This window comes from Podarcis raffonei, chromosome 16 (assembly GCF_027172205.1).
Source record: "Podarcis raffonei isolate rPodRaf1 chromosome 16, rPodRaf1.pri, whole genome shotgun sequence".
NCBI lineage: Eukaryota > Metazoa > Chordata > Lepidosauria > Squamata > Lacertidae > Podarcis > Podarcis raffonei.
In genome coordinates this window covers 1,565,507-1,851,196 of record NC_070617.1, presented here as the reverse complement: position 1 = coordinate 1,851,196, position 285,690 = coordinate 1,565,507, and the positions used below count along the sequence as shown (strand labels likewise).

The 285,690-nt window shown below is 45.0% G+C and overlaps 11 protein-coding genes, 3 long non-coding RNA genes and 1 pseudogene across 20 annotated transcripts; 5 read left to right on the top strand and 10 right to left on the bottom strand.

Annotated features, from left to right (window-relative positions):
* Nucleotides 1-1,299: 1,299 nt before the first annotated feature.
* On the bottom strand, nt 1,300-4,058 carry LOC128403765 (keratin, type II cytoskeletal 1-like). Its single transcript, XM_053368829.1, has 2 exons — nt 3,973-4,058; nt 1,300-2,142 (listed from the first exon to the last, which is right to left on the bottom strand). The coding sequence occupies exon 2, from the start codon at nt 2,120-2,122 to the stop codon at nt 1,649-1,651; it is 474 nt and encodes a 157-aa protein (XP_053224804.1). The 5' UTR covers nt 2,123-2,142; nt 3,973-4,058; the 3' UTR covers nt 1,300-1,648.
* A 12,031-nt stretch (nt 4,059-16,089) lies between these two features.
* On the top strand, nt 16,090-18,928 carry LOC128404045 (shematrin-like protein 2). Its single transcript, XM_053369306.1, has 2 exons — nt 16,090-16,127; nt 17,980-18,928. The coding sequence occupies exon 2, from the start codon at nt 18,001-18,003 to the stop codon at nt 18,523-18,525; it is 525 nt and encodes a 174-aa protein (XP_053225281.1). The 5' UTR covers nt 16,090-16,127; nt 17,980-18,000; the 3' UTR covers nt 18,526-18,928.
* Nucleotides 18,929-23,247: 4,319 nt separating this feature from the next.
* LOC128403672 (chorion class B protein B.L1-like) lies at nt 23,248-27,509 on the bottom strand. Its single transcript, XM_053368648.1, has 2 exons — nt 27,436-27,509; nt 23,248-24,329 (listed from the first exon to the last, which is right to left on the bottom strand). Exons 1-2 carry the CDS (start codon nt 27,496-27,498, stop codon nt 23,880-23,882), a joined length of 513 nt encoding a protein of 170 aa, XP_053224623.1. The 5' UTR covers nt 27,499-27,509; the 3' UTR covers nt 23,248-23,879.
* A 67,745-nt stretch (nt 27,510-95,254) lies between these two features.
* On the bottom strand, nt 95,255-99,339 carry LOC128404260 (SLAM family member 5-like). The gene is made up of 4 exons (XM_053369754.1): nt 99,285-99,339; nt 98,643-98,987; nt 98,192-98,491; nt 95,255-96,743 (listed from the first exon to the last, which is right to left on the bottom strand). The coding sequence occupies exons 1-4, from the start codon at nt 99,337-99,339 to the stop codon at nt 96,631-96,633; spliced, it is 813 nt and encodes a 270-aa protein (XP_053225729.1). The 3' UTR covers nt 95,255-96,630.
* An 11,083-nt stretch (nt 99,340-110,422) lies between these two features.
* LOC128404259 (CD276 antigen homolog) lies at nt 110,423-147,867 on the bottom strand. The gene is made up of 7 exons (XM_053369753.1): nt 147,753-147,867; nt 115,864-116,085; nt 112,519-112,863; nt 112,107-112,403; nt 111,336-111,452; nt 111,098-111,186; nt 110,423-110,437 (listed from the first exon to the last, which is right to left on the bottom strand). Exons 2-7 carry the CDS (start codon nt 115,949-115,951, stop codon nt 110,423-110,425), a joined length of 951 nt encoding a protein of 316 aa, XP_053225728.1. The 5' UTR covers nt 115,952-116,085; nt 147,753-147,867.
* Nucleotides 120,556-146,796, bottom strand: LOC128403387 (uncharacterized; annotated as a pseudogene).
* Nucleotides 147,868-148,962: 1,095 nt separating the features above from the next.
* Nucleotides 148,963-207,476, bottom strand: LOC128403388 (SLAM family member 6-like). 2 transcript variants are annotated; one of them, XM_053368117.1, is made up of 6 exons: nt 207,027-207,476; nt 181,103-181,447; nt 152,646-152,948; nt 151,985-152,113; nt 151,762-151,837; nt 148,963-150,313 (listed from the first exon to the last, which is right to left on the bottom strand). In XM_053368117.1, exons 1-6 carry the CDS (start codon nt 207,097-207,099, stop codon nt 149,839-149,841), a joined length of 1,401 nt encoding a protein of 466 aa, XP_053224092.1. In that variant the 5' UTR covers nt 207,100-207,476; the 3' UTR covers nt 148,963-149,838. The 2 variants fall into 2 exon arrangements, with proteins under 2 accessions (XP_053224092.1, XP_053224091.1); XM_053368116.1 differs by lacking the exons at nt 181,103-181,447; nt 207,027-207,476 and adding exons at nt 153,064-153,408; nt 156,251-156,938 and having other exon boundaries at nt 148,968-150,313.
* LOC128403392 (uncharacterized) lies at nt 154,995-164,404 on the top strand. 2 transcript variants are annotated; one of them, XR_008327946.1, is made up of 3 exons: nt 154,995-155,102; nt 159,615-159,793; nt 163,305-164,404. It is a non-coding gene; the product is annotated as an uncharacterized LOC128403392 (long non-coding RNA). The 2 variants fall into 2 exon arrangements; XR_008327947.1 differs by lacking the exon at nt 163,305-164,404 and adding an exon at nt 160,006-160,069.
* Nucleotides 164,510-170,345, bottom strand: LOC128403390 (CD48 antigen-like). Its single transcript, XM_053368121.1, has 6 exons — nt 170,105-170,345; nt 167,854-168,195; nt 167,409-167,708; nt 166,403-166,528; nt 166,163-166,263; nt 164,510-165,240 (listed from the first exon to the last, which is right to left on the bottom strand). The coding sequence occupies exons 1-6, from the start codon at nt 170,175-170,177 to the stop codon at nt 165,154-165,156; spliced, it is 1,029 nt and encodes a 342-aa protein (XP_053224096.1). The 5' UTR covers nt 170,178-170,345; the 3' UTR covers nt 164,510-165,153.
* Nucleotides 186,346-187,536, top strand: LOC128403393 (uncharacterized). Its single transcript, XR_008327948.1, has 2 exons — nt 186,346-186,494; nt 187,210-187,536. It is a non-coding gene; the product is annotated as an uncharacterized LOC128403393 (long non-coding RNA).
* Nucleotides 186,397-195,177, bottom strand: LOC128403389 (SLAM family member 8-like). 3 transcript variants are annotated; one of them, XM_053368119.1, is made up of 5 exons: nt 194,790-195,152; nt 189,992-190,372; nt 188,617-188,919; nt 187,159-187,266; nt 186,397-186,751 (listed from the first exon to the last, which is right to left on the bottom strand). In XM_053368119.1, the coding sequence occupies exons 1-5, from the start codon at nt 195,136-195,138 to the stop codon at nt 186,660-186,662; spliced, it is 1,233 nt and encodes a 410-aa protein (XP_053224094.1). In that variant the 5' UTR covers nt 195,139-195,152; the 3' UTR covers nt 186,397-186,659. The 3 variants fall into 3 exon arrangements, with proteins under 3 accessions (XP_053224094.1, XP_053224093.1, XP_053224095.1); XM_053368118.1 differs by lacking the exon at nt 186,397-186,751 and having other exon boundaries at nt 186,888-187,266; nt 194,790-195,158; XM_053368120.1 differs by lacking the exons at nt 186,397-186,751; nt 189,992-190,372 and having other exon boundaries at nt 186,888-187,266; nt 194,790-195,177.
* A 6,161-nt stretch (nt 207,477-213,637) lies between the features above and the next one.
* On the bottom strand, nt 213,638-221,296 carry LOC128404063 (T-lymphocyte surface antigen Ly-9-like). Its single transcript, XM_053369349.1, has 5 exons — nt 221,017-221,296; nt 218,475-218,855; nt 215,021-215,323; nt 214,137-214,244; nt 213,638-213,714 (listed from the first exon to the last, which is right to left on the bottom strand). Exons 1-5 carry the CDS (start codon nt 221,210-221,212, stop codon nt 213,638-213,640), a joined length of 1,065 nt encoding a protein of 354 aa, XP_053225324.1. The 5' UTR covers nt 221,213-221,296.
* A 6,743-nt stretch (nt 221,297-228,039) lies between these two features.
* LOC128404048 (SLAM family member 5-like) lies at nt 228,040-249,358 on the bottom strand. 3 transcript variants are annotated; one of them, XM_053369308.1, is made up of 7 exons: nt 249,004-249,358; nt 236,998-237,336; nt 235,387-235,683; nt 233,426-233,542; nt 232,458-232,549; nt 230,025-230,146; nt 228,040-229,685 (listed from the first exon to the last, which is right to left on the bottom strand). In XM_053369308.1, the coding sequence occupies exons 1-6, from the start codon at nt 249,077-249,079 to the stop codon at nt 230,030-230,032; spliced, it is 1,038 nt and encodes a 345-aa protein (XP_053225283.1). In that variant the 5' UTR covers nt 249,080-249,358; the 3' UTR covers nt 228,040-229,685; nt 230,025-230,029. The 3 variants fall into 3 exon arrangements, with proteins under 3 accessions (XP_053225283.1, XP_053225284.1, XP_053225285.1); XM_053369309.1 differs by having other exon boundaries at nt 228,040-229,682; XM_053369310.1 differs by lacking the exon at nt 228,040-229,685 and having other exon boundaries at nt 230,030-230,146; nt 232,469-232,549.
* Nucleotides 249,359-274,598: 25,240 nt separating this feature from the next.
* On the top strand, nt 274,599-279,646 carry LOC128404144 (uncharacterized). The gene is made up of 3 exons (XM_053369535.1): nt 274,599-274,903; nt 276,705-277,130; nt 278,775-279,646. The coding sequence occupies exons 1-3, from the start codon at nt 274,831-274,833 to the stop codon at nt 279,104-279,106; spliced, it is 831 nt and encodes a 276-aa protein (XP_053225510.1). The 5' UTR covers nt 274,599-274,830; the 3' UTR covers nt 279,107-279,646.
* A 622-nt stretch (nt 279,647-280,268) lies between these two features.
* LOC128404115 (uncharacterized) lies at nt 280,269-284,456 on the top strand. Its single transcript, XR_008328065.1, has 3 exons — nt 280,269-280,391; nt 280,542-280,672; nt 282,497-284,456. It is a non-coding gene; the product is annotated as an uncharacterized LOC128404115 (long non-coding RNA).
* The last annotated feature ends 1,234 nt before the right edge of the window (nt 284,457-285,690 follow it).

Below are 285,690 nucleotides of genomic sequence, written 5' to 3'. Positions count from 1 at the left end.
CCAGATGTTGTTGGACTACAACTCCCAGCATCCCTGAGCTCTGGCCTTGCTAGCCAGAAGTGATGGGACTTGTAGTCCAACAACATCTGGGGATCCACAGGTTGAGAAAGGCTGCTTTAGGGACTTGTAAGTTGATTCCTGCTTGCACCTGTCGTAGCATCAGTCCCCATAAACAAGGGGTTCCCTACCTGACGTTGACCTGATCAATCTGTTGTTAGTCAACCTGCTTAGTTGTGTCCGACTCTTCGTGACCCCCTGGACCAGAGCACGCCAGGCACTCCTGTCTTCCACTGCCTCCCGCAGTTTGGTCAGACTCATGTTCGTAGCTTCGAGAACACTGTCCAACCATCTTGTCCTCTGTTGTCCCCTTCTCCTTGCGCCCTCCATCTTCCCAACATCAGGGTCTTTTCCAGGGAGTTTTCTCTTCTCATGAGTTGGCCACAGTATTGCAGCCTCAGCTTCAGGATCTGACCTTCCAGTGAGCACTCAGGGCTGATTTCCTTCAGAATGGAGAGGTTTGATCTTCTTGCAGTCCATGGGACTCTCAAGAGTCTCCTCCAGCACCAGAATTCAAAGGCATCAATTCTTCGGCGATCAGCCTTCTTTATGGTCCAGCTCTCACTTCCATACATCACTACTGGGAAAACCAGAGCTTTAACTATATGGACCTTTGTCGGCAAGGTGATGTCTCTGCTTTTTAAGATGCTGTCTAGGTTTGTCATTGCTTTCCTCCCAAGAAGCAGGCATCTTTTCATTTCATGACTGCTGTCAATTTACGCTGATCAATCCTGATCAATCCTGTCAATCCTGATCAATCTACTCCAACCCTATTTGCTTCTGTTCTGAGCGAGGAGGGAGCCACTGATCCAGAAGGACCCAATTCATTCCTTTGGCTACTTCTAGGTCTATCTCTGCCCACCCATGGCATGCGGACCCCGGAATGAGGCCCACAATGGAATGCGGCTCCTGGACTGGGAAATATTAGCCATTCCTGGTTTAGAATCACTGACCTTCTCAGTAGTGGCGCCTGCTCTGTGGAAAGCCCTCCCATCAGATGTCAAGGAAAGAAACAACTACCTGACATTTAGAAAACACCTGAAGGCAGCCCTGTTTAGGGAAGTTTTTAATGTTTGATGTTTTATAATGTATTATTATTATTCTGTTGGGAGCTGCCCGGAGTGCCTGGGGAAACCCAGTCAGATGGGCGGTGTATAAATAATAAATTATTATTATTATTATTATTATTATTATTATTATTATTATTATTATTACCACCGAACAAGAACAGCAAGAAGCCAGTTTATGATGCAAAGGAAGCTTTATTAGAAAATGAAGAGTATCAAGAAAACATACAACCAAGCTATGTAACAAGAGAATAATCTCTCAGAAGTGAGACGTGTAGATATAGGATGGACCTTTGGTCCTTATGTAGCTGGAGAGCAATGTGGAAAAGGGAATATACACTTATGGAAAGTAAATAGTTGGGAGAAAAGAATACATAACAGGGCTTTCATCTTTCACATACATGGAGAACCATTCATAAGTCTGGAGCTCAACATTAGTTGAAGCCCAGACCCATAAACTTGGCTACAGAGTCCGTATTGGTGGGTTGGCGATTTCTGGATAGTCCTGGTCTTCTCACAATGGCTTAGCAGGGGTGACCCTTGGATGACTGGCCACCTCCGTAGCCACCACCGAGGTAACCTCCAGAAGAGCCATAGCCATAACCAGAAGAGCCATAGCCATAGCCAGAAGACCCATAGCCATAACCAGAAGACCCGTAGCCATAACCGGAAGCACATGGACTGTAACCTCCAACAGACATTGGCTCGCTTGAAGTGAGGATGGGTCCTGGGATGGTCAACACAACTGGAGCTGGCTGGATCACCACTTCTGATGATGGAATTTGGCTTATGCAGGAAACATTGGCCCCGGGGACTATGCCAAGGCTGCTGGATGATACGCCGCCACCGAAGCCACCACCTCCGATGATGCCACCTCCGATGCCACCACCTCCGATGATGCCACCTCCGATGCCGTATCCACCGCCGTATCCACCGCCATATCCACAATGTCCAAGACCAATAGATGGGACAGCGCAGGATTGACTTTTAGAATGCATGGCTGTGTTTTGGAAGTTGGCTGTGGAACAACAGGAAGGATAAATATGAATGGATTAGAAAATCTGGTCTGGAATAAATTGTGGGTTTGTGGGGTGGGTGGGGGGCACAAGGAACATGTTTTCTCCTAACACTAGCACTTGTGGACATCTAATGAGTCTGAATGTTGGAAGATTCAAGACAGATAAAAGAAAGTCCACAGCACAGAGTTGTACTATGGAACCTGCTCCCACAGGAGGCTGTGATGGCTACCATCTTGGATGACTTAAAAAGTGGATTGTCCAGATTCATGAAGGATGAGGCTATCAATATCTACTAGTCACAGTGGCTTTCCTCTGCCCTCCATGGTCAGAGGGCAGTAATACTTCTGAATACCAGTTCCTTGAAACCACAGAAGAGTAGAGTTGTTCTTGTGTCTGGGTCCTACTTGCAGGTTTCCTACAGGTTGGCCACTGTGAGAAGAGGATGTTGGACTAGGTGGGCCTTTGGCCTGATCCAGCTAGGCTTATCTGAAGCTGAAGAAGAAAGGGTCAGGAGCTGGTTTCCCCAGAAAGGCTCCTCATCTCCAAGTGGCAGTTGTTCTAGGAGACAGTGCTGAGGAGCCTCCCAGAAGAGCATCACAGCAAGGGAAGACCAACTTGGCCCTGTCCCTCAGCCAAAGAAGGAGCTGTCATGGTGCTTCCCTTCTTCCTTCTAAAGTGAAGATCCTTTACCTAAGAAACAGTGGGTTTGCTTTCCCCCTCTGCCTTCCTCATCCCCTTTCCTTCTTGTGCCATGTCTTTTGAGATTGTAAGCTTGAAAGCAAGGGTGTTCTATTTTTGAAGAAGTGTGCATGCACACAAAAGCTCATACCAATAACTAACTTAGTTGTTCTCTATTGTGCTACAGAAAGGATTTTTTTATTATTATTTTATTTTGGTTTGACCACGGCAGACCAACACGGCTACCTACCTGTAACTAGAACTATTTTTGATAGTTGTAAAAAGCTCTGGCAGCCTCCTGCTTGCCTCCCACTCCCGGATGAATGTAAGAAGAGTCCTGCCAGATCAAGCCAAAAAGGGCTCATCCAGTTTAGCATCCTGTTCTCCCATTGGCCAACCAGATACCACAATGGGAAGCCCACAAACAGGACAAGTAACAGCAACCCTCCCCACTTGTGAGGCCCAGAATCCTCTGCTCTTCAGAGGCATACTGCCTCCTAAAATGGAGGTAGAACAAATCCCTCATGGCTTGTGGTCTCATCCTCCAGGAATTTCTCTAGTCCCTTCTTAAAGCCATCCATGCTGGTGACCATTGCAACCTCTTGTGTTAAAATTTAGACCGGAAACTTCATTTCCATGGACATTGATGGGGTTATTAAAAGTAAGTGGATATATAATAAAGAGTTCTTCGTCAAGACAAATGGAAGAGCCACTTTGGTGCATTAAGATATTGACTCTCAACCAGGCCATGAGTCCAACCGAAGCTCCTTTGGCCACCACACCTTTTGAAAAGGTGAGTCAAGAACTGTACTGTATCATCAACAGCCAGAGCCTAAGGAGACTGCTATACACACACCCAAACATCTCTAAATATATTGCACCATGCCTGCCTGTTACAATTTGGAAGCAGCAGAGGAAGGTCCATAGCTCAGTGGGTAGAACATCTGCTCTGCATGCAGAAGGACCCGGGTTCAAGCCCCAGCATCTCCAGTAAGGGTTGGTGGTAGTAACACTGGAGACCCACTGCCAGTCTGTGTAGACAATACTTAGCCAGGTGGACCAACTTGGTATAAGGCCAATTCCTACATTGGTAGTCAATCTACCAAACATAAGTATAATAAACAAAGAAACGAATAGATTATCAGTCTTACCTGGTTAGAAGAAGTTTCGTTTGGATGTAGAGAGGAACGGAGCAATCTGAAAAGTCCGGGGCTCCCCTGTCCCTTTTATACAGTTTCATGTTTGGTCCCTGAACTGGAAAGAGAGACACCCATCTTTGCCTGAGGGCTTAATTAATCTGGGATGATATGAGCAGTTGAGAGCCTGAAATCCCAAATTGCTTTGTTGTGTTCTGGATTCCAGGCCTCCATCAGCCATCTGAAAACCACACATTCCACCTTTGAATTTATCTGTCTCATCTTTTGTGAAATTGCCTTGGATTTAATTGAGGTTCCACCAATGATTACCCACAGCCCTGTCATTTAGATCTAGCGCTTCCTTCTCTCTCTTCTCTTTTAACCAGGCAGTCAGCATTAATCTCCCCAAGAAAATTGCAGAGGTTAATTGCCTTCTACTGAGTCAGGTCAATGGTCCATCAGCCCAATATTTGTCTGCTCTGCCTAACAGGAAGCAACTTAGTCTTGGGCTGAGGGGTCTTCCTTGGCCCTGAAACCTGAGATGCATTCATGAGACCCAACGTTTGAAACCATGTGAGCCATGATGCCCTCTCTTGTCAAACAATGTGCAACTCAGAACATCTCTTGCAACCAAATAAGGAACAGGAAATAAGGGAATTGGTTGTTGTTTAGTCGTTTAGTCGTGTCCGACTCTTCATGACCCCATGGACCAGAGCACGCCAGGCACTCCTGTCTTCCACTGCCTCCTGCAGTTTGGTCAGACTCATGTTCGTAGCTTCGAGAACACTGTCCCACCACCTCGTCCTCTGTCGTCCCCTTCTCCTTGTGCCCTCCATCTTTCCCAGCATCAGTGGATTCTTCTCTTCTCATCAGGTGGCCAAAGTCTTGGAGCCTCAGCTTTACGATCTGTCCTCCCAGTGAGCACTCAGGACTGATTTCCTTAAGAATGGATAGGTTTGATCTTCTTGCAGTCCATGGGACTCTCAAGAGTCTTCTCCAGCACCATAATGCAGAAGCATCAATTCTTTGGTGATCAGCCTTCTTTATGGTCCAGCTCTCACTTCCATACATCACTACTGGGAAAACCATGGCTTTAACTATACGGACCTTTGTGGGTACACAAAATTGGTACACTGCAGCAACAGAAAGTGGAAGAGGTAGGATCTCATTGAGGCCTCAACATTAGAAGAGTCCTGTTGGATGAAGCCAAAGACCCACCTAGTTCTCATAACATAGACCATAGGGCACCACAGCCCATCAACCTATTCTCACATTGGCCAATCAGATTCCTCCAGGAAACCCACATGCAGGGCAAGGACACCAGAGCCCTCCCTCTTTGGTACACACAAGAGCGTATGAGGAGCCCCACTTGATAAAGTTCATTTAGTCTAGCACCCTGTGCTCACAATGGCCAACCTGATGGCTTTAGGAAGACCACAACCAGAACATGAGCACTAAAGCAATCTCCCCACCTATTTTCGGCAACTGGTATTCAGAGGCATACTGCAACAGTGGAGGTAGAGCTTAGCCACTATGACTACTCATAAGCTTCTTGCCCTCTATGAATTTGTCCAATCCTCTTTGGAAGCCATCAAGGTTGATGGCCATCAGTACATTGTGGAGCTATCAAGTTCCATGGATTCAACTGTGCTGTGTGAAGAAGTGTGTTTTTTTATCTGTTCTGAATCTTCCAGAATTTAGCTTCATTGGATGGCCCCATACATGGAAGAGGAAAGAAGAACTTCTCTCTATTCGCTTTCCTTGCACCACCCATAAGTTATGTCCCACTTACTTGCATATATATATATATATATATATATATATATATATATATATATATATGAGCTTCAAATGTTGTAACCTCTTTCATAAGGGAGAATCTTGGGTAGGGAATGTCCGCATTCCTTGCCCTCAGTCTTCAGTGCTACGCATACCCATTACTGCTCATGCTCTCGCCCCTCCTCCCACCCCGTTGACTCTAAGGAAGCAGTGTAGGAGGCAAGGCTCTGAAACCAGTCTTGGATCTGAAACCAACCCTTGTCATAACAAAAATGTTAAGCACATGATAAACCAATTAATGGCAATTAAAGGCATGGCTCAGAAGTCAGTGGGAAGGGAAATGAGGGTTGCAACCCATGGGCTGGATACAATGAATGAGTCCCACTAGTGGTAGCCCACACAAGGACTATAGCTAGCGCAATGGGGTTCCCCCATTTTTCTCCCCCTGCAGCCCCAAAATTGGCTCTGAGGAGGAGGTGAGGGAGGTTATTCTGACTGGTAAGCTAGAATGTGCACATTGATGGTTGCTGTAGTATTTTTTTTTTTAATGTCAGTTCTGCAAGGAGAGCTGAACTATCCACTCTTATTTGGAAGCAACCAGTTGTGTGCTACTACTTTGCTTCATGTCTGATGGGAATAGTCTGGATAATTCAGATAATTTCTGGATAATTTCTGAACCAGGGACCTCTCCATTTCCTATGTTTGCTAGGCTGAAGGCAAACCAATAAAAATCAGCACTGCCATGGATTGGTGTTCCACATGTTTGTGTTCCAGCAAGGCTGTTGTGGATCTTTTCCAAAGCCTGGTAGCTCCCCATAGGAACATATCTCCATAATGGGGTAAGAGAGCTGGAAAAGAAAATGACATCTGACAACCCAAGTGCCCGTTGGGTTTCAGACAGTTCATGAGTAGACAAGTCTAAAAAGTCCAAGACCCAAATTTTCACAGCCCTCCAGCAGCTATGGTGTCTCATTTACCAGAAGTAATGTATTTACTGTTAACTCTGTTAATTCTGACCAAACGAAAGCCTCCTGCTGTATATTGTGCTCTATGTGGCTTAGTTTGGTCAGAATTGAGTATACGCTTGGTTTGCCAGATGTGAAATATATTGGCATTATTTTCAGCTCTCCTATCAAGCCCACAGAGGCTAACTCAAGAATCTGTCACTGGAATTAGATTTCTCTCTCTTTTAGTCTCTCTTATTAGGAGTTCTGTTACACACAATGTAAAAACAGGGCCTTCCGTGTGTTGGAAGCTACCCTCTGGATGTCCTTTCCCTTGAATATTAGACAATTGTCTTTCATGTTGTTATTCTTGTCACCTGCTGAAGACCTTCCTCTTCTAACAAGACCTTTGAGCAGAGGTGTTTCCTGGTCTGCATCCATATTAATATCATTTTTAAGAAGAACTTACTGGCCTAGGCCAGTGACCCATCTGGTCCAGCATCTGGTTCTTAGAGTGGCCACCATATGCCTCTATGGCAAACCTGCAAGCAGGATCTGAGCATAAGAACACACTCAGACTCAGTCCAATATACCTGAAGGAGCATCTCTACCCCCATCATTCAGCCCAGACACTGAGGTCTACCTCTGAGGGCCTTCTGCCAGTTCCCTCACTGTGAGAAGTGAAGTTACAGGGAACCAGGCAGAGGGCCTTCTCGGTAGTGGCGGCCTCCCTATGGAACATGCTCCCATCAGATGTCAAGGAAATAAACAACTATCTGACTTTTAGAAGACATCTGAAGGCAGCCCTGTTCAGGGAGGGTTTTATTGTGTTGTTAATATTCTGTTGGGAGCCACCCAGAGTGGCTGGGGAAACCCAGCCAGATGGGCGGGGTATAAATAATAAATTATTATTACTCCCCTTCTGTGGTTTACAGCAACTCATATTCAGAAGCATTAATGCCTTTGACCATGGAGGCAAACTATAGCCATTATGGCTAGTAGCAAACCATTGCCTTGCCCATCACAAATGGTTCCAATGCTCTTTTGAAGCCCTCTAGGTTGGTGACCATCGCTGCCTCCAGCAGATGTGAGTTGCACGGTATAACAAAGTGACGTTTGAAGAAGTGCTCCCTTTTGCCTGTCCCAATCAAGATTCAGCTTCATTGGATGTTCACGAGTTCTAGTGTTAGGAGAAAATGAGACATTTTTTTCTCGATCCACTTTCTCCATGCCATGAATAAGATGTATTTTTTATTGTTTTATCACTGACTGCTTGACACTCTGGGCTCCTTTGGAAGGAAGGGGAGGATATAAATGTAATAGATGAATGAATGAAGATTGAATGAATAGCTAAAATCATATCACTGGTGATCTGCACATTACAACCTTTCTGGGTTCCTTCACTTATTGAAAACCCTGAGGCGTTTTCAGCTGGGCTTTTCTGCAAGCCAGGGCAGGGAACCTCAGGAGAAGGGTGGTGCAAACGTGGCCCTCCAGGCTTCTCTTGTGTTTTGAGGCCCTGTTTCCTAAGGTGCAAGTAACCAGACAACACATGGCATATTGGTTCGGGATCAAATAAGGCCACAATTTATTGGTTACAGATGTGAAGGCTTGGTCATAGGCATTGTGGTAAGCAACTGTGTGTGTCACTCCTGCCCGACCACTGGGAGTGTTACTAAGGGTCAAGCCAGTGGGGGGACGACGACCCCCTATGACCTACGTCAAATCAGAGCATCCCCCAACTGGTCCCCTTTGGAGAAGAAGTATGGTCCTTGCTCCCATCTAGGCATCAGACAGAAGCCACTCCTCCCAGATCCTTTTAACAGGATACCCTGTTAACAGGTCCCAGGTTCAGACCCTGACATCTCCATGGCTAGGGAAGACTCCTCCCTGAAACCCTGGAAAGGACACTGCCCCACCAGTCTCAGTCGCCTGCCTTTTGTGGTTGTTGTTTTTTAGTGGTTTAGTCATGTCCGACTCTTCGTGACCCCCTGGACCAGAGCACGCCAGGCACTCCTGTCTTCCACTGCCTCACACAGTTTGGTCAATCTCATGTTGGTAGCTTCAAGAACACTGTCCAACCATCTTGTCCTCTGTCGTCCCCTTCTCCTTGTGCCCTCCATCTTTCCCAACATCAGGGTCTTTTCCAGGGAGTCTTCTCTTCCCATCAGGTGGCCAAAGTCTTGGAGCCTCAGCTTTACGATCTGTCCTTCCAGTGAGCACTCAGGGCTGATTTCCTTCAGAATGGAGAGGTTTGATCTTCTTGCAGTCCATGGGACTCTCAAGAGTCTCCTCCAGCACCATAATTCAAAAGCATCCATTCTTCGGCGATTAGCCTTCTTTATGGTCCAGCTCTCACTTCCATACATCACTACTGGGGAAACCATAGCTTTAACTATATGGACCTTTGTCGGCATGGTGGTGTCTCTGCTTTTTAAGATGCTGTCTTTTTACTTCGAACCAATTGATTACTTAGCCCTTCCTGCCAGTCTTCCTCTTCCTTAGTCTCAAGCAGGGAGGAGAATGGAGACAAAGCTAAAAGCTATTGTTGGCTCTCTGGTGCCACCTATTACTAGTATTCCTGCCTTCCACCTCTCCACACGCAAAGGGCACCAGTCAGCCCTTACCTCAACCTAAGCAGGACTGTACCTATCATGAGACCAAATGAGATAATTGCCTGAGGCAAATTATACTGGAGGGCAGCAGTGGCAGTCCCCCACTCCCAACCTTCCCTCTTGAGCCCCCTGAGACCCCTTGTGTTGGAAACCAGAGCTATGTATGCTACAGACCTGTTCTGCACCTGTTAAACTATGGTGCTGCCTTCCAGGGCTGGAAACTAGCGTGCTAGGCACCTGTTGCTAGAAACATTGTTTTCACATTGCATGGGATAAAATAAGTTCCAGCTTCCAATTCAGCCACCTTCCACACATGGAATTAGGGGTAGTGGTAATTTTTGCACTATCCTGTTCGTAGATTCAGAAGCAGCACAAGACATTTTGCTGCCCGAGGCTAAGAACTCAAATAGCTCTTATGCCAATACCAACTCAAATAGCTGGTGGCAGTTGAAATAGCTCACTGATGGTCTGGAATAGAGTGAGGAAACTTCTCATGTTTATTTGCATATATTAATTGGAAGAGGGGAGCACACTGCTCAGGAGTAGAGCACACAAGGTTTCCATTCAGAATATTTGAGGTTTGGTCTCTGGCACCTTTTACAGATTGTATTCAGGGAAGGTGTCATCCTTAACTAAAATGGCATATTGTAAGAAATCAATCAGATTAAGTGGAACAGTTGGAATCTGTGGCGGGACCTCAGTTTCAGGGAATCTTGGATGAAATGGATTATCTAGACCCATTTCAAGCCACCTTAGACTTTGGTCACCCTGGTAGACCTGATGCCAGCAACCACCCGTTGGGAAGGTGCTACAGAAATACCCTCACCTACAGTGGTCCCAGTCCTTCCTTAGGGGTCAGTTTCAATCATCATCACCATCATCATCATCATTGAGGCACCCCATAGAACCTTTGGGGATTCCACTTTCTGGCACTGTCCATTTATTTCTAATCTCTCTGCTTCCCATTATTTTTACCATAAGACAGAATGTCCTCTCATTCCATGACTGCTACATTTACTGAGGGGGGAGGTTCTTGTCAAAAGCACACAGTCTAAGGACACAGTATCTTCAGGATCACCCCCATCCACATGTTTCTTGACATTCTCAAAGAATTCAGAAACATTTATGAGATAGGACTCACGTTGGCAGAAGCCATGCTGATTCTTCTTCAGCAAGACTTGTCCTTCTGTTTGCTTTATTCTCTCTGTCTCTGTCTCTCTGTCTCTGTTTCTCCCTCTCCCTCTCTTTCATATTTCATACTGTTAGAAACTATTTTACCAAGAGCAGATTTTAAGCACCCCCAATCCCTTTTAAAAACTTGGCTTCTTTCCAGGAGGGACAAAGAAGATTAGTGTGCTTCTCTGTAAAATATATAAATATTTTTAAAAGATGTGGTGATGTGACCATGGTAAGTATTGAATGTCAGATCCACAAAGCAAGTCTTCAAGATTGTTGTTTTTATTTGTATAAATATCTCCAAGACATTACAGTGTATATACAACAAATCAACAATTACCACTAAGCCTGGAGTAATGTACCACTGCCATAGCAGACCAGAGCTATTATAAAATCTTAGTAATTTACACTTGCTGACTCTTAGTACAAACACTTGGATTTAGATAATTTCAAAGGGATCCATTAGTATGTGTGGAATTCTTTAACAGGGATCCTCTGCCAACATGTAAAATGAAGAGGATCTAAGTTGTGTTGATTGGCTCTAAATTTAGTGCAAATATTTTAAACTCACAATTGAAAAACTACTGTTTCATAAAATAAATAACATAGCCAAGAACTATCAAATGTTGCATCTCCATTCACAATCACATAAAATTCACTATGCATTCAAAACAATTCAGATAATTTTAGACCAGATGGTCCATCCAACCTAATGTGGGTGGTTATATCCAGCTTACACTATACAAATACCTTCCATAGTGAAGCTTCCATAGACAGATGTGTTTCAACCCAACTGTCCTCCTAAATGGCAAATCAACAAGTCAAAAAAACCAGCTTGAATCTGAATCCATGGGCAGGGAATACACAGATTTTTTGAGTTTTGTGTTGATTGTATTGACTTCAGGTACACTTTTAGAAAACTCCATTTCCAAACCAAGGGTTGTATCCAACCAAGTCATACTCAGAGTAGACCCACTGAAACCAATGGGTTTAATTTAATCATGCCCATTGATTTCAAAGGGTCTATTCTGAGTAGGACTAACACTGGATCCTACCCTATGGCATATCATCCCTGTAGATTCATGTCCCAACCAATCAGGGCTCACATATTAAATGCACTTCCAGAGGTATAAAACAAGGATGGGAACTTGTGGCCCTCCAGATGATGATGAACATCAGGGGTCCTCACTCCTTATTTTGACTATATTATACTCTACTCTTTTTAAAAGGTTCTTAGAGAACCTATGAAAGTCATGAAGAACTCCTGAGCATTTGTTTGCTTTTTTATATGGTGGGGTATAAATACTTTTTAAAAGTTAGGAAGACATAGAAATGAAGCATATGTGGAGAAGTTTTGGCCCTCTATAAGTTGCTGAACTATGACTTTCATCAGCCACAGTCAGCACGGTCAAAGGTCAGGGTTGATGGGAGTTGTAAGGTTCCTGCACCCTTGCTATATCACATGAAAATATACAGTGGCACCTCGGGTTACATACACTTCAGGTTACATACGCTTCAGGTTACAGACTCTGCTAACCCAGAAATAGTGCTTCAGGTTAAGAACTTTGCTTCAGGATAAGAACAGAAATTGGGCTCCTGCGGTGCGGGAGCAGCAGGAGGCCCCATTAGCTAAAGTGGTGCTTCAGGTTAAGAACAGTTTCAGGTTAAGAACAGACCTCCAGAATGAATTAAGTACTTAATTCAGGTACCACTGGACAGGGTATTTTTCTAGAAAAAAGTGTTATTTTTCTAGAAAAAGAGGTGCAGGAACTCACCCTTGTCCTCTTATAATGACACCCACCCGAGAGGTGCTGGAACTGATTTCTGGTGAGTTCCAGCCTGAAAAAAGCCCTGTGTCTACCTACCAATTCTTCGGAGTCCTTTCATGTTCATCAACTTCCTCAAAAATGAATGTCTTAATGTTGCAATGCCTCGTTTCTGGGTTCACTGCACAACGTTTCACAATATTTCCCCCCCTCCTGCCAACAAACTCCCTTTATGACTTCATCTTGCTGAGCCTTGGATGATTCCGAGATATTAATGGGAACAACAGCCAGAGGTGGGGCGGAGGCTGCAATTTTTCAGCCTCCTGTTACCGAAAGGATTTCAGACGGCTTTGCGAACCCTTTAATTAGTCGGATGGCAGTTCTTTTCTTCTTTCCATGCCTGCAATATTATGATTACTTCTAATGGAATGATTTTAAATTCAACACCCCACTAATGAATGGCAATAAAATTTTCTTTGACGAGGGGGGGGGAATGCCTGCTTAAGACATTCCAGATCTATCTCACGATCGCAGCAAATAATTCACTGCGGTGGAATCCAAAGAGATTTGAATTAAATTCAAAGAGAGTTAGGAAACGCTTCTAGAAACTTTTGTAGAAGCGGCCTGTGTTGTAAACAGGTGGTAGTCCAGTGGTTTTTGTGGGCTAATAATGACTTTTTCCCACATGGCGTTGGGTGGAACGAAGAGTTCCATGAATTAAGGGCTCCTGTTTTCGAAAACAGCTCCGTGTCGGTTTCCTCACCTCCATAACTTCTGACACAACTGACCTGCATACAGTGATGTGCAGCAGAGGCTGATCAGGTATGACCGGCCCATTGGGTTTTATGATACGTTTCATGGGTGACCAAAAGATTTGAGCAAGAAGTGCTTCTCTCCATAAGATCAGATTTTATTTTTTATTTTTGAAAAAGTTGTTACTAATATTATAGGTCAGTCGTTGAAACCATGCCCTACTCTGGCCCTTTTAGACCTAACTGCCATGCTGTTCACCACTGCCCACTTAGATATCACCTTCCATTGGAAAGAGCCCCAAAGGTCCATCTCTGAAAGGATTACAAGGGAACACTTGGGATCTGACTCTTTCCAGGCATTTAAACCAGGCAAAGGCAAACTTGGCCCTCCAGATGTTTTTGGGACTACAACTCCCATCTTCCCTAGATAACAGGACCAGTGGTCAGGAATCATGGGAATTGTAGCCCCAAAAGATCTGGAGGGCCAAGTTTGCCTATGCCTGATTTAAATCAACACAGAAGGGTTGTTAGTGGACAACTTAAACATGATCATTTTGACAAGGTATAGCTCCCTAATATCAACTATGTAAACACACAAGATGTCAGTGTGAGACCTCCAGCCAGCCATGCTTACCTATGGGGAGGCTATGGCATGGATAGTTGAAACCTTGGCAATGCTTTTACAATGAGCCAGTTATTTGACAGTGCCCTTGCTCAGTTTCCCTTCTCATATTCTAAAAAATATATAAATAGTTCAGTGGTTGCCACCTTGGTGCCCTTCCAGCTCTGTTAGAGTCCTACTCTCTCTGATCATTGACCAAAGGCCCAATAGTGCATCATTGCTCTATCTTGCTCAGCAATGTCCACACTGATACGCAGTGGCTCTCCGAGGTTTCAGGCAGGGAGTTTACCTTTGCCCTAGTTGGAGGTGCTGATGGTTGAATTTGGGACATCCTGCATGCCAAAGAGGTGTTCTGTCACTGAGTGATGGTTGTTCCCCTGCTCAAGGAAGATCCCGGTCCTCATGACCTTCCAGGTGTTGTTAGACTCTGTCAGGCTCAGATGATCAGCATGGCCAATCGTCAAGGATGGTGGACTCCAAAAACATCTGGAGGGTCAAAGGCTTCCCACTCTAGACTGACCTTCCCCAGCTTGATGCCTTCCACAGTCTACAACTCACAGTCTCCCTGACCACTGATGATATTGGCTGTGTAGCTGAGCTATGCCTGTTCTCCTGCTTACCTAGGGCTGGTTTCAACAGAAACATAAGAATCTGCCTAATAACAACTCAGATCTACCTTAGTATACACTGACTGGCAGAGGGTCTCCAATGTTTTGAGAAGGGGGTCATTCCAGCACCTACCCAGAGGTGCTGGGGATTGAAATCAAGGACGACTGAGTACAAAGCTCTTTCTCTACCACTTAGCTATCTCATTTCATTTTCATTTATTGAATTTATATATCTCCCTATTAAGCAAAAGAAGGTGTCTTATATCACACCAGAACACTGGCCTGTCTTCTTCCATATTGGCCATGTTAGGAATGGGGAAACTGTGGTCCTTCAAATGTTACTGGACCACACGTTTCCATCACCATTGACCATGCAAGTGAAGGCTGATGGGCATCGTGAGTTCAACAACATCTAAAGTCCAGATAAGGGAAGACTATCCTAAGATATAGTTGAGCAATCTGCAGTATGGTGGCCAGAAGTGCTTTGATAATACTTTTGCCTGGGTCTGTAACCCAAGTGGTATGAACAGCACTGTATCTTGACAACTGTTACTGGACTCACACTCCCATATACAGGGGGAAAATGGTGGTGTAAGCCAAACTCTGTTTCGAAGTCTTGCTTCCCCTCTGCCAGCCTTAGGCCAGCTCAGTCAGCAATATCCCCATTCCTAAATGGAGTTTGTATCTAGCATACTTTATAGCAGCTCAGCTTAAACCAGTGTAAATTAAATTGGCTTTCCATACTTAAGATTGCACCTTAACTTTGTTGGCAGTTTTGTTGCTAGTAACAGCTGCTCTGCCCAAGGAGCTGCTTTAGGGATGGGCAAATCAGTCAATTTTGCTTTCTCTTAGTTTTTCATCTTTCCTAGCCTTAAGTTCAATTCTCCACATTTCTGCATGGTTTGCAATTAATTTTTTTCCCTTTTAAAAGTTCTCATGAAAGTTCATCAGCAATATTTTTTCTGCACATTTCTCATAATATACACGTTGATTGGACACACTTTCCCCTAATATGTATATATTATTTGCAAAGCAAATTTCTCAGCCATAGTGCATGTTTGTACGCTCATTTCACTGATACATGCTTCCTATTTTCACACTTTCCACAGATATATGCATTTTGGTACACATTACTTGACTGTGGACTTGCATTGCAAAACCTAAAGAAATGCAAGTTTCTAATGGAATCAAATCTTCATTGTTAACAGTCAATGACTGTTTCAAAGGACATCTGTGTCTTGGTTCATACACTGTTTTTGGAAAGTGTGGATTAGGTTGGTTTACTATTAACTGAGAAATGAATCTAATTTCTTCCCCGTCTCTCCTCTGCCAGTGATGGGTCTGGAAGGTGAGGAAACTCCTATTGCCCATCACTTTCCTGCTGAATGTGAAGTTAGCCCAATGAAGATATGGTTGCCTAAGACATAATCTGGTGTTGACATTCCCGCTTGGACATGTGTTTTAGATCCAGTTCAGATAGATGCCACCAAGTTGATTCAACTTGCCTCTCTCTCAACAAGGGTGGGGATACACTGCTTCCCTATTTACTAGGGTTTTTGTTTTGTTGTTTTTTTAGTCATGGGAATTTTACCAAGGGCAAATGACAAATAAAATGTAGGGTGGAGTTTAAGAAGAGCGAGTGAGAGAGATTATGATATACCAGGAAGGCGAACGACTCATACTTCATAATAAGCAAAAAATAAATATGTCCAATTAATTGGGGCAAAGATAGAGATAATAGATCAAATGCTTGTTGAGAAATAATTAAATCTCAAAGTGGAATGCGGTACGCCTCTCATCCTGTGGCCTGCGCCTTGGAAAAAAGGTATAAAAGGCCTGGCTTCTCCACAGTCTCTTCAGCAGCAACTCTCAAGCGCATCTCTTCATTTCTGCACTCTAGAGAACCGGGTAAGAGGAACACTCTTGAGAGTCTCCCCATCTGTCTCTCTCTGTCTCTCTCAAGTTCTGCCTCAGAGGAAGCAAGCCTCTGAGTGCTGGGAAAGGCAAGTGGGGAGAACTGCTCTTGCACACAGGTGCTGCTTGTGGACTTCTCCCTGGGACCTTGGTTGGCCACTGCGAGAACAGGATGCCAGGCTAGATGGGCCACTTTTGGCCTGATCCACCAGGGCTGTCCTTATGTTCTTTTTGGATTAGGTAAATCCATGGAGAACGTAGCTATCAGCAGCTACCAGCCATGATGGCAATGTTCTACCTCTACTGTTGGTGGCAATATGCCTCTAAAAAGCCATTTCTGGGGACCGTGAGTGGGGAGAGGGCGGTTGCCTTCTGAGTGGTTGCATTCTGGGTGGTCAATGTGAGGACAGGAAGCTGGACTAGATGGGCCTTTGGCCTGATCCATCAGCAGAGTTCTTCTTAGGTTCTTAAGCTGCCACTGAATGTTGCTTGAAGTGAAGTTCTGAGAGGGATTTGAAGGTTCCTGATGGGGTGAGAACCTGCAAAGAATTATGAGAGAGGGAAAGACAGTTTTGCTTAGTTAAGAATATAGATAGATGATAGATAAATAGATAGATAGATAGAAAGATGAGAGAGAGAGAGAGTCTCCATATGCCAGGTATGAGAACCTGTAGCCCTCCAGATATTGTTAGACTACAACTCCAAACAGCCCCCAGACAACATATGGACAATTGACAGGAAGGATGGGAGTTAGAGACCAACATATGGAGGGCCACAAGTTCTCCATGCCTGCAGTCCAGTAATAAGTTAAGGGATAGCTTTTAGTTGAGCGATAGAGCCTGTTGAAGGTCCCAGAAGAAATCCACTCATCCCACCCCAGTTCAAAGAGTTCTCAGATGCCGAGCCCTTGGAACATAGTCAGTCAATCAAGTGGAAGAAACTATGCTATGATAGACCCAGTGGGCTGTATGCAACATTAATACTACTCAGGGGAGACTCAATGGGCATAACTCATTCCTTATCTCCATAACAAGAATCCCAAATTGTTTCAATTTTTTTTAAAAAAATAATCAGGTGGTTGTGATTTGTTGCTTTTTTATTGGGAGGTTTGTAGATTTCTTGTGTGTTGGAGATGAACAACAACAAAACTTTATTCAAAAATTAAATCTGGCCTAGTGAGAAGATTGACCTTGAAAGATCTCTCTCTCTCTCTCTCTCTCTCTCTCTCTCTCTCTCTCTCTCTCGTGTGTGTGTGTGTGTGTGTGTGAGAGAGAGAGAGAGAGAGAGAGAGAGAGAGTGTTAATTTGCTCCTGTGTTACCATCTCTTGACAAAGAAGCTCAAAGCCACGCCTGGTGTCAGTGAATAGATGTTCCATACCAGCCTGTTGTTTTACATCAGTTAAGAATTTTGCCCTTGAGGTCTCACAATTAAGATTGTGTGTGCTTACTCATTAACTATTCTGGCTCACCTCCTAAGCTTTCGAAACCAAAGATCGTTGCTTTGATGATTAAAATATTTTTTTTTTAATGCTCTTGTTTATTTTTCCGAGATAACATCGCTGTGTAGAGATAAATTGTCATAGTTAATGTAGGATGTAATTTCCATACTAGAAGAGTGGATAACATAATAATTGCCTTGTTGGGTCAGGCTAAAGATTTGCCAGCCATAAATAAATAAATAAATAACCTACAACTTTCAGCGAAATTGGGGAGGACTAGAATTTATATTGGGAAAGTGAGAAACTTAAAAGTGGTGGATTCAACCTGCCCTGCTCCACGCTACGTGGCCTTTCTGCACCTCCTTCCGAATTAATGAATTGCCTTTCTCCTTGCTGTTGTTCCCCAGGCTCACCTATATTCTTCAGACATGTCTTTCTTCTCTCAGTCATCGTGCTCCATCCCATGTAGCAGGCCTTCCCATAGTATTGGACAATGTGGCATCGGCGGTAGCATCGGCGGTGGCATCGGCGGTGGCATCGGCGGTGGCTTCGGCGGTGGCGTTGGTGGTGGAATCAGCGGTGGCATCGTCAGCTATGGCGGCGGTGGCGCTATGTCATCCAGCAGCCTTGGTGTCGTCCCCGGTGTCCCCCAGTCCTGTGTGAGCCAGATCCCACCATCCGAAGTGACGGTCCAACCAGCTCCAATTGTGTTGACCATCCCAGGACCCATCCTGTCCTCCAGCTGCCAGCCGTTGGCCGTCTCTGGCTATTCCCCATGTGCTAGTGGCTATGGGTATGGCGGTGGCTATGGCGGCGGATATGGGTATGGTGGTTCCGGAGGCTACGGCTACGGTTCTTCCCGCTACGGAATGGGGGGCTCTGTAGGTGGGTACCTGGGCAAATCTTGCTATGGGTCAAAGCGCAGGCAAAGCATCTGCGGGTATCCCTGCTAAACTCAAGTAGATTATCCATCGGGATCTGGGGCAACCTGGGAATCTGACAACCGTGACCGAAACCGGCAACTGAATTTAAGGACCTGAGCTTTCACAAGTGCTGAGCTGCTGCAGTTTCAAGCAGAAGCCTTGAGTTGCTCCGTGCCTCTGAAATCTGTACCATGACATTCACACATTGCACTTTTACTGAGACACGTTGCATTGTCTCTGGTATTTATTTTCCACCCCCTCTGCTTGCTTTTTTGTGCTATATGCAGGAAACCTTCCCCAAAGGAAGGCAGGACAGAATGTACTTCACCACATGCTAGTTGTGTCATGTAAAACTATATTTGATGCTGTTGTAATACAAACATCTCCTCTCCCCATATTGCTCTTTCCCCTGCTCCATTAAAGCTTTTGTTGCAGCACAGTCTTTGTTGTCCTGGAATGCTTTCTCTTTCCTGGGGGGTAGGGTTTGAGGTAAAGGTAAAGGGACCCCTGACCATTAGGTCCAGTCGTGGCCGACTCTGGGGTTGCGGCGCTCATCTTGCTTCACTGGCCGAGGGAGCCGGCGTACAACTTCTGGGTCATGTGGACAGCATGACTAAGCCGCTTTTGGCGAACCAGAGCAGTGCACGGAAACATCGTTTACCTTCCCGCCGGAACGGTACCTATTTATCTACTAGCATTGGTGTGCTTTCGAACTGCTAGGTTGGCGGGAGATGGGACAGAGCAACAGAAGCTCACCCCGTCACGGGGATTCAAACTGCTGACCTTCTGAACAGCAAGTCCTAAACTCTGTGGTTGAACCCACAGCGCCACCCGGGGTTTAGGTACTGTAATTTTAAAGTTCCATGTAGCCTCCAGAGGTTGTCCCCACTTAGAATGAATTGCAGTAGTCAAGCCCTTGAAGGAACGAGCTGCCGGTGTAAGGAAAAAATGGAGTTAGAAGCTGCACCTCCTGAAGACTCTCCTGGCTCTACAAACATTGTGGTGATGCTCAACATCAACCCCCCAGGATTGGCAGGTAGCACAAAACCCCTCCATTGACTGAATATCCTTAAAAGGTCACTGCAACCAAGGGCTGGAGATGGGTGGAGTTTCTGCCTTCTCGATCAGGCAAGTAAAAAAACAAGAGACTCCTAATATTTGCTTACACCAGCCCTGGCCAATCCAGTACTGCATGCCTCTACCAGTAGCCAATGAAAAGGCCCATGTTCCACATTCCTATCCTCACAGTTGCCTGAAGAGGACTCTGGATTCCATTTCTCCCCTTCTCGTCTTCCCACGTCCTAATCCCTGAGTATGTTACACATTATCTTTCCAGATCATTAAATCCTTCAGCAGACTTCCAAGAAAGACAGTTCTTTTTTTCCTTAATTCACTCAAGTTAAACAAAGTGCTCCTCCAGCCCACACAAGCTATTCTCCACAGCCCACACATCCTTAAACTTGCTCGGCTGCTTCCCTGGAACAACAGAGGCATTTCACCTGGAGCAGAAGGTGCACCTTCAACTTGAGGAACACTTACGATACTTGAGTACAGGTTTTACATCTTAGTAGTTAAACTTTGCATTCAGCGAGGGCTGTGAACCTCTGTACCCAACTAGGTGAGCTGTACACCTGTCTGCTATTATCTTATTTATTATTTTATTGAATAAAATGTGTACAACGTTTGATTGCAAAAACAACACCACCACCACCTCAGACTGGCTTATAGAAAGATAAACAATGCTGGTTGCATTCAACTAGTGTACCTCTGTACACAGCTAGTTGAGTTTCACCCTTCTATGTTACTCACATGTAACCTTCAACAAGTGTACAATTTGTGTACCTCTGTATGCGAACATGAGTTTGACCAAGCTGTGGGAGGCAGTGGAAGACAGGAGTGCCTGGTGTGCTCTAAGAGTCCAGGGGGTCACGAAGAGTTGGACATGACTAAACAACTAAACAAGTATGCACCAAGATGAGCTGTACATTCATAAGTTATTCACATGCAATATACAATGGGTGCACAGTCTCCGCGTACACAGTTAATTGACCTGTTCAACAAGTTACACTCTTTCACACTATTGTACACATGTAGAGTCAGCTTGTATCTGTGTTCAATGTAACATGTGAACAAGCCTTTCATCTTAACTGTCTCAGCTTCCAGTTTATAGAAGTCAGAACTAGAATTTAATAATTCCAGGTCTGATCCATTCTAGTCCAGTTCTGCTCAGTTGGACTGGGTCTCTTTCTCTTTCCCATTACCTAAAATCCTTTTTATTATTTTTTGAACCAGAGATCCCAGGGGTTCGACCAGGGATCTCCTACATGCAAAAAAATGTGTTCTACTCCTAAGCTGTGAGCTCTTGAAACAAGAATATAGGAAGCTGCCTTTGACTGATGATTGGTCCATCCAGTCCAGTACTGCCAACTCTGATTGGCCACTGCTTTTGAGAGTAACAGTTGAACTTAGCTATAATAGGAACATAGGAAATGCTCTGTCACTGCATCAGGCCAATGGCCTTTCCAGTCCAGTTTCCTGTTTTCACAGTGGCCACTCAGATGACAATGCAGAGAACACAGGTAGGACCTGAATGCAGCGGCAAATCTTTCTTTCCATATTCCCCAGAAATTGTTATTCAGAGAGATACTGCTTCCAACAGTAGAGGTAGTACACAGCAAATAAATTTAAGAAGAGTCGGCTGGATCAAACCAGTGGCCCACCTAGTCCAGCATATCACAGAAGCCAACCAGGTTTTTGTTTTGACTGGCAAATGCTTTTGTAGCTCCCACCAAGGTACCATCCGTAAGACCCCACTCCGTAGGATATGAATGGCCAAGCTCATTCTTCCTCCCCTCCAAATATTGTTGGACTACAGCTCACATCAGTCCAAGCCAGCAGGGCCAGTGCTCAGGGGTGATGGGAGCTGTAGTCCATCGTATTGGCTAAACTTGACATAGAGTAAATCATAGATCCATCAGGTCTTCACTGGTGCTAAGTACCCTCAGCTTTGACAGTCTTCAGTCAGAAGCTCAGGTGCTCAGCATTTCTGAAGGACAGGTCCGTAAGCTCCATCAGGTGTTCATATCATGATTGTCAAAACATAGCTGGGTCTAGTCTTCCCAGGCTTAACAAAGAGACCGCAGATGCTGAACCTGTTTTGGCTGGCAAATGCTTTTGTAGCTCCCACCAAGGTACCCTCCATAAGACCCCACTCCGTAGCCAGAATATCCAGAAGCACATGGACTGTAGCCTCCAGATACCTCAATGGGAGAGCTGCAAACAAGATCTGAGCTCAACAGCACTCTCCTCTCTCACGATTGCTGACCACTTGGATAGCTCAGCTGGTCTGAGAATGGAGCTGGTGAGTTGCAGGTTCGATCCCCTTATGGGACAGCTGCACATTCCTGCTTTTCAGGGGGCTGGGCGCTAGATGGTCTTCAGGGTCCCTTCCAACTCTACAGTTCTTTGATTCTATGAATCCACACGGCCTCCAATGGATGCAGATCATAGTGATCATGCCTATTAGCCATCTAACCTTCTTTTAAAGCCATCCAGGTTGGTGGCCATCAATGCTGTTCATGGGGTTGAATTTCCTAGTTTAACTATCATTATAATTCCTTCTCTTTTCCGTCTTCAGTGGGTGAGTGCCACGCCTCATGCAGAGAAGTTTAGCAACACCCACATGCAAGAGGGAAGTGGAACAAGGCTCGTGGGTAGGGATGGTCTCTACTGCCTTTAATTGTTCTGTTTCAGTTTTACTGGCACTCCAATTATTGGTCCAGCTTTTCCTGTGGAGTTTTTGAAAGAATGTACAGAAACTCCACACTTAAAAAGCATGAAGAAGAAGAAGAGTTTGGATTTGATATCCCACTTTATCACCACCCTAGGGAGTCTCAAAGCGGCTAACATTCTCTTTTCCCTTCCTCCCCCACAACAAACACTCTGTGAGGTGACTGAGGCCGAGAGACTTCAGAGAAGTGTGAGTAGCCCAAGGTCACCCAGCAGCTGCATGTGGAGGAGCGGAGATGCAAACCCAGTTCACCAGATTACGAGTCCAATGCACTTAACCACTACACCACACTGACTGGGGTACCCACCTTTTACATAACATAAACATCTCCAAATCATTTCACTATACTTCATATGGTAAAATACCTACTTTCTTTCCATATTTCCCAAAATACATGTAATGTGTGAGCACTTTCTGTGTTGCAGAATACAAAGGATGTGCACAATGACTAGGAGTTGCATTCTGATCTGCAAGCATGTTTGGAAGCCTCAGATTGAGTCGGTCAATAGTATTTGTGGTTCTCTACCTTCTATTTGGCCGCTGCCCTTCGTGTGAGCCTTGTCATTTGGGGCAGATCTACGTGACAGGGCACTGCTGGGAGTTTGAGTAACAGAGGTATCGGATCATTCTTCCTGGCGAATGAGGAGGCCCACTGCATGTGTCGACCATTTGCCAGGATTTCTGAACTCCACTATGGGTTGCTCCAATCCAAGGAAGTTCTATGGCTTTAGAACCTTTCCACATGAACATTGGCAGAATTGGGTATTTGTGCACGCTTTTATGGCAATGGGACAATTCTATTTTGAAATCCCACATCGTGGACCAGACACCTGACTTTCTTTGTTTCTCTCCTACTCCTCCCTCTACTCCTTGTTGTTTTTGGTGGACTGGAGGGAATCATTGTTTTTTAAAAGAAAAAAGATACAGGAGCGATTATTATGATGCTGCAAAAGCTTTAATAGTAAATGAGGAAATCAAAAGGATACATTTTCCAACAGTAATTTATACAACAAGAACAAGAACAGTGATCAAGCAGAAGGAGAAATAAACTGATGTGCTGTGCTTTGAGCCTCTGGCTCTAGCGAGTGCAAGCAAGTTGTACAAACATATTCTAGCAGGGGTGGCAGACACCTGTTCAAGGACTAGCTATAACTCTGTCCCAGGATTCCACCAATTTCGGTGGTGACAGCAAACACAAACATTTGGACGCTGGAGCTAGGTCACTCTGTGTGCCCCATGTTTGTGTGTACTGTCTATTTTTGTATCCTGTGTGTGTCAATGAATGTGTCTATGTGTAAGCAGGGGTGTTGCCACAACCACCATGGGCATGGAGCCCTCCCACCCTAAGGTGGGGTTGGACAAGGGTGAATGCAGCCCCCACACTGAAAGAAGCAGCAAGGTTATCCACCACTGTGTTACAGGATGAAACAGCAGAGAGCAAGAGACAGATACCTGGGCTTGGTTCTCACAGGTGAAGAACACCTTGAACCTCAGCCAGGTATGCACAACACCTGAAACACTATGGATTCAGGCATGGATTCTTCTTTGTCTTGACAGTTCCTGGTTGTTCAGACCATCATGGCTGAGCTTGGGTTTAGCAGGGGTACTTGCAGATGCTTTGTCTACGTCTTGGTCCACAGATGCTCCCAAGGCGTCCATAGCCCCCTCCGTAACCTAATCCGTAACCTCCGTAACCTCCATAACCTCCAGAAGCACATGGTGAGTAGCCTCCGACTGCCAAGGGCTCACAGCTGGCAGACAGGATGGGTCCAGGGATGGTCACAACGACCTGAGGTGGTTGGATCACCACTTCAGATGGTGGGATTTGGTTGAGGCACGAGGGGTGGACTCCAGACAGCACCCCGAGGCTGCTGGCTGAGACTGCGCCACCGCCTCCAAGGCTTCCATAGCCAATGCCCCCATATCCAGAGCCGACACCACACCGTCCGAGACCAATGACAGGTTTTGAGGCGCAAGATGGGATGGCGCAGGATGGGCCACAAGATGGGATGCAGCAAGACATGTTTTGGCACGGGAGGTGAATCTGAAAGGACATGTTGAGAAAAGCCCATATTAAGCAGATGCCCATTTGGGGAATCAAGACATAATTTAGAGTAAGTCTATATATGGCAAACATGGATATTTACTCATTTAAATTATTATTAGTAGATGTCAAAGAGAAAAACAACTACCAGACTTTTAGAAGACATCTGAAGGCAGCCCTGTTTAGGGAAGTTTTTAATGTTTAATAGGTTATTGTATTTTAGTGTTCTGTTGGAAGCCGCCCAGAGTGGCTGGGGAAACCCAGCCAGATGGGCGGTGTATAAATAATAAATTATTATTATTAAAGTATTATTATTATTATTATTATTATTATTATTATTATTATTATTAAATTATAAAACTGAGTTACTCACCTTCCTGCCACCCAAGGTGGTACACTATGAAGATGGATTGTATGGTTCTGGGATTCTTGAACTGACGGATCTCTGGTCAGTGATTTGGGTTGAAAGAAAAGCTGTTTGGAGGTGGGGGCTCAGTTATAAGAACATGAGACGAGCCTGCTGGATTAGGCCAATGGCCCAACTAGTCCAGCATCCTGCCCTCACTTTTTCCACTCAAATGCCTCTGTAGGAAACCAGCAGGGAGCAGCACTCTCCTCTCTCCTGGTTTCTAGCAACTGGCATCTAGAAGCTTTGCTGCCTCCAACGTTGAAGGCAGATCATAGCTATCATGGCTTGTAATCATCAAAAAGTCGTAAAAGAGGATTTGTCTAATCCTATTTCAAGGTTATCTAGGTCAGTGGTCAACATTGCCTCTTGTCAGAGTGAGTTCCATAGTTTAACTATGGGCTCCTTCAACAAGTACTTTCTTGCACTGAATTGAAATTGTAATCCTTACATTTTTTGCAGGTAGAGATTTTTGCATAGAAGCTAAAGCTTCTTGAAAGATCTGCATTGGTTCCCAGTACGTTTCTTAGCACAATTCAAAGTGTTGGTGCTGACCTTTAAAGCCCTAAACGGCCTCGGTCCAGTATACCTGAAGGAGTGTCTCCACCCCCATCGTTCTGCCTGGACACTCTGAGGGCCTTCTGGCGGTTCCCTCCCTGCGAGAAGCGAAGTTACAGGGAACCAGGCAGAGGGCCTTCTCAGTGGTGGCGCCTGCCCTGTGGAACTCCCTCCCATCAGATGTCAAAGAAATGAACAACTATCTGAAGTTTAGAAGACATCTGAAGGCAGCCCTGTTTAGGGAAGTTTTTAATGACTGATGTTTTAATGTATTTTTAATCTTTTGTTGAAAGCCACCCAGGGTGGCTGGGGAGACCCAGCCAGATGGGCGGGATATAAATAATAAATTATTATTATTATTACTAAAGCCTCCAAGACCTCAAATCTAACTTGAAATACTCACAACTGACTATGGGAGGGAGATGGTTAAATGTGTATACAACAAGAAGAATAAGAAGTTCTGATAAACCTGTAACCCTCGAAGCTGCAGTGCTGCTGACAGCTGCTTGTTTTCTCTCTCTAGGAAATGCCACTGGTTAATTCCTTATCTAGAAATATGCTCATGGAATGCAGAGTACAAGCTATGCTTGTCTGAAATCTGCCCAGGGCAGAGTGCTGTGGGAGTGCACTTGGGTGGTCTAGCAATATTGCTTTGAAATAAGGTGGTATTGGCAGATTTTTATCCCTAAATTGAGGCCGATGTCTTGTTTTCTTCAACAGCTAGTTTCTGCACGCACACACACACACCTTCCTTCTTTTCCCAAGGACAACATTAACCATCCCTTGTTCCTCATCAAGTAATTGAGGACTCTATCCTCATCACGGCATTTGGTTTTGTCCAACACCAACTCTGTTTCTGCTTGAAATTGGTTTTATTTTTGCCTCTGTCACCAAATTTGGTGGTCCCTGGGGAAGAGGAGGCAAAATGCTTGATGCTGATGATGGATCAAGTCACCCCTGATTGTTTTGTATATGTGTGGTAATTGTTTTCCACCCCCTAAACAAAGCTCCCAGTATGAACTGCAATACTCCATATCCAACGATATTCTACTCAGAGCAGAGCCATTGAAATTACTGCATCTAAGTTAGTCGTGTTGATTAATTTCTTTTCTTTAGCTCTCCATACTCCTAATATGGTCATTAATTTCAGTCGGACTACTCTGAGTGGAATTAACGTTGTCTACAACCCAGTAGATCTAACGTACAATGAAATAGACAAGAATTGGGGAGAGAGGGGGCAAATGCATGCATTAAAATAAACCACCACAACAACATCACCTTCCACATATATGTCACAAGGCAATGCTCGCAATATAATAAATAAGCTAAAAACAGTTTAAAATGGCACAGTAAATAACAACAAGTATATAAGAAAAGCAGTAAATTTGGGTAAAGAATAAAATGAGAATTCCCTGCATACTTAGTTCCAGGTTTAGGGACAGGTACTATTTGGTGAGAGAGCCCCAGCAGAGATTTAAAATCAGAAAACATGCAGCAAAGTAAAGCGTGGAAATAAAGGCTGTTAGACCTTTAAAATATCCCCAAGTTCTTTCCAAAAAATTTCACTTCCCTTAATATAGAAAGAGACCACATGTTTTGTAAGTTTAAAATGCTTTACTTACAAACTCTTCAAAAGGTCAGAGCCGTGCTTTTCCATACAGCAGCAAAAAAATTGCAGGCAGTGCAACTTAGTTTCAAAAATGGTAAGAGTTTCTAAATTTTTGTATAGAAACACAAAGATGACTTGCTAAAGGCACACCGTTTGAGCTGTGTGCCCAGAACAAAGAGACTTTCCTTCCAAGATGGGGGTGTGTGACCTAGCTAAGCCTGGCAGGACAACTTACTCTATGGCCTTAACCCCTTCATGCATTAATTAGAGTTGAGCATGTTGATTATATGAGGCTGGGTTTGCCCCACAAAAAGACCCTTGCCTGAAATCCTGGCTAGCCACTGACAGTGCAGATGATATCAAAATAGATGGTCTCACTCAGTATAGGGCAGCTTGCTATGCCTTTAACATTCGGAGAGCCGCAGGTTTCCCCAGCCCTGGGTGGACTGCTTTGATCTTCAGAGAACAGAACTCAATTCACAGAACATAGAATGTATCACAGCCACTGATAGAAAGAATGTGAATGGACTTACCTGAATCTTGAGAGTGCTGAAATGAAGAGAAGTGGTGGAGAACTCAGGGATGCTGTTGAACATGTCATGGTGCCTTTTATATCCTTCCAGAGGAATTCTAATGGGTGTGATACATGATCTACGCCTGAGGATTTAATTATTTCACAACTAGTCGTTTCCTGAAAATGTTATCTGCATGTTTAATCTTAAACCCCTATGCATTAAATAATGGTACGTTACAAATTATTATGCGGTGGGGATTTTTGTTTTTGCCACCTTTGCTCATTTTAGTTCCACCCTAACCTATTTCTTTCCCTCTATTATACCATGCTTATCTCTCTGTTTTTAAATGATCAAGGTTTGGATGTTCCCGTAAAAGTGCGGCATCCATCCTGGCCTTTGGCAAAAAGGTTACAAGTCAAACTGGCTATGCGGCCCACATCTTCTGGGAACCAAAACCATTGTCCGCATCCTGGATTTGGAGTGTGCATAATTTTTTGCACGACAGCACAAATGGGTTGTCTGTTATGTGAAACTCAAGACAAACATCTTTTCTGGGATTCCATAATGGAACTCTGATGAATCAGATCAAACGCCTAGTTTGTCCAACATCCTGTTTCTCACAGTGACCAACCAGATGTCCATGGGAAGCCCACAAGCAACAGTGTTCTCCCCACTTGTGAACCCCAGAAACTAGCATTCAGGGGCATATTGCCTCCAACTGTGGAGGTAGAATCTAGTCATCATGACCAGTAGCCTTAGCTTCCATGGATTTGTCAAATCTCTTTTAAAGCAATCCAGGTTGGTGGCCATCACTGCCTCATGTGGAACCAAATTCCTTATGAGCTGTGTTTCTTGTGTTTTCTCTGTATCTTCCAACTTTCATCTTCGTTAGATGGCCCTGCTGGATTCTATCATTATGACTTCTGATCCCATTTACATCACAGACTTGTAGAGTTGGAAGGGTCATCTTGTCCAACCACCCGCAGTGCAAGAAGCTCAACCAAAGCATTCATGGCAGATGTCCATCCAACCTCTGCTTAAAAACCTCCAAGGAAGGAGAGTTCACAACCTCCTAAGGGAGACCACTGAATGACAGCTTAAAACTTGGCAGGTGCAGACCCAGAAAGAATCACACCTGTGTCAGGGACTGGGCAGGTGAGGAGGACTGGTGGAGACTGCCACCTCAAGAGGCTTCTAGAGAAGGTCTGAGACAGGTCAAACCTCAGAAGAAGAAAGGACCTGGAAAATAATGTATGGTGTAGAAGAGGAGAAGGGGTAGCAGGTGCACTAGCCCTGAACAGAGACAGGAGTCAGATGTGTTAGAAACAGTACAGCAGCCAAGTCACATGCTTTCTCTGGACACTGTGTTAGACCTTACCCTAGAACCCTAGAACCAGGCGTTTCCTGCATGTCACAGAGCAGAAAGCCAAACAGAGACAGAGGGATTCCCTTCGTGGCCACCATAGACAGCAGGAGGGGTCTGAGAGATAGGAAGTACCTGCTGGGGATGGGGAGCAGGCATTCTGAGCAGCAGTTCAAGATTGAGTGAGCACCTTCCATGGTCTCCATGTATTTCTGTTGATTTAAATAAAAGAACTGAAAGACGTTCTCAGCGTCTCTGATTTCACCAGGCAGTTAGCCTAGTGAGCTGTTGATGGCTTCCTCAGAGCAACCTGTGAATCAACCAACCAATTATTGACCTAGTTAAGAGATTTCACAATAAAATGTATATATCCATTAATGTACAAGAGAAGATGTAAGTTAAATTGAATAACTATATAGGAAAATGACCTGCTCGGCACAGTTCATAGCTTCTCTGAGTTATTCAAGCCCATTCGCCACGGCAAGGCAGTGATCCATGAAGGGGAAAAGCAGAGACATCACCTTGCCAACAAAGGTCTGTATAGTAAAAGCTCTGGTTTTCCCAGTCGTGATGTATGGAAGTGAGAGCTGGACCATAAAGAAGGCTGATCGCCGAATAATAGATGCTTTTGAATTCTGGTGCTGGAGGAGACTCTGGAGAGTCCCATGGACTGCAAGAAGATCCAACCTCTCCATTCTGAAGGAAATCAGCCCTGAGTGCTCACTGGAAGGACAGATTCTGAAGCTGAGGCTCCAAAACTTTGGCCACCTCATGAGAAGAGAAGACTCCCTGGAAAAGACCCTGATGTTGGGAAAGATGGAGGGCACAAGGAGAAGGGGATGACGGAGGACGAGATGGTGGGGCAGTGTTCTTGAAGCTACCAGCATGAGTCTGAGCAAACTGCAGGAGGCAGTGGAAGACAGGAGTGCCTGGCGTGCTCTGGTCCAGGGGGTCACGAAGAGGCAGACCACGACTAAACAACTAAACAACAACATATAGGAACATAGGAATATGTCTGAAACCAAATCAGAACATTGGTCCATCTAGCTCAGTATTCTCTAGCAGTGTCTCTCCATCATTTCAGGTAGCAGGCATTTCCAGTCCTATCTTGAGATGCTGGGGATTGAACCTGAGACCTTCTGCATGCAAGACACATGCTCTACCGCTGAGCTATGGCCCTCTCCTGGATCTACTATGCGTATGACTAACATTGGATACAATTCTAAGTCTACAGTACCATTTATAATTTACAAGATTTATATTCCACTTTTTTCCAGCATGGACCTCAAAGTGGCTTATGTAGAACCAGTAAGTTGGAGAGGTCCTTGTAGCTCATACAGTTTAAACCTCTTCTGAATGCAGAAAGATCCTTAGCTAGAGCTGCACAGCCTCTGTTTGAAGATCTTCAACAAGGGCAAATCCAGCACTCCTCTAGATAGGCGATCCCATTATCAATCAGCACATATCAAGAAGGTGTTTTGTAATGTTCAAACTAAAATCTACCCATTGGTGTCTTAAACCCACAGGGTTGCATGCAACTCTAGTTGACATGACTAACTTAGGTTCATGCATTTCAATGGTTTTATTCTCAGTAGTGATGTAATTAGAGATTTCATCTCACTTCGTTCAGTTTCTGTGAATTATTGAACTTATCCCACTTCACATTTCTTGAGAAATTCTGGTGGTCTTTTGTCCCGGTGCACTGAGATAGGATTCATAATTGCTGTCAGAAGTAATACCCACCTATAAAGCAATCACTTGCCATGTAATTTAAAGTCCTTAAATTCAGTATATTCAGTGTGGTGGAATGGGTAGAGTGTTAGACTGGGAGACCAGGGTTCAAATCCCTACTTAACCATGAAGCTCACTGGGTGTGAATTTGGGGCCAGTCTCTGCCTCTCAGCCCAAACTATCTTACAGGCTCATTGGGGGCATAAATGAGAAGGGGGGAGAACCAAGAGTGCCTTGAGCACATTGGGGGGAAAGGTGGGATATAAATGCGATAGAAAGATAAATGAGTTTCACATTTATGAGCAAACACACCCAGTAATGATTTAAATGAGAAGGAAGGGAAATGTAATGAGGCAGCCACTGGCAATCTGAATGTCACTGGAATGTGTGTGTGTGTTGTTGTTCTTGTTGTTTAGTCGTTTAGTCGTGTCCGCCTCTTCGTGACCCCCTGGACCAGAGCACACCAGGCACTCCTGTCTTCCACTGCCTCCCACAGTTTGGTCAAACTCATGCTGGTAGCTTCGAGAACACTGTCCCACCATCTCGTCCTCTGTCGTCCCCTTCTCCTTGTGCCCTCCATCTTTCCCAACATCAGGGTCTTTTCCAGGGAGTCTTCTCTTCTCATGAGGTGGCCAAAGTCTTGGAGCCTCAGCTTCAGGATCTGTCCTTCCAGTGAGCACTCAGGGCTGATTTCCTTCAGAATGGAGAGGTTGGATCTTCTTGCAGTCCATGGGACTCTCAAGAGTCTCCTCCAGCACCAGAATTCAAAAGCATCCATTCCTTGGCGATCAGCCTTCTTTATAGTCCATCTCTCACTTCCATACATCACTACTGGGAGAACCAGAGAGAATCCTTGTGTGTGCCCACAGGGGTGAGAACAGCCAAGTGATTCAGAGGGATAAAGGGAGCCTACCATACCAGAATTGACATTAGAATATTTGCATAATTTTCGGAGGAAAGTATGGTCCAGGGCTCTGGAATCTCACAAATACTCTTTCAATGTTCAATCGCTTCATTGAAGGCATGAAACAGCGAATCATGCAATAGTTCCTAAGTGATTTCATAAAGGGTGAACTTTGTATGCATCCCTAACTTGGAGTAGAACTTGGCTGAATGAAACTTAAAAAGGACCCATGACCATTAGGTCCAGTCATGGACAACTCTGGGGTTGCAGTGCTCATCTCGCTTTATTGGCCGAGGGAGCCAGCGTACAGCTTCTGGGTCATGTGGCCAGCAGGACTAAGCTGCTTCTGGCGAACCAAAGCAGCGCACGGAAACGCCGTTCACCTTCCCGCCGTATTTATCTACTTGCACTTTGACATGCTTTTGAATTGCTAGGTTGTCAGGAGCTGGGACCAAACAACAGGAGCTCACCCCATTTTGGGGATTTGAACCGCCGACCTTCTGATCGGCAAGTCCTAGGCTCTGTGGTTTAACCCACAGCGCCACCCGTGTCCCTGAATGAAACTTAGTTTGCTACAATCATCTGTCAGGGATTCTTTAGCTATGATTCCTGCAATGCATGGGGTTGAATTAGATGCTGACACGTTGGGTTCCTTCCAACTCTATCATTCTACGATTGTGACCCACAATCCAATCCATTCTGTTAAGCTTGATTGCTATTATGGATTATTTCGGGTATCTTCTCCATTTGGGAACATAGGATGCAGCCTTATATTGAGCCAGAACATTGCTCCATTCAGCTCAGTATTAACCAACACTGACTGGTAGTGGCTCCTCAGTGTTCCAGCCATACCTGAAGATGCTAGAGATTTATCCTGGGACCTTCTACGTGCAAACAAGGTTCACTCTGAGCTACGTCCTGTCCTCATTGTGCACTTAACACACTGCCAGGATTCTTCAGAGGAAGCCATGTGCAACTGGGTTTGTAGTCAGCTTAATTCTACTCAGAGTTGACTCACTGACATTGATGGATTAGTTAGTGATGCCTCTTAATTTAAGAACATAAATGCTGGATGAGGCCAATGACCCATCTAGTCCAACATCCTGTTCTCACAGTGGCCACCCAAATGCCTCTGGGAAATTGTCAAGCAGAACCCAAGTACAAGAGCCACTCTCCCCTCTGATGGCTTCGGACAACTGATATTCAGAAGCGTTACTGCCTCCCACCCAATTTTAATGGGTCTGTTCTGGGTGTCACTAATGTTGGACACCACCCATTAGATCTAACTGTGCCCTCCATGGCGGCAGAGAATGTGACAACGCTTCTGGTCTTTGAAAGGTGCTGAAGGTTCCCAGCTGAACTTCCACTTAGGCCTTGACGAAACCATACTTATTCAGCAGTTGCATGTATTAGTTTTAGGCCAGGGTAGACAACCTGTGGTCCTCTGGGTGTTGCAGGACCCCATCTCTCCTCCTACATGACAATTGGCTATGCTGTCTGGGACTGGTGGGAGCTGGGTCCCAAAAACATCTGGAGGTCCACAGATTGCTCACCACTGCTATATAGTAACAGATGTTCTGGTGTAGGGTAAAGTTGGACCCCGGTAAACCCTGGGTTTAGAAATGCAGGTCCATCCATGATAGCATTAGATGAATAGACTGAATATCTGCCCGAATGATCAACAGATCCCTTCAAGATCCCTTCAAGTTTAAAGCCCTTGGATTTCAAGGTCAAAATTGCTACATGCAAAATAAAAAATTGAATGTAGAGCTCAATTTTGGATTCATCCCTCCTCATCCCTGCAAATTCTGAATCTCTGTGAATATTCATTTCATCTGTACAATGTCTTTAGCATGTGATGTAGTGACTAGAGTGTTGGACCTAGCAGAGGTAAAGGTAAAGGGACCCCTGACCATTAGGTCCAGTTGTGGCCGACTCTGGAGTTGTGCGCTCATCTCACTTTATTGGCCGAGGGAGCCAGTGTACAGGTTCCAGGTCATGTGGCCAGCAGGACTAAGCCGCTTCTGGCGAACCAGAGCAGCACACAGAAATGCCATTTACCTTCCCGCTGGAGTGGTACCTATTTATCTACTTGCACTTTGAGGTGCTTTCGAACTGCTAGGTGGGCAGGAGCAGGGACCGAGCAACGGGAGCTCACCCAAAGTTCAAATCCTCACTCATTGGGTGATCTTGGGCCAGCCATTGCCTCTCAGCTTAACCTACTTCTCAGGTTTGTTGTGGGTCTTGAATGAGGAGGGGGAGAGCCGCACATGCCGCCTTGAGCTTCTTGGAGGAAGGTGGCATAAAAAGGCAATAAATAAATGAAGAGAGATCTAAATTAAAATCTTATTTTTGAATGTTTGATAAATGCATTGAATGCAAAACTCTGGTTTGAACATCACCTTTGCTTCTGGCTCATGATGTATTTGCTGAATAGATAGTTTCACCCTTGTGCGCTTCCTGTTTATGACATGATTTAAACTATGGGAAAGGGGACAATAGAACATGAAATCAGAGGAAGTTTAAAATATGTGAACCTGATGAACAACTAATAGCAGAAAATTATTCAATTAGCACGGAGGGGAAATCAAGATACAGATAGCAAAACAAGCCAAAAAGTAATTAAATCCTTGGGCAGAAATGTTGTCACCTATCATTAACCTGTCACAGAACGGTTATAAAAGCACTCCATCTTTTCCATTTCTTCAGCAACAGCTCACCAGAAGACACTCGTTCCTTCTCTTCGGTCGACTAGGTAAGTCCATATTTTGCTCACTCTCATTCCATCTTTAGCTTGGTGCATTTGCGTTTATAGCAGAAGTCTTCTTCTTCTTCTTCTTCTTATTCTTCTTCTTCTTCTTCGGCAATCCCTCTTAGCCGAGTAAGATTGTCTTCCATAAATACGGTTTTAACAATGAGTCCGTAAGTGACTGTGGAGGCCAATTCTGGATCCACACATCCTTCCACAGTGGGGACATTGGTTTCTGGGAAACTTGGGCCCTCCAATTGTTGGCCACACTATATGGGGCAGATGGGAGCTGGAGCCCAACCACCTCTGGAGGTCCACAGGATTTATACTTCTGTAAGCACATTTAATTTGTGGTCCCTGATTGGTTTGGAGGTATGTCTAGGACAGCAGTGAGGATCCTGTAGTCCTCCAGTTGTTCCTGGACATTTGTTCCCATGACATTCGGCCAGGCTGGCTGGGGTTGATGGGAACTGGAGCACAGCTGGAGCCACAGGTCACCTAATCCTGGTGCATCATTACCAGCTAAACAGAAACCTTTGTGGGTCTTCTTCTATACTGGTAATGCACTTTCCTTAGGATTCTTTACTTGCCTCCTATATTCCCCGGCATAATTCTTCTTGTTCAGTAAATGTGCGGCAGATACTGGCAGAGAGGGTTGGGTCATATTAATATTTTAATAAGAGAATTTCATTTATAAAAAGATAGAGTGAGAGAGAAAAAAGAATGAAGGGGAAAAGTGATTGAGAATGAAAAGATAAAATTCTGTTTACATTACCATACAGTTGTGTATATTCTTGTTATCCTAATACACATATAATTGTCAATAACCTAATATATTCTGTGTAAGCTTATTCCAAATATCATTGTATTTATCCAAAGAAAGTCTGAGTCTATAAGCTGTCCATTTATATGTTGCCAAATGTTACCATGTTCTCAAGCCATTGATTAAGGAGAATCGTAGCTCTATTCTTCCAATTCATCAGTATCAGTCTCTCACCACCATTAGGTCACGTAGAATCCATTTTTGCTGTCCTGTTGTCAATTTCCATACAATGGGTATATAGTTCAAGAGCATATTCACCTCTGAAAAACTTAAATTTTCCCATAGTATCTAGTTTGTAAAGTACAGCATGTTCTCCTAGAACTTAGTAAGTGTGGGACGCAGTAAAAGCATATGTTTCAATAAAGCATTGTCCATATTACATCTCCAACCAAGAGCTACATTAGATAGTCCTTTCTTATACAAGAGAAGGTTGGGTAGCAAAAGAGCATAGGGTGTAGACCCAAAACTTTCAAGTCAGGCCCAGTTCAAATTGTCCCAGCCCCCTGGACCATCAATTAACAAGAAAAAAAGGTGTTCAAAAATTATCAATAGTGAATGATGAGCAGGAGGAGGTAAAATTCTAAAGCATGGGAAGAATGGTTTTTGTTGTTGCACCTCCTTTATTTTCAAGGTGGTCAAAGGGTGAGTGTACTTTCTTCCATTCTACAAACGATCTCTCTGTGGGATCTGTGCTCTGCAGCTTTTCCATTTCATGAAGTCTGCTTGGCAGCCTCAGCTGGGGTTTATTGTAAACCAGTGGCCCAACAACTCTTAAAAAGGGCCACCAGTTCATCATCCCTGTTGCAGATGCTGTTTCGTGAAGCCCAGTGGTGGAACACAGGTCCTGTCTCCATATAAAGCACTGTTGGGGGAAGCTGATGGACCTTCCTGCAGTCCATGGACTACAGCTTCCACCATCATCCTTGGCCATTGGCCCTACTGGTTGGGAGCAATGGGAGCTGGACTCCAGTAACAGCTAGAGAGGGCTATATTGTACTCCTGGTACAATACACAGCAACTGTTGCCCCTCAAACTGTGTGAAGGTTTTCCCTAGATAAACTCACATTCCCTTGTCTAAAGAAAAAGAAAACTTCCGTTTGCCAAGATTTCAGAGTTTCAATCTGTATTCTTATTTTTTAATAGCAATTTAACACTTTTCATTATTTTATACATAAATTGCATTGAGACGATGGTTTAGAAGGTGATTATTACTATTATTATTATTGCTTTACTTTATTACTTGCCCTTCACCCTATAATCCATGGTGGTTTACAACAATTTAAAATGCAACATTAGAAAGCAATTGAAAAAAACTCTCTTACAATTAGAAAAAACTACTTCCAGAAAATATAACATCTAAAAAAAGTTAACAATAGCATCCAACAAAAGTAGCAAATGCTCAGACAATTCTTTATATTATATTTATATGTCCTATTAATACATAGATGATGATTGTGATAAACCCACAACCACCACCAAGCTCCTCTGATTTTAACAGCTGCATAGTAGAAATTTCTTTCAGCTCTTGCTACTTCACCTGGCAGAAATATTAAAAGGGCAAGCTCCACTTATAAACTTGCAAACTTACCATAGGCAACCTTTTAAAACAGCTTCCCCCTTAAGTGGTATTTAGGCAAAACTCTAATTAAACTTGCAAGAATGTGAAAACACCGGGTTTTTGTTTTTCAAAGTGAGGAGTTAAGGCAATTGTAGGCAACCTGTCACTCTTGAGATATTCTTGGACTGCAACTCCTATCAGCCCCCAGCCAGCAGGTCAGTTGTCAGGGATGATAGGAGATGCAGCCAAGAAACATTGGAAAAGATTGCCACTCTTTACTAGGCACTGACTGCCCCCCTCTCTTTTGTAATTTTTTTTATTTAAGGGACTGTCCCAAATAGGGCTTAGAATTAGTCAGGGCAGCAGCTACTGAGAAACAGGCATGCTGGGCCTCTCTAGGCTTTGGGTCCAGATGCTGCTACAGAAGAGGGTCCAAACAATGAGGGATGCAAGGAAGAGTCTTTGTGTATGATCTTAAGCAACAAGGTAGTCCATTCATGAGAAAGTGGATGTCCTTAATCCACTTCATTCAACAATTTTGCAGAGCCCAACAGCCCCACCTGGTGGGAAGGAGTAGTATTGTTTTGGTGTGGCATCACTGAAACACTGTTTTTTCTTCCTATATACATAAGAATGTAACAAGTCATCAGGGTCTGCATAGACATGGGAGTTTGGCAAGCTATTTAAGGGGGACTGGAGAGTGCCACAAGCAGGGACAGAACCCCTAGTTGTTGTTTTCCCCAAATTAGCCTACCTCTTCCTTATTGTTTGTGTCTTTTCCCCCAGATTCATCCCCAGAACTCAACATGTCTTGTTGCATCCCATCTTGTGGACCTTCTTGCGCCATCCCATCCTGCGCCTCTACTCCAGTGGTTGGCCTTGGACCGTGTGGGCCTACTTCTGGCGGTGGCCTCATTGGCGGTGGCCTCATCGGTGGTGGTGGTGTGTCAGCAAGCAGTCTCGGCATCTATCCTGGTGCCCAGGTTGGATGCACCACCCAGATCCCACCATCCGAGGTGGTGATCCAGCCACCTCAATATGTTGTGACCATCCCTGGGCCCATCCTCTCTGCCAGTTGTGAACCCTTGGCAGTCGGAGGCTACTCACCATGTGCTTCTGGAGGTTATGGAGGTTACGGAGGTTACGGATTAGGTTATGGAGGGGGCTATGGACGCCTTGGGAGCATCTGTGGACCAAAACGTAGACAAAGCATCTGCAAGTACCCCTGCTAAACCCAAGCTCAGCCATGATGGTCTGAACAACCAGGAACTGTCAAGACAAAGAACAATCCATAGCGTTTCAGATATTGTACATACCTGGAATTCTGGCTGAAGTTCAAGGTGTTCTTCACCTGTGAGAACCAAGCCCAGGTATCTGTCTCTTGCTCTCTGCTGTTTCATCCTGTAACACAGGGGTGGCTAACCTTGCTGCTTCTTTCAGTGTGGGGGCTGCATTCACCCTTGTCCAACCACAACTAAGGATGGGGGCCTGCATGCCAGTGGTATTTGTGGCAACACCCCTGCTTACACACAGACACATTCATGGACACACACAGGATACAAACATACACAGGACACACAAACATGGGGCACACAGAGGGACCTAGCTCCAGCATTCAGTCTCCTTTACAACATGTTTGTGTTTGCTGTCACCACCAAAATTTGTGGAATCCTGGGGACAGGGGTTATAGCTTGTCCTTGAACGGGTGTCTGCCACCCCTGCTAGAATATGTTTGTACAACTTGCTTGCACTCGCTAGAGCCAGAGGATCAAAGCACAGCACATCAATTTATTTCTCCTTCTGCTTGATCACTGTTCTTGTTCTTGTTGTATAAATTACTGTTGGAACATGTATACTTTTGATTTCCTCATTTACTATTAAAGCTTTTGCAGCATCATAATAATCGCTCCTGTATCTTTTTTTTAAAAAAGAGCAATGATTCACTCAACTCCACCAAAAACAACAATGGGGTAGAGGGAAAAGTAGGAGAGAAACAAAGAAAGTCAGGTGTCTGGTCCACGATGTGGGATTTCAAAATAGAAGTGTCCCATTGCCGCAAAGGAGTGCAGAAATACCCAATTCTGCCAACGTTCATGTGGAAAGGTTCTAAAGCCATAGAGCTTCCTTGGATTGGAGCAACCCATAGTGGAGTTCAGAAATCCTGGCGAATGGTCAACACATGCAGTGGGCCTCCTCATTCGCCAGGAAGAATGATACCGATACCTCTGTTACTCGAACTATGAGCAGTGCCCTGTCACGTAGATCTGCCCCAAATGACAAGGCTCACACGAAGGGCAGCGGCCAAATAGAAGGTAGAGAACCACAAATACTATTGACCGACTCAATCTGAGGCTTCCAGATGCTTCTCAGAATGCAACTCCTAGTCATTGTGCACATCCTTTGTATTCTGCAACACAGAAAGTGCTCACACATTGCATATGTTTTGGTAAATATGGAAAGAAAGTAGGTATTTTACCATGTGAAGTATAGTGAAATGATTTGGAGGTGTTTATGTTATGTAAAAGGTGGGTACCCCAGTCAGTGTGGTGTAGTGGTTAAGTGCATTGGACTCATAATCTGGTGAACTGGGTTTGCGTCTCCGCTCCTCCACATGCAGCTGCTGGGTGACCTTGGGCTACTCACACTTCTCTGAAGTCTCTCAGTCTCACCCCACAGAGTGTTTGTTGTGGGGGAGGAAGGGAAAGGAGAATGTTAGCCGCTTTGAGACTTCCTAGGGTGGTGATAAAGTGGGATATCAAATCCAAACTCTTCTTCTTCTTCTTCATGCTTTTTAAGTGTGGAGTTTCTGTACATTCTTTCAAAAACTCCGCAGGAAAAGCTGGACCAATAATTGGAGTGCCAGTAAAACTGAAACAGAACAATTAAAGGCAGTAGAGACCATCCCTACCCACGAGCCTTGTTCCACTTCCCTCTTGCATGTGGGTGTTGCTAAACTTCTCTGCATGAGGCGTGGCACTCACCCTCTGAAGACGGAAAAGAGAAGGAATTATAATGATAGTTAAACTGGGAAATTCAACCCCATGAACAGCATTGGTGGCCACCAGCCTGGATGGCTTTAAAAGAAGGTTAGATGGCTAATAGGCATGATCACTATGATCTGCATCCATTGGAGGCCGTGTGGATTCATAGAACCAAAGAACTGTAGAGTTGGAAGGGACCCTGAAGACATCTAGCGCCCAGCCCCCTGAAAAGCAGGAATGTGCAGCTGTCCCATAAGGGGATCGAACCTGCAACTCACCAGCTCCATGCTCTAACCAGCTGAGCTATCCAAGTGGTCAGCAATCGTGAGAGAGGAGAATGCTGTTGAGCTCAGATCTTGTTTGCAGCTCTCCCATTGAGGCATCTGGAGGCTACAGTCCATGTGCTTCTGGATATTCTGGCTACGGAGTGGGGTCTCATGGAGGGTACCTTGGTGGGAGCTACAAAAGCATTTGCCAGCCAAAACAGGTTCAGCATCTGCGGTCTCTTTGCTAAGCCCGGGAAGACTAGACCCAGCCATGTTTTGACAATCATGATATGAACACCTGATGGCGCTTACGGACCTGTCCAGAAATGCTGAGCACCTGAGCTTCTGACTGAAGACTGTCAAAGCTGAGGGTCCTCAACACCAGTGAAGACCTGATGCATCTATGATTTACTCTATGTCAAGTTTAGCCAACATGGGGGACTACAGCTCCCATCACCCCTGAGCACTGGCCCTGCTGGCTTGGACTGATGGGAGCTGTAGTCCAACAATATTTGGAGGGGAGGAAAAATGACCTTGGCCATTCATATCCTATACCTCCCCTGCCCTGTATGTTTGCTTTCCTTTAACCACTTACACCTGTGCAATTATCTTGATAACACCACAAGACCTTGTGTACCTTTTGCAAGAATTTCCTTGTTCCTCTGCGTGTTCAGGGAATGGTGGACATTCCTCTGCAGGTTCAAGGAATGGTGGACATTCATACTCGTTGGTTTTGGTGCACTGACATTTCATTCAGCTGGACCTCTTGTCTTCATTCTTCTTCCCCTCCAATAAACCTTTCCTTGCATCAGAATCCCTGCATCTGGGCTTGTTCTCAGGGGTGGGGTGGAGGAACAGCCTGGTGGTAGAACATCTGCTTTGCATGAAGAAGGTCCTGACTTTGATTCGTGGCATCTCCAGGGAAGGCTGGGAAGGACATGTTCCTAAAACCCTGGAGGGCTGCTTCCAGTCACTGTAGACAGTACCAAGCTGGATAGGCAAAGGATCTGACTCAATATAAGGTGATTTCCTATGCTTCTGTGTCTGACTATTGACCACTCTGCCCGGGATTGATGGGAGCTGGAGTCCTAGAAGATCCACAAGACTAATGGTTCCCCATTCCTGAATGCCATGAGCCCCGTGGAGATGGATGGATTCCGAAAAAGTGGGGGAAGAGATTGGGGAATGGGAGCTAGATGACCCAGGGGAGGGTATGTGCAGGATGAGGGAGGTGAAATTGGCACCTCAAGAAATGCAGAGCATAGTCAAATTATGGAATTTTCTCCCATAGGAAGCAGCGATAGCCACCAGACTAGATGGCTTTTTTTAAAAAAAGATTGGACAAATCCCTGCAGCAGAGGGATATTTATGGGTTCTAGCCATTCATTATTTTGGAAACCACAAGAGGGGAGAGTGTTATTGGACTTGAATCTTCTGAAGAACATTGAGGGGGCCTGACGCGATGTCCTGATGTCGCTCCACACTCAGCTCTGCATTTGGCCTCAAAAATGGGAGGGGGGCTTTGAAAAGAACCCGTGTCTATGGATTGAATCCTTCTTGTTGGTTTCCCATGGAGGCATCTGGTTGGCTGCTGTGATTACAGGATGCTGGACTAGATGGACCATTGACCGGATCCAGGTGACTCTTCTTATGTTCTTATAATTGAGCCCCCGCCCCCACCGGACAGCTTTTCTTTCATCCCAAATCACTCATAAGAGAGTCCTCAGTTCAATAATTCTGGGATCATACAATCCACCTTCACAGCTCATTGCCATGTGCGACAGGAAAATGAGTAACTCACATTTATAATAAGGAGAGGGCATTTCACTGGTTATGTGTCCAGATCCAGGTTGGGTCAAGCCCAGGATCATCCCAGATTGGACTGGGGGAAATTTGAAATATTAGTGCATTGTGGTCTTGTGGTTACTAGGTTATGAAACTAAAGTTTGACAGGCTGAGATGGGTGGTTTTCTACAGGTAGGCAAGGTATAGATATGCCACATAGGTCATCATAGTATAGTGGTTCAGGAGTCACAACTAAACCTGGGAGGCCATAATTCAAATCCACACTCAGCCATGAAGCTCATTAGGTGTCCCTGTCTCTCTTGCCCTTACCTTTCTCACACGGTTGTTGTGGGGAGAAAATGTCGAGTGGGGAGAGCTACAGTGGTACCTCGGGTTAAGAACTTAATTTGTTCTGGAGGTCCGTTCTTAACCTGAAACTGTTCTTAACCTGAAGCACCACTTTAGCTAATGGGGCCTCCCGCTGCTGCATGATTTCTGTTCTCATCCTGAAGCAAAGTTCTTAACCCAAGGTACTATTTCTGGGTTAGCGGAGTCTGTAACCTGAAGCACCTGTAACCCGAGGTACCACTGTAAATGAGTAAATAATTTGCCATATACAGACCTACTCGAAAACATCTGGATTCCACAACTAGGCACCTGCATAAAATGAGACTTTCATAACATTTGGGCGTCTGGCAGCTGGGCATTGTGAGAATAGGATGTTGGACCAGATGGACCATTTTGCCTGATCCAAAAGGTTCTTCCTAGGTTCTTATGATGGAACTGGTGGAAGAGGCCAGTGATCAAGAGAGTCAGAAGAAACATGTCATGGCCTTGTCATATCAGACACCTCTTGTCAGACAGCTCCTAAAGAGCAGCCTCTGCAGGCCCTCCTGCCATTAGGGAGTCTCCTCCAGAGGAGACACCTGAGAGTCTATGTCAGGTACTGAGCCAGCAGTTCCATTGCCAAGAATACAGAGGCACCAGAACGGGCATGAACAAGCCTTACAGGCCCAGGGCACTCACAGAAATTCTGGTTGGCTTGCCCAGAGTAGAAATGCCTGTTGTTTGCCATGCTAAGGCTTGTGGCTGCCCCGCCCTTCCTTAGGCAGAGGTAGGCAGAGTGGATCTTGGTGAGTCAACATCTCAGCTCCCTTTTTGCCTCCCAATTCACCTGCAGCGCCTTGCTTGGGCACCGCTCATATTTATGCATTAAAGAATTTGGCAGAAACAGAAACCTGAGTTCAACTTCCTCAGCCGGTAGTGAGAGCCTGGTCACTGAATTAGATAATTGCATTGGGCAGAGAGGTTGCCTATCAAGTCTTTTATCTCATATCATGTAGTCATAGAATCATAGAATTGTAGAATTGGAAGGGACCCCAAGGATCAACTTGTCCAATTTCTTGCAATGTAGGAATCATGGCTAAAGACAGGTGGTCATCCAAGCTCTGAAAACCTCCAGTAAAGGCGAGTCCACCACCTTCCAAGGTGGTCTCTTCTACTGATGAACAGCTCTTACCATTAGAAAGTCCTTACTAACGTTTAGTTCATGGGTAGGCAACCTAATGCCCAGGGGCTGGATATGGCCCAATTGCCTTCTCAATCTGGCCCATGGATGGTCCGGGAATCAGCGTGTTTTTACATGAGTAGATTGTGTGCTTCTATTTAAAATGCATCTCTGGGTTATTTGTGAGGCATTGCAATTTGTTCATTTCCACCCCCTTCAAAATATAGTCCGCCCCCTCACAAGGTCTGAGGGACAGTGGATTGGCCCCCTGCTGAAAAAGTTTGCTGAACCCTGCGTGAGATTTGCTTATGTCTGGGAGTGTGTGAGGGTGTGGATTTTTGGATCAGGTTCATATCGCTGTTATAAAACTACCAAGGAGAATTATTTTGATGCAAGTTCTCCTAGCGTTCAATATTTACCAGATAAGGAATTTCCCTGCCAGTCTAGGAATAAACCTGAAGCTTGCAGCCAAGTGAATACAGAAGCAAAGTGGCTAGTAAACCAGATCTTTATTTTAAAATAAAGTCCATGCTTACTCCTGACAGGTCTCTCCAGTGTCAGGTTATGGTGTTTCTGGCTGCTGAGAGCAGGTGGGTTATGAGTTCTTTGTGGTGTAAATGGGCATTGTTGTCTTGGAAGGTGTTTAGTAGGGCCAGTTCTGGGGTGATGTCTATTTAAAATAGTATTGCAAGGGGGTCTCTGCTCTCAAAAGCAAGCGGAGGAGAGAAGACCCTGAATAAAAAGACAGTTTTACCTTTTATACCTTCAGATTTGCAGCACTTCCCTGGTTAGGATGTCCTCCCAAAAATGTCAGACATGTGTCATCATCGGGTGAAACAAACAGGTAGGGTCATTTACAAGGTGCAGGTCTTATCAGTACATTCCTGGTGTCAGGCACTTTGTAGTGACAAGACAAGACAAGTTAATTGAATTCAGGACAAGCCTTTTGGCATGTTGAGCAAGATTTATTCTTTGATATAATTCCACACTTGCACAGATGCATACATATATTTGTTTCCTCCCAGACTGGAAAGGAAGAATTTACATTAGATATTTCCAGTTTATTGTGAGAGTTCCCTGGATTACGTGCAAGGAGGGATGTTCCAGATATCTCCCAGGGGTGTATTTGGAAGCTGTGGTCTTCCGTGTGTGGGCAAGTGAAAATAAAATCTTTATGGAACTGCTTTTGAGCAAGTGAGCGTATGTTTCTCCTTTAGAAACTTTCAACAGTGGTACCTCTAGTTGCATTCACCTCCGGTTACGTATCCTTCAGGATATGTACACGGCAAACCAGGAAGTATTTTTCTGGGTTTCGCTGTGCGCGCATCCACAGAAGTGGCAGCTCTGGTTGTGAATTCTTCGGGATTCGGTCGGAGCCCCGGAACAGATTGTGTTTGCAACTGGAGGCACCACTGTATATAGAAAGCTTCCTTCCCTAACGGGTGTTCCACATTATTTGTTGCAGTCTGTCACCCCCCCCAACTTTATTACCTGGGTTATGAAGGTGCCCTAAAGACGTTAAAGCAAAGATTATGGGATAATGCACACAGTGACTTGCGATCTCGATCACACGCAGTCTGTAGTCCGCTGGCAGTAGGAGTACAATATGGGCATGTCTTTAAGTTAACACCTTACATTAAAAACCTGACAGTACCAAACTATCGAAGGCTATTCACCAAAGCCAGACTGAACGTCTTTCCTTCTGCAGTGCTGGATGGCAGGTTGAGAGCAGTTCCCAACCAGGACAGACTTTGCTCGTGTGCTCAAGACATCGATTCCATAAAGCATATTTTGCTGCACTGTGCAAAGTATGAGCAAGCCAGGGCTCAGCTGATATTACCCTTGCTGGTACTGTTCCCAGGAAAATCAGAGGCTCACTATGTCAGGTTCCTATTGGAAGACCGGACAAAAGCTAGAACACTAGCAGTGGTGAAGTTTTTATCGGTGGTTGCAAGAACCAATGATCCCTATCTTTAAGTCTGAACAAAATGCTTGTTTAGCCTGGAGGTAGGCTGTCTGAATTGTGCATTGCTTTGTAAGGATTTGTTGGGTCCCTGGACCGTAATAAAGATTGATGATGTTGCAGTGTAAGACAGGGTCTGTCTTGCAGTTCTGAATGTTCTACTATGGTTACCTGCCAGACACAGAAGGTGGCACTGTTAAATTTTAAGGGATTTCCTTTTATAGTTTTGACAGCTTGAAAGCTGGGTCGTTTAAGGAGTACAGTGCATTTTATGTGAGTGTAATTCTTATAACATTTCATCTCCGTCTCTTCTTTTCCAGGCTAAACATACCCAACTCCCTCCGCCGTTCCTCATAAGGCTTGGTTTCCAGACCCTTCATCACCTTGGTCACCCTCTTTGTCACACCTTCCTGCTTGACAATATCCTCCTGAAACTGGGGTGCCAGAACCGGACTCAGGGCTTCAGAGACTCAGCTACATTAGTAAAGAAACTGTGCATTGAATGCATTTTAAACATGAAACACCAGATGGCGCCAGAAAGCCAGAATTGTTTAAAACACCATTTCTCACTATAATTTTTTTTCTTTTGTTAAAAAGGAAAAGGTACCCCTGCCCATACGGGCCAGTCGTGTCCGACTCTAGGGTTGCGTGCTCATCTCGCTTAAGAGGCTTGGAGCCAGCGCTGTCCGGAGACACTTCCGGGTCACGTGGCCAGCGTGACGAAGCTGCAGCTGGCGAGCCAGCACCAGTGCAGCACACGGAAATGCCGTTTACCTTCCCGCTATAAAGTGGTACCTATTTATCTACTTGCACTTAGGGGTGCTTTCAAACTGCTAGGTGGGCAGGAGCTGGGACCGAACGACGGGAGCTCAACCCGCCGCGGGGATTCGAACCGCCGACCATGCAATCGGCAAGCCCTAGGCGCTGAGGTTTTACCCACAGCGCCACCCGCATCCCTATTTCTTTTGTTAAAACGATCTAATTTCTGACTTATTCATAGCGCTTTTTCCCTGTGTTGGGATCCACACCAGGTGGGGTCTAACGGAGACAGACTCAATCAATCAGTCATTTTATCTGCATGCCGCCTTTCCAAAGCTAAAACCATGGCGGCTTATATATATAAAAAATCACATAGCTACAAACATAACAAAAGTAGTCGCAAGCAATAAACAAAGGATCAAGAAGCACGCTACCAAACTGAACAATTTCCACATATATCGTAAGATCCAAAAGAAAAATACAAAAAAAAAACCAGCAGTAACACCCCTGTTCCTGCATGACGGCCCCCCTCTAAACAATACCCCAGCCAAATATTCGGATCAGCAGCCTCAGCTATTGTAGCTGGAGTCAGTCAGGGCCCAGCCCTCCCACAGCAAGATGGGAAAAGGCCAGTTTCAATACCTTTCTGGGCTGTGACTTCACTGGGCGCTCTTCCTTGTCTGATGGACTTTTGGCTAACCATTTCCTTACACACAACAAAGGTGTCTTGTTCCTTTTGGCATCAGCAGCAGGTTGGAATGTGGCATAAAAGAGCAGTACCATTAGTTTCCTTGATGTACTATACTTGAAGGAAAGAATGAATCTTCATTTGCATCAGCCACCAGCCATAGCAATAAAAAACCAACAAAATGTATTGTACAGAAGATATAATAATAATAATAATAATAATAATAATAATAATAATAATAATAATAATAAAATAATTTATTATTTACACCCCGCCCCTCTGGCTGGGCTTCCCCAGCCACTCTGGGCGGCTTCCAAAAAAATATTAAAATACTATAATACATCAAACATTAAAAACTTCCCTAAACAGGGCTGCCTTCAGATGTCTTCTGAAAGTCTGGTAGTTGTTTTTCTCTTTGACATCTGGTGGGAGGGAGTTCCACAGGGAAGGCGCCACTACCCAGAAGGCCCTCTGCCTGGTTCCCTGTAACTTGGCTTCTCGCAGTGAGGGAACCGCCAGAAGGCCCTCGGAGCTGGACCTCAGTGTCCGGGCAGAACAATGGAGGTGGAGACGCTCCTTCAGATATACTGGACCAAGGCCGTTTAAGATAAAGGTAAAAAGTCAATTCCTTCTTCAAGGAAGGCTAGAGGTTGGATGCAGTTAGTAAGAGGTATTCTGAGTTGAGAGCCCTTTTTATTCTGTTCCTGTGGGAGCTGTAAGGGTATGGGTCGTGTCAGCTGCTGACTTGGGGTGAAACATGCTGCACATGTTGACTCATCACCCTCTTGCTTTGTGATCATCTACTTACTGCCTTCCCCTCCTCTTATAATAGGATTCACGCATAACACTCTAAAACTGCCTATTATTTCAGAATATTAAAAGCCATGGGTTAATACCTGTAGAGGATTTCTCCAGCTCCAGCCCTATGGAATCATCTCCTAGTTGAAATCAGACAGCGCCATGATGTTTAGGTCCCTGCTGAATGGATTTTTTTGTTTAAGGTGGCTTTCACTGAGGTGTGACTCTGCCATTTATGGCAGATCCACTTTATGTCTGATAAAATTCGTCTGCTGTAGCCATTGATAGCCTGGTCCTCCAGGAGTGTTTATCATCCTCTTTTAAGGTCATCCAAATTGGTGGCCATCACGGCCTCTTGCCATATTGAATTACATAGCTTTAGCTACGTGCTGTAGGAATCATTTTATTTTGTCTGTGCTGAATCTTCCTAGAATCATAGAATCATAGAGTTGGAATAGACCACAAGGGCCATCGAGTCCAACCCCCTGCCAAGCAGGAAACACCATCAGAGCACTCCTGACATATGGTTGTCAAGCCTCCGCTTAAAGACCTCCAAAGAAGGAGACTCCACCACACTCCTTGGCAGCAAATTCCACTGTCGAACAGCTCTTACTGTCAGGAAGTTCTTCCTAATGTTTACGTGGAATCTTCTTTCTTGTAGTTTGGATCCATTGCTCCGTGTCCGCTTCTCTGGAGCAGCAGAAAACAACCTTTCTCCCTCCTCTATGTCAAGTTTGTGGTCAACCAAGACTCCTAGATCCTTTTCACATGTACTGCTCTCAAGCCAGGTGTCACCCATCTTGTATTTGTGCCTCTCATTTTTTTTGCCCAAGTGCAATACTTTACATTTCTCCCTGTTAAAGTTCATCTTGTTTGTTTTGGCCCAGTTCTCTAATCTGTCAAGGTCGTTTTGAAGTGTGATCCTGTCCTCTGGGGTGTTAGCCACCCCTGCCAGTTTGGTGTCATCTGCAAATTTGATCAGGATGCCCTTGAGTCCATCATCCAAGTCGTTGATAAAGATGTTGAATAAGACCGGGCCCAAGACAGAACCCTGTGGCACCCCACTAGTCACTCTTCCTGTTCCATCGAGTGTCCGTCAAGGCTGCGAACAGTGTCAATGTTGTGGTGTCCAGTCCGCTTCCACTGTGCCAATCTGCTTCTCCTGGCTACAGCAGAGTATCTTGAGCAGCCGTGTGTCTGCGTGGAAGGAATCTCAGCCATGCAGTGAAACTCTCGTACAAAGCGTGTTCTCCCTAAAATGAGAGCACGGGTTGCGGTGTGGGCCGCCAGGCCAGCCCTCTGTTGCCAGGCAGGTTAATGGCTACTGCCTGGTGCAACGATTGGCTGACCGGGTTGCTGGGGCAAATTGCATGTAGCAAATTGGTGGGTGGGACCATAGACTTTAAATATTGGGGCACTCTGCCTTTTGCTTTCTCTTTAGCAGAATGCATCGGATCACCCGCCCGCCCGCCCTCTTTCCGGTTGACCTTGCTTTGCCTGTCATGGAGTCATCTGCCTTGGTGCAGGGGCCTAGTAGGAATTTTGCCATTTGGCTGATTGGCTGGTGCCACTTGGTTTTTGCCTATTACTTAGCAATTCGTCACAACTTGTAAGGTTGCAGTTAGGCATTGGTTATAATATGCTGGTGGTGGAGGGGTCAGGATAGGCTGTGCCTGCCCCTCCAATTGCGCTGAAGGGAATTCCGTTAAAGGAATCCTGGGGCTTGCCACGATTTCGTCCAATCCCTGAAATGGGATCAGGGCCGGCAAGCCTTGGGGAGCTGGTTGGGTGAGCGGTGAGGAACTGACGCTCAGCTCAATGTGTCCAGAGGAGGGCAACCAAAATGGTCAAAGGCCTGGAAACGATGCCTTATGAGGAACGGCAAAGGGAGCTGGGCATGTTTAGCCTGGAGAAGAGGAGGTTAAGGGGTGATATGATAGCCATGTTCAAATATATAAAAGGATGTCACATAGAGGAGGGAGAAAGGTTGTTTTCTGCTGCTCCAGAGAAGCGGACACGGAGCAATGGATCCAAACTACAAGAAAGAAGATTCCACCTAAACATTAGGAAGAATTTCCTGACAGTAAGAGCTGTTCGACAGTGGAATTTGCTGCCAAGGAGTGTGGTGGAGTCTCCTTCTTTGGAGGTCTTTAAGCAGAGGCTTGACAACCATATGTCAGGAGTGCTCTGATGGTGTTTCCTGCTTGGCAGGGGGTTGGACTCGATGGCCCTTGTGGTCTATTCCAACTCTATGATTCTATGATTCTATGATCCCCAACATTATCTTTCCCTTCACTGGCTTCCGATGGAGTTCAGAATGTCAGTTCTGTCCCAGGCGGGGGGACAGATAGTCATAACCAATGTCTAAGCAACCACTCACAGATTTTGTATTTTAATAAAGTTGTGGCCAAAATAGTGCCCAAAAACCTTAAACTTAAATTATGTGTGATGTGTGAATTATTTTGAGAGGTGGCTTGGGGACCCACACACGCAACAGCTTCTTCTATTCTATGAAACTTTATTGTACAGCAGCAAAACAACAAATCAGCCAGGAGAGAGCAAAGACATGATGCTTCTCCTGTCACAGCCTGAAATATACTCAGAGTCGCAAAGTGATTTCATGCTCTTTATTCAGCTCATAGTGGTGAGGAGGAATGAATGAAAGTCCCCTCAAAGTATCTGCTTTATATACATTATTTACACAATGGGCTGCACATGATTGGCTAATTCCGGAATTCTACTGTAAGCCAATCAGGTTGTGGATTCACTTCTATCTGGAGCATGATTGGGTAGTTCCTGCCAACCAATCATACTGCTGCATTGCTCTAGGACCAATCAGACTGCTGCATTCTGAATCCTATTGTTCTAGGACCAATCAGACTGCTGCCTTTTGGATCCTATTGTTCTAGGACCAATCAGACTGCTGCAGTTTGGATCCTATTCAACTCAGTACATAACACAGCCAAAACAGAAAGTAAAAGTGTTCACATAACAAAGTACAATACCCGTATGCAAATACACCCCCAGTGACATGACGTCATTCCTTGAGCTGTTAACTCTGTAAGCTCTGCGTATCCTCACACCCCCTCTCGTCCTGTACCACTGGGGTGAGTATAAGTACTACCACTTACCCCAAACACAACTGTAAAGGGACTTGGGGGTTGCTTGGGCGTAAAGGGTGCTGCAGCTCTAGGCAACGTTGCCTGGCTAAACCTTTCCCTGGCTGGACAGCCCTTTCTCCATGGCTGTGTCAGTCGCTGGCAGAATCCGTCAGTGGGCGTTTTCTGAACTTCTTCCAGCATAAAAATTCTTTCACCCCAAGTCTCCGTCTAGCCTCTCTGCGCAGAAGTCTCCTGCGCAGAGTGGGCGTGCCCAACGGAGGTCCTGGGCTCTCCCCGCTGGTCTCTGTGGAAGAGTCTTGGAGCCCTCTCTCCGCAGTCCCCCCTTGCTTCCTGGTGTCCCTCCTATTTCCTTCCTCAAAGGAAGTTTGCTCTCTCTCCCTGCTGGTCCCTTCTCCTGCATCGTTAGGGAGCCTTACCTCCACTCTAGGCTCCGATGGCAGTTCCCTGACAACAACCCTTCACAGAACTCCCCATGTCGGTGGAATTTCAAAGATTTTGTGAACCCTTATTATGTGGGGCAGTATTAGGAGTGAGGCCTCCACAGAAGGAGAGCGAGATGAATGTATTATAGGGGATGGGGTGTCTGCAGAGGTCTTCAGAGGGTTTGTTCTTGGGAAGTCAGATCTTTCATTAGACTGTTGTAGCACTTGCAGTGGTAAATTCCTAGATGGCTCTTCCAAATTCTTCACCAAGACTTCATCGCCCTTTGATGGAGCAGCTCAAGGTTTCTTGAGTTCTCTTCAGTTCCCTGTGCAGGGATACTATTTTGGTTACAGCAGCAAGTTTTGCTTTAGGTTTTACTATTAGAGGAATTGAGATCAGAGGAACACAGTATGATATTGACAGTCTTATTTTCAGTTCCTTTCCTCATTATTCTTTGCTGGGAATTTGGATTTTTCGAAGCTGCCGCCCATGGGGTCAATACCTTCTCTGTCCCGTCTTCACTCTCTGGTTTGCTGAAGCCATAGAATTAAATATAAATGTGTGGTTGCACACTCTCCAGAGCTGTTAAATGGCAGGAGGGCTGTTTTCCTGAATATTAGAGGGATTGAGTTGCAGTTTAAGGAGGAAGGCGAGGGAAAGCACTGAGTCTCAATGAATGTGCTGCTGAGATTAATGCTTGGCTGCCTTAATAGTAATTAAGGCCAAAGTTATAGCCTGGCAAATGCCAGGTGTTCTTACTCAAGTGCTCCTGGGTGCTCCAGAGGGCAGATTTTCCTGAAGACACCACATAAAACTTCTAAGGAATAGCTACTTTGCACGAAAATCCAGGTTGCTATTATGTTTATCATTACTATTATTCCAATCCAAATACTAATCCAATTCAAGCACACTGAAATGTTTGTCCTCATGGCACCTGCACAGGGACTGGGTGTTTGTCTTTCTTGATTTCAAGGGCCATATTTGAAGTACTTAAGCAAGCAAACAAAAACAAAGGTTGCACTTTGGCATAAATTTATGAGTTCATCCATGGGGTTTTGAAGGAAATACAGTGGTACCTCGGGTTAAGAACTTAATTCATTTTGGAGGTCCGTTCTTAACCTGAAACTATTCTTAACCTGAGGTACCACTTTAGCTAATGGAGCTTCCTGCTGCTGCCGCACGATTTCTGTTCTCATCCTGAAGCAAAGTTCTTAACTTTAGGTACTATTTCTGGGTTAGCAGACTCTATAACCTGAAGCGTCTGCAACCTGAAGTGTCTGTAACCCGAGGTACCACTGTAATAATAATAATAAATGTTTCAATAAGTCACAAAACAGAGGACATTACTGTAGTGTAATGTAGTGGCACTGTGGTTTAAACCACTGAGCCTCTTGGGCTTGCCGATGAGAAAGTTGACGGTTCAAATCCCCATGTCGGGGTGAGATCCTGTTGCTCTGTCCCAGCTCCTGCCAAGCTAGCATTTTGAAAGCACGCCAGTGCAAGTAGATAAACAGGTACCGCTGTGCCAGGAAGGTAAATGGCGTTTCCGTGCGCTCTGGTTTCCATCACAGTGTCCCATTGCACCAGAAGCAGTTTAGTCCTCCTGGCCACATGACCCGGAAAGCTGTCTGTGGACAAACCCTGGCTTCCTCGGCCTGAAAGCGAGATGAGCGTCACAACCCCATAGTGGTCTTTGACGGGACTTAACCATCCAGGGGTTTCTTTCTTTTTCCCAAACTGAAATCTACACTGAAAGGGCACAGATTTCCCAACATTTCAAACATGCAAGCTGCTGTGATGAGGAAACTGAAAGCAGTACGTAAATAGGACTTCTCCAGAAGTTTCCAACAGTTCTACGAACGTTGTCAATGGTGCATTGTATCAGAGGGGGCCTCCTTTGAAGGCCTGTAAGGTATGTATGTTTGAATATTTCTCCGATTTCTGTGACCATTCACCAAACTTTCTCGTCACACCTTGTATATCTATGATTCAGAGGTGATACGATAGCCATCTCCAAATATCTGAACACACAGAGAGAATTACAGTGGAACCTCGAGTTATGTACCATCCTCCTTACAAATGATCCGGGTAAGAAGCTCCGCTAACCCGGAAGTAGATGCCCCTAGTTGCTAACTTTGTCCCGGGATGTGAGTGAAAGTCATGCGCCAGTGGCACGGCAGCAGTAGGAGGCCCCATTAGCGAAAGCGTGTCTCAGGTTAAGAAGGGTTTCAGCTTAAGAATGGACCTCTGGAATGAATGAAGTTCATAACCAGAGGTACCACTGTATGTAGCTGTGCTGGGCCCGGGGGTAACCCATGAAATGCAGTCCAGGACTGGTCCAGAATCCGAAGGCTGCGCTAGGAGTCAGTCCTACAGGGCCAAGGCAGGACACGAGGCAGGAAACCAGACAAGGACAGGTGCAGGATCTAGCATACAGCAATGTTGCTCCCACAACCTGGGGCAGGGTCTGACAGCCTTTTATCTTTGTCGGGGTAGTGGCCAGTCCTGATCCCCCGGCAACTCACCTCCCTGTTTCACCTGAAGGCAAGCAATCCTCCTGCGAGTACTCAGGTCTCTTCTTCTCTCAGACCTCAGTCTCTGTAGCTCGGGAGACATCGGTGGGTGACTAGAGCCAGAGGCCACCTCAGCCTCCCCTGACGCAACTGGTACTGGAGCAGCTGTAAGTGATGGTCCAGCTGGAGGCAACGAGGTCATCCCCGCATCTGGAGCCAGGGCAGACTCAGGCCCCTGACTCAGCCCAGCTGGTGCTTGTTGCAGGGGAACCTGTGCGGACAGGGACTCTTCAGGATCAGGCCCCAGACTTGGTTCAGATGATGCCTGAGGCAAAGGATCTGGTGCAGACTGAGACTCCTCGGGTTCCGAGTCCGAGTCCGAGTCCCAGGCCATCACAGTAGCTTGATGCTGTTGTATGGGAAAAAAACCCATCCTTCACCTTCAAACAGAGGCAGTTTTGAGGTGGAACAAACAGTGTGGTGGCACTGAGTGCCATGCTTCAGGGGCAACCGCATCAATGTTGTGTAACAGAGCGCAAGAGGCAGGGGGTGACAAATGTTAGGGTCACACAAGGCGCTAGTGAAATCCGAGAGCCCCAAATTGCCCACTTCTCCAAATGAGTATCTATAATCTGCAGGACAGGGAGTCATTTTACTAGGCGTACTGTAAAGAATGACCCTGAAAATTAACAGCTAATACAAATGATCTCTAACTTAATGACCTCTGGCTGATGAAATGTCCCAATTATCCCTGTAATATTCTCCAATGAAAGGGTGGAATCCACAATGAGATTAGGAAGGGGCATATGATCACAAAACACGAAAGGCTGGCAAATGTGGCCATTTGGCTTATGAAATGTATAATGAATGTCCTGGGCCACCTCATACCCCTCAGGCTCCCAGTGAGATCTTTATAAAAGCTTTCAGCATTACTCAGATCTTTCCAGCAGCTTCTCTCACCTCCTCTTGACTTCTCAACATCAGCTATTGCCGGTAAGTTGGATTTATATATTTAAAGGAAGGGGCCTGGAACTATTTCTACACTGGCTTCTCTTGACTCATTTTCCCAACCTTCTCTTCTCCACATTTCCACACCTGTTTGCTTTAAATGCAAGAAAAATGTCTTCATGAAAATTTGTTAGCATTTTAGTACAAATTTCTTCCAAAACACACATTTTTGTATGTACCGTATTTTTCGCCCTATAGGACGCACTTTTTCCCCTCCAGAAATGAAGGAGAAATGTGTGTGCATCCTATGGGGCGAATGCAGGCTTTTGCTGAAGCCTGGAGAGTGAGAGGGGTCGGTGCGCCCCAAAAAACTAGGTGCGCCCTATGGGCCGGTGCGCCCTATAGGGAGAAAAATATGGTAAATTTCCCCAATATATGAAAACAATCCTTTAATGTCATGCATTTGCGTGTTGTTTTCAGGAATATGTGCATTTTTGAAAGATGGATGTATAACAGTTCGTGTGTTGTTCTGACAAGTGCAAATTCGGTAGACTTGCCTTTAGCTGTGTTGCCAAGCAGGCCTTGATCTGCAAGCGAGGCAGAGAGCTTGACATCTCTTTTTGTGCCAAGTTACCCAAGCAGTCCTAACCCAAAATGAGCTTTAAGCTCTCCACCTTGCTTACACTGAACTCGTGCAATTTCAACCGGTCTGCTTTCAACTGCTTGTGGCTGAAATCGCGCAAGTTAAACGTGTGTAAGATGTGATCACACTATATGAAAATTTTGCATTCTTTTAGATTCTAGTTTTAAATTTGAAATGGTTTTATTTCAAGTTTCAAAAAGATTTTGGTTTTATTCAGTCTGTTCTTCTTTCAGGCTCACCTGCATCATCTCCAAAATGGTTTCCTGTTATTCTGGTCCATGCTGCACTGTTCCTTGTGGCCAGTCTTGCTGCACCCCATCCTACACAGTTCCTCTCTGTGGCCATCCCTGTGGGGTCAAGTCATGCAGTGTCCCATCCTGCACCACCCCATGTGGGCCCATCTATCCAGTTAGCAGCTGCCAGTCCTCATGTGTCCCATCCTGCTCCATTCCATGTGGACCTGTCCATCAGATCATCAGCTGCCAGCCTTCCCATGTCCAGTCCTGTGCCGTTCCATGCGGGCCCATCTATCCAGTAAGCAGCTGCCAGCCACAGTGTGTCCAGCCCAGTGTTGTCAAGTCTTGCAGTGTCCCATCCTGTGTTGTCCCTTGTGGACCCACCTATCCAGTTAGCAGCTGCCAGCCATCCTGCTCCATTCCGTGTGGACCTATCCATCAGATTATCAGCTGCCAGCCTTCCCATGTCCAGTCCTGTGCCGTTCCATGTGGGCCCATCTATCCAGTTAGCAGCTGCCAGCCCTCATGTGTCCCATCCTGCTCCATTCCATGTGGACCTGTCCATCAGATCATCAGCTGCCAGCCTTCCCATGTCCAGTCCTGTGCCGTTCCATGCAGGCCCATCTATCCAGCAAGCAGCTGCCAGCCACAGTGTGTCCAGCCCAGTGTTGTCAAGTCTTGCAGTGTCCCATCCTGTGTTGTCCCTTGTGGACCCACCTATCCAGTTAGCAGCTGCCAGCCATCCTGCTCCATTCCATGTGGACCTGTCCATCAGATCATCAGCTGCCAGCCTTCCCATGTCCAGTCCTGTGCCGTTCCATGTGGGCCCATCTATCCAGTAAGCAGCTGCCAACCCTGCAGTGTCCCAGTCTGCTCCATTCCGTGTGGACCTGTCCATCAAGTGAGCATCTGCCATCAATCCTGCCTCCCATCCTGCGTCATTCCAAGTGGACCCATCTATCCAGTTAGCAGCTGCCAGCCCTGTGCCCAATCCTGCATACCTTGCTGTCCCCCTTGTTAAAATGCCAAGGGGCAGCTTCCCTGGTAGACAATTACACAGGAAATTGAATATTATGGTACAGATTCATGGCTAAGCGTATGGGTTGCATCCAAATAAGTTCAACTCAGAGTAGACTCATTGAAAATATTGGACCTAAGTCCTGTCCATTATTTTCATTGAATTCACTCTGAGTGGAACTATCAAGGGATACAAGGGGTATCAAAAGTGCTGAGTTTTCACAGTTCTATCTAAGGTCTACTCTAGTTTCTATGACTCCTTTGATAACTGGTGTTAACATTTTGCTTCTTGCTGGAAACAAATCCTTTTTCTGGCTGTGATGCCAGTTCTGTTCAGCAGGAGTCCAGGTGACTTTTTTAAAAAATCGAACCTCCCTTCAAAAGAGCAATAGATACATTCTCACAACTCTAGATATAAGAAACATTGCTCATCCTTTCAAAGCTCCTTTCATGTCATAGTTCCACTCATCTAATGGCTACCCTTGGTATCTTTAGACCCATTGAAATTAATGGACAGGATTAACCTAAGACCATTATTTCCAATGGATCTACTCAGAGACTACCCATAGTTTAAGTCCAGTAATTCATTTGGTTTAAGATATACCTGCAAATGTGTGTGCATCCACCCGCCCCCCCTGAAAGAAAAATCAGACCAGTGACTAATTTGACGATGAAATTTTAACTGCATACAAAGACTATGTATGTCATAATTGGCTTCAGTGGCTAAGGGTAGAGAATACATATAAATACAAGGACCCCAATTCTATTCTCATTTTCCTTAGCTCTGAGAAAACTTTAGTTATATGTTCTTTTTACAATTTTCTGGTGCATTTATTGAAAACAAAACAACAACTGTTCGTTTTTCTGCTTGGTGGTCTGTTGAAACTGAAAGTATATTCAACATTTTTTTCCCCCATGTTTCTCTTTCAATAAAATCTACTGTATTGCATGGAAATATTTGACTACTGGGTTTGTTTTCTAAATTCATCCAAGAACAGAAGAAGAGCCAGTGGCCCATTCAGTCCAGCAACTCGTTCTCAAATCAGCCAACAAGAAGTCAAAATTAAGCCAAAATTAGCCAAGGGACGCGGGTGGCGCTGTGGGTAAAAGCCTCAGCGCCTAGGGCTTGCCGATCGAAAGGTCGCGGTTTGAATCCCCGCGGCGGGGTGCGCTCCTGTCGCTCAGTCCCAGCGCCTGCCCACCTAGCAGTTCAAAAGCACGTCAAAGTGCAAGTAGATAAATAGGGACCGCTTACTGGCGGGAAGGTAAACGGCGTTTCCGTGTGCTGCGCTGGCTCGCCAGATGCAGCTTTGTCACACTGGCCACATGACCCGGAAGTGTCTCCGGACAGCGCTGGCCCCTGGCCTCTTAAGTGAGATGGGCGCACAACCCCAGAGTCTGTCAAGACTGGCCCATACGGGCAGGGGTACCTTTACCTTTACCTTTAGCCAGTGGGAAACCTCCAGGCAGGACTCCTTGAATTTGTCCAATCCTCTCTTAAAGCCATCCAAGTTGGTGACCATCACTGCTTCCTGTGTGAGAGAGTTTCTTTGTTTAACCACACACTGCATGAAGGAGCACTTTCTTTAATCTGCCCTGAATCAAAGAATGCCACTTTCTGTTTTCTGCAAAAAAACACCCAAATTCTGCCATTGGGAATAAGTTGGGTTTTTCCCCTGTTGGAACCTTGATTCTCTTCCTCCTTCTCCTTCTTTCTCAAGGCTTCTGTGTCGCCCAGTTATGAATGTTTTCTGGGCAGCTCATAACATACCAAATACTGAGATCAGGTTCTTAAACTTTATAAAGCTAATACAACATAAAACCAGCAAAAGGTGGACAGCATGAGTTCAGCAATGGTCACGGCAGCATCAAAAGTGATGCAGATCTTAACATCCTAAAAATATACAGAGGGTCTGTACTAAAAAAAAAATGTTAATCATGTGCACACATCTGCTAACCCAAGTGGCTGGCTTAAACAAGTTATGGGGTTTCTCTTTTTGCACTTGGGCAAAAAAAATGAGAGGCACAAATACAAGATGGGTGACACCTGGCTTGAGAGCAGTACATGTGAAAAGGATCTAGGAGTCTTGGTTGACCACAAACTTGACATGAGCCAACAGTGTGACGCGGCAGCTAAAAAAGCCAATGCAATTCTGGGCTGCATCAATAGGAGTATAGCATCTAGATCAAGGGAAGTAATAGTGCAGCTGTATTCTGCTCTGGTCAGACCTCACCTGGAGTACTGTGTCCAGTTCTGGGCACCACAGTTCAAGAAGGACACTGACAAACTGGAACGTGTCCAGAGGAGGGCAACCAAAATGGTCAAAGGCCTGGAAACGATGCCTTATGAGGAACGGCTAAGGGAGCTGGGCATGTTTAGCCTGGAGAAGAGGAGGTTAAGGGGTGATATGATAGCCATGGTCAAATATATAAAAGGATGTCACATAGAGGAGGGAGAAAGGTTGTTTTCTGCTGCTCCAGAGAAGCGGACACGGAGCAATGGATCCAAACTACAAGAAAGAAGATTCCACCTAAACATTAGGAAGAACTTCCTGACAGTAAGAGCTGTTTGACAGTGGAATTTGCTGCCAAGGAGTGTGGTGGAGTCTCCTTCTTTGGAGGTCTTAAACAGAGGCTTGACAACCATATGTCAGGAGTGCTCTGACGGTGTTTCCTGCTTGGCAGGGGGTTGGACTCGATGGCCCTTGTGGTCTCTTCCAACTCTATGATTCTATGATTCTTTCTCAAACACATAAGACGAGCCCTGCAGGATCAGACCATAAGCTGATCTAGTCCAGCATTCTGTTCTCATTGTGGTAAAGGCAAAGGACCCCTGGATGGTTAAGTCAAGTCAAATTCAACTATGGGGTGCAGCGCTCATCTCTGCTTTCAGGCCAAGGGAGCTGGCATTTGTCCACAGAGAGTTTTCTGGGTCATGTGGCCAGCAGGACTAAACCGCTTCTGGTGCAACGGGACACTGTGACGGAAACCAAAGTTCACCCCATCATGGGGATTCGAACCGCCAACATTCTGATCAGCAAGCCCAAGAGGCTCAGTGGTTTAGCCCACAGTGGTGCCACCTTCTCATGCACACAAGACAACTCTGGGGAACCCACAAGCAGAAGCTGAATCACTCTCCTGTTTGTGATCTTTAGCAACTGGTATGCAGAGGCCCTATGCCCCTGATTCCGGAGTTATCCGAAAGGAACCATTTTGACTACTCTGCTGCATTGGCTGCCATTTTGTTTTCAGTCCCAATTTTAGAAAATATTTTAGAAAGCCTGAGACATGTTGGCAACTGAGGCGAACCACAAAACGTTGCCTCCTTCTATTTAACCTGACTAGTAGCAGTGGCAGAGGAAGCCTCTTGGGCACCTGGGGCAGGGCAAACCACCCATAGAGGCAGGACAGGGTGCATGGCACCCATAGGAATGGGACGGGCAGTGCCCATAAGGATGGGACGGGGCGCATCACACCCATAGGGACAGGGCGTGCCATGGGGCCTCAGCTGCCCTACAGTTGGGGGAGAGGCAGTGGGCGGACAGTGTGGAGTCTGCAGGCACCAGAGACGCATGGCTCAGGCATGCTGCAGGCCCCGCTGTTAGCGCCACCCGCCATTTTGTCACCCCCCTCAGTGGGGACACCCAGGGCAGACTGCACCTACTGCACCCACCCCCCTTGCTATAATCTTGTGAGCACTTATCAACTGTGGCTCCAGCATGCCTCTTCTGGGTAGGTTGACCAGCAGCATGGCTCCATCAATCCAGGAATGTGGCCCAGACCACCACCTCTAGCACTTAGGACAGGGAGGTCTAACCAGACACACTGACTCCGGAAAGATACTTGGGGGGGGGTTGACGTTGTACGTGACTTCATGACATCAGAACGTTGCGTCCTGGCATCACACGTGGTGTCACGATGTCATGCAACACTGTCGCACGTGACATCCAGGTGTCACGTGGCAGCTTGGCTTCCACGGGCGGTGGATCCTCCATCTCCTCCTTCTCCTGCCACAGCCATGGTCCAGGGGCTGCTTCCTCTCCACAGCAGCAGCAGAGGGAGGAGGAGGAGCCACCATATACCCAGCTCATGTGACTACGCAAAGACCAGATGTTGCAAACAATCGTGCCGTGTCCAGGCATCATACGCAACAGCAACACATCTGGGCATCGTGCCCAGATGAGCATTGAGGGGGCACAGACCCCACTAACAAATACTGGGGGGCTCAGAGGGGTTCAGCCCCCAGGAATCAGCACTTTACAGACCAAGTGGGAAACAGTAGTCCTTTGACACTGAAATAAATTTCCATATTGTAAATTAAGGTTAGTGTTATTGAATAAACAGCATTAATATATATATAGTGTGTGTGTGTGCGTGTGTATAAATAATTATGCAGTTAAATACAGCATTAATATATTTAGCATATTTATTCATTAAACAAAATCTAATACACCAACAGATATATGTGCCTTCATTGGCATTAGGTAAAGGGTAAAGGGACCCCTGACCGTTAGGTCCAGTCGTGACCGACTCTGGGGTTGCGGTGCTCATCTCGCTTTACTGGCCGAGGGAGCCTGCGTACAGCTTCCAGGTCATGTGGCCAGCGAACCAGAGCAGCACACAGAAACGCCGTTTACCTTCCTGCAGGAGCGGTACCTATTTATCTACTTGCACTTTGACGTGCTTTTGAACTGCTAGGTTGGCAGGAGCAGGGACTGAGCAACGGGAGCTCACACCGTCGTGGGGATTCGAACCACCGACCTTCTGATCAGCAAGTCCTAGGCTCTGTGGTTTAGACCACATCGCCACCCGCATCCCTTCGTTAATAATGCTGACATCATCATCATCATCATCATCATCATCATCATATAGAATGTTTCTAAAATCCAGCCAGATGGGTGGGTGTAAATAAGAATGTATTATTATTATTATTATTATTATTACTGTTACTATTATTACTATTATTCTTATTTTGTTTACTATTAGATGGAGGGAGTCCAGATTTTTCAGCTTTCTTTGCCTCGGTACTCTGTGCAGCATTGATACAGACTGAAGAGTTGGTAGGAAAACTGTCCGCTGCCTTATAGTGAGCCAGATCCTTAGTCCATCTTGGTTTTTCTAGCTCAGTATCATTCAACAATTGTTTCTAATGGTGCCTTTTAATGATGTAACCAACACTGGGACCTTATGGTGAAAGGTGGGTGATAAATAAATACGTAAATAACCTATCTACGCTGACTGGTGGTGGCTCTCCAGAGTTTCAGGTGGAGTTCTCTGCCAGCCCTACTTAGGCCTTCCATGGACCAAACCTGGGACCTCCACTTAGCTGAGGCACCTTCATCTATCTTCCTCTCCAGGAGACTTTTCTGGCTGAGTTCTGCTTTTGAGCGTTTAAGCCTAGCAAGGGTCTGGTAGAAAGACTGCAAATCCCGCAGGTGATATTGCACTGGTCTGACTTTTAATCAACATGGAGTATTTCCCCCTGGCCCTACAAAACTGCTGGGATTTGGGGGGAAGGATTTATCCCATTAAATTAAAGGGATTTATCTAGCTGTCCAACCGGTTGGCTGCGATCAACAGGTAAATCACCGGGGTGATCTTCGTAGATCGTGGGTAGATCGCGGGATCATGACTCAACAACTCTGGGCACTCCCCCCTAAAAAACACACGCTCCTCCTCTCGCCAGTGACAATGGGTTGATCACCGGCAGGTTTTTTTATATATATACTGGGAGTAGATCACATTCTCTTGTGAGTTGGACATGCCTCAGCTATACCATTCCCTATGGAAATGAATGGAGATTTCCCATTTTAGCCATGCAGAATCCTTAGGGGAAACAGGGTTGTTATTGGTGGGTGACGTTTTCCAGCCATGACACTTTTCCCCACCTCAACCCTACAAAGTATGTTCCCTTACTGTACCCATTGCTGCAATCATTCTGAAAATGAGCAGTCTCCGTTCATTTTAAAAGACGTGACCGTGCCTTCAACTTACATCCAGTTCTGGGGTGGGTGGAATGAAAGAAAAAGTATCTGCCTACAATCTGGCAGGCTGAATCCACTCTTGCCTTCAAAGGAAACAGAATATTAAATTGACATTTTCAAATATGTGCCATTTATGCAGGAATAGTCCACCTATTCCTGATGATGTAATTGGGATTATTTTATTTTAATGTTTATATATATATATATATATATATATATATATATATATATATATATATATAAATGTGAGTGTAAGTAAAGCACTATGGGAGGCTTCCTTTTGAGGAAGCTCAATGATAGAGCATGTTTAGGGAAGTTTTTAATGTTTGATGTCCTATTGTGCTTTTAATTCTGTTGGGAACCGCCCAGAGTGGCTTGGGAAACCCAGCCAGATGGGTGGGGTATTGTTATTGTTATTGTTATTGTTATTATTCAGGTATGCAGAAAATGTCACATTGAATTATTGGGGTCTCCAGACAGAGCTTGGAGAGACTGACTTTCTGGAGAGCTGCAGTCAGATGGACCAAGTCACATGGTCACATGGACCAAGGTCTGATTCAGCATTAGGCAGTTATCTCTATTCTTGTATTGCTGGGCTCCATCTCCCATCAGCCCCAGACATCATGGTCAATAGTCAGAGATGATGCAACTGTGGTACAGTAACTGCATTAACTATTTCTCAGACTTGGTAGACTCTGTTGTTGCTGAGATTTTTAACAAACGAATTAAAAGAGACCAGGAGACAAATCTTTCCTTGCATAGAGTAGACTTTATTGAGAAACAAGCATGAAGTGAACAGATCAAGACCATTTGCAGTTTTCAAGAAGATACCACATAGAAAACAATGAAGAGACGGGAGCAGTGGGTGAACTGAATCTACTACTTGCAATGGGAATGCAGACAGAACTCCTTTGGCAGGGAAAACCGACCACAATGTGTCACACTTTCCTGGTTAAAGAGAGCCACCTTTAAAGCTAGCAAAGGGGTTTTTTCCAGAAAATAAAGGGTGAAAGAACATCAATGCAGGGACTGAGTCTCAAAGATGCTGTGCAGGCACAGAACCAACCTCAGCTAGAACTGTGAAAGCTTAGCATTTTTGGCACCTGTACCCTATACCCATAAGCTTAGCCATGAATCCGTACCATATTTTTTCCAATTCCCAACAGGATTGTGTACCGGGGGGTTGTCCCTTGACTCTTTAGCAAGGAGAACCACAGGGATTGCAGATACTGATTGGGATGCAGGAAGAATGGCAGCTACTAGCTGGATAGATGGGCCCACTTGGAATGACACAGGATGGCAGGCACGATGAGATACAGGAAGAATGGCAGCTACTAACTGGGTAGATGGGACCACAGGGAATGACACAGGATGGAGAACAGGAAGACTGGCAGGAAGGTTGGATACACAGTGGAGCGATGGGTCCACATGGATAGGAGCAGGATTGATGGCAGGGTTGATGGCAGCTGCTAACTGGGTAGATGGGTCCACAGGGAATGACGCAGGATGGAGAACAGGAAGACTGGCAGGAAGGTTGGATACACAGTGGAGCGATGGGTCCACATGGATAGGAGCAGGGTTGATGGCAGCTGCTAACTGGGTAGATGGGTCCACAGGGAATGACGCAGGATGGAGAACAGCAAGGCTGGCAGGAGCTAACTGGGTAGATGGGTCCACATGAGACGGCACAAGATGGGAGACAACAGGACACCATGTTGGAGAAGTCGAAGGTTAGCCTGGGACGAGATGTGAAGAACAAAAATGAATACGCCTATGCATGTGAGACTTACTCAGAGTTGACCCCTTGGAACCAAGGGCCGTATTGAACTTAAGTCCATTCATTTCAACAGGTCTATGTCGAGCAGGACTTAGCTGGATGCAGTCCCAGATGTCCACCTTGGAAGACAGGCAAGTACAGTGGTACCTCAGGTTAAGTACTCAATTTGTTCCGGAGGTTGGTTCTTAACCTGAAACTGTTCTTAACCTGAAGCACCACTTTAGCTAATGGGGCCTCCTGCTGCAGCCTGATTTCTGTTCTCATCCTGAAGCAAAGTTCGTAACCCGAGGTACTATTTCTGGGTTAGCGGAGTCTGTAACCTGAAGCGTATGTAACCCGAGGTACCACTGTACATCTACAGAAAAAGCTGAGACATTGTCCTAGCACAAACTGGACCCAAGAGCTGGTGCTTCATTGGTTCATGAAGCTGCAGGTGTTGATCATTTATGGAAGGTAGAGGGACCTCATAAAATGACGGTCATTTTGAGAAGTGTAAGAGCAAGTAAACCTGTTTTACAAACACCACCGCAAAAAAGCACCTCACAATCTACAAGCTGTAAAGAAAGTTGAGTTAAATCCAACTTACCGGTGAGAGCTGATGAAGAGGAGAAGTCAAGAGGAGGCGAGAGAAGCTGTTGGATGTGTCAAGCAATGCTGAGAGCTTTTATACAGGTTTCAAAGAAGCCAGAAGGCATCTTTGGTCACAAGGACTATCATTTACTGTATTCCTCATAAGTCAAGGTGCTCCAATCACAGCCCTGTTTTGGTTTGTGATCACTGCCCCTTCTTAATCCTAGAAGTTTGGGTGTGCTTATTCCACTCTAATTTCTCCTTTCATTGAAGAATATTACAAGTCTAAGCACCACATAGCAGGTTAGTTTCCTTCAAGCAGACCATTAATTTTAAAGGTAGGTCACAATAGCTATTTTCTTCAGGACCATTTGGGCAACAAGGTCAACAGTATGGCTTCTGTTTCTTGTCTTTCAGATTTCTGGGGCTTCGTTTGGAGAAAATTGATTTGGTATGCATTTAAAACTGAATCTATCAAATCTACACTTTCCAAAACAAGATGGAAATTGAAACTTAGCCATTCTTTGAAATGTATAAAAGGTAAAGGTAAAGGGACGCCTGACAATTAGATCCAGTCGTGACCGGCTCTGAGGTTGCGGCACTCATCTCGCTTTACTGCTAGGTTGGCAGGAGCTGGGACCGAGCAACAGGAGCTCACCCCGTCGTGGGGATTCGAACCACCGAACTTCTGATCGGCAAGTCCTAGGCTCTGTGGTTTAACCCAAAGTGCCACCCGCGTCCCTTGAAATGTATGCTTATGAATTTTGTGGTGCAGTTCTCCCACTAAAGAATGATTGCCTTCAGAGAGCTCGAGGGTGGAATAACTTCATACCCTCCAACATTTCTCCTATCAAAATAGGGACAGCCTAAGTAAAAGTGGGACATTCCAGGATCAAATCAGAAGCCAGTACAGTCATACCTCAGGTTAAACATGCTTCAGGTTGAGCGTTTTCAGGTTATGCTCCGCGGTGACCCGGAAGTAGCGGAATGCGTTACTTCCAGGTTTCACCGCTCGTGCATTCGCAGACGCTCAAAATGACATCATGCGTATGCGCGGAAGCAGCGAAATGCGACCTGTGCATGTGTAGTCGCGCAGTCGCATGTTATGGTCTACTCAGGATGCGAACGGGGCTCCGGAACGGATCCTGTTCGCATCCAGAGGTACCACTGTACAGTTTCTCTAAATCAGGGACATCCCTGGAAATTAAAAACACTTGGAGGGTCTGTGTTTCTTTGCACAAGCACACAATATCATATTGTTGTTTCTCCAGAATCCCCAACAGAGAATCCAACAAGCGCAAGTTGAAAAATTGGCCTTACTTTAACTGACATTAAAGGAATGCTATCCACATAGTCCCTAATGTAGAGGATTTGTGCTGGCAGCACAAGACCCTAACCTCCTTAACAGCCATGGAAGCGGGGGCAATTTTAATGGTGTACATTCCCCAGTCATTACCAACTTTTACATTGGGTTCACACAGCCAACACACATTGGCACTGGAAAGGGAAACTGCTTTTGCTCAGATATATGTGCTTGAACACAATGCCTTTATGAGTGCAAAAAGAGAGAGCATTGGAAAATATTAGTGTGAGGTAGAGAACCAGTTTTAAGAAGTTTTTTGTTTGTTCCGATACAGTGGTAAAAAGCGATTTTTCACATTTTTGTGCCACGAAAGGAATGAAAAGAATTTTGGACAAGTATTACTGATCTGATGTAAATTGTAAGAAAGCACTGAACAAATGGAAGTGGTGAGAGACCCACAACTTTAAGCAATAGAGTAAGTTGTGATGCACATGTGGTTGCAGTGTTTGTGATGCCCATGATGGTTTCCCCAGTTTGCAAATTTGCCCCCAATCTAAAAAGTTGGTGAACCTCACAAGGGCAAAATACAGTGGTACCTTGGTTCTCAAATGCCTTGGTTCTCAAACACGGAAAACCTGGAATGAATTGTTCTGGTTTTTGAACGTTTTTCAGAAGTCAAACACCTGGTGCTGTTGTCAGCTATTGTTTCTGGGGTACCTGCACCAATCAGAAGCTGAGCCTTGGTTTTTCAACATTTCAGAAGTCAAACGGACTTCTGGAACGGATTAGGTTTGGTGCTGTTGCTTTTGCTATTTATTTTGTATTTTTGTTTTTGAGGCTTTTTTGGTTAATTTGTTTTTGTGACTGTGTGGAACCCAGTTCAGCTACTGATAGATTGATTGATTGTGTGACTGCAGAAATGGATACCCCCCCCCCATCCAAACAATGAGTATCATCCGTGCAGGTAAGAAAAAAAGTATTTTTAATTTTTATCATCTACAATACTGTCTTATTTATTTTATAGTACAGTACATTGATTATTAAGGGACGCGGGTGGCGCTGTGGTCTAAACCACAGAGCCTAGGGCTTGCCGATCAGAAGGTCGGTGGTTCGAATCCCCGTGACAGGGTGAGCTCCCGTTGCTCGGTCCCTGCTCCTGCCAACCTAGCAGTTCGAAAGCACGCCAAGTGCACGTAGATAAATAGGTACCACTCCGGCGGGAAGGTAAACGGCATTTCCGTGTGCTGCTATGGCTTGCCAGAAATGGCTGGCCACATGACCCGGAAAAACTGTCTGCGGACAAACGCCGGCTCCCTCAGCCAGTAAAGTGAGATGAGCACCGCAACCCCAGAGTCGTCTGCGACTGGACCTAATGGTCAGGGGTCTCTTTACCTATTTTTTTACATTGATTATTGCTTTCATTTTATGGATCAGTAGTCTTGTTAGATAGTAAAATTCTTGTTATATTGCTGTTTTAGGGGTTGTATTTAAAAGTCTGGAACACATTAATCCATTTTGAATTACTTTGTATGGGAAAGTACACCTTGGTTTTGAAACGCTTTGGTTTTGGAACGGACTTCCGGAATGGATTAAGTTTAGAACCAAGCTGCTACTGTAATGCATATGCTAGGACATCTGTAAATGGCTTGTGAAAGACCACCCATTCCTCATCAAAACCTTACACAAACATATTCTTAAATCACAAAGTGGTAGTGTTGGTTTGACACAAATTAGCACCCAACCTGACTATTATTTGGAAGTGTGTTGTGGTGTTTATACCAAAAGGTGCTGCCTGAGGCTGTCCGAGTAAGAACACCTGCTGTTTTTCATTTAATAACTTCAGCTTTAATGACTCCCATGGGAGCCAGGATCTAATAGGAGCCATAAAGATCTGAGCAGCTCATCCCAAAATTGAACACTCCAACCCTCTAATATGAAAGAAAGCAAATACTAGTGACTGGACATTTTAGCAACTCAGATGGCTCATGCCTGAGTATTTAGATTTAATTCTATGGCTTCACCAAATCAAAGAGAGGGGAGGTGCTAAAGAAGCTTCATTCATGCTCCAGGCCTTCATCATCGTTGATTTAGAGAATGAATCTAAAGTTTGACAGAATCTCTCTCCCCCTGTTATTTTCTTTTTCTTTTCAAAAGTTGCTGCAAGCTTCCATGACCATAAATCCTAGAATCGAAGAATCCTGGAATTGGAAGGTCCAAAGGTTGTGTGGTCCAATCCCTTGTGATGCAGGAATCTCAGCTGAAGAACCTATAACCATGCTTTTAAGCTCTGCTTAAAAACCTCCAAGGAAGAGGAGACTACAGCCTCCCGAAGGAGACTGTTCCACAGTTGAACAGCTCTTTCCATCAGAAAGTTCTTCCAAGAAAATCTTCAATAAAGAAAGTTCTTCCTGATGTTCGGTTGGAATCTCCTTTCTTGTAACTTGAAGCCATTGGTTCAAGCCCTACCCTCTGGAGCAGGAGAAGACAAGCTTGCTCCATCTTCCATGTGACAGCCCTCGAGATATTTGAAGATGGCTACCATATCTACTAGGGACGCGGGTGGCGCTGTGGGCTAAACCACAGAGCCTAGGACTTGCTGATCAGAAGGAAGCTGTACGCCGGCTCCCTCGGCCAATAAAGTGAGATGAGCGCCGCAACCTCAGAGTCGGTGATGACTGGACCTAATGATCAGGGGTCCCTTTACCTTTACCATATCTACTCTTAGTCTGTTTTCCAGGATAAACATACCCAACTCTCTCAAAACATTCCTCATAAGGCTTAGTTTCCAGACCTTGACCATCTTGGTTGCCCTCCTCTGCACACTTCCCAGCTTGTCAATATCCTTCTTAAATTGTGGCACCCAGTATTCTATGGGACACAGTATTCCAGGTGGGGTCTAACCAAGGCAGAATAGACTGGGACTATTATTTCCCTTGATCTGGTCACTATACTTCTGTTGATAGCAATAGCTGTTTTTGCTAATGTATAACACCATTGATTTGTGTGCTGGGGTCAGCAAACTTTTTTAGCAGGGGGCCAGTCCACTGTCCCTCAGACCTTGTGGGGGGCCAGATTATATTTTGAAAAAAATATATGAACGAATTCCTGTGCCCCACAAATAACCCAGAGTTGTATTTTAAATAAAAGCACACATTCTGCTCATGTAAAAACACCAGGCAGGCCCCACAAATAACCCAGAGATGCATTTCAAATAAAAGGACACATTCTACTCATGTAAAAACACGCTGATTCCTGGACAGTCCGCAGGCTAGATTTAGAAGGCGATTGGGCCGGATGCGGCCCCCAGGCCTTAGTTTGCCTACCCATGGTGTTAAGCTTGTGATCCACTAAGTTCTCCAATCTGTTAAAGTCATCTTGAATCTCAGTTCCATCTTCTGCAGCATTAGTTTCCCTCCCCGTTTGGTGTCATCTGCAAATTCCATCATCCCAGTCATTTATAAAGACATTGAAAAACAATGGGCCCAGGACAGAACCCTGCAGCACCATGCTTGTCCTTTGAATTAAATGTGGAAGGCGTTGTTTAATGTTGACATCAGTAGGAATTTTGAAGAAAGTTTAAAAGGAATTCTGTAAAACAGAGGAAACTGTCCCAGAATGAGAAAATGGAGTGTACAAACATCTTGAGGATGCAGTTGAAGGGGGCTTGCAGTCTTGACAGGTGTATGCAGTGCTATTTTCCTAGAAAAAGAGGTGCTGGTACTCACCACAAATGCCTCCCAAGGTCTCTTATATTGGCAAGGGGCACGGGTGGCACTGTGGTCTAAACCACTGAGCCTCTTGCTGATCAGAAGGTTGGTGGTTCAAATCCCCATGACGGGGTGAGCTTCCATTGCTCTGTCCCAGCTCCTGCCAACCTAGCAGTTCTAAAGCACACTAGCGCAAGCAGATAAATAGGTACCGCTCTGGCGGGAAGGTAAACGGCGTATCTGTGCGCTCCGGCACTCATCATGGTCCTCCGTGCGCCAGTAGCGATTTAGTAGTCCTGCTGGCCACATGACCCAGAAAACTGTCTGCAGACAAACGCCGGCTCCCTTGGCCTGAAAGCGAGATGAGCGCCACAACCCCATAGACTCCTTTGACAGTACTTAACCATCCAAAGGTCCTTTGCCTTTTACCTTTTATTGGCAATGGGGTCCACCACAGGGTTGCCAGAACTGAGTTCTGGCAGATTCCAGCTGGAAAAAAATCCTGTGTCTATGAAAAGGAGGAAAATAACAATTTTTTAAAGTGCACTAAATAATCACAGGTATTAACAGCTAGATGATGAAAGAGGACTGGCAGTGTACAATTTGAAAATAATAAACACAGGTCAGGTAAGGAAAGGCTACATAAAAACAGGTTGGATTAATTAGTAGGCACTTTGTTAGGCAGAACACCTGTAGACGTTTTAGGCTTCAAGGGAGGGACTTGCTCTCCTTGCACCGTATAAAAGGACCTTTGAGTGGCGATTCTTCCATCAGCTCCTCTCAGCTCCACCTGAATATTTCACTGAGAACTTGGTAAGTGAGAGAATTTCACATCTTTTATTGCCTCTTCCATATGAACTGCATGCTCTGCATCTCTTTCTTTGAACCTAGAACTGCTTCTGCTTTCTGAACTTTAGAGAGTTAGATTTTGAGGAAGATGTCTTTTCCATGGGGTCAAGTTCACAATTGTCTACGCCATGGCTAGGGAACATCTTTGCTTCTTCAGGAGTTGCTGGTCTACAACTCCCATCATCCTTGGCCCTGCCATGCAGAGTTGATGGATGTGGGAGTTCATCAGCATCTGGAAGGTCTCAGATGTTCCTTTATTCCTGGTCTACACAGACTGGTTGTAGCTCTCCAGAGTTTCGAACAGGGCTCTTTTCCTGCCTTACCTTGAGAGGCCAAGGAGTGAACCAGGGGAAATGAGGTAGAAAGGCACGTGATCTACTCATTCTTTCTGTGTTTCTCAGAGTTGTGTGCTTGCAACAACCATGTAAGTTAGGTGAGCGTCATCATCTCAATATTGTACATTGGCAGCAGTAGTTCTGAGGGAGGGCTAATGGTGAAAAGAGAGAAGACCCAGAAATGTAGCTAAAGTCTAAAAAAAAAAATAATCACGTGCACCTAAGTAATAATTTCAGGGTTTCCTGGAACAGATTTCTCAGACACCAAATGCCTGGGCAGACAGGAATGGTTTTACATCCTTCCTCAAAGTTAATAATAAGGCAGGCAGACAGAGCTCAGTGGGGCTGGCATTCCAGAAATGGAAGCTGCCCCTCAAGGTCACTTCATTTGCCACCCCAGTGACACCACAACTAAGAAGGAAGCCACTGTTCCATTATTTCTGGTTTGGTTGCATAGATGATAGGTTTTTTAAATGAATTGCTTCTTATGATTTAATATTTTCTGCTTTGCACTCTGTATCTCCCAGACCCTGCTGGTGTTGGTGATCATTATTCATTGGTTTTTCTTAAAATAAATGATAAACTGTTGATTGTAAGAGGGTTGGGGGGGGGGGCTGAAAGAGGTTTACAAAGCAGGTGCTGCTGCTGATACTATCTCAAAACAGAATGAATGAATCATGAATGAAGAGGGTGGATGTTTTACCCATCCTCAAAACCGCAACCTGTCCTTTCAGACCCAGCTCCATCCCTCCAAGATGTCTTGTGGCTTCGTCTCATCCTGCCAGCCCTGCTGCATCCCATCCTGTGCCCCATCCTGCGTCAGCTACCCGGTCGGGGGTCTGGGCTCACTGTGCTCCCCTTGCGGTGGTGGCATCTCAGGGGGCTTGGCGTCCTATGGTGGAGGAGTGTCATCGAGTAGCCTTGGCCTGACCTCTGGGGGCAACGTTGGCTGCGTCTGTCAGCTGCCACCATCTGATATAGTCATCCAGCCACCTCCCTGTAATGTGGTCATCCCAGGAGCAGTCCTTGCTGCCAGCTGTGAGCCAGTTCGAGTGGGAGGACACACTGCCTGTGGTGGAGGATCCTCTTTTGGTGGAGGGCTAGGAAGTAGCCGCTCTAAATATTGTTGCTATTAATAGGAGAGCCCAGACAAGGCACCGCCTCCTTTCATTAAAGCTTAGCTTCAGCATGGAACCTGTTCTCTGTGAGTTTCTTTTGTGTTCCTCCCACACTTCAACACCACCACCCCACATTTCAATTTCCAGCACTAATCGAGACCCCTAAAATGCATAACACCTTTTTTTTTTTTGTATGGGCATGGGAGCAATTTTACTATGCTAAGCTAAATACTAAACAAAGGAAAGTGTCAGGGGGACAGTTAAGTTTGTCTCCTTAGACTGGTTTTTGTTTTTTTAAAATGATGATGATGATGATGATGATGATGATGATGATGATGATGATATTATTTACACCCCGCCCTCCCCAGCCAAGATTGGGCTCAGGGTGGCTAACAAGCAGGGGACTTGTATGTATTTATTTTTCCCCATATTCCAATATGCTAGCAAAAGAAGACCACCAGCAGCAAAAATCAGGATCAGATCTTCCCTTTTAATAGAGAGAGGTTGGAATCCCTAGATGCCCTGAAACATCTTCTCTTTCAGATTTCAGAATGCGTGAACATTCTGTCCCTGTACCATGTGAAACATCAGGTTGATCGCTAGATGGCACCACAACTTATGGTGGGCTGCATTTTCATTATTTATTTCTTGCTTTAGAGGCAAGATGGAATTGCTGTCACATTCAGGGAGGCCAGCAATAGGTAGGACCAGAGTCTGCTTCATGCTGCTGGAAGGACTCTGTGTGGAAGCGTTTGGTTTTGCTTGGTTTAATTGGCAGCTAGTCTGGGAAGGAAGGGACAGGTTAAGAGTGGTGGGTTAATCAAATGAGGCTGTATTGCATTGAGGGCACTCTTTGTCGCCCTGCTTGGCTTTGCAGGGGTTTTTTGGGGCTGCCCTTTCATCTGGCATGCACATTGGGTTGAATGCTGAGCCAGCAGAGCCACAGGGAATAATAATAATAATAATAATAATAATAATAATAATAATAATAATAATAATAATTTATATCCCCCCCTCCCCAGCCAAAGCTGGGCTCAGAGTGGCTAACAACAGTAAAATAGTACAGCATTCTAAAATCAATTCATTATAAAATCAGTTCAAATCAAATTAATGGCAACCATGGGCTAGAGTTCTGTAAGGATTACCAAAGGAGGGGGTCAGCCTTGGCCAAAGACCTGGTGGAACAGCTCCATCTTGCAGGCCCTGCGGAAAGATGTCAAGTCCCGCAGGGCCCTAGTCTCTTGGGACAGAGCGTTCCACCAGATCGGAGCCACAGCTGAAAAAGCCCTGGTTGAGGCCAGCCTTACCTTCCTGTGGCCTGGGACCTCCAAGATGAGACTGGCTGAGTTCATATACTGAAGGTACTCAGAGCAGCCAAGGAGTAAGGGGTCCTTTCAATCCCTTTCTATGATGCCTGCAAACTTGTCCATGAGTAGGAAGTGAATTGAAGCCTCCACCTTCAGAAGCTTCCATGCCCAGATTATGTAGATATAGTTGGTAAATCAGGCTAATAATAATAATAATAATAATAATAATAATAATAATAAATTTATTTATAGCCTGCCTATCTGGCTGGGTTTCCCCAGCCACTCTGGGTGGCTTACAACAAAAGATTAAAAGTACATTAAAACATCAGTCATTAAAAACTTCCCTAAAGAGGGCTGCCTTCAGATGTCTTCTAAAAGTCTGGTAGTTGTTTATTCCCTTGACATCTGAAGGGAGGGTGTAACACAGGGCAGGTGCCACTATCGAGAAGGTCCTCTGCCTGGTTCCCTGTAACCTCACTTCTCTCAGGGAGGGAACCGCCAGAAGGCCCTCAGCACTGGACCTCAGTGTCTGGGCAGAACGATGGGGGTGGAGACGCTCCTTCAGGTATTCTGAGCCAAGGCCGTTTAGGGCTTTAAAGGTCAGCACCAACACTTTGAATTGTGCCCAGAAACATACTGGGAGCCAATGTAGGTCTTTCAGACCAATGCTATATGGTCTCGGCAGCTTACTTGTTCTTGCAAATCCTCAAAGTTGTGATATTTCAATAAATAAAGCCTTCCTCCAAAGTTTGCTTCCTGAGCCTTTTTGTAGCATCTGACACTCAAGTGCAGATTGATTTGATAGAATCACCTTTATATGCAAGCCAAACTGAATTCACTCCTGAAACATTACCCTATTTGAACAACTTCAGAAATTTAATGGCACGTGAATTTCTGATGGTCTACAATAGGCTTGAACCATTCACAAATACACTTCTCACAATGGTAACCATTGCAGAGTTCTTGTTGTACAATAGGTTGTGCATATTCTAAGCACAACTGAACTGGGACAAGGTACTTGTGAAGAAATATCTCTCCCACACGTTTTCCACAGCTCAAGGGCACACAATATTATGGTTATGAATCAGCCGAAGATCAGAGATGCTTTATTTAATCCTTTAGCTTCTAGTCAGTTAATTGATTCATTAAACTATTAAAGGCATCTGTGTTTTCATATTGCTAAACCTCAATGTGGAAATCTTCTTCATTGTGATACAAGAGGAATAAAGCTTACCTGAGGTGGCAGGTGGCAAAGGATCTAAAGCAACTGCAGTCTGACTGACTGACTGACTGATTATATACTGATTAAATATATCTAAGTCGTGTACAGAAAACTGAAGAAACAACAGACTACTTAAACAAAATATTACAATAACACAGTTTCATAGAAAAATAACACACTAATGCAAAGTTACTGATATGTATAAATCAGTTCATTTTCCTTCTGACACATCCTCCCTCTCAGCTTCCAGGTTCTCACGCAGGACTCAAACAAACTCTCATCTCATCCACAAAAGTCACACAATGAGAAGAGTTCCTGGAAGCAGCAGCCATCGCCCTAGTCTCTCACTCCAGACTTGCTTTTAAGAGCAGACCCAAGGTGGATGGGACTTCCTCAGGCTCTTGGCAGCTGTGTCCCATTCAACTGCACTCTCCACACCATAGAAGCCGACTCCTAGGGGCCGTGGGGGCTCCAGCCCCCACAATAAAACATTTGAGGGGTCTGGACCCCCACAAAGTTGATGGGCATTCCCATTCAAATGGTGTGTGTGCACTGTGCAATTGATTATGCTTACCTGGGGCACCAGAATGTTTTATTCAAGTTGGCAGCCCTGCCCCACACCTAATAATAATATTTATACCCTGCCCACCTGGCTGAGTTTAGCTAGCCATTCTGGGAAGGTTACAGCAGGTTTGTTGAGTTTCCCGGGGGTCCAACGGATGGAAAAAGGGGGCCTTCTCCACTCACAGGTCTTTCTCCACCCTCTATCCTCTCCTCTTCCTCCTCCAGCATAGGGATGGGGATTTTTAGGCCCTGGGGCCAAATGTGACCTTCCAGATCTCTATATTTGGTTCTTGTGACTCTTTGTGAGAGCCAGTGTGGTGTAGTGGTTAAGAGCGGTAGTCACATAATCTGGTGAACTGGGTTCGATTCCCCGCTCCTCCACATGCAGCTGCTGGGTGACCTTGGGCCAGTCACACTTCTTGAAGTCTCTCAGCCCCACTCACCTCACAGAGTGTTTGTTGTGGGGGAGGAAGGGAAAGGAGAATGTTAGCAGCTTTGAGACTCCTTCGGGTAGTGATAAAGCAGGATATCAAATCCAAACTCTTCTTCTTCTTCTCTCCAGGCCACATCTTCCTGGATTGCTTTTGCCTGGCCAGAAAATGTACCTCTTGATTGTCTGCAGTCTGCTTGCATAGTGAAACCCATTCCATGTGCCCCAACTTTTTCTAAACAAAATCTGGGACAACATCCCTCCCATGTCTCCCTGGTGTATGCCAGAAAATAGCTTATCTCTTGAGTTTAAGCCAATAAAACTCAAAAACGTGAGGAGTTAGGAGTCCAGTGTTGTTTCTTGCAAAGCAATAGGTTACAGATGGATCATTCTGCAAAACTGCAACCCTGCCCCGTGGTCCAGGCAGTGGTATTTATAAAATTTCAAACAAAGCATTTCAATTTTCACCCATCAGGTACATCATCACCTCATTTCATGTTTAATACACATGTGCAATAAGCACTGGCAATTTCTACTCATTAAGTTCTGATTCCCACTGTGTTCTGTCACATTGTGTTAGTATGCATGTTACATGTGTTACATGTAGCCATTTGCACCATGTGAGACATCACACAGAACTGTTTAACCCTGTAAGTTCTGGTTCTCATCACACTACCACATCCCTCCATGCCACCCCCACTCTTGCTACTCTCCCTCCACACTGCTCCGACCACTCACCCTGCCCACCCTCACCACCAGCTTGTGCCACTCGCCTTCACTCTCATCTCTCTCAATGCTCTCTCCCATCACTCTGGTGACCAGAAGAGTCACACACCAGAGCACCAGACCAAGAAAATGGGACGTTCTGGGACTGGCATTTGTGATCAAAGGTGTCCCACTAAAAATGGGACAGTTGGCAGAACTGCCATTTTACTTGCAGGGATCACTGCCATGTCGAAAGAGCATAGAGCTTGCCTCTGCCAAGTCTGCCACACAATTTGCGGTGCTCTTTAGCCCCACTGGATGCACTCCAGGGGATGCCCTGAAGGGTTAGGGTCCCAGGTAAAGAACATGCAAGTCTTTCACAATGAAGACAGGGTTACAGATGCAGCACAGTACAAACTAGCCAAGGTCAAGCGTGGAGGATCAGTCTAAGTCTAAACAGATCTAGTGGCAAAATCAGGCAGCAACAATTCCAGGTCACTATCCTGGGGAGTACAATATAAGTGCAAGACAGGAGAACCTAGCAACTAGAAGCTTGAAGAAAGGAGGAGAAAGTAAAGGTAGCTATTAAGTGGATTAACAGCCTATGAATCAATTCTGTTTTGTGGATAGCATAGAACACACTTTAATTGGCAATAAGACACATTTATTCCACTATTAAATTCTAATCCCATCACTTAATAATAATAATAATAATAATAATAATAATAATAATAATAATAAATTATTTATACCCCGCCCTCCCCGGCCAGAGCCGGGCTCAGGGCAGCTAACACCAATAAAATAAAATCACAGTAAAAACATAATAGGGGGAAAAGAGAGGGAGGGGGAAAACCCTGTTTAAAATACAATTTAAAATGCAGCCTCATTTTAAAATAGCTAATAAATCAAGACCATAAGGGGAGGGAAACATAAGGGTCAGAGTGCAAACCAAAGGCCAGGTGGAACAGCTCTGTCTTGCAGGCCTGCAGAAAGATGTCCCGCAGGGCCCTAGTCTCTTGTGACAGAGCGTTCCACCAAGTCGGGGCCAGTACTGAAAAGGCCCTGGCCCTAGTTGAAACCAATCTAACCTCCTTGAGGCTCGGCACCTCCAAAGTGTTGTTATTTGTGGACCATGCCTCCTCCTCTGTGCTGTAAGAGCAGTTTCCACCGGTATGGTGCCCCTTACATGTTATGAATTACAGCTTCCATCATCCCTGACTACTGACTTTTCTGGCTGGTGCTGATGGAAGTTTGCATTCTGAAACATCTGGTGAAAGGGTTCTAATGGAGGCTGGTCAATTAGGGCAAGTGTGTCATTGCTACACCAACCTCTGCCCTCAGCCATCCCACAGCTGCCTACCTCTTTGCTTACAAGAAGTGTAGAGGCTGTAACAGGCTGTAAGTTTCCTCTTCCTGTGTATCAGAGTTGCCTTCATAGAACTCAGCAGGCAGGAGGAGGATGGGGACAAAACTAGAATGTTGGGTTGGAATAACGACAGACGAGTAGCGAGCGTCATGTGGGAGGCACCTCTCGAGCAAATCTCGAGGACTCTCTTTTATTGAATATTACATGCATTGCCACAGGTGCGCTTGTTGCTGATTGGTTAACACAAGTACAAAGTAACTTGCTGCTGATTGGTTAATACAAGTACAAAGTAAAGGTTACATATAGGCATTAATCACTAATAGATTAAAGGCTGGGAAAGGGAGCACAGAACTAGACAGGCATGAAAGCCTCCTAATTAAAATATAACCAATGATTAATATATTAAGACTTAAACAATTACCTTCCAATAGATGTGGTCAACTAAGCATTAAGAACAGGTCAAAAATGTGGACTGAACATTCTGGGATGATGAGAGAATGTCTCAGTATTGGGACAGTGAGGGAGTGTCTCAATATTGGAACGGTGTGTGTAGCATCATGTGCAAAAACAAAGCTTAGAAGCAAAGCTCCCATCATGCCACAGTCATGTGCAGAAGCAAATGTGTAGAGGCAAATGTGTAGAGGCAAATATTCCTATACTAGAATTAGGTGGTTCTGCTTGTCATTGACTCTGGTGCCATCTACTGTTTGGCTGTCCTGACTTCCACCCCACCAGTCGCAATGGGCACCATTTAATGTTGTTTTCAAACGTTTGAAAACCTCCTGATACAGGGCTGCCTTCAGATATCTTCTAAAAGATGTGTAGTTCTTTATACCATTGACATCTGATGGGAGGGCGTTCCACAGGACAGGTGCCACTGCTGAGAAGGTCCTCTGCTTGGTTCCCTATAACCTCACTTCTCACAGGGAGGGAACTGCCAGAAGGCCCTCGGAGCTGGGCTTCGGTTTCCAGGCTGAGTGATGGGGGTGGAGACACTCCTTCAGGTATACTGGGCCAAGGCCATTTAGGGCTTTAAAGGTTAGCACCAACACTTTGAATTGTGCTCGGAAACGTACTGGGAGCCAATGTAGGTCTTTCAGGACTGGTGTTAGATAGTCCCAGGGGCTGCTCCCAGTCACCAGTCTAGCTGCTCCATTCTGCATTAGTTGCAATTTCCAAATCACCTTCAAAGGTAGAGCACATTGCAGTAGTCCAAGCAGGAGATAACCACTCTGGCAAGAAAGTCTGCGGGCAGGTAGGGTCTCAGCTGGCATAACAGATGGAGCTGGGAGCCAGCTGCCTTGGACACAGTCAAGAGGGAATTAACAAGAACTTCATAATATTTGTGGATTGATTGAAAGAATGGAACTGTGTGAAAACATTGGAATGATTTGTGGCATTACCCTCTAAAGAGGACTCTAACTTTGATTTATTATGGCTTTGGCAAGACACTAGTTGTTGATGGATGGGAAATAAATCAAAGAAGAACGTGCTGGAAGTCTGCCTGGAGCTATACCAGATGCCAGATCTCTTTTGGTTTGGAAAAGCAAGATGCTGTGAGACTATGGAGCAACAAAAATTGAATCCTTGATGGGGGGGGGATGCTGAAAATGATAGATTACAGCATGAAGGGAAGGATGAATGTTAAAAAAAAAAATCACTCAGAAAGTTGCAAGATATAAACTCTTCTTGCATAGTTAAATACGAACGAAACTCGTCCCATCAGTGGCAGTTAAAATAAATGATTAAGATCAGAACTGTTTTATTTGGATTAAATAAAAGGATTGGAGCAGGATGAAGGAACATCATCTCTTGAGAAACAGAACATTGGAAGTCACCCAAAAAAGATTAATTTGGAATTGGATAATTGGCTTTTTTGATTGTATTCAGATTTTGTATTGTATTAATGGGGCTTATATTGGATTGCTATTAATGAAAAAAATATTTAAAAAGGAAAAGAAATTGAAATGTGGGGTGGTGGTGTTGAAGTGTGGGAGGAACACAAAAGAAACTCACAGAGAACAGGTTCCATGCTGAAGCTAAGCTTTAATGAAAGGAGGCAGCGCCTTGTCTGGGCTCTCCTATTAATAGCAACAATATTTAGAGCGGCCACTTCCTAGCCCTCCACCAAGAGAGGATCCTCCACCACAGGCAGTGTGTCCTCCCACTCGAACTGGCTCACAGCTGGCAGCAAGGACTGGTCCTGGGATGACCACATTACAGGGAGGTGGCTGGATGACTACTTCACATGGTGGCAGCTGACCGATGCAGCCAATGTTGCCCCCAGAGGTCAGGCCAAGGCTACTCGATGACACTCCTCCACCATAGGACGCCAAGCCCCCTGAGATGCCACCACCGCAAGGGGAGCACAGTGAGCCCAGACCCCCGACCGGGTAGCTGACGCAGGATGGGGCACAGGATGGGATGCAGCAGGGCTGGCAGGATGAGACGAAGCCACAAGACATCTTGGAGGGATGGAGCTGGGTCTGAAAGGACAGGTTGCGGTTATGAGGATGGGTAAAACATCCACCCTCTTCATTCATGATTCATTCATTCCGTTTTGAGAAATTGTATCAGCAGCAGCACCTGCTTTGTAAAACTCTTTCAATCCCCCCCCAACCCTCTTACAATCAACAGTTTATCATTTATTTTAAGAAAAACTAATAAATAATGATCACTAAGACCAGCAGGGCCTGGGTGATACAGAGTGCAAAGCAGAAAATATTAAATCATAAGAAGCAATTCATTTAAAAAACCTATCATCTATGCACCCAAACCAGAAATAATGGAACAGTGGCATCCTTCTACCCAAACCAGAAATAATGGAACAGTGGCGTCCTTCTTAGTTGTGGTATCACTGGGGTGGCAAATGAAGTGACCTTGAAGGGCAGCTTCCATTTCTGGAATGCCAGCCCCACTGAGCTCTGTCTGCCTGCCTTATTATTAACTTTGAGGAAGGATGTAAAACCATTCCTGTCTGCCCAGGCATTTGGTGTCTGAGAAATCTATTTCAGGCAACCCTGAAATTATTACTTGGGTGCATGTGATTATTTTTTAGACTTTAGCTACGTTTCTGGGTCTTTTCACCATTAGCTCTCCCTCACAACTACTGCTGCCAATGTACAATATTGGGATGATGACACTCACCTAACTTACATGGTTGTTGGAAGCACCTAACTCTTAGAAACATAGAAAGAATGAGTAGATCACGTGCCTTTCTACCTCAAGACCCCTGGTTCACTCCTTGGCCTCTCAAGGTAAGTCAGGAAAAGAGCCCTGTTCAAAGCCCTGGAGAGCTACAACCAGTCTGTGTAGACCAGGAATGAAGGAACATCTGAGACCTTCCAGATGCTGATGAACTCCAACATCCATCAGCTCTGGATGGCAGGGCCAAGGGCCAAGGGCAAAGGCTGATGGGTGTTGTAGAACAGCAACTCCTGAAGAACCAAAGATGTTCCCTAGCCATGGCATAGACAATTGTGAACTTGACACCATGGAAAATACATCTTCCTCAAAATCTAACTCTCTAAAGTTGAGTGCAAGATGCTAAACATGATCAGAAAGCAGAAGCAGGTCTAGGTTCAAAGAAGGAGATGGAGAGCATGCAGTTCATATGGAAGAGGCAATAAAAGATGTGAAATTCTCTCACTTACCAAGTTCTCAGTGAAATATTCAGGTGGAGCTGAGAGGAGCTGATGGAAGCATCACGACTCAAAGGTCCTTTTATATGGTTTAAGGAGAGCAAGTCCCTCCTTTGAAGCCTAAAATGTCTACAGGTGTTGTACGCCCCAAGGAGCTTAGTAGTTAATCTAACCTGTTTTTATGCAAACGTTCCAAATCTGACCTGTGTTTATTACCTTCATATTATACACTGCCAATCCTCTTTCATCATCTAGCTGTTAATAACTGTGATTTGGTGCACTTTAAAAAATTGTTATTTTCCTCCTTTTCATACACATGCCAAGGCTGCGAGCTCCCAGTGAACTGTATCCTAGAGGTGTTTGTAAACTCCACCCTCCCATTCTGGGACAGTTTCCTTTATTTTACAGAAGTCCTTTTTCATTTCCCTTAAAATTCCTACAGATGTTCACTTTAAACCAAGTCTACCAAATTCAACTCAAGGGGCAAGTGGGGTGCCGCTGGGTTCTATCCTGGGCCCGTTGATGTTCAACGTCTTTATAAAGGAGTTTATAAAGGAGTTTTCAGACCCAGCTCCATCCCTCCAAGATGTCTTGTGGCTACATCACATCCTGTCAGAGTCTGCTGTATCCCAACGTGTGCCCCATCTAGTGTCAGCTACCTCGTCGGTGGTCTAGGCTCACTATGTTCAGAACTGCTTCTAATGTGTTATTTTGTGAGAAAATGCTTTTTAAAAATAGGTTATTTTGGACTCTCTTTTTAAAAAAATAATAATAATCAACTGCTCACAGATTAATGGGAAGCCAGGATGAAAGGAGCACATGCTAGAGCAGCCTTTCTCAACCTTGGGTCCCCAGATGTTTTTGGCCTACAACTCCCATCATCCCTGACCACTGGTCCTGTGAAATAGGGAGCATGGGAGTTGTAGGCCAAAAACATCTGGGGACCCAAGGTTGAGAACCACTGTGCTAGAGTGAGATAGATTGAAAACAGATAGATCCATACATTCCCCCAAGTCTCTCCCCATACTGTGTAACATCTTGTGTTATCCAGTACGCGATACTTCTTTGAATATTTTTACCTGTGTTTTGCTCTTCCAATGAGCAGAAGGTGGGGTATACATGATCCCACCTCTCTTATTTAATCATCACAATAACCCTGCAACTTGACTGGACTGTGGAATGTTGATTAGCCCAGGTTCCCCAGGAAGTTTCATGGCAGAAGTTTCATCTCCTGGGCCCTAGCCCAACACACCAACCAGTGTATCACACAATCTCTTGGTACAGTGGTAGCTTGGTTCTGAAACATTTGAAAACCGAGGACTCAACAGCCGACAGCTAGTTCTCAGGATCTTGCACTCGGTGGAAGCCGTGTGGCATGTTTGACTTCCGAGGCGTGTTTGAAAACCGAAGCATTTACTTCTGAGTTTTCAGCATTTGTAAACCAAAATGTCCATCGACAGAGACGTTTGAAAACTGAGGTACCACTGTATTATGATGATACTCTGCATATATTTATGTAATGAGTAGAAAGATAGGTAGATACAGACAGATCATCATGGAAGCTTGAAACAATTTTAAAAACAAAATGCCACAGAAAAATAAAGTAACTTAATTAAACACAACAGGGGAAGTGTGATTCCCCCACCTTTCAGCTCATTCTCAAAGCCAACTATGATCAAGCATCACTGCCTGGTGTATGACTGAACCTTATTTAGCACCTCCCCTCCCCTCCCTTTGATTTGATTTGATGGAGGCATAGAATTAAATTCAAATGCTTATACATAAGCTGTCTGAGCTGATTAGTCGTTTGAACAGTTGCTTTGATCTCTTTCATATGAGATGGTAGCCACATGCAATTTAAAAAAAAAGGAATGAAGGAGAAAAAATTATCAGATTTATGGACACATCACTCATTAAAGCTGAAGTTAAATGAAAAACAGCAGGTGCTCTTGCTCTGACAACCTTGGCTAGCCTCAGGTCACACAACAGCAGACATCCAAATAATAGGTTGGGTGCTAATTAGCATCAAACCAATTCTACTTCTTTCTGGCATGTCTGTCTGGGGCTTTGACCAGGACTGGGTGACCTTTCTCAGCTAGGCCCATTCTGCCTTCACAAATCATGTATCAAATCGCCAGCATATATATTATTTTGCCATGGTGAGCTTACCCAACTTTTTAGGCCCAGGAAGGGCTGCAGGTCAGTGGTAGAGCATGTTTTGCATGCAAATTGTCCCCTTTGCAACCACTGGCATCTCTAGGTAGGACTGAGAAAATACTCCTACTTGGCCCAAAAATGGAAATAAGAAGAATTACCTACGATTGAAGAATGGAGGATGAAATTAACGGACTACGCAGAACTTGATAAACTAACAGGAAGGATCCGGAACTGATGAGATCAGAAATTCACTGAGGACTGGACTAAATTTACAGATTATATGGAAAGTATATGTAATGATCAGGCAACGTTTGTAAGTTTTCAAGAAGCTCTGTGAGAATTAATAGTAGAAATATTGTAAAAAAAAAGAATAAGAAAGGTTAAGTTATTATTATAGTGCAATATAAATTAGGGAATGTGAAAGAAGTGATTAAGACGGAGAATTATCAGACGAGCTGAGGGAAGTCAAAAAAGATGATGTTGGTGATAAAGTGGATCTTATTCTTTCTATACTTTTATATTGGAAAATTAATAAAAAATATTTAAAAAGAGAGAGAGAGAGAGAGAGAGAGAGAGAAAAGACTCCTAGTTGAAACACTGGTGAGCTGCTGCTAGGGTTTCCCTATGTCCAGAATTTCCAAGACATAGCTGGGTTTCTGCTGTCTGGAATTGCTGGAACATCTGGGCAAATCTGGACGTATGTCAAGCCATGTTGGCAGTGTAGATGAAAGCGAATTTCCTTAAAATAGCTCAAATTTCACCAAAAAAACCACCTCATGTGTCCAAATTTTCACTTTTTGAAATATGGCAACCCTAGCAAGCAACTGCCAAATAATAAAGACCAAAAATGATCAAGAAGGTGTGTCCCATAATCCCTATCCATTATTCATGCTAGCAAGAGAAGATGGGAGTTCCGGTCCCACAATATCTAGAAGTCATCTCACTGGTTACCCTTGGAGTAAAACAATACTGTGCAAGATGAGCCAATAGTATTACTCAATACAAGAAGAAGAAGAAGAAGAGTTTGGATTTGATATCCTGCCTTTCACTCCCTTTAAGGAGTCTCAAAGCGGCTCACATTCTCCTTTCCCTTCCTCCCCCACAACAAACACTCTGTGAGGTGAGTGGGGCTGAGAGACTTCAAAGAAGTGTGACTGGCCCAAGGTCGCCCAGCAGCTGCATGTGGAGGAGCGGGGAAGCAAACCCAGTTCCCCAGATTAGGAGTCTACCGCTCTTAACCACTACACCACACTGGCTCTCAATTGTTATAAGGTTTTGTTATAAGGGGTTTTGGGGGGGGGGGAAGACCTCAAGATTCAACAAAGGGTTCGAATTTCAGAAAACTAATAAATTTGTGAATTTATCAAGGGCTAGGAATAACACCAGCTAGGTAGTGATGGCTCACAGGGGGTGGGTCGTTGAAGGCTGGTAATGGCTTGGTTTGTTTGATAATGGTAATACAGCACAGAACATAAGACTCTCTGCCCAGCACAGAGGGAAAGGGGCAGTGGGCAATGCTGTGGAAAGAGGAGAAGTTGTTTCTGCAAGTGGTTCTGGGAAGAAGGAGGAGGAGGAAGTGGCAAGAACGCCATGGGGTGAGATGAGGAGGACAAGCCATAACAATGAGGCATGGGCAGCATGGTTTATTCCTCTGTTTGTAGATTCAGGTTTGCTGCTCTTAGAACAAAAAAGGGCTCTTTTATGATGTGGATGCCAGGAACTGTCTCCATCTAGGCACAGGCAAATAAACCTTGCCATGTCGAAGAGGCTTGAATAACTCAGAGAAGCTATGAGCTATGCCATGCAGGGCCACCCAAGATTGACAGGTCATAGTGGAGAGTTTTGACCAAATGTGATCCACCTGGAGCAGGAACCGACAAGCCGCTCCAGTCTCTCTGCCAAGAAAACTCCATGGACAAAGACAACAGACATATTTCACAAAGACACTGCTATATCTGGTTGTCCAAAAGGAAATACAAGGTAAGCCCAGAGCGGCTGGGGAAACCCAGCCAGATGGGCGGGGTATAAATAATAAATTATTTTTAGTATTATTCTCTTGTCACTGCTCGGCAGAGATTGGGGGTGGCATGTACAGTAACACTATTTCTTACAAGCCTAATTTCAACAGAGCAAGGAGCCCCCTCTGAGCAAGAGGGAAGGTTTCTGGTGCTTCCTGATCTGTCTTTGTAGCTGGAGGTTCAGGTAGCCGCAGCAGCTAGGAGTATCTTCTACCATCTACATCTGGTATGTCACCTATGGCCTTTCTTGCAAAGGGATAGTCTGGCTATGGTGATCCATCCATTGGTAACTTGAATACCAGATTATTGCAATATGCTACCTCTTGGGCCACTCTTGGGCCTGGTCTGGAGGCTCCAGATGGTACTGGCTCAGGCTACACTGTTGATGGTGACAGACTATTACCAGCGCAGAATTCTGGTGGTCAAAAGCTTGTACTACCTGCCCATACACCACTAGGGCAGGTTTAAGGTTCTTGTATTAATTTACAAGATCTTCTGAAAACTTGGGAACATGATACTCTTATTGCTGATCACTGACATCTTTGAGGGAGTCACTGTGGGTGGTCTCATATGACCACTAAGTCCCCACTTTCTCCTTTAACTGCCATTACATGTTGTAATTTACGGATGTGGTGGAAAACTCTCGGCTTGAACAGAACAGATCAGGTGGAGAAATGTAATTCCCATTTGTGAAGCCTTTGAGGAAGGGTTGAAATGGGTCCTGCAATGTCAAAAGCCACAACTGCTGCAAAATGGGCCAATGAAGAGGCAGGGATGTTGTAGGGACATGTTTGTCCAAGCTTCCCTAAGCCCTTCTCCCAGGCTGGAGCACTGTTCTATGTGTGCTCCTCATACACCTTCCCAAAGCATGTGGCAAACTCCCTCCCTCCTTTGATAGCAGGCCGGTGATCTCAGAATCATTGGGTTGTACTAAGAGCCGACTCAGTGAACTCAATGGAATGGTCATTCCCATTGATTTCAATGGGTCTGCTCTGGATAAGATATAACTCAAAGAGGTGGGGAGAACTTGAAAGGGTTTCTATTCCAACCCACAGCCAGTACAGAAATAATCCTACTGCTGTAGTATCCCTAGTCTGGACACCAATAACTTCTAATTTCCGTAAAATATGTATAGCTATAAACACTCTTGGGTGGGAGAACTATATCAAAATATTCAGTGATTCAGTTTTCATATTGTTTCAAAAAGTGTAGATTTGATAGATTTGGCTTTAAATGTGTACCTGGTCAATTTTCTCCTGCATCCCTACTTCCAAATTAAGCCCCAATAATCTGAAGGCCAAGATGTAGTCAGCATACTGTGAAATTGGTGCCCAAATTGTCCTGAAGAAAATAGCCATTGTGACTGACCTTTAAAATTAGTGGTCTGCTTCCAGAAAACTAACCAGCTGTGTGCCACTTAGACTTGTAATAGTCTTCATTGAAAGGAGAAAGCAGGACAGGATGGACACACCCCAAATCCCAGGATTAGGAAGGGATGGGTGATAATAAACCAGAAGTAACCTGTGATTGGAGCCCTTTGACTTGAGGCAGGCAGCAAATGATAGTGTCAGTGGCCAAGGCTGCCTTCTGGCTCCTACAGAACTTGTATAAAAGCTCTCAACATTGTCCAACACTTCCAACTGCTTCTGTTGCCTCCTCCTGACTTCTTTTCTTCAGCTGTCACAGGTAAATTGGATTTAATTCAACTTTAGTTGAATCTGGTGGGATGTGAGGTGGTGTTCGTAAAGTAATTTAAATTTGTTACTTGCTCTTACACTTCTCAAAATGGACATCATTTTCTGAGGACAACCAACCAGTACTACCTCCACAATTGACCCAAACTATCAGGTTTTGGGTCTAACTTAATGGTTAGAAAAGGTCGTAGCTGGTTTCATAGCTGTTCTTACCTGCCTTCCAAGGAGGCATGTACCCAATTACGTCTTGCTCAGAGTAATCCTATTGAAATACATGATCTTGAGTTAATTATGGCTATTTATTTCAATGGATCTGCTCTGAGTAGGGGTTAGTTGGCAAGAACATTTGATTAACATTGCTCCAAAGTATTTAAACTGGGAGATTGAATGAGTGTAAAGGTGATGAACACTGGCTCTCCAGATGCTGTTGATGGATTCCTACCAGTCTTGACCTGACCATTGGTCATCATGGTTGACTAGGCTCATGGGAGCTAGGGTGAAACAACACCTTTGGTGATACCTGCGTTGCAGGAAGTTCGACTAGATGATCCTGATGGTCCCTTCGAACTCTACAATACTATGATCTTATGAATCTGACCTAGTTAATGTGAAGTTATGTTTAGTAAATCATTTATATGCATAACTTGTTCTCTTGTTTCCTGAAACAGAATGGACTCTATCCGACTAAGTTCTATTCAGAGTAGAATCATTGAAATCAATGCATCAAAATGAGTCATGCTCATAAAGTTCAGTGGGTCTACTCTGAGCAGGATGAACTTTGGATGCAACCCTATGTTTGTTTTCATGGTCAATTTCCCCCCCTTTCTTTTCCTTAAAAAGAACAAAAACAACTGGTCCCCTGGCCAATGGATCTCTATTTCTTGAGTTTAAGTTGGCCAGAAAGTTGGTGTATCCATCTATGCATTCTTCTTCTTCATCCCACACTAGGCCCAGATCTACCCAACCTTCCACAGCTCTTTCCTCCCCAGCCACCTCCCGCAGATCCACATGCCCCACAGCCCCTACCACCCCCATCCAATCCCTTTTACCCTTCCAGCACACCCACGACCCACTCTTCCCTAAGTGTTATGTACTGAGTTGAATAGGATCCAAACTGCAGCAGTCTGATTGGTCCTAGAACAATAGGATTCAGAATGCAGCAGTCTGATTGGTCCTAGAACAATGCAGCAGTATGATTGGTTGGCAGGAACTACCCAATCATGCTCCAGATAGAAGTGAATCCACAACCTGATTGGCTTACAGTAGAATTCCGGAATTAGCCAATCATGTGCAGCCCATTGTGTAAATAATGTATATAAAGCAGATACTTTGAGGGGACTTTCATTCATTCCTCCTCACCACTATGAGCTGAATAAAGAGCATGAAATCACTTTGCGACTCTGAGTATATTTCACTAAGGTTTGAAGAAGTTGGAAGGGTGTTGAGGGAGTTTTCCTCTCCTTTCCATCAGAGAGTGGTTAGGCTTTGGAGGTCTCCTGTTCCACCCTCTTCTTGCTGACCTCCAATGCCCACCCTGCTGCTCTGTCAGTGGGTACTGTGGCCTCCACCAGACACTCCCTTGCTGGATTCTGCTGTCCATCCAGATGTTCCCTCACTGACCTCAGCTATCCAGCCATCACTCTCCCCTCTTTTGGTCTCCACTGCCTGCCTGGCCAGTAAGGTTGTCATCATGCTGTCCTTGCAGTGCCAGGTATTGGTGGCCAAAAGAATTGCAAAGTTTTTTGACACTCCTAGATCTTTATGTATATATAGGAAGAGTTCTGTTTGCAGATACTTGTGTATTCATTCTCGTTCTGCATATATTGTTCCAGGCTAACCTCCATCTTCTCCAACATGATGTTCTGTTGCCTCCCATCATGTGCCATTCCATGTGGACCCATCTATCCAGTTAGCAGCTACCAACCCTCTGCTTTCCAAACCTGCTCATTTCCATGTGGACCCATCGCTCCACTGTGCGCCCAGCCTTCGTGTTCTCCATCCTGTACCATTCCTTGTGGTCCTATCTATCCAGTAAGCAGCTGCCAGCCATCGTGTTCTCCATCCTGTGTCATTCCAAGTGGGCCCATCTGCCCAATTAGCAGCTGCCAGCCTTCCTGTTCCCCATCCTGTGCCATTTCTTGTGGTCCCATCTATCCAGTAAGCAGCTGCCAGCCATCGTGTTCCCCATCCTGTGCCATTCCTTGTGGTCCCATCTATCCAGTAAGCAGCTGCCAACCCTCTGCTGTCCAAACCTGCTCATTTCCATGTGGACCCATTGCTCCACTGTGTGCCCAGCCTTCGTGTTCTCCATCCTGTACCATTCCTTGTGGTCCTATCTATCCAGTAAGCAGCTGCCAGCCATCGTGTTCTCCATCCTGTGTCATTCCAAGTGGGCCCATCTGTCCAATTAGCAGCTGCCAGCCTTCCTGTTCTCCATCCTGTGCCATTCCTTCTGGCCCCATCTATCCAGTTAGCAGATGCCAGCCTTCTTGTTCTCCGTCCTGTGCCATTCCTTGTGGACCAATCTATCCAGTTAGCAGCTGCCAGCCTTCTTGTTCTCCGTCCTGTGCCATTCCTTGTGGTCCCATCTATCCAGCTAGCAGGTCCCAGCCTTCCTGCATCCCAATTAGTATTTGCAATCCCCATTGTTCCCCTTGCTAAAACACCAAGGAACCACTCCGCTGGTGTGCAATCATGTTGGGAATCGATAGTTATGGTACAGATTCAGATTTGGGTACTGGGTACCCAAAATGCTGAGCATTCACAATTCTAGCTGAAGTTGGCTCTGTGTCTGCACAGCATCTTTCATGCTCAGTCCGGCAATGATCTTTCACTCTTTTGTTTTTGAAAATTCCCTTTGCCAGCTTGCAAGATAGCTCTCTTTAGCCAAGGAGGCTTGACACATTGTGGTTGGTTTTCCCTGTCAAAGGAGTCATGTCTGCATTCCCAGTGCAAATAGTAGATTCAGCTCACCCACTGCTCGTGTCTTTTCATTGCTTTTGATGTGGTATCTTCTTGAAAATTGGCCTTGATCTGTTCACTTCATCCTTGCTTCTCAATAAAGTCTACTTTATGCAAGGAAAGATTTGTCTCCTGGTCTCTTTTAATTTCCTTGTTATAAAATTCAGTACCAACAGAGTCCACCAAGTCTGGTTACTGGACTACAATTCCTATTATCTCTGAGCATTGACTATGCTGACAGGGGCTGATGGGAGATGGAACCCAGCAAAAGAAGAATAGGGATAGCTTCCTTATGCTGAATCAGACCATTGGTTTATGTGTTAGCTATATATGCACAAGGGCAAGTTGGTATTAGGTATCTCATGTGAGATACCCAGCAGTGGAAATTGCTTCCAGTACCAGTCACCACATGGAAGCAGGGATGGGTTTACTGTTTCAGAAAGTAAGGCTCAGTAAAACAGTTCTGGACACAGATGCATACAGCTTTTAGGCTATTCCAGATACAGATATATGCAGATTTGTCAAGCACAATGCATCTCCATTACTCTAAGTAAGTCCAGCAATTCCAGATACAGATATATGCAGATTTGTCAAGCACAATGCATCTCCATTACTCTAAGTAAGTCCAGCAATTCAAGATGTGGCACTGGACAAGTAACACAGACTAACTGCAGACTAACAGACAAATGACTGAGATGGCATGCATTAATCACAGATATAGTTGGGGCACTAGGGTGTTACCACAGCAACCGCCTTGGCTGACTTTATTTATTTATTTTTATTTTATTCAAAATTATAACAAGACATATTATCCAAAAACATATCATCCTCCCCCCCCATTTTTTCTCCCTCCCCCCACCCTCCCACACAAAACCCACACAACCCCCACCCCCCAACTTCCCTCTGTTCCAGTCTTTGGTTTCTCTAAGAATGCTGATTTCTGCATGTTACAAAGTTGTATAGATCCTCAAACTATTTAGCTGATTATTATCAATAAAAAGTTTGTAAATGTTTATTCAAAACCTGCCAAGGAGTCCAGTTCGCTTCCCATTCATCCTTAAAGTCACAGTTATCCTTGTCCTGTAGCTCATGTGTCAATTTTGCCAGTGCCTTGCCTGACTTTAAACCTGTGATTAGCTAATCCATAGGGTGATTTACGCTCATGAAGGAAATTAATGCTTTCTCATGTCCAGTTACTCCAACACTATCCTGATGGCTAAATGGTGACTTCCTGTTTTGCAGCAAACATGGCATGGTGCCAGGTAGGGGTGCCAGGGGTCCCAGACAGCAAAAATGTGCGGTGCGCGTGTGTAAGGGGCAAGCCCCCTGTAACTCTTTGAGGGTATCAAAGGGGCACAACCTATGGTCATCCATTAATGCCTTTTTTGATTGTGTGTGTGGGGGGGTGTGGAAATCCCCGCCTCCCAGATGAGATGGTGAGGGCGCTGGGTCAATGGCTCAATCCAAGGGCAGCCTCAGCAAGCTACCATGCTGAGCAGTGGAATACCTTTGAATTTGGACGTAATTGGCAAGCAAAGAGGCATCCCCTGAGAAGACCCTGATTTATGCAGCAGGAGAAAATATTGTTCTTTTGGAAAGGTTTGGAAAGAAGGAAAGACGCTGGTTTTTCCTTTGTTTGAACAATGGAAGGAGGGTAGGGTAGGCAATATTCTTGGGATCTGCCTATCTACCCTCCCCCAAAGCAATGGAATGTAAAGTTTTTGGGAAGAGTAGGCTTTAGATACCTCTCTGTGACTGATTTATTTTATAACTAAGGATACTCCCCTCACTGGCCCTGCTTTGCCGCTTCCTGGAGTGTTTTTGCCTGGCTGGATTGTGTCCTTGAATATTACTTCCTTGCCTAGGAGGGCTTGGCAGATCCTAACACACAAAAGCATGCTTACCCTCTTCCTGCAGAGCGGTGCCCCCTTGTGGAGCCAGTGCGGTGTAGTGGTTAAGAGCGGTAGACTTGTAATCTGGTGAACCAGGTTCGCGTCTCTGCTCCTGCACATGCAGCTGCTGGGTGACCTTGGGCTAGTCACACTTCTCTGAAGTCTCTCGGCCTCAGTCACCTCACAGAGTTTTGTTGTGGGGGAGGAAGGGAAAGGAGACTGTTAGCCACTTTGAGACTCCTTCGGGTAGTGATAAAGCGGGATATCAAATCCAAACTCTTCTTCTTCTTCTTGACACATTTTCCTACAACGCTTTTTAAAACGCCATTTCAGGGTCCCTGTCATGGTCCACTGAAGAAATAAAAGGGCCTTAGCTCTGCATGAGAAAGTCTCCTTTGCCTTTTCTTTCTTCCCTGCACTGCCTATTACCCTATCTCCTGAATTTCCCCTATCTCTAGTTTTGTACTTGTATCCAAGTATTTTTTTGTAATTGTATCCAGGTAATTTTAAATTGTATCTAGTTTTCTTTCTTTCTTGTAATTGTTTCTTCACTACTTGTAAATGTGAATCCCTAAGGCAGGAGTCAGCAAACTTTTTCAGCAGTCCACTGTCCCTCAGACCTTGTGGGGGGCTGGACTATATTTTGGAAAAAAGAAGAAGAAGAAGAACGAATTCCTGTGCCCCACAATAACCCAGAGATGCATTTAAAATGAAAGGACACATTCTACTCATGTAAAAACACGCTGATTCCCAGACCGTCTGCAGGCCGGACTGAGAGGGCGATTGGGCAGGATCCGGACCCCAGACCTTAGTTTGCCTACCCATGTCTTAAGGCGACCCTTATGCAATGGTTACATTTGGCGTCTTTGCAATGGAATTGAGCCCCTTGTATCCTTGTGCCTTATTAGTGTTTGTTCAACTTCTCAGTGAATGTAACTACTTTCAGGAAAATAAGAAGTTCCTATGTAAAAGCTACAAAAAGTGGCAGAGTGAGTCAGAGACTGAGCTGGCTGAGTGTTTTGTGCCCCTCTTGTCCCCCTTCTCAGAAACAGAAGGTGTTGACTGTCTGTCTAGTTGTGTTATAAATATCAACTGGGGTCCAAATTATCTTCCTTTGAACATCAAAGAGCCAAGGTGTGAAAATGCAGGCCAGGAAACACCAAGAAAGTTTGTGCCTCGTTTTAAATATATCTGATCACATCTTGCCACCTTCCGCTGGTCCCTTGTGCTGCACGAGGATATCCATTTTAGATGTTACTTCTCAAAGCTGAAGAATATTGGCTTGGCTCTCACATAAAGTCTCTCAATTTCAGTTTATATTATGGCTGTGCAATCAGGCCAATTTGTTTTTTTTTAAAGAATATTTATTAAGTTTTCCAATTTTTAGACAAAACAAACAAACAAAACAAACAGAAACATTAAACAAAAACATTAGATTCATAAACCATACTTTTAAATAACAAATTTCTCAGACCTCCTCATACTTCTCCTTCTTGTATCCCAATTAAGATTATTTGTTCAGCAAATCCTTCATTTCAAGCATTACAGCTTGTAACATTACCTTATTTTACAAACCCTTTTTCCCCCCGTCTATGTTCTTATATATCATTGCAGCTAGAAACCTCTCAATTTCAATATAACACCATCTAACTTTCTTAAGTTTTACAATATTTCTGTAAATAGTCCTTAAATTTTTTCCAATCTTCTTCAGCCGACTCTTCTCCCTGGTCACGGATTCTGCTCGTCAATTCTGCCAGTCCCATACAGTCAATCAATTTCATCTGCCATTCTTCCAGAGTGGGTAGATCTTGCGTCTTCCAATACTTTGCGATGAGTATCCTTGCTGCTGTTGTAGCATACATAAAAAAAGTTCTGTCCTTCTTTGGCACCACTTGGCCGACCATGCCCAAGAGAAAGGCCTCTGGTTTCTTCAAGAAGGTATATTTAAATACCTTTTTCAATTCATTATATATCATTTCCCAGAACGCCTTAATCCTGGGACACGTCCACCAAAGGTGAAAGAATGTACCTTCATTTTCCTTACATTTCCAACATTTATTGTCGGGCAAATGATAGATTTTTGCAAGCTTGACTGGGGTCATGTACCACCTGTATATCATTTTCATAATATTCTCTCTTAAGGCATTACATGCCGTGAATTTAATCCCGGTGGTCCGCAATCAGGCCAATTTGAACCAAGTGTAATTTGGGTCTATGCAGCTACAAAACGAGTCCCAACAATTCACATTGATCAGGGGTGATTTGGACTATTCTGGAGGTCCAAACTCTCAGAAAACCAGACAGCCAGTCTCCAAAGTGTTGAAGATTTTCCAAATGGCACCTTATAAGGAGAACACAAGGATGCAGAGAGGGCAGGTTGCACATGGCTCTCTCTGAATGTTAGGAAGTTTGATGGAATTTGGTCAGCTCATCTTTTGTTTATCCAGAAAAACAACTAGCCTTTCTTGTTACAGGTAGGTATCTGAAGAAGTGAGCATGCACACGAAAGCTCATACCAATAACAAATTTAGTTGGTCTCTAAGGTGCTACTGGAAGGAATTTTTTTATTTTGTTTCAGCCTTTCTTATACATCTGTTTGCTTCCTAATCCTTTCCCATCATAACCCAATCAAGCTCAGTTGCATCTAGTTCTGTAGGCTGTGTCACTTCACTTATACTCCCCCCTACACATTTTGTCCCTCTTTTTTGTGTTTCATTTTTTTACAGCTGTGCCTGTATTTCTTAGTATTTTGTCACCTCTCTGTGTGGGGTGGGGCTTATCTGCACTGTCTCAAAAATTGGCTTGAAGGTTGCCTGTTTCTTTATTTTTGTGGTATGGGTTTTCCATGTCCAGATGACATATCAGTTTCCCTAGAGATAAAAACAAAACACTTTTGACCTAACTGATAGTCGTACAATGAGTTGAAGAAAATGTTCCAATTAACATTTGTAAAAAAAGCCTGAAGCTTTCTTGTTGGGGATTGTAGGAAAAGACCTGCCAAGGAAACTAAAAAACATTTTTATGTATGCGACAACGGCGGCAAGAGTCTTAATAGCACAAGGATGGAAGAATGAGGAAACCCCGACTAAAGGACTGTGGCAAGAGAAACTGGTGGACTATGCGGAATTTGCAAAACTGACACATAGACTACATGACAAGGATAACTGTGGCTTTAAAGAAGAATGGGAACCTTTTATGAAGTATTTAAAGAAACAACAAAATGAACTGGACTCCTTGGCAGGTTTTGAATACACAAACTCTTTATTGGTAATATACAGATAGATAAACTGAGGATCTTTACAATTTTAAACATACAGAAAATAACATGTGCTGAGAAACCAGAGAGAGGAGCTGAGGGAAGTTGGGGGGGGGAGTGGGAGGGTGGATTTTTCTTTTATGGGGGGAGGGGGGAAATGGGGGGGAGGAAATGAGGGTGATGTATTTTTGATAAATTGTTATGTTGAAATTCCTAATAAAAATATTTTTAAAAAAAGGTTTTCTTTTTTAGATTAGGTTTGCATTTCATTTAAAGCTGTTTCCTGTGTCTTTACTAATACATTGTCGTTTGTGTGTGTGAGAGAGAGAGAGGCGGAGAGTCTTTTGAGTACATTGTACACAGTGTACACAGTCAGAAGCATCACACAGAGTGTATAAAGTATAAAGTTTAATTAAAAAAACTTCATGGAACAGGCGGAACAGGAGCATGTGGACTGGCAAGAATGAGCACTAAAATCTTTCTTTCTTTCTTTCTTTCTTTCTTTCTTTCTTTCTTTCTTTCTTTCTGCAAACTTTAAAGGTGGCTTGCACAAACCCTATTTGAAATTTGATGGAGTTAACCACCTCTTGAGGGAATACAATGTCTCCAAATTTCATGCACCTACATTGAGCGACACAAGGGTGTGTGTGTGGCTGTTTTGGTTTCCCAGGGCAGATGAATGTACTGGAATTGAGCTGAATTGGGTCCAAATTGATCCAAAGCAAATCAGGGACAGATCCAAAACAGGATCCGAACCAATTTGGGGTGGTCTGGGTTTCCACACCCTTAAGTTATATCTGTTGCTCATGTATATTTAACCACATTTCCAAATCAGTTTGTGGATATTTTTAAGACCTTCTGACAATTCACTAGCATTTTAGAGTGCATTTTTCCTAATTTACCTTTTTTTGCATGTATATGTGGTTTTACAGTTGTTGTTTTTTACTTTGTTCTGAGCTTTTAAATTTTGTAAGCGGTGTTCTTTGTTTTGAAACTGGTAATAAAATGACTTGACATGCAATTTTCTTAAATATTGACATTTTTGCAAGCAATTTTCCCAAATAAAATGCATCATTAATGTCATCCTCCTCTTGTTGGACTACAACTCCTGGCCTCCCTGGTTTAGTGAAGAAGATCACCCTGCTTTATTTTATTGATTTCTTTCATTCATGCATCACGTCCCATGAAACGTCCAAAGCAATTTAACGATAAGAAACATCAACAATAAAAACAGATATAAAAACAATTTCAAATTCAGGTGGGTATAAAAATATCCCCACTCAAAAGGCTTGCTAAAAAGTTCATCAACAAGTCCTGAAAGGACCATAGAGACCTCCTGATGAGATGGTCTCTCCAGAAGGCAGAAAAACCATCAAAATTTGTTTATTCCACCTCCTTCCCAAACAAAATATTCCCAAAACACACCTTTAGAAATGAGAAGAGTTCTCTCATCAGAATTTTGAAGGTTACAGGTAGGGACTAAAAAGTGCAAATCAAACATGTCAGACAAATGGATTTTAAAAAGGGAATATTGTGGGATTCACATGGGTCTCCCTCAAAGGACTTCAGCAGATTCAGTGCTATTCTTTTCTTCCAAATATGTACACCAAGGTGAGAATTGTGATCTGCACCAAGAGTCCTAGAAGAATGAAGATAACTCTCAGGTTTACCCAAGACATGGGGATGTTTTCTCCTGTAGGGGAAGAGAAGACATTGAAGGAGGGAGCCACCAGAAAATATCTGGGGATATCCCACTCCTGATGAGAGCCTCACAATACCTCCCCCAAAAAGCTATGAACATAAGAACATAAAAGAGCCACGCTGTTGGGTCAGGCTAATATTGTGGGCCTGCCCTGTCTGCCCCAGTGGTAAACAATGGGGTTGAGCACCCTTCCTCTGGGGTCCTGAGCTGGAGAATGTGAGCTCCAGGCGGCTTCTGAGAGACCCCAATGTGCTCTGACATCTTGCAACCTTTGATAGCAGAGCTCTGGTTGGTTTGCAAAGTTCCCAGACCTGTGAATGTTCAGGCACCCGCTCAGAGAAAATCCAGAGGGGAAGACCTGCATCAAAAGAAGATTATGCGATGCCTCCCTACAATTTGCAGATGGTGAACCCTGTGAAATAGTTTACTTCCCTGGCCCAGTTTTCTTCTTTTAAAAACATACTTGAGCTAGAGATTTGTTTGTTCATTTATTATTTTATTTATTAAAATTATATACCCCCCTTCATCAAGAACTATATCTTATCTTTAAAAGACATTTGAAGGCAGCCCTGTTTAGGGAAGTTTTTAATATTGTTTTTAACACTCGATTCGGAGCCACCCAGAGTGGCTGGGGAAACTCAGCCAGATGGGCAGGGTATAAATAATAAATTATTATTGTTATTATTGTTATTCTATCTCAGGACAGTTCACAGAATAAAACACAAGAAAAAACACAAGTAGGGTTGCCAGCTTTGTTTTGGCAAAATACAGAATGGGTTGGAGAGGGGCAGGGCAGTTGGGGGTCAATTTTTCTTTTCATCTGGTGCTGAAATGACTTCAGAGCAATCCATTACCATCTATTGCAGCCTAACAGCGTGGCCCCTCTGGAATTTATCACACACATACACGCATGTTCATAAATCTGTCTGTGCTTGGCTACCAGAGCATGAATACATGACCAATTCATGACCTTTCACACATCCTTTCAAACACATGCATTTGGAGAGGATCCATAACTCAGCAGAGAGAGAGAGAGGACCTGAAATACAGGATAAAACTGTATCAATACAGGACGTAGCATTTTATATTGAAATATGGAAATCCTGTATTATACACGGCAGATGGCAAACCTAAACACAAGCACAGTGGTATCCCGGTTTATGAACAGTGCGGTTTAAGAACGATTTGGTTTACAAACTCCGCAAAACCGGAAATTGTGTCTTGGTCTGAGAACTTTACCTCGGTCTAAGAACCAAATCCGAACGGTGGAAGGGCACCGGCGGCGGGAGGCCTCGCTAGGGAAAGCACACCTTGGTTTAAGAACAGTTTTGGTTTAAGAATGGAGTTCTGGAACAGATTAAGTTCGTAAACCGAGGTACTACTGTAAACGACAAACCAGTAACCCCTCCGATTCACTCACAGGCTTGCAGCCAACTCACCCCTAGTCTGGCAGATATTGAGCACACTGAAGGAGATGTTCTTCTGATCGTCTGGACTGGTGACCAGGCAGGTGAAGATGGGTTCTGAGGAGTTGAGCCACCAGGACAAGTGGAGGTCCTTGCCATTATTAGAGAGCTGGAACCAGTCTGACCCAACTTCTATGTCCCTGAGGGGGTTCCCTCTTCTCCAGGAGATGTTAAATTCTCCCGTTCCGGACACCTGACATTGCAAGGTCACATTGCAGCCATATGGAGTATTGGACACATTTTGGGGGAGAATCTTCAGCTCTGGGACCAGCTCTGTGGGGAAATGTAGGGAAAGTTTGTGCCATTGGTGCCACTGACGGGTGTCAGTAACAGCCCAGTGAAAAGACAGCAGGGGATGGGAAGGGCTGGGTCCTTTTCCATGCTCGGTTAAGCATCAAACACAAGTGAGAAAACAACCACTTACCGTACACAGTGAGGAGGAATGTTTGATCTTGAAAGTGTTGTGTAGCAAAGCTCACGCGAGCCCTGTATGCTCCACTGTCCCCCATCTGCAGATCTTTGATCCTCAATGTGGTCTCATTGACCATTTCTAGCCGCTGCCCAAATCTGTCTCTTGGATGAGGCCTCTCCAGCTTTCTGCCCCTGGATTCAGCAAACCAGAGTTCCAAACCAGTTTTAAGCTTGAAAACCCATTCAATTTTGTCTATGGTTTCTTCTGAGGGAACGTTCACCTGCAGCAAGACTGATCCTCCTATGGTCCACCTTACCTGATACTGGGGAGGAACCTGTTCTGGATTACTTAGAGGCCCTATTTATAAAAGAGAAAGGTGAGAGAGAATGTTTATGACCCAATAAAAATGAAATCGGTATGCTGTTCACACTCCTCGAAACTTCCATCTGCATTCAGTCGTTACGTTCACCTTTCACACAAAATACCTCCTCACCCAAACAGCCCTTGCTTCACTTAACCCTTAAAATCTGGCATTGGTATCCTTATTAACACTGGGAAGGATCACCCATGCAAAAGAAGGAACTCAGCCTCTGGACCCTGAGTCATCCTGGGTCCCATTTGGCTGCAGATGTCCTGCCAGATGTCCTGCCTCACCTGCAGATTGGATAGTCCAAAGCAACAGAATTAGCCAAGTGGTTTTGGACTCCATCTTCTTTGCCAGTGTCCTGTTTCAGAGCTGGAATGGGCTCCACTGTGCATGGCTAAGCCCCTCCTGCTTTGACCACAGCCCCCCAACCGCAGCAGTTTCCGCTTTTTCTTTTGGCTCCTTATCTTCTCTGCGACATCTCACTTCCTTTTCAGGATACAGTATCATAGAAACAATTTGCCACCACAATGCCTCCCTTTCTGCACCAGCCTCATCTTATTGATGGAAGTTATTTTGCTGACCAAAACAAGGCCTTTGGCTGATTAAGCTACCTATGGCCTTTTAAATTGTTGTGGGAGTATTGCTATTATTATTATATTATTATTATTATTATTATTATTATTATTATTATTATTATTATTATTATTTTTACCCCACTCATCTGGCTGGGTTTCCCCAGCCACTCTGGGTGGCTCACAGCATATATCAGATCATACTGAAACATCAAACATTAAAAACTTCCCGATACAGGGCTGCCTTCAGATATTCTCTAAAATAGTTTTTAATCCCCTTGGCATCTTACAGGAGGGCATTCCACAGGGCAGGCGCCACCACCGAGAAGGCCCTCTGTCTGGTTCCCTGTAACCTCACTTTTCGCAGCGAGGGAACTGCCAGAAGACCCTTGACGCTGGACCTCAATGTTTGGGCTGTATGATGGGGGAGGAGATGCTCCTTCAGGTACACTGGGTAATTTGTTGATTACAGTTGCTCTTCAAATAGTTCATATACGTCTTCCAATCTTCTGTGAATCTCCGGTCCCATAGGTTTTGAATCCTTCCTATCATTTTGTCCAATTCTGCATAGTTCATTAATTTTGTCTGCCATTCCTCTTTCATCGGAATTTATTCTTGTTTCCATTTTTGGGCTAACAATACTCTTACCGCAGTTGTTGCATATAAAAACAATTTAACATCTTGCCTATTAATGTCCTGACCTATAATACCAAGTAAAAATGCTTCTGGTTTTTTTAAAAAAATGTATATTTCAACATCTTTTTCATCTCATTCTATATCATTTCCCAGAAGTTCTTTACTTTTTTACATTCCCACCACATATGATAAAATGTTCCTTCTTTTTCTTTACATTTCCAACATTTATTATTTGTCTTATACATTTTAGCTAATTTCACTGGTGTAATATACCATCTATACATCATTTTCATCATATTCTCTTTCAAAGCATTACAGGCTGTAAATTTTATCCTTTCATTCCACAACCTTTCCCATTCTTCAAGCTGTATATTATATCCAAAGTCATTTGCCCTATGTATCATTACCGATTTCACTTCCTCATCTTTCAAATGCCATTCCAACAGTATTTTATACATTTTAGACATTGTTTTACATTCATTGTTTAATATTTCTATTTCAAATTTTGATTTTTTATCATCAAATCCTTTTCCCTTTAAATCCTCTTTATATATTTCATTGACTTGGTGATAGTGCAACCAATCATTTACATATTCTTTAACCTCTTCATATGATTTCATTTTCCATTTATTTCCTCCTCCCCCCCAACATTTTCTCATAGGTAACCCAATTTTTACTCATATTTATCTTTTTCACACTCATAGCTTCTAATGGAGATACCGTATTTTTTGCCCTATAGGGCGCACTGGCCCATACGACACACCTCGGCTTTTTTTTGGGGGGGGGAATGAACACAAAAATTTTATTTCCCCTCCCAGCCACGGGGCTGGGGCGGGGGAAGCTCAGCCCCCAGAACAGGCTGCTATCCGCAAGCCTTGCGAGCCCGGCAGCAACTCCCCCCAGGTGCGCAAGGCTTGCGGACACCTGTGCGAAGCACGGGTCATCCTCCGGAGGGCGCCCCGTGCTTTGGGCTGCAGGCTGCTGCCCGCAAGCCTTGCGAGCCCGCGGGGACTCTCGCTGGGCTTGCAAGGCTTGTGGATAGCTTCCTGAAGCCTGGAGAGCGAGAGGGGTCGGTGCACACCGACCCCTTTCACTCTCCAGGCTTCAGCGAAAGCAACGCGTAGCCTCCGGAGCGTGGAGGGAGGGTTCCCTCTGCATTTCGGAGGCTTCGTGTTGCTATTGCTGAAGCAGACCTAGTGGTGGGAGGAAAAAATCCTTAAATAAGAGACACGGGGGAATGATTAATGGACTTCAATGTCTGTACACTAATGCGCAAAGCATGGGAAATAAACAAGATGAGCTTGAGCTCTTGGTACAGCAAACTAAATATGACATAATAGGCATCACTGAAACCTGGTGGGATAAGTCCCACGATTGGAATGTAATAATGGAGGGATACAATCTATTTCAGAGAAACAAACCAGACAAGAAAGGAGGAGGAGTGGCGTTATATGTCAGGGATGTGTATACCTGTGAAGAGATCTGAGATTTAGAACCTCAAAACCAAAGTGAGAGCATTTGGGTCAAAATTAAGGGAGAGAAGAATAACAGAGACCTCATTGTGGGAGTTTACTATAGATCCCCAAGCCAAACGGAGGACATAGATGATGCCTTCCTGGAACAGATGGCCAAGCATGCAAAAGGAAGGGAGATAGTAGTAATGGGGGACTTCAATTACCCGGATATTTGTTGGATGTCAAACTCAGCCAAGAGCATAAGGTCAAACAGATTCCTCACTGGCCTTGCGGACAACTTCATTGTCCAGAAAGTGGGAGAAGCAACAAGAGGAGCAGCCATTTTAGATCTGGTCCTAACCAATGTTGATGACCTGGTTAGTGGGGTAGAAGTGGAAGGATCATTAGGCGCGAGTGATCATGCTCTTCTGAAGTTTACTATACAGCGGAAAGGAGCAGCCAAGCATACTAGGACTCAATTTCTTGACTTTAAGAAAGTCGACTTCATAAAACTTAGGGAAGTGCTGGGTGAGATCCCATGGACAGTAATACTAAAAGGAAAGGGAGTTCATGATGGCTGGGAGTTTGTTAAGAGGGAGATAGTAAAAGCACAACTTCAGGAAATACCAATGAGACGGAAACATGGAAGGTGCCTAAAGAAGCCAGGGTGGCTATCTAAAGAACTTTTAACTGAGTTAAGATTAAAAAAGGATGTGTACAAAAAATGGAAAAGGGGGGAAACCACCAAAGAGGAATTCAAACAAATAGCCAGCACGTGTAGACACAAAGTCAGAAAAGCTAAAGCACAGAATGAACTCAGGCTTGCTAGAGAGGTTAAAAGCAACAAAAAAGCTTTTATGGGTATGTTCGTAGCAAAAGGAAGAACAAAGAAACAGTGGGGTCACTCAGAGGAGAAGATGGTGAAATGCAAACAGGGGACACAGAAAGGGCTGAACTCCTCAATGCCTTCTTTGCCTCAGTCTTCTCCGATAAAGAAAACAATGCCCGACCTGAAGAATTTGGAGCAAATGATTCAGCAGAGGAAACACAGCCCAGAATAACTAAGGAGATAGTACAAGAATACTTGGCTAGTCTAGATGTATTCAAGTCTCCAGGGCCAGATGAACTGCATCCAAGAGTATTAAAAGAACTGGCAGATGTGATTTCAGAACCACTGGCAGTCATCTTTGAGAATTCCTGGAGAACAGGCGAAGTCCCGGCAGACTGGAGGAGGGCAAATGTTGTCCCTATTTTCAAAAAAGGGGGAAAGAGAGGACCCAAATAATTACCGCCCAGTCAGTCTGACATCAATACCAGGGAAGATTCTGGAGCAGATCATTAAGCAAACAGTCTGTGAGCACCTAGAAAGGAATGCTGTGATCACCAATAGTCAGCATGGATTTCTGAAAAATAAGTCATGTCAGACTAACCTGATCTCGTTTTTTGACAGAATTACAAGCCTGGTAGATGAAGGGAACGCAGTGGATGTAGCCTACCTTGATTTCAGCAAGGCATTTGACAAGGTGCCCCATGATATTCTTGTAAAGAAGCTGGTAAAATGCGGTCTTGACTATGCTACCACTCAGTGGATTTGTAACTGGCTGACTGACTGAACCCAAAGGGTGCTCATCAATGGTTCCTCTTCATCCTGGAGAAGAGTGACTAGTGGGGTGCCACAGGGTTCTGTCTTGGGCCTGGTCTTATTCAACATCTTTATCAACGACTTGGATGATGGACTCAAGGGCATCCTGATCAAATTTGCAGATGACACCAAACTGGGAGGGGTGGCTAACACCCCAGAGGACAGGATCACACTTCAAAACGACCTTGACAGATTAGAGAACTGGGCCAAAACAAACAAGATGAATTTTAACAGGGAGAAATGTAAAGTATTGCACTTGGGCAAAAAAAATGAGAGGCACAAATACAAGATGGGTGACACCTGGCTTGAGAGCAGTACATGTGAAAAGGATCTAGGAGTCTTGGCTGACCACAAACTTGACATGAGCCAACAGTGTGATGCGGCAGCTAAAAAAGCCAATGCAATTCTGGGCTGCATCAATAGGAGTATAGCATCTAGATCAAGGGAAGTAATAGTGCCACTGTATTCTGCTCTGGTCAGACCTCACCTGGAGTACTGTGTCCAGTTCTGGGCACCACAGTTCAAGAAGGACACTGACAAACTGGAACGTGTCCAGAGGAGGGCAACCAAAATGGTCAAAGGCCTGGAAACGATGCCTTATGAGGAACGGCTAAGGGAGCTGGGCATGTTTAGCCTGGAGAAGAGGAGGTTAAGGGGTGATATGATAGCCATGTTCAAATATATAAAAGGATGTCACATAGAGGAGGGAGAAAGGTTGTTTTCTGCTGCTCCAGAGAAGCGGACACGGAGCAATGGATCCAAACTACAAGAAAGAAGATTCCACCTAAACATTAGGAAGAACTTCCTGACAGTAAGAGCTGTTTGACAGTGGAATTTGCTGCCAAGGAGTGTGGTGGAGTCTCCTTCTTTGGAGGTCTTTAAGCAGAGGCTTGGCAACCATATGTCAGGAGTGCTCTGATGGTGTTTCCTGCTTGGCAGGGGGTTGGACTCGATGGCCCTTGTGGTCTCTCTTCCAACTCTATGATTCTATGATTCTATGATTCTATAAATGCAATACATAACCAAAAGAAAGCAAAAATTATTATTAATGGAGAGTTTGGAGAAGAAATCAATATCTTTAAAGGTACAAGACAAGGATGCCCCCTATACCCAATGTTATTTATAATAGTATTTATAATAGTAATAGTATTAGAGGTTAAAGAAAATAAGGCAGGACAACCAAATAAGAGGAATAGCAGTTGGTGAAAAAAGATACAAGTTAAGAGCCTTTGCAGACGATGTTATGATCACAACAGAAAATCCCCTACAATGTACACCTAGAATATTGGAATGCATAAACGAATATGGCAGATTAGCAAGATTCAAATTAAACTATGGGAAAACTAAAGTATTAGTGAAAAATAAGGAATAAAAAGATAAAGTGAAATTACAAGAAATAACAGGATTGGAAATTAAAAAGAAAATAAGGTATCTTGGAATAAATTTAACAACAAACACTATAGATTTAAGTAATGAGAACTATGGGAAAACATAGAATGAAATAAAAAATGATTTGCAAGTATGGGGGAAATTAAATCTTTCCTTACTAGGGAAAATATCGGTAATAAAGATGAACATATTACCAAGGATGATGTTTTTATTTCAAAGTATCCCAATACTAGGAGGAGATAAATGTTTTAATAATTGGAAAAGAGATTTAGCTAAATTCGTATGGTCAGGGGAAAAACCAAGAATAAAACACAAAATAATGATAGATAAGAAGGAGAGAGGAGGATTTGGTCTCCCTGACATGGAGTTCATAGATTCATAGAATCATAGAGTTGGAAGAGACCACAAGGGCCATCAAGTCCAACCCCCTGCCAAGCAGGAAACACCATCAGAGCACTCCTGACATATGGTTGTCAAGCCTCTGCTTAAAGACCTCCAAAGAAGGAGACTCCACCACACTCCTTGGCAGCAAATTCCACTGTCAAACAGCTCTTACTGTCAGGAAGTTCTTTCTAATGTTTAGGTGGAATCTTCTTTCTTGTAGTTTGGATCCATTGCTCCGTGTCCGCTTCTCTGGAGCAGCAGTTATATCATGATGCGGTGGGTCTGACCTGGCTAAAAGAATGGATCAAATTAGATGACTCTGATGTATTGGATTTAGAGAGAGTAGAGACGAGATTTGGATGGCATGCCTATCTAATAGATGAAAAAGTCAAAGTCCATAAAGGCTTCCTAGGGCATATAGTTAGAAAGTCTATATATAAAATATGGGAGAAATATAAAAGACTCCTAGAACCGAAAACTCCCTGGTGGGCATCGCCGGCAGAAATTGTCGCAGTGAAAAAATTAAATATGAAAGAAAATTGGGCTACCTATAAAATTGTATTAAAGGAAGAAAACGGAGAATTGGAATTAAAGGATTATACAGAAATTAAAGCTCATATTAGTGATTGGTTCCAATATATTCAAATTAAGTATAGATTAGCGAAAGACAAAAAGTTAGGATTTGAAAAAGAAATATCAAAATTTGATAAATACGTAATACAAGAAAAATCAAAAATATATATCTAAATTATATAATCTGATCTTAGAGTGGGAAACAAAGGATGAATTGGTTAAAGCATCAATGATTAAATGGGCAGAAGATAGTGGGGAAAATATTATGTTTGAACAATGGGAAAAATTGTGGAAAGAAGATATGAAATTCACTATGTGTTATATATTGAAAGAAAATTACCTCAAAATACAACATAGATGGTATTTAACACCTTAAAAAATAGCAAAAATGAATAAAAATTGTAACGATGTCTGCTGGCGATGCAACACCGTAAAAGGGACTCTGATACATATTTGGTGGAATTGTTTAAACATCAATCAATTTTGGGAAATAATTTATAACGAAATGAAAAAAAAATGTTCAGATATTCATTTAGGAAAACACCAGAAGGTTTTCTATTGGGAATAGTACCAGGAAGCCTAAAGGAAGAAGACAAGACCTTATATTTATACGCAACTGTAGCCACAAGGCTATTGATTGCGAAAAATTGGAAAAACGGTATTGTACTGACAAAAATAGAGTGGCTTGCCAAATTATTGGAGTACTACAATATATCCAAAACAATGGGAGAAATTGGAAGGATCTCAAAAGAGAAGATAGACAGGGACTGGAAGGTGTTTAAAAGATGTGTGAAAGAAAGTAATAGAAGTGGAAAGAAATTGCAATTGAGTAGATTGGAAGTCAAACACAAAGGTGGGGTGAGGGGTGGTGGATGGTGATGGAAAAATGAATTATTCGTGGGATTGAGTGTAGGTATGTTTGAATACTTTTAAGGATTGTATGAAATGTATGTTTGTATGTTTGTATATTTGTAATATATGTGTATTAAAAATTCTTTTCTTTAAAAAAAGGGGGGGGAAAGAAGAAGAAAAATAAAAGGCTTTGGGTTTTCCCCATAGGCCCTGATAGCTGTAGGTTATGAGAAAGCTAGAGCAATAATCTGCCAATGAATTTGGGATGTGGAACTGCAATGCCACGTGAGCGAGATAAATAAACACCCAGCAATAAAAGATAATGGGAGAAGATTTACCTCAGCAAATTATATGTCAAAATTACAAATACGTGAATACAGACGGTCATTTACCCTCGCTAGATTCAACGTGCTGCCATCTGCCTTATTGCAGGGCAGATTTGAGGGTAAGGAATGAGTCTGCCCCTGCAGCTTGATGGAGGTAGAAACTGTCTCTCATGCCTTGTTACTCTGCCATTTCTACGGGGATATACACTCGGCATTTATTACCCCTGCTATACAAAAATCTCCAAATGAATCCGAACTTCAATGTCTAAAATCCCTGGTAGAGGACAAGGCTCCTGAGATCACGTTAAGGGTAGCCAAATTCTGTGTGATTGCCATAAAACTTAGGGAACAAGCTGTGCTATCATGATTACGGCCTTAAATGAGAATTTTAGGTTATATGTTAGTGACTAAGTTTTAATTTATATATTTTTAAACTGTTGCTATATCTGCATTGTCCCTGTTATACCTAATTGCAAATTCAAATGTACCCCTATAGTGTTTTATGACTTCCTTGATATTGTATGTGGGCTGGAACTGTTCTGTGACTGAAATAATAAAATTAATTCAAGATAGGTCTTCATTGAAATACAAATGTTCCTAGAAACAGCCTCAAAAATAAGGAGGAGGCTGCTAAGAACCACATCCAAAGCAATGTTTTTTATACCCTTCCAGATCAAACATGTCATTTCATTTCACCAAAGGATCACAGCACCAAAGGATGACAGCACAGTCAATAGTGTGGGATGTAAGAATCAGGTGCAGTCAAACACAACATTGCTAGAGTAGACATGAAGGTTGTCTCAGTCCTCCAGCCAGAACTTCCTGCTTTCCAGCACTGAGACAAAATCTTCTATGTGTAACTTGAGATGGGCGTGGCCTCTCCTGAAGTAGAAAGAACTAGAATCACAGGGTTTCCTCCGACGGACTTAATTTCTCCCTCTCTGGGTATTTCTCTGTCAAGTTGTACAAAGAATTTCGAAATGAAGAGACTAGAATCACAGGCTGGCAACCATCTTGCCTTTCCTGTCTCTATTGATGCCATCTTAACAACAGCACTACTAAAATGCACCCTTGGCTCCAGGCCAAGAGAGGATTTCTAGCCAGGAAGCTCCATCAGTTGAGAAGGGGACGCTCCATCAGTTGACAAGGGATGCTTCGTCTGTTGAGAAGGGGACGCTCCATCAGTTGACAATGGATTCTCTGTCTGTTGAGAAGGGGACTCTCCATCAGTTGACAATGGATTCTCTGTCTGTTGAGAAGGGGACTCTCCATCAGTTGACAATGGATTCTCTGTCTGTTGAGAAGGGGACGCTCCATCAGTTGACAAGGGATGCTTCGTCTGTTGAGAAGGGGACTCTCCATCAGTTGACAATGGATGGTCCGTCTGTTGAGAAGGGGACTCTCCATCAGTTGACAATGGATTCTCTGTCTGTTGAGAAGGGGACGCTCCATCAGTTGACAAGGGATGCTTCGTCTGTTGAGAAGGGGACGCTCCATCAGTTGACAATGGATGGTCCGTCTGTTGAGAAGGGGACTCTCCATCAGTTGACAATGGATTCTCTGTCTGTTGAGAAGGGGACGCTCCATCAGTTGACAATGGATGGTCCGTCTGTTGAGAAGGGGACTCTCCATCAGTTGACAAGGGATGCTTCATCTGTTGAGAAGGGGACGCTCCATCAGTTGACAATGGATGGTCCGTCTGTTGAAAAGGGGACGCTCCATCAGTTGACAAGGGATGCTCTGTCTGTTGAGAAGGGGATGCTCCATCAGTTGACAATGGATGGTCCGTCTGTTGAGAAGGGGACGCTCCATCAGTTGACAATGGATGCTCCGTCTGTTGAGAAGGGGACGCTCCATCAGTTGACAAGGGATGCTCTGTCTGTTGAGAAGGGGACACTCCATCAGTTGACAAGGGATGCTCTGTCTGTTGAGAAGGGGACGCTCCATCAGTTGACAATGGATGGTCCGTCTGTTGAGAAGGGGACGCTCCATCAGTTGACAAGGGATGCTCTGTCTGTTGAGAAGGGGACGCTCCATCAGTTGACAATGGATGCTCCGTCTGTTGAGAAGGGGACGCTCCATCAGTAGACAATGGATGGTCCGTCTGTTGAGAAGGGGACTCTCCATCAGTTGACAAGGGATGCTTCATCTGTTGAGAAGGGGACGCTCCATCAGTTGACAATGGATGGTCCGTCTGTTGAGAAGGGGATGCTCCATCAGTTGACAAGGGATGCTCTGTCTGTTGAGAAGGGGATGCTCCATCAGTTGACAAGGGATGCTCTGTCTGTTGAGAAGGGGACGCTCCATCAGTTGACAATGGATGGTCCGTCTGTTGAGAAGGGGACGCTCCATCAGTTGACAAGGGATGCTCTGTCTGTTGAGAAGGGGATGCTCCATCAGTTGACAATGGATGCTCCGTCTGTTGAGAAGGGGACGCTCCATCAGTTGACAATGGATGGTCCGTCTGTTGAAAAGGGGACGCTCCATCAGTTGACAAGGGATGCTCTGTCTGTTGAGAAGGGGATGCTCCATCAGTTGACAATGGATGCTCCGTCTGTTGAGAAGGGGACGCTCCATCGGTTGACAAGGGATGCTCTGTCTGTTGAGAAGGGGATGCTCCATCAGTTGACAAGGGATGCTCTGTCTGTTGAGAAGGGGATGCTCCATCAGTTGACAATGGATGGTCCGTCTGTTGAGAAGGGGATGCTCCATCAGTTGACAATGGATGCTCTGTCTGTTGAGAAGGGGATGCTCCATCAGTTGACAAGGGATGCTCTGTCTGTTGAGAAGGGGACGCTCCATCGGTTGACAAGGGATGCTCTGTCTGTTGAGAAGGGGACGCTCCATCAGTAGACAATGGATGCTCTGTCTGTTGAGAAGGGATGTTCCGTCTGTTGCACGTGTTCTGTTGCAGGAGTAGGGTGTATGTGTTCTCGACTTGAAAGCTCTGGCTGTTGTGTTGTATGAACTGTTGATGTTGCATCGAAACAAACGTTTGCACTGGTTCCAAGAGACATGCCTGCTCTCCCGAACCCTTGGTCTGTGAGGTACCTTGTTCATCTTCTGAGGTATATGTGTCTGCTACTGGGTCAGAATGGATAGGAAGATCGGCTTCTGAAAGTGGTTTGGAACTCTTGTGAAATTCCTTACATTTGCAGAAAACCTGCAGGGGCAGAGAAAAATACAACCAGCTACAGACATGGCAGGAGACTCTCAGATGCCACTCCTAAAAGAGTTTCCGAGCATTTGACCCCACCTAAACCCTGGACACAAATTGAGCCTTGGTCAGGCCCTGCAGTGCCCTAAGGAAGGTCACAGGGCTCTTCCCTATCTCTCCAATCCCGTATTTAGGGTTAGTGTTTGGTTGTACAGGCTCCTGGATCATTCCCCATAGCTAATAAGAGAGCAGCTGAAGCTGCCCATTTTTAATAGATAAAAGTGGTCTGTTTCCTTACTCCAGAAGTGGCATTTTTAAAGGTAAAGTCTATGTCTCAGTTATTATATAGGAGTCCAGTTTGTATTAATGATAAAATTAGTATTTTAGCAAGAGTCCAGAATAGCTGGTGAGTGAAGGGTGCAATCCTGTTTATTGCTGTATCACAAGCCCTTTCCCTGTGGGGAAGCAGGCCCTCACAACCAGGAGGATTGAATCAGGGCTGCTTGGAAACACTCTTGCAACCAAACCTGGGCTGCACTTTGCAGTGATTGGCTGTCTCTCCTCCTCCCACCTGCAAACGATAGCCCTCGATCTTTCTGGGAGGTCTCAACTCAACTCAGCCAACACCAGGTTTTCCTCATATCCAGTGCTTTTTTTCTTTAAAAATGTTTAGGGGTACTCTCATTTTCCTACTCATATTGAAATACTGCCCCTCAATTAGGCCAAACTTAGATTCACAAAATGTTTAGGGGTATGTGTACCCCTGCGTCCTCCCAGAAAAAAGCACTGCTCATATCAGCCCAGTTCACTTTGGCAAAATCCAGTGCACAACCCTAGAGATTACCCTTCATGAATCTGGTGAAGTGGATTCTAGTTCACAAAAGTTTGTGTTGTCATCAATGTGCCAGCTCCCTTGATTAGGGGATTGGTAAGGAGGAGGTGGAGTTATGGTTGAGCCCTGGTACCTGAATTCTTTTTTTGTGTTTCAATGGTTTTTTAAAATATCAAATTACAACTTTCAAAATATGTTTATACATAATAAATACTTCCCAAACATACTGGTTGCTTCCATTGTTATTTTCTAGCATCATCCCTGCTTTGCATGCTGATCTTACCTGAAAAGCAGGAAGTTGTGAGTGCCTCTCTTCTGAGTTCTGGTGTGCAATAACATTTTTCCCCTTCTCTGGAAGCCTACTGACACTTTCTGTGGAGTGTAACATGAGAAACATTATTTATTCCATGACACTGACCCAATTCTGCTTCTCATGATAAACACAAGAAAGGTAGAGGCATATTGGTAGGGAGCCCCAATCCCAGGTGAGATAGGAAGAAGATTAATAGAGATGGTTCTACCTCCTTGATGCATTTTTCTCCACTGGCATACTGCAAGCAGAATCACAATTCCCAACAAAAAAACTGCAGAGAGACCAGAAATAAGACTCAGGATCTTCTGGGTTCCAATGTGTTCACCTGCAATGTGCAATAAGAGACTCTTGAAAATGCTTCAATAGCAGCAAGCAAAGTGATTGTCCTATAGAACTGAGAGAAGCAGAATGAATGAATGAAAGAAATGCCAATCCATTCTATTACTTCAGGGACAGACTTCCAAAACAAAATTGCCTTCCGTTAGGATACAAGAAGCCAGTGAGATGAAGGGGAGACATGAAAAGAGGTGTTGAAACAGGAGCAGGAAATGCGTTGCCCTCCAGATGTTGCTGGACTCCAGTTTCCATCAGCTCCAGCCAGCAGGCCCAATGAGCAGGGATTATGCTGCTGGGTAGAGTCTGGCAGCCTCTGCAAGTCACCACACTGGTTACTGGGTGATGTAGCCATAGGGCTGGATCCAGAATTACAGCACAATCCTGTGTGCAGTCAGGCATTGCTGCAGCCTTCACTTTTGCCTGCTCCAAATGTAATTTATTTACCTAGTGGTAGGAGGAGGAGGAAGCAGCAGAAGCAGCAATTCAGATGGGTCAGGGCAATCTTCAAGCAGGACTGAATTTGCTCTAACACTGGTCAACAAGCATGTGAGGAGGGGTGCTTGCATATATGAATGTCTCTCCTTGAATCCCCAAGACCCCAAACAGCAACTCTGGATAAAGAAGGGAAGGATACATTGCTCACCTTCAATACTTGGGCAGACATGGAACAAATCAAATGAGGCTCTCTTTTCAATGACAGGGTTGCTGACCAGACAAGTGAATGTGGAGTCAAAAGGGTTGGTCTTCCAGAAGATATGGAGCTGCCTCCCACCATCAGAAAGCTGGAACTCATCCAGGCTGCTTTCTAAGGCCCTGGGGGGATTCCCTCTTTCCCAGGAGACCTTGAGTTCTTCCCCTCCAGGTGTCTGGCATTGCAGGGTCACATAACATCCCTCTGGAGTACTGGATACCACTTGATGGAGTAATTGTGGTTCCAGCTCTGTGGAAAACAAATGAAAGCAACATCAAGTTTGGGTCCCACTGCTCTCAGTACCTATGTAGGGAAATGGTGCTGATCCTATTCCATGAGCCAAACAGTGAAAACTATAACTTACCATAAACAGTGAGGCTGAAACTCTGCTCTTGAAATTGTGATTTAGTAAACCAGATGCGAGCATTGTAGATCCCACTGTCATCCAACTCCAGGTCTTTGATCCTCAGTGTTGTCTCGTCCACCATGTCTAGCCGTTGTCCAAACCGGTCAGTGGGACTTGGGTGCTCCAGTTTCCCATGACTGAATTCCCCCAGCCAAAAGCCCAGGCCACCCCTTTGGGGTAGAAAGTCCCATTCCATTTTCTCCACTGTTATTCCTAGAGATACATTGGCAGGAAACAAGACTGATCCTCCCAGGATCCCCTTCAGCTGATGGGTTGGATTCCCCTCTGCATGGCTTGAAGTTTCTAATGAGAGGTGGGTGGTGGGGGAGTAGATACACACACACACACACACACACACAGGTGAAAATTAGTATCATTATTGTTTCTAGCTCCTTATCCATTCTTCACCATGAGGTCACAGAGCAGGTTACAACAATTTAAAATGCAGTCTTGAAATGTAATAGGGAGGGTCCTAAAAATTATATTGCAGAGGACTTCCATTTTTGCCACCATGGTGTGCAGCAGTTCCAATGACAGCGGACCCCAGACATGCAGTCAATTAAAGATAATTTGAGAGTAATTAACCTTGCAAGCCCCCCCTCCCCAGGTCGGGGGGGGGAGCTCTCACTCACAGATTGTCTGATACCTGCCTCCTGCTCCTCCTACAAAACGCAGGAGGGAGGGGACGCTGAGTGCATAGCACTGCATGCATTGGAAACTCTCCAACGCAGACACCATGAGCGGAGATTCTTCTGTTTTTTAAGATATATCAGAATTCAGACTTAAGAAACAGGCATGTTCTGGAAGAAGGAGGCAAGTTAACCTGCTAAATGAATCAGCCACTGAGTGCTAAGGTCTCGATCCGGAGAAGATTTTCATTGTGTTTGGATTGGTATGTGGTGGAGAGAAGCCTTTGATTTCACTTTTATGTATTCAATATTCTATTTTATGATTTGGCAGCTCTTCACTGAAGAAGAAAATTAGCTTCTAATGGATTGTGATTATTAATGGATTGCAATTATTAATGGACTGCAAGAGGGAATCAATAAGAACTTTATAATGCTTATGGATTAATTGAAAGAATGGAACTGTGTGGGAAATATTGGGAAGTTCTGTGGCAATACCCTCCTACGGAGGACTTGAACTTTGATTTATTTTATTGTTGTGATATCAGCTTGTTATTGGATGGGAAACCATTCAAAAGCTGGAAATCAGCCTGGAGTAATAATGAGATGCCAGACCACTTTCGTTTTTAAGAGAAGCAAGATGGTGAAAGGTCACTACGCAGTAATATTGAGTCCTTGGAGTGTGTGGGGGGGATGCCAAAAATGATTGATTGCAACAAGAAATAAGATTGAATGTTAAAAACAACAACAATTCCACACGGAGTTACCAGATATAAACTCCTCTTCCAAATTAAAGGATATGGAAGAGTTAAATCAAAATAAAAGTCAACACACCAGTGGCTGTTAAAATAAAGGATCAACATCAGAACTATATTATTTGGATTAAATAAATGGATTGGAGTGGGAACACGGAATCAACATCTCCTAAAAATCTCCTGAAATCGGAACATGGGAAGTCAACCATAATGTTTAATTTGGAATCTGACAATTGACTTTTTAAATTGAATTATTATTTGGTATTGTAATTATGTGGTCTATGTTGGATTGTTATTAATGAAAAAAATTATAAAATAAATATTATAAAAAGATAAAAATTATATTGCAGGTGTCAATGGTAGGGTAAAGAGGTGACTCTTCAGCATGTAATGTAAACTCTACACTAAAGGTGCCAGGTGCAACTCTGTGGGGAGGGATGTCTACAGTTTAGCAGCCTGTCACAAAGAAGGTCCTCTCCTGGGCTGGCACTCCCCCAACTGTTTGAGGGAGGTGAAACTACCAAGAGTGCCCCTAGTTTTAACAGCTGAGATGGACTATGGGGAAGAAAGTAGTCTCTCAGGTATTTGGGACCAAAATCCAAGAAAGTTTACAATGTCCAAGATTAATCTTAACTGTTGTTGAATTGTACATTGAGCCACTTGAACTGCCCAACTCTCTCTAGTTAAACATTTACTGCATTCTCCAAGCTGTTATAGCAATGTGGCCCTTTACCGTAACAGAAGGAAGTTGTTACAAGTCCAAAGTTACATTCCAAGAATCAAGTCCTGGTGTCCAGGAACTGGGATCCAGAGAAACTCAGACAGAAGATTGGTCCAGAATATTTTTTTTTAAAAAAAGTATAAAGTTTAGAAATAAAATAGTGTGAGGTCTGAACGTCATCTGTATCTAAAGCAATCAATTAAACACTTAAATCTTTTCAAAGCTGCCCATTGGTCAAATTTTGGGGAACATCTGTTTTGGGGAACATCTGCCCATTGGTTAAATTTTGGGGAAACTGACTCTGTTCCACCAAGATCCCCAGTTGCCTTTTCCTGCTCATTGCTTGGCTCCTCTAATTCACTGTTTGCTCTAAACTGACATTTATTTTGTGTTGGTGAATAACTGACACATAATAGAAAATATCCCACAGGAAAACATTTCTGCCCTGGAGATGAGGGAGACTTGCTGCCAGCATGCCATTTATTCTGTTCCACTCCACACCTTTAGGGGAGATGATCACCTTCATCATACACACAAATTGTCCCACCCCAATTTCAGCTCAATAACAAATATCACACATACAATTGAACTCTCAAAAGCCTTCTGTTGGAGCATCCTTTGAAGCCAGCCAGGGTGTTCTGGGAGGGGTCCAGCTGGGGAGAGGAGGCCCTGAGTGCTAGAAACCAATATTGCCAATAATTTATCTCTTCATAACAATGCATACAGGTGGGTTACCGTATTTTTCGCCCTATAGGACGCACCGGCCCATAGGACGCACCTAGATTTCGGGGGGGGGAATAAAGAAAAAAAAATATTTCCCCCCCCCAGGCACGGGGCTGGGGGAGGGGGGAGCCCCCAGAACGGGACCCAGAGCCATGCCAAGCTTGCGGGGCTGGGGGAGGGGGAAGCCCTCCGTCAGCCTTCTAACCAAGTTGCAGGACAGTAGGAAAGGCGTGCTGCGCCTCTCCCGCTGTCCCCCGGGTTTGCAGGGCTGGCGACGGGGAGGAGCAGGCTTCTCTCCCCCGCCAGCCTTCTAACCAAGTCGAGGGACAGCGGGAAAGGCATGCCTGCATTCGCCCCATAGGACGCACACACATTTCCCCTTCATTTTTGGAGGGGAAAAAGTGTGTCCTATAGGGTGAAAAATACGGTACTAGTGGTTTCTGAGTGAGGCAGAGAAAGAAAGCAGTGAAGTCCTTACCCAGGGAAGCGTAGAGCAATAGTCTGAAGAAGAGGCCTTCTGTGAGAAAAATCCTCCATCGTATCTCTCCAGAGGTGCAGAGAGCCATGAGCAACAGTGAGGCACCAGAATGCCCCTTTATGGGACTCAACGATGGGGAGACCTGCGCCTGTTGAGCTCAGGTCCTGCTTATGGGCATTGAGGCATCTGTTTCACCACCCTGAGAAGGACAGCTTCATTTGTCTGCACAGGATAGGTGCTCTAAAATAAGCCGGTTCTTCCATCTTATAAGCGTAGCCTGAGTACAGGGTCTTATTCGCAAGAGTCATGAACTTGCGAACACAACGGTCTTCTCCGTCCGTCTTCTCGCTTCCAAGCAGATTGGATTCTCCTCTTTATACCAGCAAGGCTCTCTGTGTTCTTTGTTCCTCCCCTGATAAACCAGGAAGGATCAGAGAAGGACTTTGTTACAAGTACAAAGGTAGTTCCAAGCAAGGATCAGTGGAGGAGGAGAAAGAGTTGCGAGCTCAGGGTGCTTCTTTATTGTTAAACACCTGCCTGTGTGCCCGTTAAAGGTTTCTGTTAAGAAAAGGTGTTTGATTCTCACCCACATCTGGAGACCACCAACCTTTTGGAGTCCTGAAGCTAAACCCTTGCAAAGAAGAGAAAAGGTTGCAAATGTGCAGCAACACATCACAGCAGTGGAGACTGTTCCCTTAGGACAGCGTCCACCTGTTCTTAACCATTCCCCACCTGTTTTCCTTTTTTACTTTCTACTGGCCTCCCACTTGACCCTTCCTCCTTAGTATCTGTGTTCCTCTTGCAGCTCTCAGTAGGGCAGGCAGTGAGAGAACTAGAATCAGTTGGCTCTACTCAGTGCTTTTTTTCTTAAAAATCTTTAGGGGTACTCTCATTTTGACTCAAGATAATCACCATTTTATAATTCAAATCAGGAAAAATAAATACAGTAACTGAACAAGAGTACAAAGATTCACAAAATGTTTAGGGGTGTGTGTACCCCTGAGTCCCCTAAGGAAAAAAAGTGCTGGCTCTACCTATCATTGGCTCTGGTGCCACCTGCGCCAGAGCTCTCTATCTTCCGCTTTCGTCTGATGCGCAGATTGTTCTATGAACTGAGCTCAAATAACAAAGGTCACTCTGGCATTGCCCCACCCTCACCAGGAACTGGGTGCTAGTAACCAAGATCAGCTGTCTCAGTTACTTCCCTCTTGACTGGGATTGATTGAGTTTATTTAAATGCGTCCCTTCCACAATGGGCTCTGCCCAAAGTGGCTCACAGCAAACATTCAAAACTTCAAAAGGCAGAGCATTGGAAGTAGAAATGTATGAAATATGGAATATGACAGTAAATATCCCCCCCCCCACAAAAAAATCCAGGCTTAAGTACACAAATACAAAGCAACTGACAATAACTGGCTTAAATACAGTTCAGTGGGGAGGGGATGATGGCATACAGCTGACTCCCATATCCTTCTCCAGACCTTTCTAGGATCCTCCCTCTGGCTGGCTCATTGAGCTCCCCAGGATCTGTCCCAGTCTAGCTGGTCCAGAAGGGGAGCCAGTGGTTCAATAGGCAGAGTAGTTGAGTCAGAGCCCGACTCTGGCAGCTCTGAAGGAGGCCAGTGCTGCACACTAGAGTTACTGACAGGGAGCTTAGACAGGACAAGGGGAACCCTCCCCACGAAGACCTTTCTAGGATCCTCCCCATGGATGGTTCATTGAGCTCCCCAGGATCTGTCCCAGTCTAGCCAGTCCCTCTGGGGCTTCTCCTCCATGTCCCCAGACTCATCTGGCCAGCGCCCCACCCCTTGGGTCCATGAACAGCCAGCATGATTGCTTGGGCCAGAATGAGAAAGCAGTGGTGGAAAGGAGGAGGTCTGGTGGGGTGGGGGCTCTTGTCAGTGGAATGTGAGCCCCCAGCAGGTGCCAAAACACATTGACCCTGAGATGGGGGGGGTTTCAGGGAGGGGGCCTATTCTTTAGATGAGCTCAGCATTGTCAGTGACTTTCCCCTTCATGACCAAGCAAACCTATAGATTGACACCCTGTGCCAGGCACCCCCAAACTCCGCCCTCCAGATGTTTTGGGACTACAACTCCCATCATCCCTGACCAGTGGTCCTGTCAGCTAGGGGTGGTGGGAGTTGTAGTCCCAAAACATCTGGAGGGCGGAGTTTAGGGATGCCTGCCCTATGCATTCAGCTTTTCCTACCCAGGGACTTACCCAGGGAAGAGAAGATTCATGGGCCAAAGGAGAGAAAGATCACCAGGCTCCTGGTTTTATTCTCAGGCATAATAAATGCTGCAGCCCCATAGCTCCCTCTAGGAGGGAAATTATGTGAAGTAACTGACAAGCTTGTCCACAGTCATCCAGGCTGAGAAAGCTGTGAGCAAAAAACAGGAAATGTGCACCAGGTGCCCACACAGAAATTCAATACAAGTTGCGGTTCTTATATTTTACACTATGACGACTTGAGGCATTACCTTTTCTGTGTATATGTTTAGTAACCCTCTGTTGATTTTAACACTTAGTTTGAATCATAGAATTGCGGGTATTGAATGGCTCCCAAGGATCATCTAGTCCAACCCCCTTCAATGAAGGAATATAAGCTAAACCATCCATGACAGATGAAATCCACACTTGTCTGAATATCGCTTTGCTGTTCACCAGTGATTAATATGTACAAACATGCATGTACTGGGAAAATGTGTGCACATCAGAGCATGAATGTTTTGTATGCATAAATCATAAAGTACACAAAGCAATACAAGCATTAGTGAAAATAAAACATAATGTGTTAAATTAAGTAAAATTGCTTTGCTAAAATGGAGGGGAGGGGAGATGGGACCCTGTGGACACCAGGGAAGGTCTCTGTGGGTAAATGTGCCTCCAGGATCTCTAGCCCAGCTTATTTTGAGAAGTTCAGGGGGAGAGCAAGCCACTCTGGGGTGGATATGGGGGTGCTGAAGCTGGGATCCTGCCCCACTTGTTGAACTTCTCTCTCTCTCTCTCTCTCTCTCTCCTTTTGAAACATGACACCTGGAGATCTTCTGCCCCTTGAGACTAAATACAAGTTCAAGCTTCTCAAAAACTTTCCACCTCATCCCACAGTCTGATGAAGGCTGAGGAGAAGAAATAACAAAAGATGGAACCAAAAAGTAAGAAGAACTGGCTCATGTACAAATGTCATAATGTTTGCTTTGCACTTCCAAGGGATCGATCTTTCAGGGTTGGCAGCACTACTCTTTGGAACTCCCTGCTTACTGACACCAGACAAGCACCGTCACTCTGCTGCTGTTAATTATTTGCCTCCCTTCCTTTTAGTCTCCCTGTTAGGGAAAACATGTCTCCTTCCCAAAAGAAAATCTCTTTTAAGGATGTTTTGCAAGGGAGAAGAGTGAAAACAACCTTGTGCTCCAGTCGAATCTATTGTTGCAAAAGTTGGGTGCCTGCCCATCTCTCTGCCAGTGGTGGAAAGAGCCCATGGGATCCCAGGCACCCAAAGAGGATCTGTTTCCCTTTGGAGAATGGAAGACACAACAGAGACTGTTGTAGCTTTAAGAAATAGGGTTTATTCACCCATTTACACCTTCAGTCTACATGGAAGGAGTCCAAGCTCAATAGGAAAAGAGAGGCAAGGCAAGGCAAGGCAAGGCAAGGCAAGGCAAGGCAAGGAAAGGAAAGGAAAGGAAAGGATAGGCGCCTGGGTTGAAGAAGCCAGAGACCTCTGCTGTTTCCAGCCACACAGAAGCTCAAGAGGATTGTCTTATGTACCCTGTTTGCAGCTGGTGATGAAGGCATTTCTGGGACGTCTGGCTCTCAAGGAGAGCCCAACCATAGCCACTTGGTATGTTGCTTTTTGGCCTGCTCACAAGACCTTTGGGGCCAGTGTTTAAGGCTGCTGTGTAGGCTGTAGCTCAATGAATTCCTTCGCAGTGGCTACAGGAGATGTGCCTGATCTCCCATATTGGGCTGTGGGATTCAGTGTTCCATCAGTCTCTGAGGGCTCTGTTTCTGAGACTTCATAAGAACCGAGAGAAGGAAAGGTTTCCCTGTGTTGTATGGAGCTGCTTGAGAATTCCTCTTTGTCCGAGTCAACCTGCAGGGTTGGTGTATGGGATGCAGAGTTCAATCAGCATTGAGGCCAGCTCTTGCATCTCCTTGGCAATGTTGGCCTGCAACGTTGCCTCTACAGGGACCTCTTGGCAAATAGGAGGTGCTGCTCCCATGCTTCTTCCTGATGTAGATCTTTATGCATTTCTTGATCCATTGCAGATTTTTATCTCTCCACCTTCCCTGTTCCTGATGTGTATCTTCACTCATCCAATCTTTCCTGTGCTGTTTCCATCAACAGGGAGGCTTAAGAGGAGTGCCTTATATGCTCCTGCCTGGTGCTGGTTCTGGGACTCCTTGCTCTCAAGGAGACCCCTTCCATAATCACTGGATAAGTCTTTGTATCTTGCTCTTTGGCCTGGTCATGGGACTTTGGGGGCCAGTGTTGAAGGCTGCTGGGTAGGCTGTAGCTCCGGCTCAACTGGCAGCATTGAGAGATCTGCAATGGGTCTTTCAACAGAAGGACCCTCAGTGAATTCCTCAGCAGTGGCTCCTGGAGATGTGCCTGACCTCTCATGCAATGTTCAATCTCTGAGGGCTCTTTTTCTGAGACTGTACAAGAAGTGAGAGAAGGAAAGGATTCCCTGGGTAGTGTGGAACTGCTTGAGAATTCCTCCTTCTCTGAGTCAACCTGCAGGGTTGGTCTGTGGGATTCAGTGTTCAATCTGCATAGAAGAGAAAATATGACAGGAGGAACTCTGGGGATGCAACTTCTAAAAGAGTTTCTTGGCATTTGGGCCCACTTGACCTCTGGACAAAATTTAAGTCCTGTCCAGGTCCAGTGTTCTCCAAGAAGGATACCAATTTGCCTAAAAGCAGGCATCTTCCCTGCACCTCAGTTCCACTCTTTAGGGCTAGCTTTTTAGTTCCACTGGAGAACTTGCCATAACATTTATTCATCTCAATGAAAATGTCAGGGACATTCCCATTCTGACAGACAGCGAGGAATCAAAAGAGGAGGGAGCACAAGCTGAGAGGAGTAGAAACAGGAGTCTTACACACAGTGAGAGGGAGATAAGCCTCTCTTGCTCTGGCATGCTGCCTCAGGGCCGTCTTAAGCATATCCAGTGCCGTGGTGCAAAGATCCCTCCGGCGCCCCCCCCCAGCAACTCCAAAACAAGGGAGGGGGCAGTGGAAAATATCCTCTGCCTCCCCCACTGCCCCGATCCCTGGCGTGGTGGCAGCGATCAAGCCTGAAAACATGCTGGCAGACATGCTCTCTGGTGTAGGGGCGCCCAAGAAGGCTGGGCGCCGCCTTTCGCCAGGAAGCAGGAGGAGGACGACTGGGATCAGGGCCGTCTTTAGCAGATGCAGAGGCTTGGGAGCTCTGCGGGGATCACTCTCTTCCTGCGGAGGCTTGGGAAGGAAGCTGCACGCCCGCCATACAGTTGGTGGGGCCGCTGGAGGGCGTACAGGGAAAGGGGAGGCTGCCGGCAAAGCCGCACAGCTCCCCCACTAGCTAGGGTGCCCATGAGCGGCTGGCACCCTGGTGCAATGAACCACTCACACCAATGGCAAAATAAATAAATAAATTCCTCCCAGTAGCACCTTGAAGACCAACTAAGTTTGTTATTGGTATGAGCTTTCATGTGCATGCACACTTCTTCAGATACACTTCAGACCCTTATAACCCTTATATACTGTATAGTGAGAGAGATATAATGTGGAACTCCAATAGGAGTAGACTAATGTGCAACTTCACCATACATGAAAATGAGTCTCTCTCTCCGCAGCCTTTCCAGCATAAGAGAGATATGCTAGTGTTTATTTTGGGCTGGATGGGATGGATTTCAGTGCCAGTGAAAGGTAATTTTAAGAGAAGCCTCCTGCAGACAAGCAGAGATGGTTCGTAGGGACGGGTTGTGCCAAATTGATTGCCATTCATTATCAGGTCACTGACCTGCTCGAAATCTGCTTGTTCTTGCTGTTGCTGTTGTTTCTTTAAGAATAACAGAATGGGGAGTTGCCCAAAAAAGATGCTAGACTGTTTTCATATGCCACTACAGCGGCAAGACTTTTATTAGCCATATTTGGAAATCGCAAGAAATACCAGCAATAGAAGAATGGCAGATGAAGATGTTGGACTTTTTGGAGCTAAATATTGTAATATAAGATAAATAGAAAATCCTTGGGAGTTACAAATAGGCTTGGGGTAGTATAAGAATACGGGGTAGTAAATATTAAGGATTAGAATATTAATAAAGGAGAAGAAGTTAGTAAATGAAAGGAGTTAATATTAGAAATATGAACTTGGAGAACTGTTATAAAGCTGATATAATGAAATTCAGCTAGAGGGGATTCAAGGAAGTCAGTTATCAATGTTAAGAGAATTAGATATTTGAAGAAATAATTTTTCTCTGTGTTTAATTTTATTGTATTGTAGTGTGTTTTTCTTTGTTGTGTGTTTTGTTATGTCATTTGGTGATAAATGTGGGAAATCAATTTGAAAAATTTGAAAAAAGAATAAGTGAATGCAACATTAATAATAATAATGTAAGTGATAAATTCCTCCCAAATGTATCAGATGCTTTCACTGATAGATAAAAACAATCACCTCATTGTTACTTTGCACACCGATAATCTCACCTCATCATCACGATCTTCTGGGTGGCTCCTGAGCTCAGGATACTCTCCCCTTTCTCTTGCATGACAGCCGTGGAGTGCAAAATGAGACACATTATTGAGTCCATGTCACTGACCGGTCTCTGCCTCTCAGGATAAGCAAAAGAAAGGTAGAGGTATATTTGGCAGGAAGCCCCCATCTCAAGCAAGATGGGAAGAAGATCAATAGAGATGGTCCTACCTCTTTCTAATCTGATCTTCCAGCACATCACCACCACCATCACCATCACCATTATCACCAGAAGAACTATGAGGGAAGGGAAAAGCCATGGACTCCAACTCCAGGGTCCAAACTGTCCACCTGCAATGAGCAATAAGAGTCTCTCAAAACATACTCTAATAACAATCTCCAGAGTGACTCTCATAGAATTGTAGAGTTGGAAGGGACAACTAGAGTCATCTAGTCCAATCCCCTGCATTGCAGGAATCTTTGGCCCATGGTGGGGCTTGAACCCATGACCCAAAGATTCAGAGTCTCATGCTCATACCTGGCTGAGAGCAGTAGAATAAATAACAAGAAATAGGCAAGTGTTGCTAATCTTTCCCCTTTCTATTGCGATGATTTGGGCTGTGAATACCCTGTCAGACACACTTGACTGCTCTGAATCCATTTCTTAAGCTAGAAATAGGAGGAGATGGGGGAGCAGCAGCAATTCACAGGATCAGATCAGTCTTCAAGGAGCTCTCTGTATGCTCCAATCCTGCTCACAAGCATGTGAAGAGGAGCATTTATTAATACAAACACATCTCCTCAAATCCCTCATGTTAAGGGGCAGTCTGCGTATTTACCACCACAAGCACCTCTGCTGGATAATGAAGGAAAGGATATATTGCTCACCTTCATCACTCTGGCAGATGTTGAGCAAGTTAAAGGAGGCTCTCTTTTGATCAACAGGATTGCTGACCAGGCAGGTGAAGTTGGAGTCCAAAGAACTGTTCCAGAAGGAGACACGGAGCTCCCGGCCATTGTCAGAAACCTGGTACTGATTCACACTCTTTCCTAAGGCCTTGTCCGGATCCCCTGTTTGCCAGGAGATACTGAGCTCTTCCCTTCCAGGTGTGTGGCATCGCAAGGTCACATTACATCCACCTGGAGTCTTGGAATCCACTTGGTGGTGTATCTGTGGTGTTGGCACTGGCTCTGTGGAACACAAACGAAATCAGCATAAGGTTTGGGTCCCATATGCTTCCCAGTACCTACGTAATGAAATGGTGCTGATCCTATTCCATGAGCCAAACAGTGAAAGCAATAACTTACCATAAACAGTGAGGTTGAAACGCTGTTCTTGAAACTGTGTCTTAGTAAACCAGAAGCGAGCATTGTAGATCGCACTGTCATCCAACTCCAGGTCTTTGAGCTTTAGTGTTGTCTCGTCCACCATGTCTAGCCGTTGTTCAAACCGGTCGGTCGGACTTTGGTGCTCCAGTTTCCCATGACTGAATTCCGCCAGCCAAAAGCCCAGGCCACCCCTTTGGGGTAGAAAGTCCCATTCCATTTTCTGAACTGTTATTCCTTTAGATACATTGGCAGGAAACAAGACTGATCCTCCCAGGATTCCCTTCACTTGATGTGTTGGATTCCCCACTGCATGGCTTAAAGTTTCTAGTGGGCAGAGGGTGGGGGGGGGAGGAGATACAAACAAAGGGGGAAATTAGTATCATTATCGTTTTGAGCTCCTTATCCATCCTCCTTCATGAGGTCTCAGAGGAGGTGACAACAATTTAAAATGCAGCATTAAAACATGAGAGGGAGGGTCCAAAAATTATATTGCAGGTGTCAATGGTAGGGTAAAGAGGTGACTCTTCAGCATATAATGGAAACTCTACACTAAAGGTGCCAGGTGCAACTCTGTGGGGAGGGACGTCTACAGTTTAGCAGCCTGTCACAAAGAAGGTCCTCTCCTGGGCTGGCACTCCCCCAACTGTTTGAGGGAGGCGAAACTACCAAGAGTGCCCCTAGTTTTAACAGCTGAGATGGACTATGGGGAAGAAAGTAGTCTCTCAGGTATTTGGGACCCAAATCCAAGAAAGTTTACAATGTCCAAGATTAATCTTAACTGTTGCTGTATTGTACATTGACCCACTTGGAACTGCCCAACTCTCTCTAGTTAAACATTTACTGCATTCTCCAAGCTGTCATAGCAACATGGCCCTTTACTGTAAGAGAAGGAAGTTGTTACAAGTCCAAAGTTACATTCCAAGAATCAAGTCCTGGTGTCCAGGAACTGGGATCCAGAGAAACTCACCCAGAAGATTGGCCCAGAATATATATATATATTTAAAGTAAAAGGTTTAGAAATAAAATAGTGTGAGGTCTGAACGTCATCTGTATATAAAGCAATCAATTAAACACTTAAATCTTTTCAAAGCTGCCCATTGGTCAAATTTTGGGGAACATCTGTTTTGGGGAACATCTGCCCATTGGTTAAATTTTGGGGAAACTGACTCTGTTCCACCAAGATCCCCAGTTGCCTTTTCCTGCTCATTGCTTGGCTCCTCTAATTCCCTGTTGGCTCTAAACTGATATTTATTTTGTACTGGTGAATAACTGACACATCATAGGAAAATATCCCGCAGGAAAACATTTCTGCCCTAGAGATGAGGTCAACCTGCAGTCACCACACCCTGTGCTTTTATTGCATTCCACTCCACACCTTTAGGGGAGATGATCACCTTCATCATACACACAAATTGTCCCACCCCAATTTCAGCTCAGTAACAAATATCACACATACAATTGAACTCTCAAAAGTCTGTTGGAGCTTCCTTTGAAGCCAGCCAGGGTGTTCTGGGAGGGGTCCAGATGGGGAGAGGAGGCCCTGTGTACTAGTAACCAATATTGCCAATAATTTCTCTCTTCATAACAATGCATACAGGTGGGTTACTTGTGGTTTCTGAGTGAGAGAGAGAAAGAAAGCAGTGAAATCCTTACCCAGGGAAGAGTAGAGCAATAGTCTGAAGAAGAGGCCTTTTGTGAGAAAAATCCTCCACCGTATCTCTCCAGAGGTGCAGAGAGCCATGAGTGGCAGTGAGGCACCGGACGAACCGTTTCTGGGACTCACCAATGGGGAGACTTGCTGCTGTTGAGCTCAGCGCCTGCCTGTGGGCATTGTGGCATCTGTTTCACCACGCTGAGAAGGACAGCTTCACTTTTCTGCACAGGATAGGTGCTCCAAAATAAGACTGTTCATCCATCTTATAAGCATTGCCCGAGTACAGGGTCTTATGCGCAAGAGTTGTGAACTTTCGAACACAACAGTCATCTCCATCCGTCTTCCCGCTTCCCAGCAGATCAGATCCTCTTCTTTATACCAGCAATGCTATCTGTGCTCTTTGTTCCTCCCCTGATAAACCAGGAAGGATCAGAGAAGGACATAGTTCCAAGTACAAAGGTAATTCCAAACAAGGATCAGTGGAGGAGGAGGAGGAGGAGTGTGTGAACTCAAGGTGCTTCTTTGTGTGTTGTACACCTGCCTGTGTTCCTGTTAAAGGTTTCTGTTAAGAAAAGGTGTTTGATTCTCACCAACATCTGGAGACCTGCAGCTAAACCCTTGCAAAGAAGAGAAAAGGTTGCAAATGTGCAGCAACACATCACAGCAGTGGAGACTGTTCCCTTAGGACAGTGTCTGCCTGTCCTTAACCATTCCCCACCTGTTTTCCTGTTTTCCTTTAAACTGGCCTCCCACTTGACCCTTCCTCCTTAGTATCTGTGTTGCTCTTGCAGCTCTCAGTTGGGCAGGCAGTGAGAAAACTAGAATTAGTTGGTTCTACCCAGCACTTTTTTTCTTAAATAATGCTTAGGGGTAGTCTCATTTTGAATCAAAATAATCACCATTTTATAGTTCAAATCAGGAAAAATAAATACATTAACTGAATAAGAGTACAAAGGTTCACAAAATGTTTAGGGGTATGCGTACCCCTGCATCCCCCACAGAAAAAAAGCATTGGCTCTACCTATCATAGGCTATGGACCCACCTACATTTGTGCTCTCTAACTTCTGGCTTTGTCAGACACACAGATTATTCTACGAACTGAGCTCAAATAACAAAGGTCACTCTGGCATTGCCCCACCCTCACCAGGAACTGGGTGCTAGTAAACAAGATCAGTTGTCTCAGATACTTCCCTCTTGATTGGGATTGATTGAGTTTATTTATATGCGTCCCTTCCACAATGGGCTCTGCCCAAAGTGGCTCACAGCAAACATTCAAAACATCAAAATACAGAGCATTGGAAATGTATGAAATATGGAATATGACAGTAAATACCCCCCCTCCACAAAAAATCCAGGCTTAAATACATAAATACAAAGCAACACAAGAGTTAACTGAGAATAACTGGCTTAAATACAGTTCAGTGGGGAGGGGATGATGGCATATAGCTGGCTCCCATATTCTTCCCCAGACCTTTCTAGGATCCTCCCTGTGGCTGGCTCATTGAGCTCCCCAGGATCTGTCCCAGTCTAGCTGGTCCAGAGGGGGAGCCAGTGGTGCAATAGGCAGATTAGTTGAGCCAGAGCCCGACTCTGGCAGCTCTGAAGGAGGCCAGTGCTGCACACTAGAGTTACTGACAGGGAGCTTAGACAGGACAAGGGGAACCCTCCCCACGAAGACCTTTCTAGGATCCTCCCCATGGATGGTTCATTGAGCTCCCCAGGATCTGTCCCAGTCTAGCCAATCCCTCTGGGGCTTCTCCTCCATGTCCCCAGACTCATCAGGGCAGTGCCCCCACCCCCTGGGTCCATGATAGCCACCATGATTGTTTGGGCCAGAATGAGAAAGCAGTGGTGGAAAGGATGAGAAGGTCTGGTGGGGTGGGGGCTATTGTCAGTGGAATGTGAGCCCCCAGCAGGTGCCAAAACACATTGACCCTGAGATGGGGGGGGGAGCTTTCTTTAGATGAGCTCAGCATTGTCAGTTTCTTTCCCCTTCATGACCAAGCAAACCTATAGATTGTCCCCCTATGCCAGGCATCCCCAAACTCAGCCCTCCAGATGTTTTGGGACTACAACTCCCATCATCCCTGACCACTGGTCCTGTTAGCTAGGGAAGTTTAGTCCTAAAATATCTGGAGGGCGGAGTTTGGGGATGCCTGCCCTATGCATTCAGCTTCTCCTACCCAGGGACTTACCCAGGGAAGAGAAGATCCATGGGCCAAAGGAGAGAAAGATCACCAGGCTCCTGGTTTTATTCTCAGGCATATGAAAAGCTGCAGCCCCAAAGCTCCCTCTAAGAGGGAAATAGTGTGAAGTAACATACAAGCTTGTCCACAGTCATCCAGGCTGAGAAAGCTGTGAGCAAAAAACAGGAAATGTGCACCAGGTGCCCACACAGAAATTCAATACAAGTTGCGGTTCTTTTATTTTACACTATGACGACTTGAGGCATTACCTTTTCCGTGTATATGTTTAGTAACCCCCTGTTGATTTTAGCATTTAGTTTGAATCATAGAATCATAGAATTGTGGATTTCGAATGACTTCCAAGGGTCCATCTAGTCCAACCCCCTTCAATGAAGGAATATTAGCTAAACCATCCATGACAGATGAAATCCACACTTGTCTGAATTTTGCTTTGCTGTTTAGCAGCCGATTAATATGTATAAACATGCATGTACTGGGAAAATGTGTGCACATCAGAGCATGAATGTATTGTATGCATCAATCATAAAGTGCACAAAGCAATACAAACATTAGTGAAAATAAAACAAAATGTGTTAAATTAAGTAAAATTCCTTTGCTAAAATGGAGGGGAGGGGACATGGGACCCTGTGGACACCAGGGAAGGTCTCTGTGGGCAAATGTGCAGCCAGGGTCTCTAGCCCAGCTTATTTTAAGAAGTTCAGAGGGAGAACAAGCCACTCTGGGGTGGATATGGGTGGGGCTGAAGCTGGGATCCTGCCCCACTACTTGACCTTGTGACTCTCCCTCTCTCTCTCCCTCTCTCTCTCTCTCTCTCTCTCTCTCTCTCTCTCTCTCCTTTTGAAACATGACACCTGGAGAACTTCTCTGCCTTAAAACAAAATACACGTTCAAGCTTCTCACAAACTCTCCACCTCATCCCACAGTCTGATGAGGGGTGAGGTTGGCAGCACCTACTCTTTGGAACTACCTGCTTATTGACACCAGACAAGCGCCGTCACTCTGCTGTTGTTAAATATTTGCCTCACTCCTTTTTAGTCTTCCTGGTAGGGAAATATGTCTCCTTCCCAAAAATTAAATCCCTTTTGTGGATGTTTTGCCAGGAAGAAGAGGGAAATAACCTTGCACTCCAGTCCAATGTATAGTTGCCAAAGACGGGTGCCTGCCCCTCTCTCTGCCCAGCGGAGGCAAGAGCCCATGAGATCCCAAGCACCACACAGGGTCTGTGTTCCTTTGGAGAATGGAAGACACGGCAGAGACTGCTGTAGCTTTAAGAAATAGGGTTTATTCACCCATTTACACCTTCAGTCTACATAGAGGGAGTCCAAGCTCAATAAGAAAAGAGAGTCAAGGAAAGGAAAGGTGCCTAGGTTGAAGAAGCCAGAGAACTGTGCTGTTTTCAGCAACAGGAAAGCTCAAAAGGATTGTCTTATATACCCTGTTTGCAGCTGGTGATGAAGGCATTTCTGGGACTCCTGACTCTCAAGGAGACCCCAACTATAGCCACTGAATAAATCTTGGTATGTTGCTTTTTGGCCTGCTCACAAGACTTTTGGGGCCAGTGTTGAAGGCTGCTGGGTAGGCTGTAGCTCAATGAATTCCTTTGCAGTGGCTACAGGAGATGTGCCTGATCTCCCATATTGGGCTGTGGGATGCAGTGTTCCATCAGTCTCTGAGGGCTCTGTTTCTGAGACTGCATAAGAACTGAGAGAAGGAAAGGTTTCCCTGGGTTGTATGGAGCTGCTTGAGAATTCCTCTTTGTCCTAGTCAACCTGCAGGGTTGGTGTATGGGATGCAGAGTTCAATCAGCATTGAGGCCAGCTCTTGCATCTCCTTGGCAATGTTGGCCTGCAACGTTGCCTCTGCAGGGACCTCTTGGCAAATAGGAGGTGCTGCTCCCATGCTTCTTTCTGATGTAAATCTTTATGCATTTCTTGATCCATTGCAGATTTTTATCTCTCCACCTCCCCTGTTCTTGATGTATATCTTAACTCACCCCTTCTTCCCTGTGCTGTTTCCATCTACAGGAAGGCTGAAGAGGAGTGTCTTAGATGCTCTTGCCTGGTGCTGGTGATGAAGGCATTTTTGAGACTCTTTGCTTTCAAGGAGACCCCTTCCATAGTCACTGGATAAGTCTTCGTATCTTGCTCTTTGGCCTGGTCATGGGACTTTGGGGGCCAGTGTTTAAGGGTGCTAGGTAGGCTGTAGCTCTGACTCAACTGGCAGCTTTGAGAGATCTGCAATGGGTCTTTCGACAGAGGGACCCTCAGTAAATTCCTTTGGCAGTGGCTCCAGGAGATGTTCCTGATCTTCCATGTTGGTCTGTGGGATGCAGTGTTCAATCTCTGAGGGCTCTGTGTCTGAGACCACATAAAAACTGAGAGAAGGAAAAGGTGACCTGGAACTGTTCGAGAAATCCTCTATGTCTGAGTCAACCTGGAGGGGAAGAGAAAAATATGACAGGAGGGACTGTGGAGATGCAACTCCTAAAGGAATTTCTGGACATTTGGGCCCACCTGAACCCTGGAGAAAATTAAAGTCCTGTCCAAGTCCAGTGTTCTCCAAGAAGATATACCAATTTGCCTAAAAGAGAGAATCTTCCCTGCACCTCAGTTCCAGCCTTTAGGGCTAGCTTTCCAGTTCCACTGGAGAACTTGTCATCACTAAGTCCATAATAGTGCGGGTGGAATTGCCAGTTTTGAATTGACCAAAGTGTGTCATTTCCATTCTCCAGCACTCAGTTATTATCAATGATAAAATTAGTATTTTGGGAAGAGTCCAGAACAGCTGGTGAGGGGAGAGCGCAATCCTGTTGGGTTCACTGGGGGAAGAATGTGGGAAGCAGAGCCCTGTGGTCAGAGGGCGGAATTCTCCATTCATTAGCTGGAGAGGGGAGGGTTCAATTCTGCTCACTATAACAGGGCATGCATGTTCCCCTGATGGGAACAGGATCTTTGCACAAGCTGCCTGCCTCCCCTTGTGCCATAATCAATTGGTTAAGTCTTTTGGGGTCACTGGCCTGTTTTTGTTTTTTTCAATCCAAATACCGTTTATTCTCCCAATGAAAATGTCAGGGAGGTTCTGACAGACAGCGAGGAATCCGAAGAGGAGGGAGGACAAGCTGAGGGGAGTAGAAACGGGAGTCTTACACACAGTGAGAGGGAGATAAGCCTCTCTCGCTCTGGCATGCTGCCTCAGGGCCATCTCTGCATTTAAGGTTGTTGTTTAAATTTGAGTCTAATGATAACATGGCAAGAGCTGATGTGGGTGGAGGGGATTGCTGCATAAAAGGTGAAACACCTTTTCCCAAAAGGAGTAGACCAATGTGGAGCTCCACCATACATGAAAATGAGCACCTCTCTCCGCAGCCTTTCCAGCATAAGAGAGAGAAGCTAGTACTTATTTTGGCTGGATGGAATGGAGTCCAGTGCCAGCGAAAGGTATTGTATTTTTTTGCTCTATAAGACTCACTTTTTCCCTCCTAAAAAGTAAGGGGAAATGTGTGTGCATCTTATGGAGTGAATGCAGGCTGCGCAGGTATCCCAGAAGCCAGAACAGCAAAAGGAAGTGCTGCTTTCACTGCGCAGCGATCCCTCTTGCTGTTCTGGCTTCTGAGATTCAGAATATTTTTTTCCTTGTTTTCCTCCTCCAAAAACTAGGTGCGTCTTGTGGTCTGGTGTGTCTTATAGAGCGAAAAATATGGTAATTTTAAGAGAAGCCTCCTGCAGATGAGCAGAAATGGTTCATAGGGACGGGTTGTGCCAAACTGATGGCCATTCATTATTATTATCAGGTCAGTGGCCTGTTTGAAATCCGCTTGTTCCTGCTGTTGCTGTTGTTTCTTTAAGAATAACAGATTGCAACATTAATAATAATAACTGAAGTAATAAACGCCTCCCAAATGTATCAGATGATTTCATTGGTAGATAAAAATAATCACCCCATCATTACTTTGCACACCGATCATCTCACCTCATCACCACCATCTTCTGGGTGGCTCCTGAGCTCCGGATACTCTCCCCTTCCTCTCACATCACAGAACACCTGTGGAGTGCAAAATGAGAAACATTATTGTTATGTACTGAGTTGAATAGGATCCAAACTGCAGCAGTCTGATTGGTCCTAGAACAATAGGATCCAAAAGGCAGCAGTCTGATTGGTCCTAGAACAATAGGATTCAGAATGCAGCAGTCTGATTGGTCCTAGAACAATGCAGCAGTATGATTGGTTGGCAGGAACTACCCAATCATGCTCCAGATAGAAGTGAATCCACAACCTGATTGGCTTACAGTAGAATTCCGGAATTAGCCAATCATGTGCAGCCCATTGTGTAAATAATGTATATAAAGCAGATACTTTGAGGGGACTTTCATTCATTCCTCCTCACCACTATGAGCTGAATAAAGAGCATGAAATCACTTTGCGACTCTGAGTATATTTCAATTATTGAGTCCATGGCACTGACCACTCTCTGCCTCTCAGGATAAGCAAAAGAAAGGTAGAGGTATATTTGGCAGGAAGCCCCCATTTTGGAGAGATTGGAAGAAGTTAATAGAGATGGTCCTACCTCTTCTATGCCTTTCTAATCTGATCTTCCAGCGCATCTGCATCCCCATCCCCACCATCACCATCACCATTATCACCAGAGGAACTATGAGGGCAGGGATAAGCCATGGTCTCCAACTCGAGGGTCCAAACTGTCCACCTGCAATGTGTGGGAATGTTTATATAATTTAGCAGAGTTTAAACGATCCCCTGTCTGAGTTTATGCAGCGACAAGCGGGTTGCTAACTTGTTTGAGTCCTATCAATAATTGCACCTTCCTGGTTGCTAATCCCTTTCTGTCCCTCTTAAAGAAAACACACATCAATCTGAATCATATTAACATAAACTACTTTACTATCAGATTCATTCAGGTTTACTGAGTTGTTCCTGAAGGCAGGATTAGGTTACATAACAGATATACTAGATAGTAGTGAGTCATGAGAAGACTGCATCCGAGCAGCTACCAGTTAACACTCCTTGCAGCAACCGACCAACCAGCTGACAAAACTGCCTGCCTCATAGAGGCAGTTAGTCCTCTTGGAACATTGGCCTTGACTGACAGCTTTATATCCCACACAATGAACAAAAAGAGTCTCTCAAAACATACTCTAATAACAATAGTCAGAGTGACTCTCACAGAATCATAGAATTGTAGAGTTGGAAGGGACAAGTAGAGTCATCTAGTCCAACCCTCTGCGTTGCAGGAATCTTTTGTTCAATGCGGGGCTTAAACTCATGAACCCTAGATTCAGATCCTCATGTTCACACCTGGCTGAGAGCAGTAGAATAAATAACAAGAAATAAGCAAGTGTTTCTAATCTTTCCCCTTTGTATTGCGATGATTTGGGCTGTGAATGCTTTGTAAGACACACTTTCCTGCTCTGAATCCATTTCTTGAGGCAGGAAAAGGAGAAGATGGGGGCGGCAGCAGCAATTCACAGGATCAGATCAGTCTTCAAGGAGCTCTGTGTATGCTCCGATCCTGCTCACAAGAATGTGAAGAGCAGCATTTATTAATACAAACAAATCTCCTCAAATCCCTCATGTTAAGGGGCAGTCTGCCTATTCACCACCACAAGGACCTCCTCTGGATAATGAAGGAAAGGATGTATTACTCACCTTCATCACTCTGGCAGATGTTGAGCAAGTCAAAGGAGGCTCCCTTTTGGTCAACAGGATTGCTGACCAGGCAGGTGAATTTGGAGTCCAAAGAACTGTTCCAGAAGGAGACACGGAGCTCCCGGCCATTGTCAGAAACCTGGTACTGATTCACACTATTCCCTAAGGCCCTGTGTGGACCCCCTGTTTCCCAGGAGATACTGAGCTTTTCCCTTCCAGGTGTGTGGCATCGCAAGGTCACATTACATCCACCTGGAGTCTTGGATTCCACTTGGTGTTGTGTCTGTGGTGTTGGCACTGGCTCTGTGGAACACAAATGAAATCAGCATAAGCTTTCATCCCACCCCTACCAATGTCTATGAAGGGAAATGGTGCTGATCCTATTCCATGAGCCAAACAGTGAAAGCAATAACTTACCATAAACAGTGAGGCTGAAATGCTGTTCTTGAAACTGTGCCTTTCTAAACCAGATGCGAGCATTGTAGATCCCACTGTCATTCAACTCCAGGTCTTTGATCCTCAGTGTTGTCTCGTCCACCATATCTAGCCGTTGTCCAAACCGGTCAGTGGGACTTGGGTGCTCCAGTTTCCCATGATTGAATTCCCCCAGCCAAAAGCCCAGGCCACCACTTTGGGGGTAAAAGTCCCATTCCATTTTCTCCACTGTTATTCCTTGAGATACATTGGCAGGAAACAAGACTGTTCCTCTCAGGATTCCCTTCACCTGATGGGTTGGATTCCCCACTGCATGGCTTAAAGTGTCTAGCGAGGGGAGGGTGGTGGGGGAGGAGATACAAACAAAATTAGTATCATTATCGTGTTTAGTGAAGTGTGAAAAAGCAATTGATTAAACACTCAAAACTTTTAAAGCTTTGCAATGCTGAAATTTTTGAAATATCTGGCATTGTGTAATTGTCCCAAGGAAAAATTCTGAAAAAATAAGTAGAATTTCCCTCACAAGGAACAAAAGTTCATTTATTTCAGTTCACAAGATTAATACTTCTTGGTTGTCATAAAACCTCAAAGCAGCTTACAAAATCAGAACTTTGCAAAATGTCTGTTGAAAATTCAACACAGAAAGATCTGACCAAGTGAAAAATTATTCTAAGAAGCAATCTAAAAACAATCTGCTTGTGTGTTTCAGGAAAAAAATGATTATGCACTATTTTTTGTGAAACCGAGATAAGTTAATACAGAGTTCAGAGAAGAAACTGACTCTGTTCCACCAGTATCCCCAGTCGCCTATTCATTGGTTGGCTCCTCTAATTCACTGTTTCCTCTTTCCTGACATTTATTTTGTATTAGTTAATGACTGACACATTATAGGAAAAAATCCTGCAGGAAAACATTTCTGCCTTAGAAATGAAGTAGGCATGCAGTCACCATGTCCAGCATTTTTATCCCATTCCACCCCACACCTTCAGGGCCTTCATCATGCATGCACATTGTCCCCCCAAGTTCAGCTCAGCAACAAATATCACAAAAAAGGATTAAACTTTCACAAGGCTCCTGTTGGAGTTTCCTTTGAAGGCAGGAAGCGTGTTCTGGGAGAGGGTTCCAGCTGGGGAGAGGAGACCCTGAGTGCTAGTAACCAATATTGCCAATAATTTCCCTCTTTGTGACAAATCAAACTCAGAGTGCATGCATTTAGGTGGGGCTTTTGTTTTATTTTTGAGGGAGAAGCAATGAAGTCCTTACCCAAGGAAGAGTACAGCAATAGTTGAAGAAGAGGCCTTCTGCAAGAAAAATCCACAATTGTGGATTGCTAAAGAGCCCTGAGTGGCAGTCACACACCAGAATGCTTGTTTTTTAGAATCACCGATGGAGAAATTTGCTGCTCAGGTCCTGCCTGTGCACTTCCCATTGTGGCATCTGTTTCACTACCGTGAGGAAAACAGCTTCATTTTTCTGCACAGGATAGGTGCACTAAAATAAGCCTGTTTATTCATTTTATAAGCTGAGTCCAGTGTTTATTTGCAAGCGTTGTGAACTTTCAGACACAATGGTCATCTCCTTCCGTCCTCTCACGTCCCAGCAGATTAGATCCTCCTCTTCGTACCAGCAACGCTGTCTGTGCTTGCTTTCCCTCCCCTTCTCATCCAAGCAAAACCCTGTTTTCCCTTCATTGTTTCTGACTCCTCCTTTCACAGCTCTTTGTTCCTCCACTCATAAACCAAGAAGGATCAGTGGAGGAGGAGAAACCTTTATGAGCTGTCTCAGTAACGTCGCTCTTTTTTTTTTTAAACTTCTTTTTATTAAGTTTCATGTAAATAACCAAAAAGGAAAACAAATTAACAGTTACAAAGAAAAGAAAAAATACATAAATATCTAAACATAACATAAAAATATTGTCCATTTCCGTTACAGTTCTTTGTCTTCACGCTTGTCTCTTTATATCTTAGCAACTTAAATCATTCTTTTACACTCTGTTGACCTCCATCCCTCCCGCTTTCAGGCTTCTTAATGTACATAATTTATTTTTCCTGCAGCTAGTGATTGTTAATAATTTGCACGTCGTAAGATTTATATCAGACCTGCTATAGTTTTTAGGCTTCTGTAATTCCCTTCGATGTATATCATAAATTTGTTCCAGTCATTAATAAACTTTGTATTTTTTTGGTTTCTGATTTTTTGTGTCATTTTTGCAAGTTCAACAAATTCAAATAATTTTGTTTGCCAGTCTCTAATTGATGGGGTATCTTGGTTTTTCCAATTTTGGGCAATTAATAATCTGGCGGCGGCTGTGGCATACTGAAATAGTATCTCATCTTCTTTTTTGATTTCATCCCCAATTATCCCTAGTAGGAATGCTTCCGGTCTTTTGGGAAATGTATATTTAAATATTTTTTTTAACTCATTATAAATATGTTCCCAATATTTCTTCATTTCTTCGCATGTCCACCACATATGGAAAAAGTTGCCTTCTTTAATTTTACACTTCCAGCAGTTTATTTATATGCCGTTGTTCCGCAACGAGCTGTGCGCAAGGAGGCTCACAGCAAACATTCAAAACATCAAAGTACAAGGCACTGGAAATTACTTGGCTCTACCTCTCATTGACTTGCAAAGAGGAGGAACAGTTGCAAATGTGCAGCAACACTTCACAACAGTGGAGACTGTTCCCTGAGGGTGAGTGGGGCACTCCCTTTGCCAGCTTCAGCCTGTCTTTAGCCATCTTCTTTTTTTTACTTTAAACTAGCCCTGGTGCTGCCTCCTCCTTAGTATCTGTGTTATTCTTGTAGCTCTTAGTATCGCAGACAGAAACAGAACTAGAATTAGTTGGCTCTACCTCTCATTGACACTGGCACCAACTATGGTTGGGCTCTCTAACTTCCACCTTCGTCATATGTGCAGATTCTCTTAGAAACTGAGTTCAGTAACAAAGATCACTGTGGCATTGCCCCACCCTCACGGGGAACTGGGTTCCAGTGACCAACAGTGCTTTTTTTCTTTAAAAAAATATTTAGGGGTACTCTCATTTTCCCACTCATACTGAAATATGGCCCCCAATGAGGCCAAATGTGTAACCCTGCAGAATATGACAGTAACTTAAAAAATGACAGATATAAACAATTTGGCAAACACACAGTAAATTCAATATTGCCCCCCTCCAAAAAATTTGAAACTTATGTACATAGATACAAAGCAACACAAGAGTTAACTGACAATGAAGTTTCTGGCATGGGTCTTTCTACACTCCAGGCAGCCTGGCTTAAATGCAGTTCAAAGAGGAGGGGAAGATGGCTCCCAAATCCTTCTCCAGAGGAGTCTGGCAGCTGCAAGAGGCAAATGTCGGGGAGGACAACGCTAGTCAGTCTCTTCCCCAGCCTCCTGAACAAACCAGCTGCTGGCACAGATCTTATTGCTCTTCAGGGCAAGCAGTGTGTGACTTACCCAGAGGAAAGTACAGCAACATTCTGAAGAGGAAACGTCTGCAATAAAAAGCCATGTTTGCTTCTCTACGGAAATGTAGTCCTGTGTGTGGTTTATAGGGGAGGAGCAGAATTGCTGTTTACAAGGACTGGCTACATTAAAAAAAAAGCTCTTCTGACAGATCTGGGCAGAGCGAAAGCAATGGAAAATGCAAGCAGCTTTTGCAGATTGAGGAGGCTGTTACAAATTTAACAACAACAAAAGCATTCTTCTTGCCCATATTTTTATTTGCTTGAAAGAGGTTCAAAGAAGAAAAACTCACGTGTCACTAAACCCCAAAGGAATGTTCATATGCCCTCAAACCCCAAAATTAATTCCAGAGGGGAAATCAGGGAAATCAGAAGCTAAGAAGATCCTATCAGTGGCTCATCTAGCCTGGAATTCTGTTTTTCTCACAGTGGCCAGCCAGATGCCTGTGGGAAACTGGCAAGCAGGACCTGAGCACCATAATGCTCTCTCCTTCTGTGGTTTCCAGCATTCAGAATCATTGCTGCCTTCAATGGAGGAGGCAGAGCAGAGCCATCCTGCCTAGAATCCCTCAACAGTCTTCTCCTCCAAACATGTATCTCATCCTCTTTTCAAGCTGTCCAGGATGCTGGTCATCACTGCGTCTTGTGGGAAGATTCGTCTCCTGTGGGTGGTGGGATCATGGTAGTTAAGAATATAGTTGGGAGTGCGATCAACCAAGGGGTGAACGAAAGTTGTGGATGTTGCTCATTGCCTAGATAGCCTGGCAGACAGTGCTGGGGAGGAGTCAGTGGCACCAGTGACATGGGGAAATGTAGCCTAGGGGTCCTGAAAGCCAAATTTAGGGTGCTGGGAAGGATGCTGAAAGTCCGGACCTCTAAGGTAGCCTTCTCTGAAATACTACCAGTTCCATATGCATGGCTAGACAGACAAGCGCAGCTTTGTGGTCTCAATGTGTGGATGACATGATAGCGTTCAGAGGAGGAGTTTCGTTTTGTTCTGCACTGGGGGACATTCTGGGGCAATCTGGGCCTGTACAAAAGGGATGGGCTCCACTTGAATCAGGATGGAACCAGAATGCTTTAGTTTAAAAAATAAAAGGTGGCAGAAAATTTAAATATTGGTGGCTGAAAACTGGGCAGTGTAAGTTCAGCGGTACCATATAGCAATTCAGAGAGAATTTAGGCAGGAATAACCAGCAGCACAAATATAAGATGGAGGCCATCTGGGTTGCCAGTAGTACACGTGAAAGAGATCTAGGGGCCTTAGTGGATCACATGTTTAACAGGGTCAACAGTGTGATGCAGCAGCAAAAAATGCAATGCTATTCTAGGCTTCATCAACAGAATTATACTGTCTAGATCAGTGGTGGCCAAACTTGGCCCTCCAGCTGTTTTAGGACTACAATTCCCATCATCCCTGGCCACTGGTCCTGTTAGCTACAGATGATGGGAGCTGTAGTCCAAAAACAGCTGGAGGCCCAAGTCTGGCCACCACTAGTCTAGATCAAGGAAAGTAGTAGTCATGCTCCATTCTGCCTTGGACAGACCACACTTGGAATACCGTGTCCACACGAAGCCCCGCCACGGGGTGAGCTCCCGTTGCTCGGTCCCTGCTCCTGCCAACCTAGCAGTTCGAAAGCACATCAAAGTGCAAGTAGATAAATAGGTACCACTCCAGCAGGAAGTGTTGATAAGCCAGGAGTGTGAATAAGCCCTGAGTCACCTTATGGAACCAGCAATCACAGAACAATACCATCATTGCCCCCTGGGGTTCGCCTCAGGTGCCAAAATGTCTTGGATCAGCCCTGCCCAACAATCCATGAGTAATAATTATGGTAGTAGTAATGGTAGTAGTAGTAAGAATAATAAAAATAAATAATTTTATAAATAATTTATTTTAGTCACTGTATTTTACTTCTTTAATTTAAAAAACACTAACCAATAATAGTTGTTATTATTATAAGGTGCCTGGGTTTAATTTTTTTAAAAAGAATATTTATTGAAGTTTCCAATAGTAATACAATAAAAATCAAAAAGAAAAAAAGAAAAAATAACAAAAATACGAAAATAAAAATAATTAAAAACACATAAAATTTCCATTACTTATTTTTCATTAACTTATTTCCCCAACCTCCTCATGCCTCCCTTTTTTGTATTCCAATTCAAATTATTAATTCAACAAATCCTTATCAATAAATTTTAGCCTATTTCTAATTTTAAAATACTGTATCTTTACATTCTCTCTTTCATCAATTCATTTTTAATTAATCCTTTAATATCTTTTTACCAAAACCACATTAATTCCTTTTTCAAGCATCTTATCAACAAAATCCTTAATTAAGACATTTCCCTAAGGTCGAAAGAAAATTCCCTTCCACGAATTTCCCAACTCTCCTAAAAGTAAAGCAAAAAGATAAAACAAAAAGACAACTTATATTGTATACACTTTAAATTCCCATTTTTCATTCCACCCATACCCCCTTCCCGGTTTCAGTCCCCAACAAGTCTCAAAGAAAAAAAAAACCATCAACCCGGAGATCTTATATCCGAGGCTCTTAATTCTCTCTCATAGCTCCTCTGCCAGTCTTTTTGATAGTCTTTGATACTAAAAACCAAATTTCGGGGAGACGCCCGCCCAGCAGCATCCACATTCCTTCCAGCCAGGCCTGCATACTTAAAAATAAGGCCTATAGGGTATTCCACATCTTGTTTCATTCTCCTTTCAGTTCCAGATGTCCCCATAGCTCCAACTTCCACCTGAATCAAATTTGTAATCCAAGGGTCATATCATCTCCACATAAGAGGGTCTCTCCATCTTTCATTTTCTAATTCAGGCCAGGCTTCCATCTTCAAATATTTGCTTCTCCTTGTTGCCGTCATGTCAGGCCTCAAGTTGCAGCTCGCCTTTTGCATCTGCAGGGTTACGGCTCCCCCTTTTTTCTCTTCAAGATCAACATTATTCTCCTTCTCAACTTTCTCTGTTTGTTCAGTTGAATAGAATTCCTGTGCCGAGGTCTTATCAAGTTCATTGCTGGTACTAACTCCTGTACCCAAAGTTGTAACATTTGTAGTCAAAACACTTATTTGGCCTTGCAGCTTTCCCAAGAGAAAGAAAGTTCAGACTGGATTTCCTTTCCAACTGCCATTCTTAAGCATATCAAGGTCAAAAAACAATTTCTCAGCTGGTTTTTAACGCAATGTCCCAAAGCTCCCTCTAGGGGGATTTAAGTTTCTTTTTACTCCTTTCAGTACAAAACCAAAAGTTCCATACGTTAAATTGTAACAGTCCTTCCTTCTTTTAAAGCATAAACTTGTAACAAATGTAGACAGTAGAAACAAAGTCCTCTTTTTGTATCTTGACAGCTAACTTGACAGCTGTCAAACTGTTCAATTACTCGTCAACAGACTCTCACGGACCACTCCCGGGTCCGGGGGGAAGGGTGGTACATCAATTCTCAGATTTAGTTCTTCTCCTGCAGGTTCCCCTGCTTCCAAATAAAATTTCTTGTAATCTCAATCAGTAGAATTAAAATCTTTAACATAGAGTAAGACTCTCCACGACCTTAGTTTGAAGTTCTTTGCTTTAGATTATTTACGGAAAGGGGAGGCAGACTTCCTGGTTGGACCTTCCCCGATCAGTGCCGAATTTATTAATATTTTAAAAATCCAATTTCCGTACTACTCACGGGTTGTTGTTTTAAAGTCCAAATTGTCCCAGGAAAAAGGCAGCGCTCTCTGGCAACGGCTATGCGGCTTCGCTCCACGGAAGTAGCGGTTGACTCTCAGCACTGCGCCACTTCCCCCTCTTCACTTCGGAGCCCGTTTATGGGTTCCTTAGCAAGTTGGGGGGGCGCTAAAGGTGCCCGCCGAGTCCCATGGTCACAGGCTTCATCCGCCTGTGATTTTTGAAAGGGTCCCCGCTTCGCCGTAGCGGAAAAGACCCGTTTCCCGCGGAGCTATTCCCTCCAGTTCAGAGGGAGTCCGCCATTGCCGGAGGCGCCACCCCGGAAGTTAAGTTGCCTGGGTTTAAGGAACCAGAGACTCGTTATAGGAATTTTAAGGTATTATATATTTTTAAAAAATGTTCAAAACTGTACAAGGCAAACTCATACATAAATATATAAACCACATGTCTGGTAACAGTACAGGAAAACAGTCCTAAAGCCATTTTGACTCTTTCAGTCGCTTCAAATATTTCTCTGCACAGAGGAAGGAAATGGAAGAGCCCCCCCCCCCATTGTCTCTTTCTTCTCAAATCCTGTCTTAAGGGTGTGTCTGTGTATGAATAGGGTGAGACTGTGACCTGGACTCAGGAATTAAGTAGTTATCATCACAAAAGAATAGCCAGGCTGTCCAGGTAAACCCATTAACAGCCAGGAAAACCCATCAACATCAATAAAGATCCGGCTTACTAGCTGCTTTGCTTCTCTATATTCTCTGCTTGGCCTCTGTTATTTTCTCCTACCAATAGGGAACCTACGTAAGGACTCTATATGGGCTCTTGGGTACCCCATAAGGGAAAAAAGAGCAGTTGTTTTCTTCTTCTTATAACAGGCCTGTACTGTTGCCAGCAACAGGAAGGCTCAAGAGGGGTGCCTTATATACTGCTGCTGGTGATGAAACCATTCCTGAGATTCCTTGCACTCGAGGAGACCCCTTCCATAGTCACTGGATAAGTTTTGGTATGTTGCTCTCTGTCGTGTTCACAAGACTTTTGGGGCCAGTGTTGAAGGCTGCTGGGTAGGCTGTAGCTCCGGCTCAACTGGCAGCGATGACAATGGGTCTTTCAACAGACCCATGTGAATTCCTCAGCAGTGGCTTCCAGAGATCTTACAGATGTCTTATGTTGTGCCTGATCTCCCATGTTGGTCTGTGGGATGCAGTGTTCAATCTCTGAGGGCTCTGTGTCTGAGACTGGAGAAGAATTGGGAGAAGGACAGGATTCCCTGGGTGGTGTGGAACTCGTCGTTAATTCCTCTCTGTCTGAGTCAACCTGGAGGGGAAGAGAAATTATGACAGTAGGAACTCTGGAGATGCAACTTCTAAAATAGTTTCTGTGCATTTTGTCCCACCTGAACCCTGGACCAAATTAAAGTTCTGTGCAAGTCCAGTGTTCTACAAGAAAGGATACCAATTTGCCTAAAAGCAAGCATTTTTCCTGCACCTCAGTTCCAGCTTTAGGGGTAGCTTTCTAGTTCCACGGGCTCCTGGAGAACTTGCCATAACTAAGACCATAAGAGAGCGGGTGGAATTGCCCATTTTGAATTGACAAAAGTATGTCATTTCCATTCTCCAGAACTCAGTTATTATCAAGGATAAATAATCAAGGATAAAAGTAATATTTTGGGAAGAGTCCAGAACAGCTGGTGAGGGGAGAGCGCAATCCTATTGGGTTCACTGGGGGAAGGATTTGGGAAGCAGAGCCCTGCGGTCAGAGGGCTGAGTTCTCTATTCACTAGCTGGCGAGGGGAGGTTTCAATTATGTTCACTTTAACTGAGCATGCATGTTCTCCTGATGGGAACAGGATCTTTGCACAAGCTGCCTGCCTCTGTATTTAAGGTTATTGTTTAAATTTGAATCTAATGATAACAAGGCAAGAGCTGAATTGGGTGGAACACATTATAGCGTAATTTTGGAAACAGTCTGAAGCACCTTTTACCAAAAGGAGTAGACCAACGTGCAACTCCACCACACATGAAAATGAGCCTCACTCTCCACAGCCTTTCCAGCATAAGGGAGAGGTGCTGGGGAGACTCAGCCAGATGGGCGGGGTATAAATAATAAATTATTATTATATAAATTATTATTATTTTGGCTGGATGTGATGGAGTCCAGAGCCAGTGGAAGATAATTTTAAGAGAAGCCCCCTGCAGACAAGCAGAGATGGTTCATAGGGACAGGTTTTGCCTGATTGCCATTTCTTATGGGGTGACTGGCCTGTTTGAAGTCTGTTTGCTGTTGCTGTTGTTCATTTAAAAACAACAGATTGCAACTTTAATAATCATTTCGTAAGTAATAAATGCCTCCAAACTGTATCAGATGCTTTCATTGTTATTATCTGCAATCACTCCATCATTACTTTGCACACTGGTCATCTCACCTCATCATCACCGTCTTCTGGGTCAATCATTTTTGAGTTCTGGAGTGCAACAGTACTGTCCCCCTTCTTTCGCATCAGAGAACCAACACCTGTGGAATGCAACATGAGACACATTATTTAATCCATTTACAGATAGGTAGCCATGTTGGTCTGCCATAGTCAAAACAAACAAAAAAAAATTTCCTTCCAGTAGCACCTTAAAGACCAACTAAGTTAGTTCTTGGTATGAGCTTTCGTGTGCATGCACACTTCTTCAGAATCTGAAGAAGTGTATCTGACCTTGCTCCCCCTGGCGACTCACTGACTGAGCTTGTTGAGGGCTGGAATACCCAGCTCCTGGCAGCCATCGATGAGATCGCACCTAGGCGCCCTCTGCGACCCCGCAGAAACCGGGCTCCCTGGTTTACCGAGGAACTCCGGAAAATGAAGCGGGACCTCAGACGGCTAGAGCGAGTATGGCGGGGTGCCTGTGATGGAGCCTCAAGAACATCTTATAAGGTTTTTATGAAAACCTACAAGATGGCAGTGAAGGCCGCTAAGAAGTCCTACTTCTTGGCCTCCATTGCATCCGCTAGCTCTCGCCCAGCGCAATTATTTAGTATAATTAGGTCTTTAATGTCCCTCGAAGGACAGCCAAATTTAAATAACAATTTGACACACAGCTATGAGGCATTTGCGAGCTTTTTTTGCAGAGAAGGTCCTGTTTCTCCGCCATGACCGCCCTGCCAATTTGGATACAATAAAGGAACTGGAGGCCCCTCGACTGTCCTCGGGTCCAGTATTGGACCACTTTGACCGGATATCCCCAGCCGATGTGGACAGACTCCTCTGAGCTGGAAAGCCCACCACTTGTCCTCTCGACCCGTGCCCGTCTTGGCTGATTAGAGCGTGTCCAGATGAGGTGCGGGGAATTGTCATTGCGCCACTCCTTGGTGTGTGGAGTGCCCCAGGGTGCGATACTCTCCCCGATGCTTTTCAACATCTTTATGCGCCCCTTCGCCCAGCTTGTCCGGAGTTTTGGGCTGGGCTGCCATCAGTATGCTGATGACACCCAACTCTATCTGTTGATGGATGGCCATCCTGACTCGGCCCCAGACACACTGACCAGATGCTTGGAAGCTGTGGCTGGATGGTTACGTGGGAGCCGGTTGAAGTTAAATCCTTCGAAGACAGAGGTCCTCTGGCTGGGACGGGACGATATGAGATTGAGGGGGCAACTCCCATCTCTTGCGGGGGTGCAATTAGTGCCAGCACTGTCCGTTAAGAGTTTGGGTGTAATCTTCGACACCTCCCTTTCCATGGAGGCGCAGATTGCAGCTATAACAAAGGAGGCATTTTTTCATCTCCGCCAAGCTAAGCAGTTGGCTCCTTACCTCTCTCGCCCTGACCTAGCCACTGTGATCCACGCGACGGTCACCTCCAGACTAGATTATTGTAACTCGCTCTACATGGGGTTGCCCTTGAGACTGACCCAGAAACTCCAGCGGGTGCAGAATGCTGCAGCGAGACTCCTTACGGGGTCTTCGCTGCGAGACCACATTCATTCGGTGCTATACCAGCTGCACTGGCTCCCGGTGGAGTACAGGATCAGGTTTAAGGTGCTGGTTTTAACCTTCAAAGCCCTATACGGCCTAGGACCCTTGTACCTACGGGACCGCCTTTCCTGGTATGCCCCACAGAGGAACTTACGGTCTTCAAATAAAAACATCTTGAAGGTCCCAGGCCACAGAGAGGTTAGGCTGGCCTCAACTAGAGCCAGGGCTTTTTCGGCTGCGGATGCAACCTGGTGGAACTCTCTGTCACAAGAGACTAGGGCCCTGCAGGACTTGACATCTTTCCACAGGGCATGCAAGACAGAGCTGTTCCACCAGGCCTTTGGTCAGGGTGCAGCCTGACTCCCTCCTTTGGCAATCTGCACAGAATTTTAGCTTATGGTTGTCATCAATTTTGATTTTAATTAATTTTTATAATGTTTTTAGAATGTTGCACTATTTTAGTGTTGTTAGCCGCCCTGAGCCCGGCTTCGGCTGGGGAGGGCGGGATATAAATAATTTTATTATTATTATTATTATTATTATTATTATTATTATTATTATTATTATTACTTCATGGTTGCCATAAAACCTCAAAGCAGTTTACAAAATCAGAACTTTGCAAAATGTCTGTTGAAAACTCAATACAGAAAGATCTAACCCAGTGAAAAATTATGCCAAGCAGGAATCTAAAAACAATCTGCTTGTGTGTTTCAGGAAAAAATGATTATGCACTATTTTTTTGTGAAACCAAGATAAGTTAATATAGAGTTCAGAGAAGAAACTGAGTCTGTTCCACCAGGATCCCCAGTCGCCTTTTCCTACTCATTGGTTGTCTCCTCTAATTCCCTGTTTCCTCTTTTCTGACATTTATTTTGTATTAGTTAATGACTGACACATCATAGGAAAAAATCCTGCAGGAAAACATTTCTGCCCTAGAGACAAGGTGGACTTACAGTCATCATATCCTGTGCTTTTATTTTGTTCCACTGCACACCATAATACACACAGATTCTCCCCCCAATTTCAGCTCAGCAACAAATATCACACATACAATTAAACTCTCAAAAGCGTTCTGTTGGAGAGTCCTTTGAAGCCAGCAAGCATGTTCTGGGAGAGGGTTTCAACTGCGGAGAGGAGACCCTGAGTGCTAGGAACCAATATTGCCAATAATTTCCCTCTTCATGACAAACCAAACTCAGAGTGCCCCCTCCATGCATTTAGGTGGGCTTTTTGTTTTATTTTTGAGGGAGAAAGCAGTGAAGTCCTTACCCAAGGAAGAGTACAGCAATAGTCTGAAGAAGAGGCCTTTTGTGAGAAAAATCCACCATCGTATCTCTCCAGAGGTGCAGAGAGCCATGAGCGACAGTGAGGCACCAGACTAACCAATTCTGGGACTCACCGATGGGGAGACTTGCCGCTGTTGAGCTCAGGTCCTCCTGTGGGCATTGAGGCATCTGTTTCACCACCCTGAGAAGAACAGCTTCATTTGTCTGCACAGCATAGGTGCTCCAAAATAAGCCTGTTCATCCATCTTATAAGCATTGCCTGAGTCCAGAGTCTTATCAGCAAGAGTCTTGAACTTTCAAACACACAACGGTCGGCTCCTTCCTTCCTCTCGCTTCCCAGCAGATCAGATCCTCCTCTTCAAACCAGCAAGGCTGTCTGTGCTCGCTCTCCCTCCCCTTCTCATCCAAGCAAAACCGTGTTTTCCCTCCTTTATTTCCGTCTCCTCCTTTCATTGCTCTTTGTTCCTCCCCTTATAAACCAGGAAGGATCGGTGGAGGAGGAGAAACTTTTATGAGCTGTCTCAGTAGCTTCGCTCTTGATTAGGATTGATTAAGTTTATTTATATGCACCTGTTCCACAACGAGCTGTGCCCAAAGTGGCTAACAGCTAACATTCAAAACATCAAAATACAGAGCACTGGAAATACAAATGTATGAAATACAGAAAATGACATTAAATTTTAAAAATGACAGAAGTAAACAATTTGGCAAACACACAATAAATTCAACATTACCCTCCCCCCAAAAAACACATTGAGGCTTTATCACAGTAAAGTTTCTCACACGGGTCTTCCAACACTCCAGGCAGCCTGGCTTAAATGTAGTTCAGAGGGGAGGGGAAGATGGCTTACAACTGCCTTCCCATATCCTTCTCCAAGGGAGTCTGGCAGCTGCAAGAGGCAAATGTCAGGGAGGACAAAGATGGTCAGTCTCTTCCCCAACCTCCTGAACCAGCTGCTGGCGCAGATCTTACTGCTCTTCAGAACAAATGGTGTGGGACTTACCCAGAAGAAAGTACAGCAACATTCTGAAGAGGAAACGTCTGCAAGAAAAAGTCATGTTTGCTTCTCTACGGAAGTGTAACGCTGGGTGTGGATTGTAGGGGAGGAGCAGAATTGCTGTTTACAAAGACCGGCTATTAAGAAAAGTCTTGTGACAGATCTGGGCAGCCCAGGATCTGTCCCAGTCTAGCCTGGCCCTCTGGGGCTTCTCCTCCCTGTCCCCAGCCTTCTCTCTCCTGCTCCCCAAACCCCCTGGGCCCACGACAGCCACCGTGATAGTTTGGGCCAGAATGAGAATGCAGTTGTGGAAAGAGGAGAAGGTCTGGAGTGGTGGGGTCTCTTGTCAGTGGAATGTGAGCCCCCAGCAGGTGCCAAAACACATTGACCCTGAGATTGGGGGGGGGACTTTCAGGGAGGAGACCTATTTTCCAGATGAGCTCAGCATTGTCCATTACTTTCCCCTTCACGACCAAGCAAACCTATAGCTTTTCACCCTATACATTCAGCTTTTCTTTGCAAGGATTTACCCAGGGAAGAGAAGATCAATGGACCAAAGAAGAGAAGGATCACGTGGCTCCTGCTCACAAAATTCATGAATATTTCTGGCCAGGTATATAGGGAGCATCAGGTGTGGCTTCTGTTGGTGGAGAGTTGATTTGCCCACAGTTGTATAGCAGCAGGCTTCTGCTTTTATTTCCAGGCATAAGAAATGCTGCACGTCAGCGCCCCAAAGCTTGCTATAAGAGGGAAAGGTTGCAGAGTAACTGACAAGCTTGTGCACAGTCATCCAGGCTGAGAAAGCTGTGAGCTAAAGATAAAAAATGTGCACCAGTTGCCCACACAGAAATTCAATACAAGTTGCAGTTCTTATATTTTACACTATGATGACTTGAGGCATTACCTTTTATGTGTGTATGTTTAGTAACCCTCTGTTGATTTTAACACTTAGTTTGAGTCATAGGATTGCGGATTTTGAATGGCTCCCAAGGGTCATGAAACATGACACCTGGAGAACTTCTCCGCCTTAAGATAAAATACACATTCAAGCTTCTCACAAACCCTCCCCCTCCTCCCTCATCCGAGACCACAACCACATCCCACAGTGTGATGAGGGGTGAGGAGAAGAAGGAAAGAAAGAACCAAACGAAGATTGAACCAAAGAGCAAGAAGAACTGGCTCATGTATAAATGCCAAAATGCTTGCTTTGCACTTCCTTTTTTTATATAAATGTTTATTAAAGTTTTACAAAACATATATCACATATAACAAAAACAACAGACAAAAAATACACACTTAACAAGAAAAAGAAAAGAAAAAAAAGATAATTCCACTTTTAAATTTCAAAGTTCCATATCCCTCTTTCCTGACCTCCTCACATCTCCCTTTTCTGTATTCCTCTTTATTCCGTCAAATTCAGCAAATTCTAACCCTTTTTCCGATCTTATTTATAATTATATATTTCCAGTTATTATGTCTCTAATTTCCCTTATCTTGATCCTTTACTCCACCTTATATACTTTGACATAATATTATTCTAGTCATACCCCCTCCTTTTTTAAAAAATTCCAAGGGATCAATCTTTCAGGGTTGGCAGGGTTGGAACTCCCTGCTTATTGACCCCAGACAAGCACCGTCACTCTGCTGTTGTTAAATATTTGCCTCGCTCCTTTTTAGTCTCCCTGTTAGGGAAAACATGTCCCCTTCCCAAAAGAAAATCCCTTTTGCAGATGTTTTGCCAGGGAGAAGAGGGAAAACAACCTTGTGCTCCAGTCGAATCTATTGTTGCAAAAGTTGGGTGCCTGCCCATCTCTCTGCCCAGTGGTGGAAAGAGCCCATGGGATCCCAGGCACCCAAAGAGGATCTGTTTCCCTTTGGAGAATGGAAGACACAACAGAGACTGTTGTAGCTTTAAGAAATAGGGTTTATTCACCCATTTACACCTTCAGTCTACATGGAAGGAGTCCAAGCTCAATAGGAAAAGAGAGGCAAGGAAAGGAAAGGAAAGGCACCTGGGTTGAAGAAGCCAGAGACCTGTGCTGTTTCCAGCCACACGGAAACTTAAGAGGATTGTCTTATATACCCTGTTTGCAGCTGGTGATGAAGGCTCTCAAGAAGAGCCCAACTATAGCCGCTGGATAAATCTTGGTATGTTGCTTTTTGGCCTGCTCACAAGACTTTTGGGGCCAGTGTTGAAGGCTGCTGGGTAGGCTGAAGCTCAATGAATTCCTTAGCAGTGGCTACAGGAGATGTGCCTGATCTCCCACATTGGTCTGTGGGATGCAGTGTTCAATCAGGCTCTGAGGGCTCTGTTTCTGAGACTGCATAAGAACTGAGAGAAGGAAAGGTTTCCCTGGGTTGTATGGAGCAGCTTGAGAATTCCTCTTTGTCCTAGTCAACCTGCAGGGTTGGTGTATGGGATGCAGAGTTCCATCAGCATTGAGGCCAGCTCTTCCATCTCCTTGGCAATGTTGGCCTGCAACGTTGCCTCTGCAGGGACCTCTTGGCAAGTAGGAGGTGCTGCTCCCATGCTTCTTTCTGATGTAGATCTTTATGCATTTCTTGATCCATTGAATATTTTTATCTCTCCGCCTCCACTGTTCCTGATGCGTATCTTCACTCATCCAATCTTTCCTGTGCTGTTTCCATCAACAGGGAGGCTGAAGAGGAGTGCCTTAGACGCTCTTGGCTGGTGCTGGTAATGAAGGCATTTCTGGGACTCCTTGCTCTCAAGGAGAGACCACCCGTAGTCACTAGATAAGTCTTGGTATGTTGCTCTCTGTCCTGGTCACGGGACTTTGGGGGGCAGTGTTTGAGGGTGCTGGGTAGGCTGTAGCTCCGGCTCAACTGGCAGCTTTGAGAGATCTGCAATGGGTCTTTCTCTTGAGGGACCCTCAGTGAATTCATCAGAAGTGGCTCCTGGAGATGTGCCTGACCTCTCATGCAATGTTCAATCTCTGAGGGCTCTGTTTCTGAGACTGTACAAGAAGTAAGAGAAGGAAAGCGTTTTCTGGGTAGTGTGGAACTGCGTGAGAATTCCTCCTTCTCTGAGTCAACCTGCAGGGTTGGTCTGTAGGATTCAGTGTTCAATCTGCATTGGAGAGAAAATATGACAGGAGGAACTCTGGGGATGCAACTCCTAAAAGAATTCCTGGGCTTTTGGGCCCACCCGAACCCAGGAGAAAATTAAAGTCCTATCCAAGTCCAGCGCTCTCCATGAAGGGATACCAATTTGCCGAAAAGCAGGCATCTTCCCTGCACCTCAGTTCCACTCTTTAGGGATAGCTTTTTAGTTCCATGGGAGAACTTGCCATAACTAAGTCCCTAAGAGAACGGGTAGAATTGCCAGTTTTGAATTGACAAAAATATGTCATTTGCATTCCCCAGCACTCAGTTATTATCAATGATAAAATTAGTATTTTGGGAAGAGTCCAGAACAGCTGGTGAGGGGAGAGCGCAATCCTATTGGGTTCACTGGGGGGAGGATGTGGAAAGCAGAGCCCTGCGGCCAGAGGGCTGAAATCTCCGTTCACTAGCTGGCGAGGGGAGGGTTCAATTCTGCTCACTTTAACTGGGCATGCATGTTCCCCGATGGGAACAGGATCTTTGCACAGGCTGCCTGCCTCCCCTTGTGCCATAATCCATTTGTTAGGGCTTTTGATCAGGAGGTTTGGGTCACTGGCCTGTTTTTGTTTTTTTAAATCCAATTAATCATTATTGGTTTTGATGTACAGTAAATACAAGAGCAACATACAAATACAGTGACTTGTCCAGTGGTACAGTCTTACTAAGTTTCATATGCAGCAGAGAGTACACAAGCAATACATTTATTTATGTATTGACAAATCAAGTAGCCTCTCCACAGAGATTCTTATGCTGTGGGTGGAATAAAAGTATATTGTGTCTCATTTTATGAAGGAAAAGCCAAGTGGAAGCCAAGTCTTGCCAAAAGTGTCTATCTTTGAAGTGCCTTTAAGTACCCTTCTGTGGTGATTTCTATAGTTGTTTCCAGTATTGGAAGATTCCTAATTGGGCTGCTGATAACAGTAAAAAATCAAAGTCTCTGCATTTAAGGTTATTGTTTAAATCTGAGTCTAATGATAAGAAGGCAAGAGCTGATGAGGGTGGAGGGGATTGGTGCGTAATTTTGGAAATAGCGTGAAACACCTTTTCCCAGTAGGAGTATTACAAGATGGACCTCCACTGTACATGGAAATATGAGCCTTTCCAGCATAAGGGAGAGATGCTAGAGTTTATTTTAGCTGGGTGGGATGGAGTCCAGTGCCACCAATAGACAATGTTAAGAGACGAACAGAGATGGTTTGTAGTGACAGGTTGTGCCACATTGATTGCCATTTATTATCGGGTCACTGGCCTGTTTGAAATCTGCTTGTTGTTGTTTTTGTTTCTTTAAATATAAGAGATTGCCACTTTAATAATAATTTTGAAAGTATTAAATGCCTCCAAAATGTATTAGATGCTTTCACTGATATTATATAACAATCACCCCATCATTACTTTGCACACTGTTCATCTCACCTCATCATCACCATCTTCTGGGTGGCTCCTGAGCTCCAGATATTCTCCCCTTTCTCTCGCATCACAGAGGGGACACCTGTGGAATGCAACATGAGACACATTATTTAGTTCATGGCACTGACCAGTCTCTCTCACTTGGAATAGGCAAAATAAAGGAAGAGATATATTTGGCAGGAAGCCCCCATCTCAGGCGAGATGGGAAGATCAATAGAGATGGTCCTACCTCTTCTATTCCTTTCTAATCTGATCTTCCAGCACATCCAATTCACCATCACCATCACCATTATCACCAGAAGAACTATGACTGAAGAGATAAGCCATGGACTCCAACTCAAGAGTTGAAGGTGTCCACCTGTAATGAGCAATAAGAGTTTCTCAAAACATTTTAATAACAGCCGCCAGAGTCTCACAAAACCACAGAATTGTAGAGTTGGAAGGGACAACTAGAGTAATCTAGTCCAACCCCCTGGGATCTTTTGCCCAAGGTGGGGCTTAAACTCATGACCCCAAGATTCGGAGTCTCATGTTCACACTCAGCTGAGAGTAGTAGAATAAATAACAAGAGATAAACAAGTGTTGCTAATCTATCCCCTTTGTATTGCAATTATTTGGGCTGTGAATGCCCTATCAGACACACTTTCCTGCTCTGAATCAATGTCTTAAGCTAGGAATAGAAGAAGATGGGGGCATCAGCAGCAATTCACAGGATCAGATCAGTCTTCAAGAAGCTCTGTGTATGGTTCAATCCTGCTCACAAGAATGTGAAGAGGGGCATTTATTAATACAAACACATCTCCTCAAACCCCTCATGTTAAGGGCTAGCTTGCCTATTCACCACCACAAGGACCTCCTCTGGATAATGAAGGAAAGGATATATTGCTCACCTTCATCACTCTGGCAGATCTTGAGCAAGTCAAAGGAGGCTCTCTTTTGGTCAACAGAATTGCTGACCAGGCAAGTGAATTTGGAGTCCAAAGAACTGTTCCACAAGGAGACACGGAGCTCCCGGCCATTGTCAGAAACCTGGTACTGATTCACACTCTTTCCTAAGGCCCTGTGCAGATCCCCTGTTTCCCAGGAGATACTGAGATCTTCCCTTCCAGGTGTGTGGCATCTCAAGGTCACATTACATCCATCTGGAGTCTTGGATTCCACTTGGTGGTGTATCTGTGGTGCTGGCACTGGCTCTGTGGAACACAAATGAAAACAGCATAAGATCTTCGTCCCACCCCTCCCAGTACTTATGTTGCAAAGTGGTGCTGATCCCATTCCATGAGCCAAACAGTGAAAGCAATAACTTACCATAAACAGTGAGGCTGAAACGCTGTTCTTGAAATTGTGTCTTAGTAAACCAGATGCGAGTATTGTAGATCCCACTGTCACCCAACTCCAGGTCTTTGAGCCTCAGTGTTGTCTCATTCACCCTGTCTAGCCGTTGTCCAAACCGGCCAGTGGGACTTGGATGGTCTCTGTTCCAATGACTGAATTCCCCCCACCAATAGCTCAGGTCACGCTTTTGGGGGCGGAAGTCCCATTCAATTTTCTGCACTGTTATTCCTTTAGATACATTGGCAGGAAACAAGACTGATCCTCCCAGGATTCCCTTCAGCTGATGGGTTGGATTCCCCACTGCATGGCTTAAAGTGTCTAGCGAGGGGAGGGTGGTGGGGGAGGAGATACGAAGAAGAAGAAGAAGAAGAAGAAGAAGAAGAAGAAGAAGAAGAAGGGGAGGAAGAAGAAGAAGTTGAAAATTAGAACCATTCACGTTTTTAACTCCTTATCCATCCTCCTTCATAAGGTTCCCAGAGCAGGTTACGATAATTTAAAATGCAGCATCAAAATGTAATAGGAATGATATTGCAGATGTCCATGGTAGGGTAAAGGAATGAATCTTTGGCATATAATGGAAATTCTGCAATAAAGGTTCCGGGTGCATCTCTGTGTGGAGGGACATCATTCTACAGTTTAGCAGCCTGCCGCAAAGAAGGTTTTCTCCTGGGCTGACAACCCCCCCCCAAATGTTTGAGGCAGTGGAAACTACCAAGAGTGCCCCTTCTGCTGGTTTTAACAGCTGAGATGGTCTATGGGGAAGGAAGTAGTCTCCCAGGTATTTGGGACCTAACTGAAAGGAAGTTTACAATTTCCAAGATTAATCTTAACTGTTGCTGAATTGTACATCAACCCACTTGAACTGCTCAACTCTCTAGTTAAACCAGGCACCCCCAACCTTCGGCCCTCCAGATGTTTTGGACTACAATTCCCATCATCCCTGACCACTGGCCCTGTTAACTAGGGATCATGGGAGTTGTAGGCCAAACATCTGGAGGTTGGGGATTCCTGAGTTAAACACTTATTACATTCTCCTAGCTATCCTAACATGGTCCTTTCCTATAGGAGACAGACATTGTTACAAGTACAAAGGTAATTCCAGGCAAGGAGCAGTGGAGGAGGAGAAAGAGTTGTGAGCTCAGGGTGCTTCTATGTGTTTTAGCAATGCACACCTGCTGTACTCCTTCCTGTGTACCTGTTAAAGGTTTCTGTTCTGTTAAGATTAGGTGTTGGACTACTGCAATGCGCTCTACGTGGGGATACCTTTGAAGGTGACCCAGAAACTGCAATTAATCCAGAATGCTAGACTGGTGACCGGGAGTGGCCGCTGAGACCACATAACACTGGTCCTGAAAGATCTTCTGAAAGATCTTCATTGGCTCCCAGTACGTTTCCAAGCACAATTCAAAGTGTTGGTGCTGACCTTGAAAGCCCTAAATGGCCTCGGCCCAGTATATCTGAAGGAGTGTCTCCACCCCCATCACTCTGCCAGGACACTGAGGTCCATCGCCGAGGGCCTTCTGGCAGTTCCCTCACTGCGAGAAGTGAGGTTACAGGGAACCAGGCACAGGGCCTTCTCGGTGGTGGTGCCTGCCCTATGGAATGCCTTCCCAGCAGATGTCAAGGCAATAAACAAGTATTTTACTTTTAAAAGACAACTGAAGGTGGCCCTGTTTAGGGAAGTTTTTAATGTCTGATGCTGTATTGTTTTTAATATTCGGCTGGAAGCCGCCCAGAGTGGCTGGGGAAACCCAGCCAGTTGGGCAGGGTAGAAATAAAAAATTATCTTCTTCTTCTTCTTCTTCTTCTTCTTCTTCTTCTTCTTCTTCTTCTTCTTCTTCTTCTTCTTCTTCTTCTTCTTCTTCTTCTTCTTATTACTAGTATTATTATTTGATTCTCACCAACATTTGGAGATCACCAACCTTTCGGAGTCCTGCAAAACCCTTGCAAAGAAGAGAAACAGTTGCAGAAGTGCAGCAACACTTCCCAGCAGTGGAGACTGTTCCCTGAGGGTGAGTAGGGCGCTGCCTTTGCCAGCTTCAGCCTGTCTTTAGCAATCTTCTTTTTTTACTTTTACTTTACGCTCCAGCAGGAAGGTAAACGGCGTTTCCGTGAGCTGCTCTGGTGCGCCAGAAGCAGCTTAGTCATGCTGGCCACATGACCCGGAAGCTGTACGCTGGCTCCCTCGGCCAATATAGCGAGATGAGCGCCGCAACCCCAGAGTCGGCCACGACTGGACCTAATGGTCAGGGGTCCCTTTACCTTTACCTTTTTTTACTTTAAACTAGCCCAGGCACTGCCTCCTCCTTAGTATCTGTGTTACTCTTGTAGCTCTCAGTAGGGCAGGCGGGACAGAACTAGAATTAGTTGGCTCTCCCTCTCATCGACTCTGGCACCACCTATGGTTGGGCTCTCTAACTTCCACCTTCGTCATATGTGCAGATTCTCCTACAAACTGAGCTCAGTAACAAAGATCACTGTGGCACTGTGCCCCACCTTTACGGGGAATGGTTCCAGTGACCAACAGTGCTTTTTTTCTAAAAAAATGTTTAGAGGTACTCTCATTTTCCTGCTCATATTGAAATATGGCCCCCAAAATGTTTAGGGGTATGTGTAACCCTGCGTCCCCACAGAAAAAAAGCACTAGTAACCAGGAAGCAGCTTTCTCAGTTACTTCTCTCTTGACTGGGATTGATTGATATGCGTCTGTTCTGCAAGGAGCTGAGCCCAAAGTGGCTCACAGCAAACTTTCAAAACATCAAAATACAGAGCGTTGGAAATACAAATATCCAAAATACAGAATATGACAGTAAATTTAAAAATGACAGAAATAAACAATTTGGCAAACAGAATAAATTCAATACTGCCCTTCCCCCCCAAAAAAAATTGAAACTTAAGTACATTGATACAAAGCAACACAAAAGTTAACGAACAATGAAGTTTCTGGCCCTGGTCTTGCTACACTCCAGGCTGCGTGGCTTAAATACAGTTCAGAGGGGAGGGGAAGATGGCTTCCAAATCCATCTCCAGAGGAGTCCGGCAGCTGCAAGAGGCAAATATCGGGGAGGACAAAGATGCTCAGTCTCTTCCCCAGCCTCTGGAAACACCAGCTGCTGGCCCAGATCTTATTGCCCTTCAGAACAAATGGTGTGGGACTTACCCAGAAGAAAGTACAGCAACATTCTGAAGAGGAAACCTCTGCAAGAAAGAGCCATGTTTGCTTCTCTACGGAAGTGTAACGCTGGGTGTGGATTGTAGGGGAGGAGCAGAATTGCTCTCTTTGCAAAGACTTCTTTATGGAAGTGTGTCCCTGGGTGTGGAATGTGGGGGAGGAGCAGAACTGCTGTTTGCAAAGATTGGTTGTTAAGAAAAGTCTTCTGACACATCTGGGCAGAGCCAAAGCAATGAAAAATGAAAGTAGCTTTTGCAGACTGAGGAGGCTGTTACAAATTTAACAACAACAAAAAGCATTCTAATTACCCAGATTTTTATTTGCTTGAAAGAGGTTCAAAGAAGCAAAACTCACATGTCAATAAACCCCAAAGTAATGTTCATATGCCCCTGAACTCCAGAGGTATGGTATTAACTCCAGAGGGGAAATCAGGAACATCAGAACATAAGAAGATCAGTGCGCGACTTACCCAGTGTGCAACTTATCCAGTACAGCAACATTCTGAACAGGAAACGACTGCACAAAAGGCTCATGTTTGCTTCTCTGCGGAAGTGTGTTTCTGGGTGTGGAATGTGGGGGAGGAGGAGAATTGCTGTTTGCAAAGACCGGCTACATAAAAAAAAAAAAAGGTCTTCTGACAGATCTGGGCAGAGCCAAAGCAATGAAAAATGCAAGTAGCTTTTGCAGACTGAGGAGGCTGTTACAATTTAACAACAAAAAGCATTCTACTTGCCCAGATTTTTATTTACTTGAAAGAGGTTCAAAGAAGCAAAACTCACATGTAACTAAACCCCAAAGGAATGTTCATAGGCCCCCAAACTCCAAACTCCAGAGGTATGGAATTAACTCCATAGGGGAAATCAGGAATGTCAGAACCTAAAAAGATCCTGTCAGTGGCTCATGTAGCCTGGAATTCTGTTCTTCTGAGCACCAGAATGCTCTCTCCTTCTGTGGTTTCCAGCAGCTGTTATTCAGAAGCATGGCTGCCTCCAATGGAGGAGACAGAGGAGAGCCATCCTGCCTAGAATCCATCAACAGTCTTCTCCTCCACAAATGTATCTCATCCTCTTTTCAAGCCATCCAGGATGTTGGTCATCACTGCGTCTTGTGGGAAGATGCCTGTCCTGTGGGTGGTGGGATCATGGTAGTTAAGAATATAGATCAACACATAGATAGTTGGATGTGCGATCAACCAAGGGGTGAACGAAGGTTGTGGATGTTGCTCATTGACAAGAAAAGGAAGGCCTTTCAGATCTGGAAAAGAGATTGAAACTGCGGCACTAAGAAAAAAAACCTATGTCAACACTAAGACTTTGGTTCAAAGAGGAACCAGAGAACTAAAGAACACTTGTGGATAAAAAAAGATTATACCTCAATGCAGGCTTCAAGGAAGGAAACCAAGGCGCAAAATGAACACTCAAGCCCTTCAAGATCCCCCTCTGTGGCATCATGCATGGGCAACTCCTCTCTGTCCCCAGCCCCCTCTGGCCAGCGCCCCCACCCCCTGGGCCCATTGACAACCACCATGATTGTTTGGGCCAGAATGAGAAAGCAGTGGTGGAAAGAGGAGAAGGTCTGGTGGGGTGAGGGCTCTTGTGACATGTGAGCCCCCAGTAAGTGCCAAACCACATTGACCCTGAGATTGGGGAGGGGGAGCTTTCTTAAAAGGAGAGAAAGTTCACCGGGCTCCTGCTCACAAAATTCATGAAAATTTCTCGCCAGGAATATAGGGAGCCTCAGGTATGGCTGCTGCTGCTGCTGGAGAGGTTGAAAGAGTGTGCTTTAAACTGCACTTTTGTAAACCAAACATGAGTTCTGTATATCCCACTGTTGTTCAATTCCAAGTCTTTAATCCTCAGCATTGTCCGGTTTGCCATGTCCAGCCATGGTCCAAACCAGTCAGTGGAATTTGGGTGCTCTGGTTTCCCATGTCTGTATTCACTAAACCTAAGGCCAAGGCCACCAGTTTTTGGGCGGAAGTCCCATTCAATTTTCTCTACTGTTATTCCTTGGGATACATTGGCAGGAAATGAAAGAGATCCTTCCACAATCCCATTCACCTGATAGACTGGATTCTCCACTGCTTGGCTTAACGTGCCGTGAGGGGGCAGTATACAAAGGGAGGGGCAAATTAGTATCATTATTGCATACATATCCATTCTTCACCAAGAGATCCCAGGGCAGATTACAGAAATTCAAATATTAAAAACAGTTAAAGCAGATTGGAATTAAGTTAATAGGGAGGGTCTTATGTTATGCAAGTTCTAAATTGAATCCTGAAGACAGGAGTGCCTGGAATGCTCTGGTCCATGGGGTCACGAAAAGTCGGACATGACTAAACGACTAAATAACAACTACAAATGGAATGCCAGCCAGAAGTTGGCTGCTGCATTTTGGGCCAGCTGAAATTTCTTAGCTGTCTTCAGGGGCTTAAAAAAAAACAACAGCAATAGTCTGAAGATGGAACTTCTGCAAGAAGTTTGTCTGTTTGCTTCTTTCTGGCAGTGTAGCAAAGGGCTGCATAATTTGCAGAGGATATCGAAACTTGAAAAACTCAGAAAGAAAACTGATCCAGGTAAACATTAAAAGTAAAATGTTTAAAAATAAAATACTGAAGTCTACTTGATGTAGTCCAGAGAGTGTTATATCTAGCATAAATGTTTAAGAACAAACACTATTGCTGGTATGCATTCAGTTTTCTCCACAAGTCAGAATTAAACACTGGCTCCAATATTTGTATGTTTCTGACCCAGGCATCACTTTGAAAGAATATCTCCATTCCTTATCCTGATGTAGCAAAGTGATGTCTGAACCTCATTCATGAATAAAACGATCTTTTAAATCCATTCAAAGCTGTCCCAAGGTCAAATCTCAGGGAAGCAAACAAGCAACAAAAAATAATTTGATTTATTCCACGTGTTTTATATTCTATTTTATTGTAAATAATTCTCAAAGGTATATGCAAAATCAGAGCAGTACAAAACTCTTATGGAAAATTCGGCAGAGAAAGCTCTAACCCAGCACAAAGTTATTCTAAGCAGCAAGGATGGAATCTAAAACCAAAGCATTTTTGTATGTATGTATGTATGCATGTATGTATGTATGAAATGGAGATGAAGCTAAATACCAAGTTCAGAGAAGAAATTGACTCTGTTCCACCAACATTGTCAAAACCCTTTTCTTGCTCACTTTTTAAAACACCACTCTGCTCATATAATTGTTTTGTATTGTTCAATGGCTGACAGGTTCCAGGACAAAACCCTGCAGGAAAACCTTTCTGCCCTGAGAGGCATTCAGCTTGACGTCACTTACCCTGACCCATGTTTTTCTCCCATTTCGTCTATACCTTCAGGGATGATGATCACCCTCATCAGACATACAGATTTCCCCCCAAATTCATCTCAGTAACAAAGATCACACACATGAAATTAAGCTGTTGAAAGCCTTCTGCTGAAGCATCCTTAAAACTTGGTTCCAGCGAGGGTGCTCTGGAAGGTGCTTCAAGCTCAAGAGAAGAGGCCCTAACTGACTGTGAGTAACCAACATCAGACCAAACTCACAATCTCTCTCCCCCTTGCATTGAGGGGGAGTAGTGGGGTTTGCAAGTAGTCAGGGACATGCCAAGAATATTCTGAAGAGGTGGTCTCTGAGAAAAATCCAGCATTGTGTCTCTGCTGAAGTGTAGTGAGACATGATTCGTTGGCAAGGACTGGAAGTTAACAAAGGGCTTCTGTCGTTCCCAGTTGTCTCAAGAGTGAAACCAAATTGCTGAGAGGAAGAGAGTATAGCCCACACGGGCAGGATGTGCAAATTTAGCAACAACAAAAAGCATTCTCATTAACCAGATGCTTGGGAAAAAGTTCACAAAAGAGAAGAAGCAAAATTCACAGATCCCACAACCTGGAAGGAATGTTCATATGCCCCTGAACCCCAATTTTTTTGGGGGGGGGTGGGGCCCTGCCCCATATCCTGTATCTCCATGATCAGGTGACTTTGCCCTTCAAGCCCAACAATCCCTTTCTTCTATCAGAATTATCCTGCTTCCGCAACACACATCTCTATGTGTGCTGACTTAATACAGTGGTACCTCTGGATGAGAATGGGATCCGTTCCAGAGCCTTGTTCGCATCCTGAGTAGAACAGAACATGTGACTGTGCGTCTGCGCGTGTGCAGGTCGCGTTTTGCCACTTCCGTGCATGCATGTGTGGCGATCACACAGGGCCCCTGGACGTTTGACGGTCTATTGACCCTGTGCCACCACTGCAATTGCTTTTTCCGCTGCTACCACCCCGTTTCTCATGGGGACACACGGAGTCCAGACAGTTGTTAACATAAACAAATAATCAAGTTTATTTTTAAATGCAGGAACAAGCTAATGGTTACAGTTAATTTTTCTTGGCAGTTTCTTAATCTTAGTTCCTAACAACTTCAAACTGATTATTCCCAACTATCTATCTGACTCCACCTAACAATTCCTCTCTCTCTCTCACAATACAACTCGACCAACCCACACCTAATCCTCCCTCTTCCTTCTTCAACTCCCAAACCTCAACTGACTTTCAAAACCTCCCACTCTAACTTTTACTCCACCCCTTGCATTCCCACTGGCCAATCACATCACACTCATTTAACCCTTTCCTTATGACCCACCTAGGAGGCAAACGCCACAGCATGTGATGTCATTTTGAGCATCTGTGCATGCGCAAGCGGCGAAACCTGGAAGTAATGTGGTTCCGTTACTTCCAGGTTGCTGCGGAGTGTATCCTGAAAATGCTCAACCTGAAGCATATTTAACCCGAGATATGACTGTAGGTCCTGCAAAATGAGGAACTTAGGAGCACAGGAAGCTGCCTTATACCAAATCAGACCATTGGTCCATCTAGCTCAGTAATGTCTAACACTGACTATCAGCAGCTGTCTGGGATTTCAGGCAGGAGTCTCTCCCAACCTTATCTGGAGAAGCTGGGGATTGAACCCAGGAAGTTCTGCTTGCAAGATAGTTACTCTGCCACTGAGCTACAGTCCTTGGCCCATATTGGGATCAAACCCATGGTTAGCACCATATTCTAACCAACTGAGATAACTAGCATTTAACTTGGGTGTGCCCCCTGCAAAATATGCCTTGGCCCCCCACAAATCAATACATGCACATACATCATGCCGTGCAATGGGGTGGACTCTTCATGGGTCATTCTGAAGTGGGGGCTGGATGGTCCACCTGGCAGGGATGTTGTGACTGGGTTTTCCATGCTGACAGAGTTATATCACTTGAAAGCTACCTTACACCAAGTCAGACCCTAGGGGTCCATCTCATTCTGACCAATCTACAGAGACGGGCTGTGGGCCTGGCTTCTTGGGGCTTTAGGCAGAACATCCACCATCAGTGACATGAGGCTGGTGCAGAAAATAATGCTTGGAGCAAAAAGACAGAAAGAAATGGCACTCTAGCCAAGAAGGGAAGTAAGATTGAAGCTGGTGGGCCAAACAATGGAAACTGCTGTGGTTGGGGGGGTGCTGGGGGGCTGTGATCAAAGCAGGAGGGGCTGAACCAAGCAAGGTGGAGCCCATTTCATCTGACAAAGGACATTTGTGAGGAGGATAGAGTCAAAAAGCTTGGCTAACTCTCCTGCTTTTGACCGTCTAAACCACAGGTAAGGCAGGAATCTGGCAGGTGTGCTGGGCCCGGGGGTAGCCTGAGCCACGCAGTCCAGGTCCAGTCCCAAATCCAAGGGTTCCGCGAGGAGTCTGTCCAACAGGGGCAAGGCAGGCTAGGTCAGGCACAGGATCTCAGGCAGGTTCTGGCATACAGCAATGTTGCTCCCGCAACCTGGGGCGGGGTCCGACAGCCTTTTATCTTTGTCAGGGTAACAGCCAGTCCTGATCCCCCGGCAACTTACCTCCCTGTTTCTCCCAAAGGCGAGCACTCCTCCTGCAAGTACTCAGGTCTCTCCTTCTCTCAGACCTCAGTCTCTGCAGCTTGGGAGATGTCGGTGGGTTACTGGACCCAGGGGCCACCTCAGCTTCCCCTGACCCAACCGGTAGTGGAGCAGCTGTAAGTGATGACCCAGCTGGAGGCAACGAGGTCATCCCCGCATCTGGAGCCCGGGCAGGATCAGGCCCCTGACCCGGCCCAGCTGGTGCTTGTTGCAGGGGAACCAGTGCAGGTTCAGGCCCCAGACTCGGTCCAGATGATGCCTGAGGGACAGGATCCGGTGCAGACTGAGACTCCTCTGGTTCCTAATCCGAGCCCGAGTCCCAGGCCATCACAGCAGGACACCTGAAGCCGATCCAGGGGCCCCCTTCCATGTGTCCTCTAGACTGATTCCTTTGTGGTGTGTGGGGGATGCTCCCTAGTGTACATGTCAGGGAACTGCCATCGGCTCAGGGGCGAGAGGGGGAAAGCCGGATGGATTACAGAGAGCCCCCAAAGATCGTGGGAAGCAGCTGCTCCTCAGCGGAGGAGAGTAACCACGCCTCCAGTGGAGAGGAGCTTCAGGGCTCAGAGGAGGCGAGACAGTGCCAGGACACCTTGCCTGAGCAAAGCGGGGAGGAGAGAGGTCCTCTGTTACCCACGCCCTCCCTGCGCAGTAAGTTTCCGCGCCAAGAGGGGAGGCACAGACTGGGCTTCAAGAAACTACTTTGCTGGGGAAGGTTTAAGGACCGCCCACTCACAGATTCTGCCAGTGAATGAGAGAGCCATGGAATAGTGGCGCTTGCATGGTGAAGGGTTTTTGGCACCAATAACAAGGCTTTACAGCTGACCAGGGAGGCATTTGACTGTTTTCTCTCGAGTAACCCCCTGACTTGCTTACAAGACAGAATGTGGATCCCAGATTGTAAGGATTACCAGCAGCATTGACTATTTGAATGGGCGATGGACATTTTGCCAAATGCAAACGCAATGACTGGATGCATGTGGAACCTTGCAAAACCTGCAGCCTCCTTTGCAAGGAGGAAGCCTCAAGCGTCATGGACAGTGTGCCTTTGTCATTTTTTATTGGGACATAAGTCTTCCCTCTCTCCTTTCTCTTTTATAAATAGGCTTTCCAAGTAATGCAGTGCCAGAATCCTCACTTGCGTCGGGTGGATGGGATCCTTGCTAGCTGTAAACATTCCCTCGGTAGAAGCCATGGAAAGAATCAAATGGGAAAAGCTGGTTTGGCATTTCGGCTTGCTGAATTCAGGGATGAAAAACCGGAGGGGTCTAATCCAACAGACAGATTTGGGCAGAGGCTGAAAGTAGCCAGCAAGATCAGTCTGTGGATCAAAGATTTGGAGACAGAGGACAGTGGAGCATGTAAAGTTTGTGTGAGATTTGTTACAAAAGTGTTTCAAGATCACACCTTCCTCCTTTATGTATATGGTAAGTAAAAATTTCACTGTTTGGGTCTACTAGTTGTGAAACATAACATGGGATCTCTTTCGGGAAATTTATAAAACGATATCTGAGTATAACCAAACACGGTCAGGAAGGGGGAAAATCAGTTCCCCCCCCCCCCCGGAATAATGACTGAAATGGACATCCCAGAAGGTGCACCACAAGCAAACTTCACCGATGCAGCACAAGCACAAGAGACGTGTCAGAGGCGAGAAGATGTGGTCAGATAAACTTCAGAAATAGATGCAGCCTTAACTAGTATTTGCTGGCCTGCTGTTTTGCATCTAGGCTCTCTGACATTTAAACTGCAGGAAGAGGGTTTGTTCTCACAGGTTGATATTTATAACACAGCTACAACAACGGCTGATATCTTCTATATCTGAGAAGTGGGAGGAGAAAGCCAAGGGTGGACGTATGGCCACAGGAAACAGTCAGTGTCCTCAACATCCATCTCTCAGGGCCCATCCATACCTTGGCTCAGTGTGGATTATGAACCCCTCGTGCATCTTCTAATTCCCCCCCCCCTTGTCCATGTCGCCTTCTCCTTCCACTTCTGCTGCCCCCGACTTTCTCATCCCTAAATCTGCACATGTCCTATGCAATCAATGCAGCTCTCCTATTGAGATTTCTAAAGCATAGGGGATCTCTGGCTTAGGGAGAAGAAAGCACAGGGAAGCAGGAGTTGGAGGAGAAAGCTATATGGATGAAGGTGGAATTAGAAGATGCACAAGGGGTTCACAATCCATATTAAGGAGAGGTGTGGATAAGATCCAAGTCTGTCCTCTTTTGCATTTTCTGCATAGGAACTCAGAAAGCTGCCTGTGCTAATGTCTCTATATTGACATTTTCTTAAGAAGTAGACAAGGCAAACTGAGCCATTGCAAAAGTTTATTTTAACATTTATAAGAAAGAAGGGATCAGTAACAACTATGTTCTTGCAACCTTTTTTCCCTGGGACTGTAGTTTTAAGAAGATTATTGCTATGCTCTTCTTTGGACCTGAGAGGGGTGTCTATTCATCTGGGCAGCCCATGACCTCCATATGCACTGCCCAGGCTTGCACCCCAGAGAAGTCACTTTGGTGCTGTTAACATAGTGATGTGACTTCACCCCCGGAGGTGCACTCCATTGTCTCTCAAGACAGCTGGACACCAACAACATCTCTTCTTGCAACAGTACTGTGAGGTAGGTCAGGTTGAATGACAGTTGGTTGTCCAATGCTCTGGCTGAGAAGCTATAGAAATCCTGATCTCTGTGGGCCTCTACTCCATCAGGCTGTCCATTTGGTCTTTTTGTTGTTGCTGTCGTCAAACAACTGGGAGTCAGAGAAATCCTTTTTGATCCATTGCTGTTCACCCAGAGATCCACCACTAGATCCCAGTCTACCTTTTGCCCACTAGACCACCAGCTCTCCATTCAGATCTACCCCACAAAAGCTCTCTGTTCCAGGGCTGAGACAATGGAAGAAGGCCCAGTCAACCTTTGCTCCCAATAATTGAAGCTTGACCTTGTTTCAGTGATCTGTTTGGATCTGGCTGTAGATAGTTGGAGAATTTGTTTCAGGATTCTGGTCTGGGGTTGCAGAGAGATGACTGACTTCCTGAAATGAAAAGGAAAAGGAAAAATGATGATAGAGAGGGTATCTTTTGTTGGTTTACATAGAAGAGCTAGAAGGGAAGGAGACCCACTCTTCAGATAGGAGATATTAGCTGTGTGTGTGTGTGTAAGACAGGAGTGGGGATCAGGCAAAAAAAGGTAGAAACTTCTTTTCTTTTCTTCATTCATTCATAAGATTTTTACCTGCCCTTTATCGTAAGCTCCCGGGGTGAGTAGATAAATCTGGCTATTGTGACTAAGGTAAAGGTAAAGGTACCCCTGCCCGTACGGGCCAGTCTTGCCAGACTCTAGGGTTGTGCGCTCATCTCACTCTATAGGCTGGGAGCCAGCACTGTCCGCAGACACTTCCGGGTCACGTGGCCAGCGTGACAAAGCTGCATCTGGCGAGCCAGCGCAGCACACGGAACGCCGTTTACCTTCCCGCTGGTAAGCGGTCCCCATTTATCTACTTGCACCCGGGGGTGCTTTCGAACTGCTAGGTTGGCAGGTGCTGGGACCGAACGACGGGAGCGCACCCCGCCGCGGGGATTCAAACCGCCGACCATGCGATCGGCAAGTCCTAGGCGCTGAGGTTTTACCCACAGCACCACCCACGTCCCTATATTGTGACTAGTAGCTATCAATAGCCTTATCTTCCTTTCCCATGGAATTTCACCGCCTTTTGCCAGGGTGAGTTCCATTGGCACTGAAGAAGTCTTTTGTTTTGCCTGTCCTGAATCTCCTAAAATCCACCTTCATTTCCCACAAGGTCTATTGTTTTGAGGGCAGATTTATCCCAATCCACTTTCTCCAAACCATGTATGATTTTAAACGCTCCTTTCTCACCTTTTCTTCAAGCTAAAGAGCTCCCCAAGTGCTGAGTGTCTCTGTTTTAGTCTCACCATACCAGACCAACTCGCTCTCACCTGGCTCTCACCCCCTTCTGAAGGGATCCATCTTTTGGGGAACTCTGCATAGTGAAGCCCAGGACTGACGTACCCCTCCTCTCCTCTCACAGAGGCCACGGCTGTAGGGGTGAGACATTAGACAAGTTTATTTGGTTGCACTGAGAAGGCCTGCCTTGCAGGAGAAACCAAGGAAGGAAAAGGTGTTTGTGGCTATGCTGGCTGGCCAAAGATGGGCAAGGAAAGGAAGACATTCCCTACCTCTTTCAGATAGAGCTGTCCTGCTTTTCTTCCATAGCCAGAACCCCAAACCTGCTACCATCACAAGGAGAGGCACAGTGACAACGAACCAGAGTGAAGGACCTGACATGGATGATCCAGAGCTACCTGCAGAGAGCCACAACTGTCCATCAAGAGATAATTGATAGCAACTGCCTCTGTGCCCCATCCCAGGATAAACATGGTTAAAAAATACCTGCCTTTATGAGCTTCTTCTTCTTCTTCTTCTTAAGGAAGTATTTGGGTTCTGCTCATCGTTATAAACCAATCCAGGCAGCACACACAGATTATGGGCTTAATTTTATTTCACTTCATTAATGTATATTGTTATGCACTGAGTTGAATAGGGTCCAGAATGCAGCAGTCTGATTGGTCCTAGAACAATAGGGTCCAGAATGCAGCAGTCTGATTGGTCCACAGGAGCCACCCAATCCAGCTCCAGGTGGAAGTGAATCCGCAACCTGATTGGCCTACAGGAGAATCCCGGAATTAGCCAATCACGTGGGGCCCATTGTGTAAATAATGTATATAAAGCAGACATTCTGGGGGAACTTCCATTCCTCCTCACCACTATGAGCTGAATAAAGAGCATGAAATCCATACTCGACTCCAAGTATATTTCATATATACTGATTAATTGTTGGGAACCTCAAAGGGGACTCAATGGGTGACTTTGGGTGCCTGCCACTGCCTCTTAGCCTAACCTACTCCCCAGGCTTATGGGATTAAATAAGGATGGAGAGAACAATGGACGCCACCTGGAGCTCCTTGGAGAAAAAGCCCTTGCTGTCTTAGATGCCCGCTAAAACCTTTTTAAAATTTCTGCAGGTGTGCCCAGCCACATATTTAGCTGTGTATACTTTGAGTAGTTTTTCCACTAATGCTTATTTTATCTGTGCATTATTAATAATTATTTTCTATTGTATGTACTCTGCTTAGAAATCTCTATTTTGTTTAAACTGGATAAAATACATGGAGACTTGCTCACTGTGGGTTTTGCAGACGTCAAGCAAGTTGAAGGAGTTGCTCCTCTGTTCGGCTGGATTGGTGACCAGGCAGGTGTAGGTGGGCTCTGAAGAGTTGAGCTTCCAGAACAGGTGGAGATCTGTGCCGTTCTCTGTGAGGTGGTACCTGTCTGACCCATCTTCTAAGTCCCTAAGGGGGTCCCCTCTTTTCCAGGATACATCAAATCCCCTCTTTCCAGGCACCTGGCACTGTAGGGTCACATTACAACCATCTGGAGTCTTGGAGACATCTTTGTGGAGAATCTTTGGCTCTGGGATCGGCTCTGTTGAAAAACATATGAAAAAAGACACATCCTCTGTGCCCCTTTCCCCAAGAATGCCAGTAACTTGATAGAACCAGCACTCCTCCGTCCCTTCCTACGGCCAATTCCACAAGAAACAGATGAGGATGGCAAAATAATTACTTACCATATACAGTGAGGCAGAGTTTATGATCTTTCAACGTTCCTGTACTGAATGTCACACGAACTCCATATATTCCACTGTCCTCCATCTCCAGATCTTTGATCCTCAGTGTGGATTCATTGGCAATTTCTATCCTCTGCCCAAACCTGTCATTTGGATCTGGCCGCTCCAGCTTCTGTTTCCTGAACTTAGCAATCTGCACCCTTATGCCGTTCCACTGAAAGTTCCACTCAATGAAGGCCCATCGTTCTGCTGATGAGACATTGGCAGGAAGCAAGACGGATCGTCCCAGGATCCCGCTCACCTGATGCAGGGTCTGATTCTGTGATGAGTTGCTTACAGCACCTTTTTTTTAAGGAAAAGAGAAAAAGAATGGAAAAGGTGGCAAATCAATCATATGTCTACTGCATTGATGCGTACAGGAAGCCCAGAATCAAGCCCATAATCTTCTGTATTCTTAGTAAATCTTGGTATTTACATAAGCTCTTTGCTAGATTCTGAAGTTCTGTAAACAACTATTCCCAACTCTACAGTTCTATGATTCTAAATCATTGTTGAATTGCTGAAGTAGTTTTAATTAGATTTTGAATAAAGGTGTAATTAATTGTTACTGTTTTGAATGTTGTAGTGTTATTATCTCCCTTATTTTCTACATCATGCAAATCATTATTCTGAATGATGCTTTTTATGGTGTAGAGGGCACTGCGGATGAATTTTTGGAACCAAGCGGCATTGGCCCAAAAAACTTTGGGAAGCACTTATCTGAATTAAAAACTTTGTCATTTGAAGTTGATGCCATCAGTGAAATAGCTAGAACTCTTTCAACAGCACAGAAATGAACTAGAAGTCAGTGCAGTGAGTTAAAAATTGCAGGGCATTTATAGCAATGCTGTTATGTTTTCGAGCCAATTGTACCTTCCAAAAGAGTCCTCCAGCTCAGCTCTATATGATAGCTGAATCATTATCCTCTCTACATCCAGAAAGATTTAGCTCCCATGTGATTTCCTACTATTGAGACTGAACCGTAGTCAGGACTCAGGACAAAGCATGTCAATTCTGCAATTATGAAAACAAAGCGAGCTACAAACAGGGAGAGTCAGTAAAGCGAATCAAACTCACTAATGACATCCTAGAGGACAGCTCTTAATTTCAGTGCTTGAGAGGAAAACAAATCTGATTAGATCCTGCTATTTACATGTGAGGAGTTTGATCCATGTGAACCATGGAAGTAGAAATAAAACGTGCAGGATCAACCACTTGTGACTTTAATCACAATTTCCTAGCAAAGGAGAGTTCTTCCTCCACCTCTAACTGCCATGTTTCCACTCAAATATATTTCATGAAAGAACTAAAAATGCTGCTTTTATTGATGCAGCTGTTTATTTCATATTTGCTGCTCAGAGTTCTACTTAATTGTGATTTTTTATTTTATATGTTGTGGGGCTATTTGAGAACCTTTCAATTTTAAGAACCAGATTGCAAAATTTGCTAAGTAGAATTTTGGAAAAGGGACCCCTTTTGTCTATTCAAATTCAAGAGGATTTTCTCAGAGGCCATGGATGGGTAGGAATTAAAGCTGGGTCTACCATTTTGGAAAAGTCAAAGTATTTCAATAATATTATGTTTTGTAATGCAAATTATATATTTTTATTGTTATTCATTCATTCATTCATTCAACCCAGTAAGATAATATATTTTTATTGCTATAGACTTGAGGCTTAGAAAGAAACCCAACCATAGTTCTGTTCTTGAAAATGAACTAAAAAGACAGATTAGTAAGATTCTTCTCGGCCAAACTGAAGATGTTTCTATCTAACAAGATTCTACAACTGTGTCATCTTTATTTCCCCGCAATTAGAGAGAAAGGTTGGGAACTATCAGTCGTGCAGTTTTATATATTGCATAATTAAAGAAACACAAGCTTTACAATAAACTGCTGACTCTACAGCTAAGCCCACCCCTGATTTCTAGCCCATTCAACTTGCCTTTCCTCATCCTATTCGCTTTTTTCCTCCAGCAATAGATGTTTGATTCACCAAAGGTCTCCACCTTCACAGCTCCATTGTCAAAGGTTTACAAGTGATCAAAGAACAGAAGCTGAAGTCGTGGTTACTCCTTGCGGCTATGGAGCTGATAAGTGTCTATCTCCTCTTTGCAAAGCATGGAAACATACATTTCTGGTTTCCTCCTTCAACACCCACTCCCCATCAAAATTCCGATGTGTTAAGGCTTTAGCAAGCCTTGGTCAACTTACCAGAATAGGAGCAGATTAATGTGCAGCATAGAAGAAGGGTCTGGAGACTTTTGCCAGCGCGCAACACAGCCATCTCTGGCCTCGGGTGTGGAGAACTCTCCCACTGCACACAAATCCTTTGCTGCTCGCTTGTTTCTTTAGAGGAGGCGGTGAGGAGTCGTGTCCGGTGTGGCTGACATAGAGCCCACCAAAGGGGTTTGTCCCTTTGGGGTCAACCCTTCTGGGTTGGGCCGAAGGCAAAGGCACCACCCCTTTTTCTTATTGGTTTCCCCTGGGATGTTTGTGATCACTGCTGCTCAACAAGCCACCCCTCCAAGTCCAGCTGAAACCAGAAAACTAGACCCAGGCTACCATGTGGCGCATTCTGGATCTGTACATTAAGAAATGATCAATTGAAGGTAAAAATAGAAACTAGGGGAGTGTTGAAAAAAGGAGGTCAGGGTGTGGAAGTGAGCCCAGGATAAACTTCCTACCTTCCCACAGGTATAGCAGTGGGAGAGGCATATGGAGACCTTTGAGGAATGGTCTCCTGAACCCAAGGTAGGGACAATGTCCCCCAGAAGCCTCCACAAACAGAAATTCACAGCTGATAACTTACTATTTTCACAGCACCACCATCACTGCAGTGCTTTGTACTTGTGTTAACACAGGTGTCTGTGGGTGCACAGATATCCAAAAGCCCCTTCCCCCCCCGAAAGTAGGCTTCTAAGAAGTACTATATTTCTATTCTATTGTAAACCAAAATGGTTGTGAATAGTGGGGGGTTGTGTGATGAGACTAGTTTTGTGTAGTGTGAGCGGGTTCAGTGATTGCATTACATGGTTGTTATTTGGGAGTAATATTTATGGATTTCAAAAATATTCAAATTCATAAAATTTATATACTACTTAATTGAGAAAAAAAACCCCAAAACAACCCAACAACTCAAAGTGGGTTTACAAACAAGAGTAAAGTAATAAATTTATCAATCATAGCAGCTTAAAAACAGCTGTTTGAAACATTCAAAAATAATTAAAATCAATGATGAAATATTTCGCTGTTACATTGCATTTTGATGTATCTTGCTATATTTTGATGTTTTCTATGTGATTTTTTTCCATGGTTCTTCGTTATACATGGTTTAATGATATTTATTTAACTACATTGTTTGAATTGTGGAATGATGATGAGCATCACTTGGTTTTGAATGTGGGACTTCTATTGTATTGCTGGCATTGATTCCTTTGTCGTTGGGAACCTTAAACTGCTTAGAGTTTCTGCTGAAATGTGAATCGGAATATAAATGAACCAAAATAACTAATCAGTTGCAGCATGTATGTATTCTGCCCACTGGAGAAAATCTATCTACAAGACCAAAATGATTGGTGATGCCTCTAGGGCAGATGGGAGGGAGGAAGGAGGAGGAAGACCACCAGTCTGATTCCAGAACTCACAGGAAAAGCAGGAAAGGGCTGCAGGACCACAGACAGCTCAGAGCAAGCACCTTTCTCCAACAAAAGAGGAGAGGAGACTGAGGCCTTTATGCCTCTGCTGCCTTGTGAGAACTTCAGTGCAGCCAACCCACTAGCCTGAAGATGGGAGCTCCTCCTTCACTCCATAGCCTACCTCCTGGGGCTCTCCTGGACTGATGATGTGCAGCTGAAGGCATCTGGTTTCTTCTGGTGCAGGAAAAGATGTCCATGAGGGTCTAAGCTCTGGCCCTACAGGCCCTGGTGGTCCAGGAGGTTCTTCTGGGCATCCTTGTCCCACCACTTCAGACACACTGTTCTCCTTATCTTTCACTGCCATCTCTTAGCCCTAACCGGAACCCAGTTTCCTGTCTGGTGCCCCCACAGCATCTCATTCTGTGCCCAAATTGCTGCCGGATACAGAGGTGACAGTGACAGCCAGGAAGTAACTCCAAGACTTCTTCACCTAGTAAAGCATCATCTGAGTCCATGTTCTTATTTCTAGGAGTCCCAGGCTGTGGACACAAGAGTCGGCTCCCTTGGTTGCCTTTCGACACATTTATCTGTACTTTCTGGTTCTCTGGAAACCATCAACCCAGTTTGTTTTCTGTTGCTGTTGCAACCAGCCCACAGCAGAAGGAAGTGGCAGAACTGCAAGGATGCTCAGAATATGAGATTTTCCTTTCCTCTCTCTCTCTCTCTCTCTCTCTCTCTCTCTCTCTCTCTGTCTCTTTGTGTGTGCGTGTGTGTGTGTGTGAGAGAGAGAGAGAGAGAGAGCTTTGTGGTTGCCTGATTCATTGTTTGTGTTAGCAGTGTTTCTGTTTCCCTGTCTATCCCATTGTTAAGGATTTGTGTTAAGCGATTGTCTGATGTGTGCATCTGAACTGTATCTGTTAGGAACGTGTGACTGCATGTGTGCAGTTTTGGGGTGGTTATAAATGAAATCGCTTAGCTTCATTCAACATTTTATATATATATATATATATCTAATTCCACAAAGCAGCTTAGACCATACAAAATAAAACCAACACCAGGTTCTGGACACGAAAATACAAAAATGTTGCAGAATACAAAAATAAATAAATAAATCAAAATGCATTTCAACTAAAGCATAAACCAGTGTAAAAAATAGGGTACATAAATAGATTGTAAAACATAACACAGATCACCAAAAGCGTATTAAGACATAAAAGCCAATAAAACCCAAAACTGTTCAAGGCAGAGTGGAGCAGCACAGAGTCAAGCAAAGTGGTAGATGGTATGAAACAAAATAACTTCTCCGTGGAAGACCTGGAGAAAGTCATGCATCTTCTGCGTATGAAGCTATGCAGCAAAGCTATTTAGAAGAAGAGAAGAGTTTGGATTTGATATCCCGCTTTATCACTACCCGAAGGAGTTTCAAAGCGGCTAACCATCTTCTTTCCCTTCCTCCCCCACAACAAACACTCTGTGAGGTGAGTGGGGCTGAGAGACTTCAGAGAAGTGTGACTGGCCCAAGGTCACCCAGCGGCTGCAGGTGGAGGAGCGGGGAAGCGAACCCAGTTCATCAGATTACAAGTCCACCACTCTTATCCACTATACCACATTGGCTCTCTATTTATCTTGTGAACCATCCTGAGACCTGCAGGTATAGGGCGGTGTACTTACTAAATAAATAAATAAATAAATAAATAAATAAATAAGGTGCTAAGGCACACTTTAGTGCAGAAAGGAGTTCTGCAGTTCAGGGGCTGCCATATAGAACGGGGCTCACCTACATCACCACCCACTGAGCTTCTGAGAGTGGTGGAACTGCCAAGTGGGAATGCAGGAAGACATCCTTTTCCTTCCTGCCTCGTCTTTATCGCCTGCACCACTATTTCCGTTCCACTGCCGTTCATCTTCCACCCAAAACTACACTGTCTCACTGCTGGTAACGTAACGTTCGTAATTGCATTAAGTCGTTACGTTTTCTGACCCCAATCCTTTCAATGCAAGAGGAACACAATGCAAATGAGGAAAGAACCGTAATCAATTGCAAATCGTTTCTCCTGGTTATATTCAATGAATTGCTCTCCATTCCAGACATGGGACAAAGAAGTGGAAGCCAGCAATTTCTTCTTCTGTCTCTGTCTCCACTGGAATTATTGGACATCCCTTCTGTCAACAGGGCGCCCTCTGCTGACCTTAACACCTGGGAGGGTCTGTAGGGAAGAAGCCACTCTTTCAGAAATTTGGGGTCTCCATCAGTTTCAACACTAACTGAATATCATGTATTGTGCCCAGAAACAAAGTTGTATTATTATTATTATTATTATTATTATTATTATTATTATTATTATTATTTTATTTATACCCTGCCCATATGGCTAAGTTTCCCCAGCCACTCTGGGCGGCTCCCAATCGAGTGTTAAAACAATACAGCATTAAATATTAAAACTTCCCTAAACAGGGCTGCCTTCAGATGTCTTTTAAAGACAGGATAGCTGCTTATTTCCTTCACATCTGAAGGGAGGGCATTCAACAGGGCGGGCGCCACTACTGAGAAGGCCCCCTCTCTCTGGTTCCCTGTAACCTCACTTCTCGCAGCGAGGGAACTGCTAGAAGGCCCTCGGAGTTGGACCTCAGTGTCCAAGCTGGACAATGGGGGTGGAGACACTGCTTCAGGTCTACTGAACCAAGGCCGTTTAGAGCTTTAAAGGCCAGCACCAACACTTTGAATTGTGCTCAGAAACGTACTGGGAGCCAATGTAGGTCTTTCAAGACTGGTGTTATGTGGTCCTGGCAGCCGCTCCCAGTCACCAGTCTAGCTGCCACATTCTGGGTTAATTGCAGTTTCCGGGTCACCTTCAAAGGTAGCCCCACGTAGAGTGCAATGCAGTAGTCCAAGCGGGAGATAACTAGAGCATGCGCCACTCTGGCGAGACAGTCTGCGGGCAACCAGTTGCAACCAGTGCAGCCATTGTAAAACCCCTGCTATGAGAGCTCAAGTGCCTCAGTGTTCCTCAGCAATCCTCTTTATAGGCTGGCTCGGTGTTACCTGCTCAGACAAACAAACATCAAAGCCACAGCCTCCCCTTTGCATGCTCCCCCCTTCAATTCTTCATATAAAAGGCCTTTCTTTCTCTGTATGCCGTGTGGTTCCGGTGTTCTGGGAAGGGGGTGTTGTTGTGGACAGGAAGCAGGAGTGAGAGCAGAGAAAGGTTTCAAAAACACTCTGCACATACTCAGAGGCAATGTCCTTGTTCCTCCACTGTAGGAAAACAAAAACAAAAATCCTTTGTCATTCTGTGCATTATCAGGGCATGATCCTGTCTGTCATCCTCCTCTGTCTAGTTCTGTCTATTGCTCAGTTGGGTTTCCAGTTGCTCCACAACAACATTCACATGACCTCAGTGAGCATTTCAGTTTCAAATACTCTGATTATTTCTACTTTTAGTTAAGTGGTTTTTTATTTAGTTACTTGGTTTAGAGGGGAGCAACTGCCCCCTCCCCACGGCTATGCACATGGTTATTATTGTTGCATTTCTTTTACTGCCAGAACATGAAGAAATGCTTGTGGAAATTTCTGCCTCATGTCTGACCATAAGCACTGAATGTGGGGGGTCTCAGAGTAGCCTGTAACAGCCTAACGAGGAACTCTTTAAAGAGGATTTGAGGGTTTTTTTAAAAAAGGGTCTAGATTAAGGTTACCAGACGTCCCTGTTTCTCGGGGACAGTCCCCGGATTTACAAATCAGTCCCCATAAAAAATCCATTGAAGTTGAAAAGTGTCCCCAGATTCATTGGAAAAAATCTGGTAACCTTAGTTTAGATCAGCCTTTCTCCACCTGTGGGTCCCCAAATGTTGTTGAACTACAACTCCCATCACCCCTAGCTAGCAAGGCAAGAGCTCAGGGATGATGGGAGCTGTAGTCCAACAACATCTGGGGACCCACAGGTTGAGAACTGCTGGTCTAGATGGATGGTTAAATAAATAAATACTGTATTGCTTTGATCATAAGCCATTACCCTTAACATGAGATTTCTTAAATTATGGCTTCTCTAAGAGAACCAGTGTGGTAAAGTGGTTTTAGTGTCAGACTAGGACTTGGGAGGTCAGAGTTCAAATCCTCCCACTTGACCATGAACCTCACTGACTGTGTCCTTGGGGGCCAGTCATAGCCTCTCAGTGCCTTGAGGGGGGTGTTATTGGGTTATCGTTCTTATTTTGATTTTCTATTTCATGATCTTTTCTGTGAACCGGCCTGAGACCTCTGGTTATAGGGTGGTATATAAATTTTATAATAATATATAATCCACTTCACAGATTGAGTGACGAGAGGGAGAGCCACTTACTTCACCTTGAGCTCTTTGGCAAAAAAGTTGGGCTGGAAATACAATATATGCAATAAATAAAATGAGTGCAACCCTTATCAATGGGTTGATTAGGAGGTAGGTGAGGTTGTGGCTTAATACTCTCACCATTTTGTAACCTGCTTTTTATTTTATTTTTTTAAAAAATGTGTTAATAATTTTATAAGCATTAAGTGGCCCCCAAACAAATGAAACACTCCCATTGCTATATCAAGTCACCTTCCTTTCATTCAGTTCCACACTCATCTCACCTGCTCATGCCCAACTTTGGGGACGTTCCTCATTGTCTGTTGTGATGCAGGAGAGTGCTGGTTCTCTGGAATTGTGGAGGCAATTTCTGCAGAGTGTAAAATGAAACACGTTGTTTGCTTATTAGGCAGATGTATATACTGTTCAACTTAAAATTACCTATGTAGTATATGACATGTTTAAAAACAATATATCATTCAGTATTAAAATTCAAATAAACAGTGAATAAGATCATCATGTGAAGAAATAAGAGTAACACATGCGTCAAAAGACTTCTATGACTTATATGAACAGGGAGGAAATTCCATAGTCACAGATTAATAGAGATGTTCCTACCTCTTTTTAAATATGTATTTCCTCTTCCATATTATTACAGAACATGCCAGAATTAAAATGAAGCTGATGGGAAGGCAGATCATCCACCAGAGTCTCTGCTGACTACCTGTAAGAGTCCGTTGAGATATAGCACAGTAGCAAAATGTAAGGTTAAGTTGGCAAAGATATACAAATTGAAATCCAACCTCTGTTGGAGATGTGTTGGAGAAATAGGAACAACAATACATATGTGGTGGAGGTGTGAGTAAAATAAGAAATTTTGGATAGTAGTACACAAAGAACGGGAAGTGGGTGGCGTTGTGGGTTAAACCACAGAGCCTAGGACTTGCTGATCAGAAGGTCAGCAGTTCGAATCCCCGCGACGAGGTGAGCTCCCGTTGCTCGGTCCTTGCTCCTGCCCACCTAGCAGTTCAAAAGCACGTCAAAGTGCAAGTAGATAAAGAGGTACCGCTCCGGCGGGAAGGTAAACGGCGTTTCCGTGCGCTGCTCTGGTTCACCAGAAGCGGCTTAGTCCTGCTGGCCACATGACCCAGAAGCTGTATGCCGGCTCCCTCAGCCAATAAAGCGAAATGAGCACCGCAACCCCAGAGTAGGCCATGACTGGACCTAATGGTCAGGGGTCCCTTTACCTTTACCTTCCACAAAGAACCAAAGAAGATGTTGAAAATATCAATAACAAAGAAACCAGAAACATATCTCCTTGGATTGATAGATGATAAGATACCACAGGGGGAGAGAATTTTTCTATATGCAAGTACAGCTGCTAGAATAATGATTGCTGCTAGGTGGAAGTCACAAATTATACCCACAAAGGAGGAATGGATTTGTAACCTAAATGAATATTTAATTTTGGCAAAATTAACTGCTATAATAAATCAGTCGAATCAAAAAATTTAAAAGGAGTGGAAATGCTTTGATGAATATATGGCAAAATATTGCTCAAAAAAAGCTATGCTAATATGCCTAGATTAAAATGTGAAGTACTGGACAGAAGAAAAATTAGTAAGGGAATATATAGATGATTTGAGAAGGTTGTAGAATGCAAAGATTATTGTAAATTGTATAATGTGGAGGACATTGAGTGGGGGCGGAGTGAAGTGGGAGGAAGGAGAAAAGAATAATATGATGGATTGAGGAAATAGAAATGTAAATGTATGGGGAGGAAATGGTGTTGGCTTTGGTACATCTGTATTGTAATGTAATATGTGAGAACCAATTTTTAAAAAAAGGAAAAGGGGGGATGCAAAAAAATTAATAAATAGCAAACTGTGAGGTGGATTAGTGACTGGCTCAAGGTCACACAGTGAGCTTCATGGCCATGTAGGGATTTGAACTTGGGTCTCTCAGGTCCAACTCTCTAACCACTACACCACACTGGCTCTATGCCAACAAGTTCCACTTTTATAGACTTAATTCGAGGTTTCCCTGGGTTACTCTGGCACAGAATTTTAATCTGGCACTTGGAGATGGGTTTAAAGGGGTGGGTGACTCCAAAGAGGCATCAGGGGAGCGGAAGGCGACCTGTAGCCCTCCCAATGCTGTTGGACTCCAACTCCCATCATCCTCAGCAACCAGCAGGTCAGGGATGATGGGACCTTGGGAGTCCAGCAACATCTGGGGGACTCCACTCAGACTGCCCCTGCATTAGAGCCTCAACAGGGTTGAGTGAGTCAGGCTTAGAAAATACATCTTAAAAGCACTGTCACCCAATTTAGTCATGACTACCTAAAAGCTCATTGGTCTCATGGGTTTACTCTAAGGGTGACTAAAGTGCAGAGTCAAACTTTATGATCGGGAGATCATCCTTTAATCTGGGATATGCATTCATCTCCATGGTAGGAATAGCACGTAAACCAGAGTCTTGAAGATATCCGTCATAGGAAGCTGCCCTGTACTGACTCAGACCATTGGGTCTATCTAGCTTAATATAGCCTACACTGACTGGTAGAGACTCCCCAGGTTTAGGGTAGGGGACAAGACAGAAGTACTGTTTTGGGGGGACAGGGGGCAGGTGGGTGTGGGGGACTCCCTGGTCCTGAATGGGACAACTGTGCCCCTGAAGGACCAGGTGCGCAGCCTGGGAGTCATTTTGGACTCACAGCTGTCCATGGAGGCACAGGTCAATTCTGTGTCCAGGGCAGCTGTCTACCAGCTCCATCTGAAACGTAGGGATGAGACCCTACCTGCCTGCAGATTGTCTTGCCAGAGTGACGCATGCTCTAGTTATCTCCCGCTTGGACTACTCCAATGCGCTCTACGTGGGGTTACCTTTGAAGGTGACCCAGAAAATACAACTAATCCAGAATGTGGCAGCTAGACTGGTGACTGGAAATGGCAGCTGAGACCACATAACACCGGTCTTGAAAGACCTACATTGGGTCCCAGTACATTTCCAAGCAAATTCAAAGTGTTGGTGCTGACCTTCAAAGCCCTAAAAGGCCTCGGCCAAGTATACCTGAAGGAGCATCTCCACTCCCATTGTTCTGCCCGGACACTGAGGTCCAGCTCCGAGGGCCTTCTGGCAGTTCTCTCACTGTGAGAAGCCAAGTTACAGGGAACCAGGCAGAGGGCCTTCTTGGTGGTGGTGCCCGCCCTGTGGAACTCCCTCCCATCAGATGTCAAAGAAATGAACAACTATCTGAAGTTTAGAAGACATCTGAAGGCAGCCCTGTTTAGGGAAGTTTTTAATGACTGATGTTTTAATGTATTTTTAATCTTTTGTTGAAAGCCACCCAGAGTGGCTGGGGAAACGCAGCCAGATGGGCGTGGTATAAATAATAGATATTATTATTATTATTATTATTCCTAGCCCTGCCTGAAGATTCCAAAGGGATTGGACCTGAGACCTTCTTGCAAACAAAGCAGGGGCTCTACCACTGTAAAGGTAAAGGTAAAGGGACCCCTGACCATTAGGTCCAGTCTTGGCCGACTCTGGGGTTGTGGCGCTCATCTTGCTTTATTGGCCGAGGGAGCCGGCGTACAACTTCCGGGTCATGTGGCCAGCAGGACTAAGCCGCTTCTGGCGAACCCGAGCAGTGCAGGGAAATGCTGTTAACCTTCCCGCCGGAGCGGTACCTATTTATCTACTTGCACTTTGACGTCCTTTCGAACTGCTAGGTTGGCAGGAGCAGGGACCGAGCAACGGGAGCTCACCCCGTCGCGGGGATTCGAACCACCAACCTTCTGATCAGCAAGTCCTAGGCTCTGTGGTTTAACCCACAGTGCCACCCGCGTCCCTCTACCTCTTAATTCTAAAAACACATCCTCTTCTTAGATTTCCAAATTCTTGTGGCTGGGAGTCCCACTCCTCAAAGACATGAATGGACCCTCCACTGCTGCCTTGTCCCTGCCCCAATATATTCACAACCCCAAGCAGCGATATGGGGTGATGGGGTAAAGGGGTGCAATGCATCGTTTGGAGGAAGGTGCCATAAATTACTGACCTTCATCATCAGTTGGGCAGATGCTGAGCAAGCTGAAGGAGATGTCCTTCTCTCCAATGGGATTTCTGACCAGGCAGGTGAAAGTGGAGTCACCGGCGTTGGGCCACCACAACTGGAGACTGGTTCCATTGTCAGAGATCTGGTACCCGTCCAAGCCATCTCCTAAGTCTCTGAGGGGTTCCCCTCTTTTCCAGGAGATGTCAAATTCCCCCTTTCCAGACACCTGACATTGCAGGGTTACATCACATATGCCTGAGCTGTTGGAGACGTCTCTGGGGAGAATCTGAAGTTCTGGCACGGGCTCTGTTTGAAGAGAAATGGGAAAGATGTGATGTTTGCACCTTATGCCTGTCAGAAACCGGCCAAACGCTGTCAATCCTATTCCATTATAATAAAATACAAGAGTCATGTAATCCAGCTGCTTGCAATGCAGGCATCACAGCTACATTTAGTAGAAATCTCCTTTCTTATCATTTAAATTCATTGGTTTGGGACCTATCATCTAGAGCAGCAGAGAACAAGCTTGTTCCAGCTTCCATGTGACAGCCCTTCAAATATCAGCATGGGTGTAGCCAGGGTTTTTATGGGGGGGGGACTTTTGTTAGGGGGGGCAGAACCAACATGATAGATCAGTTAAGTATTTCTATTGTTTTACTTCATATGTGGGGCAGCTGCCCCCTTGCCCCCACCACCTTGGCTACACCAATGCCTTTCAGCCCCTTCTTCTTCTTCTTCTTCTTCTTCTTCTTCTTCTTCTTCTTCTTCTTCTTCTTCTTCTTCTTCATCTTTCCCCACCCATCTGGCTGGGCTTCCCCAGCCACTCTGGGCAGCTTCCAACACAATATTAAAATACAGTAATGCATCAGACATTAAAAGCTTCCCTAAAGAGGGCTATCTTCAGATGTCTTCTAAAAGTCTGGTAGTTGTTTTTCTCTTTGACATCTGGTGGGAGGGCGTTCCACAGGGTGGGTGCCACCACCGAGAAGGCCCTCTGCCTGGTTCCCTGTAAACTTGATTCTCGCAGTGAGGGGACCTCCAGAAGGCCCTCAGAGCTGGACCTCAGTGTCTGGGCAGAATGATGGGGGTGGAGACGCTCCTTCAGGCCAAAGACACCCAGCTCCCTCAACTTTCCCCTTTATCATCTGTGTAGCTCTCCTCTGCATTCAGACAGTGAAACTAGTTACTTACCATAGACCATGAGGCTGAAACTCTGTTCTTGAAACTGTGCCTTAGTAAACCAGATGCGAGCATTGTAGATCCCACCATCATCCAACTCCAGGTCTTTGATCCTCAGTGTTGTCTCGTTCACCATGTCTAGCCGTTGTCCAAACCGGTCGGTGGGACTTGGGTGCTCCAGTTTCCCGTGGCTGAATTCCCCCAGCCAATAGCCCAGGCCACCGCTTTGTGGGTAAAAGTCCCATTCCATTTTCTCCACTGTTACTGCTGAAGATACATTTACAGGAAACAAGACTGATTCTCCCATGATTCCATTCACCTGATATATTGGATTATCCATTCCATGACTTAAACTTCCTATTTGGGGTGGGTGAGAGAGGGGGGAAATAGGTGAGGAAATACTGAAATAGCTTTGAGCCAATTTGGAAGATAAAAAAGACCTAGAACTACCTTGCATGTCTACTCAGAAGCAAGCCTTAGTGAATCTAATGGGCTTACTCTGAGGCAACCGAGTTTAGCATCACCCCTTCCACATTGCCTTGAAATACCCTTCTATTCCTGGTGGCAGGGCAGTGAGAGGGTTGGGAAGAGATAGCTAGATCTGTGCTGCAATTAGGCTCTGAGAAGACATATGTTGGATACATTGGGAAGCTGATCTAAATTAAGGTTACCAGATGTCCCTGTTTCCCAGGGACAGTCCCCGGATTTACAAAACAATCCCCTGACAAAATCCATTGAAGTTGAAAAGTGTCCCTGGATTCATTGGAAAAAAATCTGGTGACCTTACTCTATATCCTATTTTTGGGAGAGTTAGGGATGGAAGAGGGCCCTTTGCAGGCAAATATACAGACACACACCCCACACATATACTATAGCATGGGTAGGCAAACTAAGGCCCGGGGGCTGGATCCGGCCCATTCGCAGTCTCAATCCAGCCTGCAGATGGTTCGGGAATCAGTGTGTTTTTACATGAGTAGAATGTGTCCTTTTATTTAAAATGCATTTCTGGGTTATTTGTGGGGCATAGGAATCCATTCATCCCCCCCCAAAAAAAGTCCAGCCCCCCACAAGGTCTGAGGGACAGTGGACTGGCCCCCTGCTGAGAAAGTTTGCTGACCCCTGCACTATAGTAATGACCTGTGGGGTACAATGCAGCTTATTGGGGGGTAGGTTCCCAGGGCATGGGGTGAAGCCTTTTTTGAGCAAGTGCCCCTATACCTTCTGAGAACTCTGAAGAACTCTGAGAACTCAGACTAGAAGCTTGAAGCATTTGAGGAAGAGGACTTTGAATGGGAAGAAAGGGGGGGTGAGATTATGGAGCAGAGCCACCCCTTCCTTGCTCCCCACATATCCTGAGGAGGCAGGAGACCCAGAGGCTGCTTCTTTCCTGCCCAGGGGGAATGAGCAGGGCACAGAGGAGCTATTCCAGAAAGCGGGAGGACATAGAAGGAGATGCCTACTTGGTGATGCTTGCAATGAGAAGGTGGTTCACCAAGAGGAAAGCTTATGCTCAACACTACCTAAGAGAAATGGCACCAGCCTCCCCTTGGCCAATTATTTCCCCTTCACAAAAGACGGCATTTGCAATGAGTTTCCTCCCTCTCCCAAGGACTTACCAAATGAAGTACAGATCCATGGAGCAAAGAGAAGGATAGCCAGGAGGCTTCTGCTCGGGACTTTCACAATCATTTTGGCCAGGAGCGAAGAGAGCTTTGTTTTCAGTCCAATGCCTTTCGTACAAGGGCTCGCCCACACTTCCTCTTGTCCTGCGCCTAGAAAGTCGGGGTCTCAGCGGTTTCCCACTTGCGCGCTCCTTTCCCAGGTAAGTCCCACTCTATAGCTCTAAATCAGAACAAACTGCGACCCCCAGGAACCCCGATTGTTGCTTGCCCCGATTGAGTGTGCAGTCTTTCTTCTCCTCTAGAAGATGAGACCCTGGTAAGGTCCAAAAGAGTCTTCTGATGCTACTTATTGTCCTAAGAAATTGTGCCATTTGCATGCCCGGAGTTATCAGTGGCACCAGTTCAGCCTGAGCCAGGCTTTTAAAACCGCGAGGCCACATCACAACTTGAGTCATTATGCATTTGGCATAGCACAGGGGATTTAAAAAAAATCCCGAGTGCGTGGCTGGCCCGTGACGCTTTGCCCCTAGAAATAAATCCATGCCCCCTCTCGCCGCTGACCACTCACTGCCCAGTGCTCAGCGCTAGAAGATGCTCTCTGCCGCTGTCTCCTGCTCCTCGTCCGCTGCGCTCTCTCCAGGGTACACAGGACATATTAGAAGCGTGGTAATTTGAGGCAGGACGAAAGCGGGCGGCGAGGAGGCGAGGCTGCTGCTGCTGCTGCTGCTGCTGGACCGGGATACCGGCGCTGGGCTAAATCCGAGACCCCCCGAAAAATCCTCCCTTCCCCCTCAGCGCATTTTCCCCTCCCAGGCAGGACTTGGAGGAGCCTCTTCAGGATTTATGATGGGCGGGACAGAACCTCAGTTAAATATTTGTATTGATTTACTTATTTGGGGGGCAGTGGGCTACACCCACGCCCGCTTTCCAGAGGGTGTTTTGATTTTCCTTCTCCATTCCCGCTCTTTCTTTCAAGATCCTGGTCTCGTTCCCTCTCTTCCTCCCTCTCCTCTTTGCCTATTTTTTTCCTTCCTTTCCTCTGCAATTCCTCGCCGGTTTCTCTCGTCTTCGTTTGCATCTCATCTTTCTTTCTGTCTTTCCTTCTTTCCTCTCTCCTCTATCTGCTTCCCCTCTTTTTCCTTTTCGTCCCCCTTTTCTCTCCCGCCTGTCGCATTCTAGCGCCTCCCTTTTCCCTTTTATACACGCGCGCAGCTGCTTGAATGAATTTTTAGTGTCACTATGCAAGTCCCACGACAACGTTTCACTCTCCGCCACGGACATTTGTGCGTTCAGTCTTGCCTGCTGGATTCCATTGTCTCCTTGACTGGAAGTCACCCAGAGAAAATACTTCTGTTGCTAATAAAGAAATCCAGTAAGTTACGTCTCTCTCTTCTCCGTGGTTTTATGTATGTGCATATATTTTTCTTTAATGCGAAGGTCTCTTGGATATCTTTGGGTGACAAGCAACCAGCAAGATAAATAAATAAATAAGATGATCAGAAATTAGCTTAAAATTTTGCTCTGCTTTTATTAGAACATGATGTTGTGAGATACACCCACAAAATAGCAGTCAGCAGCCTTGATCAAAAACAGTGTGAGGCTGATCAGAGATAAGGGCTCCTTCTAAGAATTTAGTGGCTCCACTCTGAGCATCCCTTTCCCTCTTCTTTTTGTTATGGGGTATAGCTAAAAATTAAAAAAATTAAATGGTTACTACCAAAGAAAACTGTAAGCAAAAATTGGGCTGTTGCTTTTTTAAAGCGAATGCCTTCAGGTCATTATAGAAGTCTGCTGTTTTGCATGGGGTTCTGTCAAGAATATTGCCCACTGTTCAGTCCTGAAACTTCTCTCTCAGTCTGGATAGTATTCAACAAAACTCCACAAAGCTCTCATACGTATATTTATTGAACATAATCAAAGCACATGTAGAAATATTACTCACATTCCAATAGTTTGTTCTTTGGCTCTGAATGAAGATGGTTAGAAGTATTTTATGAAGTTCTCTATGGAGTTCTGTAAGAACAAATGAGTTTGCCCCTCTTCCTGCATATGCAAGAACTAGACTGAAACTAGATTGCAAATGGGGAAGGGAGGTTTCTTCCCCTCTGGTCAGAGGCAATAGAAACGAGAATATATCCCAACCTGCCACGATGTCTAAAAAAGGGGGAAAGGCAGTATCTTTTCTTAAAAGGGCAGCATTGTTATTCCTTCTACCTAATGCTAATACACATATTTGCTATCACTAAATAACTGACCTTAGCCTACTTTCAAAATATAGAATATCTACTGTCTACTGTACATGAAGGCGGATAATTTGATGTATTATACATAGGAATTTGCACTTGAGCACTCTGTCATGGAATTCTATTCAATATTGATCCAGAACAGATTCCAGCGTATAGTTAGCAGAGTGAAAACTTGAACACATTGCAGGATTTCCAAAAAATAGACCAGAGACAATTAATACACACACACACATTTTTATTATTTTTTTTAACATATCATTTCCAACAGTCATTTAACATACATTTTTATCTTATACAATGTTTTAGACTTCCGTCAACTACCTCTGAAGATTTTCCATTCTTTATCACTTAATCTGCATTTCTTAATTTCTCTGTTACTTTTAATTGTCCTTAACTAATATTCTCTTCATAGTCTTCCTTGCAATATTTTGCATAATCCTCCTTACAAAACGTCTTGCAGTCCTACTAGCGTAATCTCTTTATTACAATTGCTTTTCAGATAGTTCAAATATTTACTCCAGTCCTCTAAGATTCTCCTGCAGGTTTTGAATCCTTCCTGTTAGTTTATCTAATTCTTCATAGTGCATTAATTTCATTTGCCGCTCTTCTTTCATCGGTAATTCTTCTTGTTTCCATTTTTGTTTCAATGATATTCTTGCTGTCGTTGTTGCATATAAAAACAATTTACAATCTTGTCTATTAATATCATCCCCTACAATGCCAGGTAAAAATGCTACTGGTTTTTAAAATAAATGTATATTTCAACATCTTTTTCATCTCATTATATATCATTTCCCAGAAGTTTTTGACTTTCTTACATTCCCACTATATGTGGTAAAAAGATCCTTCTTTTTCTTTACATTTCCAAATGCTGGAAACAATTAATATTTCATCCAGCAGAGCTTTACTGCTACTGAAGGCAATTGAGCAGAATGGTCACAAATTCATATACATTCAGAATTGGCACTGCCCATAAGAAATCCAGTTGCTTAGAATAACTTATAGTAACTTAGAGTAACTTATAGTAAGTCTAAACCTTAACACTATATACACAGAATACCACATCAGAAAGAAAGAAAGAAAGAAAGAAAGAAAGAAAGAAAGAAAGAAAGAAGTGAAACCCAGGCTCTGTCTGGCCTTATTATTATAATCAGCATGACCTTGACAGAAAGAGATAATAGAACCATTTTAAGCGAGCTGTGCTCAGCTCCTCTGAAGGAATAACCCAAACATCATGAACCTTCTGCTTGTTTCTTTCACACAGAGAAGCTTCCAGAACCCTCTTAATTAATTAGAACAGGAAAGATCTCTACTCATCAGATCAATGCTTTTGGTACTATGAAATCAAACTGACACACTCTCCCCTCCTGCAGTTTGTATTCTGAAGCATTATTACCTTTGACCACGGAGGCAGAGAGCATAGCCATCACAGCTAGCAGCCAACCACTCCTCTCAGATGATTTGAATCATAGAATTGAAGAGTTGGAAGTGATCTTGAGCGTCATTTGTTCCAACCCCCTGCAATGGTGTTTCAAGGTGAGTGGATAAATTAACTCTGTTCCAGAGCGTTCTGGCTGGAAAAAAAAAGAAGAAGCCCTGACTACTCCTAGTAGTACTAGCAAATGTTAAAAAATAATGCCATAGTATTACGTGACTTCCAAACATCTTACCCGGTCCTCCAGCCTTCCTTACTGTGCATGCTCATCTCAGTTGGTCATCACCATCTTTTGGGGGGTCTCCTCTGAGCAAGGGCGCAGGAGAGCCCTCTTGAGCTTGCATCACAGAAGCAGCATCTATTAAAAAACAGTAGTGCATGAAACATTAAAAGTGTCCCTCAACAGGGCTGCCTTCAGATGTCTTCTAAAAGTCAGATAGTTGTTTATTTCTTTGGCATTCCACAGGGCGGGCACCACCACCGAGAAGGCCCTCTGCCTGGTTCCCTGTAACTTGGCTTCTCACAGGGAGGGGACCTCCAGAAGGCCTTCGGTGCTGCACCTCAGTGTCCGGGCAGAAAGATGGGGGTGTAGATGCTCCTTCAGGTCTGCTGGGCCGAGGCCGTTTTGAGCTTTAAAGGTCAGCACCAACACTTTGAATTGTTCTTGGAAACATACTCTCAAGAGGAGCAAGGGAGAGGCAGGCACACATTTGGCAGTCAGGCTCAATCCCAGGTGATTAAGGAGATTAACAGAGATGGTTCTACCTTTCTTCTTTCCCAACTTCTTCTTCTTCCATATCATTATCAAACATGCAGAAGTTCCAACAGCACAGACGAGAAGCGGCAGGATCCCCCAGTACTTTTGTTGTCCACCTGCAACAAGCAATAAGAGGCTCTTGGAATGCACTGCAACAACAGCCACCAAAGGGACCTCCCCTATGTGACTAAGAGAAGCAGAACAAATACTTGTATTTACACAAATTGAATGAGCCATCAAAACTATTGCACACCTCAATTTTCAAAACCTTGAAACCCAAAAAGTATTTGCTGGCAAATGTAAATGCACCATCAAATCTAATGTGCACCCTAATTTTCGTGACGTAATTTGGCAAAAAAGAGATGTGCATTAAAAAGTTAAAGGACCCCTGGCAGTTAAGTCCAGTCACAGACAACTCTGGGGTTGCGGTGCTCATCTCGCTTTACTGGCTGAGGAAGCTGACGTTTGTCTGCAGACAGCTTCTGGGTCATGTGACCAGCAGGACTGAGCCGCTTCTGGAGAACCAGAGCAGTGCACGGAAATGCCGTTTACCTTCCTGCCAGAGTGGCTTGCACTTTGATGTGCTTTCGAACTGTGAGGTTGGCAGGAGCAGGGACCGAGCAACGGGAGCTCACCCCGTCGTGGGAATTCGAACTGCCGACCTTCCTATCCACAAGCCCAAGGCTCAGTGATTTACACCACAGCGCCACCCGTGTCCCCGAGATGTGCATTACATTTGAGTAAATACCGTAAGAAAGAAGAAGGTCTTGTTCCATTAGTGTTGCCCTAAGTTGGCTCTCCTGGATTACTTTATATTATTCTTCACTCTTGTTATTATTTCTATTATTTATTGGTAGATAATAAACCAAAGATTGCCAAAGTGGCAGACAATAGAGAAGTGCAAATTCTGAAGGATAGGTGTATTTTGGTTATCTTATGAGTTTGGGAAGCAAACCAAAATGCATTTGTCCTCAGAGACTCCACCCTAAGCATCACAAAATCTGGGTCTAAACCCATCATTTATAATTTGGAGACATAAACTTACATGGTGCTTTTGCTCGCCTTCACTACAGCAGGAATAGCAAGCAAAGCACCTGAGTCCTGCTGGGGATTCTGGGAGTCCCATTGCAGGGAGAAGATGCTCTAAGAATTGCATGGTTCTTCAGATATCATTGCTGCTTTCACTTTTGTGGGTCCCAGGGCAATTTCTCAGCCTAGGAATCAAAGAAGAAATCAAAGCAGCAGGATATCTTAGTTGGTAGAGCACAAGACTCTTAATCTCAGGAGCAGCAACTCATAGGGTGAAGCATAGTCTGCAAGCAGAGCTGTCTTGGCCCAAACCTGCTAAGAAGCTCGCAAGGAAGGAGGAGTGTTTGCTTATACAATCCCTATCTTGAGGGACTGTCTGAGTATTCACCACTCCAAGCAGAAGCAGTGGGTTATGAAAGGGGTGATACATTTCTTACCTTCCCCACTTGCACAAATTCTGAGCAAGTCAAATGAGGCACGGTTTCGATCAACAGGATTGCTGACCAGGCAAGTGAATGTGGAGTCAGAAGAGCTTTTTCGCCAGGAGACGTGGAGATTCCTTCCATTGTCAGAAAGCCAGTACTTATCCAAACCTCCTACTAAGACCCTGGGGGGATTCCCTCTTTTCCAGGAGATCGTGTACTCCTCCTTTACAGGTGCCTGGCACTGTAAGGACACATTGCAGCCTTCTGGAGTCTTGGATTGTACCTTATGTTGTATCCATGGTCTTGGCACTGGCTCTGTTTTAACACAAATGAAAGTGATTAGGTGTCAGGGATGTGTCTGAATTGAATGCCTAGGAAGAGTCTGACTCTGGAGATGAAGGAATGAAGGAGCGAGCCAGAGCCTAACTCTGGAGACGAGGGGTTGCAGCCACAGACAGAGCAGGAGTGAGTTAGTTCTGCACCACTTCATCAAGAGTTCCCAGACTCAGATAGAGCAGCAGACCCAGAAAACTCACAGACAGAGGGAGGGGAGGAGATAGATGACATTGAGGGGGTTGCTATGCAACCAGGAGGCAAGCAACATTTAGAGGGATCTGTTTTATAGTGGGGGGGGTGTTCACCCACCTCTTCCCCAAACCAGAAGAGCTGGAAATGTTAAAATACAACAGAAGTACAAGAGAGGAAGGACTGGACTTTGGCATCCTTCTTGTTGCGATAGGGGCGGAGACTCAGAGTGACCAACTCGTAGCAAAGAGCAGCAGGCTCGGAGCCACGCTCAGCAAGTTAATTGCAAATAAACGTACCATAAAACTGCCAGAGACTCATGAATTCTTATCGGGGCTTCCTTGCCTGCCTGGGATCATTACATTAGGAGTTCGTGCCCCACATGCCTCTTGGTAACTGTGTAGGGCACGGGTGGGGGCTTTTGGGCCCAGAGGCCAAATATGTCCCTCCAAGCATCTCTATCTGGCCCTCAGGACTCTCTCCCAGAGTCCTTTCCCAGAGCCATATATCTTTCCCAGACATACTCCTCTCACTGGCCTTGATTCACACCTTCCTTGAGTTCTTTTGTCTGGCTGAAAAGTATTACTGAATCTTGATGATGCCCCTTGCTTCCTGGATGGAGGATGGGGGCTGCACACATGTGAAGAAACTAGCATATTGTAGAACAGTAACGTTCAGACTCAATTCTCCACACACTTATTTCCTCTGATTTTGTGCCCCACTGGCATGTGGCCCCTGGAATGTTGCCTAGGTGAGAATGTGGCCCTCAGGCTGACAAAGGTTCCCCATCATATCTCATGATCTTCCCATTCTATGCTCAGCTCCACTACAAACTGACAAAGATGGTGAAATCATTACTTGCCATAAACAGTGAGGATGAAGTGGTGTTCTTGGAACAGCGCAGAGTTAATCCAGGCACGAGCTTCATAGAGACCACTGTGCTTCATTGTCAGGTTCTTGATGCTCAGTGTGGTCTCATCAACCATTGCGAAGTTCTTGATCCTCAATGCAACGGCATCACCAGTTTCCATCTGTTGTTCATACTGGCTCCTGAAATTTGACTGATCCAGTTTTCCATCCCTGAACTCACCAAGCAGGTATGAATCCCCAGATGTGGGGTGGAAGGCCCATTCAATTTTGACCACTTTTTTGGCTGGGGGTGCATTTAAAGAAAGGAATACCGATCCTCCCAGGATCCCATTCACGTGATAGGTCGGATTCTCTGCTGCTTGACTCAAAGTGCCTATTGGGGCAGGAGAGGAGGGGAAAGATGAACAAGGACATGGGTTAGCACCAATCACTCCTCACTCTCATCACCACCATTGTCTGAGCCAGAGGAAGAGCTGAGTGAGCTACAATGGTAGAGAATGTTAGAATTCCTGCTCCGTGATTGCAGTCATGGGATTGTTGTCTATTACATGATGGTACATGTTTTGACTCCACAGAGTGGGAAGTGACGGAGACAAGATGTTTGTGTTACTGTGTTCTGTGAAGTGGGACTATTGTCCTTTGTTTTTTCTCTTTGCTGTCTGATGCTAGAGAGAGAGGGAGCCATCTTGCAGTGCTCTGTGTGGGTTTATATGTAAATAAAATAGATTAGCCAAAATGCTGAGTTGCTGAGGCCTGTTACGCAAACTGCGCAGACTCTGCGGATCCCTAAGTGTGCCGTTGTTTGTTGGCATCGGTCGCTGTGATGTTCAGGCAGAAGAAAGCTTTTGAAGCTCATGAACGAACTACCAGGAGGGAGAGAACATGCCAGTCGGGCATATGACTCTGCCAGGGTCCTACTCAAGTGTAGGACGAGCTCCTGACAGAGAAATGGGTGGTGAAGGCGGAGTAGGAGTTATTGGTTTCTTTTCTTCTTGTTTTTATTATGCATTTTGTCTTCTTATCTTGTATGTTTATGCTGTGTTTTTGTCATGGAAGTCTACTCAATATTGATCCAGAGTACATTCCAATGTATAGTTAGCAGAGCAACAACTTAAATATGTTGCAGGATTTCCAAAAATAAACCAGAGGCAATTATTATTCCATCCAGCAGAGCTTTACTGCTAGTGAAGGCAAATGAGCAATACCCCTCTTGAATTAATTGGAATAGGAAAGATCTCTACACATCAAATCCATACTTTCTGCACTAAAAATGCAAACTGACCGTTTTGCCCTGAGGTCTTCAGATGAGGGGCAGTAAACAATTATTATTATTATTATTATTATTATTATTATTATTATTATTATTATTATTATTATTATCAGGCCCCATGCTGGTATATGCACTCTCAGTAGAAGCCCAAATGTCCTGTTTCCACAGGTTCAGGCTGGCAAGAATCCACAGCAAAGCCACAAGCACATAGTTCAGATAAGCAGGAACAGGCAAGCTTAAGAGTAGCCCACAGTCTGGTTGAAGTGAAGCAACTGAGGCAAAGGCACAGACAAGTTGTACTGCAAGATCTGGCCACAGCGAGGCAGCAGTTCAGGCAAGAACATAGGCAAAGGCACGGCTAAGAGGCATGGCCACAGGGAGGCAGTGCAGGAAAAGATCAGGGTTGGAAGGGAAACATCTTTTCAGCAGCGCTCTCTGCCTCCTCTTGAGGGTTTTAAGGCAGAGTTGCCAGAACTCCCATCCAGACACTGCTGAGGTCCTCCCCAAAAATAGCCCTTTACTCAAAAGGAGCCCTGCTCTGCAGCCAAGCACTCCTAGGCATGCAGAAGAGGGGGACGGGACACCTTTTTGTTATTCCCTTCCAGGACTGTCCCGCCTCTCTGGAGGCTGAGTCAGATTGGTCCCTTCTACTGATTGTGATGATCTTATTCTGCCTCTTAAGATTCCATCACTCCCAGGGGCTTAGGGGCTGTTCTGCCTCCTCTTCCTTGTTTCTTCTTTGACGGTCCCAGGTCCTGCTTGAACATTGTTCTGGGGTGTTCCCGAGTGCTAGAAATTTCTGGGGGCTCCAGATCATCCGCATCCAAATGCTTCTTGGAACAAGGGTTGTCTAGTACTGCATCCACAGGACACCAAATATGCTGATTCTGAGGAGCTCATTCCAGGCATCCTGCCCAATGACTCGCGAGAACTTAAAATAGATTCATAGACTCATAGCGTTGGACTCATCTATTCCAACCTTCTGGAATTCAGGAATCTCAGCTAAAGGATCCCTGGCAGATGGTGACCCAACATCTGCTTTAAAATCTTAAATGAAGCAGAGTCTGCAACTGTCACAGAGTTCTCCCTAATGTTTAGTTGGTACAAACTGGCTTCTAATTTGTTTTTTTTTATAATATTTTTATTAAACAATTTTTTATATTAACAGAAACAAGACATACATAAACAGACAACAAACAATAATAGAACAAAAAACAAGTACCATTTCATGACCCAATTTCTGAACCTTACTTCCTCGACTTCCTCTTACTTCCCGTTTCTGTATTCCAAATTCTTACAATTATTCAGCGAATCTTACCTTATTTTACTATAAATTTATGCTAATCATCCTTATTCTCTTTATCTTAACCATTACTAATAGTAACCATTTATTTTAATCCAACATCATTCTAACTGTCATTAATTTTGTAGTATTTCTTTAAATAGTCCTTGAACTTTTTCCATTCTTCTTCCGCCGCTTCTCTTCCCTGGTTTCGGATTCTGCTCGTCATTTCTGCCAAGCTCATATAGTCCATCACCTTCATCTGCCATTCTTCCAGTGTGGGTAGATCCTGTGTCTTCCAGTACTTTGCAATGAGTATTCTAGCTGCTGTTGTAGCATACATAAAAAAATTTGTATCTGTCTTTAGCACCCCCTGGCCGACAATACCCAAGAGAAAGGCCTCTGGTTTCTTGGGGAAAGTATATTTAAATACCTTTTTCAGTTCATTGTAAATCATTTCCCAGAATGCCTTAATCTTCGGGCACGTCCACCAGAGGTGAAAGAATGAACTTTCCTTTTCCTTACATTTCCAACATTTATTATCAGGCAAATGGTAAATCTTTGCAAGCTTGACTGGGGTTATGTACCACCTATAGATCATTTTCATAATGTTTTCTCTTAAGGCATTACATGCCGTAAACTTCAACCCGGTGGTCCACAACTTTTCCCAATCAGCAAACATGATGTTATAACCAATGTCCTGAGCCCATTTAATCATACTTGATTTTACCATTTCATCTTGTGTATTCCATTTCAGCAGCAGATTATACATTTTTGACAAATTCTTTGTACTGGATTCTAACAGTTCAGTCTCTAATTTTGATTTTTCCACCTGGAAGCCTATTTTACTGTCTAATTTAAACACTTCATTTATTTGATGATAGTGTAGCCAATCTCTCACCTTCCCTTTTAGTTTTTCAAAACTCTGCAATCTCAGTTTGTCCCCTTCCTTTTCCAAGATTTCCCAATATCTTGGCCATTTCGACTCCATATTTAGCTTTTTAACTGCCTTAGCTTCCATTGGTGATAACCATCTTGGAGTCTTATTTTCCAGCAAGTCCTTATATCTAACCCAGACATTTAATAGTGCTTTCCTGACAATATGATTTTTGAAACTTTTATGCGCTTTAACCTTGTCATACCACAAATATGCATGCCACCCAAAAATGTTATTAAATCCTTCCAAATCCAAAATGTCTGTGTTTTCAAGAAGCAGCCATTCTTTTAGCCAGCAGAAAGCTGCCGCTTCATAGTACAATTTAAAGTCTGGCAGGGCAAACCCCCCTCTTTCCTTTGAATCTGTTAATATCTTAAATTTTATTCTGGGCTTCTTGCCCTGCCAGACAAATTTAGATATATCTTTCTGCCACTTCTTGAAACAATCCATTTTGTCCATTATTTGTAATGCTTGGAACAAAAACAACAATCTTGGCAATACATTCATTTTTATAACTGCAATTCGACCTAACAAGGAAAGCTTCAGATTTGACCAGATCTCCAGATCTTTTTTCACTTCTGTCCAAGTTTTTTCATAATTGTCTTTGAATAGGTTCACATTCTTAGCTGTCATAATCACACCCAGGTATTTCACTTTTTTAACCACAGTCAACCCCGTCTCATTCTGAAACCTTTCTTTTTCAATCTGTGTTAAATTTTTCTCCAATACCTTAGTCTTTAACTTATTCAATTTAAATCCTGCCAATTGACCAAACTCTTGAATTATTTCCAAAACTCTTTTCGTGCTAGCTTCTGGCTCTTGCAATGTAAGTACTAGGTCATCTGCAAATGCTCTCAGTTTGTATTGTTTAACTCCGACCTGAATCCCTTTAACCAACTGGTCCCTCCTGATCATATTAAGCAAAACCTCCAGGACCGATATAAAAAGTAATTTGAAGCCTACATCAAAAGTGTCCTTATCCACAGCTCCCTTTTTAATTTGTACAAATACCACAATCAGAGGGATGTTCAGTAGCGATTAGGCGTCACAGCACACTCTAAAAGTTGTTCCCAACAATGTGAGAAAGGGGATGCAGGGTCTCTTCAAGAGCACAGCTTTGCGGGGAGGGGTTCAGGCGCAGAGAGGGTTTTATCAGTGAGCCATGCTTTGTAATTTCATGCAAATAAGCAACAGGGAACCAGTAACAAACTTTATCATTGTCAATTATTTACCCCTTCAGAACAAAACAGACTTACAACGTTTCTGTGGCTTGAAAGCTGTACAAGTACTGAAGGACTTACCAAAGGAAGAGTAGATTAACAGCTTGAATACGAGAAGGATCTTGAGGCTTCTGCAAGTGTCTTCTTTAACTTTTCTGTCTGATTGTGGAGGGAGTCTCAGGTATGTCTGCTGGTGAGGCAAAAGCAGAGTTGATCTTCTCAGCTTGCAGACTGATATTTGTCCTCTGACATCCCGGCAACAACACAAAGCAGACATCGGTAATGTCAACAATAAGCAGCTACAATTATCTTTAGTTCTCTCTGAGAGTGATTCTTGCTCTTTCCTGTCTTCTTGGATTTTTCTGTGTGCTCCGGCTTCTGTCACAGTGTTTTTGTTCTGCCAGAAGTGGTTTAGTCTTTCTGGCCACATGACCCGGAAAGCTGTCTCTGGAAAAATGCCAGTTCCCTTGGCCTGAAAGCAAGATGAGTGCCGCAACCCCATAGTCACCTTTGACTGGATTTAACCGTCCAGGGGTCCTTTACCTTTACCTTTTTTTACCTTCTGTGATTGTTACTCTGCCGTTACCATTTTTTAAAATGTTGGCACCACATTTATAAGCTGGTCAGAAACACACCAACACCCACCCACACACCCCTTGAGGGATAGAAGATCCCTTGCCAGGCTCAAATTTCTCAATGGTATTTTTACTCTCTGCCTGTGGCATTTTAGTTATTTTTATATTTTGGAACAACATTTCTAAGCCAACCTACTTCCCTGTGATATATTCTCTCTCTGTCATTGATCTTCTTTCCTTTTTTTATGTTGGAACAACATTTCTGAGCCGACCAAGAAAAGTGTTTTGTCTGGAAGGCTGACAAGCATTTAAATGGCATCAAAATGCAATAGGATTGATTTAAGAGAAAATCTGAAGTCTGAATGGAAAATGCGTATAGTAAATTGATACTTACATATAAGACAGATTTGCTTCCCCAAACTGCAGTGAAATTCTGACAGCTATACATTGGTATCTACTGCATCGACAGTGAATATCACCAATTCACAAATGTCAAACCACCTCACTCATTCATTGAACACTAAGGACTCATTCACAAATGACTGTCAAATGGTGTCGACTATATTGTCTGTACCTCACACGTAATTTACTTGGTGTAAATAAGCCCAAGAAAGCTGAGATATATAAACAATAAGGTTTATTACTTAGACAAGAAACTATGTGACACTAAAAATCTGTAGATGGTTGACCCTAGACCCAGGCCTCAGACTCTTTTCAGCACTTACTTTCTCACATTCCTGAAGTATGTGTCCCCTGCGGATTCCTGTGAAAGACAATGGCAGGTGATTGCTAGCATGTTTACCTTTACCTTACCTGTTTTATACTTATATTAGGATAAGTAAGGCGAGGACCGGCAGGAAGGTGCTTGAGGTGACAGTCAGGGACTGGACTGAAGAGAACGAGATTCAGGAGGAGGAATGGTGGAGGTCGCCACCCTCCTTCTCTCACAGCTTCCAGAGGAGAGGAAGGCAGTACAGTGGTACCTTGGGTTACAGACGCTTCAGGTTACATGCGCTTCAGGTTACAGACTCCTCTAACCCAGAAATAGTACCTTGGGTTAAGAACTTTGCTTCAGGATGAGAACAGAAATCGCGTGGCGGCAGCAGGAGGCCCCATTAGCTAAAGTGGTGCTTCAGGTTAAGAACAGTTTCAGGTTAAGAATGTACCTCCGGAACGAATTAAGTTCTTAATCCAAGGTACTACTGTAATGAATTACAGCAGGTGGTTGAGGAAGGTCACAGCTCAGAGACAGGCAAACAGAAGGTAGGAGCTGGGAGGAGAGCCAGGAGAGAGCAGCCTGGAGAATATTTCTGACCCACCTTCTCCCAGAACTCGGTGTTCATTGAAGGTGCAAGAACAAAGGACTCAGGGACAATAGGCTCCTGGAAGCCACTGTAAGGGGAAGTGCTGTTGCCAGGAATGGAGGCAGGAGGAGCTCATTTGGAGCAATGCCATTACGAGAGACTGGCTGGATTTCTTTGTCTGTCACCATGTTTATTTAAATTTATTGAATAAACTCACTTTATTTAAAGACACTCTATGTTTCTCCTTGCTTCATGCTCCCACAGGGTGTGGGGTGGGGAATAGAATTCCCTGAACCTGACACAGACAGAAGACCATCCATACCTGCCTCTCCTTTTGCCTCCCTGTATTCTTGAAGCTATGGGACGCGGGTGGCGCTGTGGGTTAAACCACAGAGCCTAGGACTTGCCAATCAGAAGGTTGGCGGTTCGAATCCCCGCGACAGGGTGAGCTCACATTGCTCGGTCCCAGCTCCTACCAACCTAGCAGTTCGAAAGCACATCAAAGTACAAGTAGATAAATAGGTACCACTCCAGCGGGAAGGTAAACGGTGTTTCCGTGCGCTGCTCTGGTTCGCCAGAAGCGGCTTAGTCATGCTGGCCACATGACCCGGAAGCTGTATACCGGCTCCCTTGGCCAATAAAGCGAGATGAGTGCTTCAACCCCAGAGTCTGCCACAACTGGACCTAATGGTCAGGGGTCCCTTTACCTTTATCCTTGAAGCTACCAACATGAGTCTGACCAAACTGCGGGAGGCAGTGGAAGACAGGAGTGCCTGGTGTGCTCTGGTGCATGTGGTCACGAAGAGTTGAACATGACTAAACGACTAAACAACAAAAAATTAACACCCGAAGAGGTGTCAATGACTTGCCTGTGACCTATGTATTTACCTGATGTACCTCCTTTTAATGATGTATTTCTGGTGTATGACTGATGCTCCTGTCGGGCAGACCATGTGGAGATAGTACAACATTCTGATTTTCCTTTGTTCTTTGCTCCTCCCTCCTGTGTGGTGAGTGGGGACCCTGTTGCAATACTTTCCCCTTTTCAAATAATAAAGATCAGTCTTACTAGCCGCTTTGCTCTTGTACTCTGGTTGGCCTGTTTCTTTCCCTCCAACCGATAGAGACCTTTCAAAGGACTTTACGGGAGCTAGAGGATTTTCTTAAAACAGACTAACCACAAAACAGTATTTAAAAAAGGAGATATGCTTTAGTTATTTTGTTAAGATCAAGAAACTTTTTCTCTGAGATGTTTATTGTTTACTTCTTCAATGACTACCGGTCTTTAACAGCAATGGCGGTTCGAATCCCCGCGATGGGGTGAGCTCCCGTTGCTCGGTCCCTGCTCCTGCCAACCTAGCAGTTTAGCAGCTTAGTCCTGCTGGCCACATGACCCAGAAGCTGCACGCCGGCTCCCTCGGCCAGGAAAGTGAGATGAGCGACGCAACCCCAGAGTCGTTCGCAACTGGACCTAATGGTCAGGGGTCCCTTTACCTTTACGTGTGAAATGTGGGACGCGGGTGGCGCTGTGGTCTAAACCACTGAGCCTCTTGAGCTTGCTGATTGGCAGGTCGGCGGTTCGAATCCCTGTGACAGGGTGAGCTCCCGTTGTTCGGTCCCTGCTCCTGCCAACCTAGCAGTTCGAAAGCATGTCAAAGTGCAAGTAAATAAATAAGTACTGCTCCGGTGGGAAGGTAAATGGTATTTCCGTGCGCTGCTCTGGTTTCAACAGAAGCGGCTTAGTCATGCTGCCCACATGACTCGGAAAAACTGTCTGCAGACAAACACCGGCTCCCTTGGCCAGTAAAGCGAGATGAGTGCCACAACCCTGCAGTCATTCGCGACTAGACTTAACTGTCAGGGGTCCTTTACCCTTTACCTGTGAAATGCAGCTACCCTTTGTAATCTGGGTTTTTGTGAAGCACTTCTCCAATCACTACATGTTCACAAAAATGTATGTATACGGAGAAACTGTGTGTAAGAAAGCATACACTAGTGAAAATGGCACGCCAAAGGAAGGGCACAGAGACAGCAGCCCCTCTTCCACTCTCTGACCTTCTAGCATATGGAGGTTCCACATACCGTATTTTTCCCTCTATTACACGCAGATTTTTTCTCCTAAAAAGTAAGGGGAAATGTCTGTGCGTGTTATTGAGCGAATGTGTGGTCCCTGGAGCTGACAAGCGCGAGTGAAGGCAAAAATCAGGCAAATATCAAATCGTCCGGAGAAGGGAAGCCTTGAAAGGAGGAAGCTCTGCCTCAGGGTCTTACTGCCCACCCGCTTCTGTTTCCTTACTGTGTTTGCTCAAACGGAACAAAGAGCAGAGAAAACCCCTCCCCTCCAGGCAAGCAGAGGGGAAAGCAGCAGAGCGTCCTTCTAATTCCTCTCCGTGCATCTGGGACTCGAAGGCAACATGCAGGTTGGGGGGGGGGAGAGAGAGAGAGCTGGTTGGCTTGTGTGTGTGTGTGGGGGGGACTTTTGCCTTCTTTTCCTCCCTCCGGTAAAACCCCTCTCCTGCATTCTTAGCCAGCTGCTTCTCTGCACACCCCTCTCCTTGTCGCTTCTATGTTTTTCCTTCCCTCCCTACTTAAAACGTGGTTCCAATCACGGATCCACATGGATCCTCAGGATCTTTGCATTGAGTCACCCCAAATTCACCATCAGATAACATAGCATGTCCATGGCTACAGCCTGCACCAAAAAAATCACGCACCCACTGTTGCCTGGGGCTGCAATGGTGCAAAAACATGGTTACAAAGCATGGATCCACATGGATCCTCAGGATCTTTGCATTGGGTCACCCCAAATTCACCATCAGATCACATAGCATGTCCATGGCTACAGCCTGCACCAAAAAAATCACGCACCCACTGTTGCCTGGGGCTGCAATGGTGCAAAAACGTGGTTACAAAGCATGGATCCACATGGATCCTCAGGATCTTTGCATTGGGTCACCCCAAATTCACCATCAGATCACATAGCATGTCCATGGCTACAGCCTGCACCAAAAAAATCACGCACCCACTGTTGCCTGGGGCTGCAATGGTGCAAAAATGTGGTTACAAAGCATGGATCCACATGGATCCTCAGGATCTTTGCATTGGGCTACCCCAAACTCACCGTCAAATCACATGTCTGTGGCCACAGCATGAAGCACAAAAATGATACATCCACTGTTTCATTCAGATTTTTTTTTTCTTGTTTTCCTCCTCTAAAAACTATGTGCGTGTTATGGTCAGGTGCGTGTTATCGAGCGAAAAATACGGTAGGTAAAAATATAATGAAATTGCACATTGTATTAATTGACATTATTTTTTAATATATTAGTGGCCATGTGATAATTTTAGCTTATAAATTTTATTGTTTAATGTCTTAACTTGTATATTAAGGTACTTTTATAGCTGTGTTTAGAGTAGATAATGTCTTGATAATATAAATGTTTTAAGTTTTTTGTATCAATCTAGTATATTTTCTTTTAATTGTTGAATGATTCTGTGTACATTGCGGCAGCCTTTGGCTATGTGCAATAAAACTGACCAACTGACTGAAACATAGGTAAAAGTAAAAAAACAACAACCCTGGACGGTTAAGGCCAGTCAAAGGCGATTATGGGATTGCAGCACTCATCTCACTTTCAGGCCAAGGGAGCTGGCATTTGTCCACAGACAGCTTTTCAGGACATGCAGCCAGCAGGATTAAAATGCTTCTGGTGCAACAGGACACCATGACAGGTGCCAGAGAGCATGGATCTTCCACATACCCATTGCCACCAGCCCTTGACAACAGCCCTCTCAGCTCAGTGCCCAGTGTGGGGGAATCAGTTGTGTCGCCCTAAATCCAGCCCTGCCCCCAACCCACCAGTTGCAGGAAGGAGGGAGTGGAGGGCTGGGCAAGAGTGGCAAAGCACTCAATTAAGTGTTTTAAATTTGTTGTTAGCCACCGTGAGCCCGATTTCCTGAACCGGGAAGGGCGGGGTATAAATAAAAAAATATTATTATTATTATTATTATTATTATTATTATTATTATTATTAAGACCTAATGGTGGTGCTGCTGGTGGTGGTGAATTGGGGTGTGTTTGTTTCTGCTCCTCATTGTCTCCAGTGTGCGCAGGTCGAGGGTGTGACTGGGGGCTTGAGAAGGGGGATCAGTGGGGTGGGGAGGTGCAGCAGAGGTTGGGGGCAATCATAGGTAGACCTTGACTGCACAGGAAACCCTGCCTAGTGGGTAAGAGCAAACTCAGCTTCCTGTTTTTCAATTGGCGAGATGGAGATTTTTTCAAAGAACATCTGGATTGTTAAGATCCACATCCAAAACACACACACACACACACACCAGTAAGGAAGGAGGACCTCAGATCTGTGACTTTCTGTCTCTTCCCTCCACCCCGTCCAGGAGGTACTAGGAGAAGGATAGTCCAGATTGTGACTATGCAGGAGGGGTGAGAGGTGGCGGCGATTATTTTGGAGTCACTTTGACTCCTGTTCTGTGCACTCAGATCTTATCTGGCAGGATTTCAGGGGTCAGAATCTCATACACACACCATGATTCTGGGTTCTCCTGCATTTCCATGCCATGCATCTTTCTATCTGTTTGACAAATATATATATTAAACCTGTTAATTGTATATTCAGTTATATAAATTTCATTAAATACCGTATTTTTCGCCCTATAAGGCGCACCGGCCCATAGGGCACACTTATTTGGGGGGGGGGGATAAAGGAAAAAAAAATATCCCCCCCGAGCCCCAAAGAGCAAAGAAACCATGACAGTGAGTGAGATGGATCCCGCTAGCTGTCTTGGCTTCGTTTTTAGCCTTGGGGCTGGGGGTCCGGGAGCGAAGGCGAGGTTGCGCTGAATCTCGCCATCGCTCCCGGAGCTTGCGCGGCTGGGGGCGGGGAAAGCCCGAGCTTCCCCTGACCCCAGCCCCCAGAACGGGTCTGAGAGCGATGGCGAGGTGCAGCGCAACCTCACCTTCGATCCCGGACCCCCAGCCCCAAGGCTAAAAACGAAATCTGAAAGCAAAAGACTTAATGGGACACCTTCTCCCCCCAAAAGAGAATCAACCAAATGAGAATTATAGAGTGAACATGCCAAAAGGAAAATGGAGAGCAGGGTGAGGAGGTTGCGTGTGTGTGTAAGTGTAAGTGTAACATTCTGATTGGAATCTAGAACTGCAACATATTGTTGCAGGACACATTATTTCCCACCCCCAGTACTTCAAACAGCAGAGGGTGGAATCTGGAACTTAAAAAAGAGAGGCTTTGAGCATTCTAGAGTTCAGCCGCAGACAGGTCCAAGAAAGGCTCCTGATATGAGAGATCTGAAAAGCTGAAGGCCAATGTGCAGACAATAGGTTGGGGAGAAATGGAGCCTTGGTTTAGGAACATGGGAAGCTGCCTTTGGTCCATCTAGCCCAGTGTTCTCTACACTGACTGGCAGCTGCTCTCCAGGATTTTAGGCAGGGCGTCTTTCCCCCCCAGCCCTACCTGGAGATGCATTCAGGTGTTGAAGCTGGGACCTTCTACATGTGAAGCAGGTGTTCTACCTGGTTCCCTGTACCTTTGCTTCTCGCAGGGAGGGAACCACCAGAAGGCCCTCAGAGCTGGACCTCAATGTGCGGGCAGAACGATAGGGGTAGAGACGCTCCTTCAAGCTAAAGACACCCAGCTCCCTCAACCTTCCCCTTTATCATCTGTGTAGCCCTCCTCTGCATTCAGGACAGGGAAAGCAATAACTTACCATAGACCATGAAGCTGAACTCTGTTCTTGAAAGTGTGCCTTAGTAAACCAGATGTGAGCATTGTAGATCCCACCGTCATCCAACTCCAGGTCTTTGACCTTCAGTGTTGTCTCGTTCACCATGTCTAGCCGTTGTCCAAATCGGTCAGTGGGACTTGGGTGCTCCAGTTACAGAAAGGTAGCCGTGTTGGTCTGCCATAGTCAAAACAAAAAAATTTTTTCCTTCCAGTAGCACCTTAAAGACCAACTAAGTTAGTTTTTGGTATGAGCTTTCGTGTGCATGCACACTTCTTCAGATACACTGAAACAGAAGTTGCCAGATCCTTCTATATAGTGAGAAGGTGGGGAGGGGTATTACTCAGAAGGGTGGTGGGAATGGGTGATTGGCAGATAGCTGTGATTTGGGGTGGGTGAGAGAGGGGGGAAATAGGTGAGGAAATACTGAAATAGCTTTGAGCCAATTTGGAAGATAAAAAAGACCTAGAGCTACCTTGCATGTCTACTCAGAAGCAAGCCCTAGTGAATCTAATGGGCTTACTCTGAGGCAACCGAGTTTAGCATCACCCCTTCCACATTGCAATTAGCCTGGAATAAAAACTACCAAGTTTAAAACAGAAGACACTCTTTAAGTTCAATTTTGGTGGTGATGGTTTAGCCCCCTCTGATGTAAATAGCCTTGAAATACCCTTCTATTTCTGGTGGCAGGGCAGTGAGAGGGCTGGCAAGACATAGCTAGATCTGTGCTGCAATTAGGCCCTGGGAAGACATATGTTGGATATATTGGGAAGCTGATCTAAAGTAAGGTTACCAGATGTCCCCGTTTCCCTGGGACAGTCCCTCAATTTACAAATCAATCCCCTGACATAATCCATGGAAGTTGAAACATGTCCCTGGATTTATTGGAAAAAAATCTGGTAACCCTTTTCTAAATCCTATTTTTGGGCGGGTTAGGGATGGAAGAGGACCCTTTGCAGGCAAATATACAGACACCTCCCCCCCCACATGCACTATAGCATGGGTAGGCAAACTAAGGCCCAGGGGCCAGATCCAGCCCAATCGCCTTCTCAATCCGGCCCATGGACAGTCCGGGAATCAATGAGTGTGTTTTTACATGAGTAGAATGTGTCCTTTTATTTAAAATGCATCTCTGGGTTATTTGTGGGGCATAGGAATTCGTACATTATTTTTTTTCCAAAATATAGTCCGGCCCCCCACAACGTCTGAGGGACAGTGGACTGACCCCCTGCTGAGAAAGTTTGCTGACCCCTGCACTATAGTAATGACCTGTGGGGTACAATGCAGCTTTTTTGGGGGGTAGGTTCCCAGGGCATGGGGTGAAGCCTTTTTTGAGCAAGTGCCCCTATACCTTCTGAGAACTCTGATTCAGACTAGAAGCTTGAAGCATTTTTAATTTGTACAAATGACCACAATCTGAGGGATGTTCAGTAGTGATTAGGTGTCACAGCACACTCTAAAAGTTGTTCCCAACAATGTGAGGAAGGGGATGCAGGGTCTCTTCAAGAGCACAGCTTTGCGGGGAGGGGTTCAGGCGCAGAGAGGGTTTTATCAGTGAGCCATGCTTTGCAATTCCATGCAAATAAGCAACAGGGAACCAGTAACGAACTTTATCATTGTCAATTATTTACCCCTTTGGAACAAAACAGACTTACAATGTTTCTATGTATTGAGAGGCTTGAGGGCTGTATAAGTCCTGAAGGACTTACCAAAGGAAAAGTAGATTAACAGCTTGAATACGAGAAGGATCTTGAGGCTTCTGCAAGTATCTTCTTTAACTTTTCTGTCTGATTGTGGAGGGAGTCTCAGGTATGTCTGCTGGTGAGGCAAGAGCAGAGTTGATCTTCTCAGCTTGCAGACTGATATTTGTCCTCTGACATCCCAGCAACAACACAAAGCAGACATCGGTAATGTCAACAATAAGCAGCTACAATTATCTTTAGTTCTCTCTGAGAGTGATTCTTGCTCTTTCCTCTCTTCTTGGACTTTCTGTGTGCTCCGGCTTCTGGCACAGTGTTTTTGATCTGCCAGAAGTGGTTTAGTCCTTCTGGCCACATGACCCGGAAAGCTGTCTCTGGACAAACGCCATCTCCCTTGGCCTGAAAGCAAGATGAGTGCCGCAACCCCATAGTCACCTTTGACTGGATTTAACCGTCCAGGGGTCCTTTACCTTTACCTTTTTTTACCTTCAGTTCTCTCTAAGAGTGATTCTTACTCTACCATTACCATTTTTTAAGATTTTGGCACCACATTTATAAGCTGGCCAGAAACAAACACCCCTCTCCCTTGAGGGATAGAAGATCCCTTGCGGCTCAAATTTCTCAATGGTATTTTTACTCTATGCGTGTCACATTTTAGTTATTTTTAGTGCTGTTGCGAGGAAGGGAGGCAGGAGGAGCTCATTTGGAGCAATGCCATTACGAGGGACTGGCTGGATTTCTTTATCTCCCACCCTGATGTTTGAATAATTTTTATTTAATTTTATTGAATAAACTCACTTTATGTAAAGACTCTCTATGTTTTTCCTTGCTCCCACAGGGTGGGGGTGGGGAATAGAATTCCCTGAACCTGGCACAGTAGGAAGACCATCCATACCTGCCTCTCCTTTTGCCTCCCTGTATTAACACCCGAGGAGGTGTCAATGACTTACTTGTGACCTATGAACTTACCTTAAAAAGCAGAAGAACATGAGAAGAGCCTGCTGGATTATGCCAAAGACCCATCTAGTCTAGCACATTTAATAAGGTGAACCTATCTAATTCACCTAGACAGCATCTTAAAAAGCAGAGACATCACCTTGCCAACAAAGGTCCGTATAGTTCAAGCTATGGTTTTCCCAGTAGTGATGTATGGAAGTGAGAACTGGACTATAAAGAAGGCTGATCGCCGAAGAATTGCTGCTTTTGAATTCTGGTGCTGGAGGAGACTTTTGAGAGTCCCATGGACTGCAAGAAGATCCAACCTCTCCATTCTGATGGAAATCAGCCCTGAGTGCTCACTGGAAGGACAGATCCTGAAGCTGAGGCTCCAGTAATTTGGCCACCTCATGAGAAGAGAAGACTCCCTGGAAAAGACCCCAAAGTTGGGAAAGATGGAGGGCACAAGGAGAAGGGGACGACAGAGGACGAGATGGTGGGACAGTGTTCTCAAAGCTACCAGCATGAGTTTGACCAAACTGCAGGAGGCAGTGGAAGACAGGAGTGCCTGGAGTGCTCTGGTCCAGGGGGTCATGAAGAATCGGACATGACTAAACGACTAAACAACAACATGAACTTACCTGTCACTCTATCCGATGTACCTCCTTTTACTGATGTATTTCTGGTGTATGACTGATGCTCCTGTCAGGCAGACCACATGGAGATAGTATAACATTCTGATTTCCCTTTGTTCTGGATTCTCCTCCCTCCTGTGTGCTGAGTGGGGATCCTGTTGCAATACTTTCCCCTTTGGAAATAATAAAGATCAGTCTTACTAGCTGCTTTACTCTTGTACTCTGCATTTGAGGAAAAGGACTTTGAATGGGAGGAAGTGGGAGCTGAGATTATGGAGCAGAGCCATCCCTTCCTTGCTCCCCACATATCCTGAGGAGGCTGCTTCTTTCCTGCCCAGGGGGAATGAGCAGGGCACAGAGGAGCTATTCCAGAAGGCGGGAGGATATAGAAGGAGATGCCTACTTGGTGGTGCTTGCAATTAGAAGGTGGCTCACCAAGAGGAAAGCTTATGCTCAAGACTGGCTAAGAGGAGTGCCCACCTTCAGGCCAGAGACTCCAGCAAGGGACAGGGATTTCTGCCAATAGCTGGAAGATTCTCCACCTCCACATCATAGCTTAGCAGGTGAGTGGGGGAAATTCTTTGGGACTCCCATGCAGGCTCAGAACTCTCGCTAGAAACCCCAAACTCCTGAATCTCATTCCTTGCACCAGAACCAGACAGATCCTTGCTGATTCTTTTTTTGCCTTGTGGGAAACATAAGGCTGGATTCTCCTCTTTCAAAGCAGCTGAGTTTAAAAACAGCCACGACAGTGGGATCTATCGGCTTGTTTCTCTTGCGTATTTAGCAGATTAATTGCGCTGCAGAAAGCGTGCTGGGAGAGCACAGGTTCAGGAAACAACGAAGAAAAGCAAAAATAACTTTTGCTTGGCTTTAATTACAAAAACTCCTCTTACATTAAATTACATTACATCTATAAGTATGACCCATTCACCAGGGTACGAGAGAGGTACGCACTGCTCTTTATATACTTACTATCTATCTATCATCTATCTATCTATCATCTATCTATCTATCTATCTATCATCTATCATCTATCTATCTATCTACTTTATATCCAACTGCTAACACAGCTTAATTAACACAACTTAACAGCATCTGCTATACTACTTCGCAGCTCTAAAACTAAGTCGTGATATTTGCTCTGGCCTTTAAAGAGATACACATCTTGTGAAACAATAAGGAACCTTAATATTTAAAGAAACCATTCAACAGTTTCTTGGCTTGCTGTGCTTCTCATGGTGGTCTTGGGCAGAGGCCAGGACTTCCAAGCAGCATTTTGAACTTCTGGGCAGAGAAGGAAGTGGGAAATGGCACCAGCCTCCCCTTGGCCAATTATTTCCCCTTCACAAAAGCCTGCATTCTCCCCCCGGCATTTGCAAAGAGTTCCCTCCCTCTCCCAAGGACTTACCAAATGAAGTACAGATCCATGGAGCGAAGAGAAGGATGGCCAGGAGGCTTCTGCTCGCGACTTCCACAATCATTTTGGCTTGGAGCGAAGAGAGCTTTGTTTTCAGTCCAATGCCTTTCGTACAAGGCGTCGCCCACACTTCCTCTTGTCCTGCGCCTAGAATGTCGGGGTCTCAGCGGTTTCCCACCTGCGCGCTCCTTTCCCAGGTAATTCCCACTCTATAGCTCTAAATCAGAACAAATTGCGATCCCCAGGAACCCCGATTGTTGCTTGTCCCGACTGAGTGCGCAGTCTTTCTTCTCCTCGAGAAGATGAGAGCCTGGTAAGGTCCAAAAGAGTCTTCTGGTGCTACTTCTTGTCCTAAGAAATTGTGCCATTTGCATGCCCGGAGTTATCAGTGGCACCATTTCAGCCTGAGCCAGGCTTTTAAAACCGCGAGGCCACATCACAACTTGAGTCAGACGTTTGTCATAGCACAGGGGATTTTTAAGGTATCCCGTGTGCGTGGCTGGCCCGTGAGTTTTGCCCCTAGAAATAAACCCATGCCCCCTCCCGCCGCTGACCACTCACTGCCCAGTGCTCAGCGCTAGAAAATGCTCTCTGCCTCCCTCTCCTGCTCCTCCTCCGCTGCACTCTCTCCAGCGTACACAGGACATATTAGAAGAGAGGTAATTTGAGGGATCCGGGTGGCGCTGTGGGTAAAAGCCTCAGCACCTAGGACTTGCTGATCGAAAGGTCGGCGGTTCGAATCCCCGCAGTGGGGTGCGCTCCCGTCATTCGGTCCCAGCACCTGCCAACCTAGCAGTTCAGAAGCACCCCCGGGTGCAAGTAGATAAATAGGGACCACTTACCAGCGGGAAGGTAAACGGCGTTCCGTGTGCTGCGCTGGCTCGCCAGATGCAGCTTGTCACGCTGGCCACGTGACCCAGAAGTGTCTGCGGACAGCGCTGGCTCCCGGCCTCTAGAGTGAGATGAGCGCACAACCCCAGAGTCTGGCAAAGCCATTTCCGACCTGGGAGGAGAGGGGGTTGCGGGCAGAAATCCCTCCCACATCTCACACGCGGGGGCTGGCCCTTGCCCCCGCGTGGTTAGGGAATCCCCGGGCGTGTCAGTGACCCGGCCCGCCAATCAGCGGGCCGGGGAGGCGTAGCCTAGCCTATTTAAGACTAGGCAAGACGGTCTAAGCAGCATTTTGAACTTCTGGGCAGAGAAGGAAGTGGGAAATGGCACCAGCCTCCCCTTGGCCAATTATTTCCCCTTCACAAAAGACGGCATTCTCCCCCCGGCATTTGCAAAGAGTTCCCTCCCTCTCCCAAGGACTTACCAAATGGTATTGGCGGTTAGGCATTGGCAGGGGTCAATTGTTATGCAAATGAAGGGGGGAAGGAAGCGCCATCACCTTCCCCAAAAGTAAGGGTAGTCCGGTAGTCCGGTAGAGGACTCCGAGGGGCGTGGCCCTGTCCGAAACCTAGGGAGGTAAGGGCCTCCGGCACGCCCCAGAGCGGTGACACCCGTGGGATCCTAGTTGGCGTACTTCAACAGGACTCCCACGGTTTGTGGACAACCCTCCCCGGTCCCCATGCCGGGTAGTCGATAGGAGCCAATGCCTAAGGCCAATACCTTCCAATTCTGTAATCAATAAAGTTGTGGCCTTTTTATGCCCATTAACCTAAAATTCTGTGTCCGGTGTCTTCATTTCACATGGGGGAGGGGACTTGCCACGCAAGACTGGCCCGTACGGGCAGGGGTACCTTTACCTTAATTTGAGACAGGACGAAAGCGGGCGGCGAGGAGGCGAGGCTGTTGCTGCTGCTGCTGCTGCTGCTGGATACCGGCGCTGGGCTAAATCCGAGACCCCCCGAAATATCCTCCCTCCCCCCTCAGCGCATTTTCCCCTCCCAGGCAGGACATGGAGGAGCCTCTTCAGGATTTATGTTGGTGGGGGGGAGAACCTCTGTTAAGTATTTGTGTTGATTTACTTATTTGGGGGGCAGTTGCCCCCCTTGGCTACACCCACTCCCGCTTTCCAGACGGTGTTTTTATTTTCCTTCTCCATTCCCGCTCTTTCTTTCCAGATCCTTCCTGTCTCCCTCTCTTCTTAGCTTATTTTTGTCCTTCCTTTCCTCTGCAATTCCTCGCCGGTTTCTCTCGTCTTCGTTTGCATGTTATCTTTCTTTCTGTCTTTCCTTCTTTCCTCTCTCCTCTATCTGCTTCCCCTCTTTTCCCTTTTCGTCCCCCTTTTCTCTCCCGCCTGTCGCATTCTAGCGCCTCCCTTTTCCCTTTTATACACGCGCGCAGCTGCCTGAATGAATTTTTAGTGTCACTATGCAAGTCCCACGACAACGTTTCACTTTCCGCCACGGACATTTGTGCGTGAACGCGTCTGCTGCATTTGGTATTCTGCGTTCAGTCTTGCCAGCTGGTTTCCTTGCCTGGAAGTCACCCAGAGAAAATACATCTATTGCTAATAAAGGAATCCAGTAAGTTACGTCTCTCTCGTCTCGCGACCTCTGCGTGTTCCTTCAGTTGCTTCCAATTTTGTTTCTGAGCCCAGTTCAAGGTGCTCATTGGTGTCTGAAGTCCAGCTGTAGTGGGAGATTCAGAGTTCTGCTAGTAATAGTCACCTCCCCTGACAGCCACACCTGTTTCCAAAGTTCCTACTTGGAACTAAATAACAGCAAAACAGGTAAAATATTTGCCACCATCTCCCTGCTTGGCTTTGCTGCTGCTTACCCAGTGCCGGATTTACGTATAAGCTAAACAAGCTATAGGTTAGCGCCCCACTCTCGGGGCGGGGGGGGGGGGGAGGTCAAAAAATTTAAAGGAAAAAAACCTGGATGTACATTTCCAAAATATAGGCTAAAAACAAATAAAATAAAACCTACATACAACAGCAGTGTTTTGTGTTCTGTAGGCTCCTATGGTGTAAGTAATGGGTTAGTCTGCTCCCTAAAATATCCCTGGTTAGCTCATTTCTATATATAGTGTGCCCACATTCTGCATGGACTGGTTGCAGGGCAACATGTAGCATGCAGACTGCAGCGCAGCACAGTTGAATGTAGGTCAAGCTGTTGTGCCTAATATTAAAGAGTGCTTGTAGTTTGTTATGAATAAAAAACCATTTTAAGTTAGAGCTTAATTATTTCACTATTAATATACTTCTTCTTAAATGTATTTCACTATTCATATACTTCTTAATTCTATTTCAGTTCAACAATTACTTTGATAAAATACATATTTTGTTATGTGCAAATGGCTTTATATACCTATTAGGTCCATAAATTACTATATAGCATATATTCAACAGAAAAAGCGGCAATTTGTTGTTGACTAAGGACAGCTGGAGGGACGCAGGTGGCGCAGTGGGTTAAACCACAGAGCCTAGGGCTTGCCGATCAGAAGGTTGGTGGTTCAAATCCCTGCAACTGGGTGAGCTCCCGTTGCTCAGTTTCTGCTCCTGCCAACCTAGCAGTTCGAAAGCACGTCAAAGTGCAAGTAGATAAATAGGTACCACTCTGGCGGGAAGGTAAACGGAATTTCCGTGTGCTCCTCTGGTTCGCCAGAAGCGGCTTAGTCATGCTGGCCACATGACCCGGAAGCTGTACACCAGCTCTCTCAGCCAATAAAGCGAGATGAGCGCCGCAACCCCAGAGTCGGCCACGACTGGACCTAACAGTCAGGGGTCCCTTTACCTTTTTAAGGACAGCTGGACATATAAAGGGCCCCATTACCTTCAGTAGCTTAGGGCCTCATCAAACCTAAATCTAGCCCTGGGCTCACCTATGTAGGGAGAGGAGAGATGCCAGATCCTCCCTGGAGGAGGGCCCTGGATTGACAGCAGCTGGCCAGACTCCATAACTCTGGGTAGGGAGGTTAAGGGGAGGGGTTAGTTCCAATGGAATGGTGTTTGGACTGAAGGATGAGGTATGTTCATCTACTTATTAGTGGGAGGGAGAATTGCTTTGTTAATTGTCTGAGTATTGCTAATCTTGTTTGTTACTTTTTATGTGACTGGTGTGTTCTTTTTGATTTTGTTTAAGGTGTATGTTATACAAAATATGAACATATCACATTACCCCTTCCCTCCATGGTTTTATGTATGTACATATATTTTTCTTTAATGTGAAGGTCTCTTGGAGACCTTTGGGTGACAAGCAACCAGCAAGATAAATAAATAAAGAAGATGATCAGAAATTAGCTTAAAATTTTGCTCTGCTTTTACTAGAAGATGATGTTTTGAGATACAGCTGCCAAACAGAGGTCAGCAGCCTTGATCAAAAACAGTGTGAGGCTGATCAGAGATAAGGGCTCCTTCTAAGAATTTAGTTGCTCCACTCTGAGCACCACTTTCCCTCTTCTTTTTGTTATGGGGTATAAATGGTTACTACCAAAGAAAACTGTAAGCAAAAATTGGGCTGTTGTTTTTTTAAAGCGAATGCCTTCAGATCATTATAGAAGCCTGCTGTTTTGCATGGGGTTCTGTCAAGAATATTGCCCACTGTTCAGTCCTGAAACTTCTCTCCCAGTCTGGATAGTATTCAACAAAACTCCACAAAGCTCTCATATGTAGATTTATTGAAGATAATCAAAGCACATGTAGAAATATTACTCACATTCCAATAGGTTGTTCTTTGGCTCTGAATGAAGATGGTTAGAAGTATTTTATGAAGTTCTCTATGGAATTCTGTAAGAACAAATGAGTTTGCCCCTCTTCCTGCATATGCAAGAACTAGACTGAAACTAGATTGCAAAGGGGGAAGGGAGGTTTCTTCCCCTCTGGTCAGAGCCAATAGAAACTAGAATATATCCCAACCTGCCTCAATGTCTAAAAAAGGGGGAAAGGCAGTATCTTTTCCTAAAGGACAGCATTGTTATTCCTTCTACCTAATGCTAATACACATATTTGCTATCACTAAATAACTGACCCTAGCCTACTTTCAAAATATAGAATATCTACTGTCTACTGTACATGAAGGCAGATAATTTGATGTATTATACATAGGAATTTGCACTTGAGCACTCTGTCATGGAATTCTATTCAATATTGATCCAGAACAGATTCCAGCGTATAGTTAGCAGAGTGAAAACTTGAACACATTGCAGGATTTCCAAAAAATAGACCATAGACAATTAATACACACACACATTTTTATTAATTTTTTTAACATATCATTTCCAACAGTCATTTGACATACATTTTTATCTTATACAATGTTTTAGACTTCCGCCAACTACCTCTGAAGATTTTCCACTCTTTATCACTAAATCTGCATTTCTTAATTTCTCTGTTACTTTTAATTGTCCTTAACAAATATTCTCTTCATAGTCTTCCTTGCAATATTTTGCATAATCCTCCTTACAAAACGTCTTGCAGTCCTACTAGCGTAATCTCTTTATTACAATTGCTTTTCAGATAGTTCAAATATTTCCTCCAGTCCTCTAAGAATCTCCTGCAGGTTTTGAATCCTTCCTGTTAGATTATCTAATTCTTCATAGTGCATTAATTTCATTTGCCGCTCTTCTTTCATCGGTAATTCTTCTTGTTTCCATTTTTGTTTCAATGATATTCTTGCTGTCATTGTTGCATATAAAAACAATTTACAATCTTGTCTATTAATATCATCCCCTACAATGCCAGGTAAAAATGCTACTGGTTTTTTTAATAAATGTATATTTCAACATCTTTTTCATCTCATTATCTATCATTTTCCAGAAGTTTTTTACTTTCTTACATTCCCACCATTGGGGTAAAAAGATCCTTCTTTTTCTTTACATTTCCAAATGCTGGAAACAATTAATATTTCATCCAGCAGAGCTTTACTGCTACCGAAGGCAATTGAGCAGAATGGTCACAAATTCATATACATTCAGAATTGGCACTGCCCATAAGAAATCCAGTTGCAGCAGACTTACCTTAAACTTAGAATAACTTATAGTAAGTCTAAACCTTAACACTATATACACAGAATACCACATAAGAAAGAAAGAAAGAAAGAAAGAAAGAAAGAAAGAAGTGAAATAAGGCTCTGTCTGGCCTTATTATTATAATCAGCATGACCTTGACAGAAAGAGATAATAGAACCATTTTAAGCGAGCTGTGCTCAGCTCCTCTGAAGGAATAAGCCAAACATCATGAACCTTCTGCTTGTTTCTTTCACACAGAGAAGCTTCCAGAATCCTCTTAATTAATTAGAACAGGAAAGATCTCTACTCATCAGATCAATGCTTTTGGTACTATGAAATCAAACTGACACACTCTCCCCTCCTGCAGTTTGTATTCTGAAGCATTATTACCTTTGACCACGGAGGCAGAGCATAGCCATCACGGCTAGCAGCCAACCACTCCTCTCAGATGATTTGAATCATAGAATTGAAGAGTTGGAAGTGATCTTGAGCGTCATTTGTTCCAACCACCTGCAATGGTGTTTCAAGGTGAGTGGATAAATGAACTCTGTTCCAGAGCGTTCTGGCTGGGAAAAAAAAAAGAAGAAGCCCTGACTACTCCTAGTAGTACTAGCAAATGTTAAAAAATAATGCCATAGTATTACGTGACTTCCAAACATCTTACCTGGTCCTCCAGCCTTCCTTACTGTGCATGCTCATCTCGGTCATTACCACCTTTTGGGGGGGTCTCCTCTGAGGAAGGGCGCAGGAGAGCCCTCTTGAGCTTGCATCGCAGAAGCAGCATCTATTAAAAAACAGTAGTGCATCAAGCATTAAAAGCTTCCCTAAACAGGGCTGCCTTCAGATGTCTTCTAAAAGTCTGGTAGTTGTTTTTCTCTTTGACATCTGGTGGGAGGGTGTTCCACAGGGCGGGTGCCACTACCGAGAAGGCCCTCTGCCTGGTTCCCTGTAACTTGGCTTCTCACAGGGAGGGGACCTCCAGAAGGCCTTCGGTGCTGCACCTCAGTGTCCGGGCAGAAAGATGGGGGTGGAGATGCTCCTTCAGGTCTTCTGGGCCGAGGCCGTTTAGAGCTTTAAAGGTCAGCACCAACACTTTGAATTGTTCTTGGAAACATACTCTCAAGAGGAGCAAGGGAGAGGCAGGCACACATTTGGCAGTCAGCCTCAATACCAGGTGATTAAGGAGATTAACAGAGATGGTTCTACCTTTCTCCTTTCCCAACTTTTTCTTCTTCCATATCATTATCAAACATGCAGAACCTCCAACAGCACAGACGAGAAGCGGCAGGATCCCCCAGTACTTTTGTTGTCCACCTGCAACAAGCAATAAGAGGCTCTTGGAATGCACTGCAACAACAGCCACCAAAGGGACCTCCCCTATGTGACTAAGAGAAGCAGAACAAATACTTGTATTTACACAAATTGAATGAGCCATCAAAACTATTGCACACCTCAATTTTCAAAACCTTGAAACCCAAAAAGTATTTGCTGGCAAATGTAAATGCACCATCAAATCTAATGTGCACCCTAATTTTCATGACATAATTTGGCAAAAAAAAGAGATGTACATTACAAAGGTAAAGGGCCCCTGGCAGTTAAGTCCAGTCGCAGACTGGGGTTGCGGCGCTCATCTTGCTTTTCTGGCTGAGGGAGCCGATGTTTGTCTGAAGACAGTTTTTCCGGGTCATGTGATTCACTGTAGCAGGAATAGCAAGCAAAGCACCTGAGTCCTGCTGGGGATTCTGGGAGTCCCATTGCAGGGAGAAGATGCTCTAAGAATTGCATGGTTCTTCAGATATCATTGCTGCTTTCACTTTTGTGGGTCCCAGGGCAATTTCTCAGCCTAGGAATCAAAGAAGAAAGCAGCAGGATAGCTTAGTTGGTAGAGCACAAGACTCTTAATCTCAGGAGCAGCAACTCATAGGGTGAAGCATAGTCTGCAAGCAGAGCTGTGTTGGCCCAAACCTGCTAAGAAGCTCGCAAGGAAGGAGGAGTGTTTGCTTATACAATCCCTATCTTGAGGGACTGTCTGAGTATTCACCACTCCAAGCAGAAGCAGTGGGTTATGAAAGGGATGATACATTTCTTACCTTCCCCACTTGCACAGATTTTGAGCAAGTCAAATGAGGCACGGTTTCGATCAACAGGATTGCTGACCAGGCAAGTGAATGTGGAGTCAGAAGAGCTTTTTCGCCAGGAGACGTGGAGATTCCTTCCATTGTCAGAAAGCCAGTACTTATCCAAACCTCCTACTAAGACCCTGGGGGGATTCCCACTTTTCCAGGAGATAGTGTATTCCTCCTTTACAGGTGCCTGGCACTGTAAGGACACATTGCAGCCTTCTGGAGTCTTGGATTGTACCTTATGTTGTATCCATGGTCTTGGCACTGGCTCTGTTTTAACAGAAATGAAAGTGATTAGGTTTCAGGGATGTGGCTGAACTGAATGCCTAGGAAGAGTCTGACTCTGGAGATGAAGGGATGCCAGTATAGAGGGAGCCAGAGCCTGACTCTGGAGATGAGGGGTTGCAGCCACAGACAGAGCAGAAGTGAGTTTGTTCGGCACCACTTCATCAAGAATTCCCAGACTCAGATAGAGCAGCAGACTCAGAGAACTCACAGACAGAGGGAGGGGAGGAGATAGATGACATTGAGGGGGTTGCTATGCAACCAGGAGGCAAGCAACATTTAGAGGGATATGTTTTATAGTGTGTGGAGGGAAGTTCACCCACCTCTTCCCCAAACCAGAAGAGCTGGAAATGTTAAAATACAACAGAAGTACAAAAGAGGAAGGACTGGACTTTGGCATCCTTCTTGTTGCGATAGGGGCGGAGACTCAGAGTGACCAACTCATAGCAAAGAGCAGCAGGCTCGGAGCCACGCTCAGCAAGTTAATTGCAAATAAACGTACCATAAAACTGCCAGAGACTCATGAATTCTTATCGGGGCTTCCTTGCCTGCCTGGGATCATTACATTAGGAGTTCGTGCCCCACATGCCTCTTGGTAACTGTGTAGGGCACGGGTGGGGGCTTTTGGGCCCAGAGGCCAAATATGTCCCTCCAAGCATCTCTATCTGGCCCTCAGGACTCTCTCCCAGAGTCCTTTCCCAGAGCCATATATCTTTCCCAGACATACTCCTCTCACTGGCCTTGATTCACACCTTACTTGAGTTCTTTTGTCTGGCTGAAAAGTATTACTGAATCTTGATGATGCCCCTTGCTTCCTGGAAGGAGGATGGGGGTTGCACACATGTGAAGAAACTAGCATATTGTAGAACAGTAACATTCAGACTCAATTCTCCACACACTTATTTCCTCTGATTTTGTGCCCCACTGGCATGTGGCCCCTGGAATGTTGTCTAGGTGAGACTGTGGCCCTCAGGCTGACAAAGGTTCCCCATCACATCTCATGATCTTCCCATTCTATGCTCAGCTCCACTACAAACTGACAAAGATGGTGAAATCATTGCTTGCCATAGGAGACTTCCGGGTTGGCGCCATCGTCTAATGGCGGATTCCCTCCGAGCTCCGGAGGGAATCGGCTCAACAGGGGTCGGGTTCTGCCGCGGCGGTGACGCGGGGACCCTTAGAAACCACAGGCGCTGAAGCCTGTGGACCTGGTGACTCGGCGGGCACCATTTGTGCCCCCCGACCCGCAAAGGAGCCTTTTTAAAGGCTCTGGAACGGGGGACGGAGAGCGGCGTGGTGCTGTGAGTCCACTGCTTCCCCAGCTGAGTGAAGCCGCATGCCATGGACGGAGAGCGCTAACTTCTTCCTCTGAACATTTGGATTAAAAGTAACGACCCGTGAGTAACACGGTAATTCGACTTAAAAGGGAAATTTTCTTTGGGAATTAGGCACGATCGGGTAAGGTGTTAAAAGGAAGTCCGCCTACCCGCTTTGTAAACATCGTAAAGCAAGGATTTTATTACTAAGGTTGTGAGAATACCTTTCTTCTTTGTGGAGAAAAGCAATTAACTTTACATTGGGGCAATTTAAGTGATTGTGCTGGAGGATAAGAGCTAACATTGAGAACGGAATTCACCCCTCCCCCAAGACCCAGGAGCGATCGGTGAGAAAGCCTGCGGAAGAGACATAAAGACTTTGACAGCTGTCAAACTAGCTGTCAAAGTTGGAAGAAAAAGGAAACTTTGTTTTTGCTGACTTTGCTGGTTATATTCGCTACAATTTGGTAACAAACTGTTAAAATAAAGAAGAAAAGGCTAACTTGGCTTTTGGGTGGGAATTGGAAGACATTAAGAAACTAGAATCCCTCTAGAGGGGGTTCAGGACATTACAAAAATGGCTGTAAGTGGAAAAATACTGGCTGAACTGGAGAAGACCTTCTCTCTCCTGGGAAAACTGCAGGAACAGACGGATGTTTTGACTATAAACGTCTCAATACTGAAGGGAACAGTAAATAAAGTTGCTGAGCCTGGAAGGGATATGATTCAAGCTCCTGCAGATGAACAGGGAAGCGTTGTTGTTGATCTAAAAATCCGTACAGCCAAACAAGAAAAGAAATTTGAGACATCTGAGAATGTGTTTAAAGAGGAACATGATGATCTGAAGGGAAAAGAAGGAGGAGCTATGATGTCGCAGATGATTAAGGAGAGCCAGAGGCCTGTTAAGATGGATACAAAGGAAAATAAGAACAGGATGATGAAAATTTGGTTTGAATTGAAGAATGGAAATTGGAGAGATCTCCTTATATGGAGATCTGAAGACATATGGAATACAATTTTGGCTAATGTGGAAATTGGAGCCTTTGGGACATTTGGACCTATGAGAAGTAAGAAACAAGATCTTGGCTCCATTGTTAAATATGGAGGTCTGGCTGGAAGAAATATGGACCTTATTGGAACAGAGCTTCTTCGAGATTCGGAATTTAAAATAAAGGACTATCAAAAAAACCGGCAGAGAGAAACTGAGAGAGAGTCGAGTGCCTCAGACGTGAGGTCGCCAGGCTGATTGCAGATGGACTGATGGACTTTGGTTGGGGTTCGAATCCGGGAAAGGGGGTGGTGGGGCTTTGGGAATCCAAAGGGTGTATAAATATATTTTGTTTTAATTAAGTTGGTTTTGCCACTAACATAAAAATGGGGATTTCAGGGAAGGGAATTGGGGCCGACCTTAGAAAAAGATTGTTAAGAATAAGTGCTGACGTATAAAGATTGAGGTTTTTAAGTTAAAATGGGTTAGTTAAATTGATGGGGCGAATTTAGGAAAAGTTTTTTAAGAATAAGTATTGATATATAAAGATTGAGGCTCATAAGTTAAAATTGGTTAATTAAAATGAATTAGAGAAAATAAGGTAAAGTGTGGGGATAAGAATTTGCTGAGCTAAAAAATGGAATTGGAATACAAGAAGGGCAGGTGTGGGGAAGTCAAGGAAATTGGTTATGGAAAGTAAGCAATGTAAACTTTCTTAATTGTTCCTTTTTCTTCTTCTTTTTTCTCTTTTTTGTCTTTCTTTTTTATTTTATTTTTTTGAAAATTTCAATAAATATATTTTTTTAAAAAAAAGAGAGAAATCATTACTTGCCATAAACAGTGAGGATGAAGTGGTGTTCTTGGAACAGCGCAGAGTTAATCCAGGTACGAGCTTCATAGAGCCCACCGTGCTCCATTGTCAGGTTCTTGATCCTCAACGTGGTCTCATTAACCATTGCCAAGTTCTTGATCCTCAATGCAATGGCATCCTCAGTTTCCATCTGTTGTTCATACTGGCTCCTGAAATTTGACTGATCCAGTTTTCCATCCCTGAACTCACCAAGCAGGTATGGATCCCCAGATGTGGGGTGGAAGGCCCATTCAATTTTGACCACTTTTTGGGCTGGGGGTGCATTTAAAGAAAGGAATACTGATCCTCCCAGGATCCCGTTCACGTGATAGGTCAGATCCTCTGCTGCTTGACTCAAAGTGCCTATTGGGGCAGGAGAGGAGGGGAAAGATGAACAAGGACATGGGTTAGCACCAATCACTCCTCACTCTCATCACCACCATTGTCTGAGCCAGAGGAAGAGCTGAGTGAGCTACAATGGTAATGAAATTGGTGGGGGAGGCGGAGTGGGAGTTGCAGTGTTGGTTTCTTTTGTTCTTGTTTTTATTATGCATTTTGTGTTCTTGTATTTTTATGCTGTGTTTTTTTCATGGAATTCTACTCAATATTGATCCAGAGTAGATTCCAATGTATAGTTAGCAGAGCAGCAACTTAAACATGTTGCAGGATTCCCAAAAAATAGGCCAGAGGCAATTATTATTTCATCCAGCAGAGCTTTACTGCTACTGAAGGCAGATGAGCAAAATGGTCACCAATCCAAAACATTCAGGACTGGCACTGTCCATAAGAAATCCAGTTGCAGCAGACTTCACTTAAACTTACAATAACTTATAATAAGTCTAAACCTTAACACTAAGCATACTATGTACAGAACATCACACCAGAAGGAAAAGAGATAGAAAGAGAAACACTGGCTCCTTTTATAATCAGCAAGACCTTGACAGAAAGAGACAAGAGAACTACAGTAGTCAAACCAGCTGTACTGTAACCCAAACATCCGGAACCTTCTGCTTGTTTCTTTGACAAAGAGAAGCTTCCATAACCTTCTTGAATTAATTAGAATTGGAAAGATCTTTACACATCAGATCCATACTTTCTGCACTAAAAATGCAAACTGACCGTTTTGACCTGAGGTCTTCAGATGAAGAGCAGTATACAATTATTATTATTATTATTATTATTATTATTATTATTATTATTAGACCCCATGCTGGTATATGCACTCTCAAATGTCCTGTTTCCACAGGTTCAGGCTGGCAAGAATCCACAGCAAAGGCCACAAGCACACAGTTCAGATAAGGAGGAACAGGCAAGCTTAAGAGTAGCCCACAGTCTGGTTGAAGTGAAGCAATTGAGGCAGAGTTGTACTGCAAGATCTGGCCACAGCGAGGCAGCAGTTCAGGCAAGAACATAGGCAAAGGCACGGCTAAGAGGCATGGCCACAGGGAGGCAGTGCAGGAAAAGATCAGGGTTGGAAGGGAAACATCTTTTCAGCAGCGCTCTCTGCCTCCTCTTGAGGGTTTTAAGGCAGAGTTGCCAGAACTCCCATCCAGGCACCACTGAGGTCCTCCTCACAAATAGCCCTTTACTCAAAAGGAGCCCTGCTCTGCAGCCAAGCACTCCTAGGCATGTGGAAGAGGGGGACTGGACACCTTTTTGTTATTCCCTTCCAGGACTGTCCCGCCTCTCTGGAGGCTGAGTCAGATTGGTCCCTTCTACTGATTGTGATGATCTTATTCTGCCTCTTAAGATTCCATCACTCCCAGGGGCTTAGGGGCTGTTCTGCCTCCTCTTCCTTGTTTCTTCTTTGACGGTCCCAGGTCCTGCTTGAACATTGTTCTGGGGTGTTCCTGAGTGCTAGAAATTTCTGGGGGCTCCAGATCATCCTCATCCAAATGCTTCTTGGAACAAGGGTACTGCATCCACAGGACACCATATATGCTGATGCTGAGGAGCTCATTCCAGGCATCCTGCCCAATGACTCCCGAGAACTTAAAATAGATTCATAGACTCATCTAGTGCAACCCACAGCAATGCAGGAATCTCAGCTAAAGGTTCCCTGGCAGATGGCGACCCAACATCTGTTTTAAAATCTTAAATGAAGCAGAGTCCGCAACTGTCACAGAGTTCTCCCTAATGTTTAGTTGGTACAAACTGGCTTATAATTTGAAGCCTACATCAAAAGTGTCCTTATCCACAGCTCCCTTTTTAATTTGTACAAATACCACAATCTGAGGGATGTTCAGTAGCGATTAGGTGTCACAGCACACTCTAAAAGTTGTTCCCAACAATGTGAGGAAGGGCATGCAGGGTCTCTTCAAGAGCACAGCTTTGCGGGGAGGGGTTCAGGCGCAGAGAGGGTTTTATCAGTGAGCCATGCTTTGCAATTCCATGCAAATAAGCAACAGGGAACCAGTAACGAACTTTATCATTGTCAATTATTTACCCCTTTGGAACAAAACAGACTTACAATGTTTCTATGTATTGAGAGGCTTGAGGGCTGTATAAGTCCTGAAGGACTTACCAAAGGAAGAGTAGATTAACAGCTTGAATACGAGAAGGATCTTGAGGCTTCTGCAAGTGTCTTCTTTAACTTTTCTGTCTGATTGTGGAGGGAGTCTCAGGTATGTCTGCTGGTGAGGCAAGAGCAGAGTTGATCTTCTCAGCTTGCAGACTGATATTTGTCCTCTGACATCCCAGCAACAACACAAAGCAGACATCGGTAATGTCAACAATAAGCAGCTGCAATTATCTTTAGTTCTCTCTGAGAGTGATTCTTGCTCTTTCCTGTCTTCTTGGACTTTTCTGTGTGCTCTGGCTTCTGTCACAGTGTTTTTGTTCTGCCAGAAGTGGTTTAGTCCTGCTGGCCACATGACCCGGAAAGCTGTCTCTGGAAAAACGTCAGCTGCTTCAGCCTGAAAGCAAGATGAGTGCCGCAACCCCATAGTCACCTTTGACTGGATTTAACCATCCAGGGGTCCTTTACCTTTACCTTTTTTTATCTTCAGTGATTGTTACTCTGCCGTTACCATTTTTTAAAATGTTGGCACCACATTTATAAGCTGGTCAGAAACACACCAACACACACCCACACACCCCCTTGAGGGATAGGATATCCCTTGCCAGGCTCAAATTTCTCAATGGTATTTTTACTCTATGCGTGCCTGTGGCATTTTAGTTATCTTTATATTTTGGAACAACATTTCTAAGCCAACCTACTTCCCTGTGCTATATTCTCTCTCTCATTGATCTTCTTTCCTTTTTTAATGTTGGAACAACATTACTGAGCCGACCAAGAAAAGTGTTTTGTCTGGAAGGCTGACAAGCATTTAAATTGCATCAAAATGCAATAGGATTGATTTAAGAGAAAATCTGAAGTCTGAATGGAAAATGCGTATAATAAATTGATACTTACATATAAGACAGATTTGCTTCCCCAAACTGCAGTGAAATTCTGACAGCTATACATTGGCATCTACTGCATCGACAGTGAATATCAACCAATTCACAAATGTCAAACCACCTCACTCATTCATTGAACACTAAGGACTCATTCACAAATGACTGTCAAATGGTGTCGACTATATTGTATGTACCTCACATGTAATTTACTTGGTGTAAATAAGCCCAAGAAAGCTGAGATATATAGACAATAAGGTTTATTACTTAGACAAGAAACTATGTGACACTAAAAATCTGTAGATGGTTGACCCTAGACCCAGGCCTCAGACTCTTTTCAGCACTTACTTTCTCACATTCCTGAAGTATGTGTCCCCTGCGGATTCTGGTGAAAGACAATGGCAGGTGATTGCTAGCATGTTTACCTTTACCTTACCTGTTTTATACTTATATTAGGATAAGTAAGGCGAGGACCAGAAGGTAGGTGCTTGAGGTGACAGTCAGGGACTGGACTGAAGGGAACGAGATTCAGGAGGAGGAATGGTGGAGGTCACCACCCTCCTTCTCTCACAGCTTCCAGAGGAGAGGAAGGCAGTACAGTGGTACCTTGGGTTACAGACGCTTCAGGTTACATGAGCTTCAGGTTACAGACTCCTCTAACCCAGAAATAGTACCTTGGGTTAAGAACTTTGCTTCAGGATGAGAACAGAAATCGCGTGGCGGCAGCAGGAGGCCCCATTAGCTAAAGTGGTGCTTCAGGTTAAGAACAGTTTCAGGTTAAGAATGTACCTCCGGAACGAATTAAGTTCTTAATCCGAGGTACTACTGTAATGAATTACAGCAGGTGGTTGAGGAAGGTCACAGCTCAGAGACAGGCAAACAGAAGGTAGGAGCTGGGAGGAGGGCCAGGAGAGAGCAGCCTGGAGAATATTTCTGACCCACCTTCTCCCAGAACTCGGCGTTCATTGAAGGTGCAAGAACAAAGGACTCAGGGACAATAGGCTCCTGGAAGCCACTGTAAGGGGAAGTGCTGTTGCCAGGAATGGAGGCGGGAGGAGCTCATTTGGAGCAATGCCATTACGAGAGACTGGCTGGATTTCTTTGTCTGTCACCATGTTTATTTAAATTTATTGAATAAACTCACTTTATTTAAAGACACTCTATGTTCTCCTTGCTTCATGCTCCCACAGGGTGTGGGGTGGGGAATAGAATTCCCTGAACCTGACACAGACAGAAGACCATCCATACCTGCCTCTCCTTTTGCCTCCCTGTATTCTTGAAGCTATGGGACGCGGGTGGCGCTGTGGGTTAAACCACAGAGCCTAGGACTTGCCAATCAGAAGGTTGGCGGTTCGAATCCCCGCGACGGGGTGAGCTCACATTGCTCGGTCCCAGCTCCTACCAACCTAGCAGTTCGAAAGCACATCAAAGTACAAGTAGATAAATAGGTACCACTCCAGCGGGAAGGTAAACGGTGTTTCCGTGCGCTGCTCTGGTTCGCCAGAAGTGGCTTAGTCATGCTGGCCACATGAGCCAGAAGCTGTACGCTGGCTCCCTCGGCCAATAAAGCGAGATGAGTGCTTCAACCCCAGAGTCTGCCACAACTGGACCTAATGGTCAGGGGTCCCTTTACCTTTATCCTTGAAGCTACCAACATGAGTCTGACCAAACTGCGGGAGGCAGTGGAAGACAGGAGTGCCTGGTGTGCTCTGGTGCATGTGGTCACGAAGAGTTGAACATGACTAAACGACTAAACAACAAAAAATTAACACCCGAAGAGGTGTCAATGACTTGCCTGTGACCTATGAACTTACCTGATGTACCTCCTTTTAATGATGTATTTCTGGTGTATGACTGATGCTCCTGTCGGGCAGACCATGTGGAGATAGTACAACATTCTGATTTTCCTTTGTTCTTTGCTCCTCCCTCCTGTGTGCTGAGTGGGGACCCTGTTGCAATACTTTCCCCTTTTCAAATAATAAAGATCAGTCTTACTAGCCGCTTTGCTCTTGTACTCTGGTTGGCCTGTTTCTTTCCCTCCAACCGATAGAGACCTTTCAAAGGACTTTACGGGAGCTAGAGGATTTTCTTAAAACAGACTAACCACAAAATAGTATTTTAAGAAGGAGATATGCTTTAGTTATTTTGTTAAGATCAACAAACTTTTTCTCTGAGATGTTTATTGTTTACTTCTTCAATGACTACCAGTCTTTAACAGCAATGGCAGTTCGAATCCCCACGATGGGGTGAGCTCCCATTGCTCGGTCCCTGCTCCTGCCAACCTAGCAGTTTAGCAGCTTAGTCCTGCTGGCCACATGACCCGGAAGCTGCACGCCGGCTCCCTCGGCCGGGAAAGTGAGATGAGCGACGCAACCCCAGAGTCGTTCGCAACTGGACCTAATGGTCAGGGGTCCCTTTACCTTTACGTGTGAAATGTGGGAAGCGGGTGGCGCTGTGGTCTAAACCACTGAGCCTCTTGAGCTTGCTGATCGGCAGGTCGGCGGTTCGAATCCCTGTGACAGGGTGAGCTCCCGTTGTTCGGTCCCTGCTCCTGCCAACCTAGCAGTTTGAAAGCATGTCAAAGTGCAAGTAAATAAATAAGTACTGCTCCGGTGGGAAGGTAAATGGTATTTCCGTGCGCTGCTCTGGTTTCAACAGAAGCGGCTTAGTCATGCTGGCCACATGACTCGGAAAAACTGTCTGCAGACAAACGCCGGCTCCCTTGGCTAGTAAAGCGAGATGAGCGCCACAACCCTGCAGTCATTCGCGACTGGACTTAACTGCCAGGGGTCCTTTACCCTTTACCTTTACCTGTGAAATGCAGCTACCCTTTGTAATCTGGGTTTTTGTGAGGCACTTCTCCAATCACTACATGTTCACAAAAATGTATGTATACGGAGAAACTGTGTGTAAGAAAGCATACACTAGTGAAAATTGCACGCCAAAGGAAGGGCACAGAGGCAGCAGCCCCTCTTCCACTCTCTGACCTTCTAGCATATGGAGGTTCCACATAGGTAAAAATATAATGAAACTGCACATTGTATTAATTGACATTATTTTTTAATATATTAGTGGCCATGTGATAATTTTAGCTTATAAATTTTATTGTTTAATGTCTTAACTTGTATATTAAGGTACTTTTATAGCTCTGTTTAGAGTAGTTAATGTCTTGATAATATAAATGTTTCAAGTTTTTTGTATCAATCTAGTATATTTTCTTTTAATTGTTGAATGATTCTGTGTACATTGCGGCAGCCTTTGGCTATGTGCAATAAAACCGACTGACCGACTGACTGACACATAGGTAAAAGTAAAAAAAAAAAACCCTGGACAGTTAAGGCCAGTCAAAGTATGCAGACTATGGGGTTGCAGCACTCATCTCATTTTCAGGCTGAGGGAGCTGGCGTATGTCCACAGACAGCTTTTCGGGTCATGTAGCTAGAAGGGCTGAATCCCTGCTGGTGCAGCAGGACACCATGCCAAATTCCAGAGCGCATGGGAATTCATTTTCCACATACCTATTGCTATCAGCCCTTGACAACAGCCCTCTCAGCTCAGTGCCCAGTGTGGGGGAATCAGTTGTGTCACCCTAAATCCAGCCCTGCCCCCAACCCACCAGTTGCAGGAAGGAGGGAGTGGAGGGCTGGGCAAGAGTGGCAAGGACCTAATGGTGCTGCTGCTGGTGGTGGTGGTGAATTGGGGTGTGTGTGTTTGTGCTCCTCATTGTCTCCAGTGTGGCAGGTCAAGGGTGTGACTGGGGGCTTGAGAAGGGGGATCAGTGGGGTGGGGAGGTGCAGCAGAGGTTGGGGGCAATCATGTGCAGAAAACCCCGCCTAGTGGGTAAGAGCAAACTCAGCTTCCTGTTTTTTGATTGGCAAGATGGAGATTTTTTAAAATATCATCTGGATTTTTAAGATCCACATCCAAAACACACACACACACACACACCAATAAGGAAAGAGGACCTCAGATCTATGACTTTCTGCATCTTTCCTCCACCCGTCCAGGATGGACTAGGAGAAGGATAGTCCAGATTGTGACTGTGCGGGAGGGTTGAGAGGTGGCAGCGATTATTTTGGAGTCTCTTTGACTCCTGTTCTGTGCACTCAGATCTTATCTGGCAGGATTTCAGGGGTCAGAATCTCATACACACACCATGATTCTGGGTTCTCCTGCATTTCCATGCCATGCATCTATCTATCTGTTTGACAAATATATACCTTAAACCTGTTAATTGTGTATTCAATTATATATATTTCATTAAATATATTATTTGGGTATACTAAATAATAGTAATGATATTGTGACCACTTTAATAATGTGGAAATCTAATAACAATAACAATAATAATTGTATTATTTATACCCCGCCCATCTGGCTGGGCTTCCCCAGCCACTCTTGGTGGCTCCCAACAGAATATTAAAAACACAATGAAACTTCAAACATTAAAAACTTCCCTAAACAGGGCTGCCTTCAGATGTCTTCTAAAAGTCAGGTAGTTGTTTATTTCCTAGACATCTGATGGGAAGGTGTTCCACTGAGAAGGCCCTCTGCCAGGTTCCCTGTATCTTCGCTTCTCACAGTGAGGCAACCGCCAGAAGGCCCTCAGAGCTGGACCTCAGTGTCCAGGCACAATGATGGTGGTGGAGACGCTCCTTCAGGTACACTGGGTTGAGTCCATCTAGGGCTTTCAAGGTCAGCACCAACACTTTTAATTGTGCTTAGAAACGTACTGGGAGCCAATGTAGGTCTTTCAGGTCCAGTGTTATGTGGTCTCAGCAGCCGCTCCCAGTCACCAGTCTAGCTGACGCATTCTGGATTAGTTGTAGTTTCTGGGTCACCTTCAAAGGTAGGCCCACATAGAGCGCATTGCAGTAGTCCAAGCAGGAGATAACCAGAGCATACACCACTCTGGTGAGACAGTCTGTGGGCAGGTAAGCTCTCAGCCTGCGTACCAGACGGAGCTGGTAGACAGCTACCCTGGACACAGAATTGACCTTCACCTCCATGGACTGCTGTGAGTCCAAAATGACTCCCAGGCTGCGCACCTGGTCCTTCAGGGGCACAGTTACCCCATTCAGGACCAGGGAGTCCCTCACACCTGCCTGCCCCTGCCCCGCCCTCCCCAAAAAACAGTTCTTCTGTCTTGTTAGGATTCAACCTCAATCTATTAGCCACCATCCATCTTACAACCACCTCCAGACACTCAAACAGGACATTCACCACCTTCACTGGTTCGTGGCCCACAGGTTCTGTGTCGAAGTTCTCTTGCAGCCCACTTGGTCTGAGAGGGTGGATTGCCATGGGCTACTTGCTATTTCTGGATAGGGCTGTTTTTCTCATGCAGCTATTGCTGTCCCATCCCTAGTACTGAAACAACAACCTGCTGCCTCTTTAATTTGGCCCAAGGAATTGCATGGCCTGTGTGTGTGACGACTTGGGGCAGACTGAAACAAAAATATACAAAACCTCATGGATATTAACCACAATCTTCGTACACCTTTACCATCAGGCAATGACAACATTCTTCAAAGGGTTATTTTACCAAATGTTATTGAGACAAATAACACAGTACATAGCATGGTGCCCAACATACACACTGTAAAGTCTCGTGAGATCTAGAGCAGGGACCAGATATGATACAATGACCAGCTTATTAATGCACGGTTGGTTTCTGTGGTCCTACAGCACCTTGAGCTGGGCTGGGAGGTCCAGATACTTGGCTTTCTACACTTCAGCTCTGAGAAAATCTTGGTAAGGGGCAGCCACAGACCTAAATCTATACCCAGGACTCATGGAAGATCACTCCCACCATTGCAGTGTGAGTGTGGTGTCTGGCACCAAAGCCAGAGGTCTCCAGCATAGATTTCTGAACAGCTTCCAACCTTGTAATAGCAAGCACAGGGGCCAAGGGTTGACTGGACGGTGGCCAAAAGAGGATCTCTGTGAGCTACATGAGGAGGGAGGCATTTCCAGGCCTGGAGGAGCCCCAGAGTTTGCAGATGTACAAAAACCTGAAAGCAAAAGACTTAATGGGACACCTTCTCCCCCCAAAAAGAGAATCAACCAATTGAGGATTATAGAGTGAACATGACAAAAGGAAAATGGAGAACAGGGTGAGGAGGTTGTGTGTGTGTGTAAATGTAAGTGTAAATGTAAGTGTAACATTCTGATTAGAATCTAGAACTGCAACATATTGTTGCAGGACACATTAATTCCCCCCCCCTCAAGTACTTCAAACAGCAGAAGGTGGAATCTAGAACTTAAAAAAGAGAGGCTTTGAGCATTCTAGAGTTCAGCCGCAAACAGGTCCAAGAAAGGCTCCTGATATGAGAGATCTGAAAAGCTGAAGGCCAATGTGCAGACAATAGTTTGGGGAGAAATGGAGCCTTAGTTCAGCCTTGGTCCATCTAGCCCAGTGTTCTCTACACTGACTGGCAGCAGCTCTCCAGGATTTTAGGCAGGGCGTCTTTCCCCCCAGCCCTACCTGGAGATGCATTCAGGTGTTGAAGCTGGGACCTTCTACATGTGAAGCAGGTGTTCTACCACTGAGACATGGCTTTGCCCAAGTGCTGCATACTGCTGACTCAGACCATTGGTCCTTCTAGCTGAGGACTGTCTACAGTGGCTGGAAGCAGCTCTCCTGGGTTTCAGGGAGGGGACGTTCCCAGGTCTACTTGGAGATGCTATTGTGGGTTTAACCTGGGGCATTCTGCATGCAAAGCAGGTGTTCTGTCCCTGAGCTAGGACCCTTTCCTCCACCATATTTATGCGGAAACAAACCCTGTTGCATCCATCCCTTTCCCATAAGCAGAAACCCATCTTCATTCCAGTCCCAGTTCATGAACTGCATCATTCAGGATGCTCAATCAGTGAAAGCATCACCTTCCTCTTGGTTTTGTTTAAAACTGGAATGTAGGAGTGCTAGTTTTGCTTTCATATTTACTTTGATACATCATGAGCACAAGGTCAGGATTGCTAGCGTAGTCAAGAGTCCACTGCCCTCTTACGCAGAGCAGTCCAAAGGGAAGTCTATTTTGACACCTAAGGAGAGATTCAGGTCTAGCAGTCAGATGACAGATGCTATCCTGAGCATGATGTCACATCCATTCATAGACGGTCTCTCTCTTTCTTAAAAACAGCCATGGATGGGCTTACTAAAACATTTATGGGAGGTAAGTCTGAATATTTATTTATTGCCGTCTTGTCCATCTCAAAAGCAGAGTCTTCCTTTTAGCCATGTAATTGCATGCTAGAATGGTTCTGGTTTCATGTTGCTGCTGCACACAATGGCTTACATTTCAGGAGAAGAGTGGTGGACAATCTTTCAATCTCTGCCAATCTGTCCAATTTTTCCCTGGGTGGATATCTCAAGACTCCACCTCCCTCTTTGCTTTCTTTTGAGGCAGGCGGAAAACTCCATTGTATGGACTGGTCTTTTGGAGAATAGTTTGCTCCATAGTCTACAAAGCCTTGGGTCATTCTCCCTTCCAGGGTTCAGCTTCAGGAAGATATCCTCAAGCCACTTTGGAGTGAGGGCTTCCAGTCATTTCAGAGCGAGGACTTCTAGTAACTTTGGAGTGAGGGCTTGTAGCAGAAAATAAGGTTTCACAATAAAAGGAAAGAAAGGGAATTTTGCCCATGAAATATTCTCTTCTCTTCTGTGCCAAAAAACAAAAAGAAAAAGTAGCCTTGGCAAGTCCCAAGTGGTGCTCATAGGGTTTGGCACATCGTTTGGTTTTTGGCCCCTGCAAAGGTGATGTTTCTTGACAAAATCCCTCTTGCTGGATCCTGCTGGGAAACAGAATTATATTTATAAATCAGATGGCATATTGGGGCTCTCCCACAGAAGAGAGGACAAACTTCTTCCCCTCTACTAGATTAAAGGATCTACCCTAGACTGAGGGTAGATCTCAGTTGGACATGAGGAGAAACGTATCAATGGTAGAACCAGTTTGACAATGGGAACACTCTCTAGAGCTGCTGGAGCTTTCCTTTGTTGAAGGTCTTGAAGGAGAGGCTGGTGCATGACTAGAATCACACACAAACATATTTGTTGCATATATTTGGGGGGGGGGAAATCACCACCATTTGATTTTTTTTTAAGCCCACCCAAAATATCATGGACCTTACCAGGCCTATGTGACTTCTTCAGAAGAATTGTCCGGGGTCCTTCGGATCTGGTCGTAAATAGTCGTGACAAGACGTTCTTTCTGGGGGCTTCTCTCTGCATTATTTTCCCGGAGACCTAGGGACTAAATGCAAATAAGGAAGAAGTTTGTTTGTTTTAAAATGATGTGGCATTTGCTGAGAATAAAAATGACGCCCGCCCCCAACACTTGGGAACATGGGAAGCTGCCACATACTGAATCAGACCATTGGTCCATGTAGCTCAGTATTGTCTACACTGACTTGCAGTGGCTGTCCAGGATTTCAGGCAGAAGTCTCTGTTGGGAATCTGAATATGTGCAGCTTCATACAGAGTCAATTAGGGTTTGGCCGACAGCCAAGGCAATGTCAAGGAGTGTAATCTTCCTGGTGATACAGAGGCATAGAGACAGCTCCATGATTGGTCAAGCTCTCACGGGAATAATGATTTATGGCCTATTAACTGGAATGTGTTAGAGTGGCAAGTGTAGGAGTTGGAGGTTGAGAGTTGTGAGTCGTGTAAGAGAGAGCTAGTTAAAGATCCATGTTCTGTTCCTGTAAATAGTCCACTGTATATAATAAACTACAAGTTACTGGTCCCTGCTTCATCCATCCTGTCTGCAGCCAGTTGCCAATTGCTTTCATGAACTCTGCGTTTACTCTGCTAGGTCTGGCTAAGGTCCTGCAACAAGTCAGAAAGTTGCAAAACACCAATAGTCTCTCCCAACGCTATCTGGAGATGATGGGAACTGAAATGGAAACCTTCTGCTTGCAGGACAGAGGCTCTACCACTGAGCTATGGCCCTTTCCTTAATCTGAGCTCAATTTGTGTAGCTGTGGAGAGATTGTTAGGATATTTCCGTTCCACCTTAAAAGGGAGCAGGCTTTGTGAGTCACAGAGTCTGCGTATTTCCTGTTCACAGGATGTTTATGTTTTCAGTTGCTTTCATTTCCTTCTTGTTGCCTGAGCAGACCGGAGCAGGCAGTCATGTTTGTCTTTGCTCTGACCAACGCTGAATAAACTGTAAATATGCTCTCCTTCTGTGCATCTCTCGCTGTGTGAATTCTGCTGACAGAGTGTGCACCAGCCTAAGAATGTGGCAATCTGTTTCTGAGGCTTCGTGTCGCTAATTGCTGATATTGCCTGTCTACGGGAGGTCGATGGATCGTCCGGCAGCCGGCTTGGGGGCTATGATGGACTTTGCCTCCCTGGCAGTATCCCAACAGAGATGTCTAGCGGTTGGGATCAGATGTCCTCTTCTGTCACAGAGCCAGCTGTTGGGCTCAGCGGTTGGGCTCAGCAGTTGGGCTCAAATGTCCTCTTCTGTCTTGGAGCCAGCTGAGACGGCTCCTGAGTTGGATGAGGAGCAGCGAGAGGGGCTGGCAGAAGAGGAAGCACTAGAAGGTCTGGGAGAGCAAGGGGAGGTGGAGGCAGGACTCCCTGATGTTAGGGAGCCCCAGCACCCCTCCAGCTCTGGCACAGAGGGAGAGGGCACACCACTTTTAGCTGCTCAGGACAGGAGGGGGTTAAAGCGTAGGGAACAACACAAACGTATGAGATTACCAAGACTGCTCTGCTGGAGGCAGAGCTGAAAGCCTCCACTGTTACGAAAAAGGAGCAATGCAGAAGCGAGCTCCAGGTGGCTGGAATGGTAAACAGGAAACTGATGTTATTGGAATGTACCGTGGGAACAAGGGACAGTGTACTGAGCACCGGATGTTAGCTCAGAGTGGCACATGACCCTGTACTGGAAGTACATGGGTGGAGTTTTTCTCTCTCTGCAGCTGGTGATGAGAGGGTACAGACATGATTTCTCTGTACTGCTGGAAAGACAGAAATAAAAGCATGTAAATATATTTCTGTCTGTCTCTTCCCCCCCCCCCTGGCGATAGGAGGGGGAGGAATGGTGTGTTCTTCTTCACGTTGGGAAGAATCGCCGACTGGAGACCTCCCCTGGTCTTGGCGGGAGTCGCAGACAGGAGGTCAACAAGGATTCAAGCCGGGCACCTGGAGGGTGGCCAAATTCCTCGGAGCTTCGCTGGCTCTGCTGGCTTGAATTCAACATCCACTCCCGGGATCGGTTGCCGATGATTTGGACGCGTGAAGAGATACTCTGTACTTTGTACTTGTACAATAAAGACTGTAAATACCACTACCATCAAGCCGAGGGATTTATTGCAAAGGGCAAACCTCCCCCCTTTACATCTTCATAGGCCAGTAGCTAAAGAAGGACCTGTGAGGTCCTGCAGTGGTATATTCTGAAGTTCAGCAGACCCCCATAGCCAAGCCTTCAAGGAAGAGTCCATAGCCAAGCTTTTGAGGAAATAATTCCTCTTTCTGCAAAACAGCTCTAGGCTGACTTGGGCTTCCAGCCGGCAGAGGAGAGGCCCAGTGGGGGGGCCTCAGGACAGTCTCACCTTATTGTTACCTTCTGGGGGGCTCCTTCGAAGGATCTCTGCATACTGGGGGTCAGATGGGCTCTCCTCCACTTGCACAGTTGGAATGGTAACTTGGAAGAAGAAAGAGATCGAGAGAGATCTGTGTGAGAGAGATCCTACATTGCTTTAGGTGGGAACTGTTTCAGCCTGAGGACCGCAATCCCATCTGAGCAACCTTCTGAGGGCCACATGCCAGTGGTGGGTGGGGCCAGAGGGAAAGTGGGCGGAGTAACAAATGTAAATGCTGCCTTAGGCTACTTTCTGCACAGACTCACAACCCAGTCTCTATTCTCTACCCAGGCAAGAAAGAGGCATTATCTGATTCCAGCCAGGCAAAAATACTGTATTTGACCTGGGAGCAGTTCTGAGGTTAGACAGAGAGGCCTAGAGGGCCACATCTGCCTCCTCCCCAGGTCTCAGGCTCCTCACCCTTCCATTTTAACATAAATATTGTCTAATCTGGTTGCTCCTGTGACAGCAACAACAGTTATTAAGCATGGGGAAGTTTTTGTCAGTGGGGAGAGACGCTTATGAGGAAATTTTCCACAGGCAAAATCTTTCTGCACCAAGGAGTTCCTAAAGGCACAGAGTTTTTCAGAAAAGATGATGGCCCTTGCATTTAGCTTGCACTCCTTTTAATTTCTTTTTTCAGTTAAGTTTTATCCAGTTCTTCAGTCAAAAAGCCTCCCAAGAGCAGCTTCCAGTTCCACAGAAATTTGACAGTCCCTGCTCTTGAGACTTACAGTCTAAAACAGACATGGCTCAAAAGGAAAGTAGATTGGGTGGGAAGAGAAAATAAGCAAACTCGGGTAAAATTACTTAACTCCAAGTTGTTCCGATGACCAGCAGGGGTTGAAATGTTCTGTGACTCGTGAGTTTCTTTAAGTGTGACATAATTAGGGTTGTAGGGGAAGGACTGGAATACTTCAAACAAATGTTTGGCTCACCAGCTTCTGCCGATTTTTCATTATTGATCCTCCAGCACCAGAAGGCAGCCCCAAGACTCAGCACTAGCAGGACGAAGGTCAAGACGACGTAGCCTGACTTGGAGAAAGAGGCCTCGGCTGTTGGGATTGAGAAGGGTGCAGAAGGTCAGAGCCAGCTTGCAAGATCTACTACACACACACACACACACAATTCCAGCAGCAAACACCTGCTGCTGCTTTTTGTGTTGTTCCTGGTAGCTCACAGGAAGAAACAAGTGTGTAGATCACACAGCAATACAGCAGCAGCTGTAGAGCATCACCCAGATGCAAGTACACAAAAAAGGCAGGACTCTCGAATGTCAGGCAGAGGTTTCAGAGAAACAGAAAGGGAAAGAGAGGGGGGGGGGACAGATCAACATAGGGGTATCTGATAGTTTTATAGACCATGCACCAGCTACAGAGAAACTAGGAGAGAAAGAGTTATTGCAAGGAGAGATGAAATTACAGAGAAGGGTAAGGAAACAAGCTGGGTTTAAGAACTCCAATAGTGAGTAAGGAAATAGAAAGGGAGAAATCTAAGGGTCAGGGAAGCCAGGAAATCTGTCTTCCTGGCTTTGCATGATTTTGCCTCTGTACACAGACAGCTGGAGCATCGTTACAGGGAAATTGGGTGGGAGAGGCTGAGACACACATAAACACCATGAGCCTTGCCTCACCATGAGGGAAGGACAGGGGGTCTTTGCTGCACATTACCAGAACTTCATTCATTTATGTTCAAAACTCCATTCACAAAAGTGCCTGACTAATCAGAAACTCCAGAGCCCTGACAGCAGCCCCTAATGTCAAGAAAATTAACAGCAGCATATCTGCAAAGGAATTGCCTCTGCAAGGGAAGCTCAGCTCAATTTGCAGAAGGAGCCCGCAACTCCCGGCTGAGCCCCAGGTCTCCAACAAAGGAAAACAGGGAAAGTGAATTGCTACATTTGGTATTATGTAGCAATTCACTGGGGCAGGGGTACCTTTACCTTTACTAGCAATTCATTGATAAATGTATCTACGTACGGGCTCAATAGGAAAACTTTAGAAATTCATAAGAAAACACATTGTGTTTATCAATCTTCTCAGTTCCATTGGCATTTAGGACCCAGGGAAGCGAGGTATAAGGGGAAGTGTGAGAAAGCCCACCATAATCCACAGATGTACAGTCACTTCTGCAGGGCCTTCCAAATGAGTCACGATGGTGATATCCTGCCCCAAGGTCATGGATAATGGGAATTGTAGTCCAAAAAGTTTGGGAAATTGAAATTGAAATACTTTATTGTCACTTGTACAACTTGTATACAGCGAGACCCCCCACTCACCTCTCTTAGTCTTAATTCCCCTCGTTTACTGACGCACACCCACCAAACCCAAAAGTCAGTTGCCCTGTTGTTATCTTTTCATTCAGCAGCCTAACAGCCCACGGATAGAAGCTGTTCTTTACCCTGTGGTGTGACTAATAGTGCTTCTATATCTTCTGCCTGAGGGCAGGAGATCAAGAAAGTGGCAGCCAGGGTGTGAATCATCCCTGAGAATTTCCCTCACTCTCCTGAGGCAACGTTCTTCCGCGATTTCATCCAGCGGATTCATGGGACAGCCCGTAATACCTTGTGCTGTATTCACCACCCTCTGTAGGCACTTCCTATCAGTTGATGTCAAACCAGCGTACCAGACTGTGATGCAGTAGGAAAGGACACTTTCTATTGTGGACTGGTAGAAGGAGATCTAGATCAAGAAACCTTGCCATATAGATAATTACAAGCCAAAGGCCTGGTGGAAAAGGAATTTTTTGCCTGGCACTTAAAGACATGCAATGATGGTGCCAGGCCAGAGCCTCCCTGGGGAGAGGAACTTATAACTTGCTTTGTGTGGATGATAAAGCTGGAAAAGCAAGAGAAGTATTTTGAAAAGTGTTCAGTGTGGGAAAAATTCATTTTCTGTACCTCCACTCTGGCAGATCCTTTGCAAGTCAAAGGACACGATCTTGTGCTCGATGGGGTTGCTGGCCGTGCAGGAATAGGTGGTGTTCAGAGAGGCAGGCAGCAGCGAGAGGCGGAGAGTCTTGCCGTCAGGGGAGACCTGGTATCTGTCAGAGCTCCCGAGATCCCGGATCGGGTTTCCTTTCCTCCAAGTGACGTTGACCTGCTCCTTTCCTGCAGAGAGACACTGCAGCGTCACATTGCACCACTTGGACGTGCTGGAGACCAGCTGACTCTGTATCCGCGGAGTAGAGACGGGTTCTGGATGCCAATGATGAGAGAAAATGAAAAATGATATGTGGTGGATGTCAGTCAACATGAAGTTTGAACAGATGTCACAAAGTCACTCTCAGGAATTGGGAACTAGGGCTTTCCAAATAGTACATTACATTTCTGCCTTCTCACACAGGAGCCAGATGAAATCTACACTGTGTTTCTAAGCACAGTGAAACTGCAGACTCCTGCATTTCAGAAATCCCAGTCATGAGTTTGCAATGCTTTAATAAATCCAGTATCCAAAGCGCAATGGAGGAGGGGAATTAGTTCTCCCATTTCCTCCCAACACCTAAATATTTCTTAGCAATGAGCTGCGGATAATGTTGGTTCTGCTAAAAGTCCAGATGAGATTAACACATTTGCCTTTTTAATTTTGTGCATCAATGTTAATTTTCTTAGGGATATAAGATCCCTGTTTGTCTCCACAGTGCTTCCCACACACTTGCGGAAACTCAGATGAATTTTATGATTCTGTTTTAATGGCAGATCCTAAGATTACTGAATTTCAGTAATCCAAAGCTTACTGAAAATACAGCCAAGATCCTTTCCATAGCCATCAAAACTAGGCCACAACTGTTAAAGGAAATACGAATGCAGAGTCGAAAGTGTCTGCATTTTTTAAAACTACATTTGATTGCTCATCAACCCTGCTTTACTTAAAAATACATAATGTGTGGGTGCATAAATATATATACATGCACATACTCTTCTACTGTGGTTGCCTTGAATATTGAGGGGGGAAACTGTCAAATTCTCACTTTCCCAATCTTAATTTCAGTTCTGCACATCAGTTTAAAAAATTGTAACAGCATTTTAGTGTGAATTTCTCCTAATATACACATTTTTACATGCAGTTTCCCCTAAAATGCATTTTGTATGTTACTGTAACCAATATTTGCATTTTTTAAAATGGAAAACCTACCCCGGCCTAGCCATTTTTGTCCATATTACTTGGTTAAAGAACTGCATTGCAGAATTCAGAGAAGGGCAGATTTTGAAGGATGGCTGTGTTTTGGCACTCATTTCTTTCTGAAATTCTGCATTAATGTGAACAAATCCCTTACCTTGATAACCCTATCCTGTATCCTGTATCCTAATGTTTATGTACTGTCCACTGAATAAACAAAAGTATACTGTTTCTGGTAAAACAGGGAGAGAGAAGACAATTGGGCTAAAAATTGAAATTCTGCTAATTATTTTATTTTTAATATGCATGAGTGGACATGACTAACTCAGGTTCATTAATTTCCATGAGTCAACATGGAGTATAACTTAGCTGGATATAGCCTAATGACCCACCATAGACCATGAGGCGGAAGATCTGATCTTCAACGATAGCTGGGAATAACTTCACTCGAGCCCCAAAGACACCGCTGTCATTCAGCTCCAATGCCTTGATCCTGAGCGTCTCGTTGTACATTTCTATCCTCTGCTTAAACCGGTCACCAGGATCTGGCCGTTCGAATTTCCCATCCCGAAACAAAGCCACCAGCAGCGCTGGGCCAGATCCAGCCCGGTAGCTCCACTCAATCTCCTTCAGCTTGGCCTGTGGACCAATGTTCACAGAGAGGGCCACCGAACCTCCCAGGACCCCGTTCACCTGGCGAGGAGGGGTGTGTGACTGGCCAGAGATGAGATCTGAGGATGATACAGAAAGGGAATGGAACAGTAATAATCAGAGAAAAGAGATTTGTGCACAAAACATAGGGATTTGCGGGGCAGAATTATTTTTCTTCCTAGCCCTAGGCTTAGAGTGTTGGAAGACATAGCACAGTCTAAAAGAAAGTACTTTTTCATGCAGAACATTGTTAAACTACAGTGGTACCTCGGGTTACAGAAGCTTCAGGTTACAGACGCTTCGGGTTACAAACTCTGCTAACCAGGAAGTGGTTGCTCCAGGTTAAGAACATTGCCCCAGGATAAGAATGGAAATCGTGCACCAGCGGCACAGCAGCAGCAGGAGGCCCCATTAGCAAAAGCATGCCTCAGGTTAAGAACCATTTCAGGTTAAGAACAGACCTCTGGAACGAATTAAGTTCTTAACCCGAGGTACCACTGTACAGGTTTTGCTCCCACAAGAGGTAGGTCACCAACTTGATTGAAAACTGAGTCTCCAATGTTGTGATAATACTCACAACCATGATATTTTAGGCAACAATCCAGCTAGCTGACTCTGCAGAGCTAGCAGAGTGGACCCAACCACTTTTTTTTTTACTCAGTACAGTGGTGCCTCGCAAGACGAAATTAATTCGTTCCGCGAGTTTTTTCGTCTTGCGATTTTTATCGTCTTGTGAAGCACGGTTTCGGAAAAGTTTTGGAAAAGCTTCAAAAATCACCAAAGTCTTCAAAAACCTCAAAAAAGGCTACCACTCCTGGAAGTCAGTCGCAACTGTATTAACGGTGTTAAGAAAAAGGAAACAAACTTGCAAGACATTTCCGTCTTGCGAAGCAAGCCCATAGGGAAAATCGTCTTGCGAAGCAACTCAAAAAACCAAAAACCCTTTCGTCTTGCGAGTTTTCCGTCTTGCGAGGCATTCGTCTTGCGAGGTACCACTGTAGAATTTCCCATTGAACATACCGTTAAGTTGGATATGAGTGTTCTAAATATCTGTGTTTTATGTTTATAGTAGTGGTAGGGGCTGGCACCCCTGCTTACTCCATTTGCCAACCCTTCCACGACACCTAGTCAACTCCTACCCCCTTTACATCTGACCAATTCTCCCTCCCTTTATACCCCACCAGCCCCCTCACTTATCCCCTCACAGCTCACCCCAAACTCCCCTCCCCTCAGAATTTACCCCACCACCCTCTCCTCCCATCTCACCCCAAACACCAACCCCTTTTAAAGGAGGAGGAGAGTGACTTCAGAGAGTGGTTTGACCTTCTGAAGTGCCTCCCCCCTTCATTAAACCTCATGGCAGCCATATTTAATGCCGGGGGGAGGTGCTTCAGGGGGCAGTTAGACAAACCCTTCTCTGAAGACCCCCTTTCTGTTAAACAGCTCACATGGCCACACTGCTTGCTTGCTCACCTGCCTGCTGCTCTGTCATGAAGCTGGAGTTGGTGCGGCCCCCTATCAGCAGCCACATGAACTTCAGCATGACGACAACCTTACGTTTTTATGTATATAGGAAGGAAATATCATCCATAGCAAAAGCCACCTAAAGCCTGTGGGCAAGCTGATATTTCCCTTTTAAGAATTAAGTCATAAAGCCCACCATCTGGAGACTTCGTTGAACATGTGTTCACATACAGATTTTTGCACACTTCAGGGGAAGTGTTATTTAAAGTCTATTTATCTGCCGGAAGATCAGATTCTTAACCAATCTTGTCTTGTTCTGGGAATAAGTTAAAACACACATGGGCAGAGTGGATGTGAAGATGAAGTTAGGCCACAGGGTGTCACTGTTTCAAGAATCTGGGCAAGGTTTTAGGTACACATGGGCATGTGGCTGTGAAGAGGAGGGCACTCCCCTAGGTGGCGTTGTGTCAAAAATATCCAGACAAGGTCCTAGATGGACAGGAAATGGGGTGACCCACTGGCAAATTCTGAAGAAGACCTGGATCTACTCATAACACTATCCCCCCCCATTTTATTCCTTCATCTACTCAGTCAATATTGAACCTAAGAATGTTGACTGTGCTGTTAAGGGCTCATTCACCTGCACACCAGTCAAGCCATCTTTGGCTAGCATTGATTGCCAGTCTGTGTTGACCAGACATTCCACCTATGCAAGAGAAAAAAACAGGCAGAATTCAGACCTCAGAATGAAAATATAGGCACATCAGTGGGGGACCCTTAGCTCTCTATTGCATACTGAAGAATTGGATACATTGCCAAACTGAAATACAGCTATTGGTTCCATCATTGTAAACCGGTGTTGCTTGGGTCCTGATCAATATGAGCTCTAGGTCATTCCACTTGTCACAGGGGGAGCAATTAAGAAATCCCAGAGCCAGCCTTTTACAGTGTTGCACCATGATCCCATGCAGGTTTCCTGAGAAATAACTCCCAATGAATTCAGCAGGGTTTAGCTTCCAGGAAAAAAAATGTTCAGGTTGGGGAAGGAATTTGATCTTTGCAAATTCCATTAAAAAAGCCTGGGTGCTGGAAGAGGCCAAAGGGGACCCATCTAATCCAGCGTCATGTTCTCACAATGGCCAAATGCTCCCCCCCCCAAAAAAAACCTAGGAATCCAGATAAACTGCCTCTGGATCTGGAGGCTCCATAGGAACATAGGAAGAACCTGCTGCTGGATCAGGCCAAAGGGGGCCCATCTAGTTCAGCATCCTGGTCTCACATTGGCCAACCAGATGTCTGGGAAACCAACCAAAGCAGGATTCGAACACAAGAGCCCTCTCCTCTCCTGTGGTTTCCAGCAACTGGTATTCAGAAGCGTTGCTTCCTCTGACTATGGAGGAAGAACATGACCACTGTGGCTAGTAGCCACTGGCCTTCTTTGTTACGAAAAAGGAGCAATGCAGAAGCGAGCTCCAGGTGGCTGGAATGCAAAACAGGATGTTGATGTTATGGGACTGTACCGTGGGAACAAGGGACAGTCTATTCAGTGCACTGAGCACCGGATGTTAGCTCAGAGTGTCACATGACCCTGTACTGGAAGTACATGGGTGGAGTAATTCTCTCTCTGCAGTTGGTGATGAGAGTGTACAGACATGATTTCTCTGTACTGCTGGAAAGACAGGAATAAAAGCATGTAAATACATTTCTGTCTGTCTCTTTCCCCTCCCTGGCAATGGGAGGGGGAGAAGTGGTGTGTTCTTCTCACGTTAGAGGAGGATCGCCGATTGAAGACCTCCCCTGGTCTTGCCGGGAGTCGCTGACAGGGAGGTCAACAAGAATTCAAGCCGGGCACCTGGAGGGTGGCCAATTCCTCTGGCTTTTGGCTTGAATTCAACATCCTTATCCCCCAGTTCCTATTTATAGCCACCCAGGTTGATGCCCATCATTGCACTGTGAATTCCATAGTTTAACTATGCATTGTGTGAAGAGGTCATTTCCTTTGTCTGTCTGTCCTGAATCTCCCATACTTCAGCTTCACTGGATGGCCCAGTTGGGTTTTGGTATCATGGGAGAGGGACATATTTCCTCTCAAGCTACTTTATGGTGGATAAATCTTCTATCATGTCCCCACTTAACTGACTTTCTCCCAAACTAGTAAAGGTAAAGGGACCCCTGACCATTAGGTCCAGTCGCGGATGACTCTGGGGTTGCGGCACTCATCTCGCTTTATCGGCCAAGGGAGCCGGCGTACAGCTCCCGGGTCATGTGGCTAGCATGACTAAGCCACTTCTGGCGAACCAGAACAGTGCACGGAAACGCCGTTTACCTTCCCACTGGAGTGGTACCTATTTATCTACTTGCACTTTGATGTGCTTTCGAACTGCTAGGTTGGCAGGAGCTGGGATGGAGCAATGGGAGCTCACCCCGTCACGGGGATTTGAACCGTCGACCTTCTGATCGGCAAGCCCAAGAGGCTCTGTGGTTTACCGGTAACCCACAGCGCCACCCGCGTCCCTTTCTTCCAAACTAACCCCCACCCACCCCAAAAATTGCAACTTTTCTTCAGAGGGGAAGTACGGTATTTCAGGCATTAGATCATTGTGCCTGCTGGTCCATCATGATCTGATCTGCCCCTTCTGAATGAATATCTGCAGGTTGCATCTTAGCTATGCATCCTATTTCACACTTCTCTGAATGCTGCAACGCAGATCTCGGCTCAAGGAGCATATCAAAAGTACATTTAACAGTGCATATTTTGGAGATGCACATTTAGAAACACACATTTTGACAGGCAATGTTTATTTTAAGGGGAATGTGTTTTAAAAGATTTTACCTCTAAAGAGACCGCAGTCTCCACTGACCTACATTCCAAGGAAACCAAACCTGGGTAAATGCAGCAAAATGGTTCTATTCAAACACATATATATTGTTGTAGATTTGGGGGATCCCCCTGACCCCTAGAAATTAATGAATGCAAGGATTGTGGTTATTTGGGGTGGCAAGAGAGAAATATAAGCTGCAGAGGAATTCCTGGGTAGCCTGGCCAAGCTAGGGCAATTAAGGGAGCAATAGAGGGTCATTAAGGGTCCTTTGAGGACCATTGCCAATGCAAGAGAACTCCTTCCCCCTTGCCCTGAGGTGTGAACAAAGATGGGGGGTTTGAAGGGTTGCCAAGGTGAGGGTGTGTGTGTTTGATGGGACAGGAAATGGGAGTTTTCAAGCAAGGGTTGCTGGGAGGGAGAAGCTGGAAAAAGAGCTGAGATCCATCTTGGGCAGGCTGGCTGAAGGCTACCAGTGCTGCTGTGGGGTACTAGCACTATGCTGTAAGATTTGGACTCCCTTCATGCAGACTGAAGATGTAAATAGGTGAATGAACCATATTTCTTAAAGCCACTGCAGTTTCTGCCACACCTTCGATTCTCTAAAGGAGCACAGACCCTGTGTGAGTGCCTGCGACCCTGTGGGCTCTTGCCACCACTCATCAGACAGAGGGGCAGGCGCCCGGCATTTCCCATCCAAGTACTAACTAGACCTGCTCCTGCTTAGCTTCTGAGACCAGACCGGACTGGGGGTGTTCAGGGTAGTGTAACAATATATAACTTGAGCATAAGACAAATCTTGCTTCCCCATTAGGTTTTCAGGTGAGCCCCAAAACCCAGCACAGAGCCAACATCTCTTTGTATCTCCAGCTTCCAGCTTGCTTCTAGCTCAGACCACACACCCCTCACTCAGGCTATTGTTCTCCTAGCAAGCGGCCAGGTGAAGGGGTGAAGGAAAGGCCCATCCATCAGCCTGGAGGCCACCACCACTTGGGGCTCAACCATACTTTCCTTTGTCCCATGACAATCAATCAGTCAGGATTTCTGCAGATTTACATTTGTTCCAATTCAGCAGTAAAGAGCAGTTTTTCCCAGGGAAAGTGGCAGGGACAAGAGAAAAACTTCTCTGACCTGTGCCTAGAAATCATGAGACAAACAGAAACGTGAGTGAGCCCTTAGTTGTAGCTCTTGCAACCTATCTCATTCTTTTGGGATACAGTCATACCTCTTGTTAAATCCGCTTCATGTTACATTCTTTCACGATACGTCCCGTGGCGACCCGGAAGTACCGGAAAGGGTTACTTCCGGGTTTCGCCACTCATGCATGCGCAGACACGCAAGATGATGTCATGCGCGTGCGCAGAAGCAGCGAATCACGACCTGCGCATGCGCAGATGCGGTTGTGTTCTGCTCATGTTGCGAATGGGGCTCCAGAACAGACCTCGTTCGCAACCAGAGGTACCACTGTACTGGTGAGGTCACCTAAGCGCCCAGCTAAGGCCATTGTCTTACAAAGAAATTCGTCTGACTAGTTCAGCAACAGAATTCTCTGTTAGATTTCAACCCTCGCTGGGCACAGAACCCCAAGAATTGGAAGGGGCTCAGGGCATCATCCAGACTGTTAAATCCACAACAATAGATTTAAATAGAACTCAAATGCAAAATTTTTGTGTGGATTTTACAGAAGCAACCCTGTCACTTATTTCAGGAAAGGGATAATATGGACTTATCGGCGAACACATGAGAAAGTGATGTGGGCTGTGCCAACACTGATTCGCCTGTCTCCGCTGCAAACTTAATTTCCTTGGGGCAGGGGGAGAGGACAGGAGAGTGCGTAATAAGACTATTTCCAACGCAGAGGCGTGACACAAATCCCAACAGCCTTGAGAGGTCACTGGTGATTCAAGGACCCGATTGCCCTCGGTCAGAGATTGGGAACATCTGCAGCCCTCCAGATGCTTGTGCGCTCCAGCTCCCATCCTTCATCTCTGGCCGTTGGCTGGGATGCCTGTTGTGGGCTTGGAGCCCAACATCTGGAGGACAACAAGATTCCTCATCCCTGGGCAATGAAAAACCTACGTGGGGGTGGAGGGAGGGAAGAGAGAGAGAGAGAAAGCCATGCACTGCTGAACTCTTTGCTATTTGGATGATCCCATTCTATCTTCTCCAGAATCTGGATCAAAGCTTCTAGCGGTGCCCCTGGTCCTTTGCCCCCATGAGCCACTCCATGAATGTCACAGGCCCAGATCCCCCTGTGACACTTTCTTTCTTAAGCTGTTTTGCAACATGCTGGGAAATCTGGCACACACACCCTCCTCCCCCCAGCCAGGACACCCAAAACTTGTCAAATTGCCCCCTACGTCTGGGTATCATGGTGTGACAAAACTGCTGAGTATGGCCCTGTCTCTCCTGCTGGCATCACAGCTAGAGGTCTCCCTCCTTCTCCACCCCCCTCCCTGCTGCTGCCTCCCCTTTGAGGAAGAGGAAAACAGATGTGGTTTGGTATTAAGAGAAGATTAAATACCCACATCAGAGCTGTCTCTCTCTCCTACGGCTTCCGCCTGCCAAAATTTATTGTGAGCTGGGCTGTGTTCTGGGTTTAGCCTTCGCCTCTCTCTCAGATAAAAATAAATCAATAAGTGGAGGGATAAGGGGGGGAAAGGAGAGAGGGGGTCAGTTGCAGTGATTCTATTTTCCTGGGGTTTCTCTTTATTATCTATTAATAATTGCAATCTTTGATTGCTGCTCCTTTGGAAAATGCCAAGAGACCTTCTTTGATTTCATTAGGTACCAGAAACAAATAACAGGTGGTGCGATCTGTTTTCTCTCACCCCGGTTGTTTTAGTAAGGTTTTATTTATTCCTTTGTGTTTATATCTCACCATTTTTTCCCTCTCCAAGGAGCTCAAGGTGCCTATTACATGGTTCTTTCCCTCCCTCCTCGTTTAGCCCCCACAGTGGTGAGGCTGAGAGGCAAGCTGTGGCTGAGTCAGGGTCATGCCCAGTGAGCTTCATAGCCAAGTGGGAATTTGAACCTTGTTCTCCCAGATCCAAGACTGACACTCTGTTTGTCTATATCTCCATCACATTGACACCCCACCTTTTTCTCAGTTTGGTGTAGTGGTTAAGAGTGGTGGACTCGTAACCTGGTGAACCGGGTTCGTGTCTCTGCTCCTCCACATGCAGCTGCTGGGTGACCTTGGGTTGGTCACACTTCTTTGAAGTCTTTCATCCCCACTCACCTCACAGAGTGTTTGTTGGGGGGGGAGGAGAATGCTAGCCGCTTTGAGACTCCTTCGGGATATCAAAGTGGGATATCAAATCCAAACTCTTCCACTCTTCTTCTTCTCCAAGGGGTTCAAGGTGGCATATGTGGTTCTCTCCCCCTCTACATTTACACTCCACAACAACCCTGTGAGGTAGGTTAGGTAGAGAGCCAGTGACTGTCCCAAGGTCCATGTTAGACCCAGAAAGCGGCCTTACTCCAAGTCCTGTCTAGCCTGGCCACATTGTTCTCTAGTCTGCCTTCCATTCTCTAGTGTTCTTTAGTCTGCTCCATCCTAACATCATGAGTCAATCCTCTCCCCAGGGCCCTTAAATCCTTTTTTTCTTCCACTGTGACTGTTGTCTGGGTTCACCTTAAGGAAGCGATGGATTGCGGAGATGGGGGAGGCAGGGACGAGGGGGTGGGTAGGTTACTGGGATGAAGAAAATTGCGTCCACCATTTATCACAGCTTTATCCCATTTTATCCTGAAGTTGGTTAGAACATTGTAATCTCCGCAAATCCCCTGTCCTCAAAGCTGAAAGACATGACTGGTTAGCAGGGGCTTGGAGGGAGGAATGAGTTTTTGGGGGGGACACACACACACAACTGGTGGATTATTACAAATAAATAAATAAAGGGCTTAGGAAAGGAACGCTGAGAGGCAAAGATGGCAGGCAGCGCAAAGGAGATGTGTGCAGATTTGTCGCTTCCACAATTTACGTCCCTACAACCCTCAGTGCAAATTTATGTTCCCAGGGCAGCATGAGATACGCTTTTATTGCATTTATATATCACTTTTTCCCTCCAAGGAGCTCAAGATGGGGGTACATTGTTCTTCCAACTCCTCATTTAATCCCCGCAACAACCCTGTGAGGTAGGTTAGGCTGAGAGCCAATGACTGGCCCCCCAAGGTTACACCCAGGTCCTAGTCTGACACTCTCTCTATGGCATCACAGTGGGTTGCAGTTGCTAGATGGACTGATTTCAAACATTAATTTTACTCAGAGGAGACCCATTGAAATGTGACGGACATAGCTAGCTTCAGTCCATTCATTTCAATAGGTCTACTCTCAGTAGGCCAAATTGAGAATCTGAGGAACAACAGGCATCCTTGCTGGAAACATCTGCAGCCTTTAAACCTGCTTAATCCTGTGACATTTTATAATACAGATTAGGAATATTCAGTCCTAACAGAAGCAGGAATCACAATCCGCCAAGGTTGTTATTATTACCATTAATCAATCAATTGCCTTCTCAACCACCATCTCAAGGCAATTTACATATCAGATAATTAAAAACACAAAAGCAATATTGTACATTTAAAACAAGACTAAGACCCTAACAAGTGTACACTCATGGCAAAGACCCATTTATTCAACTGGAAAAGTCTGTGGGAACAACAATGTCTTCAGTTGTTCCCAGAAAGTGCAGATTGAGGGCACCTGCCAAGAGTGAGGAAAACGCTAGCAGTCCCAGAAACCTTTGCAACTGCAATCCCATGAGTCTTTGCACTGACCTTTGAAGCCTGTGGGGAGTTGAAGTTTGAGAAAGCAGATTTGGAAGAAGCAGTTGTGGTGGGGTTTGATGGATTTTTGGCAGAGTTTGTTTTTTTTAGTAGGTGTTCCCCACTAAACGCCATTTCACATATACTTGGGGTATCCGGGAACATAACCCCTGTGTAAGTGGGGAGACGCCCGTATTGTTTTCATTAAGAGATACCCTTTTATACACATTCATCTATTTGGGGCTAGAGAACTGCACAGCAAAATCTGAAATATTGCTCTTATTTTGAGGGGCAGGCGAGTTTCGATTTGTGTATTGTGAATTAGGCAGAAGTTGGCATTGCAATATGAACGAAACTGGATTTCTCCCTCATCCTTTCCTGAAAGGCTAACAACTATAGTTTCTTATCAGTGCTCTCATGGGTTAGATGCATGAATGGTGGTCATCAACTGGCAGATGTTCAGATATGTGGCACAGGGAAATAATTGTAAGCTGTGGGGTCAAGAGGCCTTGAGATGCAGTAAGTCTGCGTCATTCCTTCAAAAAGCTCAAATAACAAGCAGGGTGGGCATTCTCAGCCGTACCACTAGCCAGAGTTGAGATAGCCAGCTTTTCCACCTGAACCCACCAGACCTTCCCCTAAATTGAAGCACAGAGTTGTGTCTACCTCATGGCCTGTTTTGCACCTCCCTCATCTCATCTCCTGCCCTTGGATGCATTGGAAAATGCTCTCCTACTGTCAGTGTTTAATCAGATTCAGCTGCTCTACATTGAAAGAGGTGGAAGACGCCATCTTGGTTTTGTGCCTCAGGCAGCAAAACGTCTTGTACCAACCTGGAGCATTAGTTAGAGCTGCTAACATCGTTCATTATGAAAATGTCTATTCTGCGCTTCCATAGGTAAGGTGCTATTACACCTTCAGGTTAAAGCTTTTGAGGTCTCACAGCCTCCCAGGCAAGGAACTGTGAAATTGGTAAGTCTAAGAATAAGACTTTAGTAGAGTAGGGTAAGAAGACAGCGATTGTTAGAAATTTTCACTTTTCCAAATATTTCAAGGCAGTTTTTCAGCCAACAATTACAAAACTGAATCTTTTAGGGAAATGTGTGCATAATAAATAAATGCATTAGGCTCAATAACATATGAAAATTTATCATGTTTGGGCAAATTGCTTGCAAAAAACTCCTGCACATTAGTCAAAACTGCATACAAAATATGGAGAAATACATGAATTTTCAGGATTTTTTTATTTTAAAAAAGCAAATGTCTGCAGAAATGTGGAGGGCTCAATTTAAGACTGGAAAACTGAGAGAACTGGAGTCAACAGATCTAATTATCCCTGCTTCTAACTGATTAAGAAAAACAACAACCCCAGGCTGAATACCAAGAATTAGTAATAGGAATGAACTGAGCAGCAGATGAAATGAGAGGTGGCTGAGGAACTGCTAATTTCGCACACACTTCACATTACGGGTCCTGCATTCCTTACAGAAAGTGTTTCTGGAGCTGAGATCTCTTCCTCCCTGGAGCTTCTCTCATGTGCAAGTTATTTGGAGCTGTAACATCTGGCTGTGTGCTAATAATATCCAGCCACCTTTGCAACCAAGTTGCCTCTGCAGGCAAAAGTTGCCGGGGGGGGGGGGGAATGGAGAAGGATAGAATCTGGATCAGAGAGTCAAGAATCAGGGAGAGTTCTTTTGCATGCCATTGCATAGCAGATGCAAACTTTCATTTCCACCACCTGCATCCAGTCAAAATCATGTCAGGTGTGATCCTGTTGCGAGTCACTTTGAAATGAACTGGAGCTGCACGTTAGTGTAAATACAACTGGTGTGTGAAAATTGCATGGTGAAATGTGCCTTTTGGTTCTCCCCAATGCAGACCAGGTTATTTATTGATTTAATCACTCGTTATGCTTATTAGTCACTTGTTACCTAAAAGGTCACCAAGCAATTTGCATTTGAGAACATAAATGCAAGCACATTATGCCATGGGAATCTGGTTACTGAATTTTTATAAACAAGGATCTGGCAAGGCAATAAGTCAATGGAACCAAGAGACAGCCTGGTGCAAGGCTCAGCAGGAGATATATGGGCGGCATGATTATAGGGGAGTGGGGGAATTCTGCTGAAAGCAGACATTGATTTGCCCACAAGCGCCTTGCCTACTGCTGGAAGATATTTTAAGCTGAAATAAATCCACACTTCTTTTCTAAAACAAATGCTCAAGGCAGCAACCCGAGTGTGCTCATGCCCATGCTTCAAAAACAGTAGAAAACGAACAAGACCAGAACCACAATTTTCAAGCCAACCTAGAAGTCTTCCTCGCAAACCTGGTCCTATGCAAGTTTACTCAGAAGCAAGCCTTGCCATTTTCAGTGGGGCTGTCTCCCAAGTAAAGGATGTCGATGTTACCCCAGAGGGCTTTTAGCAACCACCAATAGTCCCGTATGCTAAAAGGCATCAATAGAATCGCAGCAAAAGTTTCACACGAGGTTAAGTTTTTATTCCAGCCCACCTCAAACAAGGGCACACTGAAGGAAAGTGAGCTGTGCCTATAGGGTGGCCGGGGGTGTGTGGGAATAGATACACTCTCACCTTTGTTAAATCATCTCACCAGGTCTCCACACACACCAACACACCCACACCCATCCCCCAGGGATCTTCTGTGTCTTACACACAGGTCTAATTCACTTACCTGTTAAGAAGCTGGCGAGTGTCAAGAGCAATAAAGCGAGAGCATTCTTTCTGAGCATTGCCCATTTCATCTCCATTTCCTCCCGGCCAGATTCCTCTTTGCCCTGCCTGTCTCAAGAGCATCTGCTGGGGAGGTGGGGAGCTGCCACAGGGAGAAGCACATCACGGAGTCCTTAGAGATCTCTCTCTCCTTCTCTCTCTCTCTCTCTTGCTTTCTCTCTCTCCCCCGCTCAGCTACAAGTGTTAATTAGCACCCCTTAACTGATCATAATTATTGTTTGCGGCTCTTTGATAGCAACTGAGTTCCTGAACAAATCTATGTGTGTGAGAGAGAGAAAGACTCTCTCTCTCTCTCTCTCTCTCTCTCTCTCTCTCTCTCGTGCGTGAACAGAGTTTCAGTCCCGAACGGCGCGGATTATCACCAGATGACGATTTAATCGGAGGGTTCGGTGCGAGCGGGCACTGATGTCGCATCTCATCAGGAAATCCTTCATCAGGGCAATTAAACGATCTCTTCCCCCCAATGTAAGAACAGGGGCCTGACCAAATTCCTGCTCAGACTTGAGTCTCGGAAGGACAACAGTTGCTGGGATGCACAAGGCGGGGGGAATCCAGCTGCAAATCAGGTCCTGCTCACAGATTAACCATCGGGGCATCTGGTCGGCCACTGTGTGAAAAGGATGCCAGACTAGATGGGCTCCCTTTGGCCTGGACCCAGCAGGCAGGATGCTATTGTGTTCTAAATTTAAGCACAGTATGGGGAGAGGGACCTCACAGTGAGCCCTGAACAGCACAGGGGCCCAGCCTCCCAAATTCACACCTCTCTGAATTTTGCAAAGCACTTCCTCCAGCTAAGTGATTTGCATAAACTGAGACACCCCGTGTGCATTCTGTTAGCACCAAAGTGTGTTATATTAGGGGAAGATGCATATAAGCATCTGTCTATTTGGAGAAATTTGTGGCAATATGGTGATGGCTTTTCATGAAGACTTAAAAAGATTTGTAAACAGATGTGGAAATGCAGAGAGTGGAATTTTAGGTTGTTGGGGGAGGGAATGAGAATGGAGAGGAATGGAAATTGATGGATTTTTCTGTCCTGAACTGCAGATGTTGGGGACTCAACCCAGAACCTTCTGCATGTAAAGCTGATTCTTTTTTTCTTTTTTTGCATTCATATCCCACCTTATTTCTTAAAAAAGGATAGATAGATGATAGATGATAGATGATGATATAGATAGATAGATAGATAGATAGATAGATAGATAGATAGATGATATAGATAGATATAGATAGATGATAGATAGATATAGATGATAGCTAGCTAGCTAGCTAGCTAGCTAGATGATAGATAGATAGATGATAGATAGATAGATGATAGATAGATAGATGATAGATAGATAGATAAACAGACAGATAGATAGATAGACAGACAGACAGACAGACAGACAGACAGACAGATAGATGATAGATAGATGGATGATAGATAGATAACGATCTGGCAAAGCAGTAAGTCAATGGAACCAAGAGACTTTTTTTATTTTGCCTTAAGAAATGAGGGACCTTCTGCATGCAAAGCTGATTACTTATTTATTTGTTCCATTTTTATCACACCTTTTCCTCCAAGGAGCCCACAGTGATGTGCATGGTTGTCGCCCTCCATATTTTACCACACAACAACCCTGTGAGGTTGTTAGACTGAACGACAGCGCCTGGCCCCCAAGGTCACTCCTGGTGAGCTTCATGCCTGAGTGGGGATTCGACCCCTGGTCTCTCCTGGCTCCTAGTCTGGCACTGTAACCACTGTGCCACATTGTCTCTCCCACTGAGCTATGGCTCTTCCCCCCAGAGCAGCCTGCCCGCTTCACTGTCCTCGCTTCTCAACCTGCCCAAATGCAGGTCTTGTGTGTCCTAGACTTGGGGTTGGCGAAGGGACATGCGCTGCTGTCGAGAAGTGTCGATGCATCTTCTATTTTTGTGTTGGGTGGTGGAGGTGGGAGTGAACAAAGCTTGGCTTCAAAAAAGAGAGAAGAGGGTGGAGAATGAGAAGAGAGAGAGAGAACATAATGACTTGTTTTGTTTCTTGAGGAAAAGCAGCCCCAAATGTGGGCATGTCATCAAGCGGCTGGGTTCTGTTTTTACCCTGGAAAGCAAGAAAAGGTGATTCACGAGAGATAATGGCGGTGCAACTCTTTCCCCCCTTCTGCTCAAATAGCAGTTTCTATGGAGAAAAGTAAAAGATTCAGTCCACACTAGGGACACGTAAATCTGTCCATTACACACACACACACACACACACACACACATATATATATATATATATATATATATATATATATATATATATATATATAATTTTCTTGATATTCAATTCAATTCTCCACTTCTCCACAGCAACCTGTGGAAAAGTACAACAATTTAATCCTCATGGAAATTCAGCAGCCTTTTCGGGTGACTCTCTCCTCATATGCAAATTTTTTGGATGCGGTTTTCCAATAATAATAATAATAATAATAATAATAATAATAATAATAATAATTTATTATGTATAACTCACCCATCTGGCTGGGTTTCCCCAGTCACTCTGGGCTCTGGGCAGCTCCCAACTGAATATGAAAACACAATACAGCATTAAACATTAAAATCTTCCCTAAACATCTAAAAAATAATGCATCTTTGCATGTTATATTCACTCATAAATGCATTTTGATGCACAATTTCGATGCCAAGGCCCAGCCCCACGTGACGTACCAGCTCTGAGGGGCAGGCAAGGGGGCCGGGCTGCCCTGGGCCGGAAGAAATGTGAAGTGGAACACAAGGAATCTTGATTCCCTCCCCCATTAAAACTGTTTTGTGCATCCATGTCTGATTTTGCCCCTTTCTAAAATTTACCGTATTTTTCGCTCTATAACACGCACCCGACCATAACACGCACATAGTTTTTAGAGGAGGAAAACAAGAAAAAAAAATTCTGAATGAAACAGTGGATGTATCATTTTTGTGCTTCATGCTGCGGCCACAGACATGTGATTTGATGGTGAGTTTGGGGTAGCCCAATGCAAAGATCCTGAGGATCCATGTGGATCCATGCTTTGTAACCACGTTTTTGCACCATTGCAGCCCCAGGCAACAGTGGGTGCGTGATTTTTTTGGTGCAGGCTGTAGCCATGGACATGCTATGTGATCTGATGGTGAATTTGGGGTGACCCAATGCAAAGATCCTGAGGATCCATGTGGATCCATGCTTTGTAAGCACGTTTTTGTACCATTGCAGCCCCAGGCAACAGTGGGTGCGTGATTTTTTTGGTGCAGGCTGTAGCCATGGACATGCTATGTGATCTGATGGTGAATTTGGGGTGACCCAATGCAAAGATCCTGAGGATCCATGTGGATCCGTGCTTTGTAACCACGTTTTTGCACCATTGCAGCCCCAGGCAACAGTGGGTGCGTGATTTTTTTGGTGCAGGCTGTAGCCATGGACATGCTATGTGATCTGATGGTGAATTTGGGGTGACCCAATGCAAAGATCCTGAGGATCCATGTGGATCCATGCTTTGTAACCACGTTTTTGTACCATTGCAGCCCCAGGCAACAGTGGGTGCGTGATTTTTTTGGTGCAGGCTGTAGCCATGGACATGCTATGTGATCTGATGGTGAATTTGGGGTGACCCAATGCAAAGATCCTGAGGATCCATGTGGATCCGTGCTTTGTAACCACGTTTTTGCACCATTGCAGCCCCAGGCAACAGTGGGTGCGTGATTTTTTTGGTGCAGGCTGTAGCCATGGACATGCTATGTGATCTGATGGTGAATTTGGGGTGACCCAATGCAAAGATCCTGAGGATCCATGTGGATCCGTGCTTTGTAACCATGTTTTTGCACCATTGCAGCCCTGTTTTTGCATCAGATCATTGCTATGTGATCTGATGGTGAATTTGGGGTGACTCAATGCAAAGATCCTGAGGATCCATGTGGATCCGTGATTGGAACCACGTTTTAAGTAGGTAGCGAAGGAAAAACATAGAAGCGACAAGGAGAGGGGTGTGCAGAGAAGCAGCTGGCTAAGAATGCAGGAGAGGGGTTTTACCGGAGGGAGGAAAGGAAGGCAAAAGTCCCCCCCCCCACAAGCCAGCCAGCTCTCTCTCTCTCTCCCCCCCCCAACCTGCATGTTGCCTTCGAGTCCCAGACGCACGGAAGGAAGGACGCTCTGCTTGCCTGGAGGGGAGGGGTTTTCTCTGCTCTTTGTTCTGTTTGAGCAAACACAGTAAGGAAACAGAAGCGGGTGGGCAGTAAGACCCTGAGGCAGAATGCAGGAAAGCAGCAGCTTTCCTCCCTTCTCCGGACGATTTGATATTTGCCTGATTTTTGCCTTCGCTCGCGCTTGTCAGCTCCAGGGACCACACATTCGCTCAATAACACGCACAGACATTTCCCCTTACTTTTTAGGAGAAAAAATCTGCGTGTAATAGAGGGAAAAATACGGTATTTATTGATGTGTGTGTATCCTCCACTAGGGCTTTTTCAGTGATGGCTCCAACCTGGTGGAATGCTCTGTCCCACGAGACTAGGGCCCTGCAGGACTTGATCTCCTTCTGCAGGACCTGTAAGAGGGTATGGAATTGTGTATCCTAAAGGAAGGCATGGCTGGCTAGCTGGCAACATGCACCCAGAGGCGCATGTTGGTGACCCCTTCCTTAGTCCAACCCCTGTTGATGCAGAAAATCAATAGTCACAACATCCCTGACAGGTGGGCCATGGAGCCTCTGCTTAAATTCTTCAGTGGTGCGTCCACCCTCTTCTGAGGCCACCGCTCACTCTCAAACGTCTCATACTGTCAGAAAGATCTTTTCATCTAAATTGGATTTCTTAGGATGTCCTGGAAAACCATGAGGACTGTTTCATTCCTTGATTGACAGCAGTTATAAAAGCTGCTGAGTCAGTTTCCTTCCGGAGAGCGGGCTTCCAGATTTTAAAAGAGAAATAAGTATAAATGCCAAAGAGGAAAACAGGACAGAAAGATATACAGCGTCACAAAAAATGGAGGAAGGAGATCTGTTTATGGGATAGCAAGACTGACTGGGGTTAAATGCTGCTGATCTCTGACTCACAGTTCAGTATCGGTGCCAAGTGATTCCATGGAAGAGTAAAGACGTCATGTGGTTCATTTCTATCACCTTCCTGGCACCCAAAAATTTCTTTTTGATGCATTGACAGCTAGGGCAATGAAGACGGGGTGTGTCCTGTTGGGTTCCTCACACCTTGAAATCTAAGTAACTACTACCTAGTTGCCCATCTCCCCTTCTTGGGCAAGGCCCTTGAGTGGACCATGGACCAGATCCAAGAAACTGATTTTCATAAGTAGCTAGATTTTAAAAAGCTCTAGGGATCCAGCTGCAAGTAGAGTGAGCCAGCACTGTCTTCCACCTACTCTATGGACTTCCACAGTTTTTAAACAGAGGTTGGGTGGCCATCTGTTCCTTAGCTGCAATTTCTGCATAGCAGGAAGTTGGACTAGGTGACCTTTCCATCCCTACAATTAGTTACCTCTGAATCATAGTTTCAAACTGCTGTCAGGATTCCATGGAAGAGGAAAGAGGTCATTCATATTTAAGACGTCCTCTGCCTGCAAAAATCTGCTTCACATTTCCCTTCAGCAGCTTGACAGATGTTTCTCTGTCAACCAGATCTTTGAAGCCGAGAAGGTCTAGTGTAGGGTTTCTTATGCTTATAAATAACAGCAGGAAACTCTTGGTGAGATTGCCAACATCTCTCCTTTGCTGTTGCCTACAGGGTGGACTGCAAGTTTGGTGACCCAACGCTGTTGGACGCAACCAAGGTTTACTCCATTCCCAGAGAGAAATAACCATGCCAGTCACTCACAGAAGCTTCCAGATCCTTCTTGCCTTCAGCCTATTGATCTTCTATGCCTCTGGTAAGCCGTACAAAGCTAGCAGGGCGTGAGGGAGAAATTCCATTCAGTTTGCATTTGAAGCTGAATCTACCAAATTCACACTTTCTGAAACAATATGAGAACTGTAACAGAGTTACCCTTCAAAATCCAAACTGGGAAGAGAGACTGGTTGGCAAACCACTCCAGGAACTGAAGCTCTGTGAGGGAAATGGGTGTGGGTTTGTCTCCTAACAACACTCTTAATTCCCTTAAAAAAATAAAGCTGCCACTATTTTCCGGGGAAGGGGGTCCATGACTCTATAAAGTAATGTGATAATTGTTTTAAACGCATAATTTCAATAGTGCCTGCAAGTGTTTTCAGAATGCTTCCCTCTTTCTTCTTCCTGAATAGGTTTGCCACTCTGGGCTTCATCAGGAGGAGGAGGGGGGGAATATAATATCAATCAATCAACAAACATTTGCATCCCTGTTTCTCTCCCCGAAGGCACTTTCAGTCAAGCAGCAGAAAATTCAACCCACCATTGCTCTCCCTTAAAACTAAGCAGCTCCAACTAACCACTGCCCCCTTCTCCTGGTTAGCTACAAAGAATGGGTCTTGAGGTGTAGCCTTCAAGGAAACAGTTCTGAGCATGCTCAGATTGCCCTTAAAGATAGCCCTAATGGACCTATACTGAGGCCTCCTAACAATGGCTGGGGGTGGATGGGTGGGAGTCAGGTCCTGCTTGTGAGCTTCTCTTCAAGGCCTCTAGTTGGTCAGAGTGAGAAGAGGAGGCTGGACTAGTTGGGCTGTTGGCCTGATTCGGAAGCAGCCTGGGTCTTATGTTATTTTGCTTCTCAGTACTTTTCCCTTTAACCTCACTGGCTACAGCAGTGTAACCCAGTCCATTTTTGGAAGAATAATTGTACAGTTGTAGAAACTGTTTCATCGCCTTCAGTTTACCAAGTCTGTGATCTTTTTGTTTTTTATATTCTGTCTTGTTTTGTTTTATTGAACTCCACTGAATTGGTTTAGAAACCTGCAGGTAATTCATGAATTACAAAGTTCACACAGAAACATAAATAATGCTAGTTTCAACTCGCCTGTGGAAACAACTCGGAGGTTATTAAGAAGAAAAACGATAACAACAAGGAGATGGGAAGATGGGACTTGTGAATATTAAAGCAGCAGAAATATGAGATGATTGGACCCTTACTGAACTCGAAACATGGGTACCCCCAACAAAAATTTAAAATTTGGCAAAATATATGGAGTTTATGATATGTATTGGTATAATTTGGAATAACTAATGTGATATGATTGGTTTGTTAAATGGAAATTTAATAAAAATTATTTTAAAAAAATAGAAACCTGCAGGTAAATAGAATAATAACGATAATGCTAACAATGATAATTACATAAGAGAAGAAAACAAATAACGAAAATCAACCCCAAGTGCCAGACCAACATTCTGAGCCAGAATAATCCAGGAAAGCCAAATTAAGTCAATACAAACGAAACTAATTGGAAGATTGACTTATTCTTTCTTACCTATTCTGTTGCTCTCAGTCCTGTGTGGGATGTGGCATTTTGGCAGTTGTTATTACAGTGTTCTCCAAGAGACTCTTACTGCTCATTGCAGGTGACACTGGACAAGAAAGTGGACCACCTACATATCATTTACCACAATACTTCTGGACATTCCTATGGATTCTTCTGGGCATGCTTCTATGTGTTTTGGTGTTTGCCCTAATCATAATTATGATAGAAAGATACAAAAAGAAGATAAAAGGTAAAAACCATTTGCATTAGTCTTCTTCCCACCTCACTTGGGTTTAAGGACCCTGTGCCTCCACCTTTCTCTCATGTCTCCTGAGAGGCAGAGAATCACCACTGCCACAAACTAAATAATGTGCCTATTGTTACCCTTTGTAGATACTGCCTCCTCCATGCCAGAGGAGGTGCTCAGCTTTCCTCCACCTGAGAACCCAATGATGAGCCTCCCTATGGTGAGTTCTGCACCCCAGAAATCACTGATGAGCCCCGGGGCTATGACGATGTCCAGATAGGATGAGCATGCCAAGGAAATAAGGAATGTCAGCTAGATAATGACAATGAGAGCATTTAATGTTTTGAAACCATTTAGTGCCAAGAGTACAATCATTGCAACTACTACGATTGCAAACAGATTGCAAACAGGTGGCAGTAATTTGCCTCAGCTTCACCTCCTTCCTTCCCCCCAACTAACTCTGTGTGGGGCTACCTTTGAAGGTGACCCAGAAACTACAATTAATTCAGATTGTGGCAGCTAGACTGGTGAATGGGAGTGGCCGCCAAGACCACATAACACCGGTCCTGAAAGAACTACACTGGTTCCCAGTATGTTTCCAAGCACAATTAAAAGTGTTGGTGCTGACCATGAAAGCCCTAAATGGCCTTGGACCAGTATAGCTGAAGGAGTGTCTCCACCCCCATCATCCAGCCCAGACACTGAGGTACAGGGACTTCTGGCGGTTCCCTCCCTGCGAGAAGTGAAGTTACAGGGAACCAGGCAGAGGACCTTCTCGGTAGTGGCACCCACCCTGTGGAAAGCCCTCCCATCAGATGTCAAGGGGATAAACAACCATATGACTTTTAGAAGACATCTGAAGGCAACTCTTTTAGGGAAAGTTTTTAATGTGTAATGTTTTTATATATGTTGGAAGCTGCCCAGAGTGGCTGGGGCAACCCAGTCAGAGGAGCAGGGTACAAATTATAATCTCAAACAATATCTGGGAAAGATAAAATGCCTTAATGATGAACTTTACTCTATCATATTGTCCAGCTGCTTCTTTTTCTCTCAGCCCCTACAGGACCACTGGAGCATAGAGGCATGTTCAGCGATTCCACCACCACCACCCTATGAATATATTTTTCCTTCTGATTGTCCTGTCCCAGACATCTGTGGAGGGAGGTAGCTCACTTGGAACTAGAGCTGAGGACCTTATTGAACTCTACCTGCTGTCAGAAGAGTTGGGGGAGCCACCTCCCCCCAGCCCTTGAAAATGCTGGCACTGAAAGGTCTTGGACCAGGCAGAGAAGCAAAGAGAGAGATTTCTCTCATTCACTGACAGATTCCTATCCTGTGGCCAACTGGAAAACAAACCATCACCATGGCCAGGTTCTCCCATCCGTCTTCAGTCCAGGGATGGGAAAGAAATACAGCTTTGGGTCTGGTCTGGAAGCTCCAGCTGGTGCAAAAGGCTGTGGATAGACTGTTGATGGGGACAGGCTATTGCCAACACATAACCCTAGTCCTCAAATGCACCTAAAGGATGCTCACTAATGGTTCCTCGCCATCCTGGGGGAAAAGTGAAAAGTGGGGTGCTGTGTTATGTTCCAAGCCCATTGTTGTTCAATGTCTTCATAAATGACTTGGACAAAAGAATTTGTGGGATGTTCATCAAATCTGCAGATGGCACCGTACTGGGAGGGGTAACTAATGCTGCAGAAGACAGAATTGGGATTGAATATGACCTTAACAAATTGGAAAACTAGATCCAGACTAACAAAATGAATTTCAAGTGGGACTAATGGAAGGCTGTAAAGTTAGGCAGGAAGACCCAGCTGGACAAATAGAAGATGGGAGGGCACCTGGCTTGCCAGTAATACATGTGAAAAGGATCTAGGGGTCTTGGTGGACCACAAGCTTAACATGAGTCAACAGTGTGATGCAGCTGCAAAAAACATGAATGCTATTCTAGGCTGCATCAACAAAATCTTCAAGGTTCTTGTATCGATTTATAAGGCCTTACACAACATGGACCCAGGATACCTCAAGGGCCATCTGATCCCTTATTTCCCTGCTGGATCACTGTGACCTTCAGGTGTAGACTCCGTTAGTGCTCCTCAGCTCATATCCGCCAGAAACTGTACATTCAGTATTGTGAGCCTGGCTCTTCGGAACTCAATTCTGGCTGAGATCAGAGCTGCTCCCTTCCTCTCTGCTGAATTTCACCTTCCTTTGTGAAGAACTTTGCATTTCGGCAGCATTTCCAATATTATTTTCATCTCAAATTGATATTTATTTCTATTGTATCTTTTGGAACCTTCTTCTACACTGCACAGGGACTGTGGTGTTAAGTGGTATATAAGTTTTTGAAATGAATAAAGTATTTTTTTTCTACTTATGGTATGCCTATTATTCCTACAAAAAAATAAAGGTAAAGGACCCCTGACCATTAGGTCCAGTCGTGGCCGACTCTGGGGTTGTGGCGCTCATCTCGCTTTACTGGCCGAGGGAGCCAGTGTACAGCTTCTGGGTCATGTGGCCAGCATGACTAAGCCACTTCTGGCGAACCAGAGCAGTGCACGGAAATGCCATTTACCTTACCGTTGGAGTGGTAGATATTTATCTACTTGCACTTTGACGTGCTTTCAAACTGCTAGGTAGGCAGGAGCAATGGGAGCTTGCCCTGTCACGGGGATTATTTAAACAATGGGTCCTGGTTGATTCTGCTTCCCTCCTGGACATAGCTGTCAACTTTTCCCTTTTCTTGCGAGGAATCCTATTCGGAATAAGGGAATTTCCCTTAAAAAAAGGAAAACATTGACAGCTATGCTCCTGCTACAGGCCAATCAGGTTGTTGCATTCTAGGATCCTACCAGCCTATTGTTGTAGGATCTAAGCTTAGTACATAACAGCTTGACAGCTAGGATGCTAGAAGTGTAATAATAATAATAATAATAATAATAATAATAATAATAATAATAATAATAATTTATTTATACCTCGCCCTCCCCAGCCAGAGCCGGGCTCAGGGCGACTAACAACAGTAAAAATTACAGTAAAAACATAATGGGGGACGGGACAATTTAATATACAGGTTAAAATGCAGCCTCATTTTAAAAGTAGCCCATAAATCAAAACCATAAGGGGAGGGAAAACATAGAGGGTCAGACCGAGTCCAAACCGAAGGCCAGGCAGAACAGCTCTTTCTTGCAGGCCCTGCGGAAAGATGTCAAGTCCCGCAGGGTCCTGGTCTCTTGTGACAGAGCATTCCACCAAGTCAGGGCCAGTGCTGAAAAGGCCCTGGCCCTAGTTGAGACCAATCTAACCACCTTGCAACTTGGGACCTCCAAAGTGTTGTCATTTGTGGACCTTAAGTTCCTCCGCAGGGCAGACCAGGAGAGGCAGTCCCGTAGGTACGAGGGTCCTGGGCCACATAAAGTCCCGTAAGGCTTCTTATGCCCTGAAATATTAGCAGGTACCGCACCGCTTCGTGACATTATGATAATCTGTTCTGTCTGAGCTGAGCCAAAAGGGCTGGGTTGCAAGCAAGGTGAATCAACTCCAGCCTCCCACTCACTCCACAGGACAAACACTGTGGGGCAGAGGGGGAAATGGGGAGGGCAAAAACTGTGAATTTTATCCTTGTAGAGTAGCTTAGTTTTTACCTCCTTAGCTTAGGGACTACAGAGAGAGAGAGAGAGAGAGAGATTAGGAAGCACAGTCTCTCCTAATTACTGGGTCTATTTCTTCATGTCATCCTCAGTTCCACCCCCCCCAAAAAAATATTGTTTGACTTGCTGTATTTTCTCTACTCATTGTAGTGTAGGAGTGCCCTCATGTGGTCAAAGATGAAGCATCCTCAGTCAAGTGCACTTAATACTTGTGTTCAATCTTCTTTGTCTTCTATTTTTATCACCGTGGAAAAATAGGCTCTACAAAGTTCTGGCTCCTTAAAATCCAGCTTAGGTTACCGGTATTCAAAAGTCTTGCAAAACCCTCTTCTGGAAAATAATTCCACAGCGTGAAAGTTCCTAGAGGAGTGTTTGTAATATGTCATAACTTAATTTTATTTGCAAATGAATAAGCCCATAGCATAGGGACGCGGGTGGCGCTGTGGGTAAAACCTCAGTGCCTAGGGCTTGCCGATCGTAAGGTCGGCGGTTCGAATCCCCGCGGCGGGGTGAGCTCCCGTCGTTCGGTCCCAGCTCCTGCCCACCTAGCAGTTCGAAAACACGTCAAAGTGCAAGTAGATAAATAGGTACCACTTTATAGCGGGAAGGTAAACAGCTTTTCCGTGTGCTGCGCTGGTGCTTGGTCGCCAGAGCAGCTTCGTCACCATGGCCACGTGACCCGGAAGTGTCTTCGGACAGCGCTGGCCCCCGGCCTCTTAAGCGAGATGGGAGCACAACCCTAGAGTCGGACACAACTGGCCCGTACGGGCAGGGGTACCTTTACCTTTACCTTTAAGCCCATAGCACCGTGTTCCCTCCTGTTTATTCCATGGTGTGGATTTGATGAGAGCAGTGCTTTTTTTCCTAGAGAAAAAGGTGCCAGAATGCACTTATCTCAGAAGACCCACCTCAGAGCCCAAAGGCAGCTTTGCTGAGGCTGATCAAGTCTCTCCCCACACTTCTGGGGCCCAGCTGAGAGGTGCTGGAACGCTGTTCTAGAGAGTTCCAAGTGGAAAAAAGCCCGGAGTGAGAGTATGTTTACTCAAACATATACTCTTTATGTTTCTGTGGGGCAACTAGTGATTAGGGAGCAAGGGAAACAACAAAACTCTCCTTCCTCGGAGGTTTTTAAGCAGAGATTGGATGGCCATTTCTCACATATGAGCTAGTAGAGATTCCTGCATTGCAGGGGGTTGGATTAAGATGACTCTCAAAGTCCCTTCCAAATTTACTGTTCTGTGATTCTATGATCCTCTCTTCCTTTGTGCAGGCAGAGAGGGAAGGAGGGACAAATTCCATTCCGTTTGCATTTGAGCTGAATCTATCAAAACCACACTTTCTGAAACAATGTGGGAACTGAAATTTTGCACTGGGAAGAGAGATGGTGTTAAGTACAGTCATACCTCAGGATGAATACGCTTCAGGTTGAGCGTTTTCAGTTTGTGCTCCGTAGTGATCCGGAAGTAATGGAACGCGTTACTTCCGGGTTTCACCGCTCACGCATGCGCAGACACTCAAAATGACGTCACATGCATGCGCGGAAGCCACAAAATGCGGCCTGCAGTCGCATCTTATGTTCCTTTCAGGATGTGGACAGGGCTCTGGAACGGATCCTGTTCGCATCCAGAGGTACCACTGTATTGAAGTTCTCACCCTGGCCACCAGGGGTATTGTGTATATAGTTTTCACTCAGGTCCACGTCAGTTAATTTAGGCGGGAAACCCTGGGTTGTTGTTGTTACAATGTTGACAGCAGGCTGCCTATAAAAGCAGGCCGGCTGAGCAGTTCAGTTCAGTTCAGTTCAGTTCAGTTCAGTTCAGTTCCAGCTTATTTATAAAGAACTACTTGGAGAAATCTCTGCGTCGTCTGCTTTGTCAACCCACTACTTAATAGATGGGTTGTTAAGAAAGATCTTTGGGAGACGAAAGGCTAAGGGGTAAATCTAGAGCAAAATCCTTAAGGCAGTTGGATGGTGCTTTGTACACCTCCTTCCAGCAAACCCTGCAACTGGTGCCAAACGTATTGCTCTACTTTTCTTTGGACCTCAGCATCAGCAAGGCCTGGGGGGCTGGGGGTGTCTTGTCATCTGGGCATCACAGGACCTCTGTACATACTGCCCAGGCTTGCACCCCAGGGAGGCCATTTTAGTGCTGCATTTTGACTTCACCACTATTTCTCAAGACAGATGAATCCCAACAACAAAAATTATCTCCTGGAGTGCATGACTTCTTTATGGAGCATAAGGTTAAGGCTAAACTCATATTCATAACAGTCATGAATACCGACTCCAGCACAAGAATCCAATCCTTGAATAAACACAAGTGCTGAACATGCATGTGGGTTCAGACATACATTTCACAACCATCTGAGAGGGATTGTCTGTCTCCTCATCCACAGAGAGTTTATGCAAGTGCACATTAAAGTTTAATTTAAACCCACTTTCTAGATGATTTGACTCCTACAAGCCAGCAGATAAAAGAGAGCCTTTCACCACACAATGCATAAATTCATTTATATTGAGCTCGCTTCTATAATCACATGAGAGAACCATTAAATGCAATGGCTTCAAAAGAGCATTGGGAGTATTCAAACAGGAGTGGCTGTTGTCAAGAGATTTTAGGGATGGCGACTGTTATGTGGACCTTCCCTTTATAGAAACAGTCTACCTCCAGATACCAGATGCTAGTGGAAAATACAGCTGCAAAGCACTCTATTTCATTCCCTTCCTTTTGTGTGTTGCTTTCTTTCTTTCTTTTTAAAATTATTTTTATTCAATTTCCAATATAAGATTTGAACATACATTTTCCATATTGTCACAAATACATATTTTTGACTTCCTTCAGCTCATCCGCGAATCTTCCGTTTTCTAATCTTCTATCCGCAATTCTAAATTTAACATTGCCTTCTGTTTTAAATAAACCTAGTCCCTTGTTCCCTTTTTTACAGTGTTTCTAATATTATTTCTTCTCAAAGCTTCCTGTAAACCCACAAACGTTATTTGCGTATCACATATGCTTTTCATATAATCCACAAATTTACTCCAGTCCTTGGTAAACTTGTGATCTCGTAGGTTTCGGACCCTTCCTGTTAATTTATCTAATTCTGCGTAGTCCATTAATTTCATTCTCCATTCTTCTGTCGATGGTAATTCTTCCTGCTTCCATTTTTGGGCCAGTAGTATTCTTGCTGCTGTTACTGAATATAAAAATAATTTATGGTCCTTTCTATTTATTTCATTTCCAACCATTCCTAACAAAAAAGCTTCTGGTTTTTTAACAAATGTATATTTCAACATTTTTTTTAGTTCATTATATATCACTTCCCAGAAGGCTCTCTTTTGCGTGTTGCTTTCACTCATCCATGAACTCTAAGGCCCACTTTTTCCTGAAATTACACAATTTTACACAATTTTGTAGACATTTGTCGGTTAGAGAAATGCTCTGCAGAATTTGAAGTAGTGCAGATTTCTAAGGAAAGCTCTATTTCCTTTCAGGGGCTGTTTCAGGAAGTGTGAAGGAAACCTTAGAAATGCTTTACTTATTGAATATCAGCATTTATAAATGCTGCTCTATCGCAGTGTTTCCTCTGGGGGAACTTCTGTGTAATAAAACCACAAAATAATAAAACGGCAGCCCAGTTTCAGCAAGAATAAGTACGAACAACAGAGAGGAAAACAGGGCAGAAAGAGGCACAGCATTTCTTAAAAATAAAATAAAAAATAGAGGGTGCACATCTAAATATTCATTCTGTTGATGGGATAGAGAGGCTGACTGAGGGTTACACACTGCTGATCTCTGACTCACAGTTTGGAATCGCTGTCATGTGATTGCATGGAAGAGGAAATAGGTCATATGGTTCTTGCAACCCCAAAATCACCCCACATTCCTCTTCAATAGCCTGATGTCAGGGACCGGACTGAGGAGGAATGGTGGAGACCGTCCTGTCCCTCCTCCTGAAACTTCCAGAGAAGAGGAAGACAGTACAGTGGTACCTTGGTTTACAATCTTAATCTGTTCCGGAAGTCCGTTCTTAAACCGAGACCATTCTTAAATCAAGGTGCGCTTTCCATAATGAGGCCCCCCACCGCTGGTGCCCTTCCACTGTTCAGATTCCGTTCTTAGACCGAGGTAAAGTTCGCAAACCAGGACACTACTACTGGTTTTGCGGAGTTCGTAAACCGAATCGTTTGTAAACAGGACTGTTCTTAAACCGAGGTATCACTGTATAGATTTACAACAGTGGTTTGCAGAAGGTCACGGCTCAGAGATAGATGAGGGGCAAAGCTGGGAAATAATGGGAGAAGAGGTGTGGGCGGGAAGCAGAGCTGGAGCAGCTGGCTGACATGTTGTCACTAGAAAGAATTCCAGATCCCCTTCTCCCAGAACCCGGCGAGCATTGAAAGCAGGAGAGTAAAGAGCTAAGACACAAGTGGTCTTAAGCAGCCACTGTAAGGGGGGGTGTGCTGTTGACGACTGAGATGGGAAGGTAGGGAGGGGATTACTCTGAGCAATGCCATTACTCCAAGAGGCTGACTTTCTAAGCCTCTCTTTGTGAATATTGAATAAAAGACTTTGGTAAGAGCTTTTCTTGTCTATTTATCCCTGGCCGCCTGCCGTGGGGGAATCAGATTCCCGGATGCCTAATACTTGATGACTAACATGTTGAAGCTGAGGTGTATCTTCCCATGCCTCAAAATGACAGCAGAACCCTGTAGGTGAAGGTGACATCTCCAGAACCTCTTTTGTCTTGTTGCCTGCAAAAAGCAGCCCCCAAAGGTAGAGAGAGACAACTCCTGCCCCCTACCCATTCTGTGGACTGCTTCCTTCATTGGAGGTTTTCAAGCAGAGGTTGAATGGCCATCTGCCAGGGATTCCTGCATTGCTGTGGGTGGGACTAGAATCATAGAATCATAGAGTTGGAAGAGACCACAAGGGCCATCGAGTCCAACCCCCTGCCAAGCAGGAAACATATGGTTGTCAAGCCTCTGCTTAAAGACCTCCAAAGAAGGAGACTCCACCACACTCCTTGGCAGCAAATTCCACTGTCAAACAGCTCTTACTGTCAGGAAGTTCTTCTTAATGACTAGATGACCCTTTTGGTCCCTCCCCAACCTAACAATTCTCATTCTGTACCATCCAAGGCTCATTGCATACCTGGCAAGAAGCAACCAGGAATGGCACTGACAGAAGCTTCTGCAACCTTCTCACCCTTAGCCTACTGATCTCTGCTGCCCAATCACAGTGCTTCCTCTAGGGGAAACTTCCATACAACGAAACATCAAGCACAGAATAATGGAAACAGCACCCCGGTTTCAACAGAGGTAAGTATCAATGCCAGTGAGTGAAACAGGAAAAATGATATGCAACATCGCTAAAAATAGAGGGAACAGGTCTAAAAACCAATGGTGTTCCTGGGATGATGATCCTGATCAGGGATTCAGGATTGTTTACCGCTGACTCATAAGTTTCATATTGCTGTCAAGGAATTCCACAGAAGAGAAAATATGCCACACCATTTGTATTTAAGTTGTCCTCAGCCTCAAAAAACGATCTTCAGGTTTCTCTTCAAGGGCTTGACAGCTGCTTCCATGTTTGAACGCATCGTGAAGCTGATGTGTGCCTAGCGCAGAGTTTCTTATTCCTGCATAAAACTCTTGCTGGCAATACCAGCAACTCTCCTGTGTTGTTTCCACCAGATATCAGAGCCCAAGCAGTGGGCTTCAATTGGGGAGGTCCAACTCTGCCCCTCTATGCACTCTATGGGACACACCGCACCAAAGGCTCACTGCATACCCAGAGAGGATTGAACATGACGGTTACTTGCAGAAGCCTCCTGATTCTTCTCACCTCCAGCCTAGTGACCTTCTCTGTCTTTGGTAAGTCCTTCAGTGCTGGCATGTAGGTGGAGAAGGAGACAGTCCATTCAGTTTGCATTTAAGCTGAATCTTTCAAAATCGCACTTTCTGAAACGATACAGAAACTGAAATTTGTCCTTTGAAATTTGCGCCGGGAAGAGTTATTGACTGCTAGACCCTCTGGGAATTGCAACTTTATGAAGAGAATGGTTGGGAGACTCCTTAACAACTCTTAGCACCCTTAATGAGCTATAGTTCCCAGAATTCTTTGGCAGGGGGAAAACATGTCCATTTAAACTAATCGACTCCAAGGATTGAATGTATGGCATAGATGGGCTCATGTATTTATTTATTTTTAAGAGTGTCCTACCCCCTTTAAAGGGATGCGGGTGGCACTGTGGGTTAAACCACAGAGCCTAGGACTTGCCAATCAGAAGGTCGGCAGTTCGAATCCCTGCGACGGGGTGAGCTCCCGTTGCTCGGTCCCAGCTCCTGCCAACCTAGCAGTTCGAAAGCACGTCAAAGTGCAAGTAGATAAAGAGGTACCGCTCCGGTGGGAAGGTAAACGGCGTTTCCGTGCGCTGCTCTGGTTTGCCAGAAGTGGCTTAGTCATGCTGGCCACATGACCCGGAAGCTGTATGCCGGCTCCCTCGGCCAGTGAAGCGAGATGAGCGCTGCAACCCCAGAGTCGGCTACGACTGGACCTGATGGTTAGGGTCCCTTTACCTTTACCTCCTTTAAATTCTTGGGTTGCAGATAGGTCTGCTGCTCTGGGCTTCTTTAGGAGGAAAGGTGTGGTATGAATTCAATAAATAACCAATATTTTCTTACTCCCTTAAAGGCACTTTAAGGCAAGCAGCTGAGAATTCGCCCCATCAGGTGAACGGAGTCCTGAATAGATCAGTCTACATTCCCTTAAAGCTATCCTCTGCAGCAGCAGTAGAGAAAATCGAATGGGACTTCTTTCACCCCACAAATGGAAAGCCCTGTCCCCTTGCTGTGGTCAAAGGTGGGAAACTGGAGCAGTCAGATATCAGCAGCAGGTCTAAGCAACTGGAGGAGAAGACTGCTGAGAACCTGTTGAGGATGAGGGCAAATCTCAGTGACTGGACTGAACGCCACAATGGAACCATATTTTGTGGGGATTTAAATGGCACACACTTGTTTAGAGATCGGCTGGCATTGGTTAATAGGACCATGCTGAATATCAGTTTTCTGGAGAAAGAGGATGCTGGAATTTATAGAGCGCGTGTTTGGTTTAATGCAGAGCAGTTTAAAGAGCACAAATTTAACCTTGCTGTTTACGGTAAGTCATTAATTTCACCATCCCTGTCAGTTTGTGGGGTGGAGCTCAGCATGGAATAGGATGGCCATGGGATTGAGTGAGGAAGCTTTTTCAGCTTGGCAGGGGCCACATTCCCTCTTGGGCAATTTTCTGGTGGGCTACATGCCAGAGCTTGGAGGGATCAGAGGCAAAAAAAGGGAGGGAGAAATTAATCTGAGAATTGTAGAGTTGGAAGGTCATCTGGCCCAATTGCAGGAATCACAGCTAAATGTGAATGTGAATTATAACTTTGTAGAGTAGGGTAGCTTCTACATGCATGCACACACCTCTATGCTGCACCAAAGAAAGCATACATCCAGTGTGGTGCTTAGAGTGTCAGACTAGGACCTGAAAACGGATCAGGGTTCATAGAATCATAGAATCATAGAATCATAGAATCATAGAGTTGGAATAGACCACAAGGGCCATCGAGTCCAACCCCCTGCCAAGCAGGAAACACCATCAGAGCACTCCTGACATATGGTTGTCAAGCCTCTGCTTAAAGACCTCCAAAGAAGGAGGTCCACCACACTCCTTGGCAGCAAATTCCACTGTCGAACAGCTCTTACTGTCAGGAAGTTCTTCCTAATGTTTAGGTGGAATCTTCTTTCTTGTAGTTTGGATCCATTGCTCTGTGTCCACTTCTCTGGAGCAGCAGAAAACAACCTTTCTCCCTCCTCTATGTGACATCCTTTTATATATTTGAACATGGCTATCATATCACCCCTTAACCTCCTCTTCTCCAGGCTAAACATGCCCAGCTCCCTTAGCCGTTCCTCATAAGGCATTGTTTCCAGGCCTTTGACCATTTTGGTTGCCCTCCTCTGGACACGTTCCAGTTTGTCAGTGTCCTTCTTGAACTGTGGTGCCCAGAACTGGACACAGTACTCCAGGTGAGGTCTGACCAGAGCAGAATACAGTGGCACTATTACTTCCCTTGATCTAGATGCTATACTCCTATTGATGCAGCCTAGAATTGCATTGGCTTTTTTAGCTGCCGCGTCACACTGTTGGCTCATGTCAAGTTTGTGGTCAACCAAGACTCCTAGATCCTTTTCACATGTAGTGCTCTCAAGCCAGGTGTCACCCATCTTGTATTTGTGCCTCTCATTTTTTTTTGCCCAAGTGCAATACTTTACATTTCTCCCTGTTAAAATTCATCTTGTTTGTTTTGGCCCAGTTCTCTAATCTGTCAAGGTCATTTTGAAGTGTGATCCTGTCCTCTGGGGTGTTAGCCACCCCTCCCAGTTTGGTGTCATCTGCAAATTTGATCCTCCCATCTGCAAATTCGAATCCTCCCAGTCAGCCATGAAGCTCACTGGGTGTAACCTTGGGGGCCAGTCACTGCCTCTCAGCCTTACTTACCTCACAGGGTCATTGTGGGGATTAAGCAAGGATGGAGAGAACCAGGTATATCACTCTGAACTCCTTGCAGGAAAAAGAGGGGTGGAAATGCTATAAATGGATCAGACTGAAAGGAAACATTCCAGCAAAGGGGTCGGGGAGCACTCTAGGAATATTTGGGGGACAGTCTTTACTAGAACTTCTTTGCTTTGACTCATGTGCTCATTCTACGTGTCTATCTTACAGCTCTCAAGCTCAGAGAGTCCTCCCCTCCCTTGGGTAACTTCACAGATAAGAATTAATGAGCAGTTGACAGATTTATAGTCCTTTTATTACGGTTTCATGTTGCAGTCACAAAATACACAGCTCTCCGCAAGGAGGGCAGTTGCTTACTCTGAATCCGATTCCCTACTTCCGCAGCAAGGAGCGCTCCAAAGGAAAATTCCTCCCCCTCTCTGCCTCCTTTGTTCTCTGATACATTCAGACCTCTGAGTGGGGAGGGGGGTTTCCCCACATTCTCAGTTGCTGCATCTCCCAATTACCCCTCCCTTAAGGATCTCTTGTCATTATCTCATAGCTGGGTAGCTCCTCCCTAATCTGTTCAGCTTCTGTGCCTGTGTCTGCCTGTCTCTCTGTTTCTGAAAATGCGGGAGGCAGAGGATGCGCGAATATTCCCCCTCCTCTTCTGAGAGAGGCTGATCTGCCTGCAACTGCATTCCCCACTCTTCAGATCCAGACCATTCCCTGACAATAGAGCGGTTGCTGAACAGCTTGGTAGGTTTCTGGAGGAAACATCAGCTTTAGATCCATTTCAGTCCGGTTTCCATCCTGGTTTTGGGACTGAGATGGCTCTGGTCGCACTAACAGATGATCTTTATAGACAACTGGATCGAGGCGGGTCGGGACTGCTGATTCTCTAAGATTTGTCAGCAGCCTTTGGCATGGTTGATCATGATCTTCTGGACCACCGCCTCACCGATGTGGGGATACAGGGCATAGCCCGAAAATGGCTGTGCTCCTTTATCTCTGGTCAGGGACAGAGGGTGGCACTAGGGAGGGAGATGTCGTTGTGCCACTCCTTGGTGTGTGGAGTGCCACAGGACGCAATCCTCTTAAGGATGCTTGGAGGGTCCGTGTCTCTCCGTCACTGCCCAGCACAGTTAGCAATGGCCACCGAGGCACAAACTTCACATGACTTCTCTTTGTGTTGAACAGAGCCAGTGCCAGTACCATGGATATTCTATCGTGTGTACTCCAATACTCGAGAAGACTGCAATGTGACCCTGTGGTGTCAGGTACCTCGTCAGGGAAAGTACCATATCTCCTGGGAAAGAGGCAATCTTTCCAGGGCCTCAGCAGGAGGTTCATCTAAGTACCAGCTTTTGTCCAACAGCAGTAAACTCTGTGTCTCCTGGAGAAAAGGCTCCCCTGACTCCACCTTCACGTGCTTGGCTAACAATCCTGCGGATCAAAACGAAGCCTCAATTGACTTGACACAAGCGTTGAATGAGAGAAAGATGTCCTAACCTTCACATTGCTGTTAGGATATAGTTCCGTTCCACCTTAACAGGGAACAGGCATGACTGTTGTGTGTCACATGCCTGTTTACATTCCAGCAGTCTGCTGGGAATTTCCGTTTTGTATATTGCTTTTGCTTTGCTGCTGTTTTGCTGGAGACGAAGGGAAGCAGACATGTTTTCCTTTGTTCCTGAACTATGCTGAATAAACGCTTGAAAAATAATGCTTACACATGGCTCTGTCCGCCACTTCTGCTGTGAGAAGATTTATTCACTCTGCTGATAGAGCGTCCACGGGTCTCTAAATGTATCTGAGGCTCATGTCACTGATTGATGCTGTTCCAAGGGAGACTGGTGATCGTCCGGCTGCCGGCCGGTGGCTGGAGCCAGCTGGGGGCCTGCCTGATGCCTCCGTCTCCCTGGCAGTATCCCAACAATTGCTATCCAGAAGTTCTGAATCATGAGGGTGTTTTGGATGCTCGGGATACCCCTAAAGATGAAGGATTGAAGGAGAGGCACCCAGGCACCCAGAGCATTAAAAAAACACACACCTATCTAGGGAAAAGAAGGAATGGGAAACCTCCATGCTTCTGTTGAAAGTCAAAGAAAGACAGATGCTAACCATCATTTCCCAAACACTGGAAGCTGCCTTTTAATGAGTCAGACCACTGGTCCATCTCAGTTATTGAGGCAATGCCCACCCTGCTCCATCCACCTCGACCCGCAACAATATGTGGATCTCTTTAACCATATCTTCCAACACCTGAGTCCCTCCAAAGATGCCCAAATTGGTTTGTGCCTTGGCCGAATCCAGTGTGCAGCTCTAATGAGAGGGAGCCTTTTAATCACAAAATGCATTGTCCATGTATTTAAGTCACTTCCACAAGCTAAGAGAGGAGCCTGTAAATTGGGCATCTTCGAAAGAGAGTTTGGCCAAAAAAAGCAAAAAGCAAAAGCTACAAACCCATGGCTACAACCATGGTATGAGTAAATATCATGACCTCCAAATGCACAATGCAAAATATCCACAAACTAGTCTGCTGTGTGCCAGCAAAGTTTAATAATGCCTTCTTGTAAAAAAAGAACTGGGTTCTGTACAGATATGGCACCAAGGAGTAAAAGAGTTCTCACATTCATTCTAATCCCTAATTTTGTGTTCCATTAGGTTACAAGATCAAATATATAAATCTCCCTCCTTTATTTTCACTCTTTATAGTGTGGGTCTGTGGCACATTGTTGCAACCACTCTCTGGACTTTGGAGTAGTCAGAGACTCTTTTACGCTTTAGGTCTAAGGTGCGTATGTATTGGATGATTTGCTGCCCCCATACCCATGTCTCCCTGAAGCAGCATCTATATATCCTGTCTCTCTTCATTTCATGTATTCCTTAATACCTGGAGTGTGTGACTTGTTTATGGAGCATAAGATTAAGGGTAAACACATATTCACGACAGACACCCATGCCGAGATTTCCTCTCGGAATTGATTGCTGAATACACCAGTGGGGGGTCCTTTCCAAGATGGCCACCGTGTAAGGTTCCTCCTTCCAGTTCTCTCCGACCTCTTCTCCTGATTTGGATTTTACAACCGCTGGAGTAAGTTATTTACCTTAGTTTTGCATTTTGCTAGACAAGTAATTGCTGGACTCTCCACTGGTGTGATGCCAGATTTTAATTAAGTTTGACGAAGGAGGATTGCTTTGGATTGATCTGGGTGGTGCCAAACTTGTGTGCTTCGGACCTGCACCTCCGGCACGAAGAGAAACTCCCCTGTTTAAGGTGAGGCCTTTGGGAGTTTCCCTTTCATCTGAGACCGACCCGCGGTGGGCCCTGCGATAAGCTTTGAAGGAGAAACTTATATTAGTCTTAGTCCTGGTGGGAGTAGGACTTCAAAGGAACGGACTGTGTTGCTTACCGGTAGTCTCCTTATAGACCTAAATTGCCGGCTTGTGAGGGTGAAGGTGAAGACGCCGACTTTGAAATACTAATGGCTAATATCTGTCCTTGTGAGTTGTGAACTGTGTTATACTAATTGTGGCTTGTACGAGTCCGCTGTTTTATTTGATTTGATTTGTTTTGATTTGATTTGTTGTGTTGTGTTTCATGATGGGTGTAAAGCCGAATAAATATTTTGATTTGATTTTGCTGAATACACCAGCCTGCTGGACATGCATGCGTGTTGAGATATACACCTCACAACAACCTGAGAGGGACTGTCTTTCTCCTCATCCACACAGAGTTTATGCAAGCACAGGCTTGACATGTTGGATCCTCCTAACAGAGGGTCCATGTTGTGCTCGGCCCCTGAAACTCTTCCCCAACTGGCTTGTGGGTGGGGCTTGCCCTGCTCCAAGCCAGTGGTGCCACCGTTATGCCACTGGCCTTTAGCCAATCAGCATCGTGGCAAAGATTGGGGGTTGGCAGTGTGATGTAGGAACCTCCTTTTACTTCACACTGCTGAACACCCGCCCACCCACCCTTTAATTAGGTCATGCTTGGCCTTGGGACGCAGGTGGCGCTGTGGGTTAAACCACAGAGCCTAGGACTTGCAAATCAGAAGGTCGGCGGTTCGGATCCCCATGACGGGGTGAGCTCCCATTGCTCGGTCCCTGCTCCTGCTAACCTAGCAGTTCGAAAGCACATCAAAGTGCAAGTAGATTAATAGGTACCGCTAGCAACATTGCTCTCTTTTTGTATACTTGTATCCATGTTTGTGAGGGACGCAGGTGGTGCTGTGGGTTAAACCACAGAGCCTAGGTCAGCTGTTCAAATCCCTGCGATGGGGATGAGCTCCCGTTGCTCGGTCCCTGCTCCTGCCAACCTAGCAGTTCAAAAGCATGTCAAAGTGCAAGTAGATTAATAGATACCGCTCCGGCGGGAAGGTAAATGGTTTTTCTGTGCACTGCTCTGGTTCGCCAGAAGCAGCTTAGTCATGCTGGCCACATGACCCAGAAGCTGTACGCCGGCTCCCTCGGCCAGTAAAGCGAGATGAGCGCCGCAACCCCAGAGTCGGCCACAACTGGACCTACTGGTCAGGGGTCCCTTTACCTTTACCTTTGGTCTTGCTTTGCACTTCAGTTGGTCGCCAGTTTTGGAACGCGGGCCGGGTAGGAATTTTTCCCAATGTGGCAGATTGGCTGTGGCCACTTGGTTTTTGCCTACCTCTTAGCAATCGTCACAACTTTGTACGGTTTGGCGGTTAGGCATTGGTTTAGGGGAATGTGGGGAGGGGAGGTGCGGCCATCACCTGCCCCTCCAATGAATAGGGTGTTCCGTCAAAGGAATCTGAGCGTCTGGATCTCATCCGAAGCCCGGAGAGGGGCTATGGCCATGCCAGGACCCCCGGGAACCCAGTCAATATACACTGTCGGAGATCCCCCTGCTGGTTGTTTACCCTTCCAGGCTTCCTGAAGGGTGGGGCAGGAGCCAGTTATAGTTTTGATACCAATGCCTAAGTCAATACGAGTCACATTTGTGTATTCAATAAAGTTGTGGCCAAAATTTGCCATTAACATTTAAACTAAATTCTGTCTCTAAATAAAGACTGTCTTTATTTCCATGAGGGATGGGTTTTGGGGCTCAGAGCACAACTGACGCTTAATTTAAGGCCCAATTCTTGTTAATTTAGATCCTACAACCTGAAGGGTAAGAGAAAGCCTTTCGTCACACAATGCATAATTCATTTTACACTGAACTCACTTCCACAATCACACAGGAGGACCGTTAACTGGAGTGGCTTTAGAAGAGTGTACAGAAAATAAAAAGAGGAGGGGTTCTTGCTGAAAGCTATTAGCAATCACAGCTGTTGCGTGGACCCTCCCTTTACAGGAGAAAATAACTTGGAGCAACTTGGAGCTGAGAGGGCTTGCAAAAAGGTTTAGGGCAGCTTTAATTCACAGATTAACAACATTTATAAATGCTGCTCTTCACAAGTGTTTCTCCTGGGGTGGGGAGTTTCTGGGTAATAAACCATTTAAAAGGCAGGAGAAGTAACCGCAAAATAATAAAAGCAGCTGCTTGGTTTCAACAGTAAGTAGCTTCAAAGCCAAGGAGCGAAAAGTGAGAGGGAAAGATATACAGCGTCACTTAAAAACAGAGAGCAGATCTGAAAGCTCGTTATGTTTATTGGACAGTAAGGCTGCCTAAGGGTTAAATGTTGCTGATATTCCACAGATGCTTTTCAACTGGGGTCACGTGGTTTCATGGAAGGAGGTGACGTAACTGATATGTACTCGCTAACCCCAGATTTCTCTTGAAGGGCTTGGCAGAGGATTTCCTGCTTGAAGGAATGACTTGAAATGACAGTAGAAAACTTTTATTGACATCGCCAGCCTCTCTCCCGCATTGCTACTTTCAGAGAGCAGAATCCAAGGAGTGTACTGCAATCAGGGTGAACCAACTCCGTTCCGCTTGCCACTCACTCTGTGAACCACGTCCAAGACCTGCTGCGTCACCCGACAAAAATGGCAATGGATGTCACTCACAGAAGCCTTCCTGTCCTTCTCACTTTTGTCCTACTGATCTCTTCTTCCTTTGGTAAGTCCTTCAAAACTGGTGGGTATGGAGGTAGGAATTCCATTCAGTTCTCAGTTGAAGCCAAATCTATCAGAATGGGACCTGAAAGGCTTCCAGCCTTTAAAGTGTTCATTGGGAAGAGAGATCGGTTGTTGAACCACTCTGGGAATTGTAGTTCTGTGTGGGGAAAGGGGGATCTCTTAAGAAAACCTCAGCACCAACAATGATCATAGGATCCTTTTCTGGGGGAACAATTTAGGGTTGCCAGATGTCCTCTTTTTCCAGGACACACCCTCTTTTTCATGGGTTGAGTCGTCATAGTGATCGGTAGCTAAATGTAGAAGTCGGCCAATGTGTCCTCTTTTTAGCCCTTCAAAAGATGGTAGAAAATGTTACGACTTTGAATGTCTTATATAACAGAGTCTCTGAGTGCTCCTATTTAGCCCTGGCACTCGTGGATAACAATAAGCGATCCCACTTTGTTTCTGTGCCATGGGAAATTGTGGTTTAAGCTGGGGCCATAACATTCCTGCTACCTGGGCTCCCCTTCCTCTCCTTTAAAGCTAAGAAACAACCTCTCCTTTAAATTGGAACCTACAACTAATCCAGAATGCAGCAGCTAGACTGGTGACCGCAAGTGGCCGTTGGGACCATACAACACCGGTCCTAAAGGATGTTCACTGGCTCCCAGTATGTTTCAAAGCACCAAATACCAAAGTGTTGGTGCTGACCTTTAAAGCCCTAAACAGCCTCAAAGGCCCAGTATATCTGAAGGAGCATCTCCACCCCCATTGTTCTGCTCGGACACTGAGGTCCAGCTCTGAGGGCCTTCTGGCGGTTCCCTCACTGCGAGAAGCCAAGTTACAGGGAACCAGGCAGAGGGTCTTCTTGGTGGTGGCGCCTGCCCTGTGGAATGCCCTCCCAGCAGATGTCAAGGAAATAAACAACTACCTGACTTTTAGAAGACATCAGAAGGCAGCCCTTTATTAGGATGTTTTTATTGTTTGACGAGTGGCTTCGGAAACCCACCATATGGGTTATTATTATTGTTATTACTGCATGTTTGCTTAAAAGTAAGTCCCAGTAGGGCAGCTCAGCCAGGCCTGCCCTTTTCCCCTTATTGGCAGTGCATATATATAGGGGGTGAGACAGATGTTGAATAGAACGCCCCTATTTTTATCTCAGAAAAGTTGGAGAGTTTGATATAAATGTGGCCTGTAACTGTTTTGAAAATGACTCCCCCACGTTGACATTCTGGACAGAGATGTTGCTTAGGGCTCCTTCATTTTTATTTTTATTTTTTATTAGGTTTTCCACAATTATAACAAATATCACATAACAGAACAAACAAAAACAAAAAAAGCATGTCAAAGAAGAAAACAATACCAGAAACATCATCCTACCCACCACCATAACAAATAAACGATAAAAACGAACTTAATTCTTTAAAAGCCCAACCTTATGTACATATTGATTGACTTCCTCTAGTCCCTCCCTTCTGAGTTTCCTTGTATTTGCATGTAACAGCTTTCCAATATCATTACTAAACAAAAAAATATTTTCAATTGTAGGAGGAAGCACTGGTGAAGAAAGTGGGGTGTGGTGGGTGCCCTTGAAGCCCACCCCGGGTGTCATTCCAGGGGGAGTGCACCCCCCTGGGATGCTAGCCCCATGCCCGCAGGCGGCTAGCCCTGCCCCCGCGGGGTACCCAACATGTGCGCTGCTCTGGGTGCTGGAGCAACTAGCCCCGCCTCTGGGAGGAAAAGTGGGGTATAAATTCCATATGCAAACAACAATGGCGCCCCTCTTTGCTTCCCCAAAGGCACTTCAGGTGAAGCATCGATGAATGCATCCCAGCATGTGAAGGGAGTCGTGGGAGGACAGGTCTCCTTTCCTGTAAAGGTCCCCCCGGGAAAACCAGTGGAGAAAATCGAATGGGACGTCATTAGCCCTGTAAGCGGAGCACCCTATCGCCTTTGTGAATTCAGAGATTGGAAGCTGAAGGAGTCAAATTTCAGCATGTGGCTAGCAACAAGGATGAACCTACAAGGTCATAGGTTCTTTGGGGAAACTGATTTTGTGACTAATGTAATGTTGGGGCACATATTTGGACGTCGGCTGCTGATGGCTAACAGGACCACTCTTATAATCAGGAAGATGGAGAGGCAGGATGCTGTAATCTATAAAGCTCGTGTCTGGTTTGATGCAGAACAGTTTGAAGACCACTTTTTTAATGTGACTCTTTACGGTAAGCAATTGTTTTTCTCCATTCTTGAGTTTGTGCTGGAGCTGAGCATGGAAAAGGATAGTCATCGGATGAAATGGGGAGCCTTTTTCAGACCATAGGCACCATCTCTGATGGGCCCTGGGTGCCTCGGGACCCACAGAATTTCCACTGTGGGAGCCCAGCTGGGTGACAAAAACGTGCCGTGCGTGCGATGTCACACAAAGCAACATAGGCACCATCTTGACGGGGCGCATCTGCAGCCTCAGTGGGCCCAGGGCAGAGGCCCCAGGGCAGAGGCCCTGGCCCGGTCACCGCCATGGTGCTGGTGAGTCAGCGGAGGCACGGCAGGGGGCAGAGGGAAGTGGAGGCGGAGCGCTGTGCATGCGACATAATGTCATGACATCACATCGCACGCAAGCACGCCACTGAGCACCCACAATCTGGGGCCCACATCAACACCTCTGTTTCAGACTGAGGGCCACAATTCCTCCTAGGGAATCTTCTTGGGGCCACATGGTGGTGGTGGGAGGGGGGAAAGTAGGCGGAGTAAAGAATGCGACTCTTACCTTTGTAGAGTTGGCCAATATCTACACAGCCTCTCAAACTCACACTGATGTCTAACCCTCCATCCATCCATCCATCCATCCATCCATCCATCCATCCATCCAAGCAAGCATCATTTTCAGAGTTGAAGGATATATTGAAGGAGCTGGGACTATTTAGCCTGGAAAAGAGATGACTGAAAGGTGAGATGATAGCCATCTTCAAATACCTGAAGGGATACGGTGTAGAAAAAGTAACAAGCTTGTTTTCTGCTGCTCCAGAGGGGAAGGCACAAACCAAAGGATTTAAATGACAATAAAAGATATTCTGATAAAGAACCTTCAGAGGTAGAATGACTGTAGAATGGTCTCCCTGGGAAAGTGGTGGATGTCCCCTTCATTAGGGGCTTTTAAGCAGAAGCTGAATGTCCAGCCGCCAGGGATTAGTTGGCTGGGATTTCTGCATTGTAGGACTTGGACTAGATGATCATTGGGCTCCCTTCCAGCTCTGCAATTCTATGATTGTATTATTCCATCAAGGCAAATCACACTCAAGCAAAGTGTGGAGCAGAGGGGATGCCTGTGTTGGAAAAACGCCCGGGAAGGTGGTAACCTTCCCAAGACATCTCTCCGGTGGTCACTCTCTGGCTGTAAATCTTCCTCAGTCCAGAGAGACAGGTGGTAAGCGACCCCTCTCTCCAGAGAGGAGCACGCTCATCTTCTGGCATCTCATTGCAGAAGAAAGAGACAATCAGTAGCTCTAAACTACTTTATTTACAGTCTATATACTAAGAATCCAGCAGCATGTCTGTGCTCTCTCAGCAGCAGTACAGAACAGCATCACACACAGAAGCGAAACAAAACTCTCCAACAATCCTGAGACATTCTGTCTCATGCTCTCAGACACTCACATGATATAAACAACCATAGTGCTACTACTGAGCAGCTTGGGTGGGTAAAAATCTTAACAGCCTGGGGGTGGCCTTGAGAGAGTCCCATGGACCAGATACAGAGGCCCAGAGGGGTGCATTTTCCCCTGGTCCTGAGGTTCCCCCATTGCTGCCCTACACACTTAGTGACAGCCAATGAGGCACAAACCTCACATGACTTTTGTGTTGAACAGATCCAGCACCACCACCCAGGATCTCCTATTATGATTTGATCAAGACTCCAAAGGGATGTGATGTGACCCTGCAGTGCCAGACATATGTAGCAGGAACGTACAATATCTCCTGGGAAAAGGTGAGAGCTTTAGATAGTTTCTCATTTTCTGACAACGGCAGGAATCTCCATGTCTCCTGGAGAAAAGACTCTTCCCATTCCATCATCACCTGCCTGGTCCGCAGTCCGGCAGATCAAAAGACAGCTTGGTTTGACTTGCGCAGAATCTGCCAGGATTATGAACGTCTTGAAGTTGAAAGTCATGAAGGTGAGCAATCTTTCCTCCCACCCTAAATTATCCAGCGATGCTGCTTGGGCCAGTGAACAATTACGATATCCTTAAGGGTTGGAGATTCAAGGACAAGTGCACAGGGATGCAGAACATTTTTTTAAAAAACCTGAAGGAAAACACGAATGGAAAACATCCGACTTCTGTTGAAAGTTGCACACACAATTTCTCAGGCACACAGAAAGCTGCTTCTTACAGAGTCGGAACACTGGCCTATTTGGCTTAGTATTGTCTACACGGACTAGCAGCAATGGTTTTCTGGGGTTTAAGACAGTGAGTCCCTTTCAGGCCTTCCATAGAATTGAGGCTGGAAACTGGGGGTGCTTCACCCTTTAAAATACCGTCAATCTCTCAGCAGCCTGCAGCTAAAGCGAGAAAGACTTTCTGCTCTTCCGTTCCCCTCTGCTCCAGGCAGTGGTATTTGGGGACTGGAGCAATGGGTGATGGAGTGGACATAGGGGAATTTTGGTAGGATCATGGAGAGAGGATGGGCCACAGGGTTGGGGTGGCAGGGAGGTGGGGTAGAAGGAGCTGTGATGGGAGGGCTGGGGGTGGAAGGAGGTATGGCAAAATGGCTGAATCAACCATGAGGGATGGTTACCAGGGTGAGGTCCATAGTGTGGTTGCAAGTGGGTAGGGGTTGGCATGAAGGTGGAGGCGGAGTTAGGGCAGTTGGTGATCAATGGGGGCAGGGATGGCAGCCCCTAACAAAATATAGTTTTCCAAAGCTTTCAATAACCAGCAACCATTTCTCAATGTAGCATTTTAAACATGTAAGTGAAACAACCAGAACCAGGAACTCAGAATTTCTCTAATTTCCCACCCTCGTAAAGTTCAGTTAAAGACCTCTCTGAGAAAACATGTGAACAGCTTAATGACCCCTTGTCATATTGATAGATTGGCTTTCTCATGGGACGAGCTGACAATTCATTTTATGCTAAGGACAATTATCAGATGATCGTAGGAGAAATATTATGTGAAGGAGCTTACAAACATGACTTTGGCCGTTATGGAATTTCCCTACAAATGAAACCGATTGGCATTTTCACTTCTTCTCTGTTATGTATTCAGTTGCTCTTGGTCACATGTTGGGGCAGAGGTCACTTTGGCAGCAGCTATTATGTTCTTGTTCCAATAGGTTCTTATTTTTTATTCTTTTTTTTGTTCCAGGCAGCATTCCACAAAATATCCAATGGGGTATCATACTGGGTATTCTTGTACCCCTTATATGTATTTTGGTGGTGATCTGCAGGTGTTATGAGGTGGGGAAATCCAATCAGAGGAACACAGGTAGAACCCTCTCTATTACTCTTCCTTCCATCTCAACTGTGATGAAGGCTCCCTGCCAAATATGTTCTCACCTTCCATTTGTGTATCCTGGAAGACAGGGATTGGTCATTGCCAAGGACTAAAGAACATGTCTCATGTTGTACTCTGCAGATATTCCCTCTGTGGCACAAGAGGAGATGGTGTACCGTCCGCCACCCGAGAACCCAATGATGAACCGCCTTTTGATGGTTTTTGCACCTGACAGTACAGCAATGAGCCCCCCTACCTATGACGAGGTCCAGGTGAGATGCGTATGTCAAGAAAATAAGGGGTGATGGTTCGGTGCTATTGTTATGTGTCACCGCCATCTCAAGAGTAGTGAGAGACTTCAGGGGTTTTGGAAGAAGAAGAAGAAGAAGAAGAAGAAGAAGAAGAAGAAGAAGAAGAAGAAGAAGAAGAAGAAGAGTAGTAGTAGTAGTAGTAGTAGTAGTAGTAGTAGTTTGGATTTGATATCCCGCCTTTCACTCCCTTTAAGGAGTCTCAAAGCAGCTAACATTCTCCTTTCCCTTCCTCCCCCACAACAAACACTCTGTGAGGGGAGTGAGGCTGAGAGACTTCAGAGAAGTGTGAATAGCCCAAGGTTACCCAGCAGCTGCATGTGGAGGAACGGGGAATCGAACCCGGTTCACCAGATTACGAGTCCACCGCTCTTAACCACTACACCACACTGGCTCTCAAGAGTCTGTGACGACTGCCCCCCACATAAGTTATCCTGCTTCCCACAGGTGCAGTAGAGGGCAGTGCCCTGCGGCCGGTTTCAAAGTCAGATTTAACTGGCAGACTTCTGTACATTTAATGAGGGGTGGCGGCACCATCTGCTCCTTTGCCTCAGGCTGAAAAATGTCTGGCCTCGATTTCCTCCATCGTTTGGTGACTCCCCGCACCAAAAGAAAATCTATTCTTCTCTCTTTCTAAAATACTGATTACCGTATTTTTTGCTCTATAAGACTCACTTTTTCCCTCCTAAAAAGTAAGGGGAAATGTGTGTGCGTCTTATGGAGCGAATGCAGGCTGTGCAGCTATCACAGAAGCCAGAACAGCAAGAGGGATCGTTGCTTTCACTGCGCAGCGATCCCTCTTGCTGTTCTGGTTTCTGAGATTCAGAATATTTTTTTTCTTGTTTTCCTCCTCCAAAAACTAGGTGTGTCTTGTGGTCTGGTGCGTCTTATAGAGCGTGGTGCGTCTTATAGAGCGAAAAATACGGTATATTGTTGGCCCAAAACGTTAAATTCTAATAGAATTAAAACAATATTGTCTGACTAAAGCAGAAGAGCACAGCCAAACTGTTATTACAGGTTCCTGGATCTCTCATCACAATTAAGCTAATAATAATAATAATAATAATAATAATAATAATAATAATAATAATATTTTATTTATACCCCACCCTTCCCAGTTCAGAAAACCGGCTAACAACAAATTTAAAACACTTAATTGATACAACAACAACAACAACAACAAAACAGCATAAAATACAGTATAAAACATGAATATCAATAAATTCAGAATTCAAAAATCAATTTAGGGGGGAAATCCATCCAATAAACATTAGATGATCACCAGGGCTAGCTGGCTAAATTAGTCCTATTTGGGCCAGCAAGGAGACCAGGGGAGAATTAGCTGGGGGATCCCAGAGCGGGGAATCTTCATAAAAAGGGGAGGGGGAGGGAAGGAAGGGGAATAAAAGTTCAGGCTAAGTTCAAATTGAAAGCCAGGTGGAATAGCTCTGTCTTACAGGCCCCGCGGAAGAAGGTTAAATCCTGCAGGGCCCTGGTCTCATGGGACAGAGCATTCCACCAGGTCGGAGCCATCACTGAGAAGGCCCTGGCCCTGGTGGAGGATAATCTGACTTCCTTAGGGCCCAGGACCTCTGACCTATGGTTATTCACGGACCTTAAGCTATCCCTAAACACTTGAACTAAGAGATATAGTTGAGTCATCTGCCTTTTGCTGAATTTGTGGCTGAGTTGGTGGTTTAGGTGGGCTCCAATGCTCTTTCAGGAGCTGCTTCCCACAGTCTCCTGTACCGTGTTGTTTAACTGCTCCTCTTTCTCCTCCACCTGCAGGTTGACCGGAATGGAGGAGAAGGTACATTGTGCTCAGAACCGCCAGCCTATGATTCCATTTCTGATTGCACCGCGTCTGCCCCCGATGCCTGTGACTGCAGCTGTGACTGCAGCTAGCTATCCTGGATTCAGAGCTGAGGACCCGACTGAAAAAACCAAGTGACTGCCAGACAAGCTGGGGGAGATGGCCGACACCGCCACCTCCACCTGGTTTGAGAACACTGTCCGAAAAAGCTCATGGGCCAAGGTGAAAATCAAGTAGAGGAACTTTTCTCTGATTTCTCTGATCCTGTGGCTGCAATGGAAAAGCTGCTGGAAACATCATTTTGCTTTGCTCATTTCCCCCTCCTGGGACCCTTATAAAGAGGAAATGCTGCCTGAGTCTTTGCTTTTAGCAACTGATCTTCATAAACATTGCTTTCTCCAGCTGTGAAGGCAGAACCACTCTCTGGGGTTCTATTTCATATCTACATAAAGCCATTGTTAGAGATTTCAGGGCAAATGCTGCCTTTTATCTACTGCAGCTATTTTGACAGCTACAGCCATACCCAGACCATGAAAGCCTTGCCACAGTAGTTCATATACTTCAAGACTGGATTGCTGCAACGTGCGGGTTTCCTCTCTTGATATGGAAGCTGCAGTTGTTGCAGAATGCTGCAGCATGATCACTGATAGGTGTGTGGCTTTGTCAGCACAAGCGCCCCCTTTTCAGAGCTCTGCACTGGTTGCCAGTTGGCCGATGTCCTGCCAACTTCAAGGTGTTCATATTAGGACTGGCAACGGCTGTTTTGTGCATGATCAAAGCAACACCTTGATGGGGTGGTGGCATAACGGAGCATAGGTAAAGGTAAAGGGACCCCTGACCGTTAGGTCCAGTCGTGGCCGACTCTGGGGTTGCAGTGCTCATCTCGCTTTATTGGTTGTGGGAGCCGGCGTCCAGCTTCCGGGTCATGTGGCCAGCATGACTAAGCCACTTCTGGCAAACCAGTGCATGGAAACGCCGTTTACCTTCCCGCCAGAGCAGTACCTATTTATCTACTTGCACTTGCTTTAGAACTGCTAGGTTGGCAGGATCTGGGACTGAGCAACGGGAGCTCACCCCATCGCGGGGATTCGAACTGCCGACCTTCTGATTGGCAAGCCCTAGGCTCTGTGGTTTAACCGACAGAGCCACCCGCGTCCCTTATAACAGGGCATAGTGGGCGGTAAGAGCGCATAATGGGGTTGGATTGGGCTGGGCTGCATTGCACTGCAGCGCGAGATGACCCAGAACACAATCCCCATGCAAATTGAGAGTTGCCTGTATATAAAGCCCTTAACAGCTTGGGAGCAGTTTACATACAAAACCGCCTTACCTCACATATGCCCACTCATCTGCTTCAATTGGCAGAATTGCACTAGTACAGGTGTCCCACAATATCAGCCCTGTGTGTGTAAGAACTCAACCCTATAGCATGGCAAAGCTTGCACTTTGGAACTCCCTGCCTGTAGAACTCAAGCAGGTGCCTTCACTGTCGTTTATAAAGACACTGAACAACAACATCACTTTTAATCTGTTTCAGTATTTTAACTTTTGTCTTTTTTAAAGGCAGGCTGTATTTTTTTCCTCGATTTTATCTTTTGCAAACCGCTTTGAGGTGCTACCAAATGCATAGCCTCCAACATGTCAAGGCGAAAAACTGGGCCACTGTGCTGCTGTGTGGGAAAATGGGATGTTCCAGTTGTAATGGGACAGTTGAGGGCATCTGAAGTAGCAACAGCTTTTCTTCCAAATGAAGAAGTTATATTATTATTATTATATTATATCTATTATAACTATTCTTTTTTAAAATGTGATGCTTATTGTTGTTATAATATTATGTAAATTGCTTGTGAGGTCTCCCTGAAAAGCGGTATATAAATTCTGCAAATAATAATAATACAAATGTATCTTTTGAAACCTCAGGCACTACAGTGTTAACTGATGTATTTATTTTTGAAATAAAGAAAATATATGCCTTCAGATGCTTTACACTGGCCAGACTAAATATGTCACCCTCAGCTGTTCTTGAAGGTAGATTTCAAAAAAATTTATTCGAGAACTGGCTCTGCCCCTGTGGAGCTGGCTACGTAGAGACTGTGTCACACGTTCTCTTGTCTTGCTCCCTATATAAAGATCTCAGGGACGAGACCATCACGCCGCTCCTATCTGCCATCCCAGGCCACTCTTGTGAAGCCAAACTGTTCTCACTCCTAGCCGACCAGAACAGCTCGACAACAGAGAAGGTTGCCAAATTTATCGAGAGAGCAATGAGACTGAGAGCTGCTATCTGAATGACATCAGTGTTGTCACCCGGATTCCTCGCCTAGGATCTTATTATTATTATCATTATGTCTTACTACTATTATTTTATTACCTCTGCCAAGTTTTAAGTATTGAGATTATTAATTTATCTGCATCTGGTTATTATTATCTTTCTCCCTGTCCTGACCATCCCTCCGAGGTTATATTTAATACTTATAATCTTGCAATTTGGCTGGTCTATTTACTTAACCGACCTGGAACAATCTACCAGAGAAAAGGCCGCCACCCATGGGACAGAGGGTCATGGATGAATGATAATCCAGTTTCTACCTAAGGTTTTAATAGGTCATAAGATTTTATGGTATCTATATTTGTAATGTATTTTTGTCGGTGTTTGTCCTTCGATGCTATGGCCTGTCGGCTATGCAAATAAAGTCTATTGATTGATTGATTGCCTTCAGATGATTGGGCCTTCTGACTGCAGGGGCAGATGGGAGTTGTAGCAGAAAATGTCTGGAGGGAAGAGAAAGAAGTTTACCACTCAATGAAGATTAAACTTGCCTCCAGAAGCTCACAAGACGACTCTTAAATGGGGTCCCTTAGAAAGGGTGTTAGGTAAATTCAAAATGGAGGAGGAGTTGTTGAACGCTCTTAGTGGAAATGTGGACCTTCCACTGACAGAGGCATTCTACCTCCCAACTTTTCCCTTTTCTTATGAGGAATCCTATTCAGAATAAGGGAATTTCCATTTAAAAAAGGGAAACGTTGACAGCTATGCTACCTCCAGATACCAGATACTACAGGCTTGTATAGCTAAAGACACTGTTGATTTCATACCCTCCCTTTTGTGTGTTATTTTAACTAATCCATGCAATTTAATGCACACGTTTTACTAATGGACACATATTGT

Coding starts and splice junctions, on each gene's coding strand:
- LOC128404048 (XM_053369308.1), bottom strand. CDS start 249,079: ATGGAGATGAAATGGGCAATGCTCAGAAAGAATGCTCTCGCTTTATTG. Junction 233,543..235,386: donor AAGGATCTGCCAGAGTGGAG/GTACAGAAAATG, acceptor CAATCCCAACAG/CCGAGGCCTCTTTCTCCAAG. Junction 230,147..232,457: donor CCCCAGAAGGTAACAATAAG/GTGAGACTGTCC, acceptor ATTTGCATTTAG/TCCCTAGGTCTCCGGGAAAA.
- LOC128404063 (XM_053369349.1), bottom strand. CDS start 221,212: ATGTCTGCTTTGTGTTGTTGCTGGGATGTCAGAGGACAAATATCAGTC. Junction 218,856..221,016: donor GTTAATCTACTCTTCCTTTG/GTAAGTCCTTCA, acceptor CTGCCCCAATAG/GCACTTTGAGTCAAGCAGCA. Junction 214,245..215,020: donor AATCTGTGCAAGTGGGGAAG/GTAAGAAATGTA, acceptor TGCTTGTTGCAG/GTGGACAACAAAAGTACTGG.
- LOC128403388 (XM_053368116.1), bottom strand. CDS start 156,476: ATGTGTCAGAAGACTTTTCTTAACAACCAATCTTTGCAAACAGCAGTT. Junction 153,409..156,250: donor GTTGCTGTACTTTCTTCTGG/GTAAGTCCCACA, acceptor TCCCCTCGCTAG/ACACTTTAAGCCATGCAGTG. Junction 152,114..152,645: donor GATCTGCCAGAGTGATGAAG/GTGAGCAATATA, acceptor TGCTCATTACAG/GTGGACACCTTCAACTCTTG.
- LOC128404260 (XM_053369754.1), bottom strand. CDS start 99,339: ATGGAGTCCAAAACCACTTGGCTAATTCTGTTGCTTTGGACTATCCAA. Junction 98,492..98,642: donor ATTCCTCCTCACTGTGTACG/GTAAGTGGTTGT, acceptor ATTTCCCCACAG/AGCTGGTCCCAGAGCTGAAG. Junction 96,744..98,191: donor CAATATCTGCCAGACTAGGG/GTGAGTTGGCTG, acceptor CTTCCCCTACAG/GAGAAAACATCCCCATGTCT.
- LOC128403389 (XM_053368118.1), bottom strand. CDS start 195,138: ATGTGGCCAGAAAGACTAAACCACTTCTGGCAGAACAAAAACACTGTG. Junction 190,373..194,789: donor GTTAATCTACTCTTCCTTTG/GTAAGTCCTTCA, acceptor CTGCCCCAATAG/GCACTTTGAGTCAAGCAGCA. Junction 188,920..189,991: donor CTTCATCCTCACTGTTTATG/GCAAGTAATGAT, acceptor GTGTTAAAACAG/AGCCAGTGCCAAGACCATGG.
- LOC128403765 (XM_053368829.1), bottom strand. CDS start 2,122: ATGCATTCTAAAAGTCAATCCTGCGCTGTCCCATCTATTGGTCTTGGA.
- LOC128404259 (XM_053369753.1), bottom strand. CDS start 115,951: ATGGCTCTCTGCACCTCTGGAGAGATACGATGGAGGATTTTTCTCACA. Junction 112,404..112,518: donor TTTCAGCCTCACTGTTTATG/GTAAGTTATAGT, acceptor TGTTTTCCACAG/AGCTGGAACCACAATTACTC. Junction 111,187..111,335: donor GAGAAAAATGCATCAAGGAG/GTAGAACCATCT, acceptor TACACTCCACAG/AAAGTGTCAGTAGGCTTCCA.
- LOC128404045 (XM_053369306.1), top strand. CDS start 18,001: ATGTCTTTCTTCTCTCAGTCATCGTGCTCCATCCCATGTAGCAGGCCT.
- LOC128403672 (XM_053368648.1), bottom strand. CDS start 27,498: ATGTTCAACAGCATCCCTGAGTTCTCCACCACTTCTCTTCATTTCAGC. Junction 24,330..27,435: donor TCAGCACTCTCAAGATTCAG/GTAAGTCCATTC, acceptor ATGTCCTTTCAG/ATTCACCTCCCGTGCCAAAA.
- LOC128404144 (XM_053369535.1), top strand. CDS start 274,831: ATGGCAATGGATGTCACTCACAGAAGCCTTCCTGTCCTTCTCACTTTT. Junction 274,904..276,704: donor ACTGATCTCTTCTTCCTTTG/GTAAGTCCTTCA, acceptor GCTTCCCCAAAG/GCACTTCAGGTGAAGCATCG. Junction 277,131..278,774: donor TTTTAATGTGACTCTTTACG/GTAAGCAATTGT, acceptor TGTGTTGAACAG/ATCCAGCACCACCACCCAGG.
- LOC128403390 (XM_053368121.1), bottom strand. CDS start 170,177: ATGGCTGTGTTGCGCGCTGGCAAAAGTCTCCAGACCCTTCTTCTATGC. Junction 166,529..167,408: donor TGACGTCTGCAAAACCCACA/GTGAGCAAGTCT, acceptor GGCTCTCTGCAG/GTAGCTCTGGATCATCCATG. Junction 165,241..166,162: donor CAGAAGGGGGTGAGAGCCAG/GTGAGAGCGAGT, acceptor TTTTCATTTCAG/GAAGTCAGTCATCTCTCTGC.